Genomic DNA, 243,793 nt, shown 5'->3' with positions numbered 1-243,793 from the left:
GCTTTAATTTCAAGTCACCAGCTGCATTAGCCCCTAATAAGAAAGTCAGCCTGTCCTTTGAAGCCAGGAATTGACTTTCCCTTAGGTATGAAAGTCCCAGAAGGCATCTTCTTCCAATAGAAGACTGTTTTGTCTACATGAAAAATCTGTTGTTTAGTGCAGCCCCTTTCCTTCATGATCATTCATTCATCAGCTGGATCTTCTGGATAACTTGCTGCACCTTCTACATCAGCACTTGCTGCTTCCTTTTACATTTTTATGATACGGAAAGGGAGTCAACCTCTGCTAGCTTCAGACTTCTATAGCTTTCTCATGTCTCTCAGCCTTCACAGAATAGAAGGGAGTTGCTCTGTTTGAGTAGTTCTGGATGAGCCTTGCTCTGGATGAGGCTTTGGCTTAAGGGAATGTTGTGGATGATTTGATTTTCTATCCGGACCACTAAAACTTTCTCCAAATCAGCAATAGGACCTTTTTATCATTCATGTGTTCACTGGAGTAGTACTTTTAGCTTCCTCCAAGAATTGGTGTGCTTCCAGTTAGAATTGCCAAAATTAGCAAGACAGGAAACAACGTGTGTTGGAGAGGATGTGGAGAAAGGGGAACCCTCTTACACTGTTGGTGGGAATGCAAGTTAGTGCAGCCACTTTGGAGAACAGTGTGGAGATTCCGTAAGAATTTAAATTAAGAAATTAAAAATAGAGCTTCCCTATGACCCTGCAATTGCACTGCTGGGTATTTACCCCAAAGATACAGATGTAGTGAAAAGAAGGGCCATCTGTACCCCAATGTTTATTGCAGCAATGGCCACAGTCGCCAAACTGTGGAAAGAACCAAGATGCCCTTCAATGGATGAATGGATAAGGAAGATGTGGTCCATATACACTATGGAGTATTAATTCTCCATCAGAAAGGATGAACACCCAACTTTTGTAGCAACATGGACAGGACTGAAAGAGATTATGCTGAGTGAAATAAGTCAAGCAGAGAGAGTCAAGTATCATATGGTCTCACTTATTTGCAGAGCATAACAAGTAACACGGAGGACATGGGGAGAGGAGAGGAGAAGGGAGTTGAGGGAAATTGGAAGGGGAGGTGAACCATGAGAGACTATGGACTCTGAAAAGCAACCTGAGGGTTTTGAACGGGCGGAGGGTGGGAGGTTGGGGGAGCCAGGTGGTGGGTATTGTGGAGGGCACGCATTGCATGGAGCACTGGGTGTGGTGCAAAACCAATGAATTCTGTTACCCTGAAAAGAAAAAGAAAAAAAAAAAGAATTGGTGTGTTTAACTGGCTCAGTCAGAAAAGCATGTGATTCTTGATGTCAGGATTGTGAGTTCAAGCCCCATGTTGGGTGTAGAGATTACTTAAAAATAAAATCTTAAAAAAACAAAACAAAACACAAACCGTTTTCTTTGCATTTGCAACCTGGCTAAATGTTGGCACAAGAGACCTAGTGTTCGACCTATTGACTTTCAACATGACTTCTTCACTGAGCTGAATCTTTTTTTTTTTTTTTAAGATTTTATTTACTTATTTGAGAGAGAGAGAGAGAGTGAAAGAGCACAAGCAGAGGAAAGGGTTGAGGGAGAAGCAGTCTCCCTGACGAGCAGGGAGCCCACACAGGGCTCGATCCCCAGAACAGAGGGATCATGACCTGAGCTGAAGGAGGAAACTTAACCGACTGAACCACCCAGGAGGCCCTGAGCTGAATCGTTTCTAGCTCTGGATTTCAAGTGACAGATATGCAACTCATCCTTCTACATGAACACTTAATCATCCATTGCAGGGTTATTCATTGGCCTAATTTCAATATTTTTGTATCTCAGGGAATAGGAAGACCTGAGGAGAGGGAGATGGTGGAACAGTGGAGCAATCAGAACACACGTTTATACGGGCATGGTTCGTGGCACCCCAAAACAATTATAATAGTAACATCAAAGATCACTGATCAGGGGCGCCTGGGTGGCTCAGTGGGTTAAAGCCTCTGCCTTCAGCTCAGGTCATGATCTCAGGGTCCTGGGCTTGAGCCCCACATCAGGCTCTCTGCTCAGCAGGGAGCCTGCTCCCCGCCCCCCACCCCCGCCTCTCTGCCTACTTGTGATCTCTGTCTGTCAAATAAAGAAAATCTTTAAAAAAAAAAAAAAAAGATCACTGATCATAGATCACCATAACAAGCATAATAATAACGAAAACAATTGAAATAATGCGAGAATTACCAAAATGGACACGGAGATGTGAACTGAACTGGAGCTGTGGAAAATTGGCACCGAAAGACTTGTTCCCAGCAGGGTTGCACAGACCTTTAATTTGTAAAAAATAAAAAAATAAAACAAGCAAAGTAAACCAAAAACAAAACCTGCAGTATCTGTGAAGCACGATAAAGCAAAATGCAATTTAAAAAGTATGTCTGGGGGTGCCTGGGTGGCTCAGTGTGTTAAACCTCTGCCTTTGGCTCAGGTCGTGATCTCAGGGTCCTGGGATCGAGCCCTGCATGGGACTCTCTGCTCAGCGGGGAGCCTGCTTCTCCCCTTCTCTCTGCCTGCCTCTCTGCCTACTTATGATTTCTCTCTGTCAAATAAATAAATAAATCAATCTTTTTTAAAAAAAGTATGTCTGTATTTTTTTTAAAGATTTTTTTTTTTTTATTTGACAGAGAGAGATCACAAGCAGGCAGAGTATGTCTGTATTTTATGAAAGCAGTGATTTAAAAACTGACCAAATCAATACCATCAGCAGGATCTGGGAACTGGTTAAAGATAAATTCTCTGTCCCCACTCCAAGGCTTACTGAATTTAGGGATAGGCCATGAAATCATTATTTTAAGTGATTCTGATGCACACTATAGTTTGTTTTTTTTTTAAGATTTTATTTATTTATTTGACAGAGATCACAAGTAGGCAGAGAGGCAGGCAGAGTCAGAGGGAAAAGCAGGCTCCCTGCTGAGCAAAGAGCCCTATGCGGGACTCGATGCCAGGACCCTGGGATCATGACCTGAGCCAAAGGCAGCCGCATAACCAACTGAGCCACCCAGGCGTCCCAATGCACACTATAGTTTTGCCTGAACTTCTAATGATAGCTGATTGGATCGAGGGGAACGACGTGAATCCAGACAGCAAAGCCACAGGCTCCCATGGCCTCTGCTAGGCTGTGCTGTGGGACTGAGGAGCTGGACAAGACAGGCCTCCTCGTTGTGACAGCTAAGCAGGGTAACAGTGACACTGTGAGTGTTGGCAGCACTGCCAATGCAGAATGAGGCTGTGCCGTGGTGTTGAGGGCTTACTGGAGACAAGAACTGAACCGTGATGAAGCAGAAGCTGTAGGGGGAAAAAAAGACAAGGAGAGACACTGAGCAAGGCAAGCCAATTGCAGAAGACATAAGTGTGCAGGGAACGGCAGACCTCTTGGAGAGGTGGGCAATGAACCAGGACAGGACCCAAGTGAAGATCAAGAACACCTGCTACAGAATCTTTAGGTTCTGGTTCTGGTCTTGACAGTGTTCCAGTCCCTTCTGAGTTGGAAGAATTAACTTTTCTGCAGCTCCTGTTCTGTTTGTGAATCCTTAAAAATGTACCTCTTGTTTGCATTTTCTTAAAGGAAGCTGTGTGTGTGTGTGTGTGTGTGTGTGTGTGTGTGTGCTTTCAAAGAGGTACAGAAGTAATACCAAACTATTACAAGAAAAGAAGAAAACAGACAACAAGCAAAAAATGAAAAGTTCTCTGTATGTAAGTTTTCCTCATTGACTCCAGCATAAATTAGCAAAACGAAAAAGCCTAAGTCAATAGGTTTTCCAATCAGGTGGTTTCACCATACAAGAATGTCTAATGAAGAACCACATGGCAATATTGTCCTGCCTCTAGTTATCTGGACTTCTCATTTTTACTCTCTAAATATACAGAGGAAAGTGTTTTACTAAAAATAAAAACCTTGGGGTGCCTGGGTGGCTCAGTTAGATAAGCATCTGACTCTTGATTTTGGCTCAAGTCATGATCTCAATGTCATGAGATTGAACCCCGCGTCAGGCTCTGCACTTGGAGAGAGTCTGCTGGAGATTCTCTCTTTCCCTCTATCTTAGCCCCTCACCCCTGCTCATGCATGCTCATGCACATGCTCTCTCACAAATAAATAAATACATCTTAAAACCAATTTTTAAAAAAGCTTCGGAATGCTCATCTTAGATAATAAATAGGTTGACAATTGTAATAATCACAAGTAATAATTTTTGAACTATTTCTATGTAACAAGCCATGTTCTAAGGATTTCACATGTTTTGAGTTATTTAATGCCAGTTCCACAAGGGAAAGACTTTTGATCTGTTTTGTTCTCCAGCCTGGAATCATGCTTGGTTACCAGTCAATATGCAACAAATACTTACTGAATGAATTAAAGTGAATCATCAGAAAATTCAAGATGGAGATGCTATTATCTCCCTGTCACAGACCCTCCCACTGTTGAAATGGAAAGTCACATCCTGAAAATCTACATGAGTATAACACTGCCAGGTGGTGAGCTTCCGAGGCAATGAACCTGAACTTTAAAGTTCATCTCACAAATGTTTTGAAGCATCGTTATTTGAGGAATGTTGATGTTCTGTGTTAACGGTTCATTCATTTATTTATCAAATATTTCCTTAGCACATATACAAGCTATGTGTTGTTATAGGTATGGAGGGTATCGCGTCGAACACTAAAAATGCTCTACCTGCCCTGGGGAGAGAGGTAAAAAAAATAAACTTAATTTCAGGTAGTGCCCAGTATATCAGGTGGTGCCCAGTATATGAAGACAATAAAAGAGGTGATGTGATATGGCATAATAAGGAAGGATTGCTTTATATGTGGAGATCAGGAAAGGCTTCACAGAAGAGGTAATACTTGTGTTAAGACCTGAATGACAGAAAGAGGCAGTCATGAAAAGGGTAGAGCATCAGAGGAGAAAGGAACAGCAGGTGCAAAGATCTCTGAGTGGATTATGCTCGGTGAGCCCCGAGTAAGTAGAAGAACTTACTCTTAAGTTACTTCTTACAGTACTGTAAGTTACTGTAAGTTACTTCTTACAGTAAGAACACTGTGGCTGGACCACGGTGAGTGAAGGACTCCTGATGGAGGACGAAATGAGAGGAGCAGCCCGATTACAGGTGCGGGCAGCCAGCAGGTGTGTGCTCTGATCTCTCTTTAAGAACAGACCTGCCGGGGCGCCTGGGTGGCTCAGTGGATTAAGCCGCTGCCTTCGGCTCAGGTCATGGTCTCAGGGTCCTGGGATCGAGCCCCGCATTGGGCTCTCTGCTCCGCGGGGAGCCTGCTTCCCCCTCTCTCTCTGCCTGCTGCTCTACTTGTGATCTCTCTCTCTCTCTCTCTGTCAAATAAATATTAAAAAAAAAACAAAAAAAAACAGACCTGCCACAAGGAGTACAGTCAACTGACAGCCTCTAGAAGCAGCCCCTGTGGGATCAGCCAGTAATTAAACTGAGGACACCCTCTTCCTGGGCAGCTCCAGCCAGTGACTGGCTGCAGTGGGAAGACCAGGGCCTGGCCATGTTGGCTTTGTGCAAAACTTCTCTAATGAGCAGTCTGCTCTGGGCGTTCCCATTGTGCTCGCTTAGACCTTCTCAGTGTAGCGCTGTATTGGTTACCCAGAGAAACAGAACCAACAGGAGATAGATATAAACATGGATACAGAATAGATACAGACAGAGATAACAAGATTTTTTAAAAAATATTTTATTTATTTATTTGACAGAGAGAAAGAGAGAGACAAAGAGCACAAGCAGGAGGAGTTGCAGAGGGAGAAGCAGACTCCCCATTGAGCAGGGAGCCAGACTTGGGGCTCAATCCCAGGACCCTGGGATTATGACCAGAGCCAAAGGTAGATCCTTAACCAACTGAGTCACCCAGGAATCCCATGAGATTGTTACAAGGAAGGGGATTGTTAGGGCCAACTTAATGTTAACACCTGTGTAACTATTAAGGCCTGCTTAGCCAGAGTGACTCCATATTGCCTGGGTAGCCATATTGTCGTTTACATCCATGGACTTCATTCTGGGAATAAACGCCCCAGTAGTTCCTGGTATGGTTCCGGGTATCGATTCCGGGAGTAAATGCCTTAACAATAGAAGTCACGTACCTTGGGTCTGCGGTTATGCCCTATAAAACCAGCCTGTGAGATCGGGAGGGGGTCGCTCTCTTCGGAGGCGGCCCTGGTCGGTCAGTCTGACTTCTAATGCTTGGCATAGAATAAAGCTTCACATAACTTTCACTTTGTCTCAGTCTCGTTCCTTTGATAACGGACCCCAACAGGGATCATGTAATTACAAAGGATGAAAAGTCCTGTCAGCTGCCATCTGCATGCTGAAGACCCAGGAAAGCTAGTGGTGTCATTCCAAAGCCTGAGAGTCAGAGACATGATGGTGCAGGTTCTAGTCCAGGTCTGATAGCTTGAGAGCCATCATGGGCTAAGAGCAGAAGATCACTGTTCCAGTCAAGTAGTCGGAAAACTAATTCAACCTTCCTCCGTTTTTTTGGTTCTATTCAGGCCCTCAAAGGATGGGATGATGCCCTCCCACACTGGAGAGGACCTTTTGCTTTAATCAGTCCACCAGTTAAGTTAATCAGAGAAAGACAATTATCATATGAGTTCCCTGATGTGAGGAATTTGAGAGGCAGAGTGGGAGGTTTGAGGGGTAGGGAAGGAAAAAATGAAACAAGATGGGATGGGAAGGAGACAAACCATAAGAGACTCTTAATCTCACAAAACAAACTGAGGCTTGCCAGGGGTAGGGGGGTAGGGGGAGGGTGGTTGGGTTATGGACATTGGGGAGGGTATGTGCTATGGTGAGTGCTGTGAAATGTGTAAGCCTGACGATTCACAAACCTGCACCCCTGGAGTAAATATAATAATTAATTAAAAAAATATTATTGAAAAAATGAGTTTAAATATTCAAATATTTCTGAAACACCCTCACAGACACACTTAGAAATCATGTTTAACCAGATATCTGGATATTCCATGGCCTGGGGAGGCTGATATGTGAAGTTACCGTCAGGAGCTCTCGATTCAGAAATTTTCCTGCATGGTGTTTCTTCTTGGCTCCTTCTAGGAAGGAAGGGGAAGATGTAAGAAGGCATAGGTGTCATGCTTGTCTTGCAGTCTGGAGGCTTTTGATGCCAACCCCTTCTGATTCTCTCTCCCCTTGTAGTTTTCACAGCTGTTACCACCAAGATATCTTCATTTCTTTCTTTATTATTTTTTAAGATTTTATTTACTTATTTGAGAGAAGAGGGAGCACAAGCAAGGGGGAGCTGCAGAGCGAGAGGGAGAAGCAGGCTCCCCACTGAGTAGGGAGCCCAACGTGGGGTTCTATCCCAGGACTCTGGGATCATGACCTAAGCAGAAGGCAGATGCTTAACCATCTGAGCCACCCAGGCGTCCCTCTCCAGGATTTCTAATGAAATCCTGGTACCTGTTTTTGAGAGGAACCCCCTGACAGTCAGGTGATAAGGTGGGTTTTGGGTGAGGTCACCCACTTCCTGGGTGGCAGTGAGGACTCCCTTCTTGAGTGGTGGGTGGGGTAAGTCTCTGGCGGAAGGTGGCAGCCCAACTGCTAAAAATTTTACTGGTTGTGACCTGGGGAAATGTCCACGTGGCAAGAAATGTCCATACCAGTGTGCTGAGTCAGGAATTTGAAAGGTCAACAGGTACAATATACCCAAGGATATAGGATTGTCTGGTTATTACCGAGTTGCCTTGACTCCCCTACAAAGGATAATGAAAAACGAGGGCAGTTAACAAACAGTTGAAAAACTGAGTGTGAGGAAAACAAAACTGAGTGTGAGAGCCAGAGGGCCTTCTGTATAGCTTGTAAAGAGGCCCTTATCCATTACTGCGCGAGATGAGACCTAGCTGAGCGGCAGATTGATGGTCTAATTGTTGGAACCCAGGGCTCCAGAGATGTCTGGACACTCAGCTAAGGCAGGTCTTCTATGCTAAAGTCAGGGATCAGGTTGGAAAAACCTTGGACCTGAAACATGGGACAGGGACATCTAGGTGGGGGCCCTTAGGAAATGTGGCTCTGTGGACTCTGAATGCCCAGAGCCTGTGTAGGTGGCCTCTCTCTTCCCATTGAGAATGAGCAGTTCCTCCATGTGGGAAGACACTGCAGAGCCTCCTTCCTTATAAGGCAACAGGTTCCCCTGACACCAGCCCCACTTCCTCTGTGGATGCGGGGCTAGAAACAGGATTAAATCCCAGGATAGCCAAACTGAGGAAATGCTGGGCCTGATAAAGGAGGAAGAAGACTTTATGTGAGAAGAGATGTAAGAATTAACAATCACAGTGGAGACATTTGGAACACCTTATACATTGTTGACAGGAATGTAAGACGGTATGACCACTTTGATTTTAGCCATCTGACAGGGGTGAGGTGATCTCTAATTGTAGTTTTGATTTCTATTTCCCTGATGAATGATGTTGAGGGTCTTTCCCTGTGCCTCTTGGCCATCTTGTTGCCGTCTCTGGAGAAATGGCTGTTCGTGTCTCCTACCCAGTTAAATCAGATTATTTGTGTTTTTGGGGGGGGCGGGGGTTGAGCTGTATAAGCTCCTTATATATTTTGGATGCTGATCCCTTATCAGTATGCCATTTGCAAATATCTTCTTCCATTCTGTAGGTTGTCTTTTAGTTTTGTCAGTGGTTTCCTTCACTCTGAAGAGGTTTTTTTCTATTTTGATGAAATCCCAATAGTTTATTTTTGCTTTTGTTTCCCTTGCCTCAGGAGACACATCTAGAAAAATGTTGCCACAGCTGAGATAGAGAAATTTCTGCCTGTGCACTCTTCAAGGATTTTTATGGTTTCAGGTCTCACATTTAGGTCCTTAATCCATTTTGAGCTTATTTTTGGGTATGGTGTAAGCAAATGGTCCAGTTGCATTCTTTTACATGTAGGTACAGCGACTTTGGAAAACAGTTTGGCAGTTCCCTCGATAGGTTACAACAGAATTACAATGGGACCAAACAGTCCCACTCCTAGTCTACCCCAAGAGAAATGAGAACATATGTCCACATGGAACTTGTACATGAATGTTCATCTGTTCTTCGTAGCAACATTCTTCGTAATAGATGAAACTCGATAGTTCAGGGAAGTAGGAATGCCGTTTGGATTTATTCCAAGAGGCTGGAAGACCCACCTTGGACTATATCCCACGGGAGGGCCTAGAGGATGCTCGTTCCCTGAGGCCATCAGGCATGCCCTGGGCAGAGGGGCGCCATCCCCCGTTGGGGGTTCAGTCCGGCGGAGGCTCGCCTCTGCAGGCCAGGCCTGACTGGGAGGGGCGGCCACAAAGCTGGAACTTGAAGTAGTGATGGAGATGACAGGGGCTTGAAGCAAGACAAGCTAGCTGGTGGGCTTTATCCCGAGCAACTGGGGGATGGCATTCTTGTAGCCACAGAAAGTCGGAGGGGCAGCCACGGAGACTTGCCCCACAGGGTGTGTGTGGAGGGCAAGAGAGGTGAGGCGCCCACAAAGGTGCGATTAACATCTACAGTTGAAGGAGGCTCAGCGCCGTCAGCCCACCGAAAAAAGTGACAGCATCAGCAAGCCGATCCTGGCCTCAGTCTCGGGCTCTGTGCTTGATGTGGCCCAGTTGTCGGAGGCCATTAGGAAGGCCGCCGGTATATAATGCGCCGCTGTGGACTTGGCGGGTGCGTGGGAGCATTTTTGGGTTTGTTTTTTGTTTTCCTGTCTTAATCAGGAAGAAGAATCTGAAAGTGTTCCCATTAAAGTGGAATGAGTATATGATCTCACTGATATGTGGGATTTAAGAAACAAAACAGAGGATCATAGGGAAAGAGAGGGGGAAAAACCAAAAGACAAAACCAGAGAGGAAGACAAATCATAAGAGACTCTTAATCATAGGAAACAGACAGTTGCTGGAGGGGAGAGGGGTGGAGGGTTGGGGTAGCTGGGTGATGGGCTTTAAGGAGAGAACATGATGTAAAGAGCACTGGGTGTTAGCTAAGACTGACGAATCACTGACCTCTACCTCTGAAACCAGCAATACATTGTATGTTAATGAATTGAATTAAAATTTAAAAAATAGCTTTTAGCTTAAAAAAATAAAGTGGAATGAGTAAACTATCACTTGATAGCAAGAACCAAATTCCACCCGTAGCTGCTGATAGCCTCTCCCCTCCCCCCCCCCCCGCTGCCCTTGAATTGAGAATAGTTCTTACATTTTTTTTAAGTTTCGTAAAATAACAACAACAATGAAATAAAAAAGAATACGCAACAGAGATTATAGGTAGCCCACAAAACTTAAAATATTTGTCATCTGGCCCTTCACATAAATTTTCCAATCCCTGCTTTACAGCTTTACTCTTGGCCTCTGTTAATGTTCATGCCCTATGTCATAATATAGTTAGAAGAGAATTGGACTAAATTACCTGGACATCCTACAGAAAATTCCAACTGATGACATTAAGTTAACCAGACAGGATGAGCAAGAGGGGGCTAGCACACCGGAGGTCTCTGTAAGAAACACACACTCCAGGAGTGCCTGGGTGACTCAGTAGGTTAAGCCTCTGCTTTCAGCTCAGGTCATATCTCAGGGTCCTCTGATCAAGCCCTGCATTGGGCTCTCTGCTCAGCAGGGAGCCTGCTTCCTCCTCTCTCTCTGCCTGCCTCTCTGCCTACTTGTGATCTCTCTCTCTGTCAAATAAATAAATAAAATCTTAAAAGAAAAAAAATAAAGAAACACACACTCCAGAGAATGGAGATAAACTCATGAAGAATCAGGAACTTTCCATCTCAGTAAAGGTAGTTTCACCAGTCACACCTGTGCTGGTTACTTCTCCAAAGTGAAAGGCAAAATGCTGCATCATGCATCCCCTACTCTGAAGAAGGAAACGCCAGGGCTGATATGGTTCTGGAAACAACATATTCCACAACTAGGACTATTATCTAGCCCATACACCAGGTAACCTGGGAGGCCAGGTTTAAGTGGGACTGGTGGAAGAAAGAGCTCAGCAGCAGGAAAGAGGCAGGATGGAGAGGATGGCAAGCCCAAGTGAAAGAATCACAACACTTGGCCTCTGGGATTCTGGAACAAAGTCATGTCATCCACAACAGAGAATGACTGTGATGGTTAATTTTCTGTCACCTTGACTGGGCCATGAGGTGCCCAGATAGTTAGCCAAACATTATTCCAGGTGCTTCTGTGAAGGCGTTTTGTGATAAGATCAACATTTAAGTTGTAGAAGGACTGAAGCAAATTGTTCTCCCTGGGGCGCCTGGCTCAGTTGGTTAAGCAACTGCCTTTGGCTCAGGTCATGATCCTGGAGTCCTGGGATCAGGCTCCCTGCTCAGCAAGAGGTCTGTTTCTCCCGATGACCTCTCTCTTCTCATGCTGTCTCTCTTTCATTGTCTCTCTCTACCTCTCAAATAAATAAATATTTTAAAAAAATTGTTCTCCCTGGTGTTTGGTGGGTCCCATTTAATCAGTTGATGGCCTGGCTGTCATGAAAGAGCCGATCCTCCCCTGAGTAAGAGATAGTTCATCTTCCCTGACTGCCTTTGAACTGAGACATCAGCTTTTTTCCTGCTTTCATGATTAAACTGAAATATTGGTTATTACTGGGTCTCGAGCCTGCCAGCCTTTAAATTAAAGCTACACGTTATCTCTCCTGGTTCTCAGGCCTTTGGACTTGGACACAGACATATACCATCAGTTCTCTTGGATCTCCAACTTCCCACTCACCCTGCAGATCTTGGGACTTGTCTGCCTGCATAGTCATGTGAGTCAATTCCCCATAATAAATCTTTTCCCGTGTGTGTGTATATATATATATATATATATACACATACATCCTGTTGGTTCTGTTTCTCTGGAGAACCCTGACTCACACAATTATGCATCTTTTAAAAAGCAGCTGTTGACATGCTCCTAAGCCCTGGTAGAGATAAAACTATTGGTTACCAAGTAATCATGGCTCTGGAACTGCATTCTTAACCGGTTCTGCCAGATCTACCATGTCCTAAGTTTGGACAAGCTCAAGAGCAATCCATTATGAAATGGAAATGGTACATCCAAGATCAAGTCCAAGCAAGACTTGATGACACAAGTGAGCTGCACATGCTCACAATTGCACCAGTGCCCCTCCTTCCACTCGTATCTAGGGTTATGTGGAGGTCTCTTATGACCTACAGAATTAGGTGGAAAAAAAGCCCAACCTGAGTTTTTGGATGAATGGGCTCAGAATAAGGATGCAACCTGAAAATGGATGATGACTGCATCGTAACCATACTCAGGGGTGGTCTCGAAAAATGATGACAATGGAAAAATCTTTGCAATAAACAAAGTCCGAGTTATGCCTTTCGGGCTCCAAGAGCCTCTGCCAACACCACTGTCTTGGAGCTTCTAGGATGCCTTATCCACAGATATGTATTCCCACCAACGTAGCATTTGAGCAGGATGCCCCTGTCAAGGAAGGAGATGCATGCGTAGCCCCTGGTCATGGGATCCAGCGATGTTATCCCATATCACACCAACCAGAAGCAAGCTGTCCTCATGGAGAGTAGGAATGAGGTCCTGAAGGCACAGCTGAAATGTCAGCTTGGAGGCCACAGTCTGCAAGATGGGGTCATCTATAAGGACACTGTATATGTATGTATGTGTATATATATATGTATACACACACACACACACAGAGCTGTCTATATGGCACTGTGTCTCCAAGTAGTAAGAATACACACGGTTTTAGCATCAATGGGTGGTAGTAGAAGTGGTCTCACTTATTATCATCCCTAATGACCCACTAGGGACTTTATTCCTCCCATCCCTAGAACTCTGGGCTCTGCCAAGTTGGAGGTCCTAGTCCCCAAGCGAGTGAATTTTTTCTTTAGACAAGGATCCCACTGAAACAACGGTCATGGCTGCCATCAGGGTACTTTAGGTTCCTTGCATTCAGAGACCAGTAGGCAAGGAATCGCTAACTTGCCAGGGAAATTGACCCTGATTATCAGGAAAAGTGTGAGGTGTTTTCGCAAAACTGCACAATGGCATTGCCTTTCACATAGGGTAATAGTTTACCATATCCTCCATCATCTGGTCCTCTGCTACATTTCTGGTCTCCTTTCCTTATTATCTTCCCTTTGTTCACTCTGTTGTAGCCACGGTAACTTCTTTGCGGCTTAGTAAACACACACACTTTCCAGAAGAGGGTTTTTTCATCCAGCTTCATGAGATAAAAGGGGCAAGAAGACCCCCAGAAGTACCTCAAATGGGAGCTAGAGGGTGGAAGAGATTCTGGATAAAATGCCCTTATTTACACAGAGTTGATTGGTGAATTGTATGTTTATCTCAAATTTCTAGCTTAAGTACCCTCAACTAGGGGTTTCTCATCAATATTTTGTGCTGACTTCTTGATTGGTGACCTGTAAGAAATTATTCAACAGCTTGAGAGAGAAGGTTGATATTTCCTGGAGAAACTACAAAGTTTTGTCTTGGATAATGATTGCTAATAATAGCAAAGGTTTATTTTTGTTGTTGTTGTTGTTGTTGTTTTGGTAGGTATTATGCAATTCCAAGCACTGGGCTAAGCCTTTTACATTCTTTAACTCATTTAATCATTATAAAATCTCTAAGAAGGAGATATTATTATCCCTATTTCACATATAAAGAAAGAGAGGCTCAGAAAGATGAAGTCATTTACCTCCATCATACCTCTTACAAGTGGACAGCTTTAAATACAGCTCTTTCTAAGCTTAACCCTATATTATTTTCTCAACCATTTGCTTCCCTTTAAGAGGAGGTCATGATTACTGCCTTTAGTTCATTCGTCCACTAATTCAATAAGTGTTCACTTGAGTGTTTATTATGCGTTAGCCTTTGGCCTAATTTTGCTGATTCAGTGGTGAAAATTGGCAGAATCCTTGCCTTGATGGAGGTCATACCCTAGTGGTTTAGTAGGATCATGAGTCGAAGGTGTTCAGTTCTCAGCAGGGCAGCTGACACAGCCTGTGCTGAGACTGAACATTTGCAGAGAAACCAACAACTGTCTTTGACCTACACCCTGGAGTCTAAATTGTCCATAGCAAATATATAACTGCAGTTAAAACGATGACCTTTTAGCTTCACCAACTGTGAAATGGGTATGATAATAGTAGCTTGCTTGCCAAGTGGTTAAAATCTCAAACAAGAAAATGTGTGAAAACTCTTGGAAAACTGTGAAATAGTCAACAAGGAGGAAAGGATTTTGTTATATTCATTATTTATTTATTTATTTTAAAAAATATTTTATTTATTTATTTGACACAGAGATCACAAGTAGGCAGAGAGGCAAGCAGGGAGAGAGGGGGAAGCAGGCTCCCCGTGGAGCAGGGAGCCCAATTCGGGGCTTGATCCCAGGACCCTGAGACCATGACCTGAGCTGAAGGCAGAGGCTTAACCCACTGAGCCACCCAGGCACCCCTATATTCATTATTTTAAAATTCCAAACATAAAGTAGAGAGAATAGTATAACAAACACCCAGATACCCATAAACCAGTTTCAACAGTTGTCAAATCAAGGCCAATCCTGTTTCATCTCTAGCCACTCCCACCCTCCCATCACCCATTTTTTGGAAGTGAAGACTTGACGGCATATCTTTTTATCCATATATATATTCCAACACATATATTTTAAAGGAAGGGATTCTTTTATTTTTTTTTTTAAGATTTTATTTATTTATTTGAGAGAGGGAGAGCAAGCAAGCACGTGAAGAGGAGCAGGGGGATAGGTTGAGGGAGAGGGAGAAGACTCCCTGCTGAGCAGGGAGCCCCATGTGAGGCTTGATTCCAGGACCCTGAGATCATGACCTGAGCAGAAGACAAGTCATTTAACCGACTGAGCCACCTAGACACCGCAGGTAGGGATTCTTTAAAAAACATTACCACCCGGCGCCTGGTAGAAACAACAACAACAACATAGACTGCTGTATCTCTCCTCACAGATTCTGATTGAGTACTTCCTTTTTCCTTTTTTTTTTTTTAAAGATTTATTTATTTGCGAGAGAGACAGAAAGAACGAGCAGGGGGAGGGGCAGAGGGAGAAGGCGGACTCCCCATTGAGCAGGGAGACCAAAGTGGGGCTCAATCTCAGGACTCTGGGATCACGACCTGAGCCAAAGACAGAGGCTTAACCCGCTGAGCCATGGAGGCACTCCAAGTACTGGATTTCTTTTTTTTTTTTTTTTAAGATTTTTATTTATTTATTTGACAGAGAGAGATCACAAGTAGGCAGAGAGGCAGAGAGAGAGAGGGAGAAGCAGGCTCCCCGCGGAGCAGAGAGCCCGATGTGGGGCTCGATCCCAGGACCCTGAGATCATGACCTGAGCCGAAGGCAGCGGCTTAAACCACTGAGCCACCCAGGCGCCCCCAAGTACTGGATTTCTAACATGTTCTGGATGACGCTGATGCTCCCTGGTCTGGGACTGTTTGAGGGCCACTGTTGTATCTATCCCAGCTGTACCTAGGATTTCCCTAATTGTATCCTTTGGAGAAGTCTTTCAACACGTTCATCTTCCCTTATTTCTTGTTAAGGCAAGCTTATTTAATTGCTTACAATACAGCATAATGGCCAAACTCGGGTTTTAAGTTAGATTCCCTGGGTTTAAATCTCGTTTTTGAGATTTATTTGCTATGTGACCTTGGGCAAGTCATTTAATTGCTTGGTGAACTCAATATTACAGGATCCTTGTGAGGGAGGCTTAATGAGATTTCAAAAATTTAAGTGTTTGCTTAGCATACTGCCTAGCATTTAGCAAATGCTCAACAAATTCGATTATCATTTTTCAACCAAGAAATAAAAATGGGGCTCACAACCATCTGGAGGTCCTTGAGTTTTGTAGGGTTTTGTGTTTTAAAGTCAGCAAAGCCAAGGTGAGGTGCTCTAAAGGAGAGGTACGTAGAAAAAATTGGAGAGAGCAACTCCAAAGCTACCTCAAAAATCATCCCAGGGTTGGGCCCTTTAAGGAGGGCGGAGCCACGTGACCTGGAGGGTCACATGGCTCCCGGGACAACATGGCTGCGCCCTCAGTAGGGCCGGCTGGTGGGTGCTGCCCCCGGCTCGGTTTCCTCTTATTGCTGCCGCTTCTCTTGCTGCCCCGCGAGGCGGCTGGGGGCGAAGAGGCCAGTAAGGGCCCGGGCGCGGCTTCCCTCGCGGGCTCCTGCGGCTGTGGCACTCCCCAGCGGCGCGGGGACCATGGCGCCTCGGCGGCCGCGCACCGATACTCGCGGGAAGCGAACGCCCCCGGCCAGGTCCCGGGAGAGCGGCCGCTCGCGCCCACCAAGGTGCTCTCTTGATTCCCTGAAGGCGGGTGGAGTCCGCGGGGTTCTTGGACAGGGTGGGATGGGCAAGGCAAGCGGTTTGCAGGAAGGCAAGTAAAGATTATAACCACACCGCAAATTGGGCACATGCTGATCCGACTTGACGAAGAGTTCCTCTCCTCTCTTTGCCTCCAAAATCCGCGGGATGTTGGGGCTCAGCTTAATCCTGCACATTAGGGAATTTGGTTTGAGAACAGTTGACCCTCCTTTTCTTCCCTCCAACTCCTTATTTCGTCCTCACTCCACCCTAATTTCCTCTTCGCTCCACCCTCACTCCACTCTCTTCCTCCTGAGGTTCTCGGACTTTTAATTTTAGGGCCTACAGATTCCTTAGTCTTGGGTTCCTGTCCTAACTATGAAGGAATCAGGACAGTGGGTCTCTGTGTCTTTAAAATTCTGGTATTTTAATCGATGGACTCTCCTAGTAGACTGTTTCTTTCTTTCTTTCTTTTTTTTTTTTAAGATTTTATTTATTTATTTGACAGGCAGAGATCACAAGTAGGCAGAGAAGCAGGCAGAGAGAGAAGAGGAAGCAGGCTCCCTGCGGAGCAGAGAGCCCAATGCGGGGCTCGATCCCAGGACCCTGAGATCATGACCTGGGCTGAAGGCAGCGGCTTAATCTACTGAGCCACCCAGACGCCCCTAGTAGACTGTTTCTTGAGGGCAAGAACTTGTCCTATTTAATCTTACTATCCTTAGTACTTTAGCACACAGGAAGGACCAAGTCAACTGTAGTTGCTTTATTAGTGCTATTTATCCGTGCCTTTTATAGTGCATGGATGTGTTAACTGTTAGCATACATAAATAATAACATGAGTAATAATGATTACTCCATTCTCTCCAGGTACTTTGCATAAGGGTATGGTTGTGGAAAAAATTTAGGAGGACTAGAACCAAGATGTTTGACTCCAAAACTAGTGCTCCTCCTTGTATACTGAGTGCATTCTTTCCTTGTTTCTTTAATCCCACTTTTCTTTCCTGTGGCTTAATTCTGAACAATATTCAGGGCTTAGGTGAGAGGTGATGTCCTCCAGCAGACCGTACCTGACTTCTTTCTTTTTCTTTCCCTGAAGTATTTCCATATGCTGCCACCATAGTACCTCTTTACTCTGACGTTACAATTACCAAAGATACTTGTCTCTGGTTTCTCTCCCTAAATAGGGAGTGAGGGTGGTAGGAGTTAGGACTATAACTTTGTCTCTAGTAGAGTGTTAGGGAATTGGTGGCTGGGCTTTTTTTTGTTTCTCCTTTTGTGTAATTTTGGCCTTTTAAATTTTTCTTGACCCTCAGAGGATTGCTGCATTATTAGTGTTTATCTTTTGTGTGGTGGGAACCCTGGTTATTTTTGTAGTGTGTATTGGCCATACATGATTTTAATTCCTTTCTACCTTTTGTGATATTGGATAATCATGTCCTTCCTTCAAAAGAAAAAAGTCCTGTGTCTTGTTTAGCTACTTGGTAACTAACAGGGTGGATGTTTTATTGCATTTACACATTGATCTGTATCAAATTTTCCCTAGAACCTTCTGGCCAGTACAGAAAATTCTGCATTTTAAATGCTCTAACTTTTGATTTCAGAATGAGATGTGGGTGCCAGTATCTTTTTAATTTAATTTATAAGATATACATTTTTTCCATTTGTTCAGAGTGGTTTTGTGTCTGGACTAGGTCTTGTATGGGTGGGGTCATTTTTGACCAGTTCTTGCATTTTCTTCCTTTTTCCCTCCCTCCCTCCCTTCCTTCCTTCCTTATATGTTTTTATTTTGTGCTCATTTTCACTTGAATGTACTTTCTATAATGTTTGGAGGGATCCCATGCTATTAGTAAACTAGCAGTTGCTGAGAACACAGATCACAAGCCTTCAAGGACTCAACTTAATGACTGAACCCCAAGTAGCCGTGTTGTCAAGACAAAAGACTTCATAAAAGGATTTCCTTGGTTTTAAGGTTTTTGGTTCATGTGTAGATGACTTTGGTCTAATTATGACACAGACATTTATTCCGAATTCAAGAAGTTCAGTATTATGGGAGAGGTGCATGGTTGTAGTGATAGTGCTTTTTCCTTAACTCTTTTAAAAATTTTTTTCTTTTTTTTTAAGACTTAATTTTTTAGAGGATTTTTAGGTTCACAACAAAATGGAGAGGAAGGTACAGAAATTTCCCATAATACCCCTGCCGCTACACAATGCACAGTCTCCACTGTTGTCAATATACTCCACCAGAATAGTACATTTGTTACTGTTGATGAGTCTATATTAATGCATCGTAATTACCAAAGTCCATAGTTTTCCTTGAGTTTCACTCTTGGTGTACATTCTGTGAGTTTGGACAAGTGTACAATGATGTATAACCATCATTATAATACCATATAGTATAGTATTTTCATTCCCCTGAAAGTCCTTTGTGTCTCTCTCTTCATTCCTCCCCTTGGTCCCCACTAGCAATATCTGATCTGGCTTTTTATTTTTTAAGATTATTTATTTATTTATTTGACAGAGAGACATCACACATAGGCAGAGAGGCAGGCAGAGAGAGATGGGGAAGCAGGCTCCCCGCTGAGTAGAGAGCCCAGTGTGGGACTCGATCCCAGGACCCTGAGATCGTGACCCGAGCCGAAGGCAGTGGCTTAACCCACTGAGCCACCCAGGCTTCCCTGTTTTTTTTTTTTTGTTGTTGTTGTTTGTTTGTTTTTAATATTTATTTATTTTGGAGAGAGAGACACACGTGATTGCTGGAGGAGGGGCAGACTCCCCATTCAGTGTGGAGCCTGAAGCATGGCTGATCTCACAACCCTGAGATCATGACCTGAGTAGAAATCCAGTCAGGCGCTTAACCGACTTAGCCAACCAGGCACCCCTTCTTTCCTTGGTAATATGTATCTAAGATTCTTCCATGTCTTTTAATAGCTTACCTGCTAATTTCTTTTTAGTTCTGAATAATATCCATTGTCTGGATGTGCCATGGTTTATTTATCTGCTTACCTACTGAAGGGTATCTTGCTTGCTTCTAAGTTTTGGCAGATAGGAATAAAGCTGCTGTAATCACCTGTGTGCAGATTTGCATATGGGTATTTGGATAAGTACCAGATATTTTCATAAATACCAAGGAACACAATTGGTATAACATACGGCAAGAGTATGCTCAGTTTTTTAAGAAACTGCCAAACTGTCTCCAAACTGCAAAACTGTCTTCCAAAGCAGTTTTACCATTTTGCATTCCTACTAGCAATGTATGAGAGTTCCTGTTGCTCCACAGTATCACCAGCATTTGCTGTTGTCACTGTTCCAGATTTTGGCCATTCTAAGGTGTGTAGTGGAATCTCACAGTTGTTTTAGGTTGCATTTTTTTGCTTGATATACAGTGAACATCTTTGCCATCTGTGTATCTTTGGTGAGGTATCTGTTAAGGTCTTTGGCCCATTTTAAATCAAACTGTTTTGGTTTCTTACTATAGAATTTCGAGAGTTCTTTGTTTTAGGTAACAGTCCTTTATCAGATGTCTCATCTGCAAATTTCTCTCGGTCTGACTTGTCTCTTCATTCTCTTGACATTCTCTTTTCAAGAGCAGAAATTTTTTATTTTAATTAAGCCTTGCTTAGCAATTTCTTTTGTGATGTTGCTTTTGATTTTGTTTGTAAAAAGTCATCACCATACCCCCTTGTCATCTGGGTCTCCTCCTATGTTATCTTCTAAGAGTTTTACCATTTTGCATTTTTATTTAGGTCTGATCCATTTTGAGTTAATTTTTGTGAAGGGTGGAAGGTCTGTGTCTATTATTATTATTATTTTTTATATGTCGATATCCATTTTTTTTTTTTTTTTGCATCATTTGTTGAAGAGACAGTCTTTGTTCCACTCTATTGCCTTAGCACCCTTGTGTTGAAGATCAGGTGATTATATTTATGGAGGTCTTTTTCTGGGCTCTCTGCGCTGTTTCATTGATCTTTTAGTTCTTTTACCAGCACACTGTCTTGATTACTGTTAGGTTTACAGTAACTCTTCAAGTTGTAGCATCAGTCCTCTAACATTGTTTTTTCCCCCTCGAGTATTATCTTGGCCATTCTGGGTCTTTTCCTGTTTATATATGCGTAGAATCAGTTTGTTGATATCTATAAAATAACTTTCTGAGATTTGGATTGGGGTTGTATTAAATCTATTTTTTTGTTTTCTGTTTATTTAGTATAACAGATGTTTATTTGGTATACAAATATTACAGCACTGTCCTATGTCTTGGTTATAAGGAAGAGAAAAGACATATGCCCTACCCTCAAGACATTTGCCATCTACCTTCTGGTAAGCGTATGTTCTCTCATGGTATGCGTCTCTCCCTTCCTTACTTCCTTCCTCTCTCTCCTTCCTCTGTCTTCCTCTCTCTGTCTTGCTCTCCCCCTGTCTCCCTTCCCCTCCATGGACAATCACCTATAAGGATCATTTTTCCATAGTGACAGTACTACAAGAGGAATTGAACAAAGCACTTGGAGAGGAAACAATGATTCATTTGTCTTGTATACATTAGGAAGTGGTTCAAAGAAAAGGTCACATTAGAACTAGGGCCTGAAGGAGACATTTTCAGAAGCTAGGGATAGAAGGACAGATTGAAGGACATTCCAAGAATGGGAATAGCATGGGCGCAAACAAAGCATTGTACAAGTGCATGGTGTGTTCTGGGAAATGTTAGTAATTTAAGGTTTCTGGGGGTGACACTTTTCACACTTTTTAATGTAACACTTTTCAACTGTGAGTCTTTTTTTGTATTTTAATTCATTTACTGAGCACTTGGCAAGATGAGGTACACAAAGAAATAAATAGCATTGGGCTTTACCCTCAAGAATTTACAGTTTCACTGGAAAGTTACAGCAGTAAAAATTGTATGGGAAACAGTTTAGATGTTTTAAAATTTTACTCAAGTTCCTTCTAGTTTATACACACATACACATATGTGTATGTATGTATATACACACACATATATATGTAATTCTCAATGGGAAAATTATCCTAGCAGTTTCTGCCCAGGTTATTTTGTACAAGGTAGCAAAATGTTTTGATTTCCATGGATCTTTGAAAACAGTTGCTTGAAGGGCATTTAGAATCATGGGATGATTAAATTATATGTACCATCTCTGTATGTATGGGTAATTTCAGTCCTGAGTTCCTATCTGAGAATGTTTCAGGTTAGGTAATGCTTACCCAAGTGTCAAGGCATCACTGAATTGAATGCCATCTCTTCCATGAAACCTTTCCTCGAAGAAGAAGTGGTTTTCCTTGCTTCTAAATTCCCACAACATTTTATTGTTATCTGAGGGCAACTTGTATGTTTTCTTTCCTGTTATATGGGTAGTTGTCTGATAATCTACATGGGAAGCATTTTTAGGCTTTTATAAATCTCTGTATCCATCCCCTTCCCACACTCACCCAGTGTCTTACACATTTTAGACATTCTGTAACAATTTCATGAATGATCTGTTACCTTTTTTTGGTGGATACAATATGAGAAACTGCTGTGGGAATAAAGAGTATCCAGTACTTTCTAAAGAAACCTTTGTAAAATATTCTTTTGCTGTATCTCATCCTCCTAAGAATCGAGTAAAAGATATTATTCCCCACTTTACAGGTAAGGCAGCCGAGGCTTAATAGAATAATAAATCCTAGGGCTTGAAGGAACTTTAATGCTATTCTATCTACAATTAGCATCTGTCTGTGCAGGCCCTAGAATAGGAGAACAGTGTAGATGGATAAGCCTTGTGCCGACAGCCAAGGCAGCAGTTTATGGACAGATTCCAAAGAAGATGATTCTCTTGTTCAGCCCACTTTCTTCTGAGCCTTTAATGTATTCTCTTAGATTTAAGAGAGAAAAGAAGGAAAAGGGAGAAGAGCTACACAAAAGTATTTGTATAAGCTTATTTCATTTTTGTATATAAGACAAAAACATCACAGTAGCGAGTGAAAGAAAACACAAAACTGGCTTAAGCAGGAAAAAAGTAGGAGAGGGGACATTTATGGTCTCTCAGAGTGGGGAAGTTTGAGAGTAGATACAGCCCCAAATACCACGTTACAGGGCCTCGGGCAGGTCTTCCTTTTTGTCTGTCTCCTGGCTTTTCCTTTCTCTATGTTTGCTCCATTTTCAGGCAGTGTCTCTTTTTACTGAGGAAGTAGCTGGAAGAGAGAGTATGCCTTTTCTCCAGCTCCAGCCAGAGATTTAAGATTAACTTTGACTGGGTCATGGGCCTATCCCTAATAACATCTCTTTGGTCATAAGAGTGCCACAGTTGGCCATGCCTGAGTCATGGGAGGTGGAGTAGAGTTCCCAGCTCTACCTGAGCCACGTAGAGAGTTGAACACATGGTTTTCAAAGGGGTGTCAGTTGTTCTGACAAGAGGAAGGGGGGAGGGCTGGGTGGGCTCCAGGAATAGATGCCCACTGTACCTGCCTGGAGTGTGTAGCTCAAATATCTATCTGTCTATTTTTTTTTTATTTTATTTATTTGACAGAGAGAAATCACAACTAGGCAGAGAGGCAGGCAGAGAGAGAGGAGGAAGCAGGCTCCCTGTGGAGCAGAGAGCCCGATGTGGGGCTCGATCCCAGGACCCTGGGATCATGACCTGAGCCGAAGGCAGAGGCTTTAACCCACTGAGCCACCCAGGTGCCCCCTATCTGTCTATTTTTTAAAAGATTTATTCATTCATTGGGGGGGGGGTGGGTGGGAGCACTCTGTGTTGGGGGAAGGAGCAGCAGAAGGAAAGAGAGAATCCCAAGCAGACTCCCTGCTGATCCCATGACCCATGAGATCATGACCTGAGATTGAACTCACAAGTTGGATGCTTAACCCACTGAGCCACCCAGGTGCCCCCCAAATACAGTTCTAATGGCAATAGAGTCACCTTGACTTACGTGTTTTTGACTTGAGTGGCAGTGGCACAGACTGGTGTAGCAAAGGGGGTTTTAACTTTCAAGAAGGAATGGATTGTTTGACTCTGGAACTTCAGTAAAGACTTGATTCAAGTGGTTCTTTTTATTTGGTTCAGAGTATTGTAGGTGAAACAGCGGATACTCTGGGTTTCACTAGGACAACATTTTTACATTTGCAGAAAACTTCATTTCATTCGTGTAAATTGGAAATTATGATCCACTCAGAACAATGCAAGGTATTTTTATCTATAGCCTCCAGAATGGAAACTTGGCTTATTCAGTGTTGGTTATCTCTGACAGGTAAGGAAAGAAGAAGAAGAAGGAAAAAAACGTAGGCCAGGAGTTCACAGTGGAAGTTGTGTTTGTGCTTCTTGATGAGGAGTAGCATTGCTGGTACTCACCTTGAGGGAGAAGAGGATGAAAAAAAAATGAGGTGATTGTAAAACTTCATTAGGCACAATGGGCACAGTTTCCTGTGTGTCTTCTCTCTCCTTTTTTTTTTTTTTTTTAAGATTTTATTTATTTATTTGACAGACAGAGATCACAAGTAGGCAGAGAGGCAGGCAGAGAGAGGGAGAGGGGGAGAAGCAGGCTCCCTGCTGAGGGGAGAGCCCGACTCGGGACTCGATCCCAGGACTCTGGGATCATGACCTGAGCCGAAGGCAGCGGCTCAACCCACTGAGCCACCCAGGCGCCCCCTGTGTGTCTTCTCTTTATGCCAAGGGCTGAACACCTGTTCTCAGAGTAGGACCTACTTGTCTGCTGCCGGCAAGCTTTTTCTAGCTTGAAGTCCTTTATGAAACCTTGGATTAGATCATTTTCATAATCATGTTTAAACTGCACTTAAAGCTTTTGTCTAAAGTCTTCTATGTTTCTGCTTCTCTGCAGAGCTGCTTAAAATTCTGACTTCTAAGGACTGAGGAATCCTGTGTCTCGGACATTTGGAGGATAATCAGAATAATGTGTGAACCTAGTTCAGTCCTTGCACAGAGTCTTTTAAACAGGTTTCACTACAATGCAAACATGCTTTCCATGTCTGGGACTGTTAGAATAAGAATTTTTGCAATTACAAATAACACACGTGGCAAATTTCTCATCATATTCATGATATCACTGATTCAGTCAATGGTGTTTTTTTTCATTGTTGTTGTTGTTTTTTAGTGTCTACGCTGAACTATGCACCATGCCAAGTCTTGAGAATATAGAAATGAAAACTATTTGTGATTCCCAAAGAGTCTAGGATCTAAGGAAGTGAAAACCCATCATTAAAATATGTGTGTGTCATGTTGGGATGGATAGAGGTATTTATTAGAGGAACCCACCTGAGGGGCAAATGATCCAGCCAGAGGACAGACATGCAGGCAGTAAAGGCCTGGGAGAGGTGATCTTGAATATTGATTATCTACAAAGTGTAGGTGGAACATGTGGTGAGGGAAATGGTGAGAGATTAGGCTTCGATGGTTAGATATTTTATTTTACCCTGAAAGGTGACAGATACCTAAGGAATCTAAGTAGGTAAGTGGTATAATCAGATTGACACTTTATTTTGCTGTTTATTTTTTGAACAGACAGTGTCCTTATATGGTTTAGAAAAAATTATAGAAGGGTGTATAGTGAAAAATTTTTATTTACCTGATAGCCTTCCTCTCAAATAACCACTACACGAGTTTCTTTCTTTTTTTTTTTTTAATTTATTTATTTGACAGACAGAGATCACAAGTAGGCAGAGAGTCAGACAGAGAGCGAGAGAGAGGGGGAAGCAGGCTCCCTGCAGAGCAGAGAGCCCGACACGGGGCTCTATCCCAGGACCCTGAGATCATGACCCGAGCTGAAGGCAGAGGATTTAACCCACTGAGCCACTGAGGTGTCCCACTATACGAGTTTCTTATATGTCTTCCCAGAGTTCTGTTCTGCAAATAGAAGCAAATACAAAAATAGGTGAATCTGTATTCTTCCTCCGCCTCCTTTTCACACAAATGATAGCATACCTTGCTTACTATGGTACATCTTGCTTTGGTCCCTTTAGCTCTTTGTCTTGGCAACCTCTCTCCATATTAATTTATTACAAGTGTCTTTTTTCTTTTCTTTTTTTTTTTTTAAAGATTTTATTTATTTATTTGACAGAGATCACAAGTAGGCAGAGAGGCAGGCAGAGAGAGCGAGAGAGAGAGGAGGAAGCAGGCTTCCCGCTGAGCAGAGAGCCCGATGCCAGGCTCCATCCCAAGACCCTGGGACCATGCCCTGACCAGAGGCAGAGACTCAGCTCAGAGGCTCACCCACTGAGCCACCCAGGCGCCCCAACAAGTGTCTTTTTTCTTGTTTTCAATCTTTTTCCTTTCTTATGGCTGCTTAATCCCCCTCCCCTCAATTCATCAAAAAAATACACTGGGTTCCACTGCTTTTTAAAACATTCTCTGAAGGGCTTCTGGGTGGCTCAGTTGGTTGAGCCTCTGACTCTTGATTTTGGCTCAGGTCGTGATCTCAAGGTTGTGAGATCTAGCCCTGCTTAGGCTCCGTGCTAGGTGTGGAGCCTGCTTAAAATTCTCTCCCTCCCTTCCTTTACCCCTCCCCACTTGTGCTCTCTCTAAAAAAATAAAATAAAACATTCTCTGAGATTGGTCACTCCCTCAAATTAGCAGTGATTTCTCTCTTATTTCTCCAACTACTTCCATTTCCCCCTTCTCACTCCAACTCTTTGTAGTTTGATTTCTATCTCAATAAGTTCAGTGAAATCTATTTTCACAAGTTACAAGCGATCTATTTTAGTTTTATAGTCTCTTACTGATTAATGTGTGACGGTGAAGAAGATTTAGCATAATACTGGAAAGAGATTTTCAAGATTTAGATAAATCCAGACATGGAATTGGTTATATCATAAAAGCAGAACTTTTCCAATCACTGGCATTTCTGGTAATGTACACAGGCTCTGTCCCCTGATTTATCTGCTTCTGATGCTAGTTCCGCCTGCTGTGAATTCTGAATGCTGCATCAAATGAAGTGGACTGAAGGCAACCACCATGAATTCCTTCTTGCTAACTCAAGCATATTATGACTTGTTGGAAAGATCTTGAGGGCTTATGGAATTCTGGGAGTCCTGATACTGGTTAGCGACCACAGTGACTGGGGATTATGAAGGGCAGCATTGTTCTAGTGAGAGTAGTCTCATCAGACCCTGCCTTGTATTAATACCTTTCCTTTGGTTATGGTAACACTATTTGCAGATCCAGTGTTTTGCCAGATATGGAGATAGTGCACAGCCTGACCCCTTTCCCAGTTTTATTTTTATTTTTTGTTTTGTTTTGTTTTCGTCATCTTGGGATTATTCTTGGGAACTGGCTCTTTATTTTGAAAGCTGGTAAATAAGGGGAAAGAGTCAAGAATTTATCTTGCCTTTCCCATGAATATACCACTGAGTAGCTAAATAACTGAGTAGGAGAAGTTTCTCTATAGAAGCATTTCAGCAATAAATGAAGATGTGTTAGAATTGGAATATCATTTTGCAACCTATGATGAATTGAACTTCGATGGCATCAGAAAAGAGAGTAACCCATACTTTCTGTGCTTCTTGATGAGGAAGACAACCCCATCTACAGAGGATCCTTACTCCCCCCAAATCAAACCTGAATCTGATAAAGCCTCCAGATTCAGCTATCTATTTTCAGGAGGTACAGAGGACTGGGGATAATGATAAACTACATTATAAGGTTGCAGTTAACAAAAATCTTGACTGTAGGATTCTCTCTTTGACAAATGACCCAGTTTCTTCAACAAGTAAATTGCAAGGGAAGAAAGAGGTAATGGGGGAACCTATAGATTTAGATTCCTAAATGCCATATTTTACAAAAAAGAAAAACCATAACAACTATAATGACATTAGGAGAAGGAAAGGAATGGTGAGTTGGGGGAAATTGGAAGCGGAGATGAAGCATGAGAGACTGTGGACTCTGAGAAACAAACTAGGGTTTTGAGGGGAGGTGGAGGGGGATTAGGTGAGTCTGGTGGTGGGTATTATGGAGGGCATGTATTGCATGGAGCACTGGGTGTGGTGCATAAACAATGAATCTTGGAACACTGAAAAAATAAAATTAAAAAACTATAATGTTTAGGGATGCATAGTTAATTAAAAGTGAATAAAATAAGGTAACAATATATAATAGTCTGGATAGTACAGTATGGTGACTGTAGTTAATAATATTATATTATGTATTTGAAAGTTGCTAAAAGAGATCTTAAAAGTTCTTATCACAGCATTGGGGAGGGTATGTGTGGTGGTGAGCGTTGTATATTGTGTAAGACTGATGAATCATGGACCTGTACCCCTGAAACAAATAATAAAATTTATGTTAAAAATAAAAAAAGGTCTTATCACAAGAAAACAGTTTAACTGTGGTAGTGAATGTTGACTAGGCTTGTGTTGATCATTTCATAATATATATATAAATTTTGAATTATGTTGTATACCTGGAACTAATATAATATCATGTAATCAATTATATCTTAAAAATAAGAAGTTGGGACAGTGGTTTTTCTCTGGTGAGGGGGAGGATTTGTGTTCAAGATGGGCATAGGAAGGGCTTTTGGAGTGACTAGCAAGATATTTTCATGGAGGGGGGTTACAAGGATCTTTAGCTTACAGTTTATTAAGCAATATATTTAACACTTTTTAAAATATTTGTTATAACTAAAAAAGATTTTAGGTTTTAGATGGTGTAGTAAAGTTGTTTCCATTCTCCTCCTAAAACAAGAACAATAACAAAAACAGCCTTATGCCCTGAATTGTCCAAGCAGTGATCTGTAAGATGCACTAAAAACATCACTAGAATAAATTTGAAATATTGTACTGGTTAACTCGGGTCTCCACCTGATTCCTTATAGAACTGACAAAAAGTACACAGTATTTTTTAGAGAAATAAAAAGCCATGCCTTTCTGGAGCTGACCAGTCTTTTAAAAAAATATTTTTTATTAAAAATTTCTTTTTAATATGTAATTGACCAGTTTAAAAAAAATTTTTTTTAAGACTTTATTTATTTATTTGACACAGAGAGAGGGGAGGCAGCAGGTAGGGGAGAAGCAGGCTCCCTGCTGAGCAAGGAGCCAGATGTGGGACTCATCTCAGGACTCTGGGATCATGACCTGAACCAAAGGCAGCCGCTTAACCAACTGAGTCAACCAGGTGCCTTACTGCCTTTTTTTAACCTCTTCCTCTCCCCACCCCCTGTCTGTGGCAACCACCAATCTGTTCTTTGTATCTGTGAGCTTGGTTTTTGTTTGTTTAGATTCCACATAGAACAGAGATCTACGTTGTTTGTCTTTCTCTGACTTATTTTACTTAGCATAATGCTCTCAAAGTCCATCCATGTTGTAAATGGCAAGACTTCATTCTTTTTTATGATTGAATGATACATATATGATGCATATGATTTAAAAGGACGTATATTTACACACACATACACACATACATACATATCGCAATTTTTAAAAAATATATTTTATTTATTAGAGGGAGAGAGCATGAGGTGGGGAGGGGCAGAGGGAAAGGGAGAAGCAGACTCCCTGCTGTTCAGGGAGCCCAACACAGGGCTCAGTCCCAGGACCCCAGGATCATGATCTGAGCTGAAGGCAGACACTTAACCAACTGAGCCACCCAGGCACCCCCACACCACAATTTCTTCATCTGTTCATCCATTCATGGACACTTAGGATGCTTTCATGGCTTGGCTATTGTCAATAGTGCTACATTGAACATTGAGGTGCTAGTATAAGACTAGTGTTTTGTGGGGCACCTGGGTGGCTCTGTGGGTTAAGCCTCTGCCTTTGGCTCAGGTCATGATCTCAGGGTCCTGGGATCCCAGCCCCACATCAGGCTCTCTGCTCAGCAGGGAGTCTGCTTCCCCCTCCTTCTCTTTGCCTACCCATCTGCCTACTTGTAATCTCTCTCTCTGTTTAAAAAATAAAAAGAATAAAAAGAATTAAAAAAATAGAATAAAAAGAACACTATTCTTTTATTCTAGTACAAAAAAACTAGTGTTTTTGTACTCATGTACTAGTGTTTTGTACTAGTGTTTTAGTTACCTAGAAGTGAAATTGCTGAATTATGTGGTAGTTTTTTAAATAATTTTTAACTTTTTGAGGCGCCTCCATACTGTATTCCATTGTGGTTGCGCTAATTTACATTTCCACAAACAGTACATATGGGTTTCTCTTAGCCACATTCTTGCCAATACTTGTTACTTCTTGTTTTATTGATAGTAGCCACTGTAACAGATTTGGGGCATATTGATAATAGCCATTCTGACAGGTGTGAGGTGCTATCGCATTGTGGTTTTGATTTGCATTTCTGTGATAATGATGTTGTGCATCCTTTCATGTACCTTTTGACTATCTGTATGTTTTCTTCGGAAAGTTGTCTGTTCAGATCTTCTGCCCATTTGTTAATCAGAGTTGTTTTTTGTTTTTTGGTTCTTTTGCTGTTGAGTTGTATGGTTCTTTATACATTGTGAATATTAACTCCTCATCAGATACATGATTTGCAAAAAATGTCTACCATTCCTTAGGTTGCCTTTTTACTTTGATGATAGTTTCCTTTGCTGTATAGAAGATTTATAGTTTGGTATAGTCCCATTTGCTCATTTTTTATTTTGTTACTTTCGGTGTTGGGTTCAAAATACCATCACCAGTGCCTGTGTTAAGGAGCTTACTGCTTATGAGATTTTATGATTTCACGTCTTAGGTTCAAGTCTTTAATCCATTTTGAGTTAATTTTTGTGTATGGTATAAGATAGTGGTTTAGTTTCATTCTTTTGAACGTGGCTGTCCAGTTTTCCAATACTATTTATTGAAGAGATTTGCATTTTTCCATTTGATGTTCTTGGCCTTTCTGTTGCAAACTTGCTGACCATGTATGCATGGATTTTCCATTTCCATTCCAATTATTGAAGAGATTTGCATCTTTCCATTTGATGTTCTTGGCCTTTCTGTTGCAAACTTGCTGACCATGTATGCATGGATTTATTTCTGGGTCCACTATTCTGTTTCATTGTTTGTTTTTATGCCAGTGCCATACTCTTTACATTGCCGTGGCTTTGCAATATTGTTTGAAGTCAGGGAGCATAATGTCTATAGGCTTGTTTTTCTTTCTCAAGATGGCTTTGGCTGGTTCAGGGTCTTTTGGTTCCATACAAATTTTAGGGTTGTTTCTTCTATTTCTGTGAAAAATGCCAGTGGTATTTTGATAGGAATTGCATCGGATCATAAGGATGCTTTAAAAATATTAATTCTTCCAATCTATGAGCATGACATATCTTGTGTCGTCTTCAGTTTCTTTCCTTAATGTGGTGTTTTACGTATACAGGTCTTTCACCCCCTTGGTTAAGTTTATTGCTAGATATTTTATTATTTTTGATGGAATCATAAATGAGATTGTTTTAATTTGTATTTCTGATAGTTGGTTATTAAAGTATGGAAATGTAACAGGGTTTTTTTTTTGGTATTGATTAGTTTAACAGGTTTTTGGTGGGGTCTTTGTGGTTTTCTGTATATGTCATCTGCACATGGTGACATTTTTACTTCTTCCTTTATAATTTGGGTGTCTTCTATTTCTTTTTCTCATCTAATTATTCTGGGTAAAGCATTCAGTATTAAATTGAATAAAAGTGGCAAAAATGGGGATCCTTGTCTTATTCCTGATCTCAAAGGAAAAGCTTTTAGCTTTTTACCATTGAGTATGATGTTAGCTGTAGACTTGACATATATATGGCCTTTATTATGTTGAGGTACATTCTGTCTATACCCAGTTTATTAAGAGTTTTTATCATAAATGGATGTTGAATTTTGTCAAATGCTTTTTGGCATCTGTTGAGGTGATCATACAGTTTTTAATCATACATTTTGTTAATGTGGTATATCACATTGACTTATTTGTAGATATTGAACCAGACTTTCATCCCAGGAATAAATCCCACCTGGTCATGGTATATAATCCTTTAATGTATTGTTGAATTCAGTTTGCTGTTATTTTTTGTGTCTATGTTCATCACAGGTATTGGCCTACACTTTATTATTCTTGCAGCATCCTGTCTGCTTTCAGTGTTAGGATAATGCTGGCCTTATAAAATGAGTTTGGAAGCACTCCCTCCTCTTCAGTTTTTTGGAAGTGTTTGAGAAGAATTGGTTATAATTCTTCTTTGAATGTTAGGTAGCATTCACCAGTGAAAGGCTTCTGGTTCTGGATTTTTGTTTTTTGGGGAAGTTTTTGATTACCAGTTCCATTTCCTTAGTAGTAATCAGTCTGTTCAGATTTTCTGTTTCTTCATGATTCAGTCTGGTAGGTTGTATGTTGCTAGAAATTTTTCTGTTTCTTTTAGGTTGTCCAATTTTTGGCATATAATTATTCATCATGGTTTTTTTCTTTTTTTTTTTTTTCCAAGATTTTATTTATTTATTTGACAGAGAGAGCGCAAGTAGGCAGAGAGGCAGGCAAAGAGAGAGGGGGAAGCAGGCTCCCCGCCAAGCAGAGAGCTGGATGCTGGGCTTGATCCCAGGACCCTGAGATCAGGACCTGAGCCGAAGGCAGAGGCCCAACCCACCGAGCCACCCAGGCGCCCCGCATCGTGGTTTCTTATGATCTCTTTTATTTCAGTGGCATCACTTCTAATATCTCTTCTTTCATTTCTGATTTTATTTATTTGACTACCCTCTCTTTTTCTTGGTGAAACTTAGCTAAGATTTATCATTTTTATCTTTTCAGAGAACCAGTTTCTTAAGATAGGTGTTTAATGCTCTGAATTTCTCTTAGAATTTCTTTGCTGCATCCCATAAATTTTTTTTTTAATATTTTATTTATTTGACAGAGAGAAATCACAACCAGGCAGAGAGGCAGGCAGAGAGAGAGGAGGAAGCAGGCTCCCCGCGGAGCAGAGAGCCCGACGCGGGGCTCGATCCCAGGACGCTGGGATCATGACCTGAGCCGAAGGCAGAGGCTTTAACCCACTGAGCCACCCAGGCGCCCCTGCATCCCATAAATTTTGATTTATTTCCATTTTTGTTTGTCTCATTGTATTAAAAAAATTTTTTTTTATTTCTTCTTTGATCTCTTGATTGGTTGATGGCAAGTTGTTTAATTTTCCTCTATCTGAATTTTCCCGTTTTCTTTGTGGAATTGATTTCTAGTTTCATATCATTTGTGCTTGGAAAAGATGCTTAATATGATTTCAGTCCTCTTAAAAAATTAAGACTTGTTTCATGGTCTAACATGTGATCTGTCCTGGAGACTGTTCCATGTGCACTTGAGAAGAATGTGTATATTTCTTTTGCTTTTGGTTGGGTTCTGTATATGTATATGTTAAGTTCATCTGGTCTAATATGTTGTTTAAGGTTGCTGTTTCCTTGTTGATTTTCTGTCTGGGTGATCTATCCATTGATGTAAATGGGATATGAAGCCCCCAGTTATTATTGTGTTGCTGTCTGTTTTTCTCTCTAGGTCTGTTAATATTGGTTTATTTATTTAGGTGCTCCCATATTGGCTACATAAATTTTTCCAAATGTTAAATCTTTTTGTTGGGTTGGTCCCTTTATCATTATGTAGTTCTCCTTGTGTTTTATTGTTGTCTCTGTTTAATTTTTTTAATTTTTTAAAAAGATTTTATTTATTTGAGAGACAGAGATCAGAAGTAGGCAGAGAGGCAGGCAGAGAGAGAAGCAGTCTCCCTGCTGAGCAGAGAGCCCGATGTGGTTCTTGATCCCAGGACCTTGAGATCATGACCTGAGCCAAAGGCAGAGGCTTAACCCTCTGAGCCACCCAGGTGCTCTTGTAGTCTCTATTTTATTTATTTATTTATTTATTAAAAGATTTTATTTATTTATTTGATACAGAGAGATCACAAGTAGGCAGAGAGGCAGGCAGAGAGAGAGGGGGGAAGCAGGCTCCCTGCTGAGCAGAGAGCCCGATGCAGGGCTTGATCCCAGGACCCTGAGACCATGACCTGAGCCAAAGGCAGAGGCTTAACCCACTGAGCCACCCAGGCGCCCCTTGTAGTCTCTATTTTAAAGTTGGTTTTGTCTGATATAAGTATAGCTACTCCAGCTTCCTATTGGTTTCCATTTTCATGGAGTATCTTTCTCCTTCCCTTCACTTTCAGTCTCTGTGTGTCCTTATATTTCAGGTTAGCGTCTTGTAGACTGCATAGAGATAGGTCTTGTTTTTAATTTATTCAGCCACTCTATGTCTTTTGATTGGAGAACTCAGACCATTTACATTTCAGATAATTATTGGTAGGTATGTACTTACTGCCATTTGTTCACTATTTTCTGGCTTTTTTGGTTATGTCTTTCTGTTCATCTTTTATTCTCTTGCTCTCCTTCTTTATGATTTGATGGCTTTTTTTAGTGATATGCTTATATTCCTTTTCCTTTATCCTTTGTATATTTACTATAGGTTTTCCCTTTGTGATTACCATGAGGTTTACACATAACATCTTATATCTATAACAGCCCACTTTTATGTAGATAACTTAGGTTTGATTGCGTTCTAAGGCTTAATATTTTTACTCCCTGCTGCCATGTTTCATGTTTTTGGTATTTCTTTATATATCTTTTCATCTAACTTATCCCTTAACTAATTCTTGTAATGAGTTGTTTTTACTACTTTTGTCTTTGAAACTTTATACTAGCTTTTATAAGTGTTTAATCTACTATGTTTACTCTATATTTCTAAATGTCATAAATTTCCTTTTCTTGTGGCTGTTTAATTTTCTGTTGTGTGGATAGCCCACAATTTATTTAACTTGTCCACTACTGATGGACATTTAGTTTATTGCCAATCTTTTTCTGTTAAAAACAGAGCTGTAATAAGTTGGATTATTTATTCACCATTTATTCATTATCCAATATTTATTTATTATTTATTTATTGGATACTTATTATCCAATAAATTGGATACCAAGGGCTGACATTTCAGAAAGTTCTATAGCTACTTAAATATTTGTTGAATGAATGAATGAATAGAAGATAAATGGCTTTCAGAGGAGCAAGGAGGGATGTGAAAGGTTAAGACTGGAGACAGGGTGACTGGTTGTGAGGCTCTTGCTGGAATAGAAGGAGGGGAGAGATCCAGTAAGAGGGAGTGACCTCTGTAATGCTGGGATTAGGGGACAGGAGTAGTCAAGCATGATTTCTTAGAGTACTGGTAATACATTGGACAAATAATAAGACATTTATTACCTATATGTCATAGAAAAAGAGCATTGGGAAATATATGCACAGAATTAAAGACAGCCACTAGTAACGGAAGTCAATGGAAATAGTAGGAATCAGTGATTGTAGATTGCTGCTTTCTGTTTCTTTTAATCTTGTTTTTCTAGGTCTTCTGCTGTTATTGCTAAGTCACATTCTTTCTTTTTATTCCAACTAGTTATCTCTCTTTGGCTTCCTTTTTTTCCTTCTTCAATCTGAACCCTTATTTTATAGATTAGAGGCTTCACAATTCTTATGCTGCTGGGAGGTCGATGAATTGATTTTTCACTCAGCTGATTAGAAAGTAAGATACTGTGTCTGCAGATGGTATGATTGTGTTCTTTTTAAAAAAAATTAAGATAGAATGACATAACAGAAAATTCACCCTTATAACTTGAACAATTCAGTGTTTCCCAGCTCATTCACAAGGTTTCACAACCATCATCAGTAATTCCAGAACATTCTATCACTCCCCCCCCAAACACTATATTTATTAACAGTCATTCCCCATTTTTTTTCCCCCTCCAACCCCTGGCAACTACTAATCTACTTTATGTCTCCTTGGATTTATCCGTTCTGGGCATTTCATATGAATGAACTCATACAATATGTGGCCTTTTGTGAGTAGATTATTTCACTTAGCATAATGTTTTCAAGGTTCATCCATATTGTAGTATGTATTGGTACTTCATTCCTTTTTATGGCTGAATGATATTCCATTTAGTGGATATACCATATTTTGTTTATCTGTCATTTGATGGACTTTTGAGTTTCCATTTTTTGACTATTCTGAATATTACTGCTATGAACATTTGAAGAAGTTTTTTTCATGGATGTTTGTTTTCATTTATCTTGGATATATATCTAGGAGTAAAATTGTACCATATGGTGACTCTTTATTTAGATTTTTGAAGAACCAAGAGACTGTTTTCTAAAGCAGCTGCATTGTTTTACATTCTTACCAGCAATGTATGAAGATTCCAATCCCTTGTCAACACTTGTTATTGTCAATGTTTTGGGTTATAGCCATGCTAGTGGGCATGAAGTAGAATCTCTTTTTAGTTTTTACTTACATTTCCCTAACGAGTCATGATGTTGAGCATAGGCCTACATTTCTTAACTGAATAGTTTTGGTGCAATCCCTAGGCACTATGTTTAGTGATGGAAATACAGATATGAACAAGGCAATCCAATGGCTTCTTAGAGTTTAGAGTTTATGTGAGACAGTATATAGAAGCAAAGTAATTGCAGTTAGAGTTTTAATAAGGACTCAATTAAGGACAAGGACGTAATAAGGACAAGACATGGTCCCTTATTAAACTTTTTAGATATTCTATTTCAGTGATTTAAGTATTTTCTGTTTCACTGGAGACACACATTCACTCAGTGGTTTTTAGGAATATTACATATGACATTTTTGCATTTGATTTTAAAAGTAATTCGATGAGAAATTACAATAAATGAGATCATATTAAAGGAAAAACATACTCAAATATATAAAGAAGTGGAATATCTCCTTGCCTTTGTACTCCAGCCATCAGCAGCTTGGTGACTATTGTTCCAGACCTGTTTCCATGGCATGTATCAAGTAGAGTTTGGACTAAAGAACTACTTGCCAAGAGGATTTTCATTTCTTTTTTCTTTTTTTAACATTTTATTTATTTAATAGAGAGCAGGAGCGAGAGCAGGAGAGAGCACAAGCAAGGGAAGCAGCAGGGGGAGAGGGAGAAGCAGGCTCCTCACTGTGCAGGGAGCCTAATATGGGGCTTGATCCCAGGAGCCTGAGATCTTGACCTGAGCCAAAGGCAGATGCTTAACAGATTGAGCCACCCAGGAGAGAGCCCGCCCTTCCTTCCTTCCTTCCTTTTTAATATTTATTTATCTCTACACACAATGTGGGTCTCGAACTTGTGACCTATAGATCGATTCATATGCTCTTCCAACTGAGCCAGCCAGGCATAGCAAGAATTCTCATTTCTGTTTGAGACTAATCCTTCCCTTTCATAGGCGTGTGGAGTGATTTTACTGATTGTGCAGTGATTTCTTTGGTGGGTATATAATAACTTTTGGGTGCTTACTGTGTGCTAGGCACTCTGCCCTTTAAACAGGTCCACTTTGACTGTGATGGCATGACTCTCCGTCTTCCCTTTCACTGCAGATGGTCCTTATCCCCGCTGGAGTGTTTACAATGGGCACAGATGATCCTCAGATAAAGCAAGATGGGGAAGCACCTGCCAGGAGAGTTGCTATCGATGCCTTTTACATGGATGCCTATGAAGTCAGTAATGCTGAATTTGAGAAGTTTGTGAACTCAACTGGCTATTTGACTGAGGTAATAGTGTTGGGATGGGAAGGAAGAACTTGTTCTTTTCTAATGTTGATTAACCATTTTTTTATTATGTGCCTAGTACTGTGCTCTGCAGCTTATATATATTTCATCCAGTTCTCAAAGCAACCCCAGGAGGCCGGTTATTTTTCAGGTAGCAAACTGAGGATTAGAAAAGATACTTGCCCTGAGTTGCCAGCTGGTTAGTGGTGGAGCTGGGATTCAAGCCTGGCTAGTGAGATGCCAGGGTTTCTTTTCTAACCATTATGCTGTAATGTCAATGCTTTAATATACCAGAGAGTGCCACTGCCTTCTTAGGCTTTTTGACGTAGCAGATAGGATCTAAAGTAAAGCCACTTTTCCCTCTCCAAAAATTGCACTTTGGTTATTCAAGAAGCATTACATATTTCATTAAGCAATAGATGGAGAAGTATAGCTTTTTAGTTTTGTGGTTTTTTCTTTTATTCTTTTGTTTTAGAGAGAGAGAGAGAATGAACGTGTGTTGGTGGGGGTTGAGAGGGAGAGGGAGCGAGAGAATCTTAAGCAGGTTCCATGCCCAGTGCAGAGCCTGATGTGGGACTCGATCTCATGACTCTGAGATTATGACCTGAGTTGAAATCAGGATTCAGATAACCAACTGACTGAGCTACCCAGGCACTCCTGTGGTTTTATTTTAATGCCTGACAACTCATAAGCTCTCCTGTAGCAATTCCAACTTACTCTCTTGTCACTGAATCCCAAAGCAAGGTTCTGCAAGTGAATGTTACTTCTTCTTCTTCTTTTTTTTGGTGGGGGAGGGAATGTTTCTTCTAAAAGGGAGTAAGAAGAAGGGGGCTTTTTAGTTTATGAAACTTTCTCTAAGTGTCTAAAATATACTGTTTTGGGGGTGCCTGGGTGGCTCAGTCATTGAGCGTCTGCCTTTGGCTTGGGTCATGATCCCGGGGTCTTGGGATCAAGCCCCACATTGGGCTCCCTGCTTGGCTGGAGGCCTACTTCTCCCTTTCCCATTCCCCCTGCTTGTGTTCCTTCTCTCGCTGTGTCTCTCTCTGTCAAATAAATAAAATCTTTAAAAAATGAAATAAGGGCGCCTGGGTGGCTCAGTGGTTTAAGCCGCTGCCTTCGGCTCAGGTCATGATCTCAGGGTCCTGGGATCGAGTCCCACGTCGGGCTCTCTGCACTGAGGGGAGCCTGCTTCCCTCTCACTCTCTCTGCCTGCCTCTTTGCCTACTTGTGATCTCTCTCTGTCTGTCAAAATTAATAAATAAAATTAAAAAAAAAATGAAATAAGAGGGGAGCCTGGGTGGCTCAGTGGGTTAAAGCCTCTGCCTTCGGCTCAGGTCATGGTCCCAGGGTCCTGGGATTGAGGCCCGCATTGGGCTCTCTGCTCAGCAGGAAGCCTGCTTCCCTTCCTCTCTCTGTACCTGCCTCTGCCTGCTTGTGATCTCTGTCTGTCAAATAAGATAAAATCTTTAAAATTAAAATAAAATAAGATAAAATATACTGTTTTGTAGACTTTCCATTTTCTCTCACCAAAGGACTTTACCTTTGCCTTCCATTTGTGGAATCCTTGTTTTATTTCCCCCCATCCAGCCCCCAAAACAACATTTTTTCTTTTAAATAAAAAAGTAATTGCTGAAAGCAAAAAAGTGTCCCAATTTGGTTTTTCAGCATCACATTTCTTTGGAATTTCCTAAAATATACAAAGCAGTTTTCTCTTTTGTTCCTGTTTATAGTAAGCAGAAGACCCCCTTCTTTTTGTTTCATACGGATCCTTTTAGATCAGTCTCCTAGGTAGTCTACTTAAGTGAGAAGACAAGCTCCCCTCAGACTAGGGTTCTTCATAAAGAAGACAGAATAAACAGAATTTAGGGCATTCACGAATGTGGATGGGAAAGAATGACGTCTGGCTTTTTACTACCCTTTCACTCAAGTTTAGCGTTTCCTTCAATTATGAGGCCGATGACAGTAATAGTAGCAGTACCTATAACTTTGTCACCAGTAGAAATCACAAACATTTTTTGTCCTATTATTGTTGTTGTAGATATCTTGAAATATTGTTTGCATTCATCCTTCCTTTAGAAATGATAATTTTGAGACCTTCCACTAGATCTTATTTAATATCTTAATAAAGAGCATGTATATATTGCCATACTATAAATTTATTACTATTTTGAGATAACTGGTTTTCTTCATAAAAGAAAACATTTATTTATGTATTTAAACATTTCACTCTGAGAAGGAGGCCCCTAAGCTTCACCATACTGCCAGGAGGGTTCAGGGTACAAAAAGTGTTAAGAACTCCTACTTTGGATAAATGTTTCATATTTTTAGAATACTTCACAGTTTTTTTCTGTCTCTCCAACTTTCTTTTATATCATACTCCACTTACCATGTTCAAGCCCAGCTGGTCTTATTTCGATTCCTTGAAAACTCAGCGTTCTTTTCCAGCTTGAGGTCTCTGCTCGTATCCCCGCCCTGCTTGGAATTTCCTTCTCCCCATGCGTATCTCCCTTTTACTATGGCTGATTCCTTCTCATTCGGAGTCTTTGCAGCTGAATGGCCCCTTCTCAAGGAGACCTCCTCTCCCCACTCTATTGAAAAGAGGCTTTTCTTGATACTCTTTACCTTACAAGGTCAAGTAAAGTTGTAAGTATTTTCTTCCATCCTTTCTTTGACTTGAGTTTTGTCTGTGCCCCCACGTGTAATTGCCATTAAGACAGAGACTGTGCTTATTTAATACTGACCTCGTATCTCTGTCATTTAGTTCATACTCAGGCACAGAACAAAGGTGGCTGCCCAAACAGAGCAACATGTTTGAAACTTGTTCATTGAATGAAGGGATGGTTTGGGTGCTTAGGCATTTTCCCACAAAGAAAAGAGGAGGAAGTGCAGGGGTAAAGAAAAGATGATACGCTCTGATCAGGAAAAGGAGTCCGAGGTGTTTGTAAGCCCTGAACTACAGGAATCCAGTAAGCAGCTAATATCATCTAGTGAAGACAGGACTGGCCTGGATGGAGGTGGAGATGGGATGGTCATTTGAAGTGCATGCTGCTGGTCTTTATAGCAGTGAGATTGAAGGAGGTTGTCTGTCAGTAGATCAGTGGATCTCAAAGTGTAATCTCTTGGACCACCAGTCACCAGCTGAGCTGTTGACATGTGCGGGTTCATTGGCCTCACCCTGGACCTCTAGAATCAGAACTTCTGTGGTTGAGGAGCAGTAACGTGTAGTTTGGTAAGCTGGCCAGGTGATCTCCGCTGCACAAAGCCCGAGAGCCACTGGTGAAGAGAAAGAAGAAGCAGGGCAGAGCACTAGGGAGCAACAGCATTCTAGGGGCTAGAAGAAGAGCCGGGTATTTCAGGAGATGAGTAAGAGGTCAGAAAGAGGAGGGAAACTAGAAGAATAGAATCATGGAGACGAAGGGGTTAATGTGGGCCTTTGCAGTAGGAGGTCATGCAGCAGATAAAGCGAGGTAGATGAGGACTTGAGGCAGTAATGTTACATGAAAATAATAAAAATACAGATTTCCATCTGATGCTTCAATTGGCCACTTGAGATTTTTTTTTTTAAAGATTTTATTTATTTTATTTGACAGACAGAGATTACAAGTAGACAGAGAGGCAGGCAGAGAGAGAGAGGAGGAAGCAGCCTCCCTGCTGAGCAGAGAGCCCGAGGCGGGGCTCGATCCCAGAACCCTAGGATCATGACCTGAGCTGAAGACAGAGGCTTTAACCCACTGAGCCACCCAGGCGCCCCTGGCCACTTGAGATTTATAAACACAGTTAGTTGACCCCTTAGGGGAGCCAGAGTCTATCAGAATATCAGCCAACAATGTCATTCAGTTCTTTTAGCTAGATTGCAGGAGCAGAACAAAGGACAAAGGTTGATTATGTAAACTGACCTGTAAAGAATACTGTTATTTTCCAAGTCATTTGGAATACTTGCAGAGATGTGTTTCCATCAACAGGAGCAATCACATTCTCAAAAGCTAATCTCTTCCAGGCTGCATTCTTATCAGCTAAATGAGCCTGAAAAGACCATGATCTCTGTAAGCAATTGATATTAACCTGTTTTAATAGGAAGCCAGATGCTTTAAGTCATTTCCAAATCCTCTGGGAAGTCATAAGAATAACTAAAGTTCATTTGGACTAGAAGAATCACTTTTATGCACAGAGAAAACTGTCCATGTGAAACCCGTTGCTACGACCATTCTGGATTTTTATTTCCTTCTTTCCTTTTAGGCTGAGAAGTTTGGTGACTCCTTTGTCTTTGAAGGCATGTTGAGTGAGCAAGTGAAGACTGATATCCAGCAGGCAGTAAGTAATGTCCAACCAGGCTCTCATATTTCTCTGCTGTTTGTTGGAAAGGGGTTGGGTTAAAACTCCAAGCTGTAAGGGCCACGACTCCTCAACCCCCCTGCCCCTCCTGCTGTAGATTGGCCCACAAGAGCAGGCCTGTGGGTCAGGGCCCCATGCCCTGTCCAGGATGGTAGCTGAAAGTGTCAGGTCTGACTTGGGTTTCTGTCTTCTGTACCTGAGTGACCCATTTTGTTGCTACGGAGGGCTTAGCTGAGCTCTGGACATTTCTGGGTTTCTTCACTTGTAGTCATTTCTAGAATGGAGGGTTAAATGTGAATTTTCTTTAACTTCTGTAAGTCTTCATCTCATCAGGCACTAGTGTGGAGAGAGAGTTTCCTATTTAAACTTATTCATGAATTCCTACAGTTGGAGAAGTATTCATGAAAGGGACCTTTGCTCTGGATATTCATAGGAAGTTGAGCCTGGGAACTGGCCTGACTACCCAGGGTGTACCTGCTTTCACAGAGAGGATCCAGGGGGGGTATAGCTCAGTGGTAGAGCATTTGACTGCAGAGAGGATCCAGGGAATGTGAATTAGGTGTGTTTTTCTCAGAAGTCATGGAAACAGTGACTGAGCTTCCATAAGCACCTGGGTGGTGAGCAGAACTTTGGATTTCCATATGTTCAAGAATTTGCTTACATACAAGTCTCATGAAGAGGTGGAAAATAGAAAACAAATAAAAATAGAAAAACAAAAAATTGTGGGTAAGCTAGGAGTTTGAGGGTTCAAAAAACAAAGAGGGCTGGGAATGCAGAAGAGGCTGGAGGTAGTGAGAGGAGAGAGGAAATGGGGTCAGCCTTCCTTTCAAGGGAGACTGATTGGGGCGCCTGGGTGGCTTAGTGGGTTGAGCTCTGCCTTCGGCTCAGGTTATGATCTCAGGGTCCTGGGATCGAGCCCCACATCGGGCTCTCTGCTCAGCAGGAGACTGATTAAGATACAGAGATGGAAGGCAGGAATTCAACCCTAATCTTCCTTTGTTACACAAGTTCCCTTTCAGTTGCCTGAGCTTGGGCTTTATGTGTTGGCCTCACTGTTCTTGTTCTTCCCTCTTGTAAGCAGCAGTGCCAGAAAAATGAAACTGTCTCATTGGCTCCTGTTTTTCTTTCTCTCAAATGATTGTAGCGAAGGTGGTCAGGGAGAGAGGAGATACAGCCAGACTTGCTCTTGATTCACTTACAGGAGAATCAGGCCACTTTTTAATACGTATTGTACATAAATGTTTTTAAAACATGACCAAGCTATTTGAATTTCAGGGATTTCAGGGGTCTTTTGCTCATTACAAGTTTTTATTCTATTATGTAATCTGATATACCTTTTTTTTTCCTTCTTTTTTTTTTTTTTAAAGGGCTTTGAGGTCACACTGGCCTAGTGTTGATGATCCAGCAGCTCAGGATGTGGTGCCTTGTTTTAAGATACGGAGTTCAGATGACGGAGGGCCTTTGTACTCATTTTTGTGATTTGCTCTTTCGGATACAGGGCCTCTTGTCACTCGAGAACCTCCAAGCACATTAGGCATAAAGGCAAAGGCAGATTATTGCTAGGCTCTGAGGGTGCCCTGTAAGTACCCAGCGAAGTGTGTGTGCTCGTAACCAGGACGATAACAAGCAGCTCTCACAGGAGCCTAGTGCTGGTCTCTTGCTTAAATGCTCATAATGGAAAAGCAAACCTTTTAAGCGTGTTTAGAAAGGGCTGGAATGAATAAAATGCATCTGTTGATGATTTGGGAGTGCTAAGTTTTTGTTTTTCAACCCCTTCTTAGGTCTGACATACCCTCATGCATCACACCTCTTTTTAAAAATATTTTATTTACTTATTTGAGAGAGAGAGCATGAGCAGGGGCAGAGGGAGAGGGAGAGACAGGCTCCCCGCTGAGCGGGAGACCAACAGGAGCTCCATCCCAGGGAGTCCCCAGACCCTGGGATCACAGCCTGAGCCCAAGGCAGGTCCTTAACCACTTAACTGACTGAACCACCCAGGCGCCCCTACCAGACCTTTTATTAACCCGGTGTTTCCAGAAGCACAAGACAGGGATGGTCCAGGAGAAGACTTGAAGTGAAACAGGAGATGAGTTCAGGTAGTATGTGGCAAAACCTAATATAATCCTGAATCATGGAGTGAAAATGTCACTCCCTTTTCAGATCTCTTTCAAGACCTGTGTAAGTCAGGACAGAAGTCTGATTTCAGGCGGAGCATGTCATTAACACTCAGCAGCACTTGTTAGTCTCCTGTTAAACAGACAAAATCAGCCTTGGAACCTTCCCCAAGCTACAGTAGCTAACTAGAATTTAGTAACATTGTTTACTTCCATGCAATTATTTTATAATATTGTTTATTTTCATATAATTATTTTTAAATTTTCATATAACTTTTAAGTAAATGTAAATTATTTTAAATGTTATAAATCTTTTTGTGACAGGTTATACCAGTGATACAAATTTTCCTTAAAACAAAACAAAACACTACAGAAAACCACTCAAAGCAAATGTTTAGCTTACTGAGTTATCCTGAGGTGAACGTGCTTGTAACCATCACCTAAGTCAGGAATTAGAATTTCTCTGCCTGCCCCAGTAAGCCCCTCCATGAGCCACAGCCTTATTGCCCTTTTCTCTTCCTAGAGTTGCCATTATCCTGCTTTAGAAAGTAAATCCTTCCCTGAATTTCTTTATAGTATTATCACCAGGTATATATCCCAAGGCTATGGTTTAATCCTATCCATTTAAGGGTAAATTTGTGTCTTTTTCAAGACTCTTTTGGGGCATCTGGGTGGCTTAGTCAGTTAAGCCTCTGCTTAAAGCTTAGATCATGAAGCCCCATGTTGGGATCCTTGCTCAGCAGGGAGACTGCTCTCCCTCTCCGTCTGCCATTCCCCTTGCTTGTGCTCTCTGGCTCTCTCTGTCTTGCTGTGAAATAAATAAGTAAAATCTTAGAAAACAAAACAAAACAAAAACTCTTTTAACCTTTCCATTGCTCCATCCTCCTCCCCAATTTTTCTATCCCTAACAATTTATCTCTGGAAGAATCCAAGGTGATTAACCTGTGGACTTTCTGCTGCAGCTCACCTGTTTCCCCTGTTCTCTGCATTTCCTGCAAACTGGTAGCTGGATCCACAGGCCTGATCAGACTCCCATTTGAACCCAATGGCAAGACCTCAGATAATGGCATTGGCTGTGCACATTGTTCTTGGGTTTTTGATGTTGTTATTCAGTTATTCTGTCTGGTTTTATGCATACATTTGGGGAGATCCAAAAACGATGCTACTGTGGCTCTCATCTTAGGTGTTTTTGTTTTGTTTTGATTTTAAAGATCCGAGGCAAGACGTTGAACTGGCTTTTAGGGTTTGCTGACAAAAATATCTGAAACTGTATGAATTTAATGGTTTAAAACAGAGCATATGGCATGCTGAAGTTTTCTTCGTTGTGATTATTATTCAAATGCCTAATTAATTTTAATTAATTTTAAAAGGTAATAGCTATTAAATCCTAGAAAGGATTAAGGCTAGTTTTGGTTGCTGTGTTGTTTTTGTTTTTGGGGTATTGGTATTTTACTCAAGATAACCTTCTATCGTTGAAATAAAGGTAGTGTTTAAAACATTTAATATTTTAAAAGTATACTTCATTTTAATAAGTATGTTGTTAAAATAGCTCATAAATCTTTGACGTGAGGGATGGCCATGGGTGGGGAGAAAACAGTTGCTCTAGGTGGGAGCCTGAGAAACAATGATTATCTCTTGGTTTGTGGTTTGACACTTTCTGAATTTGCTAACACTTTAACGAAAGAAATTTTTGAATAGGTGTCCTTGATAAAAGAGGAGGCTAGGTTATTTTGAGAAGTTCTTTTTAACTGAAAACCAATTTCCGTGAGGAATCAGAATTACCAAGTCATCTTCTTCTTCTTTTTTTTAAGTAAAAAACAGTTTTGGGACAGCCATATCCTGCCCAAGTAAATGCTGGCTGCAGCGTTATTTGGATGGTGCTGGACCAGGACAAAAGGCAGGGAATAAGGCAGCCTGATGGTCTCTTACATAATCACCATTGGGCGAAGACTCCAAGCTAGAAAGAGAGCCGTTAGTAAGGATGTGATTCAGTTACCTAAATGTGCATGGATTGTGATGAGAAATGCCTTGGGGCCCAGCAAGATTCTGAGGTCATACCCCAAAAATAATTTTTAGAAAAGCTTTACTAAGTTAAATAGTATAAGCCAAGCCAGAAACTGTTCAGAAAGGCAAGTTCTAGTACGTAGGAAAAGTAAATTAAAATAACTCAAAACATGTGCTTGGTGAATAAATTGCTCAGCCTCATTTTTGATGTTAGAAGTTTTACTTTTCTGGTAGCTTAACCACCATTTCCTTGGACAACCTCAGTTCAGCTTTAAGAGTTTTCTTCTTTCACCAAGACTTTTTTTCTCAAATTGATTTGGGGGCTTGTCGATTCAGAAAAGCCATAAGGAAAAGATCACAGCCTTTGAGTGAAGGAGACCTGGTTTTAAATCTCCGCTCTGCCACTCACCAGCTGGTTTTGAGAAAAGTCACTTCTTTGCTGCTTTTTGTCTTTTGGACTTCTCAAGTTCGATGCTTCGTTTTGAAAGTTTGGGGCCATCTTTTTAAAGCATTTTGATCTGCGGATTTCTTTCTAAATGATCTCTTTAGTTCCACAAGTTTTGTGATACATTTGTAATTGCTTGTATCTTAATATTTTTTAACGTCCATTATCGTTTATCTTAGTGATTTTGTTTGTTTTTGCTTTGTATCTTTCAAAACTTTGCTGTTAAGCAAGTGTAACTGTAAGTGTGAAAGTATGTCTTTCCTGTTGAATTTTGACATATAGGGATTCTCCTTTTGTCTAATAAGTTTTATCTTCAGATCTATTTTTTATTATCTATGTGGGTGTATAAGCTTTCTTTTGTCTAATACATACTTTTTCATCTCTTCATATTCAGTCTTTCTGTATCTTTATGTTTTTAGGTATATCTCTTGTAAAGAGTATATGACTGTTTTTAGAAAGTCCATTCTTTTTTTTGTCTTTCGGTCAAGAGATAGTTTATTTTTGTATAGTTTATTACGATTACTGATATATTTGGCTTTATTTCTTCCATTTTATTCTTTGTTTTGTCTTTATGTTTTTTCTCTTCTTTTTTTTTCAATTTCTTGCATATTTTTCCATTTCTTCCTTATTCTAACTTGTCTTATCTCCTTAGAAGTTAGATACTGTATGTCTCTTCATTTACTAGTTTAACTATCTATTTTAATGCTCACATTTAAAGTCCAAATTTTAGTCCCTTAATTTTTCTGCTGTATAATACTAGGACCTTGCTGGAATCATCCCCATTCAACTTCTGTATTTCTGATACCCACTAATTTCATTCTAATTTGTTCTCTTCCTCCAGTGCTTATTAATTAACCCATTTCTTTTTTTTTTAAGTTTTTTTTTTTTAAAGATTTTATTTATTTATTTGATAGAGAGAGATCACAAGTAGGCAGAGAGATCACAAGTAGGCAGAGAGGCAGGCAGAGAGAGTGAGAGGGAAGCAGGCTCCCTGCCGAGCAGAGAGCCCGATGCGGGACTCGATCCCCGGACCCTGAGATCATGACCTGAGCCAAAGGCAGCGGCTTAAACCACTGAGCCACCCAGGCGCCCCAGTAATTAATCCTGCTTTTTGTCTTTTGGACTTCTCAAGTTCGATGCTTCGTTTTGAAAGTTAACCAAACCTTATTTGGTTACTGCTATCATTACTACTATCTCTGCCTTCCTTTCTGCATCTCAGACAGAATGTATCTTTTGACTACAGGACATCTTTAGGTAGTAAATGTTCTTGTTATTAATTGTTTAAAAATATATTTAATTGTATTTTATTATTGAAAGATATTTTCACCTAGTAAAAACTTAAGGTTGGCAGTATGCTTTCTCTGCACACTGAAAGATGATTTCACTGTTTTCTGGCTTCTCTTGTTGCCACTCATACACAGTCTGTTGCTGTTCCTTTGTAGGTAATCTGGTTCTGGATGCCCCCTCCTTTTTTAAGATGTATTTTTTTATTTGAGAGAGAGAGAGAGAGTGTGTCCATGTGCGATTGCACGGGTTGGGGGAAAGGGCAGAGGGAGAGGGAGAGAACTTCAAGCAGACTCCCTGCGGAGTGTGGAGCTCCTGGCCCCAGCCAGGCTAATCCCATGACCTTGAGATCAAGACTTGAGCCAAAATCAAGATTTGGATGCTTAACCAACTGAGCTACCCAGGTGCCCCTGACTCTGGCAGCTTTTACGATTAAATCCTGTCTTTGTTATTATACAGTTGGTCTATGATATTTATAGGAGTTGATTTCTTTCATTTACCTGGCTTGAGTGTCATTGGGCATCATAGATCTGAGAACTGGCATTTTTTTTTTTAAACAGCTCGGGACTATTCTTGACCATTATTGTTTTGAATACTGCCTTCCCTCGTCCTCACTTATCTCTCTCTCGGGGACTCCACTTAGACATTGGTCAGCCTTTGTCATTCTCTCTTCTATGTCTCTTAAACCCACTTTTGAACATATAGATGTGTATTCCATTTATTTTTTATTTTTTTTAAATAAAAAAAATTTTTTTTTTTTAGATTTTTTTTTTTTTTTAATTTGACAGAGAGAAAGATCACAAGTAGGCAGAGAGGCAGGCAGAGAGAGAGGAGGAGGCAGGCTCCCTGCTGAGCAGAGAGCCTGATGCGGGGCTCGATCCCAGGACCCTGGGACCATGACCTGAGCCGGAGGGAGAGGCTTAACCCACTGAGCCACCCAGGTGCCCCTCCATTTATTTTTTTAAAGATTTTATTTATTTATTTGACAGACAGAGATCACAAGTAGGCAGAGAGGCAGGTGGGAGGGGGTAGCAAGCTCCCTGCTGAGCAGAGATCCTGATGTGGGGCTTGATTCCAGGACCTTGGGATCATGACCCGAGCCGAAGGAGAGGCTTAACCTGCTGAGCCACCCGGGCACCCCGTGTATTGCATTTATATATTTCATTTTAATTTGTTGCTTTTTGGCTTTATCTTTAGTATTATTAGTAGTTGCTGTAAGGATTACTATATGTATACCTAACTTCTCCTAGTCTGTCACAAAAGTTAATATTTTAACACTCCAAGTAAATATAAGTGCCTTGTAATCATGTAAGTTCCATTACCCCCTGCTGTAGTTGTCATATGTAGTGCATCTACATGCATTGAAAAGGCTCGAGATGATGTTACATTTTGCTCGCAACATCCACACACACACACACATGCACACACACACACACATACACACACACACACATATATATTTTTAATTTAAGGAAGAGATATATTGGGGCACCTGGGTGGCTCAGTGGGTTAAGCCTCTGCCTTCGGCTCTGGTCATGATCTCAGGGTCCTGGGATGGAGTCCCGCATCAGGCTCTCTGCTCAGTGGGAAGCCTGCTTCCCCCACTCTCTCTCTGCCTGCATCTCTGCCTACTTGTGATTTCTCTATCAAATAAATAAATAAAATCTTAAAAAAAAAAAAGAGAGATATGTTATATTTATCCAGACCATTTCTGTTGCACTTTATTCCAGAAGTTCCCTGTTTTCATTGGGTATCATTTCCTTTCAGCCTAAATAATTTCCTTTAGCATTTATTTGAGAACAAGTCTTATATCCATGAATTCTCTTAGTTTTCCCTTGTCTGAGAATGTTTTTACTTCCCCTTCATTCCTAAAGGCTATTTTCACTGAATACAGGCCTCTAGGTTGGCACTTGTTTTCTTTCATCACTTAGAAAATGTACTTTGATTTTTTTTTCCTGGTCACATGGTTTCAGTCATTTGAATAACTGTTTTCTTATACATATTGATGTTACTAATTTCTGGCTTCTTTCAAGATTTTAAAAAATCTTGTCTTTGTAGTTTGATTATGATTTGGACATTTAGACATTGTTTTCTTGGAGATTAAAGAGTATCCTATTTGTTGAGGTGCTTGTGTCTGTGGATTTATGTCTTTGACCACATTTGGGGAGTTTTCAGCCATTATGTCAAATATTTTTTTGAGCATTCATGTCTCTTGTCTTTATAGAACTCCATTGCATGAGTGTTAGATATTATCCTACAGGTTCCTGAGGCTTTCTTCATTGTTTTAAAATGGTTTTTCTCTCTGTTCTTCAGATGGTGTACTTTCTATGGATATGTCTTCAAGTTTCCTCCTTTTTCTGTCATTTTCATTCTGCTCTTGAGCCTATCCAGTCAGATTTTAATTTCAGATATTGTATTTTGCAATTCTAAAGTTTCTTTTTAAAATATAGTTCTCGTTTCTCTGCTGAGAATGCCTATCTTTCTTTCCGTTCGTTTTAAGAATATTCACGTTTACTTCATAACTGATGGTTATCACAGCTGCTTTAAAATCTTCGATAATTCGGGGTGCCTGGGTGGCTCAGTGGGTTAAAGCCTCTGCCTTTGGCTCGGATCATGATCCCGGGGTCCTGGGTTCGAGCCCCGCATCAGGCTCTCTGCTCAGTGGGGAGCCTGTTTCCCCCTCTCTCTCTGCCTGCCTCTCTGCCTACTTGTGATCTCTGTCAAATAAATAAATAAAATCTTTTAAAAAAATCTTTGATAATTCTAACATCTGAGTCATCTTCGGGTAGGTACTAGTTCAGTTTCTTTTCCCTTCACTATTGAGTTTCAGGTCCTGTTATGATTCTCAGGAGAATATTGACTTTTTTTTCTTTTTTTAAGGCTGTCAATCTGGTAACATGGTAGATATAGACCACAAGCTTTGTCTTGACTACTGCTAGTAATGATTTTGTAGTTTTGTTTGCTTATCCCTTTTACTCCAGCACAACCCCATGGTTATTTTTTTTTTTCTTCACTGTAACTGGCATTTTGCTTGTTTTAATCAATTTCTTGTAAGGGTAATAATGCCTGCCTAGTAGAGAGTATTGTAAAGACCAAATTAAGTAATGTGTGCAGAACCATCTAATACAGTACTTAGCACATAAAAAGTCTTTTAGTAAATGTCTTTATGCTGACTTCTTCCTGTGCACTGTCTCTAATTGAAAATTGAGTTAAATTTTCTTTGCTTTGGTTTACGATTCCCCATTTGTAAGATTTGATAATGTCACATATAGCACTCTGCCAAGTTGCAATGATATTTGGAAATATTGTTTCCAAACAATATTTGTTTGGTATTGTGGAAGAAATCCTCTTGGATTATCTCAGAGTCCTTGGCTGGAGGAAATATCAGTGACATAAGTGACATATGCTTTTTTTTTTTTTTTGGTGGGGTTGGTAAAATATACAAAACATATATAATTTTTGTATACATATACATATATACGTATATACATATATTTGTATACATATACGTATACATAATATTTTGTATACAAAAAATATACAAAAACATAAAATTTAACATTTCAACCATTTTTTTTTTCATTTCAACCATTTTTAAATGTACAGTTTGTTTCCATTCCCAATGTTGTGCAGTCATCATCACTGTACATTCCCAGAGTTTGTTCACCATCCCAAACAGAAACTCTCTACCCAGGAAGCAATAACTTCCCATTCTCACTTCCCTCCATCCCCTGGTAACTTTGATTGTACTTCATGTCTCTATAAATTTCCTTATTCTAGGTGCCTCATGGAAGTGTCCTTTTGTGTCTGGCCTACATTACTTGGCAAAATGTCTTCAAGGTTCATTTATGTTACAGCATGTATCAGATTTCATTTCTTTTTAAGGCTGAATAATATTCCTTTGTTTCTATAGACCGCATTTTCTTTATCCATTCATCTGTTAATAGACATTTGTATCATTTCCAGCTATTTAACATCTAATTGCTGTTTTGGCTTTTGTGAATAATGCTTCCATGAACATTGGCATTCAAGTGTCTGAGTCTCTGCTTTCAGTTCTTTTGAGTATGTACAGTGACATTGTTTCAGTTGTTTGGATTCATGCCTCCTTGATTATCAGCCATTAGCCCTGGGGTGTGTTCTTTGACTTCCAGTTGATTTCCAGTGATGGAAATGAGTCTTCCAGTTGATTGACTTCCAGTTGATTGACTTCCAGTTGATTTCCAGTGATGGAAATGAGTCTACCTCCCAATGTCTGAAAGTTTGTTTTCTGGTGTAAAATGTGGTCTGTTTAGCAAACAATCAAAAATGTCCTACTGTCTTCTAGATACTGTGTTATTCCTGAGAATACAGAGATGAAAGATAGCCTTCTCCCCTGCTCTTTAGGTGCTCAGAGTTTAAGGAATGTGGTAAACCAAAATTCAATGTTTTCTCTCATTTATGAAATTAAAAAAAAAGATTTTATTTATTTATTTGACAGAGAGAGAGATCACAAGTAGGCAGAGAGGCAGGCAGAGAGAGAGGGGGAAGCAAGTTCCCTGCTGAGCAGAGAGCCCGATGTGGGGCTTGATCCCAGGACCCTGAGATCATGACCTGAGCTGAAGGCAGAGGCTTTAACCCACTGAGCCACCCAGGCACCACTGATTTATGAATTTTTTTATATCAAATGTTTTAGAGAGATAAAAATGAAAACATATACATCATTTGTTTTAAAATTATAAAAGTAGGGGTGCCTTGGTGACTCAGTCATTAAGCGTCTGCCTTCAGCTCAGGTCATGATCCCAGGGTCCTGTCCTGGGATCAAACCCCACATTGGGGCTCCCTGCTCAGTGGGAAGCCTGCTTCTCCCTCTCCCACACCCCCTGCTTGTGTTCCCTCCCTCACTGTGTCTCTCTCTGTCAAATAAATAAATAAAATCTTAAAATAAAATAAAATTATAAGAGTATATGAGATTTGCACCATCATGGAGTGTCCTGGAGGTAGCATGAAATAACATGGAGAAACGATTTAGAAGGGGCATTGGCAGGTGCTGTGGTAAGGAGTGCTGGGGAAGAGTTAGGGGAGGTGCCTGGAGAGCTGCGTTTGTTAGGTTGATCAAGGGAGAAGGCCTGTGCGTGGAAGAGACATTTAAGAGAAACCTTGCAGATGTGAAAGAACTCATTTTGGGATCAACTAGAGAAAAGCATCAGGTAAAGGGCCTACTATATTCTTACACTCTAGCCACTCAGCTTTTTGCTTTGTATGGTCTGGTTTTAGCTATGTTTACTCTGGGAAGTCCATTCGAAATGCTCCTCTTTTGTCCCACATTCCAGATTTAGGTTGTTCCATTTATTTGTTCTTGTGGTTTCTTGTGCTTTCTCTTTATGTCATTTATCTCGCTCATGATTACTTGTGTAGGTATTTGTTGAATGCATTTCCCTTTCCCAAGTATGTTCTGTGATGGTGGGAGAGAATGCAAACTACCACGCTATTCCCAGCATGGTAATTGTCACTTAATAAGCAGTGAATATCTGTCCCCTGCCCCCCAAAAAGAAAGAATGCCATTTGGGTATCATCTGTTGGAGCATTTAGTTTTTGAAAGCTGCAGGGCTCAGACCTGGTATGAACTGTCTCATGTTGGAAAGTTGCTTTTCCTTGGCAAGAGAACACTGACTTAGTCAGTCAGGGTTGAGGTAGGTTCACCGTAACTGAGTTATTTGGGAAGGGCAGTCAGGGCTGGCTGATTGGATAAGATAAGAAGAAAACATAGTCACACAACTGTATTTTGTGTCTGTTTTTGAAAAGAGTAGTTGGCTGTCTGATTTAGGAGCCAGTGTGTGGTGTAGGCTCAGGAAGCAAAGCTTGATAACCCTGGAAGGTGAGAACCCAATATAATAGGATAACAGGGCCCAGTTTTTTTTCCCCAGCCTGCTCCAAAGTAAGGCACCTGATTAGAATGAGTATGAATTTGAGGCATGCTGGTGTTCCAGACGCTCAGATTTGAAATGTCTCTTTAAGGAGTCCTTAAGTTTCTTGTCAAGTCATAGGTCTTTTGAGAGCTGACTTGGATGAAATAATAATGATAATCATGATTCTGACATCCTGTACCTCCCAGATGTTGCTGCTTGCATTGTAAACCTGTGAAGTGAGACAAAGATTGACTATTAAGTAGGGGAGTCATGCCCAGGAGATACCCAGCTTTAAGAAAAACTTATGCTGGGGCACCTGGGTGGCTCAGCGGGTTAAGCCTCTGCCTTCAGCTCAGGTCATGGTCTCAGGGTCCTGGGATGGAGCCCTGCATTGGGCTCTTTGCTCAGCAGGGAGCCTGTTTCCCCCCCTTCTCTCTCTGCCTGCCTCTCTGCCTACTTGTGATCTATCAAATAAATAAATCTTTAAAAAAAGAAAAAGAAAAACTTACGCAAAAGTGAGAATTTAGAGTCGATGGAATTTCAAAAACATCTCGCAAAAAAACCTTCCTCTTATAGATGAGGCAACCATGGCCCAGGAGGGGAAATGGCTTCCCTCAGTTCTAGATAATGTTGAGGGTAGCACTGACCTTTTAGCACCTGAGAACCAGCCTAGCACCATTCCTATGGTGTAAAACTCATAAGCCAGGAGCTGTCTCTCTCTGTCTTTACAAAAAGATAGCCCACTGAAAGACTGTATCTACAATTGGTATTTATCCAGAAAATGTCACCCAAAGTGGGGAGGGGTTTCAAAAACATGGAAACCTCAGGAACACGTGAATTTATTCATTAAAAAATTTTTATCTTTTGTGTGCTGTGGGCCAGACAGTGTTCTGAGTGCTGTGGATACAAAAGGAACCCAGGTATAACTCTTCACTTTCTCAGAGGTTATAACTCTATAGGACTCTAAACAAGTGAACTTCTATCAGTGAACAGTCTAACAGACAGTTGTGAATAAAACGAAACAGACTTAACAGGATGGAAAGTGACTGCAGTGTAGTGTGGTTGGGTTCTTTTGGCTTTTCTATTTGTGGGGTCTGGGATGGCTTCTCTAACACTTGGGTGAGCTGAAACTTAGATGAGGAATAGGAGCCAGCATGACCGGTAATGAAGGGCGATGAACAAGGGGGATTGTGATGGGGGCGAGGGTGATGGTTAGGTTGGAAAAGTAGGCAGCAGGTGGATTACATAGGGCTTTGTAGCTCAGAGAAATTTGGGTTTCTTCTTAAGTGCATGAGAAGTTGTTGGACTTAGTTAATGTTTTAAAGGGCGTGCTCTGGCTTCTTCATAGGTTTTGTCATAGTGGGTGAGACTTGTTCAGGCCATGGAGCAGGGTGGTAGGAGCAGAGATGCTAAAAGTGGTCTGATATTTGGAAGTGCATCTGAGCCCATAAGGGGAAAAGGAGAGGGGGGACTCACATGTGACTACTGGGTTTTGGCCTGAGCAACGGGGGAGGTGGTGATTCCTTTGAGATGGTAGAGCTTGGAGAAGGTTGAATAAATTACTAAGCCTAGAGAAGAGTAGGCACTGAGTGAATTACAATTTTTCTGCAGACATCTGAAAGGTGAGCTGAAAGGAATTTGATTTATTCCATGTGATCCTTGGGAGCCTAATGAGGGCCAGCGATTGGAACATCTGGGAAACATTTCATTTTGCCTTTGATTGGGGACTCTCTATTTATTAGAGTGATCTGGACATTTGAAACTGCCTGCAAGGAAGTGATGAGGGTCACTCGAATTGTTCAAGCTGAGACAGGGAGACCATCTATTGGTAGGGTGATCATGTAATTTATTGTCCAGATCAGGGCATTTTTGAGAGTGAAATGGGGTGCTCTTAATTATGCTAGATAACAAGTGTAAATCTGGATTGCCCTGGTCATGTGAGGACCAGTGTCTCTCCTGCCTCACCCGTTCATCCTAGGGATACTGTAGAAAGGATACCTTTGGGTGTAAGTTGAAATGAAGGGACCTCTTAACATCCCTTCAGAGTTAAGGTTCTGAAGATCTTTGGTGTGTTTCATTTAACAGTAAGTATTGATGCCCAACTTTTCTGATTAAGTGGAGTGTAATTATAATACCGGCAGCCTCCTGTGTGGGATGCCCTCCCCGTCCCTGCCCTTCACTTGTTCCTCCTTCTTACTTTCTATGGGAAGCATTTGCAGAGTAGCACCCCTGACTGTTGATGGGTGCCCCTCCTTGGGCTTCCATAGCTCACTGAGCTCCTCCTGGTCACAGTACTTAATGCAGGCTTAAAATCATCTACTCATTTGTTTGCCTTCAGCCCCAGGTTGTATGATCTGCTTCTGTACCCCCAGGGCCCAGCACAGGGCTGGCTTAGGGCAGATGTTCATGGAATGTTTGTTGAATGAATGAATCAATGAATGAATGGAAGATTGTCACCGTAAATTGGTTTTTGTAGATTTCCAGTAATGTACTGACACCCACGTATACATAAGAGTATATATCTCTTCACTGTTTATTATGCTAAATCTACATAGCAAGCCGATTATATATGTTTTTTTTTAACGATTTTATTTATTTATTTGACAGAGATCACAAGTAGGCAGAGAGGCAGGCAGAGAGAGGAGGAAGCAGGCTCCCTGCTAAGCAGAGAGCCTGACATGGGGCTCTAACCCAGGACCCTGAGATCATGACCTGAGCTGAAGGCAGAGGCTTAACCCACTGATCCATCCAGGCATCCTATAAGTTTGTGGTTTTTTTGTACTTATTTTACTGATTGAGGAAACCAAGGCTCAGAGAGGTTCAGTAACTTTTACCATGTCACATAGCTAGTAATTAGGAGGAGAGGCAGGACTGGAACCCACTAACCACTTGGCGAACTGCTCGGTTCAGTGCATACTGTGTCTCCTTCCTCAAAACTTAACCACATGTTATAGTTTAAAGATTTTGAAAAGTTCTGCAATAAAACAAACAAACAAAAACTAGTTTAATTTGATTAGCCCAGTGCCTTCCTGACTGCGTAGACTGCTATGACTGTGGAACCGCTCCCCCACTGCCTCCCCTTTACCTACCAACATTTTGTCGTAAACTGTTGGGAAATGCTTGTACGGTGGAAAAGAGTTATGAACTGAAAATCTGCCCTTGTAAGGTTCTTTTCCTGGCTCTGCCTACCACCTTTTCAGGGCTCATTTTTTTTTTTCTTTTTTTAAAAGATTTTATTTTATTTATTAGAAAGAGAGAACATGAATGAGCAGGGAGAGCAACAAAGGGAGAAGGAGAAGTAGACTCCCCGCTGAGCAGGGAGTCTGGGGGAGGGGGTTGGCTCACTCCAGAACCCTGGGATTCTGACCTGAGCTGAAAGCGGAAGCTTAATTGACTGAGCCACCCAGGCACCCTAGGGGCTCATTTTTTCATCTGTAAAATGAGGAAGTTTAAATAGATAGCCTCCCAGAATTATCCCACCTTTAAAACTCTGCAACATTGTAAACAGGCCTGCCTTCCTTGTGCAGCTATACTGGGGAAACCTGGCATACCTGAGTGTTAGAGCCATTTTCCACTCCCTGCCAAGCCTGTGTTTGCTTCACCAGCTCTCGCAGAGCTTTGCAAGATACACAGTATTGTTTAAAAAAATTTGCATATGTTTCCTACTCTGTGTGCTGTCACCACACGGAGAATCAGCAGTCAACCTCCCTGTCGCTGGCCCAGTGTCCAGCTGCCGGGTGAAATGTTCATGTTAGGCTGGCAACCTGAAGTCAGCCTTGGGAAGCTTGGGAAGCTGCAGTCCTAGGCTGAGATGGGCATATTCAGTGCCAGCTTCTAGTTTCAAGGGGGCAGCAATTGAACCATCATGCCGTGTGGCCCTCTGCAGAGGTGTGTCAGGACATCACTTGGGAAGTAGATCATCTCTGGCTGTGCACCTGGGCTGCCTTGGCAGCAAGAGTCCTTGTCCTCTTTGTCATGATGCTCTTTGGGGTGATGACTCTCTTTTTCTTCTCTCTTACCAAAACTAGGTGGGATTATACATATTCTGATTTCCCTCCAAAAAACCTGTGTGAGAGAATTTCCCATTCTTTGGATGCATTTACTATATTCTGTCTTCTCTTTGCCTTTTTTTCTCAGAAGATTCATAGTTTGTAAGGCATGAAGGAAAAAGTACAGAATCAATCAAATCACATTCAGACTTAATGAAATTTCCCTGTTTTATACACTGAAAAAGATCTAAGTAAGCCACTAGCAATTTAAAAGGCCTAAATGGAGTCTCTTTGTAAAGAATTATAATAAATACCTTGGGGAGCCTGGGTGGCTCAGTGGGTTAAGCCGCTGCCTTCGGCTCAGGTCATGATCTCAGGGTCCTGGGATCGAGTCCCGCATCGGGCTCTCTGCTCAGCGGGGAGCCTGCGTCCCTCTCTCTCTCTCTCTGCCTGCCTCTCTGCCTAGTTGTGAAATCTTAAAAAAAAAAAAAAAAAAAAAAGGAATTATAATAAATACCTTGCTCTAGAGTGCCATGACCTTTTATGTATGCTCAGCCCTCTTTCCCGAGGGTAACTAGCCACAAAATCTATTAATGTTATAGATTTAAAAAAAATACATTGTGGATTTACGAACATGAGTTTTAGCAAGAGCTTATTAGAGACAAACTCTAAGGTACCACTTCTGGAAATTTAGCAGAAACAAAAAAATAAAAAATGTAAGTGAAGATGTTTGAAGATGTTCACTGTATTATTATCTATAATAGCCAAAACAAAACAAAACCAAACCAACCTGAGTGTTTCAGTGTTATAAGATTATTTGGTAAATTATGATATAGCAACATGTCAAAATATTATGTGTGGCCACTAAAAATGTTTATTGTGAAATTCACATTAAACATAGGAAAGTATTTAGTAAAATTAATGAAAATGATCAATATGTAATTTGGAAAAAATATGTTAAAATGTGTATGCTTATTGATGAAACTAGAAGATGATTTTTATAAAAAGTTTGCAGTAGGATATGAATATAAGTGTTTTTTGATTAAATTAATAAATATTTTTAATATTTCTTATTTTTGTTTTTTCAATGTAAAATTAAGTCTCTTAGCTCTGTTAAAAATATAAAACTTAGAAAATCTGAAAAAGTTTGTTTAGAAATTAAATTTAGAAATTAAAAATGGCGGGGCACCTGAGTGGCTCAGTGGGTTAAAAGCCTCTGCCTTCGGCTCAGGTCATGATCCCAGGGTCCTGGGATCGAGCCCCACATCGGGCTCTCTGCTCTGCGGGCGCCTGCTTCCTCCTCTCTCTCTCTCTGCCTACTTGTGATCTCTGTCTGTCAAATAAATAAAATCTTAAAAAAAAAAAAAAAAGAAATTAAAAATGGCACCTACAGAAGAACATTAAATATCACCATAATCTCAACACTCAGAAATAACCATTGCAGACATTTTAGTATGTGTACTAACTAATCTTTTCTTGGGGTGTCAGTGTTTGTGTGTCTATAGGAAACTGTTTTTAAGTAGACTTGTACACAGATCCTTGTAAGTGACTTTTTTAACTTTCTGTAAGGGCAAACATTTATCCAACAATTACATTTCCCCACATACAATTTTTTTAAGGATTTTATTTATTTATTTGACAGAGATCACAAGTAGGCAGAGAGGCAGGAGGGATGGGGGGGCAGGGAAGCAGGCTCCCTGCTGAGCAGAGAGCCTGATATGGGGCTCCATCCCAGGACTCTGAGACCATGACCTGAGCCGAAGGCAGAGGCTTAACTGAATGAGCTACCCAGTCACCCCCACGTATAGTTTTTAATGACAGTTCTATTCCTTCATATGGATGTACAAACAAGGGACTCAATCAGTCTCCTCACTGTGTATGCATGTGATATAGCCTCCTGCTGAGTATTGTCAAATTGCTCTGAAGATACGTTATATCAATTTACATGGTCACCTCTTTGCCTAAAGAAGTAAAAAATTATTATTATTATTATTTTTAAAGATTTTATTTATTTATTTGACACAGAGAGAGATCACAAGTAGGCAGAGAGGCAGGCAGAGGGAGATGGGGAATCAGGCGCCCCGCTTAGCAGAGAGCCTGATGTGGGGCTCGATCCCAGGACCCTGAGATCACCACCTGAGCTGAAGGAAGAGGCTTAACCCACTGAGCCACCCAGGCGCCCACCCAAAATTATTTTTTTAAAAAGTACTTTTCTCGGGGCACCTGGGTGGCTCAGTGGGTTAAAGCCTCTGCCTTCGGCTCGGGTCATGGTCCCAGGGTCCTGGGATCGAGCCCCGCATCGGGCTCTCTGCTCCGCGGAGAGCCTGCTTCCTCCTCTCTCTCTGGCTACCTCTCTGCCTACTTGTGATTTCTCTCTATCAAATAAATGAAATATTTTTAAAAAACTTTATAAAAAGTACTTTTCTCTTTTTTCTTTCACTGAAGTAACTCCCAAATCAACTTTCCCTATACAACTGACAACGAGTAAACTCCATCACTCTTAATGGTTCTATGAACCCAAACATTCCTTGAGCCATTTTTTGCACATTGGGTATAATGAGTGATTGTGCATCCACTCCTGTCTTAAGGATGTGTAATGAATGTTTATAGAGTATACCGATTGTTGCCATATGGGAATTCAGTGTGTCGTAGCCTGAGGGATTTCACTAAGAACTGAAGCAAAAAGTTGTTGAAAATTTTCAGTTATATTTTAGGTTTCATAAATATTTGTACTTTATTTGAAAAAGGATGCATTTTTCTCCTGCACAAATTCTACTAAGTAGTGAAGATACCTAATTTAGGATTTAATTTAACATAAGCTGTCAGACCTGACTACCTATCTATTTTAATGATGAATTTCTTCTTACTCTTTATTCAAACCTGGTTCTTTACTTTCCACTTTTGTATTGAGTGCCAAAGGAAGAGATTTTTTGCTCACTGTGTGCTTTTCTGCTCCATTTGATTCCTTCAGAATTCTCCTCCAGTTTTATTTATACTTCATGAATTTGAACAGATCTGTAATTTCTCATTGTTCACTGGTGCCAGTTGAAAATTCTCCCTGGCTCTTTTTATAGGGTAACTGTCATGTTTATACTACGTTTCAAGAAACGTCCATCTTTTTAATTTGCTTGTCTAAATGTATTTAATTTTTAAGAGAACAGTTGTAAAGTTGTGAACTTGACATCTTTATGCTTTAATATGCATAATTACACAGTGCTCTATCCCCTGTGCCGACTTTATTCTAGGCTGTGTGTGTATAAAAAGCATAATTTACCACCTCTGGCAAGAATAAAGATACCTTTGATATCTTCTCCATTTCTTTTCTTTCAACTGTTACTACAAGTCTGGTTATATCCCCAGGGAGAGGTGAGAAAAGCTGTCTTTGCACTGGGAAGTCCATTTCTCAAGGGGACATCAATACTCACATGGATCCTATTTACATTGTAATTGGTCACTGGCTGTCTGGTACAGCTGTTTCAACTTAAAACCCAAGGCAGTTGCTATGGAGATGGTTGACTAGAAATAGGTCAAGTTAAAGTCCTTTCCCCCCTGGATATAAGGAAGTGCTGTAACAACTCTGGAATTGTCTCTGTTGAACAAAAAATCTGTAGGTGGGCAACCACACTAAAAAAAATAACACTCTCTTTGTAGGATGAGGCTCATCATGGATGCCGGTCCGCTCACGTTGCTTCTGCTACTCTGCAGGCAATACGCCGGAAGACTCTTCCTGTTAAAGCCAAAGAACTAGAGATATCATGATTTGCAGTATGTCCTTGATTCACTGGCTCAGATATGACTCTCAGAAGTTATTTTATTTCATAAGTTCCCAAACATAGTAGGATAGCATTTATTTTTAAGACACTAACCAGGAGTTCTAGAACAAGTTTTTAAAAACACAATATTAACAGTGACATTTGGAAAAGGAAGGCACCTGGTGACCATGGGATGTACCGTAAACTGGGCTGGGAAACGTTGTGGCTTTCCTAAGGCCTGATTCCCAGGGTGAGTGATGTCCTACCTCTCATCACATCAGTCCTCCTGTGGGGTGACCTCGATTACCTTTTCTTTTTCTTCATTGTGTGTCAGATGGGGAAATGGTTCCTGACTGTGTGTCTGATCATTACAGTGAGGACTTGCAGTCTTCTTTGCAGACAGGCATGTGCTGTAGGTACTCTTACAGGTCCCCAGGCTTTGTCTGATTTAGTGTTTGGTGAATGTGGATTCCTCCGGTGTCTGCTATGCCCATCACATCCTTGCCCTGCCCCTCTCTGTGGTGCTGCTTGCTTTAGGGAATGGGTTAGTTTATGTGTAGATGGTTCTCACATCATGACTGGGATGGAAAATGACAACTATACACTTTTCTTGACAGTTCTTTGGAAATGACACACGTTCTAATACTTTCCTCAGCCGATCTTTCTTCCGAAAAGGGTGAACTGAGGGTTGGCTGGGACCCATGCTGAAGAAGTATTAGATTTTCACTGGCAGATTTTCACTGATTAGAATGTATGTTCTTTGGAAGTTCTAAGAGAATATTGCAACATGCAATAACATGTGAATAACAGTAATAATGTTTGCTAACACTGTGTCATTCTTACTTTGTGCTAGGTAGTGGTCTAAGCTCTTTATGTTCATTTCTTTATTTAATCCTCACAACAACCCAGAGAAGTGGATAGAAGTGTTACTGTCCCATTTGACAAATGAGGAAACAGACCTGGAAAGGTTAACTAAGAAGCCCAAGATCATGCAGCTTGTAAAATGTGCTGTTTTTCAGGCTCAGGTAGCCTGGTTCTAGGCTTGGATAGGGTTACTGCTATGCCTCTATGAACTATATGTTAGCATTTAAGGAAGACAGTCTTTTTTTTTTTTTTCCCCTGATTATCATAGTGCAGTGGTTATTCTGCATTTGGCAATGTCTGGAGACACTTTTGGCTGCTGCAGTTAGGTGGGGGATTGTGCTACTGGCGTCTAGTGGGAAGAGGTCAGGGATGTTAGTAAACATCCTACAGTACACAAGACAGCCCCTTGCAACAGGGAATTATCTGGCCCAATATGTCAGTAGTTCTCAAGTTGTGAACTCTTACTATAGTAATACATGCTCAGTCTTAAAAAGTATATTACTCCTGTAGTCTTGACCTCTGTGAGTGCAAGTATATTCTTCCAAGTTTTCTTCTTCTGAGTATACTACCATACCTTCATGTGCATGTATTTTACAAAAACAGAATCAAATACGTATTCTGTTCTATAGGCTAGCTTCATAAGATATTATATACATTATTTCCACTTTGGAGTGTCTTTTGATAACTGTGTGGTGTTCCTTTGGATGGTTGGATGCCAAGGATGATTTATTTTGTAATTTTTAATTAGAAGTAATATAATACTGTAGATATATCTTTGTATATGTACTTCAGATCTTAATATCTTGGAGAAAAACTAGATAGTGGCCTTTGGACAAGGACAGTGTTACCGTGGTGCTCCCCCCCACACCCGCCCGCCAATCTGGAGTCTGTCTGTTTGTCCTATCTCACGGCACACATCACTGAGATTGTTGATCATTGTATAGCTCCATAACTCTAGTCGTGTAAGCTGGTGGTCTTTTTGGGATGGGTTGCTAAGATCATGTGAAAGATTTTAGAAAGGAGGAATCCTGGGAGAAATGAAAGCAGATATCTAAAATGAAGGAAGTGTGTATGGGTAGGGGGAGGAAACTGAGCCAGAACTCTAGTACTAGTGTGTGTAAGGTGGTCCCTAGACCAGCAGTTGGAGTTTTGTAGACATTTTTGAAGGAAAATGAAGTGACTAGCTCCTTATTTTGTTCCCAACTTGTGCAATTAACCATGTAAGATAAATATGTAAAATAAATAATTTAAACACTATCAGTAAACTGTCTTAAGTCATGCTCTGTGGATTCCTGGGAGTTAAAGATCTCTTTTAGGAATCAGAATCAGTGGCTGGCAGATAGTGAGTGCTCAGCAAATATTTGTAGCCAGAGTGAATTGAGGGGAAGAGGAGAGGAAAAGGGAGGCCCCTGGAGCAGCCCCACCAGGGTCTGGTTTACATCAGCCAGCTCCATGGCAGTTTCCCCCTGAACAAGGGGTGGGAAACCTTGGAACACATGGGCCATTGAAGCTTGTGTTTGGCTGTCTTCACTACAGCTGTTCCTGTGCGGGCCCTGTGATTCACCATTTCCACTCCATGGTGTACAGTCAACAGAAATGCATATGTATACTTGATAAAAGTCATGAGCTCCTTAGAATGTTCATAGAAGTGAACATTGTCCATCATAGCCCCAAACTGGAACCTACCCAAATGCCCATCAGTGGTAGGAGGGATTAATAAATCAGTTTTTTTTTAAAAATTGCTACTGATGAAATGTTTCAAATCACAATAGGATACAAGAAAAACAGACATTCCAGTTTCTACCACCTGGATTTAACAGAGGTTAACATTTTGTCATATTTGTCTTTAGTTCTTTTATTATTTTAAGACAGAACTTTCTGGTGGCCCATCTCATCAGTGTTGGGGTGGGTTGGGGTTGGGTGAGTGACCTGAAGATACTGAAACACAAGAGTGGGCTAACCTGGGCTTTCTATACACATTTTCCCTTGGCATGGATTGAGTTACCTGTCACCGGCCCTAAACATCCAGCAGTCTAGTCAGTGAGAAAATCCCTGGATGAAATAGAAATAAGCTGTGCCTTTCGCCTCTCCTGGTCTCTGAAAAATAAAACACCTTGCAGTGGTGTCCTTAAGGACACTATACCTCTTTTTGTTGAAATATAAGAGAATTTGGTTTTTCCCACCAAAACGTTATTGGAATACCATGAATGTTTTGGTTGTACTGATGTGAAGAAAAGAACAAGAACAGAGTTTGGTGTTTTCGGGGATTGCTGTAATTAACAGGAACACCCCCCGCCTCTCTTCCACTCAACCCAGCTCATCAGGATGCAAATGATTGACAGTAGCATTATCAATGGGGATAACCTTGAGTCTAATGTAGTATACATTGCAAGAGTCGTTTGCAAATTTCTGTTCTTTAGTTAGTATTAGCAACAGCGATGATGAAGATTTTTTTATGGCTCTCCTCCAGTTATGAAGCCACAGTTGAGGTTAGTTCTCTTTAGCGAGTGCTTGCTAGTGCTAGGTAGTACTGGTCAACCCTTTGTGTGTGTTATATTTCTTCCTTGTCATAACCCCTGAGGTGACTGTTGTTATAATCTCCATCTAAATGTGAGTAAACAGGGGGCACCTGGGTGGCTCAGTGGGTTAAAGCCTCTGCCTTCGGCTCAGGTCATGATCTCAGGGTCCTGGGATCGAGCTCCGCATCGGGCTCTCTGCTAGGTGGGGAGCGTGCTTCCCTTCCTTTCTCTCTCTGCCTGCCTCTCTGCCTACTTGTGATCTCTGTCAAATAAAGAAAATCTTTAAAAAAAAATGTGAGTAAACAGGCCTGGGGAGGTTCAGTAGGTTGCCAGGGGTCACACTGTGAATTGATTTGAATCTTGTTTTGACTGGCTCCAAAGCCAAATTCTTAACAAGTCACTAAATGAGGGCCACTTGCTCTTGTTACTTGGGTTACTAGAACGGTAAAGTAGGAGTTAAGGTCGTGGGAACATTTGGTAGAGCACTTCCCAATCCTATGGAATTCAGTCTCCTCTGTAGTCTGAGGTAGGTGAGGCAGGGGTCCTGCTCCCATTTCACAGATGAGGACTGTCAGGAGCCAGACAAGCAGTGTACTTGTTCTGGGTCACACAGCTGATGTTGGGCTGGAAATTGAAGGAGGGTCTTTGAAACACACTCCAGCTTTTTCCCCTGTGCTTGAGCTTGGCATCTGACCACGTTAGTTGACCTTCAGCCCAGTACTTAGGTTGACTCTGTTTCCCCATCTTTTAAGTAGGAGCCGTATAGCCTGTCTCTCACTTCTTAGAGATTATAGAGGATTAGCCAGCACTGTATGTTTTAAAAATTCTTGGAGGGGCACCTGGGTGGCTCAGCTGGGTGAGCGTCTCAACTCCTGATTTCAGCTCAGGTCGTGATGTGAGGGTCCTGAGATCGAGCCCCTTATAGGGCTCTGTACTCACGTGGGCATCCACTGGAGATTCTTTCTCTCCCTTTCCCTCTGCCCCTCCTTCGCTCTAAGAAAAATGCATAAATCCTTAAAAAACATTAAAATTCTTGGAGATACACACCATTTAAATATATATCTATTTAGTCATTGTGGCGCTTTATGATATGGAATAATACTCATTTATTGAAGATTTGCTTCCATATAAATCTTTATTTTTGATACTCTGGTATAAGTATTTGATAACTGAAATGGAAATTGAAGATCATGAGTTTTTTTTCCCCCTGCACATACTGGGTCAGTGTTTTTCTAGAGTCATCATAGCTAACCTCAGCTTTTCTGGGTTGTTTTGAGGTTGCAGCTGCTCCCTGGTGGTTACCTGTTAAAGGCGCTAACTGGAGACACCCAGAAGGGCCCGACTCTACTGTTCTACACAGGTAAGGTTGGCGGTTCTTGCCCCAGTGGACATGTTTAATTGCCAAGTAGATTACTGTGCCATTGAAAAGGAGCCCAGTGGCCATTTTCAACAAACTCTAATTGGTTGGTAGGAAAATAAAATAGCAGGGAATAATATATGTGAAGACCCGAACACTGTGCCTCACTCATAGAAGGTTCTTACTAGGTGGCTTCTTCCTTCCTCATTTGGCCTGTCGAAGAGCTGCCTTTGAAGATTTTTTTTCCCCCTTTGACAGGCCTGTTACAAATCTCTTGACATATTTGATCTTCACAACCTGTCTGTTTGCTCTCTCTCATGAGTGGGTCACTATGAGGAAGCAGACCGTCTGTCTTATGGATAAGTAGTTGTGTCTGGCCAGGTGGTCGCTGTGGAAGCTCCAGCCTTGGGAATAGGATTCTTGTGATCTCCAGTCTTGGGCTGACATACTTTGAAGCCACCATCTGACTGAAAAACCACAGAGCTGCAAGTCGGTCAGCAAGTCTCCAGGGTGGCAAGGAAATAATTATCTCGGGCAAAAATAGAGTAGCACTTTAAGCCCCGGAGATGGAGAAAGGTTGGGTCAGGACTCAGCATCTCGACAGCCCAAGAAAACTGTTCTCCTAACCCACTTTTTCAGATGGGAGTTTTGAGCCTCTATTTTTGACAACATTTCTGGTTACTGCCCTTGTTGCCAGGGAGCTGAGCGTACATGAGGTTCAGCTTTAGGGCTGTAGTCCCTTGACAAAGGGCAGAAATCTTGCCAAGCATGAGCCGGCAGCCTTCATAGTAGAAATAGACTGTGAGACAGACAGTCCTAGGATTCTTGGGTACCTCAGGTCAACCGGGCCTCTTAGCTCCCAGGTGACATTTTCTTTCATGAATTTAATAGAAGAAAAATTAAGGCAGAAGGAAAACCCAGAGGGCACTGTATTTTATCCACTGACTGAGTCCATTTTCTTAGAAAAGCACATCTCTCATCATTGTTGAAAGCGGTCACTAACACACATTAGGTACTCAGTAAACATTTGTTGAAAGAGTAAATGAAAGTCCTGGTGGAATTGCCATAGGGAATTCAAAGATGTTTCAGGAATGGACTAGGAGTGTGGAATCCACTTGAAAAAGCATGAATAGCGAGTTAAGGCTATGTAGTGCTATGTGAGTGTGTGTTTCCCCTTATTCTCAAACTTTTCCCCTAACCCTCCTTGACTTTCTATGCCCTTAGAAAAAATACTAATTTGGAATCTGCTAGCATGAGGCACATATAGCCAGCTAATCTGCAGTAGAAAGACATGAAGTTTAAAGCCAAGCAACCTTCCTTCCCAAAGGAGGGGGAGGAAGCAGGACTGGGCAGAGGGAGAAGCCAAGACGACAGTGCAGGCCCAAGAAGTCCCCACTGATCCCTTAGGCAGCTTTGGGGTAAATAGGGCCCTTCGGATGGAGCTGTGGTGGGCTGAAAGGACTGGTTAGTCATTGGCGGTTCTCTGCAGCTGTGGAAAGCCCTGAGGGAGCACTCCCAGCAGCTGGAGCAGCACTCCTTCCTTAGAGGGCGATGTGGGTGGTACATCTCCACATCTACCTTACCAAGTGAGATTCTGTGAGGGTCAAGGCCTGCCCACAAGTGAAGAAGAAATGTGTTGAGTCTAGTTCCAAGAGGGATTATAACCCATTTGAGGCTGGGATGTCAGAGACCTGTGGTGGAAGGTGACAGATGTGGGACAGCTGGGGCTTGAGTTGGGGTCCAGGACCACCTCTGTGTCCCAGATTGAGCTGAGGGGGATTATGGGCACTTTGCCGCAGCCGGTTCCCATTTCCTGTTACAGTTCGTGCCCCTCCTCACTCTGCCTTTGCTGTGCCCCAGGCCTGACCACCCGGTCCTCCACGTCTCCTGGAATGATGCTGTTGCCTACTGCACGTGGGCGGGAAAGCGTCTGCCCACGGAAGCTGAGTGGGAGTACAGCTGTCGAGGAGGCCTGCAAAATAGGTACTTAGAGGGTCTTATCTTACCGACCTGTATCATCGCCTTTTTCTAAATCTCTGGCACCTACTTTGTCTAGAAAGTTGATTTTAAGCAAAAATAACAGCTTTTTCTTCCTAGGCTTTCTTCATCTCTATGGGCTTACTTAGGAGACACTGATGCATGGGTCACCCAGTGTCTGGTGAAGTGTGCTCCCCACATTCAGCTCTCTACTCTTACATAGTCCTTCTCAGAGCCTTTCAGCAGGCTGCCTTGCCTTGAGGATTTTCTTATTTTAGATAGCTCCCGAAGCAGTGGTATTTCTCTGCTTCTAGAGCCATGAGACAGAAAATTCATGTTTGGGTCACATCTTCTAGGAAAGGCTCCTTAAAATAGCAGAGGCTTTATAAAAAAGTGTGGTGTGATGCCGGCTGATTGTGCTACCATATAAGTCCAGAATGATGCCACTTTCCCAGCCTTCGATAAGTCCTTCTCTTAGCTACGTGATTTATTTCAGGCCTCTTGAGTACTCGGGAAACACGGAGCTTGTTGTGAACTTGATACGAGCTAGTTGTGCGGAAGTTAAAAAAAAAAAAGTCCTGGTTAAAAGCTTTGTTTGTTTATATATTTGAAATGTAAAACACAGTTTACTCAGAACAAGTGAGCAATGCTCTTTCGTTCTTTGCATTCCTTCTCTTGACTTTAATCCAGAAGCCTGTGCCTGTTTGACAGGCTGATGCCTGTGTCTCTTCTGACAGACTTTTCCCCTGGGGCAACAAACTACAGCCAAAAGGCCAGCATTATGCCAACATTTGGCAGGGCGAGTTTCCTGTGACCAACACCGGGGAGGACGGCTTCCGAGGAACTGCCCCTGTGAGTAATGAGACTTGGGAAGGTGGGCAGCAGCTCCTGAGAGCGTGGACAGGAGTGGAAGGCATTGCTCACTCCCTGACCAGTCTGCTGTCCTTTTCCTGCTTTCATCCACTCGTGCACGTGGCAACTGCTAATAGCTAACCACATGTTTTTTTATAACACGGTTTTCTTTCTGATTCCATCATACTTAATAGAAACTTTGGAAAACAGGAAGAGTACAAAAGAGAAATTATAAGGACCTGGAATTTTGCCACCCAGAGGTCACCCCTGTTAGCATTTTGGTACCTTTCCTCCTGTTCTTTTCTGTGTTCATGATGCTAGGAATGGCTAGTCGTTAGTGCTTACTGTGTAACGGGCCTGGTGCTAAGCCATGTGTATGAATTATCTCTTTTAACGTTAATTCAGCTCTGTAAGGCAGGTACCATTTAGGTTATCCTCATTTTCCAGGTGAGCATTCCCAGGGACAGAGAGGTTAACTAACTTGCCCAGAGTTACACAGGCTGGAAAGCAGCGTGATTGGGTTGAAGTGGGTTGGTTTTTTTCCAAAGCCCATGCTCTTAATTCCCATAAATGCCAGTGTATATTTTTCTGGTGTATATGTAGATACATATATATATATATATATACACACACACACACACACACATATATGAAATGTATAAATACATCTATATGTATACATTTGTATATGTATACATTCATATATATGAAATGTATAAATATATGGTATATATATTTATATATGTACTTTTTTTTAGCTACTTATTTTTTACATGTTGCTTTTGGGGCATGCTGAATACAGTGTTTAAAATCCTGTTTTCCCTGCTTAATATCAGGAACTTTTTATCTGTCATTAACAGTTTTTCACAAATACATTATCTTTTTAACAGATGAATAACTTTATATTTGAATGAGCCCTAAGTTATTTGCCTCTTATTAATAAGTCACACATTTAGGTTATATCTGCTGGGATGTTTTTGGAGGGTTTTTTTTTGCTAAATAATATAACAAGGAGCATCTTGTACATGAATATTAAATTGTATCTCTGATGGGGTGCCTGGGTGTCTCAGTGGGTTAAAGCCTCTGCCTTCAGCTCAGGTTGTGATCCTGGGGTCCTGGGATCAAGCCCTGCATCGGGCTCTCCGCTCGATGGGGAGCCTTCTTTCTCCCCCCTCTCTGCCTGCCTCTCTGCCTGCTGGTGATCTCTGTCTGTCAAATAAATAAATAAAATTTTAATAAATAAATAAATAAATAAATAAATAAATAAATTGTATCTCTGATGATTTGTTTAAGATGGATTCCCAGCAATGAAATTAATGAGTCGAAGACTAGAAAACTTTCTTCATAAAGGTTTTAGAGATAGATATACTGTTTTGCAGAGTGTGTGTGGCTTGTTTCTCTCCAGAAGTGTATGCGAGTTCCTTTCTCATTGCTTTTCTGCTGTTAAAATCATACACTAATGAAGCAATGTTAAAAACATTTCGTTTTCTCTTAACAGTGAGAAAAGAAATCTTGTGGTGGGTAAATAGCACCTTACTGGGTTTGTTGTTGCAGAGAATAATTTTCTTTCAACACTCTTTCCAACAGCTGTCATTTTTTTTTCATATTTGTATTTTTGTTTCACACAAAAATAATTCTTCCAAAATTTACTTAAAAAATGTAACACAGATACATCGTTTGGAAGATGGCCAAATGACTCTAAAACTTCAACTGAAATAATAGTGAGAGAGAAAGACCAAGACATTTTTGAAAAAGATGAAAGATGAGGAGACACTTGACGTACCAGAAATCTAAAAATACTTTGAGCTGTTGTAGTTAAAACATTTTCATCTCATTTTTTGGCAATTAATGTAAATAATATATTGCATGAGAATAGGTAACCTTCCAATCAGTATGGGGTGCACGTGTGTGCGTATGAAACTCCATATTTATGTGTTCAGCATGTGATAAAGGAACCAACACAGACCAGTGGGAAATGATGCACTACCCAGTGGAGTCAAAAGTCTAACCATTTGGTCTCAAAGTTCGTTCCTCCAGAGTTTCCTTCCCAATAGCTGCTACTTTTGCAAGCCCATAGTTTTTTCTGTAAAATAACTGATTCGGGGCCCTGGGGACTAAAGGAGCTGCACGCTTTCTCAGACTTCACGTGAGTGAGAAGCCCAGTCAGTGCCCCGGGGGCCACTTTTCATCAGCAGAAATGGCCCTACAGGATGGACAGGGTATCAGTGATGGTGATCAGTAAGGATGCTCATGAGACCCCCAGAAAGCTGCCGGTAGATGCAGCAGGACCGTGGTCATCGAAGTGTTCCACGCTGGCGTGGACTATATAGCAGCAGCTCACCTGCAGTGCACTAAGCCTGAGTGTGGATGGCACAGAGTGTCAGGCCCATACCCGGCCTTCTTTGGCACTGAGCACACAAGAGAGGCTGGTGCGACAGGGGCCTCAGCAGCCTGGATTCTCTTCCTGGATGCTAGGCTGTCAGAAGGAGGGCCGCTACCGCAAGTCTTATTTCCTAAGGCGCGGGCTTCTGATGGGCCAAATTATACAAGGGCCTGTCAGTGTTAGTAAAGGGCCATGAGAAGGGTGCATTGGACAGTTATGGATAGTTTACGGTGCTTACTGCTCTAGAATTTCATATCCTATTTAAGCACTTGATTCTCCAAGGAAAATAGTCATTTATCCTTAAGCCAGGGCCCCTTTTCAGAAAGCACAAAGTTCCCCGTGATATAAGGACACTTTACAGATGTTTAGCGATGGAACATTTAACTTGGAGTGCAGCAGATGTCTATATATTGGGAAATATTCAGCAGAACTTACCTGAAGAAGCTGCCATGGAAATTCCCAAAACAAAATTAGAACAGTTACCAGGGACCCTTCAAGAAGTAATTGGAGAAACATGACCTAGGGAGAAGGAGACAGCAGACCACAGAGAGGCAACTTCCACTGAGCTTGGAACGAGACATAACAAGATTCACATCTTCAAAATGGGACTCAACAAAATGGGACTAAAATTCCCAGTGAATTATCTCACATCCACCTTGGCTGCTCTTGTGTCCACAAGCTCTGGTCAGTTGAGGGAAGGAATTTATTTTCAGTGATAGGATGGGCTGCGGTGAAACGGCCCCCTCACCTGTATTTGATGGGTGTCATTAGTTCTGGTCTGGACTGAGCGCAACACTGTTCTGACCACCGTGACTCTGTAGAATTGGATTTTTATTTCACTAGGCTGCTGTTACACAACCATTAGTGTGTTTTGGTTTTAATGCATATCAGTTCATTCACTTGAAAATAAGTGGGTTTGAAATATTTCTCATACACATTTGTTTTCTTTTGAGCTTCTTGGAAGCTTTGATTAGTGCAATTAACTTAACATAAGGGTTTTTTCCCCTCCCTAATAGCATACTCACAGATGGTGATTTTGGGGTTTTACCTCACTTAAACTTCAGATTATTTAAAGGGGGAAGAAGACCCCAAACCTTTGGGTAGATATTATTATTTCCTTATCTTCATGGTTTAACAGTACCAGCGGAATCAGTCGAGTTCCTTGTTCAGTAGCTGCCAAGTGTGGGCACGTAGAAAGGATCTCAGCCAGATGGCCTGGAGAGCCCCTCCACTTGTGTGTTCTCTGAGCCTGAGAAATGATTCCTTCCTCCAGAATGTTTGTTTCCTGTTTCAGTTGCTCTTGTGCCCCTGACTCCTTTGCTTCTCTCCCCGAAATAAATGAATTTCTTCCTTTTCTTCCTCTTCCTTCCAGCTGTTATCCCACCTTGCTCTCTCTCATCATCTCCAGATTCTTGAAAGAACAGCTCATGCCAGTGGTCTCTCTGCCTTTACTCTCTCTCTGAATTTGGAACTCTGACCATCGTTCTAACAAGACACCTCTCTACCTTTGTAGAGGGAGTACAACCAGAAATCTCTGCAGCCAGAAATCCTGTCCCTCTTGGGAATTTCTGAAGCTCCCTCCCCACCGCCCCGCCACCAACTTCCCTACTCAGCACAGAGTCTTACAGAATGGGATTTTTTGTTTTCGGCATATTCTTCCTTCTCGCTCAGCTCTTTGATGTCTTACATCATTGAACCCATCCTGCCTTCAGTTGACATGCATGGACTTACTGAATAAAGCAGTGAATGAGCTGCTGTTTCCATAATGAATCCTGAGTATGAAGCAGCGTGCTAACATTGTCTAGTGTTCCAGCTCACCCAGATGAAGTTCTCTTAAGGAGCAGCCTCATAATTTGGAAGTGCTCTGAATTGCCCAAGTATGCTTCCATATTCATATGTCAGCCTGAAACCTTCCAAAGCCAAATAAAAGTGAATTTTAGTTTATTCATTTCTTTAGTCCTACTTTATTAGTAGGGGAGAAACATGAATTCACAAAACGATTTTTATTTTTATTTTTATATCTTATTTTTTTTTAAAGATTTTATTTTTTTATTTGACAGACAGAGATCACAAGTAGGCAGAGAGGCAGAGAGAGGGCGGGGGAGGCAGGCTTCCTGCCGAGCAGAAAGCCCAAAGTGGGGCTCAATCCTAGGACCCTGAGATCATGACCTGAGCTGAAGGCAGAGGCTTAAACCACTGAGCCACCCAGGGGCCCCTATATCTTATTTTTTTTTTTTTAATATTTTATTTATTTGACAGAGAGAAATCACAACAAGGCAGAGAGGCAGGCAGAGAGAGAGGAGGAAGCAGGCTCCCTGCGGAGCAGAGAGCCCGATGCGGGGCTCGATCCCAGGACCCTGAGATCATGACCTGAGCCGAAGGCAGAGGCTTTAACCCACTGAGCCACCCAGGCGCCCCTATATCTTATTTTTATAAAAAGATTTTTAAGGGGCCCCTGGGTGGCTCAGTGAGTTAAGTATCTGCCTTCTGCTCTGGTCTTGATCTCCCTCTGGTTCTGCGATCCAAGCCTGTGTAGTCCTCCCTGCTCAGCAGGGTGTCTGCTTCTCCCTCTCCCTCTGCCCTTCCCGTTGCTTGTGTTCTCTCTTTCTCTCTCCAATAAATAAATAAAAATCTTAAAAAAAAAAGATTTTTAGGTAACTTGATATTTTTAAATGAAATTTTTCTTTATGTTTGAGAATTGCCGTTAGAAAAATGTTGGGAAAAAACTTTAAGTTGAATGTACACGATAGCATAATGGTACTTATTGTTGCTCAAAATTTTTTTCCCCCTCATCCCTCTCCCCTCCCTCCTTCTGAAAAAAGCTTTATACTTTGGTTCTGTGTCTGTGACGATATTATGTGACAGACTGTCTGACCTGCCTTTGAAATGTGATATAATTGCTTGCTGAGGAACCCGTACAGTTGGCCTCATACTTCCAGATTCCGGAGACTGACTGCAAACCTTCTCTTACAAATATGCTTGTTAATGAATTCACATTTTCCTTAGAAAAACAAGTCCCCTCAGTGTTTTGATGATAAAGTCTGGTACTTAAAGATAAGATAGTTGGAAGGGGCTGGTGGAGAGGATAGAAGTGCTTTGCGGTTTTGAGTGCTAGAAGACATTGTGCCCACATACCTTAGCTCTGAGGACAAGATTTATACTGGGTCTAATATGATGTTTCTATAATGCTTTTGAGGGTTGAAATATCATCTACCCTGTCCCCCACTAATTACAGATTCAACTTATGGTCATTATTAGTCTCTGTATTAGGAATAGTTTTATTGGCTCTTCTACCAATAATACAATCTCTCCTTAGGTTTCTAAGCTCCCCTTGAGAACTAAAAGCCATAAAATATCTCTTTCTTGGTTTTTACATTGGCCAAATTGCATTTTGACTATCAGGATGAAAATTAATATTCCTACTTTGAAGTTATAACTCTTTTAGTGCATTTCTGCAGCAAAGATCTTTTCTAAACAAGGCGAGTAGTTTGACAGCGTTTTCCCTTTTTTTTTAAATTTTTAGGTTGACGCCTTTCCTCCCAATGGTTATGGCTTATACAATATAGTAGGGAACGCGTGGGAATGGACTTCAGACTGGTGGACCGTTCACCATTCTGTTGAAAAAACGCTTAACCCAGTGAGTATCATTCTTAGACTATGTATTGTGAGAAGGTTACATCCATCTCCTAGGCAGGCTGTGGCAAGAATTTCATGTGTTTTCTGGGGAGTATTTGTGTGCTGTTGAAATTCATCTTAGAATTCCCCCCAAAGAGATATTTTCAGTAATATATATTAAGTACATGTCTCTTACTTCAATCTTAAAGCACTGTGAAGGAATGTCTGTGAGCATTTTATATGCTGCTGGATTGCGACGGTGATAATTATTTGAGGGAATCTGCCTATAACTTTAGAAATTATATTTAGTCTCATAAATTTGATTGGAGTGAGATATTTAACTCTGCAAAATTCATTAATGTTTTTAGTAATAACCATTGAGATCTGCTAGATAGTATTTATCATGCAACTAATTGCCTGAATTTTGATTGGCTAAAATTTTGATTCAGGGGTATCATTTAGTGAAAATGAGAAAGGGTATTTTCTGGTGAACGTTGAGTCAGGAAGTTGAGTCATTTGGTGATTATTTCCTGAGCTCTGCAGTATGTCATTTCAATGCATCATATGCCTTGGGAATTAAGACAATCATGTTTATCTAAGTTTTACTTACTCTGGTATAGGAAGAATGTTGAATACAACTAGTATTATACTCTGTCCCTAAAAGCAAGCTCTCCCCGCAGAATATATAAAAATTGAGACACTACATGGGCATGTAGGTGGGAAGTACTTCCTTTAAAAAGAATGTGTCTGAATATTTTTTGTTGGGTGAACAGATTAGGGGGAAAGAACCATTTAAAAATCCTATCTCTAACAAACTAGACATTCATAAGTCAGATCCAAGAATATATATTTATACCCAAACTAGCTAGATTGGAAACTTAATATGCTCAATTTTAATCTTTAACCTTTGGAAAAGGCACAAAGAGTAATGATAAAGAAAATTAATTCTTTGATCTCTCCTCAGTGGAGGGTTAAGCAGTTCCAGTAATTGACGAACGTGTCAGACTCTGTGCCTCAGGCCACTTTTCAGAATATGAGGATAAATTTGTTTGATATGCTTGATTTTCCTTCATAGAATAACACGTGGTCTGCTCATGAATAATCTGGAGACTTAAACCCACTTTCTTGGGTGTAGCTGAAAAAGCTGAGTTCTTCAGAAACTGTCATTCATCCCCCCCGCCCCCCCACTTCCCTTGTACTTTCTGGCAGGGCTGGTAGAAGTAGCGGTCAGAAACTCTTTTCTCTTCAAAATGGTAATAAGGTTGTGAAGTTCTCGGTGGGTTTGTGGTTGGAGACGCCATTCTCTGTTGGCAAGATGTGACTTGGCATTTGCTGTCAGAATCAGAAATAGACTTTTCTATTCCCCCCGTCACATAAAAGCATCTGCATGTTTGGAATGGGGTGCACAAGGCTTCAGAATTCTGGCAAGTTGTGAATGTATCTATCTGACCATCTGTTGTCGAGCTGAGTGCTTATTAGCTTTCCGTCTTAGAACTGCTTGTTTCTTCTAAGGATTTACAGGAAAATTCACATTTTTCTCCTTTTCCCCAGTCCCAGGCTCTATCTTAGATGTTGTCCTTGCTCTATAAATTGTTCTCATTTTAGATTTCTCTGTGTCACACTGGCCTCATTTGCTTCCTGATTTGACGGGGATAAAATTCATCTGTTTGGAGAACTAAATCCCAACTTCCTAGAAAACTCAGACTCCATCATTCAAATCTTTACAACTACCTTCATTTCCAGTGCCACTGGCATCTCCCATCCACGGAACGGTGCCAGGCTCCCAGCTGGGCCCTCTCTTCCCTCTCTCTGCCTTGTGCAGCCACGATGACCTCTACAGAGAACAAGTCTTATGCGGCCACTCCCCTGTTTAAAACCCTTCAGTGGCTTCTTGGTATCTAAAAAAGAAAGTACAGACTCTGGGGCACCTGGAGGGCTCAGTGGGTTAAGCCTCTGCCTTTGGCTCAGGTCATGATCTCCTGGGCTGGAGCCCCGCATTGGGCTCTCTGCTTAGCAGGGAGCCTCCTTCCCTCTCTCTCTCTCTGCCTGCCTCTCTGCCTACTTGTGATCTCTCTCTGTCAAATAAATAAGATCTTTAAAAAAAAAAAAAAAAAGAAAGTACAGACTTGAACACAGCTTCTGAAGGCCAACATAATGACATAATGTAATCCTTGCTGATCTCTTTCTAGCCATACTCTACTTCTTTAAACATTGAATTATAAAATTTAACAAAAATTCAGAAAAGTACAGAAAATAGTATAATAGATACCTACCATTTAGATTTCACATATAATAACAGTTTACTGTATTTACTATATTTCCCTTAACCAGAGAAAAAGAACAGAAACTATTCTCCCAGTTCACACTGGGGATTGTTAATATTTTTAATTTAAGCTATTCTGGTCAAGGGATAGCACTATCTCACTGCGGTTTTAGTCATTGTATGTTAAAGCCGCATCTGCTAACTCTGGTATCTGGCTACCCCTGCTTCTGTTGTCATTCTAGGTTTGGAGTCACATCTTGTTTCCTCACATGCCTGGCTGTGTTTGAACGAGTACCACACAGTGTGTGTGAAAGACTGTAGATGTAGACCCTGACAGGGATTCTGGCTAGTGTGATCTTTCTCTAGAGAGGATCCACCATTGCCTCTGGAAGCTTCTGTTTCTGATGAGCTTACTCCAGTCAGGAATTGAGATGTTTTGAACTGAACTTCAGCCCCTATGAGGGCTAGTCTGGGTATATTGTTCTTCAGGACCCGAAAAGCCAGGGGTTTTACTATGGCTCTTCTTCCTTGAAGAGCTCTGCAATCCCGTTTTTTATTTCCTTAGGCCATGAGTCTATTGAAAGTTCTGCTTATACACCTGCCTACGGTTTTGCCGGGGCTTGTTTGTTCCCCAAGTGCAATCCTTTTATTTCTAAACAAACCCATTTCTGCTTGTAAAGCACCTAGCAGTTTTGATTTTTAAGGTTAACACCTTCAAGCCTTCCACCTTCACCTATAGGAAAATGAGAAATGCCACAACGTCTATGCTGTGTGCCAGATACTATACTAAAAGCTTTGTAAGAACTAACTCGTTCTTTCAATAACGCCATAGATGGAGGTGCTCTTTTTATTTAGTCTTTCCATCCCACAAATGAGGAAAGCAAGGCACAGAGGAGCTCAATAATTTCACACAGCTAATGAGAACAGCGCGAGCGCGAACCAAGGCCATCTGACGTCAGAACCTGTGCTGTTGATCACTTCATCACTCTGCCTCCAGACTTCTTAGCACCGTGGACGAGAAGACCCTCTGCTGCCCACAGGGGGATCCATAGATACAACTTTGCTGGGAGAGTGTATCAGTGTTCTCCCGAGAAACAGAATTAGTCGGAGATGGGTGTATGTCTGTATGTGTATATTTATTTATGTAGAGAAGCTTTATTATGAGAAATTGGCTCAAGTGATGATGGAGGCTGAGAAGTCTCACAGTCTGCCATCAGCAAGCTAGAGACCCAAGAAAGCAGGCATGAGAATTCATTCTGAGTCTGAAGACCTGAGAACCAATGGTGTAAACCGCAGTCTGAGGGCAGGAGAAAATAAGATGAGATGTCACTGCTCAACAGGCAGGCAGGAAACAAAAAAGGGGTGAATACCTCTTTCCTCCACTTTTGTTTCTATTCAGGCCCTTAGCAAATTGTGGATGATGTGGTCCCCCCACCCCCGCCATGAGGAAGTATAGTCTGTTGAGTTCACTGATTTAAAGGCTCATCTCACCTGGAAACACCCTCCCAGCCACATCCAGAAATAGTTTAAACTGTGTACCCAGCCCATGGTTGCTCAAGTCTACACGTAAAATTCACCATCCAGGTGGGAAGGAGTACGGGTGTATGGGGACTTGCCCCAGAGCTGATCAGGCTAGAATGGGGCTTCCAAAGGAAGGAGAATGTTGTTACTTTGGGACAGAGAAGTAGGCAGGGCCTGATCAAGCTGGGCGCTGTGGACTGGGGCAGAGGGTTTGGGTTTTATTTAATATGGGACAGAAAGTCCTTGGGGAATTGAAAGCAAACTGGTGATAAGATTTGGTGTACGTTTCTAAACGATTCCTGACTTTTGGGTGGAGGATAGGGCCATAGAGGAATCAGGGAGACCAGTTAGAGCTCCTGTAGTAGTCCCTATGAGCTGGTCCTCCAAGGTCCTGTGCTGGGCCATTGCTAGTCTCTGGTTCCTTTTGTCATTTCCTCCATTGTCTACACAGCAAACACCTGTTCTGTTTTAAGATATAGCCATGGCTTCCTGTCTTGAGTCTTTCTCTGACTCATTGCCCCCAATAAAATTATTCAGTACCTTGTTTGTGTCCCCTTGTGAAAACCCACTTTAAATATTTTAATACTGCAGTATAATATAAAAATATATTTGGACTTTGTCCCAGTTTCTGGCAAGGAAGAACAAAAATGTTGGAATTTCCCGATAGGATCGACTTTGCCAGTCATAATGAGCCCTGTTCATCACACCTGAGTTTATGCTACTGGAGACTTAGAGTGGGCCCCTAGATGGCCTCATGATGGACCTGTCATCTAAAAGAGCCAGTGATTGGGGACTGGGAACTTTCAGCCCCTCGCACTGACCTCTGGGAGTGTGGAGTGGGCTGGAGAGGGAGCTCTGTAAAAACTATTGAACAAAAGTCAGAGAGCTTCCAGGTTGGTGATCACTATGAGGTGCTGGAAGGACATTGCCTCCAGAGAGGGCGAGGGAGCTCCATGCCCCTTCCCTATTCCTGGCCCCCTGAATCTCTTCCCTGTGGCTGTTCACAAGTTGTATCTTTAAAATAAACCAGTGAATGTAAACAAAGTGCTTTCCTAGGATCTGCAATCCATTCTAGTAGTTTGCCAAAACTGAGGAGGGGGTTCCAGAAACTCTGACTTTGTAGCCAAATTGGTTAGAGGTGTGGATAATTTGGGGACCCGATTTAAAAAAAAAAAAAAAGTTCTGCTCAGGTTCTCAGCCTTAGAGCTGCTGCTGTTGTGAATCAACAGACCCCTAGGTGAAACTAAGGTGGGAAGGGCTCGCCTCTGGGCTTCCCTTTGCTCTGGAATGTGAGCCCTGCACTGCCTCACAGCTGCAGTAGTCCTCATCTGGTTTGGTTAAAACGCCTGCTTCTCACTGAGGTCTTGGCTTACTTGCCCTCTTTCCGTAATGGCCTGTGTGTCACCAGTGCTGGGCAAAGAATGTGGTGCATAATAGCCGGTCCTGGAATAAAGCCAGTTCAGATACCTAGAATTGAGGGAGTTTGACCACTATCCATATTTCAGGTATTTCAAAAGCAAAGGCTGGTTGCAAACGAGATTTTCAGGGAGAGTTTCGAACCAAAATATCCAGGCGATTATTAAGACATTTTGACCCAGGAACTGACTTCTTCAGTCTCATGCATAGTATGTTAGCTCCAAGACTAACTCAAAATGGCAAGTCATTTTAAAGCTTCTTTGGGGAGATTAAGAAAAGTCAGGGCTCTGCATGCAAAGGCTAGTCAGGGAATATCTTTTTCTTTTTCAGTGACTTCCAGGGAGCAAAAGTTAATCATTGGTGCTTATTTTATTGGGCAGTTATTTATGGCAAAAGCAGGTAGTAGAAACATCTTGGGTGCTTTGTACACACAGTCCCGAGAGAGGCTGACAGGTATTTGACCCTATGAAGTGTGGGTTGGTTTCGTCTTAGCTGGTAGGAGGTTATGGGTAAGATATATGCGTGTGTGTGTGTGTACGCGTATATCTTCTGCAGCTTCTTAAGATGGCGTCACTCTTTTCCACACAGACACAATCCAGAATGTGACCTTTGCTGCTACCATTTCTTTTAAACAAATTAAAAAAAAAACATTCATTTTTTTTTCTTCTGCCGTTACCTCACCCCAAATTCCCTATTAATCTGTGGCAGTATCTAGTGCTTTCAGTAAAAGAATGTGTAGACCTGCTGTAGCACCCTTGCTTCCAACCCTGGCATACTCACTCGCACTACCCACATACCATGCTGACTTGCTTACTGGGAATGCAACTGGTAATGGGAAAGGATGGTGTGATCTTTCCCACTCAAACTCTGCGGTATATGGTTTCATTTGGGCAGCTTTCTTTCTGAGGGAAAGAACTCTGGTCTTGGAATTAGTTGAAGTAACTTGGATTATAGCTTTGCCACTTAATATTGAAGGAATCTCTCTAAACCTAGAATATCTTAACTTTCCTAAAATACAAATTGGTAGTAATTTTATTTGTGAAATTAAATTTGATGATGTTGCACTTAAATATTTTATACCTTTAAAGTACTGTTGCTTATTATTTTTGTGTAAGTTATGTTTTGGCTACGTAATTGGGCTATTATATGGTCCTATGAAGCAGAATTGATGAGGAATGTGGCTTTGGGAAGCAGAAGGGAAGAAAGTGGTATTTATAAATAATGAGCCTTTTGTTGGCATATCCTATAGTCATCCTTATAATGAAAAACTTGCTAGTGCTTCATGGGTCATTCAAGTCCCGTGGGCATAAAGTTTTCCAAAAAGTTCCTTCTTTGAATAAATCCTGACTGCTTGCCAAATTCTATTAGCTAGAGATTGAGTTTTGTCTTGTTTTTGTCAGTGTGGAATTGGTTGTTCAGTTAGATCGTATAGCTCTAGACAGTTTAGTAAATGTGTCCTGTTTTGCAAGGCTGCTTTGTCACTGTATAGAATTGCCCAGGGAGGCTGTAAGCCCTCCTTGTCTGCAGAGTTTATACTCTGCTGTTTTTTTTTTTTTTTAAGAGTTTATTTATTTATTTGACTGAGACACAACAAGAGAGGGAACACAAGCAGGGGAAGTGGGAGAGGGAGAAGCAGGCATTCCGCCGAGCAGAGAGCCCGATGCGGGGCTCAATCCCAGGACCCTGGCATCATGACCTGAGGCGAAGGCAGACACTTAACGATTGAGCCACCCCAGTGCCCCTGATCTGCTGGTTTTGAATGACATTCTGAGCCCTTGCCCATCACACATGGCACACGCCTTCCCTCTGACTTGAAATTTATGTATATAGCCTGCCGGCAGGTGCCAAACACACCATTCCTGCTAAATATTCCTTTTCCATTGGATGATGGCCCTGGAGACTTGGACTTACACGGCTTTGGTCCAGCTTCTTTTTTTTTTTTTTAAGATTTTATTTATTTATTTGACAAAGCAAGAGAGATCACAAGTAGGTAGAGCAGTGGGCAGAGGGAGAGGGGGAAGCAGGCTCCCCGCTGAGCAGAGAGCCCCATGCAGGGCTCTATCCCAGGACCCTGAGATCATGACCCAAGCCAAAGGCAGAGGCTTAACCCACCGAGCCACCCAGGCGCCCCTTGGGTCCATCTTTTAATCTCCACACTTGATTGCTCCTTTTCCCAGTAACCCCTCCTCTGGCCTCCTGCCCCTGCATGAATGAATGAATTTTGTGTAGCAAAAATGTTAGATCCCTGTTTAGCCTGTCTCATAGTCTTTCTCTGCCAATGGCGTGTGACTGTCCTTGTTTCAGCCTGGCAAAAATCCAGTTAGTAGCACGTCATCGTTCTTAGTTGAGTCTGCCACCCCCAGTGACTGCCCCCACAGCTGGCTAATCAGTGCAGCAGGCAGTCATCAGACTACCCAGGTTGTGCGAGGGGGACCTAACTGAGGACTCTTACCTGCTCTAAGGACCTCATTCACATGCTCTTAGTGAGGATGTTTCAGGGACATGAGTAAATCAGTTTGAAGGAGAAGTAACTAGTATTAAAAATGGAAAAAGCGGGGCGCCTGGGTGGCTCAGTGGATTAAAGCCTCTGCCTTCAGCTCAGGTCATGATCCCAGGGTTCTGGGATCGAGCCCCGCATCGGGCTCTCTGCTCTGCGGACAGCCTGCTTCCTCCTCTTTCTCTCTGCCTGCCTCTCTGCCTACTTGTGATCTCTGTCTGTCAGGTAAATAAATAAAATCTTAAAAAAAAAATGGAAAAAGCATTTAAGTGTTAATGAAGTTGAGTTAAATTTGATGATAAATTGATATGGTTTACACTGTATTTAGTATGCGCCAAGGAGGAAAGCAAGGTGATCAAAATATCACCATCTTGGGACTATGTTTAGGAGAAGAATTTTATCTTTTCCTCCCAAGTAGAAGATGGAAATAATTCTGGAGGGAAAACTCATGTTTATCCACAACCACATTTCTTTGTGGCTCTGGAGCAAGGTTGATCATCCAGCGACAGTCACAAAACTGCTGAGGGAGAGAAATAGGCTTGCATGTATATGGCTGAGATATTTAGATTCTGTAACTACACTTTCAGACACATTATCTCAACACTGGCTTTTTGCTTGAAAAGAGTGAATGCTAATTCTAGTTGCTATTTGGAAGATCGTAAAAGCACTATTTCTGCTTTACAATAAAATTACCTTTACAGCCTCATGTTACTCTTGACTCTTCCTGAAAAATAGAGCAGGACACTCAGACGTATCATGACCTCCTCTCTCCGTGTGGAGGATCAGTGGATCTGAAAGGTGGGAAGTGAACACCTCCAGCCTCTACCTCTGCAGGAATCCCTTCTTTGCTACCCCTAGGGGCTGTGGTCCTGCAGCCTCTCCAGCGCCTGTAGCAACTTGTGTTCTCAGATGTTCTCACTGTTGGCAGGTTCTTCTGGCCAACCAAAGTTTTCTCTCCTGCAGCTTCATCTCATCCTGCACTTGGTGAGAACACAGAACACATTTTCTCTGTTTTGTACATGAAAGCTTTCCCGATCCCTGAAGCTAGTCACAGCCTGTGCCCCTTCATCTTTCTCTTTCTAGATAAGCATCCCCAACCTTCAGGTGCACCTGGAATAACTTGGTTTCCAATCTAAGGCAACCTGGATTACATTCCTCTGAAGAACATGAGTGGGGGGTGGAGTACAGGTCCCTTTTTCTAAATGGACACCTAGAACCATACTTAGCATTCTGGATGTTCCTTGATCTGTTTGAATCATACTGGGGCAGTCCTTTTTCCTCATTCTCTCTCATCAGATCTCAGATTGTGTCAGCAGTTAAGAGGTGAGCCAGTGGAATCCAATAGCACTGGGTTTGAATTTTGTTGCTATAATTCTGGCTTACCAATGCATGTCACTGGGCGAGTTCCTTCACTCCTCTGGGACTCAGTTTGCTTCTTAAGTGAGGATAATGAATCTTACCTCAGAGAATTGTGAGGGACAGAGAGAATGTTTGTATCACCCAGCACAATATTTGCAAAAAGCAAGCATATAATATGTGGCAGCTTCAGTTTTAATCATTATTAGTACTCGAGCACTATTTTCAAGAGCCCTACTACTCTTATTATGAGCAGAGCGTCAGCAAGGGGAAGAGTGGTGTCTCACTGTTGGCCCCTAGAAAGCTTGTAGCCAAATAAAACCTCCCCCTTTTCCTCCATATATAATGATTTTAGGCCACATCTCCCAAGATATTGTTGCCATACAGCTGTTTTTTTAATGTAACTTTCTTTAAAATTGTTTGAATGAAAACTTTATTGAATTTTCTCTATGTTTATAGCTATGTTTTGAAACCTCATGCAAAGCCTATCTGCTCTTTCCATCAAGTTCAGTTCTTTATGGGCTTCAACCTTGCGAAACAGCCTAAAGAAATCACTGTCTGTCAGCACTATCACTTATGATAGTAGCTTTCCCTTCTAGCTTATAATCAGCAGATTTGGCCTTGTTTTTGTCATTGATACGCTATGAACAGGGGCCCAGCCCATATTTACTGAGCACTTCCCGTGCTCCAGGGCTGTTTCGGGGATCCAAAGATGTGTGAGGCCTGGTTGTTAAGAAGCCTAGAGGTTTTCTCATAGTCTGGTGGGGACCAGATTCATCAAGAGGCACTGTGTTAAGAATTGTTGCTTGTGTGGTAGAAGTGGTAGAAGTGGGAGCCTCTATTCCCTGCTGACTTGAGCTGGGAGGGCTTCTCTGAGGAGGTGCCCTTGGGGGAGAATGACAGTAAGTCTGTGAAGTCACCCTGCTAGGTCCTCAACATCCAAATGTAAGAAAGGCAGGGCACAACCGTTTGAGAAACTCATGGTAAGCAGAGAAGTTGTTTTGTTTCTTCTTTCTCTATTGCTTCCATTTTCTTGAAGTTAGTGGCCAGCCATTGGGGCCCTGAGTCTCAGCTGCCCTGCACTTGCCCCTCAGTCCTGAAGCACCATGCCCTCTGCAAGCTCAGAGTAAAAGTAAAAATAGTGAGGGGTGTGTGTGTGCGTGTGTATGCATGCGCCTGTGTGCATGTGTGCTTATCTTTTTAGTTTTGCTAAAGTGTATTTTCCCCATCCTTATGGGACTATTAGAGCTGTTTAAAGAATTTCTCTTACCTAACCAGCTAAGGTCTTTGGAGAATGACTTGTAAATTGTCTTTCTTAGCTTGGTGTGCTCAGTAAAAGGGCTTTGACAAGCTATCTTTTCACAGTGTATGACTCTCCTGGGAAGGAAAAGCCATGTGCTCTAAGATTGGGATGGCAGAAGGTCAGCATTAAGGATTAGGGTTATAACAGAAGTGTTAAATGAAAGAGTGAAGAGTTTGCTCCTGTGATTATTTGCCATCCTCAGTCAGGCTCTTCCTGCTACACAGAATAGCAGATCCATTGTTACGTGATGAAAGCAGAGGTCAGTAGCCTGGGTTTCCATCTAAGATTGAACTTGAAAATGTCGTGGAGCCTTAGGTGAGTCATCTCGCCCTTATCTGGCTTAGTGCTTCATCTATACATTTTGCTAGGGATGTAGCAAGCGATTCCTAGGGCACAATAAATTGGGGCCGCTGCCCCGGTGTCTGGTGCTGGCTTGGAGAGGAGGCAATGATGGATGAAGCAGCCGGAAGTAATGTGGTTAAGAGGACTGGTTTCAAAATGATCCAGACCTAGGTCTGCGTCCTAGTTCTGCCACTTGATGGCACGGGGGCCTCGCAGGAAGAGGATGACATCCTTCAGTTCTGTTTCCTCATCTGTAAAATAGGAGTAACAATCACATTTAAGGACCCTGGGTTGTTCTGAGGATTAAAAAGAGATTAGAGCAGTTAGCATTGCACCTGCCATGTAGTCATTTCTCTAGAGCCACTTCTTATTTTCCAGGTGCCTCTCAGTTGGAACATTTACTTTTTGAAAATCCTTTCCTCTTCAGCACTTCTTCCTGTTTTTCATTGGACCAGATTAAGTTCTTTGTCTTTTATTTATTTCATAAACATTTAATGAGCACGTTCTATGTGCTAGGGGCCGGCCTAAACAACATAGTTCTTACCTATAGAGAGTTTGAATTTCAAAATCCCTAATTATGGTCCCTTTCTTCTGTGGTAATAGCAAGTTTTTGCCCCCACTGACTTTTGGGAAGTCAGAACCAAAGCCCAGGTTTCTGGCTTCCTCTCAAAGGTTGTTTATTCTTTCCATGTGCCTCTGGGTACTTATGTGTCCTTATTAGTGTAAGGCTATTTACCTGGGAAGGGCCAGGAAGAAAGGAGCGTGGTAGGGCTTGCAGATGCCCCCTTATTTATCTGGGTCCAAAGCCGAAAGACCAGGTCTGAGCAGCTTTTCTGTCCAGAGGAGCAGTACTCGGCGAAATTCTAGTGGATATAGGCCTACATAATGGGTCCTCTGCAGAGGTTTTAATCTCCTGTCTCCGTGTACTCTGGGGTATGAATTGGTAGCCAGAAGCTTAGATATTGCCTCCAGGACCTAACCTTCTCAACCACACATAACATCCTGTCTTCCGTTCTACGAGCTTCCGAGCTGCATTCTTAGGCTTCCCCGGACAGTTTTCTTTTTGGCTTTACAATGACTCTCCCAATACTCCCAGTGTCTTAGCCCCTAACTTATCCAACCTTTTCAGTCAAGGCCTCTATCTCATCATGCTTGGCAGTCGGCAAAAGCCAATTTAACATATGTGTATTTACCCAATGCAGAATAATTCTTGTCTTTGTGGTTTTTTACACACAACAGTCCATATTCATAAATCTTTTTCCCATGGTACTTCTCAGTCAGAGGTGGAATCCTGTTTGGAAAGAAAAAGTGGGGTCTCTGTCAACTTGAAGTCAGTGACCCAAGCTCTTTCCCATATTAGCTTTCTAGATTATTAGTGTAAAGTGTGTTTTGGGTTCCAAAGGAAGAGATAAGCCTCATACCTGGCATCCGGGTGTGATCACCCTGACTTTACCCCAGGTTGCCGCCTAGTGCTTTTGGGAGGAGTCAAATCGAAGTGCTGCTTCTTTACATCTACAGGGGTTTTCTTTCCCCCTGAAGACCTTAAAGTGCTTTTTCTCTGTCAGTCTCTCTCCCTCTATTTCTTATATCCTCAAAATATTCCTGCTTGTGCAAAAGGAGGCATGTGGTCTTAAGACTCATTGCTTATGGTAATTCATAGAGAGAGGTGTTGACTTTGCCCCAGATTTTGAAATTGGTTTTCAGAGTCAGGATTAAATCCCAGGTCTTCTGATCTTGAGACTTGTACAGTGTTTACCGGACTCCAGATGTTATTTGAGAAACAAAATATGAAGGGCTACTTACTTCCTTATAGTATTTTATCACAGACTGCCTACATTAAGGCAGGAATTTCAGGAAGTGTTATAAATATGGAAGATAATTTAGGAGATGTGAGTTGCTGTGTCATGCAGTGGCTTCTTCCAAAAGCAAAGCAGAGGCAGGGAATTATGCCTGTCGTTCCTTTCATCTTGAGATTTTAAATCAGCTTTATGTCCTTACCTTCCTAATCTGTTACTTCCGCTAAATTATTTTTAAAAATTACTGATTCTGCAAATCAGCTTTTGTACCTAACATTTGACTTGTTAATTAATTGTAAAAGTAATGTAGTGTTGTTTTCCATTTCTATAGCCTTACCTTCCCTGACTCCCTATGCTATCGTGTGACTCATTTGTTCTCTCCCTAAGGATCTGGAAATAAAACCATGTTATTGAGAAGAGAAAAATAGAACAGTTAAGTCATCTTTTTTGCCAGGTTATTCTGGGAATTTCTTTTCATGTGGTTATGTAGACACATTTATAATATAGGCGTATACATATCCACATGTGTGATTTCTATATAAGTATATACTGTTATTCATTCAGGAAAATTTATTGGCAGCCCACTCAGTGCCAGACTCACATGTTGGATTCTGGGAATCCAACAGACACAATTCCCTTGCCCTCACGGAGCTTGCAGATGTTAAGGAATCAAGCAAACTTACCTTATTATATATACATGTGTATGTACCAAATTCTGTGTACGGAAGCAGTATAACATGATGGTTGAAAGCATGCGTTTTGGGGGTTTGGACTTGTTTTTCTAGCTCAGCCCATGACAGTAAGTTACTTAAACTCTCACTCAGTTTCCTCATTGATAAGGAAATAGTAGCACCCCTTGTGGAGTTACTGAGAGGTTTTAGTAAGATAATGCAAAAAAAATGTTTTCATGTAGTGGCTGGTATGTAGTAAGCACTTGATAAATCTAATTATGACCTCTGTGTTTTTCATGTATTGTGACAATTTAAATACAGTTAGTTAGCAAGCTATGAACTGGTACCTTACTCTGAAATTAGATCTGTGGAAGACATTTGTTCTGGACCTTTTTAGGAATGTGATAAGGGGATAAGCCATCTGGTAGTGTTCAGTTATAAATAACGCTTCTTTCCATGGACAGTTTCTAGCTCATACCCACTAAAGGAAGTACACCCTGCTTCTAATGAGGCAACAGAACTTACAGAATTGGGGCCTTACCAATGGTCCACTTTCTAGATGTTGAAAATAAAATCATGGAAGTCTGCAAGTATTCTTTGAAAATAATGTCTGCCTATAAATACCATTTGGCACAAGCTAATTGCTTATATTCTCTTCGTAACTTGCTAATGAGTTGTCACTGAAGAACAGAGGGTGTGAGAGTAAGAGAAGGTGATAAATGAAATCCTTAGGAAGGCTACTCTTTAATTTTCTCACTTCAGGCAATGTTTAGAGCCATATCTGACTTTGTAAGTAGGGCTGAAAGTTTTATACCATTAGTTTGAGAGATGAAAGTGGTTGAGTGTGGAGCAAACCTTTCAGCAAATGTAGTCTGTTCCCTGTGATATTGGTGGTTTGGTTAGTTGGCCCAGAAGCTACTTTCCTTGAGGATGATACCACTATAATCCCTGCACTGTTTAGGGTGAAGTGTACTTTAGAACTAATCCATTAGATAGACCATGAATGTTCTATTAGCATGTTAAGCCCCCTGAAATTAAAGAACCATCTGCATATTCCATAGAGCAGAGGATGAGAAAGTTGGTTCTTTGTTGTAGAGTTTCAGTGGGCTACTTACTTTCTCTTAATAGTTGCTTCTTCTGTGTTTACATTGACTGGGTTTCATCCTAGGTGTTTCATGGTCTTTAACAATGGTGTTAAAAACTACCATTTATTTCCATAATTACTATAGTCCATGCCTCCTCAACAGCTCATAAATACCATTAATAGGTCAGAGTATTAACCATTTTCCTAGTACCTTGCTGCTCTTCCCTCTCTCTCTCTCTCTCTCTCTCTCTCTACTTCCTGCCAGGAAGTTGGATAGAGTGGCTCTAGGAATTAAGGCCCCTGGCCACCTCATACCCACTAGGATGGCTGCTATTTAGAAAACAGAAAATGATAAGGGGTGGAAAAGATATGGAAAATTGGAAATCAGCTCCAGCTGTTGCTGGGACTTGCTGTGGATAACAGCATAGGTTTCCTCAACATATTGAAAATGGAACTATATAATCCAGCACTTCCACTTTGAAAGCTCAGCCTTGAAGAGATATTTGTACACCCATTTTCACAGCAGCATTATTTACCATAGCCAAAAGGTGGAACCACCCAAGTGTCCACTGATGGATGGATGGTTGATGGAAATGTGGTACAACATGCGATGAAATATTATTCAGCAGTAAAAAGGAAGAAAATGCTGACACAGGCTATCACACGGATGATCCTTGAAGACATTGTGCTGAGTGAAATAAGCCAGTCACAAAAAGATAAATATTGTACGAATCTGCTTAAATGAGGTATGTAGAACAGTCAGATTCATAGAGACAGAAAGAATGGCTGTTGTGCATTTAACACTTGTGGTTGCCAAGGAAGAACGGGGACTTAGTGTTTAATGGCTTGAGTTTCAGTTTCGATTGCTGAAAAGAGTGCCGGGTTTTGATGGTGGTGATGGTTGCATTTGACTGTACTTAATGCCACCAAACTGTATGTAGTTGGCACTTGAACAGTGAAGGGTTAGGGGCACATCCCGTCTAATCAAATATCCACATACAACTTCTGATTCCTCCATAAGGTAACTGTTGCTAGCCTGCTACTGACTGAAAGCCTTACCGATAACATAATCAGTCAGTTTACACACATTTTGTATGTTATGAGTATTGTATACTGTATTTTTACAATAAAGTAAGCTAGGGAAAAGACAGTGTTACTAAGAGAAAAGACATTTACAGGACTACAGTGTATTTATTGATAAAAAAATCCGCCTATGAGTGGATTTATGCAGTTCAAAACCATGTTGTTAAAGGATCAACTTGTACTTAAAAATGGATGAAATGGAAAGTTTTATGTGTATTTCACATAAAAATTATATAAAATAATTTTTTAAAAAAGTCCAGGTCCTTGAATAAGGCATCTGAAAGGCAGTTGTGTTGCTTACCTCTCGTCTTGGCAAGAATTAGTAGAAAGGATCCCTGGAGGCAAAGTGGTTTGGGATGGAGAAACTTTAAGGTGGAAGGATCTGGGGATGTATCCACCAGCTCGTGCTGAATAGTGCTGCAAAAAGGACTTCGTAGGGTTTCTAGTGTAGTACCTGCATTTCACAGGGGAGGACACACAGGCCAAGAGTAAAGTGACAGAACCTGGCCTAGACACTCATTCTCCTGCCTTCCTCGCCTGTGTGTTGGCTCCCTGGTGATGCCTTCTGCCACAGCTCATCCTGGGGGATCTCTGCAGTTTTCTCACTGATACTTCCTGCTTGTCATCTGTAGTAAGCCCAGCACTTTTTATTTCCAGAGTTAGTGTCAGACACTGCAGATTAAGGGCTCCGTCCCACAAGGCTGCTTTCATTTTAGATGCCAGTTCCAGATGAGCTCACTACAGTAGGCACAGTTCTGCCCAGCAGACTACAGACTTGGGGGTTCTCATGATCTCCTCTTCAGTGCGGAAATTTACTAGAACAACTCAAGAACTCAAGAAGGTACTTTACTTATGGTTACTGGTGAATTATAAAGGATACAAATCAGGAATAGCCAAATAGAAGAGATGCATAGGGAAGGGTATGGAAGTGGAGAGATACAAAGCTTTCATGCCCTTTCCATGTATGCCAACTTCCCAGCACCTCCGACTGTTCAACTTGGTAGCTTTCTGAACCCTGTCATTTAGAGGTTTTTACAGGTGTTCAGTTAAGTATGCATGATTGATCAAATTATTGGCCAATGGTGATTGAACCCAATGTCCAGTCCCCCCACCCCAGATCCCTCCCTGGAGGTCAACTGTGGGCCTGAAAGTTCCAAGCCTCTAATAAGTTGGTCTTTCTGGCAACCAGGCCCCATCTTGAAAGTAACTACACACCCAAACTCTGTCCCTAATGAAACATCTCATTATCTTACAAAAGAAAGACAGTCCTCACGTAGGACATTCCAAGGATTTTAGGAGCCATTTGCTGGAAACCAGAGACAAAGACCAAATGTTTATTTTTTTATTATAGCACAGCTAGGAGGAAAGGGATATGCGGGGTGAGAGGAGAGATAGTGATGGTGGGTGGAGGAAGGGTGTGATCTTTCAGCCTGTCTGCTTCCATGCCATCTGATGGAGACACTAAATGGATCACTGAAGCAAATCTTGCAGCTGTCTGAGGGAAGATGCAGGAAGAACAGTAAGTGTAAAAAGACAGTGGTGTCCCTGAGGGCTTCAAGAAAAGGGATGATGTGAAACACTCAGGTGCCATGGTATCTTGAGTGATGAGCGAGGGGGTGGCCGCAGGTCATCTATGAATGGTTTAGCACCAGGTTCCCCATGAACGTGCGTTTGTTTTCTTAAAAACCATATCTGCAACCAGTCTTGTATATTCACACATCCACTTTCTATGTTGTGGCTCACTGAAGTTTTATGGTGCCTCTGGTTTTTTAGTAATGAAATTATTGAACTCCCTACTTACCATCTTCTTTCTTTTTTTAAATTAACATATAATGTATTATTTGCTTCAGGGGTACAGGTCTGTGAATCATTAGTCTTACACACTTCATAGTACTCACCATAGCACATACCCTCCCCACTGTCCATCACCCAGCCACCCCATCCTTCCCTCCCATCCCCTTGCAACCCTCAATTTGTTTTGTGAGATTCAGACTTTCTTATGGTTTGTTTCCCTCCCTGGTCCCGTCTTGTTTCATTTTTTCCTTCTGTACCCCCCCATGACCCCCCTACCCTGCCTCTCAAATTCCTCATGTCAGAGATATCATACGATAATTGTCTTTCTCTGATTGACTAATTTCACTTAGCATAATATCCTCTAGTTCCATCCACATCATTGCAAATGGCAGGATTTCGTTTTTTGATGGCAGCATAGTATTCCATGGTGTGTGTGTGTGTGTGTGTGTGTGTGTGTGTGTGTGTGTGTGTGTACCACATCTTCTTTGTCCATTCATCTGTTGATGGACATCTAGGTTCTTTCCGTAGTTTGGCTACTGTGGACATTGCTGCTATAAACATGCGGGTGCATGTGTCCCTTCGGATCACTACATTTGTATCTTTGGGGTAAACACCCAGTAGTGCAATTTGTGGGTCGTAGGGTAGCTCTGTTTTCAACGTTTTGAGGAAACTCCATACTGTTTCCAGAGTGGCTGCACCAGCTTGCATTCTCACCAACAGTGTAGAAGGGTTCCCCTTTCTCCACATCCTCAAATTTGTCATTTCCTGATTAGTTAATTTTAGTCATTCTGACCAGTGTGAGGTGGTCTCTCACTGTGGTTTTGATTTGTATTTCCCTGATGCCAAGCACTTTTTCATGTGTCTGTTGGCCATTTGGATGTCTTCCTTGCAGAAATGTCTGTTCATGTCTTCTGCCCATTTCTTAATTAGATTATTTGTTCTTTGGTTGTTGGGTTTGATAAGTTCTTTATAGGTTATGGATATTAGCCCTTTATCTTATATGTCATTTATCTTCTCCCATTCTGTTGGTTTTGTTGCCTGTTGTTGGTTTTTTGTTGACTTTTGGTTTTGTTGGCTGTTTCCTTTTCTCTGCAAAAGGTTTTGTTCTTGATAAAGTCCCAGTAGTCCATTTTTGCCCATCTCTCCCTTGCACCTGAGGTCGAAGAGGTTGCTGCCTGTGTTCTCCTCAAGGATTTGATGGATTCTTGTTTCTCATTGAGGTCTTTCATCCATTTTTGAGTCTATTTCTGTGTGTGCTGTTAGGAATGGTCCAGTTTCATTCTTCTGCATTTGGCTGTCCAATTTTCCCAATACCATTTTTTGAAAAGACTGTCTTTTTTCCATTGGACATTCTTTCCGGCTTTGTCGAAGATTAGTTGACCATAGAGTTGAGGGTCCATTTCTGGGCTCTCTATTCTGTTCCATTGATCGATGTGTCTGCTTTTGTGCCAGTACCATACTGTCTTGATGATTATACCTTGGTAATAGAGCTTGGAGTCTGGAATTGTGATGCCACTGGCTTTGGTTTTCTTTTTCAACCTTCCTCTGGCTATTCAGGGTCTTTTCTGGTTCCGTATACATTTTAGGATCATTTGTTCCATTTCTTTGAAAAAAATTGATGGTATTTTGATAGGGATTGCATTAAATTTATAGATTGCTTTAGGTAGCTTAGACATTTTCACAATATTTGTTCTTCTAGTCTATGAGCATGGAATGTTTTTCCATTTCTTTGTGTCTTTCTCAATTTCTTTCATGAGTACTTTATAGTTTTCTGAGCACAGATTCTTTGCTGCTTTGGTTAGGTTTACTCCTAGGGATCTTATGGTTTGGAGTGCAGTTGTAAATGGGATTGACTCCTTAATTTCTCTTTCTTCTGTCTTGCTGTTGATGTATAGAAATGCAACTGATTTCTGTGCATTGATTTCATATCCTGACACTTTACTGAATTCCTGTATAAGTTCTAGCAGTTTTGGAGTGGAGCCTTTTGGGTTTTCCACATAAAGTATCACATCATCTCCGAAGACTGAGAGGTTGACTTCTTCTTTGCTGTTTTGGATGCCTTTTATTTCTTTTTGTTGTCTGATTGCCGAGGCTGGGACTTCTAGTACTATATTGAATAGCAGTGGTGATAGTGGACATCCCTACCACATTCCCGACCTCATGGGAAAAGCTCTCAGATTTTCCCCATTGAGAATGATATTCACTGTGGGTTTTTCATAGATGGCTTTGATGATATTGAGGTATGTACCCTCTATCCCTACCCTGTGAAGAGTTTTGATCAAGAAAGGATGCTGTACTTTGTCATATGCTTTTTCATCATCTATTAGAGTATCGTATGGTTCTTGTTCTTTCTTTTATTAATGTAGTGTATCACATTGATTGATTTGCAGATGTTGAACCAGTCTTGCAGCCCAGGAATGAATCCCACTTTGTTGTGGTGAATAATCCTTTTAATGTACTGTTGGATCCTCTTGGCTAGTATTTTGGTGAAAATTTTTGCATCCCTGTTCATCAAGGATATTGGTCTGTTATTCTCCTTTTTGATGGGGTCTTTGTCTGGTTTGGGTATCAAGGTAATTCTGGCCTCATAAAATGAGTTTGGAAGTTTCCTTCCATTTCTGGTTTTTTGAAACGGTTTCAGGAGAAGAAGTATTAATTCTTCTTTAAATATTTGGTAGAATTCCCCTGGGAAGCTGTCTGGCCCTGGGCTCTTGTTTGTTGGGAGATTTTTGATGCCTGCTTCAGTCTTCTTACTGGTTATGGGTCTGTTCAGGTTTTCTATTTCTTCCTGGTTCAGTTGTGGTAGTTTATATGTCTCTAGGAACGTATCCATTTCTACCAGATTGTCAAATTTTCTGGTGTATAGTTGCTCATAATATGTTCTTATAAGTTTGTACTTCTTTGTTGTTGGTTGTGATCTCTCCTCTTTCATTCACGATTTTATTAATTTGGCTCCTTTCTCTTCTTTTTGGTAAGTCTGGCCAGGGATTTATCAATCTTATTAATTCTTTCAAAGAACCAGCTTCTAGTTGCATTGATTTGTTTTACTGTTCTTTTGGTTTCTACTTCATTGATTTTTGCTCTGATCTTTATTATTTCTCTTCTCCTGCTGGGTTTAGGCTATCTTTGCTCTTCTTTCTCTAGCTCCTTTAGGTGTAGTGTTAGGTTTTGTACTTGAGACCTTTCTTGTTTCTTGAGAAAGGCTTGTATTGCTGTATACTTCCCTCTCAGGACCACCTTTGCTGTGTTGCAAAGATTTTGAACAGATGTGTTTTCATTTTCATTTGTTTCCATGAATTTTTAAAATTCTTCTTTAATTTCCTGATTGACCCATTCATTCTTCAGTAGGATGCTCTTTAGCCTCTATATATTTGAGTTCTTTCCAACTTTCCTCTTGTGGTTGAGTTCTAGTTTCAAAGCATTGTGGTCGGAAAATATGCAGGGAATAATCCCAATCTTTTGGTACCAATTAAGACCTGTTTGTGACCCAGGGTGTGATCTATTTTGGAGAATGTTCCATGTGCACTAGAGAAGAATGTGTATTCTGTTGCTTTGGGATGGAATGTTCTGAATATATCTGTGATGTCCATGTGGTCCAGTGTGTCATTTAAAGCCTTTATTTCCTTGTTGATCTTTTGCTTAGATGATCCGTCTATTTCGGTGAGGGGGGTGTTAAAGTCCCCTACTATTATCGTATTATTGTCAATGTGTTTCTTTGATTTTGTTATTAATTGGTTTACATAATTGGCTACTCCCATGTTAGGGGCATAGATATTTAAAATTGTTAGGTCTTCTTGTTGGATAGACCCTTTAAGTATGATATAGTGTCCTTCGTCATCTCTTACTGTAGTCTTTGACTTAAAATCTAATTTATCTGATAAAACGATTGTCACCCCAGCTTTCTTTCTTTCTTTTTTTTTTTTTTTTTGTTTTAAGATTTTATTTATTTGACAGAGAGAGATCACAAGTAGGGATAGAAACAGGCAGAGCAGGCTTGGGGGGGAAGCAGGCCCCCTGCTAAGCAGAGAACCCGATGCACGCCTTGATCCCAGGACCCTGAGATCATGACCCGAGCCAAAGACAGAGGCTTAACCCACTGATGCACCCAGGTGCCCCCCAGCTTTTTTTTTTGATGTCCATTAGCATGGTAAATTGTTTTCTATCCCCTCATTTTAAATATGGACATGTCTTTGGGTCTAAAATGAGTTCTTGTGGACAGCATATTGACAGGTCTTGTTTTTTTTATCCATGGTGATACCCTGTGTCTTTTTTTTTTTAAAGATTTTATTTTATTTATTTGACAGTGAGAGAGAGAGATCACAAGTAGGCAGAGAGGCAGGCAGAGAGAGAGGAGGAAGCAGGCTCCCTGAGGAGCAGAGAGCCCAATGCGGGGCTCGATCCCAGGACCCTGAGATCATGACCTGAGCCGAAGGCAGCGGCTTAATCCACTGAGCCACCCAGGCGCCCCCCCTGTGTCTTTTGATTGGGGCATTTAGTCCATTTACATTGAGGATAACTGTTGAAAGATATGAATTTAGTGCCATTGTATTGCCTATAAGGTGTCTGTTACTGTATATTGTCTCTGTTCCTTTCTGGTCTGTTACTTTTAGGCTCTCTCTTTGCTTAGAGGGCCCCTTTCAATATTTCCTGTAAGGCTGGTTTGGTGTTTGCAAATTGTTTTAGTTTTTGTTTGTCCTGGAAGCTTTTTATCTCTCGTATTTTCAGTGACAGCCTAGCTGTCACTAGGTCACAAGGATATGGTTGTCACTAGGTCACAAGGATATGGTATCCTTGACTACATATATTTTTCTCATTTAGTGCTCTGAATATATCATGTCAGTCCTTTCTGTCCTGCCAGGTCTCTGAGGAGAGGTCTACTGCCAGTCTAATATTTCTCCCATCATGTTTTATAGACCTCTTGTCTCAAACTGCTTTCAGGATTTTCTCTTTGTTACTGAGATTTATAAGTTTGACTATCAGGTAATGGGTTTTGGACCTATTTTTACTGATTTTGAGGGGGTTTGAGGGGGTTCTCTGTGCCTCCTGGATTTTGATGCTTGTTCCCTTCTCCAAATTAGAGAAATTCTCTCCGATATACCTTCTGCCCCCCTCTCTCTTCTTCTTCTGGGATCTCAATTATTCTAATATTGTCTCATCTTGTGGTATCATTTATCTCTTGAGTTCTCCCCTCATGGTCCAGTAGTTGTTTATCTCTCACTTCCTCAGCTTCTTTATTCTCTGTCATTTGGTCTTCTATATCACTAATTCTCTCTTCTGCCTCATTTATTCTAGCAGTTAAGAGCCTCCATTTTCTTTTATTGTACCTCATTAGCTTTTTTGATTTCAAATTTCTTAATTATTTTTCTTTTATTTCTCCAGAAATTTGAGGGGGTTCTCTGTGCCTCCTGGATTTTGATGCTTGTTCCCTTCTCCAAATTAGAGAAATTCTCTCCGATGTACCTTCTGCCCCCCTCTCTCTTCTTCTTCTGGGATCTCAATTATTCTAATATTGTCTCATCTTGTGGTATCATTTATCTCTTGAGTTCTCCCCTCATGGTCCAGTAGTTCTTTATCTCTCACTTCCTCAGCTTCTTTATTCTCTGTCATTTGGTCTTCTATATCACTAATTCTCTCTTCTGCCTCATTTATTCTAGCAGTTAAGAGCCTCCATTTTTTTTTATTGTACCTCATTAGCTTTTTTGATTTCAAATTTCTTAATTATTTTTCTTTTATTTCTCCAGAAAGGGGTTTTGTTTCTCCAGATAGGGATTCTCTAGTATCTTCCATGCTTTTTTTGACAGCTGGCACCTTGATAATTGTCATTTTGAACTCTAGTTCTGACATATTACTAGTGTCCATATTGATTAGGTCCCTAGGCATCGGTACTGCCTCTTGTTCTTTTTTTTTTTTTTTTTTTGAGGTGAGTTTTTCTGCCTTGTCATTTTATCCAGAAAAGAATAGATGAGTGTGAGAACAAAATACTTAAAGGGTAGCAACGACACCAGAAAAATATATACTAACCAAATCAGAAGAGACCCAAAACTGGGGGGAGAAGAAAGGAGGAAATAGAACAAGAAAAAAAAAAAAGAATATATATATAATATATATATATATATGACTAGTGAATAACACAGAGCCACACACTTGATTTGGGGTGCATTTTGGTCTGTTAGAAGAAACTGCCTCCCAAAATTTTAAGAAAAGTAAAACTTACATATATACAAAAATAAGGGTAAACACAATGAAGGGATTGAATATGATTGTAAAGATGAAAATTTTAAAAGATTCTAAAAAAGGAATTGATAATATAAGAAGTTGGTTGAAAAATGAAAAAAAAAAGAGGAAAGAATGTGATCAGGCTGGAGAATAGAACAAAGTCATGCACTAGATTTAGGGTATATTTTGATCTGTTAGAAGAAATTGTATCCCAAAATTAAAAAAAAAGAAAACCCTATATGTATACAAAAAATATGGTCAAATACAATGAAGGGCTAGAATATGATTATAACATGAACATTTTAAATGATTTTTAAAAGGTATTGATAAGATAAAATAGTTAAAAAACATTAAAATAGGAAGGAGAAAAGTTAAAAAATAGAATTAGAAAAAAATAAAATTTAAAAAATTTAACTTTGAAAGACTAAAGAATCATGGGAAAAAAGCCATAAATTCTATGTGCTGTATTCCCATAGCTCTGACGTTTTGGAGTTCTCTTTGATTGGTAAACTTGGTCTTGGCTGGTTGTTCTTGCTGATCTTCTGGGGGAGGAGCCTGTTGCAGTGATCCTCAAATGTCTTTTCCCATGGTGGAATTGCACTGCCCTTGCCAGGTACCAGGCTAAGTAATGTGCTCGGGTTTGCTCTCGGTAGCTTTTGTTCCCTGAACACTTTCCATAGAGCTCTCGAGGACAGGAATGAAATCCCGTCTCCGGCCCAGAGGAGATGAGAGCTCGGGGCCCGATGCTTCAGTTTGCCCTCAGAGAAAAGCAGTCAATCCTTATCATCTTCCTGGTCTCCAGCCACACTCTGTGCTCAACCGGCCTGTGACCAAGCATTTCTATTTCTGGCGAACGGCCCCATTCTGAGTCTCCAAACCCTGCAGGTTCCTGTAGCGCACTCCTCTGCCATTCCTTCCAGAGGAGGAAGGAGGGATCTCCCCAGATCTGCCACCTGTGGGGTCCCTACTCGAAGAGCAGTGGCCCAACTGTGCCTCGGATCACAGTTTAAGGTAACCCCGAGCTGAAAGCCCACTCCTCAGCTCTGTCTCTGCAGCCGGCTTCCCTGCTCCGATACCTTGCAGCTCTGCCACACTTAGACACCTCTGGTCTTTCTGTGACCCTGCTGGTCCTGAGACCACACTGTCCCCACGAGGGCTCTACCCCGCTCTTATCCTCTGGAGTTATGTCCCTCGGTGGAGCAGACTTCTAAAAGTTCTGATTTTGTGCTCCACTGCTCTACCACTTGCCAGGAGCCGGCCCCTCCCCCAACAGTCTATCTTTCCCGTCCCTTTGGATTTCCTTCTCCGCATGTCCTACCTTCCAGAACTTGGTCACTTGTCTGTTCCCAGAATTGCTTCTCTTCTTCCCTTTGGCCTCCTGTTGAGTTTGTAGGTGTTCAAACTGGTTTGATACTATCTAGCCGAACTCCTGGGACCGTACTATGTTTAAGTCTTCTACTCCTCTGCTATGTTGCTCCTCCTCTCTCACCTTATTTCTGGGACGTGATTTCTTCCTTGGAAGTCTTTGAAAACCATTCCAGTAATACAGAAGGGAAGGTGAGATTTTACACAGTGGGTCTGTGAAATGGAACAGTTGCTTCTCTGTATGAGGTTAAACCCCCCAAACCCAGGGTGGTTTGAGCCAGTGAAGCCACTAAAAGCATCGGTGGTATCAATCTCAGTATGTATGTTCAAGTGGTAGGTGTGGATTTGTGGTAGGTGTGGATTTGTGGTAGGTGTGGATTTATTCCTGATTTGTGGTAGGTGTGGATTTATTCCTGAGTGAAATAAGCACATAGTCTATGGTGAGAGGAGCATATCTGAGAAGGGACCTGTTTTACCTGCATATCCAAGATTGAATGAGTGTATTCATATTTTAAATATATAAACTCCAGAGTCCTCATTCTCCTGGGGTTTTGGTCATTTCATCCAGTGAACTTGTGAAATACGGAGAGGTTTGTGTTCTTCAAACTGAACAGTGAAATGATTTATTTAAAAAAATCTGATACTGTGTCAGCTCACAAGGGGCACGTGGCAGAGCAGTTGAATGTCAGCCTGGAGCCAGATGACCTGGGTCGAACCCTGGCTTACTAGATATGTGACCTTGGACCAGCTGTTGAACCTTTCTGCTCCTTACATCTCCATTTATCAAATGAAACTAATGATTAGGTGTTAAAACATTGTGGTCTGTGGCTGTGCCTAGAGCAATTAATAGCTTTCCTACTTTTTTCCCCAAAGTATCTTTCCTTGGATAATAAATTATATGGCTGCCCTACCAATAATCAAATCTACATCAGAAGATCATTTTAAAGATTACAAACATTAGAAACAATACCTGCTTATGATATGTTAAGTCCTAGTTGCTGTTATTAGCTGCTATACTTAGAATCAGTGTTGTATTATTTTTTTTTTAAAGATTTTATTTATTTATTTGACAGAGAGAGAGATCACAGGTAGGCAGGGAGGCAGACAGAGAGAGGAGGAAGCAGGCTCTCCGAGGAGCAGAGAGCCAGATGTGGGGCTCGATCCCAGGACCCTGGGAACATGACCTGAGCCGAAGGCAGAGGCTTTAACCCATTGAGCCACCCAGGCGCCCCTAGAATCAGTGTTTTAAATACCTGGTTTTATATATTACCCCAGAAGTAAGAATTGTTACTGTAGACCTTGGGCTATGACGTGACATTTTTTATTGGAAAATGGGGACATCACCACTATGTGTGCAAATTTAATACAGTTTTGAAAATTCTCTTTGATTTTAACCTAACGTGGGTGAAATGAATAGCATGGAAGAAATGGCTGTTTTCATTCATTTCACTAACAGGCTAATCACCACCCGAGGCATGCTGGTTTGGCAGACAAAATGCTGTGGAGGTTGTTAATTTGGTTTTTGTGTTTAATGTGCTGTTCTTTCCAATCTGATGCCTAGTTTTCTTTCTTTGACCTTTCTTTGGACATCATGACTTTCCTCTCCTCATGCAATGTCTAAATAAAGCTAATTGCAGTCCCGTCTTCATAGATCCCTGTGCTAAGGGATAAAGAAATTATACCTAACTGAAAAAGCTTTATTTGAAGGAATGGTTTCATTTGCCTACTCTTAAAATCCTTTGACATGTTTGACATTGGGTAAAAAGAGTGAGTTATTGGGATTTGACTTTCCTTCATACATGCATTTCGGGCAGAATTGCTGCGCCTGGAGGACAATCAAGCTGGTCAGGCACAGAGGTGGGATGGACCTCGACCCCTGGCCCCGTCACTTGCTGGTTGTGGGACCTTGGGTGCTCCATGTATTTCATCTGAGTTTCCATATTTCTCGTGTTTAAAATGGGGATTACAACACTTGCTGCTTCCCAAACTTCCTGTGGGGCTCAGATGAGATGGTGAGTTAACATGCTCTGAGCAAATGTTGACTGGGAGTTCCTTTCTCTAAAAATTGGTGGAGGTGATTGAGACTCCTTTTAGAAGATCCGTGAGTGGAGGCGTCAGGAAGAAAGGAAGATAAACATGCTGCTCATGTTTGTGTGCTTCTGAGCTGCCTGTTGAGGCAGGTGCTTGGTTTTTATCAGGGTGTTGCTTTAGCATGTAGGAGGTCCTTCAGATGGTTGCTGGCTGATTTGTCTTTCTTTCTAAACTTCAGGCTGCTGGAACCCTATTTGTGGGAGCCCCTGTGATCTGACAGCTTGAAGGCTCAACTAGAAGTCAAGTGTGCAAGAGAGCCTAGCTTTAAGCCAACCAGGGAAAGGAGGACTTAGCTCTCAAAGGAATGTGCCCACTTCTCAGGCTTATAGAGTGGAGACGAAAATTTGTCCTTTTTTTCTTTTTTAAAGATTTTATTTATTTATATGATAGAGTGGGGGTGGGGGAAACAGGCTCTGCTGAGCAGAGAGCCCAATGGGTCTTCTCAGGAATGATATTAAGTACAGGCTAACTGCTGTTGTCAAATTGAAAATAATGAATTTCAATTTTCTACTCAGGTATTTATAGTATCATTTGGACGAGGCGGGGGGAGAGAAAGTAGTGCAGAGGCAAATCATGTTTTCAAAAGCTAACTTTTAAATACTTTTTGAGGTGAGGTTCACTCCACTCTTTCTGTGGCTCCCAAAATGTTTTTGTGTTGTTTTGACCATTGAAAGTGTTCACATTCTGCTAAGTGGAATGCTGTGGTGACTTCTGCACACAATGACTAGCTATGCAAATTTCATTGTAAAATAGGATAGTCTGTCTTCCTTCTATATCGTTATTAACATGTCAGCTATTTTATTAGAAGTTGGACTCCCTTTGGGGTTTGACCTTTGAAAAATTGGGTCAAGTGATCTCCTTGGTTTTGGAATTTCTTTAGAAATTACATTTCCCCTGGATTATTAAGTTTATGGGTACTTTGGGGAAACCTGAGTTAGTCATGAACTAATACTGTGTAATAGTTACAACAACAACTGCACATTTATCATTTACTACTTGCTAAGTACTTTTTGTGCATTATCTTATTTAATCCCCACATCAATTCAATGAAATAGATACTGTTATCATCTCTATCTTCTCCAGTTTGCTGGGGAAGAACCTGGGATGTAGAAGGGTTGCCTTACCAGACCTAAACTAGTTTCCCAGTCAAGGTCAGAGCTGTGACTTGGACCCAGGCAGGTTGTCTGACTGCAGATCTAATGCTCTTCATTAAGAGATAACACTTGAGGTGGATCTTACAAGATAAATAGAAGTTTAATGGCATATTCTGCAAAAAGAATCTAGTGTCATTTCACGGAACATGAAAACCTCATTGCTCTGGGGGGTGGTGATGGGAAATAATGTTGATAGTGCTGGTAAGACCAGAAGGAGAGAGAGCCTTAAAAAATACCTGTTTGGGTTATCCAGACCAGTTTTCTCATTGATAATTTTATGAGATCTTTAAAAAGTCTTCTCGAAATCTCAACTTGATCAAGAGATCCCATTTCTGTTTTCTCAGTTCCAAAGGGCTCAGACAGGGAGCTTCTGAACTAGATGATCTCAAAAGCATTTTCTGATTTTGAACAACGTAGATTTTGCCAGCCAAGAGTAAATCCACTGCTCCCAACTTTTCTGCTCAGCTCTAATTCCCTTCAGTGTTAAAAACAGTAGACTTGTTAGTTTTAAACTGAATAGGTCTTTCCAAATGTGCCCACACTCTGACAATAGTTGAAAGGCTAACAGTCAGCTAGCATCTGAATACCATTGGAGCGGTACCTAACTCATTTGGTTCCTAAAAGGATGATGATTGTAAAAAGGAAAGTCTATGATAAGGTGGGTAAGCCTTTTTCAGAGGCTAACTCTTATGTCCTGCTTTAAAAAATGTGTTGTGCTATTTAGGATTAAAAATCGATTATAATGAGGAGACGGTGGATGCAAAATAAAAGGTACTTTTAGGCTTTAATAATCAGTGTTATCTCTGTCAGTGAAATAGAACCAATACCTGCCAGAGCATCTTACTTTGTATTGTACTAAATGTTCCTTTTTTTTTCTCATTAAAAAAAGTGATACTTTGTGAATGTGGATTTCAGAAGTGACACAACTTCTATCCTTGTGTCCCAAACACTTCTTTCCTCTTCAGGCAATATTAATAGTTCTTTAATGACTCTCTTTATAAAGGGAGTCTATGTATATGTTAGCGTATATGAATATATAGGTTTTTTTATAAGGATTTTGTATGGAAATGGTAATAAGTAGAGCAGAGAGAATGTACCCATAACTCAGCTTCAGCATCTGTTAACACTTGCCAGTCATGGTTCAATCAAATGTAGAGCAACTGGCATGTGTGCATGTGTGAGCAAATAATCGAAATGTCTACTTTTCACCCAAAAAGTATTAAACATGCAAATGAAATAAAGTGTGACCCATACAAGGAAAAAGATTAGTTAAACAGAAACTGACTCTGAGTAGGCCCACATGTTGGATTTAACAGAGACTTTAAAATGGCTATTATATTTAAAGAAATAAAGGAAAATATATTCAAAGAAATAGTAGGAAATAAGATTTGTTTGTCAATAGAGAATCCTAATAAACAAATGGAAATGATAAAAAAAGAATCAAGTGAAACTTCTAGAAGTGAAAGATATAATAAGTGAAATAAGATTCCCCCAGATAACTCAATAGATTAGAAATAGAAGAAAGAATCAGTGAACTTGAAGGCAAATCAATAAGACCTGAGCTGAGATCAAGAAAGAGTCAGATGCTTAACCGATTGAGTCACCCAGGCACCCCAAGGGAAAAACATTTTTGAAGAAATTATTTAAATACCAGATTTGATGAAAATTATCTATAGACATCTAAAAAGTTCAAATAACTTCAAATAGGATCAAGAAAAAGAAGAACACACCAAGACAATTCGTAGTCACGCTGTTGAGAAACAGAGAAAAACATCTTATCACACATGGGCAACAGTAATGTGATTATGGTTGATTTCTCATCAGGAACAATGGAAGCCAAAAGATGTTAGACTGCTATATCCAAAGTGCTGAAAAAACTGTGTCCTCAACCAAGCCTGCAAAGGCCAAGTGGGGAGCCTAGATTTGCACCCTCATGAAGCTGTGTTTGAGGTGCCATAATACCCCTGCCAGGGTGGTAGCAGAGAAGGTAAAGTAGGAGCCAGGCCTTTCATCACTGCTAAGCAGTAATGACAGCAGGGGCGTAAGTGGAGACCGTGTGGGGAGCCAGAGCTCTCACCTCCATGCAGCAGCAAGTCACAAGAGTCCCTCCTGAGGTGTCAGGGGAAGCCAAGTGGGGAACCTGGATTACTGCTTTCACCTGGTAAGAAGATGGCTCCCTCTCTTCCCCTGCCATCGAGGTCACAGAAAGCCATCTAAAACAGGGTTAAATGAGATCCAGAGTCTTGTAACATAATAAAAATGTATTCAGGTTTCAGTTGAATAATCACTTATCCTACCAAGAACCAGGAAGTTAGCAAACAAAATGAGAGGAACAATGGATGCTAACACTGAGATGGCAGAGGTATTAGAATTATCCACCCAAGATTTTAATGCAGCCATGATAAAGTTTCTCCAGCCAGCAATTACGAATATGTTTAAACAAATGAAAAAAGAAAAAAAGGAAAGTTTCATAAGAGAAATGAGATATACATGAAAACCAAATGAAAAATAGAATAACTAAAATAAATGCTTTGGGAATGGGCTCAAAAGTAGAATGGAAAGGACTGAACAACAACAAATCAGTGAACTGGAAACTAGAACAAAAGAAATGATTCCATGTGAACAACAGAGAAAAAATAGAAAATAAATGAATGAATGAATAGAGCCTCAGGGACCCATCTGACCATAACATTTGTGTTCTGGGAGCCCTGGAGGAGGAGAGAAGGAAGGTGTCTAAGGGGATACTCAAAGGAGTAATGGCTGACCTGTCCCAGATTTGGAGAAAGACTTAAACCCATAACTTCAAGAGGTTAAGTGAACCCCAGACAGCACTGTCCCATTGAAATCCATACCAAGACATCATAATTAAACTTCTGAAAATAAAAGACAGACAAATCTTAAAAGAAGGCAGAGAAAAGAACATCTTGGCTATAGAGAAAAAAACAGTATGAATGACAATGGACACTAATAAAAGCCAAAAGAAATGGCATGGTATCTTTAAATGTTATCTCTCAATTTTTAAAAAATTTTGTTTGATGGTTGAAGCAGAAATTATAACATTGTCTGATGTGTTTCTAAGTATATTTAGAGGATGTCTTTCCTCCATTACATTATAAACTGGGGAACCTAAAGAGATATAAAAGGAGATAAGTGTTCTGTACCACACTGCAACTGGTAAAATAACACTAGTAGACTCTGATGTTTTATCATCACAGTTATATATATTATGTTTCTATATTATATATCTATATAAAATGTAGATATAGGTGAGAACATGTAAACTGTTATCTACATATAAAACTGTGATCTATATATAAAAAACTGTGATCTCTGTATAAAACTGTGGGAATATACATACGTATATAAGTGTAAACCTCAGACTCTATAGGTAAATAAAAATGGATTTCTTAACAAAAATGTTTGGGTAATCCCCAGGAAGGGAGAAAAAAGCAAACAGAAACAAAGTCCAAGAGAATAGACAGAAAACAAGAAAATGATAGAATTAAGTCCCAACTTACCAATGATTTCATTAAAAGCACATGCTCTAAGTGTATCAATTAAAAGTCAGATTGGCCATGTAATTTAAAAATAAAACCTAACTATAGACAGTCTACAAAATATACTCACTTCAAATATAATGAAATAAGTGATTGAAAGCAAAATGATGGGAAAAGAGATATACAAACATTAATCAAAAGAAAGCAGGCATGGCTGTATTAATATCACATAGTAAAGTAGACCTCAAAACAAAGCAATTTGCCAGAGTCAGCGAAGGACATTCTGTAATGATAGAATGGTTAATCCAACAAAAGGACATATTAATACTAAATATGCATGCACCAATGAATACAGCTGAGACATATGAAGCAAAAATTAATTTAACAAAGAATTCAAAGGAGAAATAGACCAACCCACAATTGTAGTTGGAAACTTTCACACCTCTTTATCAACAATTGAAAGTATAATTACATAGACAATCAGTAAGGGTGTAAGAGAACTCCGGGATACCACCAATGAACAGGACCTAATCAACAACTGCAGAATATCCCTTCGAGAGCTCATGGAACATACACCAAAGGAGAACATATCTGAGGCCATTAAATAAACCTCAATACATTTTTAAAAGTTATAGTTGTATACAGTATGCTCTCCAGCCATAATGGAATCATACTAGAAATCAAGAATAGAAATAAAATAGGAAAGTGTCCGAATACTTGGCAACTAACAGCACACTGCTAAATAATCCCGGGGTCACAAGGCAAGCCCCAAGGTAAATGGAACAGTGCATCAAATAGAATGAGAAAGAAAACGTGGATGAGTGCATTACCCGTGAGGAGCAGCCCTTGTGGCGCCCTCCTGTGCCGCAGGGCCAGATGCTCGTTCCAGGTAACTAACTCCTCACTGGGACACAGTGTGTAAGAAAAGCAGAGTAAATGCTTGATTCCATGTTATTGTCTAAGCACAAATGGTAATGCAGTATATTCTGACAGAAGTGCCTTATATTTTCTTTAATGTACCTCATTCTTTTTAATAGCCACGTAGTAGTCCACACTGTAGAATGTTATCAAGCAATATATTTAACAGCAGTACTTTTTGACTTTTTGCTGACTGAGGAAGTCAGATTCTCTCTCCCTTCTCTTGCTTTCCTTGTCATCATGTTGGGTGTGCAAAGGAGAGGAGGGGTAGTATCTCTCTTGACTACACAAAATGTCTTTGTTAATGCTCCTATGAAATTCATCCTTGCAGCTTTGAACAGGCTGGCCACCGTCCTTCCTGCAGGCTTATTTCTCATTCAGCAAGCCAGTCTTACTGATGAGGGTTCTGTGATGTCTTGTGTGGGTTGTTTTTTTTTTTTTAAGAGTTTATTTATTTATTTGACAGACAGAGATCACAAGCAGGCAGAGAGGCAGGTAGAGAGAGGAGGAAGCAGGCTTCCTGACAAGCAGAGAGCCCGATGCGGGACTTGATCCCAGGACCCCAGGATCATGACCTGAGCCGAAGGCAAAGGCTCTATCTAACCCACTGAACCATCCAGGCGCCCCTCTTGTGTGGGTTTTTAATTGTTGACAACTTTTATGCCTTTCGAGGTGTTTTAAATGAGGGTGTATTTCCCTCATTTAAATTCAGAGCATTGCTTCTTTATCTCTTTTCCTGAGAACCTTAGCTGCTTCTTGGCCTTTTGAGATTATTGGGGCAGACATTTAGAAATTTGCGTATTTTTTTTTAAGATTTTATTTATTTTTTTGACAGACAGAGATCACAAGTAGGCAGAGAGCCAGGCAGAGAGAGAGGAGGAAGCTGGCTCCCCGCTGAGCAGAGAGCCCAATGCAGGGCTCGATCCCAGGACCCTGGGATCATGACCTGAGCCGAAGGCAGAGGTTTTAACCCACTGAACCACCCAGGCACCCCTAGAAACTTGCATATTTTTTGGTTTGTTTTGCTGTTCTTTGCAAGTATTAGAGATGTTACAATTTTGGTATCTGGGAGGAGAGCAGCTCTGGGTAGTAGTCCCTTGGGAGATAACAGTCACCTGGGTCCTTGTCAGTTTCTGAGTGGAGTCCCTGTGTGTGGTTTTTTACTTAGATTCTTAATATAGGCAGTAGAAGTGATGGGACACTGCAGCCTCTATTCTTGTGAGGGTAAGAGGCAGAAATACGAGGCACTCAGGCACTAGCGTTGGTAGCTTCCTAAGTGGTTTTTAACCTGCATTCACAAACTTGATCGTGAGATATAATTTAAATATTGATGTATCGATCCTTTCTTTAACAAATAGAAAGGAGGACGTTTCCCCTTTGTACTGGTGTCCTAGGGCTACTATAACAAATCACCACACACTTGGTGGTTGAAACAACAGACTTTATTCTCACAATTCTGGAGTCAAGGCTGAAATCAAGGTTCCAACAGGACCGTCCTCCCACTTGCATCTCTAGGAGAGAACCCAACTTCTGGCAGGTCCTGGGAACCCTTGGCTGGTAGCTGTGTCACACCAGTCTCTGCCTCCATCTTCACATGGCCTCCTCTAGGTGTCTGTGTCCTCTCCTCCTGTGACAAGGGCACCAGTCATTGTATTTAGGGCTCACCATGATATATACTACCTTACCCTAAATTATGAAAATTACCAATTTGCAAAGTCTCTGATTCTAAATAAGTTCACATTCTGAGGCCCTAAGTGAGCGTCAATTTTGGGGGGACACTATTCAAACTGCTACACCCTCCTAGTAATTTTTCTGTGTCTCGGGTTTGGTTTTTTTTGGGTTTTGTTTTGTTTTTGGTTGGTTGGTTTTGCAAAGTGGTAAGCATTTCAAACAGTCATAGCTAATCCTACATTGTGTTGTTTTCTGGCAAAAATAGTTTTATTTACAAGAATCGTCTGAGCGGTCATCTCAGTTGAGGCCGGCATTCATTGCTGTAGTTGTGTCGATACAGGATGACTCTTATTAGTGGTTGTGTCCCTTTGATGGCTGTTGTATTTTTTGACTGCAGGCTCACTTCCTCGGAGACGGTGATGAAAGGGACTGATTTTGTTCTCACTCATTCTTATTGGCAAGTCAGCTCCTTCTCGTCCTTTGGTGTAACTTAACAGAAGAATTTAATCTTGCATGATATCAGATACTCCGGTCAGAGTTTAAGCTGTCATTTGGGTCATTGTCACCCAGTGCACCGAGAGCCACCTGAAGGAAGCAGTGTATGGCAAAACCTCCTCAGCGAGAAAGTTCGGGTAGGAGACAGTGGCCATTATGTAGGGTAGCTCCACAGACAGCAGTGTGTTCCTTTCAGCTCCAGACTTCTCTAGAATAATAGAGAAGATTGTGATGCAATGTCTGTCAGGTTCCAGACACGCCTGGGAAGAAGGCTGCGCTGGCCGTCATTATTTCTGCAGGTAGCTTTTCTCACTTACAGTTTGCCCATTTCTAACCACCGAAAGTTTATTAGTGTAGCATTAAGCATTTAAGGCCATGGAAATACGGGGGCCCTGCCGTGGAATGAAGAATAGCCAGTGGCGTGGCCTGTGACCCTTTCTAAAGACCTGGAAGTGCTTGGAAAACATGAACTTCTGCCCACATAGTTGACATTTGCAGGTCAGTATGTTCGCCAGGCTTGGAGAAAACACGGCTCTGCCACTTAGTCTGAGCCCTTGACTCTAGGTAGTTGACAAGAAAAAGACAACTAAGATAGGCGGCATTGTTCGAACTTGTCTCATTTTCAGGAGACAAAAAGCAGGCAGCTGCATGATTAATTGACTTTTTGCCTAACAAAGGAAAAGCAAAAAAAAAAAAAAGTCCTTGTAAGCCCCCAAACTTGCCATATGTGGCTCTGGTTTGTAGGAGGCTGTTGGTACTTCTCAGATGTTCTTTGCATGACTCATCTGATGTTGAGGCCCTTATGCTGGCAACTAAAGTTTTAGGATGTTCATTTCCAGTGCACTTTTATCGAAAGCCCTCCCAAGAAAAAAGAGTCTTGCGTCTTGGTTGCCTGTTTCAGGTTCAGTTTCCATTACGGTGGTAGCCATGATTGCTTCTTGTCCCCTTGTCGGCGTTGCCCAATTTCCTACATTCCTGGTCTAAACGGGTAGCATAATGGACTGGAGCCAAACTGCCTGGGTGTGAATCCTTATTCTGCCACTTGCTTATCTTACCTCAGAACTTGGTATGGAGAGGGGCGCCAGGCTGGCTCAGTGGGCGGAGCATGTGACTCCTGATCTCGGGGCTGTGAGTTCAGACCCCATGCTGGATGTGGAGATTACTTACAAATAAAATCTTTTAAAAAAAAGGGAGTTATGGAGATTACATGGGTTAATATTCGCATCCACGCTTGGTTCATAGCAGCACTACGTAACTTGTTTTGAAAAGGATAAACTGTATTCTGTATCTTGATTGTGGTAGTGGTTACATGCCTATACATTTGTCAAAGCTCATCAGATGTGTGCATTTAAAAAGGATTAAAAAGATGAAAGTTCATTGTATGTACATTATACCTCAATCAACCTGACCCCCATTTTTTTTTAAAGATAAAAAGCAAAATCCTTCAGTCAACAAAGGGTTTGTTAGGTGCTGCACAGGGGGATTACAAAAACATAATTCTGAAGATGAGCCAGTCCACTTATACGAGCCAGTTGTGATGCAGCATAAACTCGCTTATCAGCGAGAGAAGGTGATATCAGAGATGCTGCCAAGCAGCTTATTAGTCATCGAGGTGAGAAATGCTATTACCGGGTTTAGAAGGGGGATTGTTGCTGTAGTCTCAAAGATTTCACCAAAGTGGAAACCTGAGGCGGACCATATAGCCTGGGTAAGATTTGGAGAGGCGGGCATTTGGAAGGGTGCACTGGTGCAGATTCAGGGCCGAGGGGCAGAAAAACATGGGGAGCGTTGAGGCAGATATGAAAGAACTAGTTGGACTAAAACGAATTCTGCCAGTCGATGAGGAACATCTGTGCTTTCTGGACTGATGCATCCTCTTCATCCACAGAAAGGCCCCCCTTCTGGAAAAGACCGGGTGAAGAAAGGTGGATCCTACATGTGCCATAAGGTAAGTCAAGTCATTAAACTGCATTAAACTCCAGTGTAAACATTAGCCCTAAAATACCCCGCATTCATTTCTGCTAATACATACCTACCCTCATCAAAGTAAACAAAACAAAACAAAACAAAAAACCTCTTTTCAGATTTGGATATGGGGAAAAGAAGCAGAGGTTGTGAATGATCTCTTGTTAACCAATTTCCATCTGTTAAATCTTGACCCTTTGAGAGACCTTTATTTTCCCATGAACCAGGGTGGCTGTATACTCTTTCCATCAAGTCTGTCTGGAAGTACACCCTTCATTTATTTGAGATTTCTGTAAATTTCGGGAACCTCTGTTGAGATTAAGGTGAGAGTTGGAAGAGGAGGGTGGATTATGGTATACTCGGATAGAAACATCACAAATGTTCTAGGTATAATGTATGTGGCTTATGAAATAAGCATCAGTCTCAAGAGTGTGTCTGCTCTTTGGGCTGATTTCAGTGTCAGAACTGGTTGTTCTTGGGTAATCAGTGTGAGTTGGTGTTTCATGAGTAAAATTTTTGAGGAGTTTGGAAATTGAGTACCACCTCTCCCTTTTTTCTTTAAATCATGTATTTTTAGTATCTCCAACACTTCAGCTTCTTTCTATCCCTATGCAAAGATGGCATTTTGCAGATGGTTATTACAAGAAGTTTTCCATGGTAATTCAGTTAGATCAGGCAGTTAGAGACTTGAAACAACCTATAGGGGCTTCAAATTAAGTGACTAATTTGACAGTGGGTGTGTTATCAAATTTTACCTTAAGACAGTGATTTTCAAACTTTATTGCACATTAGAATCTGGGATCTGTATAAAAGACCAGTGCCTATTCCCCCCTCATCTCATTTTGATTTCTCTGGAGTGTGGCCTGGGCATCACAGTATTAAGGGTCTCGGGGATGAAAATATACTGCAAAAATTGGAAACCAATGGTCTAAAGAGAATCTCTGTAGATAATGTGTGTGTCTTCTGCATTTCTTAAAAATTTTAATCCAGGGGTGCCTGGGTGGTTCAGTGGGTTAAAGCCTCTGCCTTCTGCTCAGGTCATGATCCCAGGATACTGGGATGGAGCCCTGCATTGGGCTCTCTGCTTGGCCGGGAGCCTGCTTCCCCTTCCCTCTCTCTGCCTGCCACTCTGCCTACTTTTTTAAAAAAGATTTTATTTATTTGACAGACAGAGATCACAAGGGGCGCACCCCAATAAATAAAATCTATAAAATTTTTTTTTAATCCAGTTATTTAAGTGGAAGTTCATATTTGAGTTTACTTTCTGCTTTACATCCACATTTATGATAAGATGTAGGCAAATTTATCTTTACAATTCTAATTTTAATTTGAAATTAAAAGCGTTGCCCTAGGGGCTCCTGGGTGGCTCAGTGGGTTAAAGCCTCTGCCTTCGGCTCAGGTCATGATCCCAGGGTCCTGGGATCGAGCCCCACATCGGGCTCTCTGCTCAACAGGGAGCCTGCTTCCTCCTCTCTCTCTGCCTGCCTCTCTGCCTAGTTGTGATTTCTCTCTGTCAAATAAATAAAATATTTAAAAAAAAAAAAAAAAAAGCATTACCCTAGGTTATCCTGGTACTTTTAAAGGTTTTTTTTTTTGTTTTTTTTTTAAGATTTTATTTATTTATTTGACAGACAGAGAGGGAACACAAGCAGGGGGAGTGAGAGAGGGAGAAGGAGGCCTCCTGCTGAGCAGGGAGCCCATTGTGGGCCTCGATCCCAGGACCCCGGGATCATGACCTGAGCCGAAGGCAGACGCTTAACGACTGAGCCACCCAGGTTCCCCATCCCAGCACTTTTAAATGTTCACATACATATCAGTCTTTAGTCTCTGGTATTTTTCTTTCATTCAGTCTGTTACTACAAGTGTATCTGAATTCTTTCGCTAGGGAAATAGACTTCTGTGAAAAACAGGTAAATTTCTTTTTGCAAAATAGTATATCACAACCTTAATTACCACCAGTTGTGTTTCTGACATATGGCACTTTTAAAAATTGAGAATCCATTTATTCTGTAAGATTTGAGGACCAGAAGAATTTTCCTCAAGAAAAGAGAGAAAATGATGCTTATAAAAAGCATTTTAAGCATGAACACTATAAGTATTCCATTGTTGTGCATATGAACATGTTTACTTTAACATTTCATATTTTTTGCTTATTTTAAATCTGTATTTTCATAAGCTTCCAGCTTATTCTTTTAAAATATCTTTTAACCTAATATATGTTATTAATAAATACATTTACATGATCTAATTGGCTTATCTTGTGTTCTGCGACCTTTGTAAACAGCTATACTAGTAATGTTTTTGTAGATTCTTTTGGTTTTTCTACATTAGTGGTTATAGCATCTGTGAATATAGACAATTCTACTTCCTTTAAAATCTTTTTAATTACTTTTTCTTGCTCTATTGCATTGGCTAGAACCTCCAAATATAGTATTGAATATGAATGGTAAGAACAGACATTCTTACCTCATTTTTTATCATAAGGGGTTAAACATTTTTTAAAAATTAAATATAATAGCTGTAGTGTTTTTGGAGATGTTCTTTGTAAGTCCAAGGAAGTTTCCTTCTATTCCTAGCTTTTTGTGAGTTTTATCAGAAATGGATGTAAATTTGCTGGATGCCTTTTCTGCAGCTATTGAGATGTTTATATGGTTTTTCTTTTTCAGTCTGTCAATATGGTAAATTACACTCATAGATTTTCAGTTTTCAAATGTTAAACCATCTTTGCCTTCCTAGACTGTGCTTGCTTAGTTATTATGTATTAACCTTTTTATACGTTTTGGATTCAGTTTGTTAAAATATTGAGCATTTTTGCATATACACTCATGATGGATATTGGTCTGTTGTTTTCTTGTCTAGTTTTGGTATCATTGTATTGCTGTGTTTAGATATTGAATTGGGAAATATTCCCTCATCTTGAATTTTCTGGAACAGTTCATGTAGAATTAGCAGTATTTCGTACTTAAATGCTTGGTAGAATTCCCCCAAGGAAACCATTTAGGAGTAGAATGGTAACCATAAGTTTAATTTAGTTACAGGCTTATGCAAATATCTCTTTCTTCTTGATTAAGCTCTGGGAGTTTGTGTCTTTTAAGGAATTTGTTCATTTCAACTGAGTTGTTGAATTTATTGGCATAATCTCTGCCTTTTCATTGGCTATTTGTACCATATACACTTAATGTGGTTATTGATATCGCTGAGTTTAAATTTGACATCTCGATATTTGTTGTCTTTTTTGTCTCATCTGTTCTTTGTTTCCTTTTCTCTCACTTCTTTAGTTAAGCATCTTTTATCACTCCATTTTCTGTCCTTTGGCTTATTATCTAAAACTCTTTGTTTTAAATTTTTCGGGGTTCATTTAGAGCTTACATTATGCATCTTTAGCTTTTCTTAATGTGCTTGAAAGATAAGTAATTTAGTCATGCTCAGAGTGATGAAGAGAGTATTCCAGAAGAGAGAATAGCAGAGTAATAAAACAGTGGGATCCATGGGATTTTCCAGAAAAAAACATTAGCTCTAGGATCTTCATCAAGCTAGTTGTAGATGGTGTAGGTATTTAACATCAGGGTGGTATTTCCGTTTTTTTTAATAAGGAGTCAACTAATGAACTAACTAGAGAGGCAGAATCCTTGAAATGATTCTTAAATGGCATAGGCAAAAATCAGTAAAAGAAAGGAAATCTATATAAAGGAAAAAATGTAATTCATTTTTGAAAAAAATCACCTTGCTAGAAGGTGACTTAACTTTTGATCATGGACCAGGGCTAGCTTGCATGACTAACTAAGTTCTGATGGTTATTTGTAACTTGTTTAAAGTCCATCCAAAGTATGGCTTCGATAATGAGAAGAGGGCACAGAAAGAAAAACTGTGTGACAACATGGCGTTGGGTTAAGGGCCCAGACTCTTAAATGGGATCGAAAAAGCTGTAATCGTGGATCCACTGCCTATAGAAGGTGACCCTAGCCACACTATTAGCATCATCTCTGTGCCTCAGTTTTTTTGTATGTATACAGTGCAGATGCTAATACTTATCTCAGATAATTATTGGGAGGATTAAATGAATTAATACATGTGAATTTCTTAGAACATTTCGTACAGTAAATACTCAAGAAATACTAGCTGTTGTTCTTGAATACTGTTAGACTAATCCCTGTGGGATCTTTAACCCAACCTATAACATGAAGGAAATACTCACCTTCCTTCCACTTTACACCAAGATTACTAAGAAAGAAATTGATCTAGTGTCAATAGCAAGAGCAATGGGTGTGAAATTGAGAACCCCGGGTTCTGCTGTGTGATTTTATATAATGATTTTTTTTCGCAATGAGCTACACTTTCCTTAAAACTTCCCTTTATCCCTGGAAGTCTTCTTCTCATAAAAACTATCTCGCTGTCCCACTTGACTTCAGAGCCCCAAGGCTGGTAAGTCATTATCTTAAATGGATTGTTCCTGAGTCCAGGATCACTTTCTTAGTGAAGTTATTGAGATCAGTTTCATATAGTAATTATCCATTTTGATGAAAAAGGGCTAAAATGGGCCCTTCCCACTATCCTTGTTCTTAATTAGTAAAATGACCCATATTTTAGCCACTCAAAGACCTAACATCATTAGTAACCATTTTGGGTACTAAAAGTAGAGCTGGAAAAAAAGAAAAAGCAATGAGGACATTTAAAATCAGGCCATTTACCTTTTTAACTATGTGTTCTATTAGTTGCCCATTATTGGAATTGAAAATGAACTACTTATTAATAAATGTTTGCTGAGTGAAAGAGTTCATTTGAAATGGAATGATGATAAGCTTTGCGCAGTGGCAGTATCGTAGCCAATGAGGTTTATCCGAGGCGCGATTATTGCTAATTGAAATGGAATGATGATGTGAATTGACTCTTTTATGGTGGTCCTGACCTCCCACCTTTTAACTCATGGTGAGACTTGCTTTTTAGGGTTTAGTTCTACACAGTCATTTATGCTAATGGAAGGTTTTAGGGTCTGTGATCTCATAAAGGAATAGCTGTTTTTGTTGTCACTGATTTTAAGCTTTTATTATTTTACAAAAAAAATTCAGTGTGTAAAAATCAGAAAATAAATAAGCATAAAAATGATAATAAAAACCACTCATCCTGCTTCCTAAGTAAACTGTCCTTAGTATTTTGCCCACATTTATTAGTGCATTCTTGTTTCTTTTCTCCCCCTAGATGGAATTATTTTCTGTGTGCCATGGTATTCACATATGGCTATGGCAAAAATCTCTTATATGTTATGGATCTCTTTCCTACTGTCCTACGTCACAGCTGCCTCACAGTCCTGAACACGGTCCTCCAGTCGGGCACCGTTTCTCTGAGTTGTTACAGCCTGAATTTTGTGGCATACGAGCAGCATCTTATTTTAAAATCTTTTTTTAATTTAATTTGAGAGATAAGTTGCATATAGAAATATGCCATCCAACAAAGACCTTAGTCCTATACCTTAGTTACCAGAGATAGTCCTCATCTTTCCCATTTATGTAGCAAATAACTTCTGTGTGTAGGTAGCCCTTGAACATTGCAGTATTTGGGGCACCAACTCCCCATGCAATCAGAAATCCACATAAAACTTTTATTCTCCCAAAACTTTTCTGATAACCTTCTGTATACTGTAAACCTTATCGACAACGTAAACAGCTGATTAACACGTATTCTGTATGTTATATGTATTATATACTGTATTCTTATAATAAAGTAAGCTAGAGAAAAGAAGGTGTTAAAATTATAAGGAGAAGAGGAAATACAGTTACAGTGCTTTACTGTATCTTTTTAAAAAAATGCATGTAAATGGACCTAGTGCAGTTCAGACCCATGTTGTTCAAGGGTCAGCTGTAAATCCACATTCAGATACTGGCAGTGTTATCTTTCCAACAGAAGTTATTTAAGACCTGTGGGGAAGCTGGCTAATGCTATTGTTTTAGTGAGGAAGCAGATTAACCCTAAAATGTCAGTAAGACAGTCAACGTTAGTTTCTATAATTAAGAGTGTTGTGTTCATTATATATTTTTGAAGATTCCTTTTATTTATTTGAAAGAGAGAGAGAGAGAGCACACAAGCAACGAGAAGGGCAGAAGGAGAGGGAAAAGCAGACTCCCCACTGAGCAGGGAGCCCGACGACGTGGGGCTTGATCCCAGGACCTTTCGATCATGACTTGAGCTGAAAGACAGAGGCTTAACTGACTGAGCTACCCAGTTGCCCCTGTTGTGTTCATTATAAAGTAACAGTTACAATAACTTCCACGTGGCCAGTGCTTTACCTTTTTTTTTTTTTTAAGATTTTATTTATTTATTTGACAGATCACAAGTAGGCAGAGAGGCAGGCAGAGAGAGGAACGGAAGCAGGCTCCCTGCTGAGCAGAGAGCCCGATGCACAGCTCGATCCCAGGACCCTGGGATCATGACCTGAGCCGAAGGCAGAGGTTTTAACCCACTGAGCCGCCCAGGCGCCCCAATGCTTTACTTTTTTAATGTAAAGATAAGATGAAGCATTTTGACATTATTTCATTAATAGCCCCATTTCATCAACAGGAAAATAGATTCAGAAAGGCTTTGCCTAAGGTTAAATAGCTGAAGAGTCTTGGATTTTGCTCTTCCTGGTGAGTAAATTAGCTCAATGGTTGTCACGATTTCCATTTGTATGAAGCCCAAATTCTTTCTGTTGAGAAGATTGCCTGTAATGTAACACCATCCTATTTTATCTACCCATGTTTCCTGCTTTTTATCATTTACTGTCTTTGTACAGTGATTACTCTTGCCTGGGATTACTGTTCTCTAAATCTTTGGGCAACTCGCCTGGCACCACCTCAGAGAGGCCTTTCTAGGCTGCCTTGTCTAAAGTGGCCACATACTCACTCCCACTTCCTCTCCCCATTTTACTTTCTTCCAAGATGACCACTCCCAGAAACAATCTTGAATTTATTGGTTTATTTGTTCTCTGACTAATCCCTGTTGAATGTAAGCTTTCTGATGACAGGTGGATTTTCTGTCTTGTTCTACCTTTTATCCCTCATACCCAGAATAGCGTCTAGCATGTTGTAACATCTCGAATATTTAATGAATAAATAAACTGCGCTCTGACAAGATCAGGCTGTGGCCTTCCTATTCCCTTAACTTGCCTGAGTTTTCCCATTTTCATGCCTCTGATGTCATTGTTTTCTCTCCTTAATATACCTTCTTTCTTCCTTTCTAAATTCTATAAGTGAGTTCTACCCAAACTGCAGCTCTTGGGTCCCATAGCATCAGCAGCACCTAGAAGCTTGTTAGAAATGTGGATTCTTGGACTGCACACCGGATTGACAGTCAGAATCCTTGGGTGTGTGGCGGAGGAGTAGGTTCGTAAGCTGTTCAGGCTATTCAAGTCCGAAGACCACTGCCATAATCCTGTAAATCCAGCTATGGCCAAGATTTGCCTTCTGTAAGTCTTTCCAAAGTCTTTCCTAAAGACTTTGACCTTCTACAAGGGACCATTCCTTTACCTGAGTTAATAAAAACCTCAGAATCGTTTAACCCTAGCATGTTTCATAGCTGTCTGATGTGTTGTCATTGTCCTATCAGCCAGCCTGTGATGTCCAGCAGACAGGACCATGCCCGCCCTCAGGCTTCCTCTATGGACGTGCACAGCAGGCAATCAGGAGATGCTTGTTTTTTGTCATGTGTGGTACAGTTATGGAACAAGAATGTCCATGTCTGGATGCTTGCCTGCCCGTGAACTCGATTTTTGCTCCAGTATAGAATTCACTATGCACACTTGGTAGCATGGGGCCCTGGATTATCCACTGGCATTCTTGGCTGGAAATACCAAAGCACTATTGCTTCACAGCATCTGGGTGAGTTGGGTCCATGTGGAACGAGGTGGCTGTTGCTGCTTTTGCTTCGTCTTTTCTTCTTCTTCTTCTTTTTTTTTTTTTTTAAGATTTATTTATTTGAGAGAGAATGTGTGAGTACATGAGTTGGGGGAGGGGCAGAGGGCGAGAATCTCAAGCAGACTCCCTGCTGAGCATGGAGGCTGATGTAAGAGTAGATCCCCCAACCCACGAGATCTTGATCTGCCCGGACACCAAGAGCCGGATGCTTAACCGACTGCACCGCCCAGGCGCCTCTGGGATGAGGCTGCTGCGTCCTCCTGTGGGATGACCTCTAGTCATTTTAGGGCTTCCATTGCACGGCAGGCACCGGTCGTGTAGCAGATGCCATCAGTTTTTTTCATTATTTCAGGCCTACTTTTTATTCATCTTCCTCTGCCTGAATAGTGATAATGTTATATTCCTCACTGGCCACAGGGAAAATGAGAAAATTGGCTGCTATTGTTTCACTATCTATGGAAGACAAACCACTATGTCTTCTTTTTATGGTGGATGTACTCCAGACAATTTCTGTGGCAGTTTTAGAGATAATTTCTATGAATATTAGAAACACTCAACTTCTGTGAGAAAAAGAATAAGAATTAAGGAAAAATAAAAACAGCCTCTTTCAGACAGACCTATTTTCCCCTCCACAAAAGATCTCTCCTTCATGAGTCCCAAAGTTACTCTACGTGAAGTTTCTTTAACCGCCTTAACAGGGACTTTAGTTTCACTGGGTCATCTCAACATTAATGCTCATGCTACACTGGGTAACTACTTTATTTTCATTCTCTGTTATTTTGTGTCAAAGTACCATCCTAGGATAGAAGAGTTCCATGTGTGGTTGTTTTGGGAATATGGCAAGTTTTGATGTAAATTCAGTAATCTGTGGTTATTCACTGAATATCTACTCAGGGGCCAGTGGTAAGTCTTGCTTTCTTACCCGGACAAGTAGGCATGTCCCTGCAGGACAGATGTATTGGGGTTGAGAAAGAAGCACGAGATGCGCTGTCTTTCTGTCTAGGAGTATAGAACATTGCTACAGAGGCAAGCGCTCTGCCAGACAGAGCTGGGCTCGAATTCCACTTCCCTCAACAACTGTGTCATCTTGGATAACCCCTTTAATTCCTCTGGGCTGTTCTGATTCAATGAAATAACACCTGCAGTGCCTCACATCCCATCACACCTAGCGTGTGCTAGGTGCTCAATGTCTGTGTGTGTTTGTGCTCACACGGATTCTCTGCTCCTAGAAAATAAAACATCTCCCATACAGTAATGTATAGCTTTATAGCTAATCCAGGAGCAATGTATTTCTTTTTTTTTTTTTTTTTAAGATTTTATTTATTTGAGGGAGAGTCTCTAAAGAAGGGGAGGGGCAGCTGGAAAGGGAGAAGTAGACTCCGCGCTGAGCCAGGAGCCCGATGTGGGGCTTGATCCCAGGACCCTGAGATTGTGACCTGAGTGAGAGTCAGATGCTTAACCGCCTGAGCCACCCAGGCGCCCTCCCCTCAAACTAACATATTTCAAAAAATGTTTTTCACAGCCTTTTCTACTCTTTATGTTCCTAGGCTTGCTGTTTAATTTTGCTCCTCTGTTGAATATTAAATAATATCTTAATGTTGTTCATAATTAATATTTTCTCAATTGCTATTTAGCTTTATTACTTGGTTTAATGTCATGTACTCTAAATGTAAAAATATCTTTTCAAATTAGGAAAGTAATATATACTTATCATAGGAAATTTGAAACTCCATTGCTCAGATGTAACTATTGTTTGCATTGTGCATTTTGAATCTGCAGTCTTTTTTTCTTTGACAGATGTAATTATATAGCTTGCGATCACACCACACACACAGTTTTGTATTCTGACTTTTCATTTAACAGTGAATCATGAGAATTTCCTGTGTCATTAAGTATTACATAAAAACATGGCTTTTAAGGGTTGCTTAGTAGTCTCACATGTAGATGAGCATAACTTCTGTAGTCATTGCTTCTTACATGGGTTTTCTTTACTGTTCTAAATAATGCTGGCACCAACATCTTTACACCATAGTTTCTAAGGTAAACATTGGATTTTATGTGGTGAACCCTGAATGTGCGGCCCTTTCCAAAACATATGTGCTGACTGGGTGTTTTGCGGCAGGAGGGTGCTGTCTCCCGGTGGTCATGCCTTCCCTGGAGCTTCTGCTTGGGTATAGCATGAATCTGACAGTTGAGAACCTTTCACGAGTCTGAGAACACTCACCTTTCTCTCTGTCTCTGGCCAGTCCTACTGCTACAGGTACCGCTGTGCTGCTCGGAGCCAGAACACGCCGGACAGCTCGGCTTCCAACCTGGGGTTCCGCTGTGCCGCTGACCGTCAGCCCACCATGGGCTAAGAGCCGAGATGAGCCTTCCCAAATCCAAGATGTTGTGTCTGACCTGTACTCGGCTTTCCTCAGAATGCTGAACGACCTCGAGTGAAGAATTCCCTCTCTGAGGTGGGTTTCATACCCGCCCGGTGGCCAAAGGAACCGCTTTGCGAGACCAAATCGCTGACCTGCGTCAGCCCGCGTGCTTTATTGTGTGGCGCATTTCTGGAGATCATCGCTGTGCTTACTGTGGAGAGTCTTTGAAAGGGGAAGTGGGTGGAGGAGATCCTGAGCGAAACTTTGGAAGGCATGTGTTCTTCCCAGGCTGTGCCACCGGGGCTAGACCTCAGGGTCCCACACTTGACCTTCTGGAGCCTCGGTGACCTCCTCTATCCAGTGAGGGGATGCGCGGCATGACCTCGGAGGCCTTCTCCAGCTCACAGAGTCTATGCGTATATCAGAGTCTATTGTGGTTTCATAGTAAGAGTTTATGACAGATGATTTTTTTAGCTATTTTTTTCCATGTGTGAACTTGGGTGATACTAATCATGTAAAATAAGAGGTCCCTTATGTATTCTTTTGAGAAAAGGATGGGATGGTGGAAAAGGTGGTGGTGATGAGTCTTTATATTCATACTGCACTTTGTGTTTTCAAGGAAATCGGTGTCTTTTACATTGTCCAGGATGAATCCCACATGGGCCCCTGGTGCTGTGCTCAAGTTCAGCACTGAACACAGGAATGTCTGTGGGGTGACTCTACTGTGCTTTATCTTTTAACATTAAGTGCCTTTGGTCTGGGGGGGTGGTTAGAAGCCCTTCACCCCCCTCTCCCCAAAGCCTTCAGTGAATGTGAAATGTGTACTACACGAAGAAACCTGTTTAATTCTAGATGGAGAAGAGGAACAAGAACCTTGAATGAACTCTCTTCAGGGTGTCCAGGATTTTATAATAGGGAAGTAGGAAATCTTGTTGATTGTGGAATATCAGATGCTCTGAATCATGCACTATGTCGAATAAACTGGTATCTGCTCAAGCAGTCTTCACTCTCCTTTTGTTCCCCTCCACTGTGTTATTTCCTTTTAAGGAAATGTCCGGGATGCATATGTGTTTTATTTGCTATAAAGCTTTCATGTCCATTAGCTACTTGATAACTTTGATGTGTGAGCAGTTTGTGGGAATTTTTATTCCAGAAAGCCAGGCTATTTGGCCAGGAACCTTATTATAACCCTGCTTCTTTGTGCCTCGGTAGATGAGGCAGAGGCAAGGGCATGACCTTGGTTGGTGGCCCAGTAAAGCCTGACAGCTGCTTCACGTGTAGGAGAGCACCTTGTTGTAGAGCGATGGCTTTTAACCAGACGCCCCTGTCATTAGGAGCCCAGCATGATTCCCTGGTCCTTGAAGACCCCTAAGATGTTTCTAGCACATCGTGTGAAACAAATGGCTCATTTTATGTTGGTTGTTCAAAAATTAAGTCAGAAAATATTCATGAGTATTCAGCCAACACTTGATTGCTACTTTTTTGCATGGCCTGCTAACATTAAAATATTTCTCTTGGAAAAAAAAAAACAAAACAGTGGTGTTGCTGGGGCGTTCAGCTACATTTGTTAATCTGTCATTTTGTGGATACAAAATGTTTCCCTGCAAACTTTTACCAACTGATAATAAATTCCAGGCAAAACAAACAAAAATTTCATTTGCTTAATTGAAAAAGCTAAATGTAAAAACTAAGGTATTTTATTCTTAAAGTCACCACTACTCAAGTGCAGTTTTTGTTTTTAGTTGTTACCTCCCACCTGCTTGTATTTTTTTTTTTTTAACATGGTTATGTTTTTAGTGTGTATGTTTGGATTCTTCTCTTGTTAATGAATGTGATATAGCATAAATATTTTGGGGTGTGTTTTGGCTTAGTCTTCAGAATTGCATTTTTAGCAGCAGCATAATATTGGAAGACATTTAAGATGAAATCCTAACAAGCTTTCATTTAAGAACTGCATTTCTAGGTTACCAACCAACAAGCGCAGGGAACTCGAGACAGCCATGACCGCTACACTTGAATACTGTTGCCTCTTGACATGTGAGCAGACCAACAAGGTGAGGGTGGAGTAAGTTCAGCTTTAAGGTGGTCAACGCAGTCCGGAAAGACCTCACCTTCTGCCAGACCTTCTTTCCATGCAAAACATAGGGGACATAAGGGAACAAGAGAGTGAGTAGCAGAGCACTCGAAACTTACAGAATTTTGTAACTAGAGCATTAACAAAAATAATGACTATCCTATGACCTTAAATCTCCAATGGCACTTAACAGCCAGCCTCCCAGCCAGTCAGCCCTTTGCAGACTTACACCTTTGGGGGTTCCTTCTTCGTTCTCCGAGATACAAGTCCTGGAAGACATTTGCTTTTCATGGAGGCCCCTTCAAAAGTAAAAATCTGGGACTCAGTCAGTTGAACGTCCGACTCTTGGTTTCGGCTCAGGTCATGATCTCAGGGTTCTGAGGTCGGGCTCCCCGCTCAGCAGGGAGTCTGATTATCTCCCTCTTCCTATCCCCCTCCCCCTGCTCTCTCTCACTCTCTCTCTCTCTCTTAAATAAGTAAATCTTAAAAGTCAAAATCTGACTGGGGTGTGTACTTCTTCATCACTCATCTTTTAAGAGGTGTGGGCAATGTCTTCGTAACATCTTTGTCTGCACCCTCAGCTTTTCAGAGAGCTTAATTAATGTGGCGGAAGGTGTGGCCATTCTTTTTTTTTTTTTTTAAGATTTTATTTATTTATTTGACAGACAGAAATCACAAGTAGGCAGGGAGGCAGGCAGAGAGAGAGGAAGGGAAGCAGGCTCCCCACTGAGCAGAGAGCCCGACGCTGGGCTCCATCCCGGGACCCTGAGACCATGACCTGAGCCGAAGGCAGAGGCTTTAACCCACTGAGCCACCCAGGCACCCCAGGAGGTGTGGCAGTTCGTAAAGCCACCAAATAGACTACTGCTTGCACCTCATGAGATTTTTAATTGCTTTTTTCTGAAGTTCTCAAATATTGCTAAGTTTTCTCTTAAACTACAAGGAAGTTTACCCCTGGCTCTCACAAAACAGATTCAGAGCAGCATCTGCCCCAACGCGACTGCCACATTCTACTGTCTTCCATCGTCTGCTAACCGGCCACTTATTCTCACTACAGAAATTCTTACTATAGCAGTACAGACCACGTGGGTGATGTGCTGGTACCAATATTGAAAATCTGGGGTTTGTCTGTCTGCTTTGAATGAGCTGTGCTTCTAACTCCCTATTTCTTGCCCATCGAAGGATGGAGGGAATTTGAGGTTTGCACTTAAATTAGCTTTGGTCCCCCTGCCTGGACAATCTTAATTGGTTTTCAGGACTGTTACCAGATGAGCTGAGTGGGAAGAAAGTCATGTCTTCTTTATTTAAAGCTTTGTAAACATCATTAGGGGTGCCTGGATGGCCCAGTCGGTGAAGCATCTGTCTCTTGATTTCAGCTCAAGTCATGATGTCAGGGTCATGAGACTGAGCCCTGCATCAGACTCCGTACTCAGCATGGCGTCCACTTGAGAGTTTTTGTCTCCCTCTCTCTCCCCCTCTTACCTCCCTCCTCCTCCCCACCCTTCAAACTCTTTCTAAATAAATAAATAAAGTCTTAAAGTCTGTAAACATGATTAGAAGGGGGTAGGGGATGGACAGTGATGGTGGTGGTGATCAACTGTGCTATTTCCTTTGTGGAAAATATCAAATTACATGGATGCCTCAGACTTTGTATGGTTCAGCCTGCAGCTTAAAATGAGATAGAGATCTCCATTAGTTTAGACATTTCTTCCTCTTTTCTCCCTCCTGCTTTTTTGGGGGGTGGGGGTGGGGAACAAAGCCTCTCTGTTGTCACTGTGACACGGAAGAAATGGAAGGTGCCATTTATTTTAGTAAGTACTGATTTGGGGCCTGGTGGAGTCGTGGCTCCAAGCTAGTGTGTTGGTAAATACTATTTTCCCAGATTTTCTTTACTGACGAATCTGTTGTTGACATAAAATAAGGGAGTGGGCCTGGGATCCGAGAGAATCTCAGCGTTCTAGTCCTCTTGCTAATCACCTCTTCAGCAAAGATTATGTTTTCAAGCTACACATGGGACTGTTGCATGTAGTAGCCGACAGTGAAAGGAGTTTTGTTTTTTTTTTTTTAAAGATTTTATTTATTTATTTGACAGTCAGAGATCGCAAGTAAGCAGAGAGGCAGGCAGAGAGAGGAGGAAGCAGGCTCCCTGCTGAGCAGAGAGCCCGATGCGGGGCTCGATCCCAGGACCCTGAGATCATGACCTGAGCCGAAGGCAGAGGCTTAACCCACTGAGCCACCCAGGCGCCCCGAAAGGAGTATTTTGAAAAACACATGGAAATATGGTGTTTTCTGAGACTTCAGGAATTAAAGAAACTGGTAGGGGATTTTTTTTTTTTTTTTACATGACATTTTGCATGCATTTCTTCCTCTCTCCTTCCAGCAAATACTAACCATACCATTAGCAGTATTTCTCACAAGGAGGTTGGCTTTTTGGAGGAAAACAGGAGGTACAACGCAGGGCTGTGGTGGGACTAGGGCCATAGGCAAGATGCAGGCTGAGTGTGAGTGATGCCTTTTTTTTTTTTTTTTAAAGATTTTATTTATTTATTTGACAGCGAGAGAGAGAGATCACAAGTAGGCAGAGAGGCAGGCAGATTGAGAGAGAGAGGGAAGCAGGCTCCCTACCAAGCAGAGAGCCCGATGTGGGACTCGATCCCAGGACCCTGATATCATGACCTGAGCCGAAGGCAGCGGCTTAACCCACTGAGCCACCCAAGCGCCCTGAGTGATGCCCTTTTTAAAGAGGCTGCCATATCGGAAATATGAGTCCAGAGTGGCTCACTTGTCCAGCTTCCGAGGGTAGCTGGATACTTCATTTTCATGTGAAGTCTTTTTTGAGGTATGTTGCCAACCAATTCAGATGAAAAAAAAAAAAAAATACACAGCAAAGACCTACTAAATTGTTTCTGTAGCCAGATTTGGCCTGTGAGGTACCACTTTTCAACCTAAATTACGAAAACTTGATTCGTTTCATGGAACACAAAATCTCATGTATTTCTATCTGAAAAATACCGATCAAATGTCCAAGCATTAGAATGGGCAGTGGCTTGGACCTAAGGACATGTTAGCTAGGAACTCCTCAGCTGACTCCTCTCCTCCATCCCTACCCCATCCCACCTGAAATTCTGTGCCCCCTGGCAGTCCGTTCCCATTAGCTTTTGCTTACTACCTAGTTTGCAGATTCCTATCTGAGAATAGCAGAAATGTCTCTTTCTCGCCTTTGGTTTTCATTTCATTTGTTGAAACTTTATTCTCTGTAATACAAACTACCCTAGAAGCGGCGTCGTATTTATAGATTTGCTGGAGTCAGTTGTGCTATTAGTGAAAGCTGGCCTTTGTTGTTTCAAATGCTTAAAACACCATGGAAATTATTAACTCCCAGAGCCTCAGATGGAGGTTTGGCAGCTGGCCCGAACTTCTTCCTTCCTCTGACTCTTATGTTTAGTTCGACCGTGAGAGCAGGAGTTTAATTTTTTTGATTAACCAAAATCATTACAGATCATATTCAGGTAGGATACAAAGTGAGAATTGCTCTTTTCTGAAGCTTGCCCTATTTAGGATTGGAAAGTTCAGGGGATTAGCATTAAGGGGTGGAATTTTTCAGCTCAGATTCTAATCTGCCCCCAAATGGTAATTGGCGCCCAAGTCATCATGATGAGAAGCCTGGTTGGGCCTTTGGAATTAGTCACAGTTGTCAGGCGAGAAGGCGATCCCATTTCAGAATAATTGAAGGTCAGATAGGATTGCTCCCCTGCTCCCTGATCTGGGCCGTGTTTGACAAACTCCTGTTTTCTTTGCTGAGGAAATGGAAGACTGATCAGAGCAACTCTTTTCCAACATGTCAATTTGGCACCTTAACGGGGTAATGTTAAAAGCTCTGTGTCAACGCTTAGGGGAAAGTGAAACCAACTAGCAGACTATGGGGAAAGGAGATAAGCCGGGCCTTGCCAGGTGGCACTGATAAAAGGTTCACCTGCATTTAGTTTGGTGCTAATGAGGAAGGGCCCTGTGTGGTTGCTTTTTTGAAGGCCACAATTTTTCTCTGGTTCAGACGCTCCAAATCAAATTGTGGTTATGTACTTTTAAGTGACATGGAAGGATGTCCCTTCAATCTCTTTATTGACTATAAGGCAGTTGAGCATCATGTGAGGAGAACATTGGAATAAGATTGTCTGGGATGGTATCCATACCCCACCACATATTTAACTGTGTGACCTAAAGGTAAGTAATGTCCTCTCAGGTAAAATGGAGGTAGTAAGAGTGCCTACCTCTTGGGGTTGTGGAAAGATATGGAATAATGAAAAAATTAAGTTTAGCACAAAGTACTTGGATAAGTGTTTACTAGGTACTTGTTTGTATTATCAATATGATTATTAAAGGTGGAGAAGCAAGAAAGTACTACCAGAGGGTTCTGGTCAGCCAGGGGTTACTGCCGTAGGACAGCATAATGGACCAGCAGTGACAAAGAATGAAGAGGCTGAATATAAAAGCATGAAATTGACTTTTACCTCAAACATTTAAAAAAAAAAAAGCTGATGTGATTGATCCCCAAATCTCTGTTAATACTTGAATTTGAAAATAACTAAAACTACATGGTCCATCTGTCCCATAAAGTTCTCATTAAAGGAGATCTGGTTATTGCGACATATATTGTGTCATTCTTAAGCTTTTTATCTTGAATCCACCTCACAAAGAACCTCTGCTAGGTTTAATACTAATGAAAATAGCATTCTTGGATATCATATAACTCCATAATTATTCTTGATAGTGTTTAAAAAGGAGGGGCGCCTATGTGGCTCAGTTGGTGAAACGTCTGACTCTTGATTTCAGATCGGATCAGGATCTCAGGGTGGTGGGATTGAGCCCGGCGTTACTCCATGCAGGACAGAGTCTGGGATGCTCTCTCCCCCTCGGCAACCCCTGCCCCCACCCCTGTGTTTCATGCCTCCCTAAATAATAATAATAATAATTGAAAATAGAAAAGGGAGGGCAGTTTGTTGGCCCACAATATGTTGATCAGCCTGTGAACATTTTTTAAGTTGTTTTCAATGCTATAGAAAACAACTTATATTTCAGTTTTAGATAATAATAGTTTAGGAAATTCTACTTAGTCATTAAAATTCTTCTTTCTCATTGAATCCTTCTCTAAGATTATTGGTCCAGGATCTAGATGTTCACTTCATAAATTATTGGATTTAAAAATCAATGTGATGTCCAAAGGAGACTAGTTGAGGATTTGGCAGACAGCACTTGCAGGCATTAGTGTAGTGGGCAATTCTCCAAATAATGGTCCGTGGACACCCGGAGGTCCCCAACTTCCTTGCAAGGGGTTGAGTCAAAACTATTCTCATAATAGTATTAAGGTGTTATTTGCCTTTTTAATTTTCATTATTTCCTGAGTGTATGGTGGGATTTTCTAAGGACTACATAAAATATAAGCTTGTATACTTATGTTTTAAAAAAGTCCCAGTTTTAATTTTTACTAAGCTAAATCTCTCTAGATACAACCCACAATGATGAAGAATCCCCTTTGGGGCCTTCAATAATTTGTAGGCACATCGAAGTGTCCTGAGAGCAGAAAGTTTGGGAGCTGCCGCTCTAGGAGAAAGGCAAGGTCTGATAGTGTCCGAATTTGTTATGGGAATAATGACCAGCCCTTCTCCATTTGTTTTGAAAACAGTCAAGAAGAATTGAGTTTAAATGACCACAAAAGAAAGTAAAATTAACTGTAACAGGAGCACGTGTATTCATTTTGGAAAATCTGTGAAATGCACAGGTGAGATGGACTCAGGTCTTTCGAAAAACAATTGTATGGACTACCCCAAACAGTCCGGTCCTGGGAATTATTTTGATCTAGGACTCCCCAAAAGGGCCTCACAAGTTTAGGTACTTGTAGTGTAAGATCCCCCCCACTAGTGCAGTCTCTACTCAAGGTGAAGGGTGGTGGGACCCCGCACGTCACCCATGTCCACCCCCTCAGAGGGCAGTTGTATCGTAAGAACAGTGAGAAAAGATCGAAGTTTCACTTTCATGGAACAGCGCACTTTCTCCTGGTGGATTTTGTCTTCATTTTGGCATAAACTGTGATTGTTCTGCCTCTTTTCTTGGCTGGTTTGTCTTCCTGGCCAACAATTTCAGGCACCCCTTCGCTGGGCACTGTGCTCGGTGCATTCTGTACACGGGCTAATTTAATCGGCAGGCAGTCTTGGGAGGAACCAGTTATTTTTGGGTATTTCCAGTGTGCACTTGGGAAAGTAGGACTCGCAGTATTTGCAAGGTGCCCAGGAGACACAGCTGCATGAGGCCGACCCAGCCCTCATACCAGCTTTGAGACTTAGGTTCTGGGCACCGCACCATTAAATCATGGGTTTTATTGTGAGAGCCGGGTGGGGAGGGGTGGAGTGGAGAAGGGAGAATACTGGGGCAGGCAGTAGCCTCAGGGAGGAAAAAAAAAGCCCGGAGCAAGGAGGTGGAATGGATTCGTGGTTAAGAACATGGACTCTGGAGGCAGACTGTCTAGGTTTAAATTCTGGTCCTACCACTTGCTAGTATTGTGACTTTGGGCAAGTTTCTAAATCTAGTTGCCTTCCAGATTTCAAAATTAAGTGGAAGTACTTCTAGAAAAGGTAGAAGTGGAGACAGTAAGGCTTCAAAGAGTGAGAATAGGGTTATCTGCCTGTAAACCGTTGACCTGTCTTACCTCCGTTCCAGACTTGGAAGGTTGATGCAGTCATCATTCTCCATATGGTAATGAGTTATCCAAGGTTAAGGCTACACGTTTTCAAAAGGCAAGTTTTCATCAGATCCCCCCCTCCCACCCGAAAATATGCCACTTCTTTTTGTAAAATGATTATGTGTCCATAAAGAGGTGGATTTGGGGGTGGGGTACGGTGGGGTGGAGTTGGGTGGGAGGAGACCAGGGGTATGGCAGACACTGATCCTCTGGAAATAATGATCAAAGGTGCATTATCAGCTCATTTGTACTAGGCTCAAATCCATGAAAAGAATACAGCTGATTGGGGCGCCTGGGTGGCTCAGTGGTTTAAGCTGCTGCCTTCGGCTCAGGTCATGATCTTGGGGTCCTGGGATCCAGTCCCACATCAGGCTCTCTGCTCAGCAGGGAGCCTGCTTCCCTCTCACTCTCTCTGCCTGCCTCTCTGCCTACTTGTGATCTCTGTCTGTCAAGTAAATAAATAAAATCTTTAAAAAAAAAAAAAAAGAATACAGCTGATAAAGACCACTGAGATCATGTGTGAAGAATGAAAGGAAAAGTGTCCTGCTCCAGGCTGGTTAAATGGCTCCGTGAAAAAGCAGGAGAGGGCTTCCTTGAGAAGATGAAATCCCCTTGTCCTTGTGAAACTAAGCTTGTCAAGTTCCTCACTCTCTCCTAACTCTGCTGCTGGACTCAAAACTGGACGTAGTTTCGGGGTAGCTTCCAACTCAACATTTACCTCCATTCCAGAGCATTTGTAAATATTCAGTTCTGCGGGGGGAGGGAAGAAAACCTCACTAATATGGGAACCACATTCCAATTCACATTTTTTTATTAGCAAAACCTCTCTCTCCCCGCCCCCCCCCCCACCCCACCCCAGGACATACTAGGCAAGCCAAAAGCTGAATCACATTGATTATTGCTTGTGGCCTGTTAGCTTTGGACAATCCCTTTTGGAGCCAGCCTGGTACCTCCCTCTGTGGGAATGTTTTTATGTGAGGCGCCAACTTAAACTAGTTTTATGTGTAGTGTTCCCCCTCTAGTGGCCAGACTGTGTTTTGGTTTTTGCTGTGTTCATACAGATGATCCCTCTCGAGTTGGAGAACTTTTTATTTAGGGGTACTCTGGATTTGGGAAGGCTAGAGAAAGGGGACAGAAAAGGGAGTTTAAGAGTACAAGAAGGGGGAGGCAGCAGAGGGAGAGGGAGAAGCAGGAAGTTCCTGCTGAGTAGGGAGCCTGATGCAGGGCGCAATCCCATGACCCCAGGATCATGACCTGAAGGATTCAGCCTCCCAGGCACCCTGCAAATCTCTTTTCCATAAGAAAAAAAATGTTCTAAAATGTTTGTCCATCTCAGTCTCTAGCTTTATATTTTTTTAATTAAAAAAATTTTTTTAGGGTGCCTGGGTAGCTCAGTGGGTTAAAGCCTCTGCCTTTGGCTCAGGTCATGATCTCAGGGTTCTGGGATCGAGCCCTGCATCAGGCTCTCCATTCAGTGGGGAGGCTGCTTCCCCCTCTTCCTCTGCCTCCTTCTCTGCCTACTTGTGATTTCTGTCTGTCAAATAAATAAAATCTTTAAAAAAAAATTTTTTTTAAGTAATCTCTGCATCTAGCATGGGGCTCAAATTTACAACTCTGAGATTAAGAGTCACATGCTACACTGAGCCAGCCAGGTTCCCCAATCGCTAGCTTTTTAGAGGAGATGGGAGATGATGAACGTGACCTGCAGGAGGGTCTGAATTTCTACTGCCTTTATTCACAATTATGTTATTAATAACTATCCATCAAGTTTCATTAGAAAACTCATTAGTATATTTTTAGTTTGTAAGATCAGTAAAATACATAGAGTAAACCTAGAAAATCAAAAAAATATACAAAGTGTCCTTAGAAGCCCTTCATGTGAATTCTGTTTTCCTGAACCTGGGCCAGCAGGTAACAACCATCAACAGTCACTGTATCTTCCTAGGTTTTTTGTTTGTTTGTTTGTTTGCATTTGCAAACATATATTATACATTTATGCATTGATATTGATATATATATAATATAGACAATTTATAAATATATACATATATATACACAGAAATCCAGCACAGTATATACAACCTATATTTGGTTTAAAAAAAAAATGGAATCATACTATAAACACTATTCATTTAATCTATTTTGTATACTTTAAGAAAGTAGTATATAGGTCTAGCTATTTTAAAAATAGCTGAATTAGGGGCACAGGGGTGGCTCAGTCAGTTAAGCATCTGTCTTTAGCTCAGGTCATGATCTCTGGGTTCTGGCATTTAGTCCTGCATCAGGCTCCCTGCTTCTCCCTCTCTCTCTGCCCCTCCCCCCTGCTTGTGTGTGCTTGCTCTCTCAAATAAATAAAATCTTAAAATAGATGAATTCACTACATTAATTTAAGCATTCCACTATTGATGAATATTTGGGTCATTTTCAGTTTTAATTGTTTAAAAATGTTTCAGTAAACCTATTTGTACTTATGTGCATCTTAGCCAATTTGTACAGATAGGTCTGTAGGATAAATTCTTAGGAGTCTAAATCCTGTAACAAGGCACATGGTTATTTTAAATTGTGATGGATAGTGATTGACAGCTTAAAAAAAAAAAAAGGCTGTACCAGTTTATATTCCCACGCACAGTGAATCTGCAGCTTTTCAGTGTTTTTTTTTTTATCTTAAAATGAATCTGAGAACAACCAAGGTAGTTCAGCATAGGGGAAATTCATCTGTAGGATTCAGGAATAGTTGTCAGGGGAGACGAATAAAATCAAGCAGGTCTTTATGGGTCTCAGCATTATAGCCTTCCTGGCTACCGTTGCTGAAATACACCCTGGAGTGTGCTGATTGGTCCAATCTTTTTTTTTTTTTTAAGATTTTATTTGTTTACTTGACAGACAGATCACAAGTAGGCAGAGAGGCAGGCAGAGAGGAGGAAGCAGGCTCCCTGCCGAGCAGAGAGCCTGATGTGTGGCTTTATTCCAGGACCCTGGGATCATGACCTGAGCCGAAGGCAGAGGCTTTAACCCACTGAGCCACCCAGGCGCCCCTGATTGGTCCAATCTTGGTGGCAAATGACTCTGGTCTACAAAAAGTGACGGTTAATCAAATCAGTTTTCAGGAGTAACTTGCTTCCACTCCTCACCCCTGCCCATAATCCACAGTGACCACTTCACTGCTTCTAATTACCATGTTATTTTTCTCCTAGTCATTTGGTGATCCAGAGCCCCTCTCTGAGGTAGTAATTCTGACTTTTCCTAAGCCTGATGTAGTTGCAACCAAGGTGCTTCTGACCTTGGTTCAGATGCTTCAGATGCTTCTGACCTCATGTGCTCCAGAAAAATAAAAAAATCAGAGTCTGAAAGTCAGGAAACTTTCATGTTAGCTAATCTCTCCAGCCTCCTCTCACCCATCTCCTTTCTCCATCTGATGGCCTCCAAGTGGCTCTCTGGGCCTCACCCGGCTTGTTACATTAGAAGTACTTGGGGGAAGGGGCACCCGGGTGGTGAGCTGCCTGCAGCTCAAGTCATGATCCTGGGGTCCTAGGATTGAGTGTGAGCCTGCCCCTCCCCTTGCTTGTGCTCTCTCTCTCTGTCAAATAAATAAAATCTTAAAAAAGAAAGAAAGAAAGAAAGAGAATAAAAGAGACTTACTTGGGGGAGATTGTTTAAAAAAAAAATGTGCTTTCCCAAGCCCTCCCCAAGAAGAAGTGAATAGGGATAAAATGAGGCCTGGGATTAGATACTTTCCCAAGTCCCCATTCTCACCCCCTAAACCTTAGGCCCCTTACAAACTGTAGTTGCATTATCTGTAAAACAAGGGCCTTAATTATTTGAGCTCTTCTGTAGGAGGAAGGAGAAGAGGGTTGTCAGGAAAATTCTGCCTGGAAGCGTTAGATTAGGACAGTTGCTCCTGGAAGTCACTAGTGTGTCCATCTGGTGGCCCTGTTCCTGAGACACTGATGCCTTAGGCTCTATTTCTTGACTCTTCTGGAATGATAGGAAACCATTTGGGAGGAAGGTAAGACAGAAAAAAGGTATGCGCCTCCCTTCACATAGACCTGCTGTAGACCCCAGGATGCTGAGATCATGACCTAAACCGAAACCAAGAACGGGTGGTTCAACCAGTCACCCCTCATTTCACAATCTTCAAGGAACCTTCCATTCTGGAATTCTGTGATGGGGATTCCTGGGTGAAGTAAAAATTAAGGTAAAACCAGCTGCATAAAACTAAGGAGTAGCTTTTGCTTGATGGTAGCTTAAAAAAAAAAAAACAAAAGCAGGGTGCCTGGCTGGCTCAGGAAAGCATGCAACTCTTGATCTCTGGGTTGTTAGTGTGGGTCCCATATTGAGTATAGAGATGACTTAGTAAAATCTTCAAACAGAACAAAACAAAAATAACAAAAACCTTACTGTAGTCTTGAAGCTCACAAACAACAGCTGGTATGTATGGGTGCTTCAGAAATGTTCGCTAAATGACCTGAGCTTTGGACATGTGTGAGAAGTGAGGACCTAAAGTCAACCCTCTAGCAGCTTCTCAGTGGTGTGTGGCCTTTTGATTCCCCGGTGCATGTGCTTTGTTGGGACCTGTGGATTTGGCAATTTAAACTTGGAGCTTAGAACTTTGATGTCCTAGAATGTCTGCAACACTCATAATAACCAAGTTGGCTTCGTAATAGAGGATAAACTATTATTTATTGCCTTGTGGATCCTCCAAGTGGCACTATTTATAAACAAATAAACTGGAACTGCAATTGGAGAATTCCAGCTGAATTTCTTCTTAGTTAAAAAAAAAAAAACAGTGAGAATAGCATTTGTTATCACCTTTGATATTTTGTGACAGTGGTCGGGGAGGTGGACATTGTGCCTAATCAGACACAAAAAAAGGTGTGTTGGTAAAGAAATAAAGTCTTTTTCAAGGGAAAAAAATGTTCGTGAATCCATTTGATCTCTGCCCAGGAATCTCTGCTTAAGGAATGCTTGTTGTACCTTAAACTATTTCAAATAATAAGTTCTAAAAAAATCTCCCTGGCTTGTAGCCTTGTAAGTCTCCTGATCTTTTGAAACTTTAAAACCTAATTTTATCTGGTATCATAATAAAAAAAAAAGAATAGAAAAGCTCTATATTTGTTTAATATTTATTTATAGCAGGATGAGAAAGAGACTCCTAAATCTTAAAGGTTAAAGCTTAGGTTTAAAGATGAGTTCCTTTCTGGGCTCTAATGCTCAGCATTGTGGCTATTGTCAGCAATATTGTATTGTATACTTCAAAGTTGCTAAGAGACTTGAGCTTAAATGTTTTCACCACAAAAAAAGAAGTGGTAATCATGTGACTTGGTGGAGGTGTTAGGCAACACAACCGTGGTGATCATATTGCAATATATAACATGTTATCCACATATTTCAAATTAACACAGTTGTGCACATGAATTTATACAATGTTATACATGAATTGTATCTCAGGGAAGGAAAAAACCAGGAAGAGGGATAAAAGCATGGATTTTAAAAGTACTGCAGAATGTTACCTATGTTTTTGAAATAAATAGTGAAGGCACATTTATTTTCTCCCAGCTTGTCATGTTAAAATATATTCCACAATGGACGTCTGGGTGGCTCAGTCAGTTAAGTGTCTTGCCTTTGGCTCAGGTCATGATCCCAGGGTCCTGGGATTGAGCCCTGCACTGGGCTCCTTGCTTAGCAGGGAGACTGCTTCGCCCTCTCCCTCTGCCTGCCACTTCCCCTGCTTGTGTGCTCTCTCTGTCAAATAAATAAATAAAATCTTTAAAGTATATGTATTCCACAAAATATTAAATACTAAAGTATTGAATATTAAAACCATTAAAGATATATGCTACAAAGAATAATAATAGTAATACAGATTGATATAAATGGAAAAAATAATAAAAAGTGATTTAAATGGGAAAAAAAAAAACATTCCTTCTGAAAAACCAAAATGCCCTTAGTCTTCCAAATATATCATTATTCTAAAGGCCTCTGCTTCATGGTCGAGGTCTGCTTGAACTGAATCCCTGATATCTACCCTGGTAATATTCTGCTTTAGGTCATCCTTCCCATTGTTCTCCTTTTTCTCTTGTCACTGGACTAGCCAGAGCTTGTATCTGAGATGGGAGAGCAAATTTGGTAAGATGCTGTTGCTTTCTGGCAATAATGCCAGACCATGTGATGTTCTTTGTCCTTCTTTTGGGTACAGCCAGTTCAGAACAAGATGTTCTCTTATGAGGGTTTAAACTGGTTTTTGGTGGTCAAATATTCAAAGAAGCATTCCTGAAGACAAAAGCCAAATCACATACATCTCCGTACACTGGGAATATTATGTGGAAAAATCTGGTTTATGGGGAAGGAGAAGAAAAATGAAGCAAGTTAATGAGTTAAATTTTTTTTGAAAGTATACTTAACTTTATACTTTGGGTAATAAACAAACCTCCCAACTTTGTCAAAACCCCGTATATGAGACCCTGTGTCCTACAAACTGATTCTCTGCCAGTGTTCAGGAAATGCTCCTCAGTACCCCCAAGGCTTACGCCAGAAACTGCAGCATCATTCTTGACCTCTCCCTCTCTGTCATCTCCCACATCTCGTCCATCTGCAGGGCTGGGCGCTACTGCTTCCTAAATACATCTTTCGATCTGTTTTTCTCCGCCTTCCGTAGTCCAAGCTGCGGATCTCCCTCCGACTACTGTAAACAATCCCTAATCCGTATCCCTGGATCCTCTCCGGCAAACCCTCTGTCCTCCACCCCAAGTCCATTCTTCTCCCTAGAGCCATTTCTTTTAGAGATATAAATGTGGTCATGTCCCCATTCTGCTCCACTCCAGCTCCGTGTACTTTCAGGAAGAATATTATCTTAGTGGGCTTGGGCTGCTCTGACAAAATGCCATAGACTGGACGGTTTAAACAACAGATATTTATTTCTTGAAGTTCTAGGGTCTGAGTAGTCTGAGCTGAGTAGCTGGCTGGTTCCGTGTCTGGCGAGGCTCTCCCCCCGGGGCTTATAAATAGCTGTCTTCTGTCTGTGTGTTCACATTGCCTTTCCTTGGTGTGTGCTTTTGGAGAAAAAGAGAGACAGAGAGACACCACAGATAGACATAGGTATCTCTTTCTTTTCTTATAAGGGTGCTGATCTCATCATGGGGGCCCCATCTTCAGGCCCTTATCGAAACCTAATTACCCCCTGCCAGGAGGTAATACCTTCACATTGGGGGTTAAGGCTTGACTGTATGAACTTCGAGGGATACAAATATTCAGTCCATAACAAACATCAACCATAACATGGCCTACAGAGCTTTGCATTCTCAAGAGGATGACACTCAGAAAAAGATGATACACCCAAATCACATGGCGCAAGGCAGCAAGGGGTGAGAGCAATGTAAACGTTCAGAAATGAATGGGTTGAGGCTTTCTGTGGTTATAGTGTGTTGGGTAGTGGTCCTCGAAGTGTAGTCTGCAGTTCAGTGGCATCAGCATCACCTGGAAACTTCTAGAATGCAAGTTCTCAGGTCCTACTCCAGATCTGCTAAATCAGGAACTCTAGGATTTGGGCTCTCTGGGTGATTTTGATGGGTGCTGAAACTTCAGAACATTGGTATAGGGAATGCTGTGTGCTGTGCCCACTCCCCACCGAGGGACAGAAGGATTTATTTCTCTAGCTGCTGAGAGTGCTGTCAGTCGTCTCACCCAAGACCATACCCCTTTCCAAAGGCAGTCTGCATCAGGTGATCTGCTGATACAGGAATTTAAAGGCCCCACTTTGGGGCGCCTGGGTGGCTCAGTTGGTTAAGTGACTGACACGTGATTTCAGCTCAGGTCATAATCTTAGTGTCCTGGGATTGAGCCTCACATGGGGCTGCATGCTCAGCAGGGAGCCTGCTTGAGATTCTCTCTCTGCCCCTCCCCCCGCTCGCATGTGTACACTCGTGCTCTCTCTCATATAAATAAACCCATCTTAAAAAAAAAAAAGTCAGGGGCGCCTGGGTGGCTCAGTGGATTAAGCCGCTGCCTTCAGCTCAGGTCATGATCTCAGGGTCCTGGGATCGAGCCCCGCATCGGGCTCTCTGCTTCGCGGGGAGCCTGCTTCCTCCTCTCTCTCTGCCTGCCTCTCTGCCTACTTGTGATTTCTCTCTCTGTCAAATAAATAAATAAAATCTTTAAAAAAAAAAAAAAAAAAAAAAAGTCCACACTACAGTGCACTAGGATGAGAGGCAACTCTGAAAGGCCATCTCGGCTTCAGAGCTCTTCGGGTTGGCTGTGGTCTTTGTTCAGATTTCATTGCAGTTCAACTTCTTCTTTGCCCAGTCTATTTCCTTTCCTTCTATTCCACAGGTGCTAAGCTCAATAGCACCCACTCGTAATCTCCCCACACTCCGACCTTCCTCTCAGAGTCTCCTTCCCAAGGAACTCAAACATATGCTTCACAGAGATAGGATTTGAGTTGAGACTTTAAAGAAGAATGGGAAACTGAGGGTTGTTGGAGGGGAGCGGGGTGCGGGGAGGGGGCACATGATGTAATGAGCAATGTTATCATATAAATGAGGAATCACTGACCTCTACCTCTGAAACCAATAATACATCATATATTAATTAAGTTTAAATTAAAAAAAATTAAAAATAAGATGCCAGAAAGGAAAAGGAAGGAAGGAAGAAAGAAAGAAGAAAAAAAGAAAGAAGGGTGGGAGGGGCACCTGGGTGGCTTAGTTGATTAAAAATCTGCCTTTGGTTCAGGTCATGGTCCCAAAGTCCTGGGATAGAGCCCCACATCGGCTCCCTGCTCAGCGAGGAGTCTGCTTCTCCCCCTGGGGCTTATAAATAGCTGTCTATTTATGGAGGGAAGAAAGAACAAAGTGAAGGGGAAATAGAATATATTGCTGGCACTCTGTTACTTTAGTTACCTAGTGTGCATGTAAAAAAGCAACATAGGAAATGGAGGGTAAGAAATTCTAGCAATACCTGAAAAAGATTTCAGGATGAAGAAAATCCGGAGTATTTCCTACAAAGAAGGCAAGGGTAAGAATAATGTAAATTCTCTCTCTCTCTCTCTCTCTCTCTCTCTCACACACACACACACACACACACACACACCCCTCTTCTAATTCCCTCTGCAACAAAGGTAATCAACTTGCTTCGTTAAGCTTCTTCCAGAAGGGAATAGCAATTGTCAAGGTGAGGGATGAGAGAGGGCATGGCTTTTCAAAGAGGACCTCAGAGAAATAAAAGTGAGAGATGAGGTGGAAAGGCCGTCAAGGGTCTTCTCGTCATGTTGAGAAGGTTGGGCTGCCTCCTGAGTGTGCTGAGGAGTCATGGAAGTGTTTAGACCTGAGGAGACTGCATAGAGGAGAGCACGAGGCTGGAGGCAGAGGGACTTTTGAGGGAAGAAATAATGGATGCATGGCATAAAACAATAATAGAGTGAATAAAACAGATTTTAGACGTGTGTCATGTGGGGAATTTGTAGGGTTTAGTGGTTGATTACCTGTTCAGAGGAGGAAGATGACTTGTAGCTTTGGGCAATGACGTGAAAACTAATGGTAAATAACAACATACACAAGAATAGAGAGGATTTTTACTATCCCAGGGAAATCCCTAATAGTTACGAAGCAAAAGGGAACTCCAACTTCAAATTTTGCTTATTATTTTAGCTATACTTAAATGACCAAAGACAGGTATCTGTTCATTTAAATAATCACCAGATCTCTTTTGGGAGTTTATTCTAATATTTCTATAACCTATACCACCAAGACAGACCTACTGTTATATTGAAGCTAAATGAACGTTGAGGTAACCAAAGATGTCTATGATAATATACTGTCTTTAGTGTTCTGCATCGCAAGCTGTTAACCCAGAAATGTGTCTGAAATGCTATCTAAATTTATACGGTACTTAATAGCCTATCTGCCTCCATTATTTCGTGTGAACCTTGCCAGAGAACATCATTCCTCCCCTCCCTCCTAAGTGTGAAGGCTGGGACAGCTTGTGGGAGAGCCACCGGCGATATGCAGAGATACTTAAAGTTACAGACCAAGTTCTCTTCCTACTTTGACAAAAATATCTTCATAACCACAAGAATGGAAAGCAGGTATAAAGTTGTATTTTTTATATGACTGAAAATTGGCAAAATATCAAATATGACTAAATTTAATGATCCTTGTTCATGCCTGGGCATCCAACCTAGCTGGCACTGTTTGAATGGATAATAAAATTATGATCTAAGTCATAAATCATTACATATTTATTTCAAAAAATCGATTTTTTCTTATTTCCTTTTTAATACAATTATAAACTGTGTTGTTATAAGCAAGATTTTCACATAGTTGGTGTTCTCTTAACAATGATGTCAAATGAGACCATCTTTCTTCAGTCAGTATAGCTCTTTGGTAGTTTTTTTTATTACTATTAATTTCAATTTGAAAAAGCTTCACTCTGCAAACACAGAGTTGAAAATAAACCATGAAATTTACTTATCCTGTTCAAACCCCATAATGAGATCTCATTTAATGAATTATTATTGCAGAACCCATTTTAATTTCATAAATAAACAACTATCACTTAAATTGTCATTTTAACTATTTCTTAATGTAATGGGAACCAACTAGTATGAAATAGCGTGCAGAACCAATATCAAAGTTCTAGACCCACACATCTGCAAGTTTAAAAGTGGTACGACTTGGTTAATGTTGCAAAATATTCCTGTTTCCATGTGCAACTGTAATGCAAACAGTGTGCTTTCCTGTAACGTGTGAGTACCTCTGGAACTACAGAGAAGCAAGAAAATTGACATTCAACCCTACAAGGGAGCCACGTTTTGTTATTTAAGAATTGCCTTCATGCCATCTGAGAGGAACGATCTGGCAAGTTAATTGATTCATTCGTGTTCTTACTAAGCCAAATGCTTCTGCTCTTCATAGTCTCACCATACTCTGAAGCGGTGCACATCTCTGATAGTGGTAATGGCCACGATCACAGGATTTAACACACTTGTGTTTTGTTTTGAGCACATATGGTGAGTGGAGAAGTGTCTCCCTGAGCTCCTCCCTAGAGCAGTATTCAGCCATTATCTGCAACCAGTTTCCAAGGGAGAGGCACCCACGTCTCCTTTCCTTTTCTTGTAATGGCTTAATGGAGGTATAAGTCATGTAACATAAAACTTACCCCTGAGAATGCTTTTTAGTATACTTACCCTGAAAAGAAACCCTGTACCTATGAGCAATCACTTCCTATACTCCCTCCCTACCAGCCACTGGCAAATACTAATGTACTTTATATCTCTATGGAATTGCATATTCTGGATATTTCATATATATGTATTTGTTATTTATTTATTTTAAAAGATTTTATTTATTTATTTGACAGAGATCACAAATAGGCAGAGAGGCAGATGGGAGCTGGGGGAGCAGGCTCCCCACTGAGCAGAGAGCCCGATGCTAGGCTCGATCCCAGGACCCTGAGATAATGACCTGAGCTGAAGGCAGAGGCTTAACCCACTGAGCCACCCAGGTACCCTATTTATTTACTTTTAAAGATTTTATTTATTTATTTGACAGAGAGAGAGAGAATGTATACAAGGCTAGGGGGGTGCACATAGGAGAGGGAGAAGCAGGCTCCCTGCTCCATCCCAGGACCTGATTCCAGGACTCTGGGATTATGACCTCAGCTGAAGGCAGATGTTTAACCAACTGAGCCACCCATTTCATTTCAATAGAGTCATATAATATGTAGCTTTTTGTGTAGGGTTTCCTTCACTTAGCATAATATTGTCAAGGTTCATTCATGTTGGGGCATATGTCAATATTCATTCCTTTTGATGGCTGAATTATATTCCACAGTAAGGATACCACATTTTGTTTACTTATTCCTCAGTCAATGGACATTTGGGGCATGCCAGCTTTTTGGCTATTATGAATGATGCCACTATGAACATTGGTGCACAAAAGCACAAGCTTTTCTGTGGACATGTTTTCGTTTCTCTTGGATCTATACCTAGGAATGGAGTTACTGGAACATGTGGTTACTTTATATCTAATGTTTTAAGGAATTAACCCAAAGACTTTACAAAATAGTTGTGCAATTTTACGACTCCACCAGCAACATATGAAAGTTGATTTCTTCACATCTTTGTTAACACTTGTAATTGTCTTTTTTATTGTAGCTATCCTTGTACTGAGTTGTTGTGCTAAACCCTTCACATGTATTAACTCATTTGATCTTCCCAATATTGCTATCCAGAAAAGGGAAGTAGGTTTAGAGAGGTTCAGTAACTTGCTCAACACTAATAAACTGAACAGTGCCAAAGCTGTAATTAGAAATACACTACACAAATAAAAGACTCTTTGAAACCCTCAAGAGAATGAAAAGAATTTGGGCAAATTCCACCTCCCTCCCCACTTTTTAACAAGACTGAGTTTAAAATCTTCCGTTTTATCCAAGTTAGTCTATGTGGATGTCCTGAATCCCCTCCTGTCTTATGCTTCAGAGCTAACTGGTACTGGTATTAATATTGAGAACAAAAGGGAGAAAGGAATCTTTTCAATTAAATCAACATTTTCCATTTAACCACTGATAATTTGTAAATAATTAGGAATGTAAAAAATCATTTTAAAAAAATTAGAAAGTTTTATTTTCCAAGTGTGATCTTTATTATTCTTGGGGCAAAACTGTTTCCAAGATACACATTTCTACATTTTTTTTTAAAAGATTTTATTTATTTATTTGACAGACAGAGATCACAAGCAGACAGAGAGAGAGAGAGGGAAGCAGGCTCCCCGCTGAGCAGAGAGCCCGATGCGGGACTCGATCCCAGGACCCTGAGATCATGACCTGAGCTGAAGGCAGCGGCTTAATCCACTGAGCCACCCAGGCGCCCCAGCTTTATTACTGATTAAATTAATTGGAAAGCAAGGCTTCGGTATGTAGCCACAGGATTTCCTTGAATCATTATGAGGTTCGGTGCTAGTGCTAGAAAACTGACAATAACAGTGACATAAACAAGGGACTTTCACCTAAAAGTCCAGAGGTATCAGATCAGGAATGACAGAGTTCCAGAGTGTTTGGCACTCAGTCTCCTGTCAAGTTTGCGCATTACTTATGAATGGCCTCTTTTTCTAGGTAGTTTTGGGGTTTGGGATGGATGCCCCAGCTCCAGCTATATGCAGACGCTCCAGCCAACAGGAAGAGTGCGATAAGGAAACATGTCTCCAGTTAAAGACACCCAATTTTTTGCTTCTCTCTCATTAGCTAGTACATAGTCACTTAGCCACATCTAACTACGAAAAGTACCCAGCTAAAAACTGAGAATTCCACTAGAGAAAGGGAGAATGGATATTGCTAGACAATTTATAGCCTGTGCTATAGTCCCGAGTTCAACTTCTGCAGCCAGAGGTGGAGCCCGACCACCACCACCTTCCCCTATAATGAAACACAAGCGCTTAACACAGACCAGAGCCTTACCCGGAGGCTAAAGTGCTTGGAAGAGAGGATCTGGGAAGGTGCTGAGCCAAACCTGTTCAGTTCCTTCTCACTGTCACCCACTGGGAGAGGCCTAATGCACTCCTCCCATGCTTTTTGCTCCTAACTGATGTCTGGCTTTTCTAAGGGGCAGAACAGTGAACTGTCATAAGGCAGGAAAGCAGCGCATGATTTGGCACCACAATAACAAGGTTTTCTTATTTTCCCGGGATCTAGCCTTTCTTTATCTTCACTGTCCATTAGATTAAGAAATCTGCCTGAATAGTCATAAGAGAGCTCTTCTTCGGGCAAAATGTCTTTGGCTGCAAAAAGCGCCAACTTTGGTACCATTGAGTCAATTCGGACAGGAATCATCAGCAGGTTTGGCTCGCAAGAATGGTTGAGAAATCTTCCAATATTTCCTATGTGGGCAGGATCGACAAATGTTTCTATGACCTGCCCATTGTGAACATGTTCTCTGATGGCTATAATGTAATTTGGATCGTGTATTGTCTGTAACTGAATTCTTCTCTGTACTTCAGAACATCCCAAAACTTCACCAGCATATTCACAGACAAACCGTCCCTTTGGTATCAATTCCAAGGTACGAAGTCCCCAGCCTTTTTTGTCCGTTTTAAACACCTGGAGTTGGAACTGCAGACCCCGCTGGACCACTCTGTTCCTGCAGTGGTCACTGCACCGGCATAGGATGTTGCATTCAAAAACAGGCTTGGCACACTTTCCTTCGGATCCTATATCTGTCAGGCGTGACTCATCGTCATAGTTCTCCCCATGACGGAGACAGGAGCAAGTACCAGGGAGGCAGGGAGTTTTGAGGCAAATGCATCCAGGAAAGGTTATTTGTGTGGGATCAATGTCTGTTCCAGGTCCAGCTACATGGTCAGGAGTATACTGTAAAAAACAGAAATACTCTAAGTCAGCATGGTATGTTATGTATTTCACATATATTCCAGGCAGCTTTTGGATGAGACACTTCCTAACTGCAACATATATAAAAATAGATTAAAACAAAACTGACAAAACATTGTATACTATTATTTGAAAACACACCTCTTCAATTTAAAAAATAAGGTTAATTTTTGGATAAAAATTCTGTGGTTTCATTTTAGGTATGGGGTCACAAAAGGAAAAAAATAGGTTTTTCTCTTATCAGAAACTGAAAGATTTATAATTAATTTCATTTTCCTCTTAGCTTTGGATATCAGAAAAATCAGTGCTGAATTTAGTTTTTGAACGCAGTCAAGTATTTTATCTTTGGCTCTTGATCTTTTCACATTGATCTGACAATATAAATGCCTGTATGTATTTTATTATGAGTCATTGCAGAAAAAATAATAAATGATAAGTAAATTAATAAAAAATGGTCTTTATAAGACAGTCTTCCACTGATTTAAGGAATTTTAATTTAAAGATTACCTAAATTCCTAAATATATTTTGATGTTTAAAAAAGACACTATTGGGGCGCCTGGGTGGCTCAGTGGGTTGAAGTCTCTGCCTTCGGCTCAGGTCGTGATCCCGGGCTTGTGGGCTCCAGCCCCATATCAGGCTCTCTGCTCCACGGGGAGCCTGCTTCCTCCTCTCTCTCTGCCTGCCTCTCTGCCTACTTGTGATCTCTGTCAAATAAATAAATAAAATCTTAAAAAAAAAAAAAAGAAGCAAAGCAAACTTATTAAAAAAAAGACACTTTAGAATTTTATTTAAGTTTTCGTAATGCTAAGAATAGGCATTAGCCAAGAAACTATGGACAGAATTCCAAAAATCATATTTGTTATACAGATACTAATAAATGTAGATGTATTACATATATATAAAGAAATCCCATTTTTTTAATGATAAAGAGATAATATGAAACAGTTTTTCACGTTAGAGAAAATGAAGAAAGTCCCAAGTCTAAAATCTCTTTGTGAAACCTGATGTCTGGTTATTTCCCTCACTAGCATAATGAAACATATTTCTAAACCTTGAAAATTAAAGTATCTCTCATGAGCCCACATATTTCTTTATGCACAGAGTAATTCTTGCTTACATAGAACCTAACTCATTTATTTATACCTGCTATTAGTGTTCTTGGACCCAATTTCAATGTGGTGGTGGTCGTGGTGGGGTTTCCCCACACCTCTAACGAGCAATGCTCCCAGCAACAGGTGGGTATCCTACAACTCAACTCAGTTCTGATGTTATCCAATACCACCACACCCCACAATTTAATGGGTCAGTCCTAAGACTGCTCCCCCCACCCTCCTTTGGACACCAGTCATTTGTGCTACTGACTGATGGGCTATATACCTACTGGAGGTTCCCATGACCTCTTCCTTGGATTTCAGACACCAGTTACAAGTCCAGGTTGTTACTTGAACTTGTGGCCCACAGGGTGTAAATCAGAGGTTCTCAAAATCCCCTCCTTGGGTTTGATTAATTTGAGAGAATTGCTCACACTAGACACCAGCTTATTATAAAAGGATACAACTCAGGAACGGCCAGATGGAAGAGATGCATAGAGTAAGGTCTGGAGAAAGGTAGAAGAGCTTCCACGCTTTTTCCAGGCATGCCACACTCCCAGCACCCGGTTCACCAACCCAGAAGCTCGCTGAACCCTGTTTCCTCAGGTTTCTGTGGAGGCTTCATCACTTAGCCAGGACTGATTAAATCGCTGGCTATTATTTGCAAATGTTCCAACCTCTAGGCCCCTCTGCCAACTGAAAGTTGGGGGTGAGGGTACTGAAAGCTCCAACACTCTAATCAAATGGTTGGCTCCAGGGGCAACCAGCTCTCATCTTTAGGCATTCCCCCTCCCCGCAAAACTTGCCTCATTAACATAACAAAAGATACCTTTTGGCTGCTCTCACCACTTAGTAAATAACAGGGGTTTTAGGAGCTCTGTGCCAGAAATGGGGACAGAGACCAAATATAGATTTCTTTAAATAAATCACAGTATCACACCTGCTTTGTTCCCAAGAAGATTTAATGAGACATACAGAGAGTTCAGATAAATGAACAATATGTAAGAAATGTAAGCTGAAGAGAAAAACAGGAGCCAGCTGAGCGAGCTTAGACACACAGTGTGTAGAGGTAAACTGGACATTTGGGTCTCCCTGAGCACAGCCACTGCCAAGAGGGAAATACGATCAGATGCAGGGCTTGCACTATCCATAAGGGATAATCTCACCGCTCAGGAGCAGCATTGACTTTTTCCGATATGGAGGCTGGAGAAGAATTTCACCAATGTGTCTGTCTAAACCATTCTTTTCCAGAACACAGTTTCATGGGCTGTTTTTCATTCTAACTCTCAGTAAAGGCTATTGGCCTGCTGGCACAGCGCAGTCCGTAAGAGCCGTACAGCACAGGACCAGGTGCACAAGCTTTAATTCAGGGACAGAGTTTAGAGTATCTAGAGGAAAGCCTGAACTGCGTACCCGTCAGTCGATTATCCATTCATACTGCATCTCTGAGCCAAGAACTGGAGAAAGCATTAAACAACGTGTGGTTACACTCCCTGTGGAGGCCTCGGTGGGGCTGTGCAGTTAGGCTCAAAACCCTCTATTTTAAACAACGCTGAGCTGGGGGAAGGACTGACATCCTCTTGTGAAAGATGAGGAGGAGGATGAGTGGGAGTACCTGCGGGGAAAGGCCAACACTCTGCTTAAAAGTGATTTGGGGGTGGAGAGCGGAAATAGCTTCTCTTGTTTCTGTCGTTTCTTACAGCTTTAGCTTAGTGGAGATGTCCTAAAGGGATAAAGAATGGCTTAGAAAAGGATGCCCTATCAGTCAAATTCAATGACTGCTGTCTGAGACAGAATCTACTTCCAGCTTTTAAAAGTCAAGGTTGAAATGAAACGGTCACTGAGACATTTTAAAAAGCACTTGTAAAATGAAGATTTTACTACCTCTTTGTTAAACTTTTCATGAAGAATTCTTTTGAATTGATTTCTTCTTAAAAGCACACGTATTTTTGATATACTATATAAATCACTAAACTGCAAAGTGATTTCTTTTTTTTTGTACTCAGATAACACCTTTTGAAATCAAGTCTGACTTACTGTACTTTGCTAACCAGAAGAACATATTATTCTGTTGAACTTATTTGGCTATGGATAGGTTTGGAAAAATACTGTTATTTGCTTATTTTTATTTAAACATTAAAAAAAGACATTTGAAAATCCAGTGATACTGTTTTTAATGATTCTGGAATTTAAACTTGATGCACAATCTAAGATCTTTTAGAGACATAGATTATAAACGGTATCTAATTCCAAATGAGCTGCAGACACTTTCCAAAGGATAATAGAGACCTCTGGATAAACCTCCTGTTTAAAGAGAATATTTGTTTTCCCTTGATGGGTGTAATCCTTAACCCTGATACCGATACTTATCACAAATCATATTATCTCCATATATTTCCATTTTCTCCTCCATAAATAGTCAGTAAAATGCCACTCCAGAAAGATATTTTACCTCACTTAGAAAAATACCTGAAAAGATGAATAATTACATAATCATATGTTAATTTAGACCATAGTTTTCAAAAGATTATTCCCTAGTATAGCCATTTTTGGCTATACTCTGCCTATAGTTACCACTCTTGGATTTTGCTGTTATAAGGCAATTCCTTCTGTTTTTTTTGCTTGAGTTAGTTTGTATTGTATTTGTATTTCTTGCAAACAACTGATTGTTGATTGATATGCCCACAGTGGAAAGCTGAAAGTTGTTCCAGGAAATGGCTAGAAAATTGAGTCAAAGATATAAATGGCTAATGAAGATTCAGGTCTCCAATTGAGGCTAACAGAAAGTGTGCAAGAGGCCAGACAGACCTGTGACAGGCGTGAACACTGGACAAACAATGGAGAACTTTTTTCAAAAAAAATTTTATTATATTTTAAAAAAGACTATTTATTTATTTGACAGAGAGAAAGAGGTAGTGAGAGAGAAGAGCACAAGCAGGGGTAGCTGCAAGCAGAGGGAGAGGGAGGAGAAGCAGGCTCCCCGCTGAGCAAGAAGTCTGGTGCGGGGCTCCATCCCAGGACACCGGGATCATGACCTGAGTAGAAGGCAGCCGCTTAACCTTCTGAGCTACCCAGGCACCTCTATGGAGAACTTCTTAATGTAGAATACAGAATGTTCTAAAGGAGACACATACAGAACTAGGGTCCTGTTAGCATTGTGACTTAGGGCAAGTTACCTTCTAAGTTTTGGGTTTATACCCATAAAACAGGAATAATACCTGTATCTGCCCCCCAACCCCAGGTATTATTAAATTGAAATAACTAACACTGCACTGTGTGCCAGGCAGTTTATACTTTTGAAACAGTAGCTTCCTTAAATGCATCTAGATATTATTTCTAGGTTTTATATTTAAAACATCATATATTTCTGGCACATTACTTAATCTCCCTAAATATCTCCTTTCTATCTATGTCACAGGTGGCTATGAAGGAAAAAAACGAGAGAATGCATGTAAAAAGCTTACTCTAGTGGCTAGCAACATAGGTGTTCAATATAAATTATGTAGGCTATCTGACAGGGTGATGAAAACAAGATTCTGAAGTTAAAACTTTCCAAGTTCAAACACAGTTAAACCAAAATTTTGTCCAGGAGACAAGATGAATATATTTCTATTTTCCATTACTTATCCATCTCGGGCAGGGGGGTGGGGGGACGACTAAGAATTGATCCAGCACAGACTTCTTTCATTCATCCACATATACTGCCTGATTGCTTCTTAGATGCACGTGCTAGGATTTAGAAAGAAGCAGTCAGTGGGATTTTTATCATTTTTTTGTATCGTAATAACGTAAATGACTTTTTCCTGGTATATATCAAAATGCAAACACTGATCACACCAAGAGCCAGGAATAAATGCAAAATGACCAGTACAAAATGATGTAACAGAAACCAGACCCTTGAAGAACTGGGCGGAGATTTCAAGTTTTTTGACAGAGAACTTAAAACATTTTTTTTTATAAACCATGATCACTCGAGAAGCTGAAATGGAAACCAGGCGACAGCATGCTGAAAAGCAAATATACCTCCTTGGCTATATTCATACATAATTTCTCTTTTCGGAACTAGATTTGCACTTATTAATAGCATGAACTTTGGGATCTAAATGGCAAGTCTTGTCTTTCTAGCAAATACATGTGTCAAGGAAATGGTCAGGTGGTTTGGGGTATGTCATGGTAATGGGGGCTGAGTTACTTTTCACAGTACGGGGGACAGAGCAGCTGGCTTAGGAAATATTTTTTGACTGTTTGATTGCAGCTCTTGCTAACTTCTTACCAAAAGTCTGACTTTTCTAAATCAAATTCTGTATCAAAGCCCCAGGAACTTAAGTATGACACCGTGTAGTATTTTGGGCTTAAAACCTAGGCCTTGATTCTGAATTTAAAGGAAGTGCTGTGAAAATCTTCATTCCTTTTTTGGTTGTTTTGAAACACCAGCTACATGAATCTTTGTACTTGGCCTCTACCCCATAAATTTGTTTTTGCTCCAAGCAGCTATTAAGAGCCTGTGAGCCAGATAATTCTTGTCAAGGCCAAGTTGAAATCTTAAAAAATATGTTAAGGCTGGTTTCAGAAACCTGAAAAAAGGCTAGATTCAACTCTCCGTTCAAGGAAATCAATTAGTTTATTTTCTACTTGGCTTTCAACACAGATGGCTCTATGATAGGCTTGTTTCCAGTGTGAACATGTGAATGTTCTTTTTGCCTTTTCACACAGTACTCAAAAGCAAAGTAGACACAAAGTTATTTTTACCTTGAGTTTTTCATGCCTTAATTCTTATGTGTGTATATGCCTGTGAAGGCAGGGCTTGGGGTAAGAAAGCTGTTTTGACCTTTCATAAGGCAGGTTTTGTGTTCTGCATGAATATAGGAAAGCAAACTAGTTAAAGACACTTTAAGGCTTATCACAAATATGTTTCAAGCATGTTTTATCTTCTCGGTTAGACTATAAGCTCCTTGAGGAAGGATCTTACCTTCTTTCTGTAATTCTAACTCTACCCAGAGCTATGCGTATAGCCAGGCAGCTAGAATACTGAAGGACTGAGTATTAGTCTCGAGATTTTCACTTATGTCTATCAACTGTACATGTAAGTATCAATCATAAGGTTTCCTCTCTCCCCTCTCCAGTCCGCCACAGCAACTAACTGCTTTCTATATGGTTTTGTAAGCTCAAAGGCAAAGTTGTCACCATTTTATCTTCTATGTCTAGCTTAACGCCTAGCACATTATACACACTCTGTGTACACACACTGAATAAAGAAAACATTTATCAGTGTTTTTGACCAGACATTCAGCAATGTTTGGTGTTGAATAAGCTTTTAGGGACTAGTGTTTAATATGGTGCTAGCCAACTGTGTTATTATTATTATTATTATATTTTATTTATTAATTTAAGAGAGAGCGGAGTGAGACAGCATGAGCAGGGGGAAGGAGCAGAGGTAGAGGGAGAAGCAGACTTCTCACCTCCCACTGAGCAGGGAGCCCTACAGAGGGCTTGATCTCATTACCCTGGGATCAGGACCTGAGCCAAAGGCAGACACTTAATGGACTGAGCCACGCAGGTACCCCTCATCAACTGTATTATTAACCATAAAACTGCCTTAAGGTAGTTTGAGGAAAAATAACCTTTCCTGACATTAATATCCTGCTTTACTCTTTGAAACTGCTATTGAATCTACTGTGTTTTTTGGATCTTCATAACAACCCAAGGAAGGAGGGGCACAGCTGGGTATTCATGGTGTATGTGACCAAGGTTATACATTTTTTTTTTTTTTAAGATTTTTATTTATTTATTTGACAGAGAGAGATCACAAGTAGGCAGAGAGGCAGGCAGAGAGAGTGAGAGGGAAGCAGGCTCTCTGCCAAGCAGAGAGCCCGATGCGGGACTCGATCCCAGGACCCTGAGATCATGACCTGAGCCTAAGGCAGCGGCTTAAACCACTGAGCCACCCAGGCGCCCAAGGTTATACATTTTTAATTATTTTCATTTTGCAGATGAAGAAGCTCAGACTCCAAGAAACAGTCAAGATGGCTCAGCCCTGCACCTCGCTCTCCTACCTCCAAGTCCCAAGTGCTCCTTTCACTCCAACATCATTGTTTTTTTGGTCCTATTCCATAGGCAACAAGCAGGCCAAGGTCAGAGGGTGGGAAAGGTAGAGTGGAGAGGGTTTTAATGCGGTAAAAGCAGTGAACACTTACTGGGTTCTTTCGGCAAACCAAGAAGTGTGTTTTACTTGCAATTCTCAAAGCAATCTGGGAGACAGGCACTATTATTTTAACCGCGCACGGGAGGCTTGGCTGAGGCTAGTCTGTTATTTGCCTAAAACCTTACAGCAGCAAAGTCTCATTCTAGGGGCTAAGTTTTTAACCCTAACATTAGACTGAGATCCATTAATGGGGCCCATGCCTTATCTTACACACGAGGCACCGGCAACTGGAAAGGTAAAATGATTTGACCCGATCCCCCAGTGAGTTCTGAAAACAGAGCCACGGGAAAAAAGTCAGGTTCTCAGGGCTCTTTCCAAGGGACCTCACGAAACACCTGGTTTTGTCCTTCAGGGATCTGCCCGTCGGTGGGGAGAAAAGAGGAATACCGTTGCTCTTGTTAAGGTCATTAGGACAAGACTAAAACCTGCGCATTTAAGAGCTATTCCTGCGCGAAACAGCTCTCCGACGGGGTAAGAAAAATTTAAGTCGAGAATACGGACACAACTTGGGATACGAGAGTCATCCACAGAGTCGGGGCAAGGTCGGGGAACCGCGTACCGGATCTTGGCGGCCATCCATCTCCGCCCCCTACCTGGCCGGGCGCCAGCTCCACCCCCGTGGCTGCGCGCGCAGTGCGCGGGCAGGGCACGGCTCCCCCCGCCCCGACAGAAGAGCGCCGGTCCCCCCGCGCGCCGCACTCTCCGCGGCCGGGCCCCGCCTCCTACCTGGAAGGGCTCTGGCGCCGCCCCCGGGGGCCACGCGCTCACAGGCACGTTCTCCAAGCCGCGCGCAACATCTAGCCACTCAGTAGGGCCCTCAGTCGCTGCCATCTCGCACGGCCACCTCTCTACAGCTTTCCTGGACGTTTCGCGCCATCTCGATGCGCGTGCCACCTAGACGATTTGGGGCCTCGCAAAGGATGCTGGGAATCGCCGGTCGCGCGGCCCAGCCGCCTCCTGGGAGTCGTAGTTTTTCTCTCTCCTTTCACACGTGGCCTATGAGGCGTCTACATCCTCGACCCTCAGCTTTCCTTGACTTTTTGGTCTGGCTCGCTCCTTTTTAAGCCAGGTGCACAACAAATAATACAAAGCTTTGGAAGGTACGGACATAGTTTTGGAAGTACAAAATGATTGATTTTTCCTGTGAGCCTCAGGAAGGGTTTGCCAGGTGAGGTCATTTGTCCAGGTTTCTGAGGGCCAGGGAAGATTGCTGGAGTGAGGGCAAGGGCGCGCCCTAAACTGAGGGGGTAAATTCACACCAGGGTTTCCAAAGTCCCGGGACCTGCGTAAAAGTTGGGTGGCATGTGATAGGGTTTGCTCTCAGGCGGCAGAAGAGCGGTATAGAGCGCTCTAAGGCATGTGTGGGGACGCCCACTCCTGGATTATCTGTTTTCTATCAGCTTCCCCTTTCCTAGAAAAGAAGAAAACGCGGCCCCACCAAAGGATTCTGATAACCTCGAAATTGCGGAATCCAGTGGAATACTCTCAAAGGTCTCTGTCCCGATTGTCCTGCCGCATCTACTCGAAACCCTGTGTCCCTGCAGCTTCTGCGGCCCCGGGCAGAGCGTCCTCCTCCCTCCTGGCTGAAATGTTGGTGGGTGTCATAGAGGTTTCTGCCCCAGGCCATTTTGTCGCAGTGTCTGGGCTTCCTCAGTAATAGCATCTCCCAAAGGGCCTTCAGATACTGTTATAAAGTATCAGGTCTTCTGTTTCCGGCTCAGACTTCACAGGTACCCTCTTCGCAGGGGGTGTGGATAGCCAACTGATGACTGGACATTTCTCCTTTCTGTCTTACGGACGCCACGAGCTCACAATGACCTGAGTGGACTAATTCTAATGCAAAGCTTCCTTTTCTCCTTTAAAATAAACTGGAAGATGGGGGCGCCTGAGTGGCTCAGTTGGTTAAGCGTCTGGCTTGGGCTCAGGTCCTGATGTCGTGGTCCTGGGATAGAACCCCACATCAGGCTCCCTGCTCCGCAGAGTCTGCTTCTCCCTTCCTGACCCCCTTCCCCGATGGTTCGTTTATTTCTCTCTCTCCCTCTCTGTCTCTCTCTCAAAAACAAAAACAAAACAAAAACACCCCCCCCCCAAACCTGGGAGAAAAATTTGTCCACGATCGCCAGAGTTACTAAAGCAACAAACCAATGCATTTCCCTATATTTCTTCCTCGCCTTAGACCTCTGTGACTACGAGCTTCCTGGCAAAATCTTGTTGATTCTACTTTTGTAATGTTTTCATTTTCATTTCTTTGTACTTAGTCTCAGGCTCTGATTTCTTCCTCGAATTCTTGAAGTAATTTTTTTCGAGTCTAACATTCTCTCACCTTTATGCTGCTTCTGTAGTCTTTGGGGATGCACATCCCATGGTTACAGTTGCTTTAAATTCTACGTTGATATGCACAGTGCTGTGTTTACCAGTTTGGGGAATGTACTCATGAAGAAGATATGATGCCCCAGGAGCGTTCCATTCCAGCAAACAAATAATTACATAAACCCCCAAATTATTGAGAACTGGGAGTGTTATGAATAAATGATTATAGGAGCAATGAGAAGAACTACTCTGCTGTATTTGAGATTATCATGCTGTTTTTATTTTTTTACTCTTTCTCGGTAGTATTGCCTGCCCTTTGGAATAATATTTCGAAGGATCTGTTTTATTTTTTTCCTGAAGTTGTCAGTGAACGTGCTTCCTGAATAAGATATTCAGTTCATGTCAGCCCTTCAGTTTAATTTGTTTTTATCTTGCTTGCAAAGGATACAAACATTTTATATAGTGTGAGATTAAAATAACGAGAGGAGGTTTGCAGGCTGATACATCTTCAAAGTGCCAAGCAGTTAGCCTTTCATCTTTTCCAGGTCTAAAAATCTATCTTATTTTCTCTAGACAGTTGCTCTTCACTACTAGAGACCTGGATTTTCAAAATTTGTTCTGAAAACTCTTTTAGCTAGATGGTGGGAAAAATGTATTCCTGGACATTAATGAGTTGTCTACACACTGACTGCTATAAATAAGACTTGAATCTGAATATTACATTGATTATTCAAATTTCTTGTGACTTTTCATTGGCAGAAGAAAAATGAACCTGATTAGTAATAAAAAAAAATGCAATATAGTAAAACTCCAGTATTATGTAGGTTGAATTATTTTTGGCTAAATTATGTAGTATAACTATATGAACCTTTCTATTTTTTAACAAAATAGACTGTAATTGAGATGGTTATATCTTTTTTTTTTTTTTTTTTTTTTTTTGCTAGTGCTTTAATGAAGTTCTGCATGATTTTGTATGGAGAAGCCATTTTTTCATCAGAGTCTTACTAGTGTTATCTGAGTTTAATCTGGGGGTATACTTTATAGCCAGTAATGACAGGCCTAAAGTAAGCAGAAGTTACATATTTGTTGGTGTTAATGACAGCATGAATAGAATAGTTTGGAACTCTTAGCACCAGTTATAACTATCACTACTAGAAAGTAAGCAGCACTTGGATCTCATATCAAATAAGATTGTGTAAATGAAATCCTTTCGAAGAGAACAAAGCATAATTGAGACTTCTGGGACTTTCTGTTCAAATCCTTGACTCTTTCCCTTCTGAGAACATGCCACTCCCCTTGCCCCAGTCCATCCCGTGGGGTAGGCTTGCTGATAATCATGTTTCTATTACATAACCCCTAAGCCTTGACTCATGCTTTTGACTTTTTTTTTTTTAATGTTTAAAGATTTTTATTTATTTGAAAGAGAGATAACAAGTAGGCAAAGAGGCAGGCAGAGAAGCAGGCTCCCTGCTGAGAGAGGGGGAAGCAGTCTCCCTGCTGAGCAGAGAGCCCGATGTGGGCCTCATCCCAGGACCCTGAGATCATGACCCGAGCCGAAGGTAGAGGCTTAACCCACCCCAAGCCCATCTAGAACTACATATATATATTTTTGGGAGCAAGAGGTAGTTTTATTCAGTATATTGATGGAGAGGCAGAGATAAGTAAGTCTTCCAAGAGGAGAACAAGGCAAGTAAGTGAGGAGAGAGGATTTCTTTGTTCCTGACACCTGGCCATTTCTGGTTCTGATTCCTTTTTAATTCACACAACATATTTGTATTCCTATAACAAATTCTTCCTTTAGGTTTAGGTTAAGTCAGTGTGGTGTCTGTTACTGTATTCAAAGAATTTAGACCAGTGAAAGTGATGGTACTATTCATACCATTATTTTTACCATTATTATTACTGTGGGCTGGATAATCAACTACTCTGCTCTGTATAGCAGTTACTTGATATCTATGAATTTTTGTTTATTTATAAGTTGGTAAGTTATGATTTTTGTTTTTTAACACTTTGCTTTTCTGATGTGTTTTACACTAAAGAATGCCTCCCCAAGATAATATGAATAGAAATTTATATCAAAAAATAGTAAAAAAAACAAATTCATATATGAGTCATAGCATACATAATATGTGCTCAATATCATAAAAAGGTTGCAGAATGGGAAGGAAATTATCCAGAAAATGTGTCTTCTTAGTTGCTGAAATTGTATGTCAAAATGGATGGCATATGGATCATTCTGCAGCAAGAAAAAATATGGCTATTGATTAAACTAACTTGAGAGCAGTAGTTTACAAAATTATGGCCATGTGTTATTTGTGCTTTATAAAAGACAGTAGCTCATGTTTTTATGATTGGACAGCTAGTAAATATATAGTTTAGGAGAATAAAAAACTTGCAGCATGTTCTATATTTTTATCATTGTGTTGTAGTTTAATGAAATCCATAACTTACCTCATTGATGTGACAACAAAAAGCATCAAGATATAATCACAATCAGAATATTGTTATTGTTAAGTACTTTAGTTGTAAATATCCAGGATAGATTATTACAGAATAATAACTCATAATGGTATGCAGTCAAATGGGGATTGTTTGATAATAGAAGTGAAAGAAGAGAATTATGTATTTGTTTAACCCGAAAGTCACCAGAAGGGAATTAATTTCACTTGTCAAAGATGTATGACCAAATTTATTACCAGGTGTATTCAAATACTATTACCAAGTCTGTGAGAAGAGATTGCTCTGTTTGCAACTTGTTTGCTACAGCCTTTCAAGGAGTTAAGTTCACACATTTTCATTTTGATTGGGGAAAGTAGCTTTACATATAACTTAGAAGGATGCCACCCATAAGCAGGACATCATGATTTTTAAAAGTACTAGATCTACTTTCTGCTCATTTATAATAAGGAACAGGGACCAGCCTCTTCTACTCCTAGTTTTGAAAGCAAAGATACCTTTGAAATTTAGTGCTGCAGATGTCTTGTTGCAGAGAAATCTACCTAGAACATTTAAGCCCACATCTGCAGGAGTCTACAAGATAATTTCCACCAGATGACCTCAAGTATCATCTAACACCAGGATTTTTCTTAGGAATTGTATTAAATTTCAGCTTCCTATAATTCTGTGTTACTGCAACTTTCCTTTTTTTTTTTATTTTTTAAGATTTTATTTATTTATTTGACAGACAGAGATCACAAGTAGGCAGACAGGCAGGCAGAGAGAGAGGAAGGGAAACAGGCTCCTCGCGGAGCAGAGAGCCGGATGTGGGGCTGGATCCCAGGATCCTGGGATCACGACCTGAGCTGAAGGCAGAGGCTTTAACCCACTGAGCCACTCAGGCGCCCCATTACTGCAACTTTCTGTCAGACTTCTGTCAGCATCTTCGCTGTGGTAGCTCCCCAGCTCCAATTCTGGTTACTTGGAAGAAGGGAAATGAAACCAAAGAAACAGAAAGACTAATGCAAAGAATTCTACTCAAATGCCCAAGCTAACTTGATTAAAGTATCTCTGGAAAAATGTTGATAATTTATACTTATTTTTAGATATTCCAGAGAGGAAAAAATTGTGAAATGAATTTCTACAGTGGAAAAAGCCGTTTTCTTTTTCATTATCTCAGTAAACGTTAATGCATTAAAACCAAGGTCATCGCTGTGAGTAGGTGATTCTTAGGTATGAATTGAGGAATATTGTGGTGCTCTTTTTCTCCAAAAAGACCTTCCCCAGTGTCTGATTTCGAGGCCTGAAATCCCCATCATTAAAACTCGCATCTGTGTTGGGCACCTGGATGGCTCAGTCAGTTAAGAGCCTGTCTTTGGCTCAGGTTATGATCCCAGGGTCCTGGGATTGAGTCCCTGCTTGGCGGGGAGCCTGCTTCTCCCTCTGCTTCTGCCTCTTTTCTTTCTCTGTCTCTCGTGAATGGATAAATAAAATCTTAAAAAAAAAAAAAAGAACTCCATCTTTTTTGGTGTTTCTTTCTCTCTGCTTCTCCTTGTTCTCTTTCTCAAGTATTCCTGGGAGTGAAAAAAGTGATATACACATATATGTTTTATCATATTGTTTTCCTTCCTGATATGGAGATATCTTGGGCATCCTGAGAACTTAGAAGAATTGGTCAGGAGAAGGATAAAATGCCAGACATATTAAATGGATATTTATTGAGTGCTTACTACATTCTCTAGCAATGTCCACAAATATCTTTGATGATGAACATGTTCTGTATCTAAACTCCTCAGTAGAGTAGGTGCCGGCCACAGGTGACTACTGATTACTTGGACTATGGCTTGTGTAACTGAAGAAATGAATTTTAAATTTTATTTAATTTTAATTAATTTAAATTTGATTTAAATAACCATATATAGTTAATGGCTACTGTATTGGACATCACGTTTCTAGACACTCTGCTAAACATTACACATTTCTTTTTTTTTTTTTTTAAAGATTTTATTTATTTATGTGACAGACAGAGATCACAAGTAGGCAGAGAAGCAGGCAGAGAGAGAGAGAGGAAAGTGGGATCCCTGCTGAGCAGAAAGCCTGATGCAGGGCTCGATCCCAGGACCCTGAGATCATGACCTGAGCTGAAGGCAGTGGCTTAACCCACTGAGCCACCCAGGCGCCCCATATGTGGATATTTTAAAGTACAGTACTGTAAATGTATTTTCTCTTCCTTATCTTTTTTTTTTTTTGACAGACAGAGATCACAAGTAGGCAGATGCAGGCAGAGAGAGAGGAGGAAGCAGGCTCCCCGTGGAGCAGAGAGCCTGATGCGGGGCTTGATCCCAGGACTCTGGGATCATGACCGGAGCCAAAGGCAGAGGCTTAACCAACTGAGCCACCCAGGTGTCCCTCCTTATCATTTTCTAAATAACATTTTCTTTTTTAAAAAAATTTTTATTTTATATTTATTTTTATTATATTATGTTAGTCACCATATAGTACATCATTAGTTTTTGATGTAGTGTTCCATGATTCATTGTTTGCATATAACACCCAGTGCTCCATGCAATATGTGCCCTCCTTATAACCATCACCAGGCTCACCCATTCCCCCACCCCCCCCACCTCCGAAAACCCTCAGTTTGATTCCCAGAGTCCATAGTATCTCATGGTTTGTCTCCCTCTCTGATTTCCCGCTCTTCATTTTTCCCTTCTTTCTCCCAATGTCTTCCATGCTATTCCTTATGTTCCACAAATAAGTGAAACTCTGTGATAATTGACTTTCTCTGTTTGACTTATTTTACTCAACATCATCTCTCCAGTCCCATCCATGTTGATGCAAAAGCTGGGTATTCTGATGGCTGAGTAATACTCCATTGTGTATATGGACCACATCTTCTTTATCCATTTGTCTTTTGAAGGGCTTCTTGGCTCATTCACATTTTGGCTATTGTGGACATTGGCGCTATGAACATTGCGGTGCATATGGCCCTTCTTTTCACTACATCTGTATCTTTGGGGGTAAATACCCAGTAGGGCAATTGCTGGGTCATAGGGTTGCTCTATTTTTAACTTTTTGAGGAACCTCTACACTGTTTTCCAAATTGGCTATACCAACTTGCATTCCCACCAACAGAGGGTTCCCCTTTCTCCACAACCTCTCCAACATTTGTTGTTTCTTGTCTTGTCAGTTTTTGCCATTCTAACTGGTATAAGGTGGTACTCAGTGTAGTTTTGATTTGAATTTCCCTGGTGGGTAATGATGTTGAACATTTTTTCATTTGTCTTTTGGACATTTGTACTTCTTCGGGGAAGCATCTGCTCATGTCTTCTGCCCATTTTTTGACTTGATTATTTGTGTTTTGGTGTTGAGTTTGAGAAGTTCTTTATACATCTTGGATACCAGCCCTTTATCTGCAGTGTCATTTTCAAATACCTTCTCCAGTTCTATTGGTTTCCTCTTTGTTTTCTTGACCATTTCCTTTGCTGTGCAGAAGGTTTTTTATCTTGATGAAGTCCCAGAAGTTCATTTTCACTTTTGTTTCCCTTGCCATTGTTTTGAAAGAGGTTGATGTGGCCAGTGTCAAAAAAGTTATTGCCTATGTTTTCCTTTAGGATTTGGTGGGTTCGTGTCTCACATTGAGCGCTTTCACTTATTTAGAGTTTATCTTTGTGTATGGTGTAAGAGAATGGTCTGGTTTCATTCTTCTGTATATAGCTGTCCAGTTTTCCCAGCACCATTTATTGAAGAAACTATCTTTTTTCCACTGGGTATTTTTTCCTGCTTTGTCAAAGATTAGTTGACCATAGAGTTGCAGGTCCATATCTGGGCTCTGTATTCTGTTCCATTGATCTATATGTCTGTTTTTGTACCAGTACCATGCTATCTTGGTGATCACAGCTTTGTAATATAGCTTGAAACCAGGCAATGTGATGCCCCCAGCTTTGTTTTTCTTTTTCAACATTTCCTTGGTGATTCGGGGTCTTTTCTGGTTCCATACAAATTTTAGGATTGTTTGTTCCAGCACCATTGGTATTGCCATCGGAATGGTGTTGAAAGTACAGATTGCTCTGGGCAGCATAGACATTTTAACGTTTGTTCTTCCTATCCATGAACATGGAATGTTTTACCCTCTTTTTGTGTCTTCTTCAATTTCCTTCATAAGTGTTTTGTAGTTTCTGGAGTATAGATCCTTTACCTCTTTGGTTGAACCTAACATTTTCTTTCCAAATTCAGCTTATTTTAAGAACACAGGATAAAAGAGTATAACATACAAAATATGTGTTAATCAAATGTTTATGTTACCAGTGAGGCTTCCAGTCAACAGTAGTTAAGTTTTGGGGATGTCCAAAGTTATATGTGGATTTTCAGTTGTGTGAGGTGTCAGCACCCCTAACCCCCACATTGTTGAAGGGTCCATTGTATAGTAATTTCTGTCATGAAGGGCACTATATAACTTGAGAGATTCTTTTTTTAAATGCTGAATAAAGTTTTATTTTAAGAGCTGTTGCCCTTGGGCTTTGATAAAACAATCACATTAATTAGGCTGCCTCAAAAGAAATTTTAATCTTACTGCTGGGTATCCTGGTCCTGGAGTCTGACTACTGAAATCATCTATTGTGCCAGTGAGGTCTCTGCCTTGTGACAGTCAACTGTTATTACTGAAAATTTACTTGAGCCTTGAGTTGAGTGAGAGAGGGGGCTGAATAATAGAAAGCTACTGCATGTATGATTTCATTTCTCTCTCTGTAGTAATAAAAATGCAGAGAACATTACCAACTTATGAATGGCCATAGAAGTGATTTCTAGTTCTACTTTCTTATCTTTTAGACATTTTAAATAAGTCAATGGAAGCAACAAATTGCTCTATGCCTGTGTCACTTAGGAGAGGCAAAATAGGAGGCTCTTTGAACTCCAGAACTGGTCAGCTTCAGAATGGAAGGCCAGAAATTTATTTTATGGGAGATCAACCTTTCTTTGCAATAGAGGGTTTTTTTTTTTAAGTGTCAGTCTAATCTTAACTCTTCCACTCTCAGTAATTATGCTATGGTTAATGAATGACTGGCCATTTCTTGCAGTTCTGAATTCCCCTCTTTAATCCTGTTCCTAGCTTTAATACCCTCAGTGGGATGGTCTCACCTTCCATGTAGTTCCCTTATGATTTTAATTTGCAATAATTTTTTTTAGTCAAATAGCTTCACATCGGTGTGCTTTTGTAAAGTTTTAGCTTTGGAAGATTATATTTCATGTTCTAGAATTTATCTGTGAGCTCAGGTTAGAACATTGAATATCATTTGCTTTTTTACAGAACTGGGAAATTATAGGGTTGATGACACAGGAACCATATCTCACTGAAAATGAAATACATGAGTTTTCTCATCACTTTTTAGCAAATTAATTAAAATTTTCTCCCAAAGCAGGCTTTTTTTTTTTGGTTATTGTTGTTTTTACTTGGTAAAGTTCAGTTTGTGCTTCCTAGGCTCTAGATTTTATAGGTGTTTGTTGCTGGGACTTTTGTCTTAATGAAGTCTGGCAGCACCTCTTGAGGTGAGACAACCAATTTTACTTTTGCTCTGGCACGGAGTCCAGCCATCTGCTTTAGGTTTGACTTTCAAACACAAAGGGAAAACACGAAGTATAGCCAACTTGGTGGTGACAGCTGGTGGGAGAAAAGAATCATTGTTCAACAGCGTCCTTTGGTAACAGACCAGGAGGTGAGTCAAATACATTATATTATCTCAAATATGGATGCCAGCAGGTTAGTTGGAATTTTAATTTCTGACTCACCCGCCTTATTTCCACTTGGAGGAAACTGCTTCCTGTCCCACATTGTCATATCCACATGTTCTTGGACAAGGGAACTGTATAGACCAATATCAAAGTAGATATTTCACTAAACATAGTGCCTTGCATTTAACCATTGCCTTGTGGGATGTACTATTTGTTTCAGTCTATGTGTATTTTTTTTTTTTTTAAAGATTTATTTATTTGACAGATAGAGATTACAAGTAGGCAGAGAGGCAGGCAGAGAGAGAGAGAGGAGGAAGCAGGCTCCCAGCCAAGCAGAGAGCCCGATGCGGGGCTCGATCCCAGGACCCCGGGACCATGACCCGAGCTGAAGGCAGAGGCTTTAACCCGCTGAGCCACCCAGGCGCCCCTACGTGTATTTTTTTAAAAAAGATTTTATTTATTTATTTGACAGACAGAGATCACAAGTAGGCAAAGAGGCCAGCAGAGAGAGAGGGAAGCAGGCTCCCTGCCGAGCAGAGACACTGGGCTTGATCCCAGGACCCTGGGATCATGACCTGAGCGGAAGGCAGCGGCTTTATCCCACTGAGCCACACAGGCACCCCAGTCTACGTGTATTTTTAAACCAGAGATGATCACAGACAGAATTTGTATATTTTAGGGCAAATGGTCATCTTAGAGATACTACTTAAATACTTTAATATTTTTTCTCCACTAAAAAATTCCATACTAATTGGTAATATCTAAGGAAGGGGGAATTTAATTAATTAGCCAATTAATTTTAAAATTTAAATTAAATTAATTAACATATAGTGTATTATTAGTTTCAGGGGTAGAGTTTAGTGATTCCTCACTTTGTTTCCTATAGTTAGGAGTCTTTTGGGAAAATTTATATTAGATGATTAAATTTACATTTGAATAATTGGAATTTCATTTCAAGTCATGTAGAGTAAAACATATTCTCTGTTGGTTTTTCAACTAATTAGTGTTTCAATTTTTTGGTTTTATTTTTGTAGTAAGCAAATAAAGCTGTGGTAGATCCTTGAACATAGTTAATTACTGGAAGCTGCCTTATATCTAAAGAAACACCATATTGGGATTGGGGTGAGGTAGGAAGAAGGTATAGAGATAAGAGAGTGACATCAACCTTAAAAGACAGGGTCATTTCTTGCTTCCCATTTTGGAAAGTGTCTGGAATTCAGTAATTTGGTTTTCTTTCTTTTTTTTTTTTTAAGATTTTATTTATTTATTTGACAGAGAGAGATCACAGGTAAGCAGAGAGGCAGGCAGAGAGAGAGGGGGAACCAGGCTCCCCGCCAAGTAGAGAGCCTGATGCGGAGCTCGATCCCAAGACCCTAAGATCACGACCTGAACCAAAGGCAGAGGCTAACCAACCGAGCTACCCAGGCGCCCCAGTAATTTGGTTTTCAACTCTATATTTGGAAAGTTAGTTTTGTTTTTCCCCAAAGGTCATTATAAAGAACCCATTTCCTGCCAAGAGCCAATCAAACAGGAGCCTCGGATCAATGAAAGAGGTGGTTAAAAACCTACTTCATTTTCTTCCCTTGGAGAGATATAAAATGCTTATTCACTAAATATGAAACCAAGTTATCTATTATTCACCACAAACCTTTTCTGGAACAAAGTACAGCATAAATTATTTATTTTGCATTATGAAATAGAGTTAAAAGAGGAATGAGAAAGGAAGGCCCTTTAGAGTAAAGGAGAATGGGAGAGATGCAGAAGGAGAGGAGGATATTTATTTATATCTTTCTCTCTGTCAAGAGAGATTGATTTAGAGAAAGAAGAGGGAAAGAAAGACAATGTCTGGATTATTTTTTATTTTATTTTATTTATTTATTTGAAAGAGAAAGGGAGAGAGAGAATGAGCCAGGGGAGGAGCAGAGGGAGAGGCAGGGTCCCCGCTGATCAGGGAGCCAGTTGCAGGACCCTGAGATCATGACTCGAGCCAAAGGCAGACAAATAACCAACTAAGCCACCCTGGTGCCCCATGGATATCTATAAGTATGAGCTTATGTCCCTGGTAACGGTGTGTCCTATTAACCTGAGACTACTATCATTGTTAACTAATATCTCTTAAAATTTTCCATTGAGATTCTTGATGTTGTTATTCAAAATTGAGTATATACTGAGGATTTACTAATTGCAAGGCAATGTGATGGAGTATGGGGAATAATTATAATATTTGGTGAGCAAATACCATATGCCAGATGCTACACAAAATCTTTTATGTAGGTTTTGTTTAATCTTTACAACAATCCTGTGAGGTAGGAGTTACTGTTTCTTCTTCTCATTATACATTACATGTAGAGAAAATGGGATGTGAAGTTAGAGCTGATAAAAAAAAAAATTTAAAGTGTTTTGATTTGTAGTGTTTCTGATTTTTGTTGTATAAGTATACCTACCTGTCATGGCTGATTTCAGGTTATCAACAGTTTAACAGTTGACTTGCCAAATTTCTGAATATTAAACTATTCATGAGTGTGGATATGAGCTGGCTTCGGTACACCACTGAAGGTGATTGTCTGCCTGTCCTCAAAATACTTAAAATCCAGAAGGGAAGATAAGATTATGTAATACAACTAGAAAATAAGAGGGATCAGATAAGGTGGTATGGAAGTATAGGGCAGAGATACATTTTTACTCAGCTGTTTTTCTAGTAATTTCAATTTGCAGTTAGGAAAGGTTTTATGATTGGGACACTTAAACTGTGTTTTGAGGAATGAGTATGATTTGATGAGGTGGAATTAGGGACAGCACAGCTGTAGGGATTGGGAAAAGCATGAACAACTGCTGTTCATTGTTTGCAGGCCTCATTCTTAAAATGTGCTTTGGCGGGGCGCCTGGGTGGCTCAGTGGGTTAAAGCCTGTGCCTTCAGCTCAGGTCATGATCCCAGGATCCTGGGATCGAGCCCCGCATTGGGCTCTCTGCTCTGCGGAGAGCCTGCTTCCTCCTCTCTCTCTGCCTGCCTCTCTGCCTACTTGTGATTTCTCTCTCCGTCAAATAAAGAAATAAAATTAAAAAAAAAAAAAAAAGTGCTTTGGCTATGAAGTAGCAATATCCCAGTAGTCCACAAGGTGGAGGAATAACTCTATCTTTCTCATTTTAAACGCAAGTAACAGAATACCCATTTTACATAAACTGGGCAAGAAAATTTTCTTTGTTGAAAATAAGGAAAAATAAAAAAATGATTGTGGGAATCATGATGAGGAATTTCAGAGAAATGCTTTCTTTTGCTGTGTAGTGGTCAGATTCACATTTATGCAATCTAAGAGAATTTCATGTTCAAGATACAACTTAGGTAGGTATAGAATTCAGAGTGAATAAATTTGATGAAGGTACTAAGTAAATTCACTCCTGAGATTTGAATGGCTAAAGATTACCAGTCACTAGGCCATGTGGTTTTACCTGCTTTACTTTGTAGCTGGATCTCTTTATATCTAGATCTGCCAATGGTCACAAAAATACAATTTAACCAATTATAGTACAAGATTTTTTTTTTTTTTTTAAGATTTTATTTATTTGACAGACAGGCAGACAGAAGGGGGGGGGACAGCAGGTTCCCCACGAGCAGAGAGCCCGATTGCAGGGCTTCATCCCAGGACCTTGAGATCATGACCTGAGCCGAAGGCAGAGGCTTTAACCTAGTGAGCCACCCAGGCGCCCCTATAGTACAAGTTTTAAAATGTGTTGTTTTATCAATAAAACTTATTTGAAGCTAGAGACGTATAATGAATATTCATTTTCAGCACTTGTTTATTTAGTAATCCAACACACGTTTGTTGGGCATCTGTTGTGTTGTCCATTGTGCTGTGTGCTATTTTATTTTATTATTATTATTTTTAATTTTTTTTAAGCTTTTACTTATTTATTTGACAGAGATCACAAGTAGGCAGAGAGAGAGAGAGAGGAGGAAGTGGGTTCCCTGCTCAGCAGAGAGCCCGATGCGGGACTCGATCCCAGGACCCTGAGATCATGACCTGAGCCAAAGGCAGAGGCTTAACCCACCAAGCCACCGAGGTGCCCCGTATGTACTATTTTAAGTGTTCATTTAGTTCACAGAGTGCTGGAAACTTTACAACCAGGCATTTTACCCCACATAGATGGTAGCTTCAAAAAAATGGGTTTAGGGGCGCCTGGGTGGCTCAGTGGGTTAAAGCCTCTGCCTTCAGCTCAGGTCATGGTCCCAGGGTCCTGGGATCGAGCCCCGCATTGGGCTCTCTGCTTGGCAGGGAGCCTGCTTCCTCCTCTCTCTCTGCCTGCCTTTCTGCCTAGTTGTGATTTCTCTCTGTCAAAGAAATAAAAATTAAAAAAAAAAAAAAACTTCAAGGTAACCTAATAAACTTTGTCATTAAAAAAAAAAAATGGGTTTAAATTAAGAAAGAAGGTAAATCCATTCTACAGCACCAGAAAAAGTAGTGGAATGGGTGATGGAAGGAGGGTTAATTGTGTTGCTTCTGAGGAAATCTTCAAAAACAGAAGTGGTATAATTAAAACATGGATGTGCTTGAAGGCAAGGCCTTAAGCCCTGACTTGGATTCTCTTCAGTCTTATTTCAAGTTTCTAAATGTTTGAAGAATAATGTGAGAACATGCCCTCAACACACCATCTTTGAGTGACCAGTCTATTACCAGAGTGGTGCAATATGGTCCTTTCACTCAGAGCATTTTCTCAGCCTCATAGGACAGGCCTGAAGATGTAACTAGGAAGGAAATGTGATACATGGGAACTGGAAACTGCTTTTTAAGTGCTAAGAGTGAAAAATGTGTAGATTACTGCCCCCTGCCCCAAGTGAGCCTGCCTCAGCCTTCAGCTGTCCTGTGACCTTCGGTTGGAGTTTCCCGGGATTCCTTTCTGTCATTAGCCTCCTCCCCATGTCTACCCCCGAACCCCTAGTTGTTTTTAATCTAGTTCAGTTCTGGTTTGACTGAGATAAGGTGAAAATAGCCCTTACTCTGATTGTGATGTCATTACATCCCACTGGGAGAAAATTAGGCTACGTACTGTAACAGAAAAAGCTGGATAGCAATGAAGAATGAGATAGAGTTGGAAGAAAGAACAATAACACTCTGTGGGCCTAGGATCCTTTGCGATTCTCACAGATAAATAAGAAAGGAGCAAAATAAAGGGAAGTTTGTACCAAAACCTTTGGTAGGTGGAAATTAAATTTTATTTAGAAATAGAGGGCTGCATAGGGGCTTCTGGATAGCTCAGTCAGTTAGGTGTCTGACTCTTGGTTTTGGCTCAGGTCATGATCTCAAGGTCGTAAGGTCGTGAGATTGAGTCCTGTATCAGGCTCTGTGCTTAGCATGGAGTCTGCTTTAGGTTCTTTTTCTCTTTCCCCATCTGCCCTGCCCTCCACTGCCTCTCTCTCAAATAAATAAATAAATCTTTAAAAAAAAATAGAGGGCTGTATAACTTGCAGTTTTTGAGGTGATTATATGATAATACTAAGCTAGGTTATAGGGACTAACTAAATGCTAACCTACAGAAACAGCTAATTCTTTTGGGATAGAGGCCAATCATGGTAATTCTTTCAGAATCCTTCCACATACTCAGAAGCTTTAGGATATTTATTTTTTAAGTGGAAAAATGAGCAAAACAATAATTTTTGCTTCTTCATTCTTTGTTTAAAGCTCATGATATTTTGGTGCTACGCTAAGAGGGAAATTCTGTCCATGCATAGTTTTTCCACTTGTCAGTACTATTTGCATACTGCTCACACAGATTCACTGAGATTGGGGATCTGGCATTATACATTAAAAGTGAAGCAATTAAGAACTTGGTTTATATTGTTGTATATTCCTCACCCTTCCTAAGTGTTTTTGGTGAGGTAGTTCTAAATAATCTTAGACTGTATTGAAGGTAGTAGGTGCCTGTACTCTCAGGGGTCATTATTTTCCTTTCACATGGAATAATCTTTAAATTTTTTATACCGCTAATGAATTAGAATAGGGACCTCAGAAGCTGAGGAGAAAAGAAAGCATGTATATTAGAATAACTGCATGAATTATCCAAATTCATGAACTATCAAAAGTCTTCTAAAACATCGATTTCCCTGTGCTAGATTTTCTAATTTAAGCTTCGGTTAGTTGATAATAATGGAATTTTCTAACCACATACAGTTGGTGAATGCAGAACTAACCAGGGTGACAAGGAACAGCACACCAAGCTTGAAATCCATTGTTCCCAAAATACACTGAGGCACCTGGGGCCACTGAAGGCAACTCACAGGGGTACTGCAGGGTATTTTAAATGTTCAAGGGAAATACAGTGATATACCAACTACTGTTCTGGGATGGGTTCAAGGGAAATACAGTGATATACCAACTACTGTTCTGGAATGGGTTCATAGTTTGAACATTAGATCACACTATATTTCTTTTGATTAGGTAGTATCTTCGGGAAGCTGTGTTTTTGGAGATGACTGTTTTACCAGGCAGGTACCATTGACAATAATTGTGTGACAGGAAGTGAGAATGACAGTTTTCAACTAGAATACAAGGCTTGAGAAGTTGTGAAGTGATCAGTGGATGCACCTTATCCCATTAGTAAGTAAATGTGGTCAAGATTAAAATTTTTTTTTCAATTTGTGTGAATTGACCTTCCAGATGGCAATTAAGTAGATGGGACATAAATAGTTATTAAGTGGTTTGTACCTACCAGAACTGTTAATGTATTTCTTCTGGCCTAGGAATGTCATGAAAAAGTAAACCAGACGCTAAAGGTGACTGTGAACCAAAAAGTTTGGTAACCAGTAGTTTAAATTGTTTTTAAAAATTGGTTTGGGTAGCCTTTTTTTCTTCTTTCTATGTTTCTTATCTAATAGGCCCATTTAGGGTCTATTTTCATGATGTTCCCTGACAATTGTCTTGAATTAATGAATTTAAATTACAATTGACACTTCTAGTAAATCTTTCTGCTTATTGCATTAGGATTATAGGATTTACTAATCAGTATAGAAGTATTTTGACATTTTACCACTTTTCGCAAATACCAGATGAATATATCTATTCTAACCTTTGCATTCATGGAAGTATTATTCATTTCTCAAATAGCTGCTGGTCACTTACCAAAAACGAGGCTCTTTCACTTACCAAATGTGACTTACAAATGTGTATAACTCTGAATGTGTCCTCAGAAAGTTTGTAATCTATGACATATCAATACAAGAAAATAGAGTATATGAAAGAAAGGACTAAATACTAAATACTAAAAGAAAGGACTAAAGAAGTATTAATAACATAAAATTTGCATTCATGGAGAGATACTAGTTTTGTTTGGGAAATTTCATTGTCAAAGATTGAAATTAACCATATTTATTTTTCCTTATTACAACAATATTATTGTGAAAAATTTGTAAATTCTAGTCAGTCACAAAGAAGAAAATTTGCTTGTAATTTTAAATTTTACATAGCAATTGCCATCATTAATATTTTGGTATTTGGTTTTAGCCACTTCATTATCTTAAGTAGACTCTTGAAAAGTGCTTTGTAAAGATGCTCATTCCAGGTACAGTTCTAGGGATAAAACAAATATTACATACAGCCCTTGGTATTGATAATTTGGGAAGAGGAAGTACTCTTAGGTCAAGTTACTTTAAGCATAAGTAGTTTTATGGACAATAGTGATTTAGTCATGACTATAGGTTTGACTTTACAGTTGTTCCCAACATGTCTGAAAGAATGCTGCTCTCTCACTTGCTGGCTTAGGGATAGGAGAATCTCACTCATGGAGTTCTAAGAATGTGATACCTTCTACTCAGAAACAAAAGTAAACCCTATCTTACTTCACAGAAGAGAAGGACTGTCAGCTGATTCTTATAGACAGTATTATACATCAGAGGCGAAATCAGCACCTCTACTATGAAAAGTAGGTCCATATAAAAGTTATCAGTTAAATCTTTGTAACTTGAATTGGAATTTGCTTATTGAGATACTTTTTTCCATTCATAAGAAAATATCAAATTCATTTTCTTATTTTTTTTCATTTAAAAGCATCATGTCACAGATAACTTAAAATATCAAGTGATTTGTGCTTCTTTATATTTTGTGTTGAAACCCATTCTTCCCCCAGTAGATCTGTCTCCCTTCCCTCTTAACTATTTATTTATTTATTTATTTATTCATTTGGCTCCACGCCCAGCGTGGTGCCCAGTTGGGGCTTGAACTCATGACCGTGAGATCAAGACCTGAGCTGATACCAAGAGTCAGATGCTTAACCAACTGAGCCACCCAGGTACCTCCCTGTTTACCTTTTAAATAATTTTTGGTACTAGTGTGAATTCCTTGGAGAAGCTAGCTTAAAAACATTTTTGGTGTCAAGAAAATAGCACACTGGAGTGAAAGATGGGTCAGAGAAAGTATTTCAAGTAGATTATTCACATGTTGGTAATGAAAAGTTGATAACAGGGCCACCGGTATCCAAAATGAAAAGGGCTAACCCATTTTTTTGTCCTTTTCCATCTTCTCTTAGCATTCCCCATTCTTAGTTCCCCCTGCCAGTTTTCCTGTGGTCCCTTTCCTATGGATAGCACCTTCTCTTGTCCTATTTATATTATGGCCAATACATAGACTTATGCTTTCTCCCTTTATTAAAGTTAAACACATACTGTTGGCCATTTTCTTGGCTATCATGTTGGAAAATAAGCCAATGGCTGGATTTACCCAAAGATGTTAGTGTTTTAGGGTATTTAAATTTGTTAATCTTTTACTCCTATTTGAATTTTGACAAAGTGTTTCTAGAGAAGCAAAGCTTTAAACTAAGATGGAAGAATTTTTAATGCTAAATTTTCAGATGGGTTGCAGAAAGTATTTGGAGACAGGTCTAATATTATATATCTTGCAGTTCATCCTATAGACAACCAGACAGTTCCTGTTGAATATATACTTCCGTTTTGAAGAGAATAGAAGAGGAAAATGCTATTTGTGTCTTTTAATCCAAAAAGCCATGTGGAAATTCCTATTCTACAAGGTTTTGTAGACTTTATTGTTGCTTCCAGAAGTTAAGTGTGGGAACAATTTTCCTGAAGAGATTTAAAGTAAAAGGAACATACTTGTAGCCGATTTGCAAGCCTTCTCTCCTTGGTGATTTCTCTATCTCTAAGACTCTGAATGTCCTCAAGGAAAAGGCACCAAATTCAGAGTATCAATTACTTTCATATCCATGTTTGAGCTCCTAAAATGGCATAATACACAATCTGAGAAAGAGAGGCAGTCATCTAATTCATTTTCTTCTCAGAGTAGAGAAGTATGTGTATGATTACAGATTGAGCCTTTAGGAGAGCAATAAAAATAGCTCTGACAGCCATTTCCAATAAAAAAATAATTTTTCACTGGGCAGAGTATCCAATCAATAAAGACATTTTTGGAATTCTTGTTTGGCAATATGTTTGGAGATATTATGTCTCTAATAGCAGTTACGGGAGAAAGGAATACATGATTGATGTCGGACAAAAACCAGACACCTTATTTTAAGAGATGTGCTTTATGACCTTTAAGTTTTAAAAGAAGATTTTCTTTAAAGATTTTTTTTTAAATAAGAATTGACTAAGCAACCGTTCTCTCACCCTCCACTCTTGTGTGGCTATCATTGTCACCGAAAGTGCCATTTAGTGTAAAAGGGTTGAAAATGTAATAACTGTGGTCTAAGAGCCATTCATGTTGCTGTAAGGATTTTCTTCCCACTCTCGGTACGAGCTAGTTATATTTCTTTGCTCTGATAAAACAAGAATTGTAGAGTAGAGAAATTGTGGAAGATTTGTGTGAATCAATTTTTGATTTTAATTAATGATTATGGCAATTAAATAGAAATAGAAGTGCATTAATTCTATATCCTTCCCCCTGTATGTTTCTTCATTTTAAACAGCAAGGTTTTAAATTCTTAATATTGTATTTTATTAATGGCCAGCTATTACTTCTGGTATAACTGCAATTAGGCTCTCCCCCCACCACCCCACTTCTTTGCATGTAATTTCTTTCTATGGCTAAATACATTCATCGATTTAATGTTTCATGGGGATTAGTGGTTTAACAAAATGAGAGATTATTGATTCTAATTTTTTCTACATTGTTATTGGATTTAGTTGTCTTTTTTAACCAACAGAGAGTCTTCAAAGATGTTTTCTCTCTGTTCTAAACAACAGTAAATAAAATATACAGTGATAATGACAAATCAGGCATGTTAAAGAAATAAGATTAATATTGTGAGATTTTACCAAAAGGCCAAAGCCAGTTTCTAAGTACCCATATAATTTTCTGTATTCTGGCTATCGTATTGAATTGTTTTTTTCTTTACAGAATATTTAATGCTGCCTTTTGAAAAGGAAGTATGTTCACATGGTCAAAAAAATAAAAACAATATAAAAAGTGTGTGGTAAGGGTTCTTTTCCTACTCTTCTTCCTACTTTTCTTCTTTCTCTGCTCCCTGTACTCTACCTTCCACATAACAACTTTTCCTAGTTTCTTGTAAATCTTTAAGTTATTTTTTATGTAGATACATATATTTATTCTCTCCAGCCCAGTTTTCCCCCTAAAAGTTTACTTAATATATAGACTTTCTGAATCTCTTTTATTTCTTTTAATTATTTCTCTTATTCCTGAACTGTAAACATTTTCACTAGACTTTTTAACCTTTTAGTTAGACAAACCTGTATTTGAGTGCTGACTCTACTACTTAGTGTGTGACTTCAAGTTTAATGTGAGTTTCTCAGTGACTTATCACAATGGAAGAATCACTACCTATGATACAGCATTGCTGTGAGATTTAAATGAGATAATATATAGCCAGTAGCCTCTGGTGGCAATCAATATATGTCCCTTCACTCTGGTCTTTTCTCTCTCCTAGAGTGGAGTCCCTTTTCCATTATCTCTTCCCTGAATTAAAGCTACAGTAACCTCACAAATAGTTTCCCTGCTTCAAGTGAGCCCCTGTCCGTTTATGTTCACACTGCAAGTAGAGTGGGCTTTCTGTGACTTCTGTCCTCTGCATGGAGGATATACTTCAAAGAGCATGTGATACTCTTCATAATCTAGGTTCTTACCATAAAACCCTTGTTTTATGCAATTCCTCTTTCCTGTTCTACTGTACATGTTTTTTTCTCTGCCCAGAGTTCTCAGTCCCTGTTTATCCACTTGACAGGCTATGGTAGGTTGAACTGTGCCTTGCACTACCCCCTTCACTCTGTCCTGCCAAAAAAAAAAAAAAAGAAAGTTGAAGTCCTAACTCCCAGTTGCTGTGATTTTATTTGGAAATAGGGTCAAGTTAAAATGCAGTTATTAGGGGTGCCTGGGTCACTCAGTTGCTAGGTGTCTGCTTTCAGCTCAAGTCATGATCCCAGGGTCCTCGGATTGAGCCCAAGCATGGAGTCCAAGCATCGGTCTCCCTGCTCAGCAGGAAGCCTGCTTCTCCCTCTCCCCGTCCCCTGCTTGTGTTCACTCTCTCACTGCGTTTCTCTCTGTCAAATAAATAAATAAAATCTTTTTAAAAAATGCAGTTATTAGGATGGGTCCTAATTCAATATGATGTCCTTATAGAAGGGGTAATTTGAATACAGAGACAGACACACACAGGAAGAATGTCATTTTAAGGAGGAGGGGGGGAAGTAGGCCCCCCGCCAAGGAGAGAGCCCGATGCGGGGCTTGATCCCAGGACCCTGAGACCATGACCTGAGCTGAAGGCAGAGGCTTAACCCAGTGAGCCACCCAGGTGCCCCCCATAAAAGACTCTTAATCTCACAAAACAAACTGAGGGTTACTGAGGGTGGTGGACAGGGATAGGGTGGCTGGGTTATGGAACCTTTTCATTACCCCAAAGAGAAACTCTGCACCAGTAGTAGTCACTCCCTACTCCTCCGTCCCCCAGCCCTTGGCAACTACTAATCTGTATTCTTCCTCTGTGGATTTACCTATCCTGGGTATTTTATATAAATGGAATCATATCATGTGGCCTTTTGTATCTAATATCTTTCCATTAAAGTGTTTTCAAGGTTTACTTATGTTTAGTGTGTGTCAGTACTTAATGCTTTTGTATGAAATAATAGTTGACTGTGTGGGTAACACATTTTGCTTCTTGGTTTACCAGCTGAGGGATATTTGGGTTGTTTCCACTTTTTGACTATTATGAATAATCCTACTGTAGACATTTGTGTAAAGTTTTTATATAAATGTAGGTTTTCAATTCCAGGAGTGGAATTGCTTGGTCATATGGAAATACTATGTTTAATTTTTTGAGGAGTTGTCAAACTGTTTTCCAAAGCAGCTGCACTGTTTATATTTCTACTGGCTCTGTATATTTATTTTTTTTCCATATTCATGTTAACAGTTGTTATTTTCTGTCTTTTTTATTATAGCCATCTGAATGAATATGCATTGGTATCCCATTGTCACTTTGATTTGCATTTTCTTAATGATTAATGATGCTGAGCATCTTCATGGGCTTGTTGGCTGTTTGTATGTCTTCTTTGGAGAAGTGTCTATCCGAATCCTTTGCCCATTTTAAAATTGGGTTATTTGTCTTTTTATTGCTGCTGAATTGCAGTAATTCTTTATTCTTGATACTAGACTCCTATTTATACGATTTGTAAATGTTTTCTTCTGTGGCTTGTCATTTTACTTTTTCGATAGTGTCTTTTGATACATAAAAGTCAAATTTTGATGCTATACAGTGTATCTGTTTTTCATTTGTATTCATGTGCTTTAGTTTCTTAGATACCTAAGAAATTGTTGCCTAATCCAGAATTGCAAGGACTATTTTCTAAGTAGTATTATATCCTTCATTCATTAAATATGGGATGTCTTTCCATATATTTAGATCTTTAATCATCTTTCAACATTGTTTTTAGTGTATTAGGCTTATGCTTCTTTTGTCAAATATATCCCTAAATATTATGTCCTTTTTGGTGCTATTTCAGTAAAATTGTTTTATTAGTTTAATTGGTTCATTGCTAGATATAGAAATAAACTGATTTTTGTATGTTTATTTTGCATCCTGCAATCTTGCTGAACTATTTTTATTAGTTCTAATAGTTTGTGTGTGTGTGAATGGATGCTTTAGGAATTTTTGACTTATTTTCTTGCTGGGATATAATGGACATATGACTTTATATTAGCTTCAGGTGTACCATATAATGATTTGATATTTGTGTTTGTTGCAAAATGACCACCAGAGTATGTCTAATTAGTATCTCTAAACATATAGGTACAAAAAATGAAAACCATCAGTTTGTACTGATGATTCCAATTTTCTGTCTGTTTGTCTTTCCATATTTATAACTTCGTTCTCCAACAATGAGAAACCTGACTCCCATTATCTTCCATATATTTATTTATTTGAACAATCCCTCTTGCTTATAGGCAGTCTCCCAGTGCTGCCGCTGCCTCCTCCCACTCATGGGCTCCATACCTTTTGCTGGGCCATTGTTGTTGTTTTCTTCTTCTTTGAATTCAATAGCCAACATGTAGTTTACATCATTAGTTTTTGCTGTAGAGTTCAAAGATTCTTTAGTTGTGTATGACACCCAGTGCTCATCACATCACATGCTCTCCTTAATGCCAATTTTACCTCTCTACCCTCTAACAAACGCCTCTTTACCCCATGAAGCAGACATCTATCTGATTGCTCAGCGAGTCCCATCTAACGGTTTTTATACTGAATTGTAAAGGATGGAAGGAAAGCTCTTTTGTTTTAACAAGTCATTTTTTTGAAAAATTTCAAGCTTACTAGTAAAGTTGCAAGGATACTATAATGACAAATCAAATATCTTTACGCAGATTAAATAATTGTTAACATTTTTTGCCACATTAGTTTTATTTCTTTTTTTTCTTTCTTATGTAAATACATGTTTATATATATGTATGTCTAATACCTACATATCATTTTTTTTGGTTTTAAATGAATCATTTGAGACAATTTAGATAACAGCATGTTACCCCTAAATTCTTGACCTAAATACTTCATCTCCTGGGAACAAGGGCACTCTTGTGTATAACCACTGTATAGTTACCACACTTAGGAAATTTAACAGTGATGCAGTGCTTTTATCAAATACACTGTTCATATGCCAATTTCTTCTGTTGTCCTAACACCATTCTTAAGGATGAGTTTTTAAATCCAGGATTGCATCAAGGATCATACATTACCTTTAGTTAGTATAGTTATCCAACCTTGAGAATAGTGTCTGACAGACAGAAGGCCCTGAGTTGATGTTTGTACTTTCATTAAGGGATCCTTAATTTAGCAGCAATTTCTTAATTTCTAATTTGACCTTTATTTTTTTGAAGGTTAGACAATTTACCCTAGAAAGTTAATTAGCTTTTTAACAAAACCAAATGCACATGCTAAATATATAGAACACATGAAAATACAATAGAATTAAGCCTTCTTCCCGTTCTAAAGCCTAACCCTCCAGTCTTTCAGAACTCAGCCACTTTTTCCAGGTTCTTGTGAATCCTTCCAGAAAGATCTGTTTTTAGGCTAGAGCTGTAGATACACATCCCCCAGTTTTTACTTATAGAAATGGGATTATAGCACACACTCTTCTGTAACTTGCGTCTGCACTTTTTAATATATCTTGAAGATAGTTGTACATCAGCACACACGGAGCTACTTTATTCTTCCTGATTCCATAGTATTCTGTCATATGGATGTGCATTAATTTACTTAACTGTTGATGGACATGAAAAGTTGTTGCCCTTCTTCTAGCTATTCAAAACACATATTAAAAAAAAAATAAACAAAAAACCCCCACATATTTCACCTCTTAAAGGGACTAGACTTTTTAACTTTGGCATTCTGTAACAGAATAAAAGGTTAAGAGCATTTAGATGATTTTCCTCACATACCTGTTTTTAATGAGCTATTCAGTCATCTTGGCTTTCATGTAGTACTTCAGTGTAATACTAATAAACTTCCTCTGTCAAATAAAGTGGCTGATGAATTATTCAGTATTAAAATAGAAATGTCAAGCTTAGTCATACAGAGTTGAATTAGAGCAATTCTTCTCAAACTATCTGTGGTGAAAGACCCAGATTTAAAAAAAAATTTCCGATCCATTGCACACTATAAAATTAACAGTAAAATGTAGTAAAAAAACAAAGTGTCAGAAAAATAAAAAATTTTAAAAGCATACAGAATAAAACATCTACATGATTAATATACAGCAGTGGTTCTTACAGTGTGGTCCAATAATTTTTCAGTTGTAAGGAGACCAAAAGTTTAAGAGCTACTGACACAGAATTTCCATTACAAGTTTTTGTTTCTTCTCCATTATAACTACGTAGAATGTTATAAGGGAAGCAAAGTCTCCTTGTATTAAATGCCTATATGCCCACTTTAAACGAATACCGTGTACATCAAAATTTTAAAATTTCAGTGTGACAAATCAATCATATGGAAACTCAATGTGACTTGCAATTTGCTTGTTAATTTAATCTTGGTTAGATTGCTGATAATGCTATTTGTAGAAAATAGTGTATATCTAAAATGTGTCTATGGTCTGTTTTAATAACACTCTAGTGTAGAAACCAGTCTCAGACATATTTGATGGCTATGTAAGAAGAGATTTTAAAATGAGCTCATCAAGCTCAGGATACTAATTTTTTTTAAAGATTTATTTATTCATTTATTTATTTGACAGACAGAGATCACAAGTAGTCAGAGAGGCAGGCAGAGAGAGAGAGAGAGGGAAGCAGGCTCCCCACTGAGCAGAGAGCCCGATGCAGGGCTTGATCCCAGGACCCTGAGATCATGACCTGAGCCAAAGGCAGAGGCTTTAACCCACTGAGCCACCGAGGTACCCCATAGATACTAATTTTTAAAATTTTACTCAAAATTAAGCAAGGGATTCTATATTTTTCAAAATTCATCTTCAATTTTTCATCAGTTTCATAAATTCCAAAATTTTGTCATTTAAAGTTATAACTAAACCAGTGAAATTAATAGATTCCAGATACACGAATTTCTTTTTTTTTTTTTTTAAAGATTTTATTTATTTATTTGACAGAGAGACAGATCACAAGTAGGCAGAGAGGCAAGCTGAGAGAGAGAGGGAAGCAGGTTCCCTGCTGAGCAGAGAGCCCGATGCGGGACTTGATTCCAGGACTCTGGAATCACGACCTGAGCTGAAGGCAGAGGCTTTAACCCACTTAGCCATCCAGGTGCCCCAGATACATGAATTTCTTATGAATAGATTTCCTTTTAATGGAAACTAAAATTCAGAAATTTTATCAAATTAGACAAGTGTTTATTACATCAAAACCACTTGTTTCAGGGCACATGGGTGGCTCAGTGGGTTAAAGCCTCTGCCTTTGGCTCAGGTCATGATCCCAGGGTCCCTGGATCCAGCCCCGGGTAGGGCTCTCTGCTCAGCGGGGAGCCTGTTTACCTTCTTCTCTCTCTCTCTGCCTGCCTCTCTGCCTACTTGTGATCTCTCTCTACTTGTGATCTCTCTCTATCAAATAAATAAATAAAATCTTAAAAAAAAGCCCACCTGTTTCTTTGATAATATTAATAAAGTATAGAACATCATAGTGTGTACTTCAAAGCTTTTACAATCGTTTGGTCTTTTGCTCTTATCTGCCTTTATTTTATTTTTTTAAAAGATTTTATTTATTTATTTGACAGAGAGAGAGCATAAGCAGAGGGAGCGGCAGGCTGAGGGAGAGGGAGAAGCAGGCTCCCTGTGAGCAAGTAACCTAATGCAGGACTCTATCCCAGGACCTTGGGATCCTGACCTGAGCTAAAGGTAGGTACTTAACTGACTGAGCCATCCGGGTGCCCCTCTTATCTGCCTTTAAAAAAAGAAGTTGTACCTCTTCTTTCAACGGAAATATTAAGAAAATTTAAAATGCCAAAAATATCAGATAAATAAGCAAGTCTGTTCATTTTATATCCTTGAAATCTGCTTTTTAATGTTATAGCAGCACAAGAAGTTCATTTTTGAGTTCAAGCATTCTTTACAGACTTTTTCCAGTTTATAAGCACTATGCTTACCCATAAGTATTTATTTATTTAGATTTATTTATTTGTCAGAGAAAGAGAGTGCACAAGCAGGGGGAGTGGTAGGCAGAGGGTGAAGCAGACTCCCCACTGAGCAGGGAGCCCTATAGGGGACTCGATCCCAGGAGCCTGGGATCATGACTTTAGCCGAAGACACTCAGTTGTCGCTACACATAAGTATTTATTTTTTAAAGATTTTATTTATTTATTTGGCAGAGCTCACATGAAGGTAGAGAGGCAGACAGAGAGAGACGAGGAAGGAGGCTCCCCACTGAGCAGAGAACCCGGTGCGGGGCTCAATCCCAGGACCCTGGGATCATGACCCGAGGCGAAGGCAGAGGCTTTAACCTACTGAGTCACCAAGGCGCCCCTACACAAAAGTATTTTTATTGTCAACTTTTATATCATTACATAAGAAAGAGAATTATACAAGATTTAAGTGAATTAGTTTTTATTATGACCCCATATTTGCTATGTCACTAAGCATACTGTTTAATTCTGTTGACTTTTTTTTTCTGAATAATAGGACTTTGTCATTGAAGGAGGTAGTGTGATGATTTACATGTTGGCTTACACTCCTTAATCTGAGTTGCTAGTCCAAAAACATTTCCTGTTGTTGGAGCCATGCCATCACTCATATACAAAATTTAATTTAAATTCCAAATCACATATGTTGACCATGTTGACAACTTAGGATATTATACAGTTCAGAACTGGTTGTGTTTATCAACAGTGAATCAGAAAAAAATTATAAATATAGTTTAAAAATAGCTATGTGAGCAATGAAAAATACTTCAGGGGCTTTATTTGCTGTAAGAGTTGGTCTTCTGTATCATTAGTACCTACCTATGTTGGGCTGTTGTAACCTTGAAAAGGGGCATTTGAGCTACTGTCTTTGCCTTAGATTCACCTGTATTTCCAAGCAAACATTTTTGTCTGTGGTCTTTTAGTGGTAGCAGCCTGAAGTGGTACCTAAAAAAGGGCTGAGAATTGCTAATATCTCTATGTGGGATTTTGAACATATGCATCTGTTAGCTTTTTAGCTCTGTGCCCTTTCTTTAAAAGAATTCTTTGGTTTTTAATTTTTTTATTTATGATTTATATGTAAGATTCTTATAAGTTTTGATTAGTCTCTACATCTCCACAAATATTACATTATGCTTTTACCCTCAATTATGGCTACACCACTAAAGTCAATATACAAGGTATCACATTCGTAAGAAAATTAGTACAGACTGTTTCGGTCCTCATTTATTTGGAGTTACTTCCATCATTATCATCTGATTTACTACCACTGCTGCATTCAGAAAAGATGAGTGGCTATTCTTTTTTTTTTTTTTTTTTAAAGATTTTATTTATTTATTTGACATAGATCACAAGTAGGCAGAGAGGCAGGCAGAGAGAGAAAGGGGGAAGCAGGCTCCCTGCTGAGCAGAGAGCCTGATGGGGGGCTTGATCCCAGGACCCTGAGATCATGACCTGAGCTGAAGGCAGAGGCTTTACCCCACTGAGCCACCCAGGCACCCAATGAGTGGCTATTCTTGACAGAAGTTCAGTGAGGGTTATCCCAGCATATGTAAATTAGAGTTAAAAATAAAATAATTTCATTTTCCTAATTTAGCTTACTAAATTTAGAAAGTAAGCTTGACCTAAAATCATGTTTGTAAAAATAGTACATTTTAAAGATAAAACAAATACCTACACTTTTTCAGATGTTTATTTATTTGTGGATGACAGGTGTAAACTAACCTGAAATATCACACTTAAGCAATCTTGTTGTGCTTAACTGGCATATATTTTGTGCCCCATGCTGCTCACTGTTTGAGTCTGACAGCATCCAAACTTGTTTATACCTTGTTTATCAAAATGAATTCCCTGGTCCCATGTTTGGATGTTGTGTCAATGTCAAATTGCTGAAGAAGTTTTTAAACACCACTGTCATATTCTCTAGTTATCCTGTCAAGGACCTTCATGCTGTGTGAACCAGTGCTGGCCTAGCAGGTATTAATATGCCCTAGTAATAATAGCAATGTATATTGAATTTGTATTGTATGCCAGGCTCTTTGGCAAGCAGTTTACACATTTTATCTTATTTAATCTTCATCATTATCTAGTAAGATACAGGTGGTGTTCTCATCCCCGATTTACAGATAAAAAAAAAATAAGGCTAAATACAATTTTTATTTACAGATAAATAAAATTTACAAATTCAGTAAATTTCCAAGATCATAGTCTTCGTTCATAGTTGGAGCTGGGAATTGAGCCCAGGTCTGCAGACTTCAGAACCTGAGCTCTCAGTTTCTAAATTCAAATGCCATAAAATACCTTCTTTCAGTTTACAGGGTGAGTTATAATGGAAAAAGCAAGGAAATGGGTTCTATTTTTAGTTTTGTCATAACCTAGTTATGTGACCTTTGACAAGTCAATTTATCTCTTTTTTTTTTCTGAATGTGATAGGGGAAAATAGAGGCATTGGTTCTGTGGTCTTTACGCAGTGGGGGGGGGGGGCGGGCTAAGGCCAGCTCATTCCAGCTTATAAGAAACAATTGTTAAATTTATAGGTTTTTTTTTTGTTTGTTTTTTTGTTTGTTTGTTTGTTTTTTTAGCTGGTTGATGTCATTGTGGTAGCATGAAACGGACTGTCATGGAAGCATTCATACCATGGAAATTGACAAGTCAGGGCTTTCCCCTGCTTTTTCAACATTTACCGGCACATGACTACTTCCAGGTTTCTTAGAGCTAATTTTGTGCTTTTCAACCTTGTCTACCAAACAGGAAGAAAGTTTTTTGACCCTTTATCTCTAGCACCTAGCATAATGGGTATTTATTAGTACGTACTTGATGATGGTGATGATGATGAGGATAGTGATGATTAAATCTGCCATCAGTACCTTAAATCTTTGGATGGACCCTGCTTAAAGTTAGTTGCCTGGAAATGATGGAACCTCAAGGGAAGCTCTTCCTGTGTCCCCAGTGACCTGGGTATTGACCTATTTTTTAATGGAGATATTCTAACACAGTTTTTTGCAATCTGACTTCTCAGATTATTATGCTGAATGTGAAAGTATAATACAAAATGGTACATATGAAGTCATTCTTATATATACAAGTTCTGTCCAGATTTTCTGGAGATAAAGAATTTAAGTGTTTTTCACTTTTAGTTTGATTCAGAATCCTGCTCTATTCTTTTTTGCTAACCTGGATTACATTCTGCCTTTCCTGTCTCCTACTTCTTTCCCTCCAGTTTCCACTTTCTTTCTGATTAGGTCTGGATTGCTCTATGTACTTTACCTCATTCCATGCGTTGTTTTCCTCTAAATAATCCTTATTTTCATGCTCTTTCTTGGGTAGTCTTTCTTCCTGGATCTGAAGAATTACAAATAGTTCTTAATTTAATGTTGAGCATACTGTTTTTATATAATTAAGATTTATATTGATGTGGTAATAGAAAGAACCCTAGACTTTTGGTAAAGGAGACCTGGGTAATTTGGTTTTGCTTTTGTTTTTTAACTACATGAACTTTAGTTTTCCCCATTTATTAAATAATGCAGTTCGAGTCTGTCAGTGGTTTCCAAACCTGCCTGTGCTTTAGTATCACTCAAGGAACTTGGTAAAAATACAGATGGCTAGACTTGCTTTAATTCAAAACTAGTGAGTCTCTTTTAGAAATGGGGGACTGGGAATGGCCAGTGGGGAGAATTTTATTTTAGTCCAGTTCTGCCTCCAAGGTGTTTTATAGTTTTGAAGTTATGTGTCTGATATTTTACCTCATCTTTCTTTGCCTTCCATCTTCACTACTTCCTATCAGAGAGTCTTGAAGGCTACAAGTGTGAACCTATTTAAGGCACTGGGAGATTATTGTTGTATCCAGATTTATATAATTATTTTGTTAAGGCTTCTGAACATTACTGTGTTTTATACAAAGACCTGGTTTAACTCAATGGCTAATAATAAAATGTATGGTATTGCAATTAATCCTAGGAAATATAAAACCACTAATAAAGGACACACATTATCACCCATAGCCTATGAAACCATATTGGTAAATAAGAAAACAAAAAGAAATAGCTTGTTGCTTCTAAGAACCATATAAAATGTATCATTTAGCATAGTATTACTGGTTCCCGGAATCAAGTATATCTTACAGTCCTAGATTGATAGGCTTAGAAGGAACCTAGAAATCACCTGCTTTTTTTCAAATGGCAAAAACGAGGAGATCCTCAACAGCTTAAGCCCTCCATTCGGTGAGTGGCAGAACTGGTGTTACAAACTATGTTCACGGGAATAGACGTTCTTTTATTTTTTTCTTATAGTAAAAATAAATAGGGCTATTTCTATAATAACGTATTGGTGGGATGTGCTACTAAATTTTAATTGTGCCCCAAAGTTCTCATTTCTCATAGTAAAAGGCATAGTTCTATTTTTTCATGTAATAATAATATTTAGGGAGATCAGTTAAACATTTATTGTTTGGTGACTTACATAATATCTCTTCAGACTATTTGTTCATTTAAATCAACTTACATATTGACAATGTGCTGCCATATAGCTTTAGTTTTAGGAAGTGCAATACAAACTATTTTCTGCCCATTCCTGCAGCAGTTAAGCCTAAGCATCCCTGTTGTCTCTTGCATGGGTTCCTTTCAAATCTCTTGTCAGAGAATGATGTTGGATCTGGTTACTAAATTCCCCCAAGGGAGTTGGGATCTGAGAAAATTTCACACCCCATGCTTGAACCCATGAACTTGGGAGCCAGGCAGATCAGAGTTTATATATTTTATTTCTCATGTATAAAGTAATCAGAACCACAGTAAAATGAAATTGATTTAGGAAATTAGCCGCCTGGGAGATGTTTTTAGAATACACATTCTCTTAGGAACTATGAGACAAGCAGAAACAAGCCAATACAATTTCTTCTGTTCTTCTGAGGTTGCTCCTTCTGCTACTTGTGACCCTTGCAGCAGAGTTGCTTGGCTTGGTGACATTTGCTGATTTCAGCCACAGAGCTCTTCTATAGGCAACAGTGTTGGTTGTATGCCCAACCAACATTTTGCTTTTCTTTTCTTCCTAAGAGAATTCTGATTTTGTCCAAATATCACCCCTTTCTCTCAGAGCTATGTGCTTTAAGGGAAGTGGACCTCATTTGTAGTATAGCAGGTGGATCCTGATTACAGTGAGCCGGTGGTGATGATTTAAATGAATCACTTGTCAGTGATTGGTTTAGGGAAGACAAGTGATTTGTTCTGGCCCATAAGATGTGAGGGAAGGACTGCTGGGGTGGGGTGGCTGGTTCTTCTGATTGTTCTCATCACAAACTGAGACTAGACTTTAATGAAATGGATGGGCAGTGCAGAGAATAATTTTCAACAACTCACAAAGCTGAACCCCCTCTAGGGTCTCTCCCTGGGTGTGGTTAACACAGATGCAGCACGGGACAGGTGTGATGCGGAATCCCTGCTCCAGAGATTCCCAGCAGGTTGGTTGGGGTCTGTCAGACCTGCCTCACATTTGAACTTCGTCCTCTACCCAGTCCTGCCTCATCATTCTTCTTTTCACTGGTGGCATTCCCTAATAAATATCTTGCACCCCAAACACCATCTTGGCGTCTGTCTAGAGAATCCACAGGCCAGCTTCCTATGTAACTTCTGTCCTGTCTCTCTATGTCCAGAAGCCCCTCATATCCCATGATCATTCTAGATCTCTGTGAACTTTGGTGTCCTAGGCAAATTGACTATGTAGAAGCTTTTTTTAAAAAAAATATTTCAGAGATTAATTCCAAATAGAGGAAAAAAATTTTCCCAGGATATTTTGCTGTAGGGTATTCAGTTTTATTTTCCCCAAGGGAGCCCCCATCCCCATTCATAGGGGCAGAATCTCACTGTGTAACTCCAAAAAGACAATCACAAAGGAGTCTGATATTTGTGTTGCCTGGTTTATATAGTCTTATCCATAGTTGTTTTATTGCCTTGCTGGGTGACCTCAGGTGAATTGCTTAATCCTCTGAGTCTCAGCTTTGTCTTTCATTAAATAAAAATAATTATCCTCCGCACAGCATTGTAATTAAAGTAGATGGTATATGAGGAATGCCTAGGGCAGTGCTGAACGTAGTATATTTTCAGTTAAGATTAAATTCCTTTTTCTTATTTCTCTCCATTTTTACTCCTGTCTTAGCCCCATATGAATTCTGTGTGTTGTTGAAATAAAATTATGGTAAACATCAAGGGCAATCATGAAGGAAGAAATAAGTGAAACATTTATTTTTAGGTATATATGTATTATTATTATTAGGTATATATGTATACATATTAGGTATAATATGTATACATACATAAATATGTATTATGTGTATTAAGTATATATACTTATGCATAGATATATATTATTAAATAATACTTAAGATTGAGAAATATTAGGTAATTTTAATGTTATCAATAACTTTACTTAATTATAATTACTAATTATATACACACACATACATACATACAAACACATATATATATATAAGTAAGGCAGAGCCATCCTACTTGTCAGTCTGAGTGAAGTTGGGAATTTCAGAGATACATTGAATATATGTATCTTAGAATTGTTTGTTACTTTGTTTTTTTTAGTATGATCTATAGGCTGGTCTCCTACCATTTGCCTTAGGGAAGTGTCTGTCATAATGTTTATGAATCCTGGTCTATGCTGATCTTTACCCTATATAAATTCATTTATTAACATCAAGGTTTAAGAACTTGCTGATCTGATGTATTTTGACAGATTCAGAGTAGGCTGTTATTTTAACTTTGGTCTTTTGGAGGAAAAACCCACCTACCTGTCAGGTCATGCCACCTAGTGCATGTTGAATGATACCTCCTTTCCTGCCTGCCTGCCTTTTTTCCTTCTACTTCCTTAAGTATAATCTGCTTACTATAAAATTTACTCACTTTAAGCATACAGTTCAAAGATTTTTAGTAAATTTACACAGTGCTGTCATCACCAACATCCAATTTTAGAACATTTCCATCACTTCCAAAATATTGTTCATGCCCATGTTTCAATCACTTCCTGTTCCCACCTCCAGCTTCAGGCAACCCTTGTTATACTTTTCCTCTACAGATTTGCCTTTTCTAGACATTTCATATAAAGGGAGTCAGAACTATGTAGCTTTTTGCTTTTGTCTTCTTTCACCTAGCATAGTATTTTTGAGGTTCATTCATGTTGTAACATGTATGTATCAGTACTTTGTTCCTTCTTATTGCTGAGTATTAATCTGTTTTTTGGATATAACACATTATGTTTACCCATTTAATATTGAATTGTTGTTAATAATGCTGTTATGAACTTTTTCTTTGTAAGTTTTGTGCGGACATATATTTTCATTTCTCTTCCACCTAGGAGTGGATTTACTGGATCACGTGGCAAATTTATATTTCTTTATAAAAGGAAGTACCAAATTGCTTTCCAAAGTGGCTGTACCATTTCCTGCATTTATTACCTTTGATTTTTGTAATTATTGTAAGATTAGTTGTATGGTGTTTATAAGGAAACAAAGTTATTAAGGATAGTGTATAGCAAATACCGTGATATGACACCTCCGACTCTCTTTCAGGACTGAAGGGTCTTCTGTTGGTCCAGCTTCCAGAAGTGATAGTCCTCAGGTGTTAGTCCTCTCCAGAAATTGCCCCTGACTGAAGAGTCACCTTGTCCATGGTCAGAGCCCCTTCTCAGGGCAGTCAGTATCCCATAACTGGTTGAAGTGAGGCTTATGATTTCCTTAGATCTTGCACCAACTCAGGACTGCTCCAAGGGCTATCTAGCTTCAGAGATGTGGGGTCAAATAAGGCTCTTTCTGGAAATGCATTACATTTCCTGCTGCTGCTTTCTTTCTTCTCCAGGAGGTTGATCCCAGAGTACTCCATGATAAACTTTCGGCATGTTACTAAGTTGGCTTCTGGAAGAAACTAGCTTTGAAAGTAACAAATTGCTACCTTTTAAATATTACAGATTACACAGACACTTGTCTTATTCCATAGATCCCCCTACTGGCAAGAATCAGACTACTTTCTTTTTTTTTTTTTTTTTTTTTTCAGACTACTTTCTTGAAGCTTGAAGCCAAATTCCAATCCCTGCAAAGAAGTCAGCTTTTGTTATTTTAATCTACCAAGAGAGGGCAGTGAGATGCTAGTGAAACTAGCTTCCTTGTGGTAAGAATAAAGGAGAATTTACTTATTTCTGAAATTTCCAGCACTTTGTTTTCTAAAATCGTTATTTTTGTTGGTTCTTTCTATATCATCCAGAGATCTGTAGAATATGTAGGAATGAACTCCATTTAGTATACTCTAATAAACAGCAGAATTCCAAGGAGCTCCTTTTTTTTTTTTTTTTAAAGGACATTTTTCAGCACAGGCTGTGCTTTTAATTTTTAATTAATTAGTGTTTCCCTCGATAGTATAGAAGCATTTGAACAAAGTGGATTTTTAAAAATGTAGTCAAGGATGACAAAATCAGAAAATGTTAGACTCCCAAGAGTTTATCTAGTTTGTCTACTTATAGGTGGAAATACATGATGTATAAGACTTGGAGTGCTTGGTTTAAGAATACCAAGGAGAATAAGGCCTAAAATTGGTAAAAAAAAAAAAATTTTTTTTAACTAAACCTTGCTTTCCTTTTTCTATTTTAGGATTTTGGTTATTTCCAGTTTTCCAGGGAGTTAACAACTTTTATTCATTAAGAAAAACACGGTAGATCCTCATGAATGTGACTGGTAATAGGTGTTAACATTGGCAAATTAGGCTAACAATGATATTTTCAGTGATGGAGTTGGCATATTCCACAATTTGTTTTCTTCCTTTTCATTTCCAGTCATTTTTAATACTACAGTTTTTGATGCCTGGGACGATTCATATTTAACATTATTTTCTGTTTACCGTCTTAACAATTTGCCTTATTAGTGAAGTCAGATCTAGTCCACCAGTTTCCATCCTGCATGATCTGGTTTTATTTTGTGGTGTCCAGAGCTCTTCTCCTGGGTGAAATGCTGTAGTTTAAGAATGTAAAACCGTCTTAAGAAACTCTTAACAAAGTGAAATTCAAATAACCACTCTCTTCATCTTTGTTAATATCAATATTAAATTATCGAACATCTTTGCTTGGCAAAACCAGGAAATAGCCTGCTATTAGACCTGATTAAGTTTTAATACCAGTTATTTAGGGAGCTTCCCACATGCCGGTTGTCCTTTGTTCAAATCTGAGGCAAAGTTCAGTGCCCTTTGTTTTTTGAGGACCTTCTTCTCGCCGTGAATTAAAATTCCCCTTACACTCAATTCCCTTTGTCTCTGTAAATATGTACCCTTGTTGTGGCAGAATCCTAAAGAATTAGGAAGTCTAATTATAAATGCATTGCTTATTGGGCAGTTTAAGTTTCCTATCTCTTTATCAATATGCTTTGAATTTAAGTGGTGTGTGTTAGAAAGAGAATGGTGTTGGGGAGGAAGGAAAGGAGCGAGTTGGGGGATGGGGGAGAAAAGAGAAGAGAAGAGTAAGAAATTTTGTCTATTGGTCTTCCTGCTTGTTTTCTTCTGGATTCAGACCTGGGGCCACTTAATCGCTTGAAGAGTCAGTCATGCTTCAGTGATTAATTCTTTCAGAACTGAGGTTTCTTTTTAAGGAACCCAAAGCCATTGGCTTAGTATCAGTTTAGTCGTCAGTTTATCTTTCCTAGTGGTCCAGCTCTGACCCTCCGTTCTTATTTTCCTCCCCCTGAGCCTTGGGTGAATCTAACTTTTCTGAGCCTTGGTTTCCTTACATATAAAATGTGGTTAAGGATATCTAACTCATCACATTGATGCGAGGATTAAATGAGGTGGTGGCTATAAAATGCTTAGCACAGAACACTTTTGTGGGATCATTATCTTGCCATCAGCCCTTCACCTTCAAAAGTTTCCCTGTTTTAGATCGCTAGTTACAGGCAGTGTAGACAACCAAGAGCAGCTTGTACTATACACCCTACACTTCCTACTGCATCCTGAAAGGAATGGAAATCTAAGAGGGCCAAATCCTCAAACAAAAGGGATGCATTTCTGTTAGAATTTCAGGCATTAAGTAGCCAAATGGAAGGATCTGATGGAGTGTTTGTTAGCGTCTTCATGGCTTCCAAAATTATTCCACATAAGGAATATACCCATTTTGTGTTTGGGCATGACTGTTGGGCTTTGGGAAACTTGAATTTTTGATTATCAGGATGACTACTTAACCCATTCATTTTTCTTTCCCTTACTTTTGGCCTTTATTAATGCTCTTTCCTGTTAGTTCTGCCCTATCTTCTGCATATGCCAAATAATTTGAAGTATGGCACGTTTGTTAAAATTGCCTTATATTTGCAGGTTATCTACTAAAAATCCTTTTATTATAATTCATGAGTAAACTAAAGTTATGTTTTTGCATTTAAGGGTTCCAATGTATTGCATTATATACTTTGATAAGTATGTGTTGCTGAAAATGAACTAAAGCACTCACATTTCTGAAATGTGACCTTTCCTTCTTTAAAAAAATCATATTTACTATGTAAAAATAAATTGGGATGTTTTAGAATATTTCTTTTTTTAATGAAATACTACAATTTGGGGGATAGTTAGGTAAGCTTGGGGCAATTAACAGATACCACTGTGAGAATTTAGATAGTTTCATTTGTGAAAAAGTGTTTTGTAAACTAGAAAGTATTATTTACATATGAGGAATCATAATCACTATTGCCAAAAAAAGTTGATAAACCACACTTTCAGTCATTTATAAATGATGATAGGAATTTTAAAGGAACAATAATGTGTTCCACAAGTTTTGTGGTCTTTGGATTTAAGGTTTTACAAGATTATCTTTAAGGTAGGTAATCAACCTTGAGATTCTCTGAGAACATAAACAATAATTCAAAAATAACAAAAATATTAACACAACCATGGCTGTCCCTGCTCTCACCATATGCATAGGACAGTTTTTTTCTAAATATTTAAAAATGAGAGTTGGATTCAGATTTGTTAGACGTTACTGCTGTAATGACATCTGATATTGGTTGGGTATCCCTTTATCTCCCTACCATTTACAAGGAGCCTACCTTCCAGTGATGTACTTTGTAACAGTATCTGTTTTATCATTCAAGTTAATAAGCTTTATAGAAAAACCTAAATGGGTTGTTATTTCTCTCAAGAATAAAAGCACTTGAAAGAGTCAAAGGGCAGCCGAGTTAGACATTTATAAGTCATATCCATGGAAAAATAATATGTGTGCCTTTCCCTTCTGATTTTCCTTTACAAAAAAGAATTCTGGTGCTGCAGATCACAGAAGCATTTATGGCTCACAGAATTATTGTCACCCCAAACTCCTCTTTCCCATGTTTGTTGGTGTGGTGATGCTTATTGGTGCAAAAGGGACTGGCATTTTCAAGAGGTATAATACTAATACAGTGGCTTGTGGTGGCTCTTTTATAAAAAGTCTCTGTGTTCCTTTCCAGAGACTCCCTAATTAGTTCAGGCACTGCCCCAGAGGACTGCGTGGCTGTATTTAACCACCTGGGAAGTGGCTCTGGAAAGATGCTGGCTCAGCGTAAGTAACTGGGTTGGATCCTGGCTGCCTTTTGGGTGAGAGCTTTATTTTTAACTTGCCTCCTTCTTTCCGATGAGTGCTGAGGTCTGATCATAGTGAGGAGAGCTCCTTTTCATTCTTAGATTTTTTTTTTTCCTATTTAGTAGAGTTCACAACTCTTTTCTTAATGTATTTTGCCACTAGGTAAAGGAATAAAATGCTAGACTTCCCTGGAAAATGTTGTGTGCATAATACTAAAGATTTGCTATGTATTTTCTTGTCTGTAGATTTTGAAGGAACAGCTCTCTCTTCTTTTTCTTGGGTCTTCTGTCACTCAGTGATATAATAAAATAAAGTGAAATAAAATAAGCAGTTCATTTGCAATCTTCAGTGTGGTAAGGTTATAAATCTGTAGAAAATGACACAGCCTTGCCTACTTAGAGCACGTAACTATAATATAAGGCAGACTGAAAGATCAGAGAGGAATATTCATAGTGTCCTTTGAGAGCTCAGGAAACTTGAAGGAGATAAGGGAATGCTCCCTAGAAAATGCAGTATTTATGTAGGACTTTTTTTTTTTTTAATTTTATTTATTTATTTGACAGAGAGAGAGATCACAAGTAGGCAGAGTGGCGGCGGGGGGGGGGGGGGGGATGCAGGCTCCCTGCTGAGTAGAGAGCCCGATGTGGGGCTCAATCCCAGGACCCTGAGATCATGACCTGAGCCGAAGGCAGAGGCTTAACCCACTGAGCCACCCAGGTGCCCCTATGTAGGGCTTTTTTTTTTTTTTTTTTTTAAATATTTTATTTATTTGACAGAGAGAAATCACAACTATGCAGAGAGGCAGATAGAGAGAGAGGAGGAAGCAGGCTCCCCACGGAGCAGAGAGCCCGATGCAGAGCTCGATCCCAGGATCCTGGGATCATGACCTGAGCCAAAGGCAGAGGCTTTAACCCACTGAGCCACCCAAGCGCCCCCCCTATGTAGGGCTTTAAAGATGAGAAGGCTTTACAGCCAAAGAGGAGTCTTGGGGACATTTCCCAGTCAGTGAACTGAGGGGAGAAAGACAGGAGTCTTAAGAATGCTTGATGGATTGCTGGACTAGAAATAGACGATTATTGATGAGTGTTGGGTACTAGGAGACTAAATTAAAGAGACATCTTGGAGTAGGATCTAGGAGGGTCTTGAATCTGCTAGGCTCAGGAATTGTACAGTTCCAGATCTATATTCCCTTAGAGTTTGGAACCAGCTGAATTTTCTTTTTTCTTTTCTTTTTTTTGGTTAAAAAAAAAAATACATGCCCTTTCCTTGAATTATTTTGGAGTCATACTCTTAGTGTTGGAGCAATACATTTTAGTGAAACAGAAATCATTTGAAAGACAAGTACATGATACTGTTTGTCTTATTTAATTATCTTTGGAAGGAGTAAAATATATTTATTTACTTACTTATTTGAGAGAGAGAGAGAGCAGGTAGACAAGGGGCAGAGAGAGAATCTTAAGCATGTTCCACACCCAGTGTGGGGCCCAGGCTCCATGCCTGGGCCCCACATGACCGGACATGGGGACTGATGTGAGGCTCAACACAGGGCTCTATCCCACAACCCTGAGATCGTGACCTGAGCTGAAATCAAGAGTTGGATGCTTAACCGACTGAGCCTCCCAGATACCCTTGGAAGGAGTGAATTTTAAACCTGATCAAATGAGGTAATATACAAGGAGAGAGTTTAAAAAGGGTGATATCTATTACAAATGGGAGATTCTCCTATCCTGAAGAAAATCCGTGACCTTTACATTATCATATCTGCATTTATTTAAAACTTTGCTTTGAGGCGCCCAGCTAGCTCAGTCGGTAGAGCATAAGACACTTAAAACTTTGCTTTGCTTTTCTTTCCTTTTATTCCATGCCTTCACCTTCATTTAAAAAAATAAAGACAATAGAGTAACATTATGGAAAGTTTGGAAACAGAGGGAAACATATCCATGAGTCCCCTTCTCTCATAGAGCTACTGCTGTCACTCTGGCTAGGGGTTACGGGAAATTTGGACTTTTGTGGTTTTTGCCAGTCTGACATTCATTGTTTTTTCTTCCTTATGTCGCATTCTGATTTTTTCTGGAGAAACAAACTACTCTTGGGTCATATAGTTAGTTTTTAACTGACCTATTGCTAAATCTAGAAGGATCCTGGCATAGCCAAATTAACAGTTGCATTATCCTACCTATAATGATTGGTTTAGAGATGGGCATGTGTTTAAGCTAGGCCATTCAGAACCACAGACTCAACTCTGTGACTTCTGCTGGAATTTTTAGAAAAGAAGCATGCTTTTCTACTGGAGTTGCTGAGAAAATAGAACATAAGCCCAAAGCTTTGGTAGCCATCTTTCTATTATTTAGGTAAGAATAAAGCCAACTGGTAGAAAAGGAGAACCAAGAGCCAGAGAGAGAGGGAGATTATCAATACCTTGATATATATATATATATATATTCACTTTGGCTACTTTTAACTGTGTTTCTGTTACTGATGAGTGCGCATAGAAAAATACTCCAGGTGTTAGGATTTTAACTCAAAGGAAGAAGCCTGGGGAAAAAAAAAGGGAACTGAAATGGTTGGGAAGTCATAATGTTAGACATGGCATTTTTAATGAACTTTGAATGACTGGCTAGGTTTGAGCTGAGCTCTTTCCATCATGCACCATAGGTTCTGCTGAGCAGTGTGCTTCTCCCTACCTGGCCACGCAAAGGGCACTTCCAGGTACCCTCAAGGTCAGCTTTTTAAGAAAGAAGGGGCAGCCACTCTGCCTTTCAGCTGTATGCCTGGAATAAGACATGGCATGGACTTACTTTTGCTTATAGCAGCTCTGAGCATACAGAGAGGGTTGGAGATGGGGTCGGTTTTGGCCATTTTGAGATAGAATGGCAGACCATGTCACATGCTTGGTTTTCTTCCTTTTGTTCTTATCCCAGAATATTTTTCCTAGTGGAATCTGTCTAAAACAAACAAGAACAGCCTTATTTGTAGACTTATTGTGTCCTTTTAGGACCAAACAGCAGAAGCATGTCCTGTCCTACCAGCTGTCTCTCTATGTGAGTGCTAAGGTGCCAGCCGCTCAGATACTAATTGTGGAATTTTTGGGAGAAGTCTGTATGTGGCACCAAGGCTGTTCTACTACACCCTGGAAGGGGGAACAGAAGTGAAAGGGGACAGATTTCCCAAGCAGGCTTGAGTTCTGATGTCCTTCACGCTGCTGACTCTGGCATTGCTCTTGCCGTTGAGCTGTGATTGCAGTCATGATCTCAGCAGGCATATCACAGCTCCGGTTATATTGCAGATGGTTGACACCCAAGCCAACAGAAAATGTGCATAATCCTGGGCTAACAGATCCTTACAAATCCTTCACAGACAGCAGGACGTGCAGCCCGTGCCCAGGCTGTTTAAATTTCTGCAAATTCCAAACTGGTTAGACAGCTCAGGATTAGAGGCAGGCATTTAAGTAACAGTAAAAAGGTAGACTGATTATATATGGAAGCAGCTTTGCATTTTTATCTTAATACATCTCCTTCCCTCCAATATGTCCTCTTATCTAGCTGTGAGTCCCAATCCAAATGTTACTACTCTAGTAAGTACTAGTTAAACAGAATATTTCTCTCTCCATGTCCCTCTCCCCCTCCCCTTCTTTCTCTTTTTCTCTCTGTCCTTCTCTCTCCCCCACCATTCCCCCCTTTTGCAAGTTAATCTCTTTTATGAGAAAATTGCATAAAGGCAAATACAAAGTCAATCAATAAGGGCTGGTAAAGTGGGAAGATCATTGGCCTGGGAATCTTGAAACGTATTTTTCTACAAGCTTTGTCTTTATACACTGGATCTTAGTTTCTTAATCTGTAAAACATCAAACTAGGATCACTGTATTAGGATCCTATTGTTGCCATAACACATGATCATAAATTTAGTGGCTTAAACAATATAAATTTGTTATCTTGTAGTTTTGTAGGTCAGGAGCCCAATATGAGTCCCACTGGGCTAAAATCAGGCTGTTAGCAGGGCTTTGGGTTTTTTTTTTTTTGCTTATTTGTTTGTTTGTTTGATTTTGTTTTTCCTAAAGGCTCCAGGGGAGAATCTGTTACCCTGCCTTTCTAGATGCCACTATGTTCCTTGGCTTATGGGTTTTCTTTCTTCCATCTTCAGAGTCAGCAATGGCAGGTCAAGTACACATATTATATCTTGCTGACTTGCTCTTGGGCCTTCTTCTTCTGTTTTTAAGGACAGACGTGATTAGATTGAGCCCCCCAGGATGATCCAGGAAATCTTTCCATTTCAGGGTACTTAACCTTAAACACAACTGCAAAGTCCATTTTGTCATGTAAGGTAACATATTCACAGGTTGGGGATTAGGGTTTGGACATCTTTGAGGGGTAGTGTGATTATTCATCTGCCTCCTGGTTAGTGAACCCAAAGTCCCTTCCAATATTAAATTTTGCTTTGGAAGCTTACTCTTTTCTAGCAATGTCCCATAAATCAAGAATATGGTCTAGATTTGACCCAGATTCGACTCAGTCTTTGATAAGAAGGGTTGCACACTGATAATTGACAGGCCAAGTTAGGCTTATAGTCATGCAGTTTGGCCAACATGTCTTAATAATGTTGAATTGAAAAATTTTAAATTGGAAGATGTCATGTAAAGACATCAATATCTGGATTCTCTTGAAGGAACAACAAAAACAATAAAAAGTAGGAGAATTTGATAACACTAGGTTTTTTCTTTTCTTTTTTCGTTCTTTTTTTTGGAGGCGGGGGAAGGCAGCAATTAGCCAGACTTGAGTAGTGAGTATCAACTGATCGTCTTCTATTGACAGGACTTTAGTAACTGCTTATTTATGTTATCTGCTTGGTCCTATGTAAACGTTTGAATTTTTTTTTTTTTTTTTTCATTTACTTGACATAGACGGAGATCACAAGTAGGCAGAGAGGGAGGCAGACAGACAGAGAGAGAGAGAGAGAGAGAGAGAGAGAAGCAGGCTCCCTGCTGAGCAGAGAGCCCGATGTGGGGCTCGATCCCAGGACCCTGGGATCATAACCTGAGCTGAAGGCAGAGGCTTAACCCACTGAGCCACCCAGGCACCCCAACATTTGAATTTTCAAGGGCTATTCTATCCCTTCTATAACTTCACCCCACTATAAAATTGATCTTTATACCTGATGAAGTGATAGTTCTTTGTTTCTAGGTAATAAATTGTGGGTTGTTTTGATACTCTTCTTTTTGAAAATATATTTTCTAGCTATCCTAAGTGCAAGTGATACTTTTATAATCTGAAAAAATGTAATGGAAATTATTTATTTTAAGAACATACTTTTGCCACTAGGGTTTGTGTTACCACTACTGAGCTCTAGGCAATAGAGTTGAATAGAAAATTATTCATTGCTTCGTATTTTGAGACTTGTAATTCCCTTCCTAGATTATTCAGAGCCATTTGTAACCAAAAGGCAAGGTGCTGAGATTTGTTGATAGAAAAAACCAAAATAAACAAAAACCAATCCATATTCCAAAAAAGTCCTATATCCCACATCTAATCCAAATGTTACTTTTTTGAAAAGGTAGAAATGTGTAACTAATTCATGTTTGAGATTTTCACTTTATGTTGAAGGATCATACCATTTTAAATAATTGTGGACTCCTGGAAAGCTGTCTTTTTGCCTTATGTACTATATTGGTCAAATAGGGTGATATTAATCTAAATTAAGATTGCAGTAGCCATGAAAATATGGGAATAACAGAAAAAAGCTTTGCTAGAGGTAGGCACGATTCATCTTCAACTCATGATCCCATTTTGAAGGGAACACTAAAGATGGGAATATTTACATAATTTGAGCTTATATCTTTTTTTTTTTTTTAAAGATTTTATTTATTTATTTGACAGAGAGAAATCACAAGAGAGGCAGGCAGAGAGAGAGGAAGGGAAGCAGGCTCTCCGCTGAGCGGAAAGCCCGATGTGAGACTCGATCCCAGGACCCTGAGATCATGACCTGGGCTGAAGGCAGCGGCTTAACCCACTGAGCCACCCAGGTGCCCTAATTTGAGCTTATATCTTAAAAGCTTTTTAACAGTGCCTTTTTTCCTTTTTTCTTTTCTTTTTATTTTTTTTGAATACTACAACTCCCTGGACATATAAAAGTTAGCTGGAATTTTTTTTTTTTTAGATTTTATTTATTTATTTGATAGAGATCATAAGTAGGCAGAGAGGCAGGCAGAGAGAGAGAGAGGGGGAAGCAGACTCCCCGCTGAGCAGGAAGCCTGATTCAGGGCTTGGGCTGGATCCTAGGACCTTGAGATCATGACCTGACCCGAAGGCAGAGACTTAACCCACTGAGCCTACTCAGGTGCCCCAAAGTTAGCTGGATTTTTAAAAAATTGAAAACCTTTATGGAAAAGTACAAATAAAGTCTAACTGGTGATGAATTACTTTGAAAGTCAGATGATCTAAATCAAATGTTCCCTAATTCTGGTTTCAGAAGTGCAATGAGCCAGTAGAGAAGTTGACGGTTTAAGATAAGATTATACCAGGAACACTTTTGTTTTAGGGTGTATTTTTGTGTTTAAATATCAAGATATAGAAGTGTAATTTCAGACTTCTGTTGACTGCCTGAATATTCACCAAGTCAGTCAATTTGCAGTTTTTCCTGTTGGAAGCAGACTTCCTTGCTTTGCTATGATTTCCCACTATGTCTGATGAAAAAACAGATTTTCTCCTTCATTGAAGAGGTTGACTGGGTGCATTTAACAAATTGGGAAGAAAGTGGTGTGATGGAAACTGCTTGAGGTTGTAACTTTCAATTTTCCTACTTTTCATTCTCTCCCTGAGACCTTTGAGTTCATTGTACTTGTAAAAAAAAGCCAAAAAGGTAGGCTGGTAATGAGCTTGGCTGTGTTCATTCTCTACTCTTGCCATTCAGGGTTTTATTTTTCAGTATTTGAAAGTTCAGCAGTTCCATAAGGATGAGTCTATTTAGGGATTATTTTATTATTTTTTTAATTTTAGGACAAAGATAATGTGGGCAGATTGTACAAATGTTTTTAAATAGCTCATGGCGTGTGTGTGTGTGTGTGTGTGTGTGAGAGAGAGAGAGAGAGTTTGTGTGTGTGCTCACACGCATGGGCATGTTCATGCACATTTGAAGGGGAATCTGTAGCCTCTTGCAGAACTATTACTTTCTACTTTTTGGTTAACTTTCCAGGAGATTTGATTGTCCCAGAGATGATACTTATGTAGCCTAAGGAGAAGAAAAGAACATAGTTCAAACGTTTAATTCTATCTTCATTTTGCTGAAACTGTATTTTTTGTAGATTAGGATCTTTCTCAGAAATGGAATAATTTTTTCAGGTAAAACAACTCCAATTATCCATTACTCTGTTTAACTAGGTCAGTGTTGTAAGGACAAGGAAATTAGGATGGATACTACCACTCTATATCTTATATTTGTTTTGGGGGCTTAGTAGAATGCATAGTTCATAGCCAACTAAAATTCCCTTGATATTTGGTTTGCTAAATGTCAAAGTAAATGGCATTCAACTCTGCTAGAGAACACAGCTTATTTTTCTTTCTAATTTTGTATGCCAATTCAAGACACCTCCTGAGTTAGGGGCAGGGACCCCCTCTGTCATGTGGGCTACGTGGTTCCAGGCACATCAGCAGATTCCACTCAGAAAGAAAAATAGGAGAAGGGGACAAAAGCTCATGCAAAGGATCTCTGTGTCTCAATCTTATGTCAAGCCTCTTTGAATCCCCATATCCCCTTTCCAAGTCTGCAGGCCCTGGTGGGGCAGTTGGGTGTATCTGTTTTTCCTCCATACCATATGTAGGCTCTAGGAATATGTTGCTCACACAGACCTTTTCTCTGCCTGTACCTTCTCTCCCTCTGTCTGTAACCATCTTTCTCTCCTATAGCCTTCCTGTTGGTGGAATATACTCTGAAAGATTGCATCCTCCCGAGTCCAGATGGAAGCAGGAGAAAAGTCCCTTCTATTTTTACATCTTCAAGGTGTAGTTGGGGGAAAGGATGCTTCTACTACCCATTCTCCCATTCTAGGAATGAAACCCCAGGTCTGTGGGGATGTGTGGATGGATGTGAAAAAAGCCCTCATTAAATCTAATTCTTTTGTTTTTCTCACCTTCTTACTCCAGCCCATGAACGATTTTGAAGGCTTTCCTTTGTGGTGGGAAGTTGCTCTTGCATAATATCCTATATGTTTCTTACTCTGTTGCTTATAGGAAGAAACAGATGCCTTGAATTTGTCACTGGTTTTTAATATAAAGAGAAGCTCCTGTGATTTAGAAAACCTCTTTTCCTTCTCCTTATTGTTTGGCTCTTACAGTTGAGACCTATTGCATTCATGACTATTACACTTTTTATGACTTAAAGAAGTCAAGGCTGAGCAATGACTTCCTTATTTTCTGCCCTCCAGCAGTGATGTTTTATCCTCAGTGACTTGAAGGTCATAAGGTCAACAAGACTTAGAATGAAAATGTATCAGACAGTATTTGAAATGTTATTCCATCACGTCAATACTGCGAAATCAAGAGCCATCGCAATGCTACCACCACAACTTTGCATTTGTGTGTCAGTTTACATCTTACAAACAATTTTCTGATGAAATACTTAAAACCTTCCACAATTTCGCAAGGTAGCTTTTTAAAATTCCCTTTTTGTGTAAAGGGATTAAGACTCCAGAGGGATCATGAGGCTATTGCAAGATCACCTGAATCATGAATTTTCAATTCCAGACTGGAACTGTGGTATTCTGATTCCAAGTATTTGTTGCACTTCATTCAGAGTCCTGATTTCTGGATCAGTAGGTCTTGCAGCCACTTGTCTGGGTCATTAAATTCAGCTTGATGCTTTTTGAGGTCTGTTGGGCCACTGCTCTTCAGTTCTGGATGGATTCCCTCCATGTTGAAACTTGATCTTCTTGGGGCACCTGGGTGGCTCAGTGGGTTAAAGCCTCTGCCTTCAGCTCAGGTCATGGTCCCGGGGTCCTGGGATTGAGCCCCGCATCAGGCTCTCTGCTCAGCGGGGAGCCTGCTTCCTCCTCTCTCTTTGCCTGCCTCTCTGCCTACTTGAGATCTCTGTCTGTCAGGTAAATAAAAAAAATCTTAAAAAAAAAAAGAAACTTGCTCTTCTAATTTTAGTCTGATTGTTGGCTGTTCTCTCCAACTCATGTCTTGCTTAGGCTACAACAAATCTAAACCATCCCCCTGCCCCCAGCTAGCATTCCAGATCTCCACCTGGGCTTCTCACCCATCTAATCCTCCTCTGACTATTTAATGTAGGAGATTATAATCAGATTTCCTGGATGATTAACATAGAGCATAGTGAACATTGCCCCTTTCCAAAATCATGAATTCTAATTTTGCGACCCAATAGTGAATTTAGTATAGCTTTATATAGAAATCTTTACTGGTGTTTTGGGCACTGTTGATTTTAGTCTAAGAGTTGAAGAGTTGAATTAATGGTTTTTTCCATTCTTGGGATTATCAAGGACATATTAGCTCAGAGTCGACTGGGCAAAATGTGGAAATTGGAGAACGCATGTTCCTAAGTACTGTATCTTTCTTCCAATGAATGTTACACAGTGAATTAATTACTTGGCCTTGATTCTGGTCCTACTTCTGCTACTGATTCACTGTTTTCACCATCTGGGCAATGGGGCAGTGTAGAATAATGCCTCTTTTTTATTTTTTTTTTAATTTTTTTATTTTTTTAAGATTTTATTTATTTATTTGACAGAGAGAGATCACCAGTAGGCAGAGAGGCAAGCAGAGAGAGTGAGAGGGAAGTAGGCTCCCTGCCGAGCAGAGAGCCCGATGCGGGACTCGATCCCAGGACCCTGAGATCATGACCTGAGCCGAAGGCAGTGGCCTAAACCACTGAGCCACCCAGGCGCCCCGAATAATGCCTCTTTTGCCTTGTGTTTTTATATTTTACTATTTGCAGAGAATCCATTTAAGTAATGGAAGTTAATACTTAACACACAGTCAATTCATAAATATGGCTCCAAAGCAATTACACGTGATATATGCTTAAAACTCATTAGCTGCTAGGGACTTATTAACCCTGAAAAAAATAGGTTGAACTTGACAAAAAATGAATTGTGTAGTGAAAAAGCAGTAGATCTGTGAATTAATGCCTTACTTTCTCTGATTACTGTTGTATTTGTCCTTATTCTATGTCATAGAGAATCATAGAATGTAAAGATTTGGGGGTTGCTTGTCTAAAACTGACAAGTTAACTATTTCTCTTGGTGGCTTGTGAAGTATCCTCAATTAAAAGGCATCAGGAAACAGAAAACCCAAAAGCCCAGATGATGGTGGCAACTAAAAAGAAGTGATGAGAATGGGAATTTCTAATGAATTCCTGTATCAGAAGGTCATATACCAAGACTAATTTTTATACAAATGGTGGCCAAAGATGTAGACATGTAATTACATCAGTGGACAAAGCAACAAAAGATAGTGGGAGCTAAAGGAAGTATTATTATTTTTTTATTTGAGAAAGAGAGAGAAAGAAAGAGTGTGCGAGCCGGCTGAGGGGAGGGACACGGGGAGAGGGAGAGAGATAGTCTTAAGGAGACTCCACTCTGAGTGTGGAGCCCTCTCCCCTGCTCTCTGGTCTCGACAGCTTAACTACCATCCCACAACCCTGAGATCATGACCTGAGCTGAAATCAAGAGTTGGACGCTTAACTGGCTGAGTCATCCAGGTGCCCCTGGAGGAAGTATTTTAACAGTGTTTTCTACCACAAAAAGGTGGATGTATTCAACCGCAATAATTCAAATCAGGAACTGGTTCCTACTCTGAGGCAGAATCGAAGAGGTCCTAGTAATTATCTCAGAAAGATAGAAACAACTCTACTAAGAACAGGATCATGATTTTAGTAAATTGATTATCAGAATTACTTAACTTTTATGGGGGCTAGGGATTTGAAATAGATTGCAATTGAGAGAGAAACACTATCATTTGGAGTAGTTAAAAGAATTAAAAATTTTTTGGGGCACCTGGGTGGCTCAGTCTGTTAAGTGGCTGCCTTTGGCTCAAGTCATAATCCCAGGATCCTGGGATTGAGCCCCGTGGCGGACTCCTTGCTCAGTGGAGAGCCTACGTCTCCATCTCTCTTTGCCTGCCACTCTGCCTATTTGTGTGTATCTCTCTCTGTCAAAAAATAATCTTAAAAAATGAACTTAAATTTTTTTTGATTTTTTTAGAATCCTGTGCTTTCTATTTTTCTTCCTTCAATTTGCAATAACATTTTGTTTTTATGTTTTATCTTTTAATTTGAGGTACAAAATTATGATTTGTTACATGCCACAATACAGTGCATGTGGTAGACTCTCAGTAACTATATGTTAAATTGAATGAATAACTAAATCAATCAATAATTACAATATAAATATAAGGTTTATGTTATTGCTCTGCCTTGCAGTTTTGTATTTGCCATGATTTCAAATGACTTCACAGTTAACCTTTCCTTCTTATTTTTTTTTTAAATCCTTCATCTTCTATGTGTCTCTGAAATCTTCTGCTCCCAACAGGACCAATTTAGACAGTGCTGTCATTAACCTGACATTTTCAGTGAGTTATGCTTATCTGCAGTTGAAGCTCTTTGTATAAAAATGGAGCAGTTTAATTAAGTTTGTTTAGAAGCAGCAGGATTTTGCATTGTTATAATCCAGCTACTTCTTTTTCCTGTCATTCGAATAAGAGGTATGATTTTAGTAGAAAAGAAGTCTAGAGCCAATTAGCTACTTCGAGCATTGAAGCCACCCTAGACAAAAAGAATTGTAGACCAGTGAATCTTTTTCGTTATTCCCTAGATAATGCTCTGTTCAGCTAGTGACCAGGTTATTTCAAGCAAAAGACATTTGTTTCTAGACTATTGTTCAATCATGATAACATATGTAGAAAGGAAAGAAACATCACATAAAATCAAGTGGACAGGGAGTAACAGATGCATGTAGAAAAGGCCACTGTGGCTTTGTAATGTTCATGTGAAACAGAAATCAGCAATACTGCCCTGTTGGAGAAAGGTACAGGTATTGGTAGATGGAAGAAAGGAGATACAGAAATGAGATTATGTTTTGCTAGGATCCATGTTCTTTCACATGTATTCCCTCATTTAAACTACTTAACAGCTTTGAAAAGTGGGAATTATTAGCCGTATTTATCTTGTTTATATATGAAAGGAAACTAGAATATAGAAGACTATAGAAATTGAAGAACTGACCTAAATTTGAGCTGTTGTTAAGAAAGGCAGGATTTGAACCCAGGGCTGACTCCTTGTCCCTCCACCTGAAGCATCTCAAACAATGAATCTTTCCCCGTTGATATCTTTGCAGGTTTCCCCTGAGTTTTTTGAGTCTCTAGGTCAGTTTTCCTTAGAATAAGGTTTAATTCTCCAGTCAGAAAATGTGTGTGTACCTCCATGGCTACCAGTATATACCTTTGTCCTCTTTGTCCTCTGGCCCTGAGTCAACAAAGGTTGCAGTCAGGGTCGTCACCCCTCTGTTCCTCCTGTCAGTTTTCACAGTCTGTCGTCCAGCTTCTGCTGAAGTCCTGCATTCTCAAGGTTTGATCTGTGGCTCCTATGATTAGCTTCTTTGAGCCTGAATTCTGGTTCTTATTAGTCTCAGTGTCTGGGTCACTACTTCTGTGCTCCCTGCATTTTTTTTTATGTTTTGTTTTTTAAATTTGGACAGAGGGAGAGAGATAGAGAGAGAGAGAGAGAGGGAACAAGCAGGGAGAAGGGTTAGAGAGAGAAGGAGGAGCATACTAGCATGCTTTCCACTGAGCAGGGAGCCCGACTCAGGGCTCGATCCCAGGACCCTGAGATCATGACCTGAGCCGAAGGCAGAGACTTAACCAACTGAGCCACCCAGGTACCCCTATGCTCCCAGTGTTCTAATTGAAGTTCTTGCTCCTTGTTCCCTGCATCCTCACTCTATGCTTATACTGTCCATACTGTGCTAAAAGACACACCCTGGGAGACTCTTTGATGTCTCCTTCCCAACTGTGCTGATCTCTTGTCTCTCTCAACCAGGCTGCCTGCTTCACTTTCTCTTGCCAAGGCCCCCAGACATCAGATTTTTCCTGATATGATGTATAGGAGGAGTGTTATTCCCATGCATAATACTGTTCCATAGGTCTATCCAAAGTCACATAAAATCCAAATTACACAAGTAGATAATACCACCAAGTTGTATTCATTTCACATGGAATTCATAAGATATTTTTTTCTGGTATGTCAGTAATACAGTTTACCAATTTTATAATCTCAAAATTATAATTTAATCAGTTAACCTGATTAATCTGATTTTTATCTTCACTTTAGAAGAGGAGTTATGCTCTACTAGTTAATGAAACAAACAAGTATATATTATCAAAGAATAAATATAAAATGTTTTATTGTGATGATTATAAGACTTATAATTTCAGGATTTAAACTGTTTTATCTGTGTGACTAGCATTACTACAAAGTTCACTTGTATTATCACAGGCTTTTGACTGAGACATTTTAATTGTTGTGCCATTATTAGTAGCAATATTCTTGGAGTCCTTGTCACATTTGCCCTAGGTAAATGTGCCTGTACCAGTTATGCTTTCTTAATCTGTGCTTGCTTCATTACTAAAGATTTATGCCTATATGAGAGAAAATTAAGTTATTGATAGCATGTGGTACAGTAATTTTTAAAAACAGTTCCAATTTCCAGTCATATATTAGTAATAAGAGGCAATGAATTTTTAACACAAATGAGATGTTGATGTAATGTCCCAGGCTGTGGTGGTCCCTTCCTCTTTAATTCAAGAAAACATTTCAGGGGCGCCTGGGTGCCTCAGTGGGTTAAAGCCTCTGCCTTCGGCTCAGGTCATGATCTCAGGGTTCTGGGATCAAGCCCCGCATCGGGCTCTCTGCTCAGCAGGGAACCTGCTTCCCCTCTCTCTCTGCCTGCCCCTCTGCCTACTTGTGATCTCTGTCTGTCAAATAAATAAATAAAAGCTTAAAAAAAAAAGAAAAAACATTTCAGAATGGACATGAGTGGGAGAGAAGTTATTATAGGGAAGTCCACAAACAGGTTGATCATCTACTAACTTGAGAGTATTAGTATTTGTGCTATTACTAGAATCCAGTTACTTTTGATACTTTACTGTTGTTTGATGATTTAGTACATCTTAATACTGTGGATAAGAACTCTATTCTAGATGTTGATATTTAAACTCACGGTGCTTATGGGGGCACCTGGATGGCTCAGTCAGATGAGCATCTATCTCTTGGTTTTGGCTCAAGTCATGATCTTGGGGGCATGAGACTGGGCCCTACAGGGGCTCCATGCTGTGCCATGGAGTCTGCTAGAGATTCTCTCCCTCTGCCCTTCCCCCAACTGGTTCTCTCTGTTTCTCTCCACTCTCTCTAAAATAAAATAAAAATCTTAAACTCACAGTGCTTGTTAGAACTTTCCAGTTTTTTCAGACTTTGGCCCTTGCCTCTTTTAATCTGGTTCTTTCTGTTAACCCAAATCTGTTGGTATACCATGTTGGGAAAGGATGAGAAACATAAAGCTAAAAAGTCATTACATTTTGTTAATTCCTCATAGGTAGTCTTGACCAAGTCAGAATCATTAAGAATCTCTTGTATGTGGTCATTAATATTGTCTTATAGAAATGGGGTCAAAGAAATTCAGGGGTCTTATGAAGTTAGGACTTTAATTGAAAATCTTCAGCTGGGGCGCCTGGGTGGCTCAGTGGGTTAAGCCTCTGCCTTCGGCTCAGGTCATGATCCTGGGGTCATGGGATCAAGCTCTACATCGGGCTCTCTGCACAGCGGGGTGCCTGCTTCCTCCTCTCTCTCTGCCTGCCTCTCTGCCTACTTGTGATTGCTCTCTGTCAAATAAATAAAATCTTAAAAAAAAAAAGAAAAGAAAATCTTCAGCTGTAGGACCCTGAGTGTAACTCTGTATGTAAAAAACCTGTATGTAAATCTCATACAAAGTGATGTGGCATCCTAATACATTATGGTCAGCAGTCTTTCAAAACACAAAATAGATTTTGTCACTTCTCTGCTCAGTAGCTTTCAGTGGCTCTCATTGCTCTCAGAATAAAGGCAGAAATCCCTAACATATCTACCTGTTTATACTCATCTTACACTTCATTCATTTTCATTCTCTGTGTTCTGGACTTACTGTTCTCCTTTCAATTTCTTGAATGTCACTGTCTTGGGCCACAGGAGCTTTATTAATGCTGATCCCTGTGCTTGATGCTTTGACTCTTCTCTCCCCACCGAGTCATCTCATATATAACTCAGTTTTCATGATACTGTGATGATACATTCACGTATGATTCTGCGACTAATATTTGTTTTTCCAATGCTGTTTGAGCTCCAAGTAGGCAAGGCTTTGTCTGATTTGTGTTCTTATTGTTTGTTTCCAGTGACTGGCACATAATCTGCTCTCAGTGCATAAATGAATGAACAGATCAAGTAAAATAATCTGAGTGGCTGGTGGCACATTTTAAAATTTGTTTGATAGTCTCCCTGGGAAGCAGGCTACACATAAACTTCCGCCAAAGGACATTCTTTGTCTACCTGAGAAGATACACATTCACTTTGCGCTGCACGTGGAGCAGCAGCCAAATCATTCTGTTGATTGCCCTTTCAACCAGGGATTTAATTTTTTATCTTCTGAGTTGCTATTGGAGGGCAAACAGTTGCTGACAGGGTGACAGAATTATTTTATTATAAAATACATTCTGTTTGTTTAGTTCTCCTTAGCTCTCATTGTTATGATCTCACTTGGTCATCATCTCAGCCCTACTATAGAAACAGAGTTCACATCATTAACCAAAAATGAGGTAACTGTCTCCTATTGGTTATGCGACTTATCCAAATCAGACCCTAAATAAGCAGTTGAGCTGGGACTTAAACTTGGGTCTTAGATTTCAATCCATGACCTAGCCTACCAGTACCAAGCTTTTTCCTCTCTAAGTGGATGTATTATTTGGAAAGAAGGGATCAGTGAATTTCCTTTGGTAGCCCCTTTTCCCACCATAAAGGTAAATGACAGATATCAGCATAGGCTGGATGTAGTTCCTACCACAGGTTTCAGAAGCTGAAGATCTTTTGCTCTCTGTTGAGTTATCTAGTTATATAACTTGAAGAAACCTTTCTGGTTCCTGACTATAATTCTATCATTTATCCTCCTTATCCCCTAAGTCCCCCTTCTAATTATTGAAATTCTCTCTCTAATAAACCAAACTCTACTAATTACTTTCCACTGATTTCTACTTTGGAGTTATGTGTGTTTTGGATGCTAAAATTTATTGCATGATAACAACGGGAAAGGACATGGTATCTTTATTTTCCTCCAGTATTCTGAAAAATATGTCAGTTGTCACTGTAAATCTTTCTTGAGGGCTTTTATGAACATCTTAATTCTTTTATGATTATAAAACTATATTATATAAAACATATAAAGAATAAATATAAATAATCCACGTTCCATATTCTAATGATAACATTTGGCATAATCCCTCTCAAGAAAGTAAAAATTATGAAGATTTTAGCTTTTTTTTTCTGGACTTTGTGATGTTTATGGTATTTTCAGATTTTTAAAATTGTAGTTTATAGGAACTTATTTTCCTATTCTAAATATTCCCTATTGTACCTAATTTTGTGTTTTGTCTTAGTTTAGGCCCCAAAAAACTGGATCTAGCCCTGACAACCTTCCCCCTTGAAAGGGAGAGTCTGGTATCCCTTGAAAACACTAGGCACACACCCATCTCAAAGCCTTGGCTTGCTATTCCCTCTTCTAGGATGCTTCATGCAGAGACCTACATGGCTCCTCTCTCTCACTTCCTTCAAATCTTTGCCCAGATACGTCTGTTTCAATTCTGCCTTCCCTGATTAACCTTTTCAAAACTGCAGCCCCATACCTGCCTCCTTAGTGCATATCATTTTCATAAAACTGCAGTCCCTCAAATGTACAAGATAATTTACTTACTATTTGATTTTGTTGACTGGCTTTCTTCTTCTTCCTTCACAAAAATGTAAGTTCCACACAGGTTGAAGTTTCTTTTTACTTTTTAAAATCTATTTTGCTCACAGAGGTATCTGAAACCCCCGGAACAGTGTCTGGCACATAATAGATGTTCAGTAAATACTTGTGAAATAGTTAGATGGATGGATAGATAAACAAGAAAATAAATGAATGAAAATCAGTCAAAAAATTTACTATTTTATTTTAAGATTTTATTTATTTATGTGACAGACAGAAATCACAAGTAGGCAGAGAGGCCGGCAGAGAGAGAGGAAGGGAAGCAGGCTCCCTGCTGAGCAGAGAGCCTGATGTGGGGCTCGATCCCAGGACCCTGGGATCATGACCTGAGCCGAAGGCAGAAGCTTTAACCCAGTGAGCCACCCAGGTGCCCCCAAAATTACTATTTTATTTTTATTTATTTATTTTTTAAAAGATTTTATTTATTTATTTGACAGAGATCACAAGTAGGCAGAGAGGCAGGCAGAGAGAGTGAGAAGGAAGCAGGCTCCCTGCCAAGCAGAGAGCCCGATGCGGGACTCGATCCCAGGACCCCGAGATCATGACCTGAGCCAAAGGCAGCGGCTTCAACCACTGAGCCACCCAGGCGCCCCCAAAATTACTATTTTAAATAGCTTTATAGCATTCTGTCATTTGAATATAATTATCTAACCATCCTTGCAATTTTTTAATACTTACATTATTTCTAATATCTCACTATCATAAATTGTGTTTGGTGAACATCTCTCTCCAAACCTATGATTATATTCTTAGGATAATTGCTTAGAAGTTGAATCATCGGGTTCATGGCTAATAATGAAAAAAAATTTTTTTCTGAAAGTAAAAAATAAAATTGGGAACAATAATAAGATAGTACAAAAGGGCTCAAAATAAAAATTAAAAGCATTATTTTACTTTTATAAAAATGAATCCAAAATGGGCCTACATATAAATGTAAAACTTCTGAGATGATGTAGAACTTCTGAGAGATGACATAAGAGAAGATCTAGATGACCTCAGGTTTGACGATGCCTTTTTAAATGCAGCACCAAAGGTATAATCCATTAAAGACATACCTGATAGTTTGGATTGTGTTAAAATTAAAACGTTTTTCCTTTCAAAGGAGGAAATATTTTCAAAGGAAATCTATGATAACGGAGTGTTAAATTCAAAATATTCAAGGAACTTTTAAAACTCAGCAATAAGAGAATGAAGAATCTGGCTGAAAAATGGGCAAAAGATCTGAACAGACAGACACCTTACCGAAGAAGATACATAGTTGGCAGATAAGCAGATGAAAAGATGCATGGCGTAATATGTCATTAGGGAATGTAAATTAAAACAGTTAGATACCACTATTAGGATGGCAGAAATCCAGAACACTGACAATGCCAGATCCTGGTGAGGATGTAGAGCAGCAGGGACACTCATTCTTTGCTGTTGGGAATACAAAATGGTACAGACACTTTGGAAGACAATTTGTCATATTCTTACAAAACTAGACACACTCATACTATCTGATCCAGCAGTCGTGCTCCTTGGTATTACCCAAAGGTGTTGAAAACTTATGTACACAAAACTCTGCACATGGATAGTTATCGTAGGTTTATTTATAATAGCTAAAACTTGGAAACAAGCAGTACGTGAATTCACCTTCAGTAGGTGGACTGATAATCGAATTGTGGTATATCCAGACAATGGAATGTTATTCAACACTGAAAGGCAATGAGCTGTCAAGCTATGAAAAGAAACACAGGAACCCTGAATACTTCACTGAGTGAAAGAAGCCAATCTGAAAAGTTACATACTGATGATTCCCACATGACATTCTAGAAAAGGTAAAACTGTGGAGATAGTAAAAAGATCAGTGGTTACCAGAGATAGAAGTGGGAGGAGGGATGAAGAGGCAGAGCATAGAAAATTTTTAGGGCAGTGAATAAATTATTCTGTATGATATTATAATGGTAGATACGTGTCATTATACATTTGTCCAAACCCACAGAAGGCAAAACACCAAGAGTGAGCTCTAATGTAAACTCTGGACTTCAGGCGATGATGGTATGTCAGTGTTGGTTCATCTGTTGTTTCAGATGTATCACTCTGGTGCAGGGATGCTGTATGGGTAGGAAGTGGGAGCAGGGTGTGGATGAACTGCTCGTATTTTCCACTCAGCTTTGCTGCGAACCTAAAACTACTCTAGAAGATAGAGTCTCCATAATGAAAAAAAGCTCCTCCGCCCCAATCCCCTCTTTCTACAGGCTCATTCATTAGAATAAACTCATCTTTGGCCACTTCTCATTTCTCTTTTTAGTTACTCTAGTAGTTGTAAGATGCTTATATCTCCATCTCTAACACTTGATTTCTCAGCTTCAGGAAGTTTCTGTTGATGCTGTGCTAAGAAAGATGAGGATTTCAGCTCATGTTTATTATACCCCCCCCACTAATATTGTTGGCTATAATGGTTTTACTAGTAGTTTCCTTTGTAGCTTTTAAACTATATTTTGGTATCTTAATTTTAATGTATTATAGACCTTGGGATAGCAGTGTGTTTGGCTTTCCTTTTCAGTACTTCACCATTGTCATGAAAGCCACCTCAAAGATTATAAGTATGCTGGTAGTGAGGGAGGGATGCAGTAATTCAGGGCGACACTGAGTTAAAAGAAGGAGGGGAGATGGCACTCTTAATCTTAGCAATATCAGTTGGAAAAGATATGAGATGCTCACACATTAAAAAAAATTAAGGATCTTAGCAGTTGGCCCATGCTCAGTGTCTTCCTGCCACTCATTTTTCATGCTCACTGCTGCCACCACCCTCATCACACTGGAAGAGATTTCTGCACTTATCATTGCTGATGGCTCTGGTATATATGCAAGGCAGACTTTGCTGGGGATGATGCTCCCCCTCTCCTGGCCATGTTCCTGTCCATTATCGGATACCCCCTGGACTCCAGGGCATCATGGTGGGCATGGGTCAGAAGACTCCTATGTGGACAGAGGGCCCAGAGATAGCAGGGCATCCTGATCTTCAAGTACCCTATCAAGCCCAGCATCATCAACATCAAGGAGGACATGGAGAAGATCTGGTATCACACCTTCAACAATGAATTGTGCATGGCCCCCAAGGAGTGCTCTGTGCTGCTGACTGAGGCCCCTCTACACACTAAGGCCAACCAAGAAGATGACTCATCATGTTCAAGAGCTTTAACATTCCCGTCATGTATCTGGCCATCCAGGTTGTGCTATCCCTGTACACGTCTGGCCGCACCACTGGTATTGTCGTGGACTCTGGAAACAAGGTAACCCACACTGTGCCCATCTGTATGTGGCACTCCCTGCCCCATGCCATCCTGTGTCTGGACCTGGCTGGCCAGGACCTGAGGGACTACATCTTGAAGTTAGTCACAGAGAACCATTATAGCTTCACCACCACAATTAAGTGGGAAATCATGTGTGACATCACCAAGAAGCTCTGCTAGGTCACCTTGCACTTTGAGCAGTAGATGGCCACTGCAGTGTCCTCCTCATCTCTGGAGAAGAGCTATGAGTTGCTTGATAGTCAGGTGATCACTATTGACCAAAGAGTGGTATTTCTTTCCCGAGACACTCTTCCAGCTCTCCTTTCTGAGTGTGGAGTATTGTGATATCCAGGAGACCATATGGAACTCCATCATGAATTATAACACTGACATCTGAAAGGACCTCTACTCTAAAACAATGCCGTCTTGTGGTACCACCATGTACCCAGGTATCTCAGATAGAATGCAGAAAGGGATCACAATGCTGGAGCTCAGCATGATGAAGATCAAGGTCATTGCTTCTCCTGTAGGGGCTCCATCCTGGCCTCACTGTCCACCTTTCAGAAGGTGTGGATCAGCAAACAGGAGTATGATGAGTCGGGCCCTTCCATTGCCCACCTCAGATGTTTCTAAATTCCCTGCAAGCAGATATGTAGCATTTGCTGCATTAGTTAATTCCTAAGTGTAAATTTGCCCTGGCAAATGCATATACCTCATGCTAGCCTCATAAACTGGAATAACCTTTTGAAAAGAAATTTGTCCTTGGAGCTTGTATCTGATGTCAACACTGGATGATAGAATTGTTGCTGATTTTGACCTTGTGTTCAAATTAACTTTTCCCTTGGTATGTGTTTAATATCCTGTACATACCTTTGATTTAAACCCCCTGTACATGAGGTTCAGTCCCTTCATGGCTAAAGTGAAAACATGTTTATGGAAGAGATATCCATTCATGAGCACCCTCCATAAGGTTGTTGATCTGCGTTGGATATTAATGTGTGAGAGCTGTATATTCCAGGATTTCTCTAGAGGCTGGCAAGATTTTTGAATCAATTGGCATTTTTATGTCTTGCTTGTCTGACAGGGTTAGGAACTCCTAAGCCTTAGTTCTCATTTTCCTTTCTTAGGACCCATTTTCCTTTCTTATCTAGTGTTTTCCTACCAGAACTCTCTGGGTTGTTACTGCCTTGAGTTGGAAAACAGTTTGCATTTACACCTGTAAATTTACTCATCCTTTTAATTTATGTAAAGTTTTTGTACACAATTCTTTAAGAGATGACAGCAAATTTTGTTTTTCTACTGTCATGTGAGAATAAACATTAGGCTTCTAGCAATGTGTCATTGTGTGAGGAAAATAAAGCACTATACTAAACTGGAAAAAAATCATCAGATAGCTTCCTTTGCTTCTTGTTCGAACCTTCCACTTTCATAAGAAATGTGAGGACATGAGGTATCCAAAAGAATATTATTTTTTTTTCCATTTTATTTATTTTTTCAGTGTAACAGTATTCATTCTTTTTGCACAACACCCAGTGCTCCATGCAAAACGTGCCCTCCCCATCACCCACCACCTGTTCCCCCAACCTCCCACCCCTGACCCTTCAAAACCCTCAGGTTGTTTTTCAGAGTCCATAGTCTCTTATGGTTCGCCTCCCCTCCCCAATGTCCATAGCCCGCTCCCCCTCTCCCAATCCCACCTCCCCCCAGCAACCCCCAGTTTGTTTTGTGAGATTAAGAGTCATTTATGGTTTGTCTCCCTCCCAATCCCATCTTGTTTCATTTATTCTTCTCCTATCCCCCTACCCCCCCATGTTGCTTCTCCATGTCCTCATATCAGGGAGATCATATGATAGTTGTCTTTCTCCGATTGACTTATTTCACTAAGCATGATACGCTCTAGTTCCATCCACGTTGTCGCAAATGGCAAGATTTCATTTCTTTTGATGGCTGCATAGTATTCCATTGTGTATATATACCACATCTTCTTGATCCATTCATCTGTTGATGGACATCTAGGTTCTTTCCATAGTCTGGCTATTGTAGACATTGCTGCTATAAACATTCGGGTACACGTGCCCCTTCGGATCACTATGTTTGTATCTTTAGGGTAAATACCCAGTAGTGCAATTGCTGGGTCATAGGGTAGTTCTATTTTCAACATTTTGAGGAACCTCCATGCTGTTTTCCAGAGTGGTTGGACCAGCTTGCATTCCCACCAACAGTGGAGGAGGGTTCCCCTTTCTCCACATCCTCTCCAGCATCTGTCATTTCCTGACTTGTTAATTTTAGCCATTCTGACTGGTGTGAGGTGATATCTCATTGTGGTTTTGATTTGTATTTCCCTGATGCCGAGTGACGTGGAGCACTTTTTCATGTGTCTGTTGGCCATCTGGATGTCTTCTTTGCAGAAATGTCTGTTCATGTCCTCTGCCCATTTCTTGATTGGATTGTTTGTTCTTTGGGTGTTGAGTTTGCTAAGTTCCTTATAGATTTTGGATACTAGCCCTTTATCTGATATGTCGTTTGCAAATATCTTCTCCCATTCTGTCAGCTGTCTTTTGGTTTTGTTAACTGTTTCCTTTGCTGTGCAAAAGCTTTTGATCTTGATGAAATAGGATTCAACAGTACATTAAAAGGATTATTCACCACGATCAAGTGGGATTTATTCCAGGGCTGCAGGGTTGGTTCAACATCCGCAAATCAATCAATGTGATAGAACACATTAATAAAAGAAAGAACAAGAACCATATGATACTCTCAATAGATGCTGAAAAAGCATTTGACAAAGTACAGCATCCCTTCCTGATCAAAACTCTTCAAAGTGTAGGGATAGAGGGCACATACCTCAATATTATCAAAGCCATCTATGAAAAACCCACCGCAAATATCATTCTCAATGGAGAAAAACTGAAAGCTTTTCCATTAAGGTCAGGAACACGGCAGGGATGTCCATTATCACCACTGCTATTCAACATAGTATTAGAAGTCCTAGCCTCAGCAATCAGACAACAAAAAGAAATTAAAGGCATCCAAATTGGTAAAGAAGAAGTCAAACTATCACTCTTCGCAGATGATATGATACTATATGTGGAAAACCCAAAAGACTCCACTCCAAAACTGCTAGAACTTGTACAGGAATTCAGTAAAGTGTCAGGATATAAAATCAATGCACAGAAATCAGTTGCATTTCTGTACACCAACAACAAGACTGAAGAAAGAGAAATTAAGGAGTCAATCCCATTCACAATTGTACCCAAAACTATAAGATACCTAGGAATAAACCTAACCAAAGAGACTAAGAATCTATACACAGAAAATTATAAAGTACTCATGAAAGAAATTGAGGAAGACACAAAAAAATGGAAAAATGTTCCATGCTCCTGGATTGGAAGAATAAATATTGTGAAAATGTCCATGCTACCTAAAGCAATCTACACATTTAATGTAATCCCTATCAAAATACCATCCATTTTTTTCAAAGAAATGGAACAAATAATCCTAAAATTTATATGGAACCAGAAAAGACCTCGAATAGCCAAAGGAATATTGAAGAACAAAGCCAAAGTTGGTGGTATCACAATTCCGGACTTCAAGCTCTATTACAAAGCTGTCATCATCAAGACAGCATGGTACTGGCACAAAAACAGACACATAGATCAGTGGAACAGAATAGAGAGCCCAGAAATCGACCCTCAACTCTATGGCCAACTCATCTTCGACAAAGCAGGAAAGAATGTCCAATGGAAAAAAGACAGCCTCTTCAATAAATGGTGCTGGGAAAATTGGACAGCCACATGCAGAAAAATGAAATTGAACCACTTCCTTACACCACACACGAAAATAGACTCCAAATGGATGAAGGACCTCAATGTGAGAAAGGAATCCATCAAAATCCTTGAGGAGAATGCAGGCAGCAACCTCTTCGACCTCAGCCGCAGCAACATCTTCCTAGGAACAATGGCAAAGGCAAGGGAAGCAAGGCCAAAAGAATATTATAAAGCATTTTTCCTAATTATAGTTTTAGGATTTGAATATTTTCTGTAGAGTTGTATAATAGTTAATTTAGCCATTTACTAATTGGTTATCCTTGAGAGCTTTTTTGGAGGCCCTATTTTCTTCTTTCTTAGTACATTTTCCCTCACTGATCTTACCTGCCGTATTAATGATTCACAAATCTGCATCTCCTGTGTAGTCTATTATTACTCTCCTTGAACAGTAACTCAGACTTATGAAATTCACAAGTGCCCTTGTCCTTTCTCTCCAGAACTTCGTCTTCTTTTTTAAGATTTTATTTATTCATTTGACAGAGGGAAGCACAGTGAGAGAGGGAACACAAGCAGGAGGAGTGGGAGAGGGAGAAGCAGGCTTCCCTCCAAGCAGGGAGCCTGATGCGGGGCTCGATCCCAGGACCCTGGGATCATGACCTGAGCTGAGGGCAGACACTTAACCTACCTAGCCACTCAGGTGCCCCTTTAACTTCTTAATCTTATATATTACAGTGAGTGGTACACTTTCAAACAATTGCTCAAGCAAAACAATTGGGTCTCATCCATAACTCCATCTCCTTTATCTTCCCACATCTGGTTGGTCAAGTCCTGTTGATTCTCTCTGCTACATTTTTTTTTTTTTTTAAATACTCTTCTATTTATTTTTCTCTATCTTTACCACTGTTGTTCTGGTTTAGGTTACTGTGTTTTTCAAGTTTACTTAACTTAAAGTTTAAACTTTAAGTTTACTGTAACAGTTTTCTGTCTGATGTCTCTACCTCCAATCTTCCTCTCTTCAAATTTATTCATTGTACTCAACCAGAATGATTTTTCTTTCTTTTTTCCAGAATGATCTTTCTAAAATAAAAATTCAATCATTTTTACTCTCCTGCTTAAATGTCTAATATAAAAATATGTGTATTATTCATGGTTCTCCAAAGAAGCAGAACCAATGAGATATAGGCAGAGAGATACATTGGAGGAAATTTATTACAGGAATTGGCTGATATGGTTTTGGAGGCCCCGAGGTCCCATGATCTGCTGTCTGTAAGCCAGAGAACCGCAATGTCTGTAATTCAGGCTATATGTAAAGGCATGAGAATCAGAGGACTGATGGTCTAAGTCCTTGAATCCAAAGCCCAAGAACATGAGCAGTGATGAATCAGTGCAGGGAAAGATCAGTGTCTCAGCTCAAGGAAAAAGGATGAATTTCTCCTTTTTCCATGTTTTTGTTATATTCAGGCCCTCAACAATTTGAATTAAGCCCACCTGCACTGGTAAACTACATCTGCCTTACTCAGTCTAATGATTCACATACTTATTTCTTTCATAAACACCCTCAGAGACACACCCAGAAATAATGTTTTCATCAGCAAACTAGATATTCCTTAGCCCAGTCAAGTTGACTTGTAAAATTAATCATCACAATATAGAGATGTCTAATATTATTATCATCTATACCTATATACCATCTGTCTGCCCACCTATCTATCCGTACACACACATACACTTATACACAAACATGCCCTTGATGACATGTGCCTACAGATCTCATTAGTCTCCTCTTGCTAGAAGAATTTCCTTTTAAAATTTTATTTATTTTAAAAAATATTTTATTTATTTACTTAGGAGAGAGAGAGAGCATGAGCAGTGGGGAGCGGCAAATGGAGAGGGAAAAGCAGACTCGCATTGAGCAGGGAGCCCGATGCAGGGCTCAGTTCCAGGACCCTGAGATCATGACCTTAGCCAAAGGTAGACACTTAACCAACTGAGCAAACCATGTGCCCCAGAATTTCTTTTCCTTGATTATGCCATGCTCTCTTGTGCTTCTAGAATGTCATATAGTTTATTTCTTTTGCCTGGACTATTCTTCCTACCCCTCTTTAACTGGTAACTCATTCTCATCTTTTGTGTCTTAACTTGGCTTATGTATCTTTTCTTCTTGAATCCTTCCTTTATCACTGACGTCTGGGATAAGTGTCATTCATAGGTTCTCCCAGGGAAATGTTTTTGCTTATTCCATCAGGATTATTATGATGTGTAGTAATTCTTGTTTGCATATTTTATCCCAGCAGGCTGAGTTCTGTACATATGTAAATATATACAAGCATTATATACATGTATATTAAATGAATATATGGGTAAACTTGAAAAATGGAAAGCTTCTATCCAGCATCTATATAAACTTTGGGGTTAAAAAGAAGTCTGTAAAGGGAAAAAATAAAAGCAAGAACATGAAAGAAAACATTTAATACCAGAAGGTAAAGTTTCTAATCATTGCTTCTACTTGAAGTGAGAAAGACATGGCATAATTCATGTTCCCTTTGATCTTTGATAAATTGGTTCTTTTCCCAGAATGTTAATTCATAAAATAGAAATACTTAATCATAAAAATTATTCACTTTTGGTCTGACCCATGATTTTTTTTTTTTTTTTTGCATTCACTTGGTAACTATTGGTGCCTACCTTATTCCAGGAGCCATTGTAGCAATTGGGGTGTTTTCAGGAAGAAGTAAAGAGATCCATAAAATGTTAAGAAAAATGAATAGTGGAAATAGGATTGAAATTTTTTTTCCTTTTTTAAATTGAAGTAAAATGAACAGATAACATTATATTGGTTTCAGGTATACAAAATAATGATTCAGTATTTGTATACATTGTTAAGTGGTCACCTGAACAAGTCTAGTTACCATTTGTCCTCAGAAAGTTACAAAAAATTGTTTGTCTAGTGATGAGAACCTTCAAGATCTACTTTCTTAGAAACTTTCAAATATGCAATGCAATATTTTTAACTGTAACCCTTATACTGTACATTACATTCCTATGACTTTCTTATTTTATAAATGGAATTTTATACCTCTTGGTCTCCTTTGCCCATTGCCCCAGTTCCCCTCCTCTTTGGCAACCACCTGTCTGTTCTGTCTATGAGTTTTATTTTGTTTGTTCATTTGCTTGTTAAGATTCTACATGTAAGTGAAATCATACAGTATTTATTTATTTCTGCCTGATTAATTTAGCTTAATACCCTCAAAGTCTATCCATTTGTCACAAATGGCAAATTTCATTCTTTTTTAATGCCTGAGTAGTATTCCATTGTGTATATGTATGTGTGTATCTATGTGTATGTGTATATGTATGTGTGTGTATGTATGTATATATATATATGTATATGTATAATATATATGTTGTTTCCATATCTTGGCTATTATAAGTAATGGTGCAATGAACATAGGGATACATATATCTTTTTAAATTTGTATTTTTATTTTCTTAAGATATATACCCAGAAGTATAATTGCTGAATCATATGATAGTGGTATACTGTCTCCATACTATTTTCCACAGTGGCTGCACCAATTTATAGTCCCACCAATAGTGCATGAGGGTTCCCTTTTCTCCATAGCCTTGCCAACACCTTTTATTTCCTGTCTTTTTAATAGTAGTTATTCTGACAGTTGTGAGATACTGTGATTTTTTATCATAATTTTTCACTTCCCTATTGATTAGTAATATTAAACATCTTTTCATATGTGCATTGGCTGTCTGTACGTCCCCTTTGGAAAATGTCTATTTAGATTTTCTGGCCATTTTAAAACCAGATTTTTTTTTTTTTTGATATTAAGTTGTGTAAGTTCTTTTTTTTTTTTTTTTAAACTTTAGTCATCTCTTTTTTTTTTTTTTTAAATATTTTATTTATTTGACAGAGAGAAATCACAACTAGGCAGAGAGGCAGGCAGAGAGAGAGGAGGAAGCAGGCTCCCCGCGGAGCAGAGAGCCCGATGGGGGGCTCGATCCTAGGACCCTGGGATCATGACCTGAGCCGAAGGCAGAGGCTTTAACCCACTGAGCCACCCAGGCGCCCAAGTTGTGTAAGTTCTTTACGTTTTTAGATACTGACCCCTTATTGGGTGTGTGATTTGCAAATATCTTCTCCCATTTATTAGGATGCCTTTTCATTTTCTTGATGATTTCCCTCATTGTACAGAAGCTTTTTAGTTTGATGTAGTCCCATTTGTGTATTGTTGCTTTTGTTGCCATTTCCTTTGGAGTCAGATCCAAAAAAATATCACCAAGAGCAATGTTAAGGAGCTATTTTTAGGAGTTTTATGATTTCAGGTCTTACTTTCAGGTCTTTAATCTATTTTCAGTTAACTTTTGTGTATGATGAAAAGTAGTATTCCAGTTTTATCCTTTTGCGTGTGGCTGTCCAGCTTTCCCATCACCTTCTATTGAAGAAAAGATTGTCCTTTCTTCATTGTATATTCTTTCCTCCTTTGTAAAAAATTAGTTGGCCATATGTTCATGGGTTTATTTCTTTTTTTCTTTTCTTTATTTTTTTAAGATTTTATTTATTTATTTGACAGAGAGAGATCACAAGTAGGTAAAGAGGCAGGCAGAGAGAGAGGGGGAAGCAGGCTCCCCGCCAAGCAGAGAGCCCGATGCGGGGCTCGACCCCGGGACCCTGAGATCATGACCTGAGCTGAAGGCAGAGGGTTTAACCAACTGAGCCACCCAGGCGCCCCTTCATGGGTTTATTTCTGAGGTCTCTGTTCTGTTCTGTTGATCTGTATGTTTGTTTTATGCCAATAGCTTCCAGTTTTGATTACTATGGCTTTGTAATATAATCTGAATCTGGGAGCATGATGCTTCCAGCTTCATTTTTTCTTAAGATTGCTTTGGCTATTCATTCTTTTGTGGTTCTATATGAATTTTAGAATTGTAAGTTATCTTCGTGTGAAAAATGCCATTGGAATTTTGATAGAGATTGCATTGAATCTGTACATTGCTTTGGATAATATGGACATTTTAACAATATTGATTCTTATCTTTTCATTTATTTGTTTCTCCTTCAATATCTTTCATCCTACATTTTTCAGTGCAGATGTCTTTCACCTCCTTGGTTAAATTTTATAAATAGATATTTATTCTTTTGGATGCAATTGTAAATGGGATTGTTTTCTTAATTTCTCTTTCTGAGAGTTGTATATAAAAACATAACAGATATTTTTTGTATATTGATTTTATACTCTGCAACTTTACCAGATTTGTTTATTAGTTCCAACAGGTTTTTTTGTAGCGTCTTCAGGGCTAGCTATATTAAAAATCATAAGTACAAATAGTGATGCCTTCACTTTTTCCTTTCCAATTTGGATGTCTTTTATTTCTTTTTCCTTGATGTGGATAGGATTTTTCAGTACTGTGTTGAATTAAAGTGATGAGAGTAGGCACCCTTGTTTTGTTTCTGGTCTTAAAGGAAAAGCTTTTAGCTTTTTACCATTGAGTATGATGTTAGCTTGGGCTTGTCATATATGACCTTTATTATGGTGAGGTATATTCTGTGTTTACATATCTTGTTGAGAGTTTTTATCCTAAGTGGATGTTGAAGTTTATCAGTTGGTTTTCTTAATCTGTTGAGGTGATCATATGATTTTTGTCCTTCATTTCATTTGTATGAATCTGAAGCAGACTCTGTGCTGAGCACAGAGCCCGACTTGGGGCTCAGTCCCACAGCCATGAGATCATGACCTGAGTCCAAACCAAGAGTTGGAAGCTTAACCAACTGAGCCACCCAGGGGGCCCCAAGCAGAGTATTCCTGGTTGGAAAATTTTTCCTTTCAGCATTTTAAATGTAACATGTCACTCTTTTCTGGCCTGCAAAGTTTCTGCTGAAAATCTGCTCATAGCCTTATAGAGGTTTCTTTGTAGTAACAAGTTGTTTTCTCTTGCTGCTTTTAAGATTCTCTGTTTATCCTTAATGTTTGACATTTTAATTATAATGTGTCTTGGTGTGGGTCTCTTTGTGTGCATCTCGTTTAGAATTATCTGGGCTTGCCATATCTTGAGGTTGATTCCTTCCTCAGATTGGGGAAACTTTCAGCCATTATTTCTTCAAATACATTTTCTGCTCCTTTGTGTCCTTTCGTTCTGGGATCCCTATAATATGAATGTTACTCCACTTGTACCAGTTTTCTGTTCATTTATTATATTCTTCAGCTCTCTGACTTCTGTTTAGTACTTTTATATATTTTCTTATCTCTTTGTTGATGTCCTTCCTATGTTCTTGCATTATTCTAATTTCATTGACATTTTTATGACCATTAGCTTGAACTCTTTATCACTTGTCTCTTTCATTAAGGTATTTTTTCTGTTAGCTTATCTTTTTTTCTTTTCATTTGGAATATGTTCCTCTGTTTCCTCATTTTACTTGACTTTCTGTGATTGTTTCTCTATATTAGGTTAAAGAGCTATCTCTTACAGTCTTTTTTTTTTTTTTAAAGATTTTATTTATTTATTTGACAGAGAGAGATACAAGTAGGCAGAGAGGCAGGCAGAGAGAGTGAGAGGGAAGCAGGCTCCATGCCGAGCAGAGAGCCCGATGCGGGACTCGATCCCAGGACCCTGAGATCATGACCTGAGCCGAAGGCAGCGGCCTAAACCACTGAGCCACCCAGGCTCCCATATCTCTTACAGTCTTGAAGGAAGGGCCTTGTATAGGGGATGAACCTTACCTTTTAACTTTGCCCTAACTCTTGTGTCTCTAGTTTTTTCAGACCCGTGGGGCCCAGAAATACAATTCTTCCTGGCCACTAGAGCCAAGTACTCAATAGGTGTCCCCGATATGTGCTGCACTTATGTACTGTGTCTGGCAGCAGTTGTAGGAACAGTACAGAGGGTCAGGGCACTCACTTGCCGGTGCCAGCACGCTATCATGAAAATGATACCTGCCTATGCCAGTGCCAAAAAGGGAGAGTGTGAAGATGGTGCCCACCTTGCTGGCACTAGCAAGAGAGAGGCAGAATGCCAAAAATAGTACTTGTCTGCTCTTCTGTCCTCAGAGAAGACTGTAACAGGTTTCTGCCTCTTTGGCAGACACCTTAAGATTAGCAAATGAATCTCCTTCACATATGGTACAAATGCTTTTCAATCTTCTGCTTTTGTGCTGGGTCCTGGAGTGAGCAAGTTTGCACTTGAGTCCTGTAAGAGTGGAATATCCTTTCTCCACAACCATGTATTTCTCCTAGATTTAAGCCTGTTGGTTTTCCAAGCCAAATATTTTGGATGCTCATCTCTTCAGTACAGGTTTCAATGGCTGGGGTGCCTGATGTGAGCCAGAAACCCCTCACTCCTCAGGGAGAAACTTTTTATTTCTGTGATCCCTCCTGGTTCTTCCTGCTGTGGCTTGCTGTGCCATGGGTGGTGTTTTGGGTAAGACTGTGTCTCTGCTTCTCCTTCCTGTCTAAATGTGGTTTTGTGGTGGGGGATCTGTTCAGTTAGTTTTCAGGTTTTTTTTTTTTTTTAAGTGGAGGGAATTATTTCATATATAGCTATAGATTTGTTGTGTCCATGGGAGCACCTGAATCCAGAATCCTCCTATACTGCCATCTTGAACTATCTCTCCCTAATTTGTTGATTTTTTTTAAGATTTTATTTATTTATTTAAGAGAGAGACAGTGAAGAGAGCATGAGCAAGGAGAAGGTCAGAGGGAGAAGCAGACTCCCCATGGAGCTGGGAGCCTGATGCAGGACTTGATCCCGGGACTCCGGGATAATGACCTGAGCTGAAGGCAGTCGTCCAACCAACTGAGCCACCCAGGCATCCCTAATTTGTTGATTTTTAAAAGTAAGAAAACACAGAGTCACAGAGACTAAGTTCTAGAAACAGTCAGGACCAAATGCCAGATATCTTTATTCTCAGGTTCTATGTATTCCCCCCCACCCCAAAACAACACTGTGTTTCTTATAGAAAATTATCCAAGTTCCCAGTTTAGACACCTCAGAAAAATGGCAGTAATTTTTTTAGGTTAGGATGTAATCATTCTAGTACATACGGGACACTGATGAACAATAAGGGCTTAATAACTAATTAGGCAGGGGTCATCTGGTTAGTACCTTGGAGAATCTGGTAATTGTTGGGGCACCTGCGAGCATACTGAAATATTTATTGGTATCTCAGTGGAAACACTGGTGCTTTTATTTTGGGGAAGGCAGCAGCAATACCCTGCTTTTCCCATTTATCCTTCTTTCTGGGGGCTCATTTAATATTGACTTTGGTTTATAACTCAGATTCCCACCTAACTCACCAGGCTCAGAAACTACCTTGAGAAACTTTTATAATAGCATTTCATATCTGCTCATCTGTACCCAAATAATTTTTCATGACTCAGTCATTTTGAAACTGCAGTGTGATAGTTTAAGGCGTTATTGAATTATATACTTCATTTTAAATAATTCAGATTGGTAGTGTGTTCTGTTAATAACCTTTTATGGATATTAAAAAACAACTACTTTTTGTACTTTTTGTAGTTTAGTAATCACTGACTGAACTGATCTGGTTTGACTACTTCCTCACGGAATAGGAAGAACAGCTTGCGATAATTACATTAAAAAATGAAAATGTGTTATAAAAAATAGGAAAATTGCCCACTCTAGGTAAAAACCCCCTACAAGGAGATTTATTGCTGTAACTTACACCTCATTGTTCAGCAGAGTAGGAAGATTTGATGTAGATGGTTTTTGAAGTGCATCAACTCACATTGACATGATAAGCCATAATGACATCCCTCATGATACCATCTGCAGATCTCAGGAAAAACACTGGCCAAGCTCCCACAGAAAGTGTAGTGTTTACTCATTGGTCTACGAAGGGTATGCTGTTGCCAAATAACCCCATTTGTGCCTCAATCTGAGGATGAGTCTTCCTAAGTCCTGATCATTTTTTTGGGATTCACTATTGAAAGCCTAGCTTAGCAGAAGGTACAGATATTTGTCTTACTTAAATCCATAGGCTTTTGTTAACTGCAGCTGCATATGTGAAATTACTAAATTTGAGAGTTAGAGACTCCTGGTGAGACCTGTGCAATCTCCTGAATTTTTTACCTTTCTTTAGATAAGGGAGGAAAGGAAAGAAAATCATCTACCAACCTTGTGGGGATTAGCCCAGCCATCAAATGCTTGAGCATTCTTGTTTTGAGTACAGGTGTAGCAAACACACTGGAATCCCTTTCTTAATGCACAACAGTTTGGGATAGCTAAGGTAGTGAAAGTGTACCAGAGATTGTACTTTTTGGCTGGTGAGATCTTTACGTGCCCTGGGATTGTCTTTATCATATCAGATGACCTTGAAAATTTTATTGAATAATCAACAAACAAATACGCACACAGGTTGTTATTTATAGCTTTCTTTTTCCTTCTTTTTTCTTTTGGCTGCAACCAAGCATAAATTCTTCCTCTTGCATAGTACCCTGATTTCGTTTGGGAGAACTGACCTCCATCATTTCATTTAATGTTTCTGGGACAGTAAATTTCCAGGTGCCTGTTCCCTCCATGGAATCTGTAGAAGACAGAGCCTTCTGCTTTGTGCTCCCAGGGGCCTGACATGTGACCTAACCCTGGCAATCAGATTCTTTTTCTCTCTGGGGCGAGTGATTTAAGGACACAAACTACAGTTGGAAATTATTTATCCTGGGAAGCAGCTGCAGTAGCTTCCTGCTCCACCTGCAACAGTGTGCTTGCTCTGCTTCTGGCTTCCTAGCTCTCTGGGCTTTGCTTGGTTGCTGCATGATGCTAGACCCACTCCTCTAGGCTCCTGTTGGTTCTATAACATTCCATCCAATATATTTGCTTTTAATTGTTAGTCAACCTCAATTGTATTGGTATGATCAAGACCTCTAATATCTGTATCCAAGTCTAGTGGCCTAAAATGAACTCCTTTTAAAAAACATTTATCAATGAGCGACTGGGAGTAACTGGGAGTGGACACTCACTTGTTTTAGTTACTTGTTCTGATCATTCCCATTTAATTTTTACCCATAATCTTTGCCACTTGACAGATTAAGAAACACATATTTTCCCTAGGCTTAATAAAACATGGGATGGATTCCTGGATAACAAGATCACTCTGAGAGTCAATATAATATTGATGACCATGGTGTAAAGGTAGCATGATTTTTATATCCCAAATTCCCATGTGATATACATATTTACCTCCCATTGTCGGGATTCTCCCTTCCCAGGATAATAGCATGCACTGCTCACCTACCCCTCTGATAAATACCATGATTTTCTCACAGAAAGAGCTATATGTTATCAAGATGTAGTGGGTTTTCACATTGAGATATCACCTTATACCAGTTAGAATGGCCAAAATTAGCAAGACAGGAAACAACGTGTGTTGGAGAGGATGTGGAGAAAGGGGAACCCTCTTACACTGTTGGTAGGAATGCAAGTTGGTGCAGCCACTTTGGAGAACAGTGTGGAGATTCCTCAAGAAATTAAAAATAGAGCTTCCCTATGACCCTGCAATTGCACAGCTGGGTATTTACCCCAAAGATACAGATGTAGTGAAAAGAAGAGCCATCTGTACCCTATTGTTTATAGCAGCAATGGCCATGGTCTCCAAACTGTGGAAAGAACCAAGATGCCCTTCAACGGACGAATGGATAAGGAAGATGTGGTCCATATACACTGTGGAGTATTATGCCTCCATCAGAAAGGATGAATACCCAACTTTTGTATCAACATGGACGGGACTGGAAGAGATTATGCTGAGTGAAATAAGTCAAGCAGAGAGAGTCAAGTATCATATGGTTTCACTTATTTGTGGAGCATAACAAAGAACATGGAAGACATGGGGAGATGGAGAGGAGAAGGGAGTTGAGGGAAATTGAAAGGAGAGATGAACCATGAGAGACTATGGACTCTGAAAAACAGCCTGAGGGTTTTGAAGCGACGGGGGATGGGAGGTTGGGGGAACCAGGTGGTGGGTAATAGGGAGGGCACGTATTGCATGGAGCACTGGGTGTGGTGCAAAAACAATGAATACTGTTACGCTGAAAATAAATAAATAAATTAAAAAAAGATAAAAAGAAAAAAAAAGATATAGTGGGTTGTTTTTTTTTTTTTTTTTTTAAGGAAGACTGTTACACGTGCCTCTGATGGCTTATTAAGATCTCTCTTTCCCAGAACCTATCAATAAAACTGGAAAGAAAAAAAGATATCTCTTCTTTGCATGTGCGAGCTGTAAAGGGCATATCAGTGGGGCTGTCAGGATGGCAGACACCTCTGTGACCTGATCCTTAAAATCATCAGTTCATTTCTTTTCTTGCAGATAAAATTGTTACCTAGTTTGGGTAACAGCAAGGGATAGGGTGAGAGGCTGAAATAAAACAGCATGCTTTCCACTTGAAGGGTTGTGTTATTTGAGACAAGTTCTCTGTATTATCTTCCCCAGGCAATGGGTGATTGCATTTGAAAGCAAAAAGGGGCCTGAAAAATCATCTATTTATAACTATCTCATTTCATTAGTGAGGAAACTGAAGTTCATAGAGGTTATGCGATGTAGCTAAGATTATATGGTTGGCCATACCACACTCCTCTTCCTTGATTTCTTGTAACACATTCATTTTCACCTCTCAAAACTGGGTGGTGCCCAGCTATTAACAGGCCAGCTCTCTAGCTAGTTCAGGGTAGAAGGTTTTGCTTTCTCTTGTTCTCTTGTACAATAAATTATATTGGAATATCTTCTAGTTGACTTGAATCTTCTAGAAGTGAGAATACCTTTTTGATGATATTCTTTTCCTTGAGCTAGAAATTTTTTGTGGACATAAGGTTATTAAATTCTATAATTCAAGTGTTGTGGTAAGTTAACTCTTGGGTACCCAAATGTCAACACAATAAGAAGTTTATATTTGGCCTTTGTCCTACCTTCCTGGCACATAGCTCCTAAAACCCTGTAATCCTTGGAGTGATCAGAGTATCTTTTGTATCCTAATGAGATGACTGGTGGCTGAGGACTCCTAGATAGCTTTGGGATGAGTACTGGTGCCTAGAAAGACTAAGGCATGATTAGAGGATTGGGACTTTCAGTCCAACCCCTCACCTCTAGGATTCATTGGTATTAATCACCAATAGCAAATGATTTACTCAATCATGCCTACATAGTGAAACTTCTATGAAAAGTCCTAAATAACAGGGTTTGGAGAACTTCTGGAGTGTGTGTGTGTGTATGTGAGAACACATTGGGGAGCTGGGAGGATGGCATACTTGGAAGGGTATGGAAAATCTGAACTTCCTCCCAACCCTTGCCCTATGCATCTCTTTCATCTGGCTCTTCCTGAGCTGTATCCTTTATAATAAATCAGTAAATGTAAGTAGAGTCTTGCCCTGAGTTCTTTGAGCTATTTGAGCAAATTATCAAAACTGAAATGGGGTGTCATGAGAATCCTCAACTTTTTAGCCATGTCAGACAGAAGCATGGGTACCATGGGCTCCATAAACTTGGAACCGGCATCTGAAGTGAGGGCAGTCTTCTGGGATTGAGCTCTTAAACATATGGAGTCTGATGCCAGTTCTGCACAGTTCGTGTCAGAGTTCAATTGTAGGCCACCCAACTGATATTTAGAGAGGTGGAGAATTGGTTGGTGTGAGGAAAAAATCCCACCCATTTGGTGTCAGAAGTGTTGTGAGTAGAAATAGTACAGACCAAGTCTCATTTGTAATGCTCTAGGGAAGTGGTTTTTTTTTTTTCAAATTAATTATTTATCCCCCCCCCCCCACAGTCTAGGGAAGTTTTGATCTAAAAAAAAAAAAAAGAAAAAATTCCCATAAGAAATCCTTATAAAATGAAGATTCTTTTAATATTATTAATCCTCTTCAACTAATTGGGGTGCCTGGGTGGCTCAGTGGGTTAAGCCTCTGACTTGATTTTGGCTCAGGTCATGATCTCAGGGTCATGAGATCAGCCTCGTGTTGGGCTCAGTGCTGAGAGTGGAGCCTGCTTAAAATTCTCTCTCTCCCTCTCTAGTTTCCCTACCCCCTACCTCGTGCTCATTCTCTCTCTTTAAAAAAAAAAAAAGACTTTATCTATTTTCCAATTCTGATGTTCATATATTACACTTCTTTACATTATATAAACATAGTAACATGGCCAATACTAGCTGGAATTTATTAAATATTTGCTATGTGCTAGGCACAATGCCAAATACCAAATGCTGACTATGAATTATTTCATGTAATCTTCACAGCAACTCCATAAGGAAGGTAATTTCACAGATGACAAACTAAGACTTAGAGAGGTTAAATAATTTGCCTCAGATTACCCAGTTAGAAAGGAATGGAGCTGAAACTCTTAGGAGAAATAACTTGAGTAAGACAAGCTCCAATGGTTTCTCATCTTGGCTTTTGGGGCTGTAGACACTTAACTGAGAGGTGGATTGTCATCAAAGGCTCAACACAGGATTTCACAGGAATAAAATGGGTGTAGTCAGATGCCAGATCATTCGTGGGTGGGCAGTGTATACACGGGACAACTAGGGGAGAATGCAGGAAGGAATAGGCCTTATCCTCAGCCCTAAGTTTAGGCCAACCAGGAAGAACCTGTCCATGCACTGTGTGTTTATTGGTCTGGTGTTTTACTTCTCTCTCTGTAGATCCTTTGCTGATTTTATTTATTTAGAGTTTATGTTCCTAGAACTAGTTATTGTCTTGATCTTGCTTGCTTTGTAAACCAGTCAGCACTCTTTCTTAATGGTGAAGTTTACATAGCACGGTGGTTATAAGCGTACTCTTTGCCTCCAGGTTTGATTCTTATTTCCTATCTTTACTTACTCGGCATCCTTCATCATAATAATTCCCCTTTTGGGGGCCTCAATTTCTCTTTTGTAATTTGGGGAAAATTGTATCATTCACCTCATGGGTTTATGAGACAAAGCATGTAGAGGCTTCTCTCAGTGCCTGATGTCTGGTAATGGCTGGAAGCAGTGTCTAGCTCTGGTGCCACAGGTACTTCTGTTAGTAACAAAAATTTGTAATGAAGACGTGAAAAAAAATAAAAGAATTGATATGTCAGGATTCTAAGAATTCACAGTTTGTTTGTTTGTTTGTTTGTTTGTTTTTTAAAGGAGTTGAACTTAGAAAACTGGGGGAAAGAATACTGAATGTTCTTTACTTAGAGGGAGCAGGTGTTTGAAGTTCTCTGTAACCACGTTTTCCACCATCCTTAAATTCCCCTTACATCCGATCTGGAGAAGCAATGAAGCAGAGCTGCATAAAGGTGAGGGCAGATTAGAGAACATGGCTACTGCTATTAGTTAAAGCTGGGTATTGGCTCTAATTGGGCCCATGGGGGCCACTTTCCTTGAACTAAGTTATTAGAACAGCAGTGTTATCCTGAGTATTCTGTCTCCTGCCATCTGCTACCAAAGGATGTGTGCTTTGTTCTAGTATAGGACAAGGGATATTTGGACTCTGTCCTCTGAGTGCAGTAGGAAATATGCATATTGAAAGGGTCAGGGAGGCATGGTAGAGTGGCTTGGTGTGGAGATAGTTATGTTTTGAGTTAAAGAAGGTGTCTAGGAAAACCTATATTGGTGGAAGTAATTTTAGTGTAAATCATGCTATTAAACATAGATTTGTAGTCCGGGATAATATTTAAAAAAGGGATTACAAAGTTCTCTGCACAATCTGTAGCATCTGACCCTATGTACCTCTCCTACCTCCTTTCCCACTGCACCCACCCCCCCATGCCATTCCCACTTTTAGTTCCTTCAGAAAGCTCTTTGCCATTGCAGGGTCTTTGCATATTTGTTATCTCTGCCTAAAACCTTAACCTCCAACTCTTTCCATGGCTACTTCTCTTGCTCGTTCTTTAGGTCTCAACTCAAATGTTATTTTTTCAAACAAACATTGCTCTCAAATGCAATTAAGGTTTCTATTTTTGTAATAGTTATGTCTCATAAGATGATAAAAATCCAGCAGAAAAGGCATTCATTGGTCTCTGAAACTGGGATCCCAGGGATGGAGCTAGCTTCATGCATGACTGGATCCGGGGACTCAAAAACAATACCTCCTAGGTTCTGGCTCTCTTCTATCTTTGCCATCTCTCAGCTTGGTGACTCGCTGTTGAACTCATTCTCTCTGTCTAGAGGCTTGTTCTACCATGTGGTGGGCAGGAGGAAACATGTCTAAAGGCCACTTTTTATCCCTCTTTCCTGGACCTGGCTACTATGCCTGGGTTAGGGAAGGGCATGGAGCTTTTTTTTTTTTTTTTTTTGAGCTATTCTCCCAATGTAGTGTGGAGAACATACACGTGCATACATGGGGTGGAGAGGGGTGAGGAGTGTGGAAGGGAGACACAGGGAAGAGTGCATACGAGATGGACAAAAGCCGAAAAGCTCCACTGTAGTCTCCCTCATGGCTTTCTCTTTTATAATACCAGTTGCTTTTCTTTGTCTTTTTTTTTTTTTTAAGATTTATTTATTTATTTGAGAGAGAGAGAGTGAGAGAGAGAGCACACGTGTGGGGGGAGGGGTAGAGGGAGGGAATCCTTAAGCAGACTCTCTGCTGAGCACAGAGCCCAACCAGGGGCTTTATCTCACCACCCATGAGATCATGACCTGAGCCAGAACCAAGAGTCAGATGCTTAACCAACTGAGCCACCCAGGTCCCCCTATAGTTGTTTTTCTTCATAGCACTTGTCCAAATTGAAATTTAGTATATTTTGTGTGTACATTTAGTTAATATCTACTGTGTGCTTCTCTAGGTTGGCAGTCAATTCTACAATGTTTATAGTGGTATTCTAGTGCCTGTGGCTGGCATATAGGAGCTTGGTAATTACATTGGAATGAATGAATTAAATGGTCAAGGAAATTAGAGTGTGGGAGAAGAAGGGAGGCAGATGTGTGTGATCATATCTTTAGACCTAATGAAGCTCTGGAGTATTTCTTGGGGAATTTAGCCATTTCAGTGATTGGTAGAGACAATTTGAGAGCAAGGATAGGGCAGGAGTTGCTAAAGTATGGTTCCTAGGCCAGCAGCAGCATCACCAGGGGCCTTGCTAGAAGTGCAAATTCTCAGGCCCTACCCCACACAGGCCCTGATTTAGGAACTCTTGGAATGGGACCTAGAAATCTGTGTTTTAACAAGCTCTCTGGGTGATTTTGATGCATGGAAATGTTTGGAACCGCTGGAATGGGGGATAGAAAGAAGTGAGTAGATCACTCTTACACAGCTGTGTCATATAAACATTATTGGCATGGTCTGCTCCTTAGATGTTGAAAACTCCTTTTTGAACTGAAGAATAGCTCTAGAGTATAAAGTTTAGAACTCTTAAGCCAGGTTTTCTGGTTTAGAATCCTGGCTCATCTGTTAATAGATTAGTTTGCATAGCTCACTCAATGTCTTTAAGCCTCCAATTCCTGATCCATAAAATAACCATAACAAATTAAATACCAAACTCATGGAAGTACTGTGAAAATTAAAAATGATTATGATTATAGTGACCAACATTTATTCAGCTCTTGCTAAGTGTCTAAATGTGATGCCAAGCTTTTTCCAAGTGTTAATTTGATGCTTACAAAATGCTTAGCACAGTGCCTAGCACATAGCTCACATTTATTGAATTCTTACCACTATTGCTTATAAATAGAGAGTTAATGGACCTTGTGTATTCGGAATGGGTCAAAAATTTCCCCAGTCAAGGGACCATTGGTAAAGGTTGATAGACATCTGTATGACTTGGCAGATATTTTGTCTGATCCTATTCTCCTGCTTTCTCATGAGTCATCTTTCCTTTATGTTCCTGTCTTATTGGCTGCCCTTGATGGAGAGCATTACAATAAGCCACAAGCATTTGTAAGCCTAGTGATCTCTAAGGTCATCTGACCATTATAACGAACTTTCATAGGTGGGATTAACTGAAGGTGTTCACTGTACAGGCTTCTCCTGAGCTCTGCATTTTTGAGTATTTGCACTTCAGGGATTTTTCTTAGAACTTACTGAGGCTTTTCTAACCTCAGCTGACCTTTCCCTACTCATTGCTCACAGTCAAGGTCACCTAGATTTGGATCTGACAGGCCCATCAGTTTTGGTCATTTGAGCTCTGGTCCCTAGGAATTTGGACTATTAATTCTCTTGGCTTGCATGCATGTCAGCTGGGCCTCTACCTGTAGACTGAGGTACTTGGGAGACTGAAGTGCTTTGTAATCTGGTATTTGGCCCCTCTTTTATTATTGAAACATCCCTTGGGTATTTGTTGTATATAAATCCCTCAACCTCCATTCTGGGGAATGCTAAGAAAGTAATAGTTTGTCACAGTGGAATCTGCTTGCTTTAAACAATCTGGGTCCAGTGGTATTTGCATGCAGGAGAAGATGCATTTTAACTTGAAGCAGACTGACAACTGTGAGGTGGGGGTTAGCATGGTACAGGGTTGCTGTTACACAAAGGGGCACCCTGGAGCCTCTTGGGCACAATTATCATCAGACACTATCTACAGTTAACTATCAAACTATCACCAGTGGCCAAATGTGCTAAAGTGGAGATTTTTTTCACCTGAGAGCAAATACCCAGATTCAGGTCCTTTCCTTCCTTTTTCATTCTAATGATTCCTTGTCTTTCTACTCTAATTAGTTTGTACATGGTCACTTCTTGTGCAAGCTAAAGTTTGCCACAGTGAGCAGAAGGGTTTTCGTCAGAACACTTGATTGTATGTGACAAATCCAATTTGAACAAACTTAAGAAAAAATAGACTCAATTGACTCAGATAACTGGAAGGGATGATGGTGCAGACCACAGAATTAAAGAAAGAACTTCAGGACCCAGGGACTTGAGAATTAGGACACAATTTCACCAGGGTTTTCTTTCTGCTCATCTCTCATTTCTGCCCGTCTCTGTTTTCATTTTTTGGTCTTTTCTCTGGCTTTCTGTCTTAGTTATAACAACATAAAGAGCTTTGCTTCTTTTTCCCAAGGTCCATTTGTCATTGTCAGAAAAGGATCCAGTTGGCCCTACTTTGTCATGGGTCCATTGTTGGCTTCATCATGTGCCCAGGGAAGTGGGCAGGGCTGACATTCAGCCAGTGCGTACTAGTATAGTCATGATGGTTATCCATGGCAGGAGCCTATCCTGACTGTTAATGCCCTTGTTGTCTTGGTTGAAGCATTTTAAGTGGCATTTTTAGAAATGAGGTTTTCTGATTGGCCAGATCTGGGTCACCTGTCTATCTCTGTGAGCCCAGGGTGGAAGTGAGGGTTCACACAGCATGGTTTTTATAAAGATAAGAGGGGGAAGTATGTTAGGGAGCTAAAAATTAGTGCAGTCTCATAATATGCCTCAAACATATGCTGAATTCAATATAAAACAGATCCTAGTTACATAGCTTGTATCTAAGCATCCCAGTTAGTCTATCGATTGATACTTTTGTGAACCTAAGTTGTTGCCTCTTCCTTCCCTTTTTAGGTCTTTTCCTAACTGATACCAAGGTCATCTGCTCTGCTTTCTGATAGAAACTATTATCTTCACCAGTCTCGAAGTATGGGGCCCCCCTGATTCTGGCCATAGGAATCATAACTGCTTTTTCTCCTAAGGATGGACATATAGTCTCCTGAACTGTTCCTCTCAGCTGAGCTCTGTCCATCTTATCAGTCCTCACATCCTCCTTGCCATTTTTTTTGGTGGTGGTGGGGGCTTATCCTTGATTCTTCTTCTTTTTTTTTTTTTTTTTTTTTTTTTTTGCTTTCTCTTATCCTTAATTCCTTAATGCTTTTCTATATCAGGCTATTCCTGACAGAAGAAATGGCTGGAGGGATTATGAAATTTACTTAACAGATTGAAGAAATGAAGGCTCAGAGAATTTAAGGTGATTAGTTCCAGGTCACACAGCTGGAAGCTGGCAGATTAGCAATTTTTAGAGCCTTCTGACTTAGAAGCTCAAGGTCTTTCCTTTGCCCTGTATCTCTTACTGTGTTTGCTCATTATATTTAAATATATGGCCATTCTCCCAATAAGTAATCACCATTTGGAGAGGGAAATTTTTTTTTGTAATGGTGATTTGGGGATAATTTTGGAGGGATGAATCTTGAGCTGAGTCTGGAAGAAAATGTAGACTTTTGATGGATAGAAAGGAGAGGAGAGGCCATTCTGGGGAACAAGAGCAATCTGAATAAAACAGATGAATGAGAAGTGGCTTCTGTCCTGTATCCAAAACCAGCCTGGCAGTGGTGATAGTAAGAACAGTAGCCTGAAGGGATGTGATGATGAAAAACGAGTAGGCAAAGTGAGCAGCTGCTCTGCTCCGGGCACTGTTTGGAGCACTTTCTTGCATCATCTTTTTAAATTCTTACCTTGTGAGCTATGTAATGTTATTATCTCCATTTTCCTGCTAAGGATACAGAGGCACAAATAGGTTAATTAACTTGCCTGAATCACATAGCTAAAGTAAGAAGCAAAGTTTATATACAAACTTGAACCTGTTTGATCCTGAAGTCCATTCCCTTAACCACAGTGCTCTTTTTGCTTTCTCTTATCCTTAATTCCTTAATGCTTTTCAGCTCTGCTGCTGGAGGGTGCTACATGAATTTGATAAGAAGCCCAACAAACAGTCCCAGAAATCTGTCCAGAGAGCCAATGTTATCTGTAAAAATCATTGTTTGTCAGGTATTTTTATTTTAAAAATTAGATTTGAACATTAATAATCAATTTAGATATATTGTCATTTCCTTGTAAAAGATTCAAATAGTACAGAATCCGAGGCAAATGTGACAGTTTCCCATTTCCATTATTGTTCTTTTATTCTGTGCTTTTTTTTTTTTTTTTTGTATTTTAGTTTATCTCTCAGCCTGCTGCAGTGGGAGAAGGGACTCTGCCAATTTGTCGTGGGACCCAGGGTATGTCACTTCTTATCTCTGTACCCTGTTTCTTCACTGGTAAGCTTGAGCTTCACACTTGCCTCCCTTCAAGGGTCAAGATTCTCTGAGTCTCTATTTTCTTACCCAGCGGCAGTGACTCAGGAATCCTGTGGGTAATAAATTATGTTCTATAATAATGAGCCCTTTCCTTCTGTTCCATCTGCTGGTTCTCCTTTTTACAGTGAACCTTGATGGGCTGAGGCAGAAAAGCTCACAGTTTAGAAATGAGTTTCTACCCCTTGGAGGTGCCCTCTGTATGATAAGATGAAAATGACAGGCATTCTGGGGGAATGCTTGGAAGAAAGTATGGGGACTGTTGGGAAGTGCTACTGCCTTCATAACTCCAAACACAGCCCTAAACACTGCTGGCAATGTGTCCTGGTAGGATTTGAGAGTAATTAGTTAAGCTCCCAGTATTTACTGACCATGATCATAATACTAGTGTAGATGAAAGAAATCAAACACTTGATGCTTCTCTCACAAGAAAAATAATTATGAACAGTATGTTACAGTGTTAAAATGGCAATAGATTCACCCAGTTTTATAAACATTCAGCCAAGGGAGAGCATGTGGGTTAAGGGTGCTGGTGGTCAGAGAATGCTCCCCAGAGGAGCTACGATTTCAAAGGTAAAATAAATAAAAAGTTAATACATGCTCAATGTGGAAAGCTTGGGTTATTTTTTTAAAAGCATAAAAACCAAAATGGTCTCTTATTGCACCAGAGGTAATTGCTGTTAATATATTGGTATAGGTCTTTCTAGTTTGTTATTATTGCATATATAATCAAAATGAAATCTAATTATACATGCTGTTTTGCAACTTTAATTTTTAGTAATATATGACATTTCCCTATGTCAGTAAATCTTCAAATGCATGAAATATTTGCATTGGTTTTTTTCCTCAAAAATGTAATGCTGGGGTGCCTGGATGGCTCAGTGGGTTGAGCCTCTGCCTTCGGCTTGGGTCATGATCTCAGGGTCCTGGGATCGAGCCCCACGTTGGGCTTTCTGCTCAGCGGGGAGCCGGCTTCCCCCCACCATGAATTTAACCATCATGAAAGCAGACTCTATTTGTCCTATTCACCAGAGTATTCCTAACTCCTTGTATAGTGCCTGGCACATAATAGGCATTTAATAAATACTTGTCAAATGCAAGATGAGTTAATAGTATGTCCATATTGTCGTGGATCTTAAATTAGGATATAAGAGTGCTGTCTGATCATTGGGAAATGGGACAGGACTTTCAGAAGTATAGATACCAGGTTATGGCTTTTTACTTAATGTATGTTTAATATCCATGCATTTTTTTAAAAAGCCAAAGGGAAAAAAATTTAAAAAAAAATGAAGCCAAACCCAAACTTTATTCTGCTTTTAAGTTGATGAGAAGGTGCATTTTGACTGTGAATATTCATGACAGCTTAAACCACTTCTTCCTTTCACTGTCCCCATCGTGCTAGCTAACTCTGGGAAAGCAGGAAACGTGTTCTTCTTCGTACTGCTAATGCTGTACCATATGTGTCCTTGGCATCATCACATGTTTCTTGGTGAGTATGACGGTTGGAGGGAGAAGACAATGGGAAATTACCCACAGAGAGACCCTGTGGTGAATACAAGGCCTGTGACGTTTCTCTGATGTGACCAGATGCTAAGAGGACTGCTTATTTCATTAAGATTCTTTTCCCTTACCTTGTTTCGCTAGACCTGATTAAAGAATTTGCAGTGAGAAATATGTGTGGGCAGACAGTTAAGTAGCTAAACCAACTTTATTATAGCTCCACTGCTGTAGCTCAAGACTCTAGTGTACTCTCTTACAGACATTTTAAATACTTTGAACTCAAATGAACCAAAAAGTAATTTGGATCTAGAGATTTTAAACTTTCATGTTGCTGGAAGGGATCCAGAGAAGTCAACTCAGAATTGTAGAATATTTGACTCAGTGGGAGCTTGAATACTAGTAGTCTTATCTGTAAAATGAGAGAAGGAAACTGAGCTCCAGCTGTGGGGGTTGTATTACTCAAGCTCCTATATAGCAAGTCAGTGGTAGAATGAACTAGCTGATGTGATTTCTGATTTTCTGAGAAAATGATAAACATTTAAATCATCAAGATTAACACTGACACTATTTGAATGTGTTTTATGTATACAAAGAGAGAAAAAAGAGGCAAGACAGAGAAGAGGGGAAGTGAGAACAAAGGGCAAAGGGAAACAAATGAAAATGAGAGCTTTCCTAGGCCACGCATTCTGGGAACAAAATGTGAGTTACACCGAATGATTTGTAAAGTGATGCTCTCCAGAACTTCTTCAGCACACTTGGAAAGGCTGGAAATTTAGAGTTTTAAAAAATGAATTTGAAATGCTTTGGACACTCACTACCTTTTCTTCTAATCTAAATGAATTTAGCAAAGGAGCTCAATTTTAGTCACAGGAGACTAATTAAGCCATCTTGCATGAACCGTAGCTAAATCCCCTTATATGAAGTGTAGCACACACACAGGGAGAGGAACTGAACTGTGGCACCCATGAAATATGCTCACAGAATCAACTTGGCCTCTTGGTAGTGGAGCCTAGTAAAGTGAAAGAAATAATGTATACTAAGTATAGACATTTTGTAGAAGACAAAGGAAGGAAATTATAGAGACTTATATATTACCCTTAGAGTTTTTCTTTCTATTCCTATATTTATACTTCTTACCCATCCTGCTTCTCAGGTTGGGCAGCTGCTATAACGTCAGACTGATTCTCCAGTTTGTTCAGTCAAGCACATGTTAAACATTGCTTCCAGTTATGTTTTTTAAAATAATTCTTTGATAGTTCTAGTCTTTGATTCAAAACATCTTGGGCTTTTCATTGCTGAGAACAGTGATTCTTTTTTTTTAATAATTTTTTATAAACATATAATGTATTATTAGCCCCAGGGGTACAGGTTTATACACTTCACAGCACTCACCATAACATATACCCTCCCCAATGTCTATAACCCCATCACCCTCTCCCTACCCCCACCCTCCCCTGGCTACCCTCTGTTTGTTTTGTGACATTAAGAGTCTCTTATGGTTTGTCTCCCTCCCAATCCCATCTTGTTTCATTTATTCTTTTCCTATCCCTCAAACCCGCCACGTTACATCTCCACTTCCTCATATCAGGGAGATCATATGATAGTTGTCTTTCTCTGACTGACTTATTTCACTAAGCATAATAGCCTCTAGTTCCATCCACATCGTTGCAAATGACAAGATTTCATTTCTTTTGATGGCTGCATAGTATTCCATTGTACATATATACCACCCCTTCTTTATCCATTCATCTGTTGATGGACATCTAGGTTCTTTCCATAGTTTGGCTATTGTAGACATTACTGCTATAAATATTCGGGTGCATGTGCCCCTTCGGATCACTATGTTTGTATCTTTAAGGTAAATACCCAGTAGTGCAATTGCTGGGTCATAGGGTAGTTCTATTTTCAACTTTTTGAGGAACCTCCATGCTGTTTTCCAGAGTGGTTGCACCAGCTTGCATTTCTACCAACAGTATAGGAGGATTCCCCTTTCTCCGCATCCTCGCCAGCATCTGTCATTTCCTGACTTGTTAATTTTAGCCATTCTGACTGGTGTGAGGTGGTATCTCATTGTGGTTTTGATTTATATTTCTCTGATGCCGAGTGATGTGGAGCACTTTTTCACGTGTCTGTTGGCCATCTGGATGTCTTTTTTGCAGAAATGTCTGAGAACAGTGACTTGTAACTTTAAAACTATTAACAGTGCATGGAGGAAGCTTTTAAAAAATGTTCGTTCTTAAATTACCCCCACCCCCAAGAGAATCTGATTCCATGGATCTAGGATGATGCGCACAGGAATTTATCTTTTTAACATATTCCCTGTTCATTTGTGATGTATATACCTGAGGAAAAATACCGAGAAAACATGGTGGAATCCAGCTTTTTAGCCAGAGGAATGACTTTTAATGTTGGAAATTTAGATCTGTGGCAGGCCAAAGAGGGAAAAGACAGATCTGGGTAAAGATTGGTCTAGAACATCTAGGAACTAGATATACTGGGAACCATGACTGTATGAGAATTTGTATATTATGGATAGAAAGAAATTTGTACTCTTTTGGCTTGAACCTGCTGGACATTTGGCATAGTGGAAAGGACTCTGGACTAGGGCCCGAAGATATGAGTGTGGCTTCCTGCCACTTACGAGCTGTATAACTTCTTGACTAGCCACTTGATTTCCCTGTACCTTAGCTTTCCTCATCTGTAAAATGGAATGCAAAATGCTTTGCTTCCCCAATGAGTTATTATAAGGATCAAATATGTAGAAGTGCTTTGAAATTTGGATTAATGTAAGGGAAATAATTTGAATAATATAAGGTATTATTTATTTATATTAATAATCTATTCTCTTCACCATCTGTTCTTTTCATCTTTACCACTTTACCAAGTGACGATAAGGATCTTAGTCAGGAGACTGCAGTTAAACAGGCTAAACCTGTGGGGGCATGTTTGTTGACATGAATCCTGCTACATCCGTTTGCAGGAGGAAATAAAAGAGCCATATAGCAGCAGACAAAATGTTTTTGATTACCCCATGGGTTTGGGTAGGTTGGAGATCTGCTGTAGAAGCTGCATGCTGGAATCTGACTTCCTCTGTGAGTATGAATTTGCCTGATTTAATAGTGAGAAAAGCTTAAGAAAATCCACACATGCTGAAACCCAAAAGGCTAATGAGGAGAATAAACAGCTTGTGTAATTAGACCTTGTGCATTTCCCTAAAAAGAAATCATGAAATATGTACAAAATGTTGTCTCTGAAGACTTCATGGTTACTTGGTCTAGTTTTCAATTTGGAACTTGTGTTCATTGCCTACAAGGAATTACAAGAAAAATAGGCTCTGGTTGTTTATAAATTGATGCCCTCACATGAAGTCTGACATTTGATGTTCTGGCCCTGGCCCCACTCAGTAGCAGGGTACTCATGCAGGCTGAGTTTTGCTCTGCGCACTCACAGCTTAGCATCCTTAGCTGGCTTTACTGCAACTTCTTGATGAGCCAGACTCTTTTGTGTTTTTGTTGTTGTAGTTTTTGGTGGTGATATTGTTTTGTTTTTTGGGTTCAAACATGTTTATTCTTCCCTATATTCCTTGTCCACAATAAACAAGGAAATGTTTTATCTTAAATAGACCTATTGTTCATCTTAGAGGCCCCTGGCGTCTTCAATATAAAGGACACAATTGAACTTTTTTTCACCTTACCACCCAGGCTTGCCAGATCTTTCTATGTTGTCATTTTTTGCTTCATGTCTTTTATTATATTACATATATTTTAAAAAAAGTAAAATGTAGATGTAGTTCAGACCCCTCTGAAATTCTCCCAACCCCACCCCTGTTTCTCTCTGTCAGAAGTGACCACTATGCTGAATGAAGCGAGCAATACGATATTCAACAGAACGTTTTGACTAAGGTGACAAGATTTCAAAGTGAAGCTCCCATCCACTTTGAAATGTGAAAGTAGATGTCAAATCAGGCCATACCCATCTTTCAAAAACCATATAAAGTTGTTTCTCCAAAAATAATTTCTTAGCTGATATAAATCTTCATTTTTTCGCCCTGGCTGAATTTCAGTAACAGTATTTAAATACACCTCATTTTTTTTTCATGTTCTTTTAAAATAGTTTCAAGTTCTTTTTAAAAAATAGTTAAGATACTTATATGCTTCATAAGTCAACATTATTTCCAAACAATATATATTGAGAAGTCTCTCTCTTTTTTTTTTTTTTTTAAAGATTTTATTTTATTTATTTGACAGAGAGAGAGATCACAAGTAAGCAGAGAGGCAGGCAGAGAGAGAGAGGAGGAAGCAGGCTCCCCGCGGAGCAGAGAGCCCCATGCGGGGCTCGATCCCAGGACCCTGAGATCATGACCTGAGCCGAAGGCAGCGGCTTAATCCACTGAGCCACCCAGGCGCCCCGAGAAGTCTCTCTTATCTACCCTGTTATCCACCCCCACCATCCTGTGGTTAACAGTTTTTTTTTTTTTAAAGATTTTATTTATTTGACAGAGAGAGAGAGAGATCACAAGTAGGCAGAGAGGCAGGCAGAGAGAGAGGGGGAAGCAGGCTCCCTGCTGAGCAGAGAGCCCAATGCGGGGCTTGATCCCAGGACCCTGAGATCATGACCTGAGCCGAAGGCAGAGGCTTAACCCACTGAGCCACCCAGGCGCCCCTGGTTAACAGTTTTTATTCGTTTCTTGTTTACTTTCATTGTTTTAGTAGGCACAAAAATGAAAATGCAAATATATATTTCATTTTCCACTCTTTCATTAAAAAACTATATTCTGTATTCATTGTTCTGTACCATATTTTCCATTTAGTAATGTATCTTGGAGATCTCTCCATTTCGGTACACAGGCATCTTCCTCTTTTAAAAAATAATTACAGGGGTGCTTGGGTGGCTCAGTGGGTTAAGCCTCTGCCTTCAGCTCAGGTCATGATCCCAGAGTCCTGGGATTGAGCCCCGCATCGGGCTCTCTGCTTGGCGGGGAGCCTGCTTTCCCCTCTCTCTCTGCTTGCCTCTCTGCCTACTTGTGATCTCTGTTGTGATCTCTGTCTGTCAAATTAAAAAAAAAAAATTACATATTTTTTTACAGTTGCATAATATGTCACATAGCACATAGTAATACATAGGACTTGTTTGTTTTTTGACAGCTACATACTATTCTGTTGCATGGATATAAGACTTTTTTTTTTTCCTGTTTTTTTAAAAAAATTAACATATAATGTATTATTAGCCCCAGGGGTACAGGTCTGTGAATCACCAGGTTTACACACTTCACAGCACTCACCATAGCACATACCCTCCCCAGTGTCCATAACCCCACCTCCCTCTCCCTACCCACCCCCCCACCTCCGGCCACCCTCAGTTTGTTTTGTGACATTAAGAGTCTCTTATGGTTTGTCTCCCTCCTGATCCCATCTTGTTTCCTTTATTCTTTTCCTACTCTTCAAACCCCCCACGTTGCATCTCCACTTCCTCATATCAGGGAGATCATATGATAGTTGTCTTTCTCCGATTGACTTATTTCATTAAGCGTAATACCCTCTAGTTCCATCCACGTCATTACAAATGACAAGATTTCATTTCTTTTGATGGCTGCATAGTATTCCATTGTGTATATATATACCACCCCTTCTTTATCCATTCATCTGTTGATGGACATCTAGGTTCTTTCCATAGTTTGACTATTGTGGACATTGCTGCTATAAACATTCGGGTGCATGTGCCCCTTCGGATCACTACGTTTGTATCTTTAAGGTAAATACCCAGTAGTGCAATTGCTGGGTCATAGGGTAGTTCTATTTTCAACTTTTTGAGGAACCTCCATGCTGTTTTCCGGAGTGGCTGCACCAGCTTGCATTCCTACCAACAGTATAGGAGGGTTCCCCTTTCTCCTCATCCTCGCCAGCACCTGTCATTTCCTGACTTGTTAATTTTAGCCATTCTGACTGGTGTGAGATGGTATCTCATTGTGGTTTTGATTCGTAGTTCCCAGATGCCGAGTGATGTGGAGCACTTTTTCAGTGTCTGTTGGCCATCTGGATGTCTTCTTTGCAGAAATGTCTGTTCATGTTCTCTGCCCATTTCTTGATTGGATTATTTGTTCTTTGGATGTTGAGTTTGATAAGTAGATATAAGATTTTTTTTACCTGGTCCCCTCTTGCTGAACTCTTGGGTCATTTAAAAATTTTTCCTATTTCAAACAATGTCATGAATTAATCTTATATGTATATGTCACTTCCTATGGGTACAGATTCCAGAGTGAGATTGTCAAAGGGTAGATGCAGTCAGTGCTTCATATAGATTGAAGCATGTTTGCATTCCCATTAACAGTGTTAGTTTGAGGCCGCCTGGGTGGCTCAGTTGTTAGGTGGCTACCTCCAGCTCAGGTCATGATCCCAGGTTCCTGGGATGGAGGCCTACATCCGGCTCCCTGCTTGGCAGGGAGCCTGCTTCTTCCTCTCCCACTTCCCCTGCTTGTCTTCCCTCTATCTATATCTCTGTCAAATAAATAAATAAATAAATAAAATCTTTAAAGAAACAAAGCAAAACAATGTTAGTTTGAGCTTCCCCATAACTTTGACAAGAGAGCATATCAAATAACTTTTTGGATTTTCTTTTTCTTTTTTTTTTTTTTGCCATTAGTATGTAATAAATTGTATCTCAAGGTAGTTTTAATTTAATCTTAGATGATTTTGATTTTAGGTAATTTGATTTTAGATAATTTAATCTTAAATGATTTTGAGCGTTCTTAGCATTTTTTGAAGTAAAATATCCATACAGTAAACTACACAAATGTTGAGTTTACACCTTGATGAATTTTTGAATATGTAGAAATCCATATAACCATCACCAAGATAAGCTTAAAACATTTCTAGTACCCTGGACATTTGGGTCTTGCCCCTTTTTGCTCACTACTAACCATCATGCTGAATTCCATCACATAGATTAGTAGTTTAATTTTATATAACTGATATCATATAGTGTGTGTTTTATTACGTCTGGCTTCTTCCCTAAACTTCATGTCTGAGAGATTTGTCCATGTTTTTGCATGTAAACATTAGTTCATTTTCATTTTTTTATTAGCTTTATATTTTTTGTTAAATATACAACAATTTATACCAATTTTCCAGGAGATGGACATTTTTAGGTGTGTCTAGATTTAGGCTATAATGAATAAAGTTGAACTAAGAAATTTTAGTATGTGTTTTATAAGATGTATTGTATAGGTTTTCTTTGGGGATAAACCCAGGATTAAGGTTGCTTGTGTATTTAGCTTTAGTAGATCCAGTAGTTTTCTAAAGTGGTTATCACTTTGTACTGCCAGCAGCAATGTTGTTCCATAGCCTTGCTAAGAGTTGGTGTGTTATCAATCTATATAATTTTAGCCAATCTGGTAAAGGTGTAATGGTATTTAATTGTGGTTTTAATTTATATTTCCCTGATGACTAATATTTTTGGGTACATATTCATTTGTTTATTGATCTTTTGGATATTCTTATTTATTTATTTGAGAGAGAGAGAGACTGTGCTGGGGGTGGAGGGGCAGAAGGGGAGGGAGAGAGAGAGAATTTCCAGCAGTCTCTCCACTGAGTTTGGAGCCCAAGGTGGGGTTCAGTCTCATGACCCCAAGATCATGACCTGAGCCAAAACCAAGAGTTGGAGGCTTAACTGACTGAGACACCTGGTGCCTGGATATTCTTTTTTATGAATGTCTTTCCAACCTTTTATTAATTTT

General features: G+C 40.2%; 2 protein-coding genes and 2 pseudogenes across 2 annotated transcripts; 3 read left to right on the top strand and 1 right to left on the bottom strand.

Moving 5' to 3' along the window:
- The first annotated feature begins 16,034 nt into the window (after positions 1 to 16,034).
- SUMF1 (sulfatase modifying factor 1) lies at positions 16,035 to 121,933 on the top strand. The gene is made up of 9 exons (XM_045989644.1): positions 16,035 to 16,316; positions 36,645 to 36,818; positions 41,052 to 41,126; positions 65,281 to 65,363; positions 67,221 to 67,343; positions 68,075 to 68,189; positions 74,096 to 74,209; positions 110,609 to 110,668; positions 120,818 to 121,933. Exons 1-9 carry the CDS (start codon positions 16,047 to 16,049, stop codon positions 120,926 to 120,928), a joined length of 1,125 nt encoding a protein of 374 aa, XP_045845600.1. The 5' UTR covers positions 16,035 to 16,046; the 3' UTR covers positions 120,929 to 121,933.
- LOC123933325 lies at positions 115,483 to 115,671 on the top strand (annotated as a pseudogene).
- A 20,547-nt stretch (positions 121,934 to 142,480) lies between the features above and the next one.
- On the bottom strand, positions 142,481 to 152,285 carry LOC123932712 (histone-lysine N-methyltransferase SETMAR). The gene is given in 3 exon segments (XM_045991264.1): positions 142,481 to 144,096; positions 152,135 to 152,249; positions 152,251 to 152,285. Coding segments are annotated over 3 exon segments (939 nt in total). The 3' UTR covers positions 142,481 to 143,307.
- Positions 152,286 to 210,334: 58,049 nt separating this feature from the next.
- On the top strand, positions 210,335 to 211,472 carry LOC123932228 (annotated as a pseudogene).
- Positions 211,473 to 243,793: the final 32,321 nt, after the last annotated feature.

The sequence above is a fragment of the Meles meles genome, chromosome 20 (assembly GCF_922984935.1).
Source record: "Meles meles chromosome 20, mMelMel3.1 paternal haplotype, whole genome shotgun sequence".
Classification (NCBI taxonomy): domain Eukaryota; kingdom Metazoa; phylum Chordata; class Mammalia; order Carnivora; family Mustelidae; genus Meles; species Meles meles.
This window is presented reverse-complemented; position numbering and strand designations above follow the sequence as displayed.

Excerpts from the sequence above, each read along its gene's own strand:
- SUMF1 (XM_045989644.1), top strand. The coding sequence starts at position 16,047 with ATGGCTGCGCCCTCAGTAGGGCCGGCTGGTGGGTGCTGCCCCCGGCTC. Across the intron at positions 65,364-67,220 it reads GACTCTACTGTTCTACACAG|GCCTGACCACCCGGTCCTCC; the intron begins GTAAGGTTGGCG and ends GCTGTGCCCCAG. Across the intron at positions 67,344-68,074 it reads CGAGGAGGCCTGCAAAATAG|ACTTTTCCCCTGGGGCAACA; the intron begins GTACTTAGAGGG and ends CTCTTCTGACAG.